The sequence below is a fragment of the Gopherus flavomarginatus genome, chromosome 2 (assembly GCF_025201925.1).
Source record: "Gopherus flavomarginatus isolate rGopFla2 chromosome 2, rGopFla2.mat.asm, whole genome shotgun sequence".
Classification (NCBI taxonomy): Eukaryota; Metazoa; Chordata; order Testudines; family Testudinidae; genus Gopherus; species Gopherus flavomarginatus.
In genome coordinates, this window is record NC_066618.1 from 174,996,528 (window position 1) to 175,234,557 (window position 238,030).

At 40.8% G+C, this 238,030-nt stretch overlaps 2 protein-coding genes across 5 annotated transcripts; both read right to left on the reverse strand.

The window, feature by feature from the left end:
- Positions 1–16,158: 16,158 nt before the first annotated feature.
- On the reverse strand, positions 16,159–148,949 carry BCL2 (BCL2 apoptosis regulator). 3 transcript variants are annotated; one of them, XM_050940285.1, is made up of 4 exons: positions 148,644–148,714; positions 148,361–148,393; positions 147,227–147,976; positions 16,159–21,821 (listed from the first exon to the last, which is right to left on the reverse strand). In XM_050940285.1, the coding sequence occupies exons 3-4, from the start codon at positions 147,791–147,793 to the stop codon at positions 21,687–21,689; spliced, it is 702 nt and encodes a 233-aa protein (XP_050796242.1). In that variant the 5' UTR covers positions 147,794–147,976; positions 148,361–148,393; positions 148,644–148,714; the 3' UTR covers positions 16,159–21,686. The 3 variants fall into 3 exon arrangements, with proteins under 3 accessions (XP_050796242.1, XP_050796241.1, XP_050796243.1); XM_050940284.1 differs by lacking the exon at positions 148,361–148,393 and having other exon boundaries at positions 147,227–147,773; positions 148,644–148,949; XM_050940286.1 differs by lacking the exon at positions 148,361–148,393 and having other exon boundaries at positions 148,644–148,736.
- A 20,573-nt stretch (positions 148,950–169,522) lies between these two features.
- KDSR (3-ketodihydrosphingosine reductase) lies at positions 169,523–208,182 on the reverse strand. Of its 2 annotated transcripts, XM_050940213.1 has the most exons (10): positions 207,991–208,180; positions 202,407–202,496; positions 197,994–198,050; positions 193,083–193,148; positions 192,825–192,920; positions 187,884–188,075; positions 186,919–187,002; positions 176,022–176,105; positions 173,480–173,581; positions 169,523–173,156 (listed from the first exon to the last, which is right to left on the reverse strand). In XM_050940213.1, exons 1-10 carry the CDS (start codon positions 208,099–208,101, stop codon positions 173,037–173,039), a joined length of 1,002 nt encoding a protein of 333 aa, XP_050796170.1. In that variant the 5' UTR covers positions 208,102–208,180; the 3' UTR covers positions 169,523–173,036. The 2 variants fall into 2 exon arrangements, with proteins under 2 accessions (XP_050796170.1, XP_050796171.1); XM_050940214.1 differs by lacking the exon at positions 176,022–176,105 and having other exon boundaries at positions 207,991–208,182.
- Positions 208,183–238,030: the final 29,848 nt, after the last annotated feature.

The following is a 238,030-nucleotide window of genomic DNA, read 5'->3' on the forward strand; positions in this document are numbered from 1 at the left end:
TATTGGGCAAAAGCATCAGAGAGAAACTCAAACTGTACTTCCAAAATGGACCTGAGATCAAAGATGCAGAATGCTTCCTTAGGCAGATTTTCTTCTTAGACTGCAGAAAGACGGTCAAAGACACCACCAGCTGAATGGGTATAAGAAATAGACTTCATGATCATTAAGCTCATTCCCGAAGCCATGAGAATAGCTGTGAATTATTTAACCAAAGCAGTGAGCAAGAATGAAAGGAAAAATTAGAGAAGAGAAGCTGTGCTATAAACAATATTGTCTCACACACAACACACCACAGCATTGCCAAATTACTATGCAACATGGAGAAGTGGGTCAGAGCAACCTCTTTCCCTCCACCCTGTCAAACTGATTTGAGCTTCTATTGAAAACATTACAATGGGAAAGCTTGGCGCTTACATTCACTAAGCTAAACTGATCCGTTTTCCACAATTTGAACAAAGTTGCTAGATATTGCATGCAAGTATAATGCAGCAGTTCAGCTGATCATGGAGAGCTGATGGTCTAGTGATTTGCTTTTATTTTAACAAGACCCATATTGCTTTAGGTTTTAAAATTATTGTACATGTCAGATCTACATGGACTATCCAAATCCCTATTTGCTGTATCCATACATAGGTACAGTTGCCCACCATCCTTAGTTTACAGGTAGATGGATTGTTTTAAATTCATGGAGATGCTAATTGCTGTTTTACGTCACTGTTGATATGAGTCTGGTCTAGATGGCTTATTTACTTTTGGGAAAATAAAATATTAATAAAATGAAATGAACAGGGGACAGCAATCCGGGGAATTGGAGAGGGTGAAAAGGAGATCCCCTGCTGAACAAGGTGTGACTGCTAATCTTGGGATGAGTGAGCTTGTTTGGCTGTTGTTTTTTTTTTCTCCTTCAGGTTAAAGTTACAGTGTCTGTTGGGATGGTGTGTTTGGGAACTGTTTGAGCCTTTGTTCCCTGGGTCATCCTTGATCAGTCTTGTGATCACCCTCCCACTGTGTGATTAATGAGGGGATATGGCTGACTTAGGAGAGACGGGCTTAAAAGCCAGAGGCCAAGCAACCTAGGGTACAGCAAAAGGGAGTTTGTGGGACAGAAACATAATATAATTATGATTAGGAAAGGCCGCATTGCCAGTGCCAACGCTGCTCATGTCTCTTCCTCCTGCACCTGAATCCAGACAGAGAATCTGACCAGAGATGCTTCTACACCTGGTGTGGATTTGCAGAGACTGTGGCCTGCATTTCCCTGTCACAGAAAGCCAGGCTGGGGGGTGGCATCCAGTGTGAGAGGTATCCGCTGTTGGATTCTCTCAGGAAGCAGGTGGGAGAGTCTCTCAGGAAGGAGGTGGTGAGGCTGAGGAGCATCTCTGCACACGAGGAATTCATCAAGAGTATTCATATGGAGACTTCCAAGGCTGAGAAAGCTATCCAGCCAGAGAGGACTGCTGTCATGCTCCTGGGAGAGGTAGATATGGCTCTGCCACAGAGAGGACACTGGCCACTTGTTACTTCTGGCAGTAGGCAGTGCTCCACCCCTGCTCCCAACCCACCAATCATAGTACTGAAGAACTATTATGCTGCCCTGGCAATGTGGGATGAGGATTTGCCCCCAAAGGTGGTGGAGGAGAAGCTTTGTACCCCCAAGGCTGGGAGGACTGCAGCCACCACTCCCAAGCACCCATCTGCAGGCTTGACATGACATCTTTGGAGGTGTGCTGCTTACCAGGGGCTCATATGCAAGATGTTACAGAGGGATTGTCGAGGAACATCCGGCCCTCTAATACTATCCCATGCTCCTCATCCATATGGGCATTAGTGATACTGCGAGGTATGAGCCTGAGTGGATTAGAAGTGACTACCGGGCTCTGAGAGTGAAGGTGAAGGAGTTGGGGGTGCAGGTGGTCATCTCTTCACTCCTTCTGTTCAAGGGAAGGGGACTAGGCGAGACAGAGGCATCCTGGAGATGATTGAATGCATGGCTGTGCAGATGTTGTCACTAGGAGGGTCTTGGCCTTCTTGACCACAGGATGCTCTTCCTAGAAAGACTGCTGAGCAGAGATGGGGATCCACTTACTGAGGAAGGAAAGAGCATATTTGGATACATTCTGGCCAACCTAGTGGGCCAGGCTTTAAACTAGATTTGATGGTGGCAGGAGACAAAAGCAAAGCGAGATAAACCAAAAACAAAGAGACCTGGATAAAGGGTTGGAATCTGAGAGGAGTATGGGCAATTATAGCAAGGACAGGAGAGACAAGAGGGACCATAGAGGTGAAATCAAATCAATATCTTAGATGTCTGTATACTAATGTAAGAAGTAGGGGGAATAAACAGGAAGTACTAGAAATGCTAGTGAATAATCACAACTATGACATAGTTGGCATCACACAGGCTTGGTGGTATAGATTAGTATAGAATGATTATAGGTATGATTAGTATAGAAGGGAACATCTTGCTCAGGAAGAACAGGCAAGTTAAAAAAGGAGGAGGTGTTGCCTTGTATATAAAAGATATATACACTTGCCTAGAGGTTGAGATGGAAATAGACAAACTTATTGAAAGTCTCTGAGTAGGGATAAAGGGGGTAAAAAACAAGGGCAATATCATGGATAGAGATCTACAATCGAGCACCTAACCTAGAAGAAGAGGGGGGGTCCTCCTACCTCAGTGGGTCACAACTGGGAATACCAAATTCAAGACAAACTACTGAGAAATAGGGCAGACACACCCCAAAACTGGTGGTTGTTCTTTCATAAGATATACCAAACCAGCAGCAAAAATAAACGGCTGTCTCACCGCAAGAAGTCAGAAATGCAGCCTCCTTAGGTATTCCTGTCCTTGCAATATCCAGACACTAGACTTAATGATGAGTAGTTATATAAAACCAATTTCATCAACCAAAGGGATATTCTGATCTCAAAGGACCAGCCACATACCCAGGCCAATATATAACTCAGATTTTACCCAATAATCATGCTGTTAGTATCTAATATCTAAAGAGAAAAGAAAGGTGAGAGTTAAAATTGGTTAAAGGAATCAAATACATACAATGATTACCAAGTTTTTGGATCAGGCTTGAAGCAGTCATAGAATAAACTGCTGGCTTGAGTCTCTGGCTGCTTCCAAATGATTGGAAGGTCCTCGGTCCCTTGTTTAGAATATTTCCATAAGCATAAGTTCATAGTTCAGAAACCAGAGCAGGAAAGAGGCAAAATGGAGATGTTTCCAGGACCTTTTATAGCCTCTACCACGTGGAGGGTACTTCATTGTCGCAAGCAAAGCCCTCAGCACAGTTTGTGGAAAAGTACAGGCACAAAATGGATTCAGTATCACATAATCTAGACACATGCCCTTGCATATTTTGAGTCATAGCCAAGCCATTACCCATATTCTAGCTAGAACATCCACAGGAAAATCCAGCAGGTGGGATAAGCTTCTTCCATGGCCATTGTGTTTGTTGATGGGTCATGATCTAGAATAGTTCATTCACAATGTGCTGGCTGGATTGGATGCAAATTACCTTGTGTGTGTTACCACAGGAGCAAACACATTTGAAATACAGGTACATAGACAATATTCCTAACCTCAGATACAAAAATGATACATGCATACAAATAGGATAATCATATTCAGCAAACCATAACTTTTCCATTGACACCTTATATGACATACTTTGTCACAAGATTTGTAGCAATTGTACAACAGTGGTAGCAACAATGGTCATATTTTAATCATATAATGCAACAGTGGGTGAGGCTTTTTTTAAAATAACAAAATCATCCAAAGTACAGGACTTGGTTGTGATGGGGGACATCAACTACCCAGATATCTGTTGGGAAAATAATACAGAAGGGCACAGCTTATCAAATAAGTTCTTGAAATGCATTTTTATTTCAGAAAGGTGGAGAAAGCACCCAGGGGAGAAGCTGTTCTAGATTCAATTTTGACAAACAGGGAGGAACAGTTGAGAATTTGAAAATGGAAAGCAGCTTGGGTGAAAGTGATCGTGAAATGGTAGAGTTCGTGATTCTAAGGGAGGGTAGGTGGCAAAACAGGAAAAGAAAGATAATGGATTTCAAGAAGGCAGACTTTAGCAAACTCAGGGAGTTGGTAGGTAAGATGCCATGGGAAGCAAGTCCAATGGGAAAAACAGTTTGAGAGATCTGGCAATTTTTCAAAGAGACATTATTACGAGCAAAGGAGCAATCTATCCCACTGCGTAGGAAAGATGGGAGGTTGGGCAAGAGACCGCTCTGGCTTACCAGGAGACCTTCAATTATCTGAAACTCAAAAAAGAGTCCTACAAGAAATGGAAACTAGATCATATTACAAAGGATGAATATAAAAATAACAGAAGCATGTAGGGACAAAATTAGGAAGGCCAAAGCACAAAATGAGATTAAATTTGCTACGGACGTAAAAGGTAACAAGAAAACATTCTACAAATACATTAGAAGCAAGAGGAAGACCAAAGAGGAGGAGAAGGACAAGAACAGAAAATGTGGAAATGACAGATGTGCTAAATGTCTCTTTGTTTCAATTTTCATCAAAAAGATTACTAGTGATGGACATCTGGTGTAGAGAATGCCAGTGAAAATGAGGTAGGATCTGAGGCTAAAACAGGGAAAGAACAAGTTAAAAATTATTTAGAAAAGTTAGATGTCTTCAAGTTGGCAGGGCCTGATGAAATCCATCCTAAAATACTCAAGCAGCTGACTGAGGAGCTGTCTGAGCCATTCACAATTATCTTTGAAAACTCATGGAAGACAGGAGAGATTCCAGAGGACTGGAAGAGGACAAGTATAGTGCCCATAGAACTCGCCGTGCATGAATAAGGACAACTCAGGGAATTACAGACCAGTCAGCTTAACTTTAGTACTTGTGGAAAGATAATGGAGGAAATAGTCAATCAATCAATTTGCAAACACCTAGAAGATAAGAAGGTGATAAGTAACAGCATGGATTTGTCAAGAACGAATCATGTGAAACCGATCTAATAGCTTTCTTTGACTGGCTAACAAGCCTTGTAGATAGGAAGGAAGCGGAAGATGTGGTATATCTTGACTTTTCATAAGGCTTTGGTACTGTCTGGCATGACCTTCTCGTAAACAGACTAGGGAAATACACCCTAGATGGCACTACTATAAGGTGGCTGCATAACTCGTTGGAAAACCGTTCCCAGAGAGTAGTTATCAGTGGTACTCAGCCAAACTGGAAGGGCATAACGAGTGGGGTCCTGCAGGGATCAGTTCTGGGTCTGGTTCTGTTCAATATTTTCATAAATGATGTAGGTAATGGTATAGAGAGTAAACTTATAAAGTTTGTGGACAATCTCAAGATGGAAGGGGTTGCAAGTGCTTTGGAGGATAGGATTAAAATTCAAAATGATTTGGACAAACTGGAGAAATGGTCTGAAGTAAATAGGATTAATTTCAATAACAACAAATGCAAAGTACTCCACTGAGGAAGAAACAATCAGTTGCACACATACAAAATGGGAAATGACAGCCTAGGAAGGAGTACTGTGCGAAGGGATTGAGGGCTTATAGTGGTTCTCAAATTAAATATGAATCAAGAGCTTAAACTGTTGCAAAAAAACCCCCAACCAAACATCATTTTGGACTGTATCAGCAGGAGAGTTGTAAGCAAGATACAAGAAGTAATTCTTCCGCTCTACTCTGCACGTGTAAGGTCTCAGCTAGAGTATTGCGTCCAGTTCTGGGTGCCACATTTCAGGAAAGATGTGGACAAATTGGAGGAAGTCCAGAGGAGAGCAACAAAAATAATTAAAGGTCTGGAAAACATGACCTATAAGGGAAGACTGAAAAACTTGGGTTTGTTTAGTCTAGAGAAGAGAAGACAGAGTTTTCAAGTACACAAAAGATTGTTACAAGGAGGAGGGGAAAATCGTTCTCGTTAACCTCTGAGGATAGGACAAGAAGCAATGGACTTACATTTTAGCAAGGGCAGTTTAGATTGAACATTAGGAAAAATTTCCTAACTGTCAGGGTGGTTAAGCACTGGAATGGATTGCCAAGGAGGATTTTGGAATATCTGTCACTGTAGGTTTCTAAGAACAGTTAGACTAGGGGTTGGCAAACTTTTTGGCCTGAGGGCCACATATGGGAATAGAAATGAATGCTCACAAAATTGGGGTTAGGGTGCAGGATGGGGCGAGGGCTCTGGTTGGGGGTGCGGCCAGAAATGAAGAGTTCAGTCTGCAGGAGGGGGCTCCAGGCTGGGAGTGGGGTGTTGGGTGGGGAGGACTCTGGCTGAGGATGTGGGCTCTGGGGTGGGGCTGGGATGAGGAGTTTGGGGTGCAGTTCCTGGCCAATGGGAGCTCCGGGGGTGGCGCTACACGTAGGGGGGCCATGCTGCTGCTTCCGGGAGCTGTGTGGAGCAGCCCCAAACCCTGCACCACAGCTGGGAACAATGGAGCAGGGCAAGCATCAGACCCTGTTCCCCAATGGGAGATCAAGGGGTGGTTTAAAACGGCTGGCGGGCCATAGTTTGCCCACCTCTGGGTTAGACAAACACCTATCAGAAATGGACTAGTCATTACATAATCCTGCCTTGATTGGAGGGGACTGGACTAGATGACCTACTGAGGTCCCTTCCAGTCACACTACTATGATTCTGTGACTCCATACCTGAATTTTTGGGGCCTTTCTTTCATTTTGAGTGGCCATATAGGTAAACTCTTTTTCATCCTTGTCAGCTGGTCTCCATTTGTGATCTCAATCTGCTTTCATGCTCTCTCTTTGTTTTGTTTTATTTTCTTGCCATTATCTTAGTAGCTATTTAACTGTCTGTACCACCTTTTTCAGAAAGGGAAGACAACCTACACTTTATGCATATGTAATGCCCATCCACCACAGGCTGCCAGTAAGGATACAACCTGAGACCTTCCCTCTTAAGCTACAGGAAATTACTGCAGTAGCTGACAGTGTTAATAAGCTCTTCTATTTCAGAATTGCCATTTCCAGGGTTTGAAGCTGTTTGATAATCATATTTTGCCTGCACTGGAGTAATTTATCCTCCAATTTCACTATGAACCCAGGCATGCACTTGTCTCAAAATAAGCACATGCTCTGTCATGCTTCATTCCCTACATAAGGTGTCTTTTGTTTCTCATAAATTCTAGCTTGATGAGCAGCAGTGCCAAGAGCTATCTAATGGAACTGCCAGCCATGAAGCAAGGAAAGCTGTGCAGGCCAAGTCTGTTAAGTTATATTTCAACTTGTGAATATGTGCAGCAGCAAGTTGTGATGGGGATGTCAGGAAATTTCCCTGTTTCTCTAATAGTTAAGCCATCTCTCTGGATGATGCTAAACAATTTAGTTTTTAAATACCAACTGTGTGACCCATTGCTACCAATTTGTCCCCAGCTCATAACTATGCTTTTGAAGTTTACACCAAATAATGTGCTCCCAAAAATATTCTTCCTGTGGGGAGGATGACTTTCATGTCTGGCCCACCCTTAGGGTGACCAGACAGCAAATGTGAAAAATCGAGACAGGGGGTGGGGGGTAATAGGAGCCTATATAAGAAAAAGACCCCAAAATTGGGACTGACCCTATAAAATCGGGACATCTGGTCACCTCTTTTCTCTGCAAATGATTCCATTCAGTTGGGGTCGACATTTGGAGAGGAGCTCTTTCTTTTCCCATTAGTCACATTTAATTAAGTCATCTGAGTCCATAATCTTTCCTTGGATCTCTCAGCCAAAAAGTCCATCAAAAACAGTTTAAAAAAATCAACAAAAACCTATCTTTGGAGAAACTTAAAAAGAGAAACCATTGGTATTTCAACTGTGGGAGATTGAAGCAATGAGGTTTGACAACAGATTGCTCAATCTCTCCACCCCACTCTGGCAACTATTTTTTCTGTAAGAATGAAATCCATGCATGCGGCATGAATTTTTGACAAGACAATATTTCTTAGTAATTTAGTAACAGCGCATGCACACACAAATAACATTTATAATTAGCTCTTGTCTCAAAAGTTGGAAAAGCTTTTAGATTCATTGGAGGCTGGCAGCCAAATTTGTTATCTAATTGGATGAAGCTCCTACTTTCTTCAATTTGGATGATGTCTGCTTTTGCCCAAGCTCATTAAATGCAGCTGTACTTAAAGTTTATAACGACAGTCTCAGTGAAGACTAGTTTGAAGTTAATAACTGCTCTGTTTTGTCTTATATGTCTCATCGTACACCCCTTTGATGGTAGTTGAAACATGTCCAAATCTTCTTGCCTTTCACTCACCCCCCCTTTTTTTATTTTTTTGATTCGGGATTGTCTTGCTAATTATCAAGTACACAAATTACACTGGGGTCTTGTGTCTCTTTTGAAACCAGAATGTTTACAGGGCACTTTCAAAGAAGAAAAATTTTGAAGCAATTACTTCCATGAAACACACACTGATGATTTATATTTTGTATTTCAGCACTGGGGGATAAGCTGCAAAGCTGTCAATCCCAGAGTCATGGAAATCATCACAGATGGGTAGGATGACCAGATGTCCCAATATTAAGATCTTTGTCTTATATATGCAATTATAACCTTTATCCCCAAAAAAGTCTCCCAATTTTTCACACGTGCTATCTGGTCATCCTACTGATGGGCTTCTGATTATGGTGAAATAGTGACTCCATAGTTAAGATTGCATTAAGCTTTTGCATTTAACTGGACTGTAAAAGCCTTTTTGTTGGTCAGAATGAATATTTTAATCCAACAGTGTAATGTAATATTTCTGAAGTTTCTGACCTTTTCAAAGTCTGCTTCGGAGTTTCAATTTCTTAGTAACATAAATATATTCAAAAAATCTTGGTTTTCTAAAATTTGGGTTGGTGCCACTTCTAGCATGGATTCATTTCACATTTACTAAGATACCACACACCAGCCCGATCTGCAATACAGATGTATCCATATTTTAAACGATTTGATACCTTTTATAGATTTTTTTTCCTCCCATAGCTGGGAACTATGCCAAGATTTGCCAGAGAATTTCCAGAGCTTTGCAAGAGATTTCCTCTAGCCCCCAACAGCTGTATATTGGCTGTACAAATTGCTTCAGGGACAAGTCTCCTTCCTTCCCTTTGCCATGTTCCATCTTCCTACCAAACAAGGGCAAGGAAGCTGCCTGGAGATGGAGCTGAAGCTGTCTTTCAGGAAGAGCCATTAACTCCTGTCCTGAGGTCACTTTCCCTTGCCAGCGAATCACCTATAATTGTATTAATCCTATGGTCTATGTCAGATGCTCCTCCATCTAACACCTATGCTGCTTAGTGTCTATTCTGTGGGTTGTTGTGCTTTTTTGTTTGAGTTCTTAGCTCAGGAAGGGCTTGATGCTGCAAGGTTCTGGCTTCTGTGGAAATTATGGGAGCTCAGCACCTCACAGGATTGAGCCCCTGGGTGATGAGACAGTAGGGGGGCGGGGAGGGCGTGAGAGATAATGTCTGTATCTTATGTGAACATACCCTTCTCGGTCACACTGTAAATTCCCCTCTCCCCTCCAAATGAACACAAGAAGATACTGGAGTTGCATGTTGTATTAGATTATGAAAACTGAGACTCACTATAACTGATTTCTACTGTTGATTGTGATAATGAAGCATTTTTATAGCAAAGCTCATGTTGTGGATTGATTATTGTCATTAAAAAGAATCAATGTGTACACTTGGTAGGTTGTCTCATGTTGGAAAAAGTCAAGCTGCAGGGCTGAGTCTGATCCAAAAATAGTTTTGAATGATCTATTGTCCTAGGCGGAAGAATTAAACCTTTACGACTCTGCGACTTAGCACAGTTGTGCCTGTCTCCAGATTTTCAAAAGACTTTAGCAGCCACAGCTCCCATTTAGGCAACTAAGTGAAGTGGTGAAATTTTCAAGAGCGCCACACACGGCAGCCCCTATTGTTTTCATGGGTGGATGCTGATCATTTCAGAAAAGCTGACCCTGACTAAGTACATAAAATGAGAAGACTGTCTGAGGTCATTACAAGTTAGACAAGTGTTATTAGGTCTCTTCTCAACAATGAAGGTAATTCTTCTATCTAACCTCTACCATACTATATCTTCTAAATGCACAAATATATTTGATTATCAGAAATGTTGGTTTATATATGAGTTTGCTTAATGCTAGAGCATTTTTTTCTACGGGCATACTTAGCTATGGCACATCGTGAAAATGACAATGCTTGCTACTCTGTGTTGTCCATTTTTATTATGTTTTGACACGATTTGTGATATGAATGTGTGTTTGTCCCAGAGTCATTGATGACTCATACTGTTTAATTTGTTTGGTCAATGTGACAAACAGATATGGTGTTCTGGGAATGAAAAGCTTTTTCGTGTGTGGTTTTGAGCTCATGGACTGCTTTTCTTTGGATGTGATTAAGAAAAAATAGTAAGTTCTTTCAGTAGCTTTTGAGTGAGTGGTGGCAGTTGCAGGATTTCATGACAAACACATTTGCTTTTTGATATTTGTAAATTTTGTGTTTATTTGTATTTGGAAGGAGAAAAAACAAGATGCATTAAAGAAGTGATGCTCACACTTCTATGAATCAATAGTTGTCAAGTCTTTCGTGCATTTCACTGCCATGAATGTGTGTCATTCTGTGCAGGCTTCCGCACTGGAGAATTCTGCAAAATGCCAGTTATAACCAAAGACAACTATAATTTGGACAATAGGGAGCTGCAAGATTTAAAACTAGACATCAGATAGTTTATTTATATGGCTTCCTCAGGAAGCAAGTGAAATTTCTTTTAACTCTTCTTTCAAGACAGTTTTAAATAACAATTGACAAAGTTTCAGCTTCCCCTTTTTTTTTAAATATGCCACAATGAAAAGAATAAATAAAAAGGAATAAAAGATTTTCAAAATCTTTTCCTTCCACTAACATCTCCTGTTGTGATGAAATTTTAAACAGATTGATATAGAAAAGACAGTAGTTCTGCAAATATTTAGGAAAGTGTGAGGTTAAATATTATCCAAGCACTAAGCGAGGAAATAGAAATATCTAGTAAGGGGAGGGAAGGAATGTGTATACACTTAATGGTACACACACCGCACTTCCATGGCATGTTCCCTTTCCATAAAATCTGCATCAGTTTGGATGTTGGTGCTGGTCCAACTGCAGCATTAACTCTCCCACCTTAGCATTAAATCTCCCTGGAGGTTATCTGCTGCATGGTGGGGGAGCCAGTGGCAGCCACAGGGGTAGGGTGGAGCTGGCAAGAAGTGAGAAGGGGCATCTGTTCTGTAATTGTGACCAGAGAGTCATAGGGGCTGGGATCAGCCTCGGTGTTCCTCTAGTTAGAAAACCCCAGTCATGGTCAATCTTTGCTAAAAATAGGAGAGATTTGAGTAGATCTACAATTTTCCTAGTGGTTATTAAAGCACACACAACTATTAGAGCTATTTTGTGACCATAAATGTTTCCATTGTTGGATATGAAAATAAAGGAGCTGCCCCTGCTCCTACTGAGGTCAATGAGAGTTTTGCAATAGAATTCAGTGGGAAGAGGCCCCAAGTTTGTGATATGTTTTAAGAAAAAAATGGGACTTTCCTGAACCACAGGTATTACCCCAAATATTCTCAGAGGTGGCCCCACAAGTTATTCTTTCCTTTCCATGTTTCAGGGATTTCCTTTTTGATCGGTCTTTCTTATTTCCTCTTGATAGAGACACCAAGCTTGTGACCTAGGCCCATAACTGGCGCCTGTGACTCAGTTTAACTGGCATCAGTAATCCCAAACTGTGAATGAAGATTGATTTAAATTAGAGAGAGAGAGGTTACACTGGGTTTTGTTTTACGCTTTAAGTAGTGATATCTTAAGTGATCAGATAGGGTGTTGAGCTTGATACAAAAAACCTATACGGATAACAGGGATGTTACTTAAGGGTCAAAAGGAGTTAAAAGTAAGTACATTTGTTTAAAATGAATCTGTGCCTAATGCTCACCCGTGTTTTAAAGTGTAAAATACAAGAACTGTTTTTCTTAGAGCTGCTTGTCAGAGAAGCATTTGTGTTAACAGTAGTTGAATTACAAAATGGGAGAAATGGTTGCAGAATTTACATGTTACTTTAGAGAAATAACAGTGACTTTTGTGAGTGCAAAAAACCTGGAGCATTTAAGGGGGCTGGGGAGCACAGGAAACTGTTGTGAAAGTAATGAGGAGAGGATCCAAACACCTCACCTGCTTTATCCCTAGGTGTAGAGGGAATTCAAAATTAGACTCCAGATGGCGAACAAACTCTGAACCATGTGAGCGTCCAGCCAATATCCCTCGGCAATGTTAATTTACAGCCTTATGAGTGAGCGCCTTGATTTTCTGCCAGTCCTAGCTAAAAGCACATTATACAAGGACTCTGTAACATAGTCAGCAATCCGTTCCAGGCCAGAACTTGGGCCACATATCTGTGAGCTGAAATTAGACAGCACAGCCTGTTAGCTGGCCTGGGAGACACAGGACAAACTAACAGATTTGTCTGTGTTCAGAGTCCTCAGTGAAAAGGTTCCCTATGTATTCATTACAGCCAAGTACTGTTCTCCACTGGCTGACGGGCACCACAGATACCAGGTTTTGTGTTTTATAAAAGTTGGTTTGCCAAAATTGTTGTTCCGGTTATTTAGAGGGTTTTGCATTATTAGATTTAGGTGCTGGGTTGCTTTGTTGTTGGATGAAAGACTAATCAGGGTGTGGCTAACAGCTGAACAAATCAGAAAAAATTAGAAAACCCTCTGAAAGAGGTTGTTTAACTGTAAGAATTTTGGTTTTCCTTATTACAGTGCAAGATACAAAAGTTGTCATAGTGGGGTTTTATATATTACATATGGAGTTGTAGCAGGGATCAATGATACATTTTCAGGAAAGGATAATTAATATTTCCTTGTCAGATATAAAAATTATCTTGGCCTGGTAATTAGCTCTTCAGACTCCCCCTGCACCCTGCTAATTTTTTTCCAGATTATCCAAATATCACAGGAAAACTTGACTTCATCCTGAGAGATTTTCATCACCTCTACAGCCTGATAATTTTGTATTCAGAGTCCCAAGGCCAGGGCCATATTCTGCCTCTCAGTCCTGCATGGTTCTGTGCACTCGTGTGGGGTGGTGACTGCCGAGTGCACTCTGTTGCCACTGATGTCTATAGGAGTTTGTAGGCACACAGCACCTTTAAGTATGAGTCCTGACGGAGACCAACAAGCTTTATGTTATGATATTGGTGAAGTATTTTTAATTGTTTAGGTAATGATCAGTGTTTAAATGTTTGTGGGGTTTTTTATGGATTGTTTTGCATTATTACTGCAGCGGGAACGATGTAGATTTTTAATTTGATTAGCAGGGAGGGAGGGCAACATTCCCCCTCTACCCCTCCCCACTTCCATTGCAATATCTGAAAGGATGTTAATGTAAGGTTGCTAACTGTCCTGTGATTTTGTCCCTTACATTTTTAGAGGGCCATTTTATATCTGCTGTTACTAGTGACTTCTTCCACTCACGTGTTTCAATCAGCTCATTGACAACAGCGATCAGACGTTCAAAGAGTTAATTTGATCTTTGTTGTCTACCCAGCTTGCTAAACAAACTTCTTGCACTTGTCTTATCAGTAAGTAGGGTGACAAGAGAGCAAGTGTGAAAAATTGGAAGGGGAGGTAATAATTGCCTATATCAGACAAAGCTCCTAATATCAGGACATCTGATCACCCTACCAGTAAGGCTAGGTAACAAACACCTTTCTAGAAGAAATTCTTGCTAGTGTGTAAAGGTGGAATTCACTCCTGTGAAGAAGGACAATACGTGGCTACTCTATTGGTACAATAGTGGCACAGCTGTAGTGCTGTGACTATACCATTATAACCCTGTAGTGTAGATGCAGATTATAGCAACAGAAAGGGTTTTTCCTTTGCTGTAGAAACTCTGCCTCCCTGAGTGATGGTAGCTAGGTCCACAGAAACAGTCTTCCATTCACCTAGCTGTGTCTACTCTGGGGGTTACGTTGGCATAGCTACTCTCAGGATGTGGATATACCACTTAGGGCTTAAATGAAACTCAGTGGTACATAACCCTTGTTCTTCCCCTCTGAGCAGGGGTGAATTTCACCCGGTCTATTGATTAATGGATGCACAAGCTTAAAGGACAATACATGGATTTAGCCTTAAGGATCATTACTATGGGTACTGAAAAGATTAAAAAGCACTTCAGAAAAATGAATGGAAGGAGACTCAATGGGTTTGCAATACTCCAGGATTATTACAAACTTTTTTGAGAAGCTGGGTGTGAGGAGCTGCTCCTTTGTGTGCATTCATGGGAAAATTTAGGGCAGGCAAAATTAGAGATCTCTTTTTGTAAATGTAGCTTGTTATTTTCTGTCCATTCAAGGTTTTTCTGAGGGGACTGTCACCACAGTCTCTAGTGCACATTTGGCTGTCAGGTCCGAAATGCATTCTTGACTCACGCCAGACTTACTTCCCCTTCATCTTGTTCTCATCATCTTACTGCACTTCTGCCCAGGTCACTAGTGCCATTACAGATGCTCATCTCTCAGCCTTTCAGAAAGGAACGAGTGCTTGCACTCAGTGACAACAGAGAAAGGAGAGTCTGGAGTGGGCACGTACTGGGATTGTTTGCATATGTTTTGCCTCTCTAATGGAGAAACTTACATGATCACCTCTCCACATGTCAAATGTCATTCTAAAAAAGAGGTGCCTCCCTAACTTGCCTCCGACCCCTTTTAGGGCCAATTGAACTAAGCCCTTAATATCTCAATACCCATGGGGACTGATGATAATGGCAGAAAACCTGTAAGAATAAAAGAAACATAATATTTCTTATTCTTAGTGTTGGTTAATCATGCTATTATAATTTCTCAATGTCTTTATAAAAAGTTGCTCAGCAAAGAAGCAGTTAGTCACATCAGACAGCTAGATAAATGGTAGAGCCAAAATACAGTCATGGCCTAGGATTTCCAAAATCTGAGGTGCATCTGCCTCCTATATTTCATATAATGGTGGCCCATCAAACATTGGATGTTACATCTTGATGTTTGGGGCCCTTGTGTGAAAATCCAGACTCTCTAAAATATGACCTTGACCAAACGTCCTTCTCTTTTGATGAATTCTGTTCAATTCTGGTTCTTTATATGGTGCCTTATCACCGTGGTACCTGAGCAGCAGTGACTCAGGTTTGGGCTCCAGAGAAGAAAGAATTTGGGTGAAAAATATAAAGTGTTTGAATGGAAGTTAAATGCTATTGTTTGAGGTGCCAACACACTTTTTAGTGTTCTTATGGAAAATTCCTACATTGCATTCTTTTTTCTAGGAGCAAGTCTTGTTGCGTTATATGCCCAAAAGCAGGATTCTGCTATTGACAACACTAAAAGACACCCCTGGTTTAATAGGTGGATCTTTGCTTATATGGCCCCTTTTTGACATGGCTGTTTTCTAGGTCTCCTCTGGAAGATTCCCTAGCTGCTTGGTACTTGATTTATCTACTTTGGAAGGATGAAACCTGAATTGACTTGCTTGCTGGGACCCAAGCTCATAATTCCAGAAGGCCTAGGTATGATAAAATTAAAGCGCAGACCACTTGGCCATACCGTTTGAATAATCTTACCGAAGGTTCAGTCCTGCAAGCACTTAGACCGCAATTCTGCAATAATCTCTGTGTAGGAAGACACCTGATTTAACAAGGCAATTGGTGTGAGTGCTGGAGTCCACCTCAGTACTGTCAATCCCAGGTGTTTAAAAAACAGAAGTTGGATCCCCAAAAAATCATGACATTGGCTTGAAAAATCACAAGATTTTTAAAAACATACATTTGAAGTTCTGTTTATTTGCCTTCTGGCTTTGAACCTTTCAAGCTTCTCTCTGCAACCATGAAGGCTAGAAACTCAATTCACATGACTCCAGTATCTAGGACTTTAGGAAAATCAAATATTAAGAGATTTGCAATTAAAATCATGTGAATTGGCAATGCTTCCACAGAGCTCATTGCAGGATGATGGTTTTATATGCAGCCTAGTGTGTCAACAGAACTATTAAGTAGCAAACTCTACACTCTAGTATTTACAGGATCACACTCATAAGATGTTTGCTAACAGAGGGAAAAGTAAAATCTTACTAACAATTCAAATTCATAACAAGTAACTCACAGTGTATTTTATTATTTCTTCACAATATTAACTAGACAGACATAGAAAGTTTAATGGCAACATGTAACAGTTTAAACACAAAGAACAATGTAATCATATTAAACAATAATAAACTGACAAACTACTTTACCTTACATACATCATCCAAGATAATGGATAAAGGATATCTGCTTATATACAATGATGCTGGTGATATTTAAAAGTCAAATATTCAGAAGAGAAAATGCTCTTTAAATAAAAATATACATGATTTTTTATGTGTGATGGAGTTCTTAATGCTTTATAGCTTGGTTGTAAGGATTTCAATCCAGGATGAAGCTACATTAACTTTTAGCACAGGAGCACATTTTAAAAACCAGTTTAGATTAAATTGATTCCCTTGCCTTCCTGTTGCTTAGTTTTGTTTTAAAGATAAATAGGAATGCAAAATAAAACTACATTTTTCTGGTTTCAGAGGATATTTACACTTCAAAAGAGTGAATCCAAAAAAGTTTAACTTATCGTACATGGTATTAGGAGTCATTAACAAATAATGTGATTGAATCTATATGCTATCTTGTTTAAAAAAAAATTAGAAATCCAGGCTCTTTGCACATACAACTTCATCACACTTTTCATCAACATTTAAAAAGATTTCTGGATATGAAATTAGTGCAGATACATAGCCAACCACATCACCATGCAGAACTTCCACTGAGGTGAATGGGAGGTTTGTGTATGCAAGGACAAGAAGTTTGGGTCTCATAACCTGCACCTTACAGCATCCCATATTGACCTTCACATGCAAAAGTCTGTTTCCAAAGGAATTATTCCAGTCTATAGCTGTGTGCTTTTTCACAGCTCACAACAGGAAACTAGGAAAATATTATATTAATTGTAATTAGGGGTTGATGCACAAACATGTAGATAGTTACGATTGAAATTTACTTCTTGGGCCATCGTGGCCAAGCTTCTATATCATACAAGACTGTGTGTACAAACCCCACTCACCTTTCAGCCCTCACTAGCCCACTTCTCTCTGTAGCTTCAGTTACCACAACAGACATGTTATTCCATTGTCCGATCCAATGTCTGAACTACCAAGAACTATCCTCATCTAATTTCTCCATACTTAGTTTTAGGCTCTTTCCCCTTGGTTTAGAACTCTTATTTACCCTATACATACAGACCTTTGTTTTCAGTTTTTATTTTATTTAATTTTCCCCGGGAATTTATCAGTGTTTATAAACTGGGTGGGAAACTCAGTGCAAAAAACGATTCATAATTTTTCTGGGTAAATGTTGGGGTTTATTTTGGTGGATGGAAAGATGGGCAGGGGGAAAAAGTATTCAGTAGATTAACGCTTTGAATTCCGTTCATCAATGTGGGTTGCTGAACTAAAACAGAACTCAAAACACATTGCTACCTCTGAGTTTAAGAAAACAGTATCTCTCTAATCCCCAAATAAAACTTTTCACTTGAATAAACAGTTTACTGTTGTAGACTTAGCCTATAAACATTTAATAATTGGGCCACACCATTTGCAGCGCATACACATAACTTCAGCCTTTTCTCCTGTTTCTGTTTTTTTAAAACTTTTGAATATTTTCTTGTGTTCTGAAACATTTTTTGAGACAGATTTTCGTTTTCTTCCCATTTTAGTGTGTCAAATATTTAAACTGTTATCTGCTAATAGCTTGAAATGTGTACCTGGGGGGTGAGATTCATCAGTATGTTTAGATACACACGCACTTCAAAGCTTACATGTGTGCCTTCTAGACTAATACATAGCCTTACTTCAACAGGCAGCTTTGCATGTACACACATATATATCATACAATGTATTGTATTTTCCTAATAAAACAAGTTGGTTTTAATCTATTTGAATGATACAAAAGTAGGGTGAAAAAATGAAAAATACTTTTGTAAAACCCAGTAAATTTTAGGTAAAAATCAGTTAAAACTGAAAACAAAGGGGCTTACCGGTACATTGTGAAACTATAACAAATCTCATATGATCTTATGAAGTTTTCGTTTAAAAAAACAAGACCTTTTTCTTTATTATTTTATTGAAAAACAAAGCCCAAAAGAATTAAAGGACAAAAAAAAAATGTGGTACAGTAACATCAAATATCTGATCTGGTTTGTAGATGATTGCTGCTAGAATGAACAAGGCTTTACTTAAGTACTTGTGGGGGGAGGGGATTTTGTAACCTTTTGCTCTGTTTATCTTCACTGCCTATCATTCTTTTTCTTTTCACCTAGATGAACCGTGGCCAAATTTCTCAGACACTTTTATCCTCAGTCATGGAGATACATCAATGATCTATCTCCTCACTACGGGCTGGTCTACACTACGCGGCAAAATCGATCTTAGGTATGCAACTTCAGCTATGTGAATAATGTAGCTGAAGTCGAAGTATCTAAGATCGAATTACTCACCGTCCTCACGGCGTGGGATTGATGTCCGCGGCTCCCCCTGTCGATTCCGCAACTCCGTTCGGGTTGGTGGAATTATGGAATCGATATAAGCACGTTCGGGGATCGATATATCGCGTCTAGATAAGACACGATATATCGATCCCTGAGCAATCGATTGCTACCCGCCGATACGGCGGGTAGTGAAGACGTACCCTACACTTCTTAACACTTCTTCCCATGTTGTCCTTTGGTTCTCCACAGCCAAGTAACTTTAGAAGTGCAACTATTTATATGTTTAGCTTCTTTTTACAGATTGCCACCAGGACTGATCCAGGGTGAGAAGTGATTTTTAATTGAAATGTAGTTTTGGAGCATGACAGTAAGGCCTTGCATATTGTAGAGAAAGTTTTGTTTCACACGGTAACAAAGAAAATGGAAGTGACAGGAATCACTGGGAAAGCAAGATGGTCGAGGGGGAGATTTTTTTAAACAAGTTCAAGCTTTTATATACATTCAATGTTTCTAGTATGGTGATTAATAATAAATGCATCATCAACTTACAGCTAACGCAGCCACAATATTGTATAATTCTGCAGTCAGAATGGGAAAGCTCCATTATCTGTTTAATAAAATAACCATTAACAGTTGCCTTGACTTTTTTAACTTATTAACTAATATGCTGAGAATCCCAGTGAACAGATACAACAGAACACAAATTGGCAGCATCTACATAATCATCTCTGTAATGTGACTACTTCATATTACTTCTAAAGCAGCTTTGAAAAATCTTGCCACTGGAGGATAGTTCAAAATAAACTCTATCCAAATTATCTGGTAATATAGCAGCACAGGAATTTATAGTTACTCTTTTTATATTTTTTGATAATGTAAACCATCAATAAACAATTCAACGATGAAAAAGTTCAAGGTCAAATCATTATTTTTAATGGGGGGTTAATAGACACAAACTGAAATGAAGACTAGATTGTGGAATGTGGATTGAAACAGTAGTACAGTGCCAATTCTAGTTCAGCTTTGTACCCGGCTTTCCATAAATTAAACCTGCTAGGTTGAAAAACTAAGACCACATTCAGTTCCTAATATGTGGTTCCCTATTATTTTTAAATATTTTTCATAAGTGCCTTGCACAAATGCATACAGTTTTGACATTTCAGGTGTTTTTACTCAGAGTTTAAAAACAGATCACATTTGCTTTAGAAACATTAGTTCCATTAAATGTTTCTGTAAAATTAAAATAATTTTAAATTTGAAATGCAACGCTCACTCCATCTTTGCCCACAGAAAGTGTAGGTGCCATGACTAAATAGCAATAAAAATGCTGAGATGCACAAATCTAAAAAAAGCAGCTTTGAAGAAATCACATCAATTACAGCCTTAACAATGAACATATTACATTCCTAAATTACTGCAGATATTGCATATAATGCCACAACGTTATATTATTGAAATCACAAGGTTGACTCTGCATAGTTTTTCATTGTACTGTTTTCACTCTGAAAGTACTTGTATGTTGTTCCTGTCCTTTTATCCAGAGCTTTCTGACTTGTCCCTGGATGTACATTTAGCCACAAAGTTCATATTTTGACAGTTTCATAGTAAAAAAATAAAAACACTTGACTTAGAGGTTTTTAAGGTGGAATTCATAGAAGCCAAAAGATTGTTAAAGCCCACCTTAAAGTATGTTGACATGTCTAAGATATATGGTTCAGGATTTATGCAGTTGTTATAAAGCTGTATATTAAGTATTCTGAATTAATCTTATTGAAGTTGCATTTATTGTTCAGGAAGCTGACTCAGTCCATCCTTTCCCCCTCTTTATTCTCCCCTGAAATGACAATAGGCACCTAAGGAATCTGGATGTCAGTGAGTCTCTGTCCAGCTAGAGGATTAGAACAATTTCTTCATCTTCTTTATTTCTGCAGAAAGTCTTAAGAAATAATTAGCATGAAATACTTCGGCGGGGAGGGGGTGTGAAATGGGGGAAAGAATACAGGTCATCTGACTTCTTTGTTATGAAAATGTACGTGATTTTGGTGTCCAGTTTGATAAACAAGTATAGTTCGAGCTAATCTGGAACTCAGATGAGGTCTGTTTCTTGCCAAATAAATTTAAACCTTTTTCAACTTTCAGGGATGTAGAGACCAAACTTAATTGGTTTCAAAACCCTAGAGGAGCTCAGCAAGTAAACAGGATCAGTTGCATATATGAGCCCACTAAAATGGGACACAAGTCAGGACTCCAGACTCCAGCTGTGCTCTGCAGAGGCAGGCACTTACGGTCTCACGGTTTCTGTGTGTGTAGCTGTAAAAGACATTTTACTGCTGAGGAAATCATTGAAACAGTAATTTCTTGCATGTCGAAAGGATTTCATTTCATGCGCTCATAAAGAGTATCTGAATTGACATATCATCCTTTTAAGGTATCAGATGATACTGTTATGATTATGATGTATTGGCACAATTTGGTAGCTTAAAAATACTTTCATAAAATATATGCAATCGTATTTCAAACTGTTGTCCTGCCAGGAGACTCCTATAGATAGCTGTCCGAGAAGTTGCTATTCTGACACCAAGTATGTACCATATTGAATTGTATACTAATGTCAGTACTTGCCAGCTGGAAATAATTCTAACTTCACTCCCTCTGATTTTTTTAGGATCCCATCTCCTTGGATCTGTGAGAAATTGTAGTAAAATCAACAAAATTACACAGTCTGAAGCAGCCCAAGCAACTGCTCTCCCAAGAGAAAGCAGGTAGGTCTTTGTCAGTATATTTAATCCATCCAGCTGCATTAATTTATTTAAAAAAAAAAAAGCTTAAGGTGTTTGGGGCTCATTACAATTCATAACAATATTATGTGATACTCGGATATAAACTGTTTGTAGAGTTTCTGAAAATAGCAAGTTAAATGTAAATATCTTTAATAAATAACTGTTTCCTGCAATGTAAAAAATAAATGATACCTCCCTTTGGCAGTAATAGCTGATTTATATTTAGCCAGGAACTTCTGCTCATAAAACTAATATCATTGTGCTACTGGAAAAACCATATTATTGTATTGTTTCGTAAGATGTTTGTAATCCATGGTTAGATGGTTGACTTCACTTATGTCCCAGATAAGCACCCAGGGTGATGCAAGCTCCCACCAGAGCCAGACTTAGGATAGTCTTCAAAGAGATCCAGGAGAAATCAAACACAGGCCTCATGTTCCTGCCGTACAATTCCACAAAGGCATCCTGGGTTGGGAGGAACGGAAATAGGAATATGAGATTCTATAGCAATATGATATGCACACAAGCACAAAAGACGTGTTCATTAAAGCTCCATTAATAATAATAATAAACACAAATTATTCAGAGAAACTAAGAAAAGCACAAGAATGAGCTCTTCCATACATGCAGGTAACTCCGGAACCACTTTAGCATACAAACTACTACTAAAATTTTAAGTTCTTTAGGTCAGGAATTGTCTTTTTGTACAGCACCTAACACAATGTGCTCCTGGTGCTACTATAATGCAAATAATAATAATTAATAATAAAGCAAGTCTGAGCACCTTGAGCTCCTATTGATGTCACTGGTATTTGTGGGTGCTCAGAACTTCTGAAAATGAGGCCACTTTTGTTTAGTTTCCTAAATGTGGATTTAGGACCTTAACTTTAGGCAGACAGGTTTCTTTTTAATGAAAAGATGGCTTTTGATGGCTTTTATTTTGTGACCAGGCTGAGCTTTACATTTTCTTATATATGTGTAGTCTCTCAAGTGCATAGAAAACTGTTTTACGGACCAAAAAACTAACCTTTTTAATGAAAGGTGTCAAAAACATCTAGATACTGGGGGAAACGATGAAGACTTTCTGAAGTTGTGCATGACTTATGAATACAAAAAGATTTGTGCCGTTGAAAGGATTAGTAATCATACTAATAATGCTTTGCACTTACATAGTGTCTTTCTTCCAAGGAGCTCAGAGCTCTTTACAAATATTAAGTAAGCCTTCTTCTATCCCTGAGGGTAGTTAAATGAAGAGAGAGGTTAAAGGACTTTCAAAATGTCTCAAATTAAATTGGTGATAGAGTTTGGAATATAGTTGTGGTTCCCAGTTTCCTGTTGTAATTCCTATGCTCTGCTACCCAAATATTATATATATAGTGCTAGCTCCTACCATTGTTTTTAAAGGTTTTGGTGGCAGGGTTTCAATTTGTTGTAGAAAATAAACATTCTTTTTTTTTCAGTTGCACTTCCTGTAAAATGTCTCCGGGAATCTATAATGTTACATTTTATACGAGGCAAATAGCCTCCTAAAATACACAAGTAATTCATGAATTACAGCAACAGACGGGAAAAAGCCACAGTGTAAATTACATGAAATAACAATAAACCTTTCAACCATGCTGTGTGTTTTCCATAAGATATGGACATATTATAGTACTTTATGCTGTCCTTTGTCATCTGATATCACTAGCTATTGTAGGTCAGAATGGAAAGGTTAGTTTTTGCCACAAGAGGGCATGTATGTTTTTTACATTTTGCTATTCAAATCCTGTTCAGTAGAAGTTTGGCTCTGAGGGAGATGTACTTAAATGGAGAAATCATGTCTACTTCCACAATTTCTCTTTATAATAAGTGATACTGGACCAAATCCGGCACCCCATACTGAGGCAAAACTCCTGTTGATTTCAGTGGGTGTATTGCCTGAGTTAGGGACCTAACCCCCACGGTCCCTAACTCAGGCAATACACCCCCATAGCATGACTGTGTGCAGAAAATACATCTCTCTTCATATAGTTTTTTGACATTTTGTTCCTTTAGGCCAATATTTTCAAACTTGTGTTTCTACAGTTAGATACTTAAATCCATATATGGGCACCTAAATAAAAGTCTGATTTTCAATTATGCTTCCATAGAAGCTCTGAGGACTGAGAAAATCAGGCCACTTTTATTTGAGTATCTAACTTCAGAAACACAAGGTTAATAATGCTGTTCTTAATGTTTTGTTGTGTTATGTTGGGTTGTAAAACACATTTGCTGTGCTGTTTTTCAAAAAGCACCTTTTATTCCACCTCCTTATGGCTATGAGACAACACAGACTGGGATGAATCCTGCAATCCCCATTGTAGACTCTCACTGATTTCAATGGGAATTTTGTCAGTGTCAGCAGTTCAAGATCAAGCCTTATAAAAATTCGCCAAGGACAAAGTTCAACATACAACAATAAAACTATAGGAAAGAATAGAGGAAATTTGGGGAAAAAGAAGGATTGAGAAAATGCAAGTCACATAAAAGTTTTTAAAGGTAAACTTCAGTGGTGCTCTTTCTACAGTCTTGATCCTACTTCCATTACACCAATGGGTGCAGAAACATATCCTGTATCAACCCACCCCATTCCCCAGGTTTAGAGGATGCTCAGCCCAATTTATTACAAAAACTATTGTTAGGAACCCAATAGAGAGAGCTCTTGGTGCCTGGCATGAAAGTAGATGAGAGGGATGCGCTAACACAATGCAAAAGCCCTGACTAATGGCTCAAGAAAAGGAATGTCAGCACAAAACGTTCAGCATGAAATAGTTTTTATTATTGAGACGATTATAACAACAAGATGAACCCAACCTTCTGGTTTCTGTACTATATATTACAAGTAGCTACTTTATGGGTGACTTTTTATTGCGCTTTTGCCTTCTCAAACATCCTGATTAGGCTTATTTCCGAAGCCTGTTTGAACAGCCTGTCACTATTTGTTTAAGTTTCAAACCTGTTTTAAATAAACACATGCCCATTTTATGTATTAAAACAACAGAAGAGGGGGGCCTGCCCCCTGTTCCCAGTGAAAACTGCTTTTAATGCCAAGAGAACTCTAAACTGTATACAGACTGTTCCATAAGTTAGGTCTCTTTCTATATATATGTACATTAGTACTTGTAATTGGACTTTCGTAATCTAAATGAGTGTCTGTATAAAAAAAAAAAACCCACACATGACTTGACACAAACTGTTTGAAGTCCTCTGAGAAATATTCTCCTAGGGTTAAAATGCTTTGCACCTACACAGAGGCTCAGAGCCTGGATCCTGTCTACAAAGCTGCTATGCTTACTGAAAAGGCTTGTAGAATTTGAGAGAATGGTAACTCCTTGTAGGTTTTCATTTTCAACAGAACTTCACAGAAAGTTATGCCCCAGTATAGAAGTCTCTAGGACAGTTCAAAAACCCTAGAGAAAAAATTTCCTTCTCTATGAAACTCTATAGGTTTTTGAAAATAATTTCTATAGAACCCTACTACACTCCTATTATAACAAAACCCACCCTTTTACTTTAATCTGTTTAAATTATGTTGGACTTTTCCATAAGGGAAGGGGGTGGTGAGGGAGGGATGGAATTCTCATGTACCTGCTACATTCTCTTCTATAGTAGGAAAAGGACTGGTGGTGGATCTATGGAGCTGTGTATATATCACTACCAAACTGCCCAAGCTGCATGGAAGTCTTGGCCATGATGTTCTGCTCCACTATACACACCCACAGGAGTTGGAGAGAGGATCTACCTGCCCCCCCAATAACCAGCCATCTCTAGTTAGCCACCCAATCATTACTGAAGGGTAATATTGCTGCAAATTTATAAAGGCTCAGTATAATTGCTACATAATCTGCCTCTCTTGTACAGTTCAGGCTGGGCCCACCTGTTTTAGGCTGTGTAGAACTAAGTATTTCCCATATGCTGAGCCCAGTGATGCATTAACAATGTGAGTTTTCTTCATTGAAAATATAAAGGGAAAAACCAGCTTAAGTGCCACACTCTGCATTTATTAGTAAGGGGGTGGTGGGCAGAGCAAACATGAGGAAGTAAAGACTTCCTTTTTCTACCTGAATCAAACAGCTGGTGAGGAAGTGACTTTATTTCCCTTGTTATCATTGGTTGACAGGATATCCTCTTGAGCCACATTGTACTGAATGAAGTGCCTATGAGACTTCCATTTCACTGATCGGGAATTGCCTTGTAGCTATTTTATGCTGCCCTTTCTGTGACTCCAAAATAAACAAACAAACAACACTAATTCTAGGCTTTTGAAGAAACTTTCATGACACAGCTTTACAGAGAATGACATAATTGCTGATGCTGAGAGTAAGTGGATGAATGACTCTTCACTTCTCCCTTGCCTTGATATGAAAAGCCTAAATTTTCATAAATCTCTAGCTTTAGGAGAAGGATTGAGAATTGACTAAATCAGCCACTGTCTTATAAAATAAAACCTCATTTAAATGTTATCCTGCAAGTAACAACACTGCTCCTGGAACATGAAAAAATAGACAAACATCTTGCTGTTTTTCTGAAGAGTTAATTGTTATTTTATGTAAATACAGACTGAGTACGTATGCAAATAAGAGCAGCTCTGATCTACAGTACGTTGTGCCTGGTTTTGGTGTTTCACGGTCCTGACATTTACAGAGGCCAATAGCTTTACCCTTGGAGTGCGGAAATGTTAGCAGCCCAGCAGGGTCTGCTTTTCAAATCTTCCTGCAAAAAAAATCTGTGGTGAGCACCAGCAGGGAAGCATCAGGGGCTGGGCTTGGTTCATTATGTTCATCATTGTGATGATAGGGTTTTTACGCCCTACATCTCACATCTGGGCAACCCACTGTGCAATACATCAAAGCACTGCATTATTTTCCAATCTCCTATTTTCCTGTAGTGGAACTGGACTGGATTTGACTCTCTCTCATGTTTCCCAAAAGGTTAACCTTAGGCCTACCACTGGCCTTGCCCTGGATTTTCATATTGTCCCTGCTAGCTCCTACCTACTAAGATTTAACAAGGGCTTAACTGAGTGAACAAAAGGAATGTAGTTGTATCTGCCAAAGGCTAACACTTTTCAACCCATTTGGACAAAGTATCTCTCACAATGGTGGCCTTCCTAAACTGTTCCTTATTTGTACCACGTGTTAATGCAAACAGCTGCCTTAACAACCCCACAATCTCAGGGGCAAATCGTACAGTTCTTATTCAGGCAACACTTCCATTCAATGGAAATAGTGCCAGAATAAAGACTGCAAAATATGGCCCTCAGATTGCAAGATGTATGGAACAGTTTTGATTTGTGCATGCCAGCCCCTGTAAGTGGTGCATACACTTAAAGTACTATATTAATAATAATGATAGTAAGTATTATGAGTGTTGTTGTTTTCTCTTCTGGAGGCTGAGCCTATCAGAAAAGGGATATTTCACCCACTATTCTGAAAGACTGGTAAAAAAACCTTGGTTAGGGATAGTGATTAATTCAGTCTGGTTAACCACATGATTAGTAAGGTAGTGTTAAGTCAACCTGCATGGAAACCTACACAATGTTCAGTCTAGGCTGCATGCTTGTTAAACCAAGTCAGCCTATGAAATGTGTAGGCAACGAGGCTTAGTGTTTTCAGCCAAGTTACGCATGATCCTGCAATTTTCCCCCCAAAACCCCAGACCTAGTGGAGGCTGCCTTGTTTTGCTTTCATTCCTGGAAAATGAGATACTTCAGGCACTGGGATACCAGCTGGAATATCATTGCAACAGCATTACCCAATCAGTGGTATCTGGTGATGTGACACCTCTTCTCAGGGAGCAGTACTAAATGATGGAAAAGATTACAGTAATCACTGGATTTGGGGAGTACACTGAGTGGGTAAAACCACAGACCTACAAAAAATAGTGGTGCTGCTTGTGTCTACCCCCTAACAGTGAGCTCTACAGTGCAGCTCAGTTTGGGGAGTAGATTTATTGGAAAATGATCAATGTGTATGTGGGGGGTGGGGAGGGCTGAGATCTGTATGTCCAGCATTTCAGTTCCACAAAGATTAATTCAGTTTTAGGCTCATCTTCCTGTTCCAGCCAAACTAGGTTATAAAATTAGTTTTGAGGAATTTAAATTGGGTGTAGCATGATAATCTAGGCAAATACATGTGTCAACATTTTTCTATTGTTCCAGCTGCGAGGAGGTAATAAGCTCTGTGTAACTGTTAACTGAAATTTCACATTACATAAATTAAGTAAAATCTTATATTGGTACCAGTACATGTTTCATGGTTCGAAGCTGGGTAAAATCTTGTTACGGGGCGAATCAAACTGACGTGTGACTGTGCCTTCACTTATGATAGCTATAAGAAACACTTAAAGGGGCCTGACTCAAAACAAGACCTAATAGAATCTGCCCAGAAACTAGCACCATGTGGGTGGGGGGGTTCCAGAGGTAAATTGGCCAGCTGTGAGTGAGAGAGGGCAGAACACAGACACTCAGAACAGATAAGAACTGAGAGAGAGGCAAAGGCAAAAATGAATAAAGCCAAGCAGTAGCCTGTGAGCACACTGTGACCCTGGGAAAGGAAGGCTAGAGAGAGTGTTTTTGGGTTTATTAGCTTAAAGAGGCTTGGGGCTGTAAAATAAGAAACCTCTCCTTGTTGTTGGTTCCTCCTGTGTTCAGCAAAGCAGGACTTCGTGTATATTTCTTGAAAGTAAACAAGATTGCATCAAAGAGACTACCAGACTCCATCGATTTCTACTTCCACCTGGAACATCCCTAGGATTTTGAAATGTCAGGTTGAAAAGTGCAATACCCTTCAAAGTTAGATGCCTTATAGGTCATTACATTCTCAACTCTTTAAAAATCACTTTACAAGTAGAAATAAAAGTGACAAAATGAGTTTGAAAAAGTCAGCCTGGGCCCATATTTCAAACTTGAGTATGTAAGGGTCCAACCCCGTGAACACTTTACTACTCGGAGTGGTCCCATCAGAGTGAGGCCTAAATGAGGCAGTAGTGCTGGAATGAGGGGTGCTGCTGCACCCCTGCTTGAAGAAGTAATTACAAACACCAAATACATGGTTTCCATCAGTAACCCCCACACACTATAACAAAATTGTTCCAGCACCCCTGAACTTAGGGTACTTAATTCTGTACTTAAGCACTGAAATGCTGTTCTCATGATAGATGCCTGCCTGTCAGTTTGAAAACTGGGCTCCACCGAGCGCTGTAGTAATACCCACAAATTTTAGCACCTGCCCCTTACATTCCCTGTGTGTGTTCCAGCTGCCAGTGCCTATTAACAACTGCTGCAAAAGAGTTAATTCATGTAAGTGTGAGAAATGGGAACCGAAAGTAGCTGCTTGTTACATGTTCAAAGTAGCTTGGTCTTAACTATTGTCATCAACACACTGCATCCAAAGTGGAGGGCCTGGTGTTTTATTACAGCTGTTCAGTTAGACTGGATCATGAGTTTGAGCCTTGCTTATTTTAATCAGCAGGTGATGACTGAGGTTTAAAAAAAAATACACACAAGGAACATTAGTTTCCTAAAAGGAACTTGCACAGAGCGATCTCAGCACTAGCCAAGGCAGCATATCAGCATGAAGAGGGCGAAATGGAACTAGTTTGAGCAGGCTGCATCATCAGCTGAGCACCACGAGGGTCCAGTCATGCATTCTCTCTAGCTTTTGCTTTTTAACACCTTAGGAAAATATGTGCTTCTTCTCGTTTAAACTAGACATTAAGTTTTGATGCAAACGCCTTTGGCTTGACTGACCTGCCTTCCCCCTTGAGCAATAGCTATCCAGGACTGGATTTGAACTCACAGGGTTCTAGTCCAGCACTATTGTATTCTCTGTGTTATTGCAGCACATGATGTTAAAAGTTCACACAGTGCCACTGGCACCCTCTTCAAAAATGCCACAAATTCTTCACATGGCCTACAGCAGACTTTCTTAAAAAAATAATCTTGTGATTGTCAAGTGACTTACAGAAAGAACTCACATTTGTAAGTGTAATAAAAAGGCTGCAACAAGAATAAGAATGCTTGAGCCAAATCAACAGCCCAGAAGACTTTATTGGAAAAGTACGGCACCTCCACCACCACCTTGGAAAAAATGACAGGAACTTGTGTATGTTCTTTGGCAACCACATTTTTACTAATAATCCAAGCCGTTTTAGTATACTTGGAAAAACTTGATATAAAGAAAAGGAGCAGCAGATTCTATGTAGTGGCCTGCATAGAATCTGCTGTAATGAAGAAGAGACTTTGATGCCTTCATTCTTCCCATTATTGCACGCTGAGTAGTCATGACAAGAGAGCTTACATTACTCTACCATGCTTCCCCAACATAGTGTCAGCACTTCTTCTGTTTCCTGTATCTCTTGCCTTAACATATGCTATATGAAGAGATTCCCTTGCCTCCTCACAAGTCAAAGGAATTGCCAAAAACTAAAGCCCTGCTGCCGCTCCTTTTCCTTATATCAGGTCTTTCCCAGCAATAAGGGGAAATGAGATGGAGAGGTTTCCTCATCTGCAGCTGGTTGGAAGGTAGATTTTCTTTGTCCTAGTGCCTCCCCTCTGCTCCCAGCTCCTGTTCTTTTCATAATATAAATGACTCACACAACTGGAGGAGCCAGGAGATCAACAAAGGGAGACTCAGCTGGCTCATGCACCTGCACAGCAGTGTGAAGAAACATCATGATACTCCTGTGAAATTAGGCACATGGGAGGGTAGTACTTAAAACAGATTTAACGGGACAAATGAAAACCTCTTCCTGCCACAATGAACCGAATTCTGCTGGTATTCACTTCATCCTAAAGTATCACCCAGATTCCATACAGTGTCACACACCCACTCCACCGGGGTTGCATGAGGGTTAGTAAGATAAACTTTGGCAGACACAACTACATTCCTTTTGTTCACTCAGGTAAGCCCTTGTTAAATCTTAGCAGGTAGGAGCTAGCAGGGACAATATGAAAATCCAGGGCAAGGTCAGTGTGTAAGAATATGATTAATATACAGATTGAGAGACTGCATTTTGTTATTCAAATCAGCTCCTTCAAAGTTCATTTGCATAGATAGTTGTAATCCATTAACTATGACAGTTAGGCTTGTTCAAGTACCACAGCACAGAAACTAAAAATGAAGACTTAAAAAAACCCAAAAAAACACAAGAGGCACCAAAGTGAAAAATAGCTGAACCTCCCTCAAAATAGACAGCTCCTGCTGGGATGTTTAAGAAAAGTGTTACTCTCTCATCATATATGTATTTTTATTTTTCTGTAGAAAAAAAGTCTGCTAGTGATAGAAGCAAAGGCAGAAGGTCCATGTTTTAAAAGGTATTCCTATACTGCAATTAAAAACCTACCAGTGGCCTATGTCAGCTGACTCAGGCTCCAGGGGCTTGGGCTAAGGGGTTGTTTAACTGCAGTGTCGCCATTCGGGCTGGAGCCTAGGCTCTAGGACACCGCGAGGTGGGATGGTCCCAGGATCCCAAACATCTACACAGCAATTAAACAGCCTGTTAGCCTGAACCCTGTGAGCCAGAGTGACCTGGCATGGGCTAGCTGCAGGTTTTTATCTGGAGTGTTGATATACCTGTAGTCACAAAACTGAACTGATGTTAAAGGTGAATAAGAAAAAAAATTGTATCTTTATTTTCAAAATCAAACCATTTAACTAAATGTTAACACTGATCTCTGAGTATTAATTTATATCACACTCTTCCTAGCAGGCTAAATAATTCACACTGCAAATGAAATACACCTTGAGAACCAATAAGTTTCCTAACACACTGACTATACCATAAACTTAGGATATGATTTTATGGGTAGCTGAGCACCTGGAGCTCCTGCTAACGTTATGAATGCTCAATCTCTCTTGCAAATCAGACCCCAGTACAAGTCCTGTAAGTTCCGACATTTTTCATGCAGTTCTACCAGTTTACCAGACCTAAACATTGCTAGGGTGTACACAGCTAATCACGTGGTGACGTGCTGCCTATTGCAATTGATCAATGGCTCATGCAGGGTGCACAGAATCTTTCTAGACTGAGCCATTAGGTAGAGTGTGAGCTTAGAGTGCAAGCCCATTGTGGCAGGGACCAGGTCTTTGTTCTGTAATCATATAGTACTCAGCACTATGGGGGTCTCGACCAGGGCTTCTAGGCACAATCACAATACAAATAATAAACAGTAATAATAATGAGTCCCAGTAACAAAGTACCACTGAATTCTGAGGTACCACTGTTGGCAAACTGTACACGCAGGTCTTTGGGAACAGCTGAAGTAAAGCACAGCCACAGCACACTGAATTCCTATTGTCAGTCACAATAGAAACTAAAAGAAACATTATTTAGTTAACCATTTCTTTTTGTAATCTTGGATGCTATTAAGGCCTGAGCTTCAAAAGGGCCGAGCAGTCGTATTTCCATTTGTCTTCCATTGGAGTTGTGGCTGTCCAGCACCTCTCACAAACCAGGCCCTAGGTGTATAATTTCTGAAAATAACAAATCAGATTCAAGTTCATGGAGTGCTTAAACCTGCACAGTGATCTTGAGTTCATAGCACTAGGAAGGAGAGGGCCATGATCCCAACAGGAAAATGCTCAATTTATTTATTTGTCTGGCTTTTACTACAATGAATAGGAAATTCACACAAAATTTCAGATAATCAAAAGGAGAGTAGGGCACAAAAACAGGAACACCAACCATGACAGCAATAAAAATTAAATACAATTCAATATACATCAAAATTGTGCTGGAAGGCGTTACTCTATTTCTGAAGTTAATATTAGTTCAAAAATTGATAACTGTCAACCAAAATTGGCATTAAATAAGTGTATTGTAGAGCAAGTAAAGTGTACTGTAGCACAAGTAAAATCTTCTGTCTACCTAGGAAGCTAGGTCAGTGCTAACGGTTCCATCCAGATGACTCCTGCTGGCAGCCACCCTCTATGGCTGCCTCAGTTGAGAAGATGACCACGGCCTCAATTCTCTCCTGCACTCAAACTCTGCCGCACCCCCTCTTTGCCCCATACTCCCAAACCTTCCATCCCTAGTGTGCCTCTTTCCCCCACCATCAGAGGTGGGCTGGCCCAGGAGCTGTCTCTGTTCATGTTATGGCCTTGGGTAGTTCGCCTCAGCAAAGAACATTGCTGGCTATTCAGCTGTAACCCAATGAAGAAGTGACATAACCGCCAATGATTTGTCTAGGTTTTTATACCACACACATTGCTGTGGAATCTGAGCATCTAGTGATGGATGGCAATTTAGTTAGACCTTTTGCAAGCTGACAGTGGAAGTTGCAACCCAATATCCTGTTGCTCCTAAATGCAGCCAGCTGTTTGCCAGAAACTAGGTCTAATGAAGCTGCCTCAGAAGTTCTCAAACTTAGCAGGCCTTCTGCTCAGTTATGTTCCCAGATAATGCAAGAACACAGAATGGGAAACTTGCCAAGCATCATGCAGGAACCAAAACAGAAATTCAAAGTGCCACTGGTATGAGAGCCAATGAAACATACCAGCCTGCTAAAATGCTACTGTAGCATTTCCAACAAGATTTTACATTGAACTTGATTTTCTTTGTATCTGTCTGCATGGGGAATATGTCTGCACATTAAGTAGAGTGTAGCCGTGGCAGCATGGTGGTGAAATGGGCTAGTCACCCTGAGTGCATACCCACTGGAGACATTGGGCATGTAGGTGGGGTGGCTAGCTCTTTCCACCACTTGTGCCATGTGGATATGTCTTCTCAAGTGGGACTCTGACCCCTAACTGCAAGTGTAGACATACCGTAAGAGGTTCATCCATCAGAGGCCAGGAGCATCACTGCTTCTTTAATTCATAGTAAATAAAAAAGTCACAAAATTACAAATCGTTCCTTAGTTTCAAAAGTTGGAATCGGCCTTCAGATTTTGTGAATACTTAAGGCCTGATCCTGCTCTGATTGTCAGTAGGAACAGGATCATTCCCTGAAAGAGCAGTTTTAAATGCCGCTTCTTCTGATTATCATATGAGTCAAGACAAGAAGATAGAGAGGGACTGGAGGTTGGGGAAGATTAAATTGTATTAAACATTATTCAAAAATACTCTTTCTATATTAAATTGGAGGGCTGATTGATTTGTTTAAGGGAAGAGGAGACAAGAGAAGAGAAAAATGGAGGGCTTGTCTACACTAAAAATGTTGCTGCTTTAAATATCACAGTATAGTTAAAGTGGCAACCCCTAGTGTGGGCCTGATTATACTGGTATATGAAGCAAAATAATCTATACTGATATAAGGCATCTTTATACTAGTATAAGTGTGTGCACACTGGGGCTACGTCTGCACTACGGATCTTACAGCGGCACAGCTGTATTGCTACAGCTGCGCTGCTGTAAGGTCTCCTGTGTAGCCGCTCTATGCTGGTGGGAGAGAGCTCTCCTCCCAGGGTAATTAAATCATCCCCACAGAGCAGCCATAACTATGTGGCAGGAGAGCATCTCCCGCTGACATAGCTTTATTCACACTGGTGCTTTTGTCAGTGAAACTTATGTCAGTTGGGGAATTTTTTTTCACATCCCTGAGCAACAAAAGTCTTAGTGTAGACAAAGCCTAGGTCTTATACTAGTATAAATAATCTGTAAAAAAAAATAAAATAAAATAAAAAAAATCATACCCCTTAAATGATGTAGTTATACCAATATAATTTTCTGGTGCAGACCTGGCCCTATTAAGCTAAGAGGAGGCGGCGAGGGAGCAAGGGTGGAGGAATCATTTGCAGGCTACCGATTTATTATAATTTGTTCTTTAAAAGATCTTACATGAAAGCAGATAAAACAAAAACAAAGACCCTTTTCCTTTCCCCTACTACTTAATCCCATAACATTACAGTTGGATTTGTTGATTTGTTTCTGGAAAGCAAACTGAACCAAGTCCGTGACTGTAACACTAAGTTAAACTGGTTATTTGAGAAACACTTTATTTTAAATGTTCCCCACAGAGTCTTTAGTATTTTTTTATACTTTGTTTCCCGAGTCTGTTTGACGTGAAAGGAGAGCATTTTTTACAAGCCGCAGGATTGAAGGATCAGAGTAGTTAAGAGATGGAACAGACCTATTGGAGCGTTAACGTCATTCCTCTGAGAGTCCCCCAGATATTGGGGAGATAATAAAGATAAACTGAAAAAAAAACCCACCTCTGCTGCACTGTTTCCGTCTTGCCTGGCTCTTTTCTCCATACATTTTGGGACCATAATTTCATAATAAAAATGTGGGAGACTTTATTGTTCCCCCATGTCTGCCATGCCTCTTTCCTATATTTTCTCATTTCATTTTAGGCTTTATTCTCTCACTCAAATTCTCATTGCTTGCACCCTACTTTCTTTTTTGTATACTTTGTCTATATTTTGTGGGTTTTGTTCTTAATTTTGTTCTTGTACATTTCTTTCAGATCTTTAACCTCCATTTCCCACCGCTTTGACCTTCTCCCTTCCAGTGCTACCCTAGGAAATTTCTGCAAGGCACTACTTATGCCTTTCCTCTACTAATAAATTGGCTACTCCCAACCACAAAATGCAGTGAATGTAGAAAATGACAAAGACAAGTTTAGCATCATATTTGCTTATCATTGTCAAGCCCTAGTCCCAGTAGATTTCAACCATGACCAGCTGACACAATGCTGGACATAATGTATCTGTGCCGAATGCAAAGTTGTGAGTTGCACTGTGTTAATGAGACTCTTCAAGGTCATATTTTAACATAAGATTTTATCGTGAAGTCAAGCCCCACAAGTGGCTCTGTGAAGAAAGTATTAACTGATCTATAAAATGTGTAATGCACACTCAAAATACAAAGTCAAGGTTATTGGAGAAGCCAGAAGCATGGGGGGAAATTTGTGTTATATGTGCTTTCCTGATATAGTTTACATCCCCCATTGAAACTGCAGTTGGGTTAAAACATTGATTTCAATACAGTTATATGAAATGCTGTGAAGCCAACACAAAACCATGACAGCAGAAATGGAAGGCATGGTCACCCTATCCATGTGGCTCAAATTTTAGCTAAGAGCATTTGTCTTGTTGCCTGAAGAGAGGTTTTTCCTTCCATTCTGCAGTCTCCTCAATGGTCAAGGAGATATTAGCAGCTGGGCTGCATGAGAAGTTCTCTGAAGGCTCTGAGACTGACATGGAGGAGATGCTCTTGAGCATATATTTGGCATCTTTCTCCTCACCTGTGCATCTGGCTATCAGAAAATAAACTGTTCAACATTTTAAGAAGATTGCAGTTATCTTTCCAGTCACCCTTTACACACGAAAAAAATCCCTTTCAAAAAAGTTTGTTAAGCCTCTCCCACCAAACAGAAGCAGAAAGAATTCCCTGTTTGTAAAAAAAAAAAAAAAAAAAAAAAAAAAGATAAATAAATAAATAAATAAATAAATTAATACAGGACTGATCCTCTCTATTGAATTTTTTAGACTCATAGACTCATAGGTCAGAAGGGACCAATATGATCATCTAGTCTGACCTCCTGCACAAGGCAGGCCACAGAACCCCACCCATCCAATTTTATAACAACCCCTAACCCAGGACCGAGTTATTGAAATCCTCAAAATTGGTTTGAAGACCTCAAGCTGCAGAGAATCCACCAGCAAGCGACCCGTGCCCCACGCTGCAGGGGAAGGCGAAAAACCTCCAGGGCCCCTGCCAATCCGCCCTGGAGGAAAATTCCTTCCCGACCCCAAATATGGCGATCAGCTAAACCCTGAGCATGTGGGCAAGACTCACCAGCCAGCACCCAAGAAAGAATTCTCTGCAGTAACTCAGTTCCCATCCCATCCAACATCTCCCCGCAGACCATTGAGCAGACCTATCTGGTGGTAACCCAAGATCAATTGCCCAAATTAACGATCCTATCATAACATCCCCTCCATATACTTATCAAGCTTTGTCTTAAAGCCAGAAAAGTCTTTTGCCCCCACTACTTCCCTCGGAAGGCTGTTCCAGAACTTCACTCCCCTAATGGTTAGAAACCTTCGTCTAATTTCAAGTCTAAACTTCCTAATATCCCGTTTATACCCATTCGTCCTCCTGCCTACATTAGTACTAAACTTAAATAATTCCTCTCCCTCCCTAACGTTAACCCCCCTGATATATTTATATAAAGCAAGCATATCCCCCCGCAGCCTTCTTTTGGCCAGGCTAAACAAGCCAAGCTCTTTAAGTCTCCTTTCATAAGGCAGTTTTTCCATTCCTCGGATCATCCTAGTAGCCCGTCTCTGAACCTGTTCCAGTTTGAATTCATCCTTCTTGAACATGGGACACCAGAACTGCACACAGTATTCCAGATGGGGTCTCACCAACGCCTTAGATTTGTGTCTTATCAATCTCTTTGGATACAAGTAAAATAATGTCACCTCACATAGATGAAAAATCTAACACTTTGAACGCAGGAACTGCCGTACTGGATCAGACCCATGATCCATCTAGTCATTATTACTCGGTGACTCAGCTACTATCACTTCTTGAATTAACTTCTGTTTGTTAGTTAAGACAAAGTCAAGAATAGCTGCCCTATCCTCTTGTGTGCTCTAGAACTAGCTGTACCAAGATGCAATCATTTAAAGTGTCAAGAAATTGTTTAAACTTTGTCCTGTTGTGCCATTTAACCAGTTTATATGTGGGTCCTACATTATCATTTTGTTTGAGTTTGCTGCCTCTTTGATTTCTCTCAACGTTGTGCACTCAATTTCTTTTTCTTGATCTTGAGGTTGGTAGTATAGCCCTATTAATATATTTAGATCCTTACAGCTTGGGATTTGTATTTTTGTATTTGACGATTCAATGCTGTGGCCCTCTACACTCAGAATTTTTTCTCTAACTAGAGTCTATCTAATCCTTTAGTTACAGTGGTGGTATTCTACCTTTTTGGACTAGCCTGTCTTTCTTGTATAGGTGGAATTAGGCACTGCAGTATCCCATTGTTTTTTGTCATTCTACCACACTTTCATAATGTTTATTATATCAAGATTTTCATCCATTGCAAGGCATTCAAATTTATATATTTTTTTAATTTTAAACTTCTCACATATATGTATAGATATTAATAGATGTTTATTATCCTTTAGATATTAATAGATGTTTATTATGGTTTATTGTTGTCTAGGTACCTTTTTTTATTTAACTCTAATCTGACATGCTGCTGGTTTTATGGCATTTACCTCTGTTTTTATCCTGTCCCTGTTCTAGTTCAGTTGTAGTTTGCATCCTATCCTTGGTTGGATACACAGATATTGTTGTATTACCAAAGTCTTTAACAGATGTTTCTATCTGACTATGTGCTTCTCGTTCCTGCTGGCTCCTGTCCCACTCTTAAACACTCCTCTAAAACCTTATTTGTTTTACATGGCAGCTGTTGGTTTCATTTTGATTCCCTCTGTATAGGGTCCCCCTTCCTCAAAATGTTTCCTGATGCCTAATAAACCGACACCCATCTTCTTTGTAGTTTTCTCTACCAAGCACTGAAACCCCAAAGGTCCTTCTGTTCACTGGATCTGCATGAGAGACTGGACGTATTTCACAGAAAGCTACCTCTGAGGCCTTGGACCTGTAAGCCTTCTACCTAGTAGTTGAAATTTAGCTTCCAGGACCTCTCTCCTAGATCTCTGGTACCAAGTTGTAACATGACCACAGAGTCCTCTCCAGTTCTTTCAAAAAAGACTTCACTGGGAGCCGCTGGGGAAATCAGGCCACTTCTTTAGGTGCCTAATTTTGCCATTAGGAGTGTTTGAAAATCTTGGATGAAGTAATACATTACAAAATTACAGTATGGATGAGGACAGGGGAACCTAACTTTATGCTCCCATTTTTGAAAATTTTAGCCATATCACTTTCCAAAACTTGGGGCTAAAATTTGCTTGGTTTTTGCTTAAATGTGACTTGTTTGTAAATTCTGAAGAAATCTATTCACTTAGAGTTGAATTTTCTACTATACTGAAGAATTTGAGGGGGTCAGAGAAAAGCAACAAGAATGCTTCGGAGCATGGCAAAAACACTCTCGTATGAACAGAAATGGAAAACTCCGGGGGCTGTTTATCTTAGAATAGAGCTGAATAAGAGGGGACATAAGTTGATAAAATAATTAATGATATTTAGGTTAAATAGGGAGAACTGAAGCTCTCTGTCTCATAACACCAGAAGACCTTTAATGAAATCAAAATGTGGCAAATTCAAAACTGATAAAAAGGAAATATTTTTTCACACAACACATAATTAGGCTGTAGGATTCATTGACACAGGCTGCTGAGGTCAAGAATTTTGCAAGACTCAAAGAGTAGATTGGATGGTTATAGGGAAAACAAGAATATCCAGAGTTATAACAATTGGAAAAAATATTGGAAGGTATATTAAACCTCAGGGATTAAGCCAATGTCTAACTAGTTAGAATTAGGAGGTGACTGTGGGTGCAGATTACCCGATATCTGCCTACTGTTCCTGTCTTGCACCTTCCTCTGAAGCCTCTCGTGCTGACCATTGTCAGAGATAGACAATGTAGGTGTGTGTGCTCACCACATGCATTGGTGCTGGAAGTTTTTCGTCGGAGGTATCCATAGGCGACGGGCTCTGGCGTGGCGCACATATGCACTGGTACAAGGAGCGCTGCCAGCAACTTCCGTCCCTCAGTTTCTTCTTGACGGAACTCTGACAGAGGCGTAAGAAGGGTGGGTCGTGGAATGGACATGAGCAATACATCTTGAAGAACAACGTTACGAAAGGTGAGTAACCATTTTTCCTTCTTCGAGTGCTTGCTCATGTCCATTCCATTGTAGGTGATAGCCAAGCAGTAATTCCAGAGGCAGTTAGGAGTTCATGGATGTGTTGATTGCAACACAGCTCTGACAAATCCAGCATCATCCCAGACTTGCTGGGTGATGAATCCATGAAGGTGTGTATCGACGACCACATCACGGCTCTGCAGATGTCCTGAATAGGGACATGAGCCAACGACACCGGAGCTCTCGTGGAGTGAGCAGTTACTATTGGTAGAGAGAGGCATGACCCATGCCAGTTCGTAGCAGGTACAGATGCAAGTGGTGATCCGGGATGAAAACTTCTGGAACAACACAGGGGGTCCTTCATTTTGTCAGCCACTGTAATGAAGAGTTGACTCAATCTATGGAAAAGCTTAGTATCCTCCAGGTAGAAAACCAGGGCACTCCTGACGTCTAGGGTATGCAGACGCCTGTCCTTGTTAGCGTATGGCTTTGGACAGAACACTGGGAGGAAGATATCATGGAAGTGCAACACCACCTTTGGCAGGAAGGGAGGATGGGGACGCAGCTGAACTTTATCCTTGTAGAACACCATGTACAGGGGCTCCAAAATAAGAGCTTGAATCTCGGAGATTTGCTTCACCAACATAATAGTTACAAGGAACACTACAACAGGTGGGGAAGAACAAGAGGCTAGAGGGTCGAAAGGAGGACTGGTAAGCCTAGAAAGGACTAGATTGAGATCCCATTGGGGAACCGGATTCCGGACCAGGGGAAATAGCCTCTCGGGATCTTTGATCCTCCTCTTATTTGAGAATACTGACCTACCCTGGACACACGGATGGAATGCTGATATGGCCGCCAAGTGCACATTGATCAGTGAAAAGACAAGGCCCGGGCACTTTAAATGCAGGAGGTAGTATGGGATGGCGTGTAAGGAGGCACTGATAGGGGAGATATTCCACTCCAAAGCCCAGCAGGAGAAGTGCTTCCACTTCACGAGGTAGATATTGCTAGTGGAGGGACTTTCTGCTTTCCAGAAGAACCTGCTGGACCTGAGTGGAGCAGACCTACTCCTCAGGGCTCAGACATGCAGCATCCATGCTGTGAGGTGGAGAGAAGTGGGTGCAGCAACCATCCGTGATCCTGAGAAAGCAAGTCTGGATGGTCAGGGAGAGTCCACGGGTCTGCCACTGCCACGTCCATGAGAGTGCCAAACCAATGCTGGTGAGACTGGGTCAGGACAATCATGATGACTCATGCCTTGTCCTTCTTGATCTTGAAAAGAACCCTGCTGATCAGCAGAGAGTCATACATGAGGCCCTCTGACCAGGACAGAAGGAAGGCATCCAATAGTGAGCCGCCGTCGAGGCCTTGTAGCAAGCAGAATTGGTGGCATTTTCTGTTTTGTCTGGTGGCGAACAGGTCCTCTTGGGGAGCTCCTCACTTTTGGAAGAGTATTCAGGCAATCTCTGAGTGGAGGGGCCACTCATGGTGAGAGAAGAAGGACTTGCTGAGGTGATCCGCCAGTGTGTTCTGAACACCAGGGAGAGGGAGGCTTCTAGGTGGATAGCATGCTGGATGCAGAAGCCCCACAGGCAAAGGGTTTCCTGACACAGTACTGACGATCAGGCTCCCCTTGTCTGTTGACATAGAACGTGGAGGCTATGTTGTCTGTCAGTACCTGCACAACTTGACCAGATAGAGGAGGGTGGAACACCTTGCACGCCAGGCAGATGGCCCTGAGGTCTCTGATGTTATTGTTAGGTGACAGTTCCTCCCGCGACCATAGTCCTTGAGTTTTGAGGCCACTGAGGTGTGCTCCCCAGCCGAGGTCGGACACAGCCAACACCAGGGATATGGTGCGCTGTGGAGACGCAAACAGAACCCCTTCCATCACTGGATTTGGATTGCACCACCATTGGAGGGAGCTGAGTCCCTGGGGTGGGATCATGAGGAGGCTGTCCAAGGGGTGTCAGGCTGCAGAATAGACCGATGACAACAAGATTTGAAGGGGCCTCAGCTGCAGCCTAGGTGTACGCAGCCATGTGCCCTAGAAATCTAAGACAGGCCTAGGCTGTGGTGAACAAGTAGGCGGTGACTTGGGCAATCAGATCTGACATTGCCCTGAACCTGGCTTGTGGTATGAATGCTCTGGCTTGAGTAGAGTCGAGGTCTGCTCCAATGAACTCTATTCTCCAAACGGGGCCAATGTCGATTTTTGTTCATTTATCAACAGGAGCAGGGCATGACAAGTGGCTCACAACACCTCGATGCTGTGCTCCACCTGCCCTTTTGAGCGATCCTTGATGAGCCAGTCACCCAGATAGGGATAGATCTGCACTCCCTAATGCCTGAGCTAAGCTGCAACTACCGTCATGCACGTTGTAAACACTCTTGGTGCTGTCGCTAGGATGAATGGGAGCACTGCAAACAGGTAATGTGTCTGACCAACCAAAAACTGTAGAAATCTCCTGTGGCTGGGAAATATTAAGATGTGAAAGTAAGCATCTTTCAGGTCAAGGGCAACATACCAGTCTCCAGGATCCACGAAGGGGATGATGGAGGCCAGGGAGACCATGCAGAACTTCAACTTCTTGAGATATTTGTTGAGGTCTTGCAGGTCTAGGATCAGGTGTAGGCCCCCTTTGGCCTTCAGAATGAGAAAGTACCAGGAGTAAAATCCTTTCCCTCTTCATTCCATGGGAACTTCCTCCACAGCCTCCAGCTACCCCCCTCCTCGGCGAACAATTGCTTGTGAGAAGGGTCCCTGAAGAGGAATGAGAAAGAGGGTCGGGAGGGAGGAATAGAAAGAAATTGGAGGGTATACCCTGCTGCCACCGTATTGAGGACCCAATGGTCCATAGTTATGGCAGTGCAAGTGGGGAGGAAACATGGGAAAACAAAGGGCAAGACAGATCCCGGTTGCAGGCTGGGAGGTCACCCTCGAGCATCCTCTCAAAATGATTGCCTGTTCTTGGAAGGGGCATGGCTCAAGCCCGAATGAGCCCCAGCCACAGGTTCTTGCGATTGCCTTATCCTTATCTAGTATGGCATTGGACTCCTGCTTAGCATCCCGTGGGAGTGAGTCAGCAAACCTGGTCGTGGACTGCCATACGTTAAAATGTTACCTTCCGAGAAGGGCCTGGTGGTTTGCGAATGCAAAGCTGTAGGCTGGATGTAGAATAAATTTTCCTGCTGTACAGATCAAGTTACTTCACGTCTTCATTGTTGGGGTTTGAGCTGGGTTGCCTCTGCCCGTCACGCTCATTGGTAGCCACGACCACCAGTGACCCAGGGGAGGGGTGTGTATATAAGTACTCAAATCCCTTTGCAGGAACGTGCTGCCCTTAGAAATAGGGGGCAGGGTTGACGGGGTCTGCCATAGGGCTTTTACCATTTTGACTACCTCATTGCACGTGTAGAGCCATCTTTGCCAAGGCCGCTGCCGCTGAGACATCATATAGGGAGTCCGTGGGTTCGGACATATCCTCTGCCTCCGATCTCAGGTTGGCTGCCACCCATTTAAGCAGCTCCTGGTAGGCGCTGACATCGTCATGAGGCACAGTCTGCGACAGACCTGCTACTGCCTCATCAGGCAATGAGGAGGAGGGAGGTGAGCACAGGATGAAGGGTGGATTCCATGTCCTCTGCCTGGGGAACCACATTCACCAGAGGAAGTGGCTGTCTGGCCCCTTGGACCAATGCAACATCTGAGCCCAGGGGTGGTCAAGACACTGAGGCTGAAGTATCAGAAGGGTAGCTGTGTTAGCCTGTATCTACAAAAACAACGAGGAGTCTGGTGGCACCTTAAAGACTAAGGCTGAAGGTCTTCCTGCAGCCCCTGAGACTAAGCACTGGGCCTAAAGTCCTCCAGCCTTGGGAATTGCCCATGGCTTATAGATTTGCCAGGGCCCAAGCCACTGATCCTCTGGCCACATGCTTGCAGGTTGGCTCTGGGGAAGAACCTGCTGGCTGTGCAGGTGACTGTTGGTCCCCGGGGGCCATCAACTCCTCGGTCTCAGAGCCCGAGGAGAAATGGTCTTTCTCTGGTGACCCTGCTGAGTCATGCCACGTATCTGGCGACTGGTGGCAGTGCTCACAGGCACAGTAATAATCCGGAGAATGATGCCACCTGCTTTGGGAACGGTCTGCAGACTCTGGTGACTGGGAGCGCAGGGATTGTCTAAGACACTCCAGTGACCGACGTCTAGGCTCCAGCGACTGGTGATGGTCCAGTGACCCTTGACAGGGCTCTGGTGACTATCATCAGGGCTGCAGTGATGTACATCGGGGTTCCAAGGCCATCATTGAAGAACGGTGCTGGGACTCTGGAGAGTGCTGAGGAGGCTCTGGTAAGAGGTGCCAAGGAACTAGGGAATGGCACCTTTTGTATGACCACTGCCAGAGTTCCAGGGACTGGAGGCACGCCTCTGTGGCCTGGTACCGCAGATCTGGTGACTGATGTGTAGATCCTGGAGATCAGTGCCTGGAGTTCAGCAATCGGTGCCGGGAACCCACCAAGTGGCCATGGATCTGAGATTCGAGACGGGGCTCTGGAGATCCTTGGCACAGTCCTAATGAGTGGGCCAGAGTATGGTGCCAAGGGGTGGATTTCTGCAGCGGTACTATTGAGGGCTTTTCCCTAGAAATGGATAGGTTGGAGGGGTCCTGAGGCCTCTGTTCCTGAGGAGTAGGTGGCATCAGGAGGGAGATGCCTTCTTCTGCTTTAAAAGGCTTCTGGGGTGGATGGTACTGTGAACCTATACCACTCCCTGGGGTAGATGGCAGGTCGCAGGGCAGACTAGACTCAATAGATTAGGCTGCCTCATGGCTGCACTCCAGTGATGGCGAGATGGTCCAACTTGGTGTAGGTTCCTCTTCTCCCTTATGCTTACCCTTACAAGACCCCAGGGAGCGCATTTTCCTGGCATGCTTTTTGTGCCTTTTGGCCAGAATCAGTGACAAAGTTTGGCATTGAGAGGCAGTTGGTGCCAGGGGCACACTTTTTGTCGATGCCAAAGTACTTGGCATTCAGTTGGTATGTGCCGGCTCTGAGGCCAGTGCAAGAACAGACTCCAAGAGGAATGCATGGAGCCTAATGTGTCTCTCCTTTCTGATCCAGGGCTTGAATCCCTTGCAAATACGGCACTTTTTGCAAATGTGGGACTCATCCAGACAGTTCAAACAACTAGGATGTGAACTGCTGATTGCCACGGGCTTCTCACAACAATCACATGGCTTGAAGTCCGGGGAGTGGGGCATGCCCCATCCCTGGGCTAAGTCCCTGGTGGGACCATGAATAACTAAAGTATACTAACACTATTAGGAACTGTTAACTGTCTCTAATTGCAACTATTTACACAAGAAAAATTCAAAGAACCACTGAAAGAGAACCACTTGCTGAAACAAGGGGAACATTCCAGCACGACACTGGCAGTGAAGAAACTGAGGGAGAGAAGGAGCCGGCAGTGCCCCTTATAGTGGTGCATATATGCGCCACTCCATAGGGTGGCGGAGCAGGTCCCATATGGACACCACTGAGGAAAAACTTCCGGCACCAATGCATGTGGCGAGCGCACACACCTACAACAGAATGGACATGAGCAAGCACTCGAAGAAGAAGTTGTATTTTTCAAGCTTTAAGAAAAAAGCTAGGCTCAGGTTGCAGCTCAGGCCTGGTCTACACTACGTGTTTATACCGATTTCAGCAGCATTAAACCGATTTAACACTGCACCCATCCACACAACGAGGCCCTTTATATCGATAAAAAGGGCTCTTTAAACCGGTTTCTGTACTCCTCTCCGACGAGAGGAGTAGCGCTGAAATCGGTATTACCATATCGGATTAGGATTAGTGTGGCCGCAAATCGATGGTATTGGCCTCCGGGCGGTATCCCACAGTGCACCACTGTGACTGCTCTGGAAAGCGATCTGAACTCGGATGCACTGGCCAGGTAGACAGGAAAAGCCCCGCGAACTTTTGAATTGCATTTCCTATTTGCCCAGCATGGAGCTCTGATCAGCACGGGTGGCGATGCAGTCCCAAATCCAAAAAAAGCTCCAGCATGGACTGTACGGGAGATACTGGATCTGATCGCTGTATGGGGAGACAAATCTGTTCTATCACAGCTCCGTTACAGAAGACAAAATGCCAAAGCATTTAAAAAAAATCTCCAGGCTATGATACAGAGTCCACAGCACAGTGCTGTGTGACAAGCATAACGGAAAGCCAAAGAATCAAATGGATGCTCATGGAGGAAGGGAGGGGGTACTGAGGACTCCAGCTATCCCACAGTCCCCGCAGTCTCCGAAAAGTATTGCATTCTTGGCTGAGCTCCCAATGCCTGTAGGATCAAACACATTGTCCGAGGTGGTTCAGGGTATATCTCGTCAATTTACCCCCCTTCCCCCTCCCAAAAAGAAAAGGGAAAAAAATCATTTCTTGACTTTTTTCAATGTCACCGTATGTCTACTGCATGCTGCTGGTAGACATGGTGCTGTGGCACTGAACAGCAGCATCCTCTCCTCTCCCTTCCCCAGTGGCAGAAGGTACAGTGCAGTAGGACTGGTAGCCGTCCTCGTCATCATCCTGTAAGTGCTCCTGGCTGGCCTCAGGTAAGATCAACAGGAGGCGTCTGGATAAAAATAGGAATGACTCCCGGTTATTCCTGGCAGATGGTACAGAACGGCTGGTAACCGTCCTCATAGCAACTGGGGGCTGAACTCCATCAGCACCCCCCCTTTCATGTCTAAAGAAAAGATTCTGTACTGCCTGGACTATCATAGCAGCGGGATGCTGGGCTCCTCGCCTCCACACCGTTTAATGTCCCGCCTGGACTATCATAACAACTGGAGGCTGCCTCCCCCTCATTTTATCTCACTAAAAAGTCAGTGTTTCTTATTCCTGCATTCTTTATTACTTCATTACACAAATGGGGGGACCCTGCAATGGTAGCCCAGGAGGGTTGGGGGAGGAGGAAAGCAACGAGTGGGATTGTTGCAGGGGCACCCCCTAGAATGGCATGCAGCTCGTCATTTCTGTGGGATCTGACATGGAGTGGCTGTGCTCTCTAGTACACTGGTTCTCTAGTACACTTGCTCCATATTCTAGGCAGGACTGACTCTATTTTTAGATACAACATAAAGGAGGGAATGACCCGGGGGGTCATTCCCATTTTTGTCTCTGTGCCCCTGGCCGACCTCAGCGAAGGTCAGCCAGGAGCACCCATGACAGCAGCAGACGGTACAGAATGACTGATAACGGTCATCTCATCGCCAATTTACAATGGCACAGTAGACGGTACAGAACGACTGGTAACCGTCTCTGCTACCTTGCAAAGGCAAATGAATGCTGTTTGTAGCGCTGCCGTACCTTCTCTGTCAGCGGCATCCAGTACACATATGGTGACAGTGACAAAAGGCAAAATGGGCTCCATGGTTGCCATGCTATGGTGTCTGCCAGAGCAATCCAGAGAAAAAGGGCGTGAAATGATTGTCTGCCGTTGCTTTCATGGAGGACGGAATGAGTGATGACATTTACCCAGAATCACACTGTTTTTGCACCATCATGCATTGGGATCTCAACCCAGAATTCCAATGGGCGGGGGAGACTGTGTGAACTATGGGATAGCTACGAGATAGCTACCCACAGTGCAATGCTCCAGAAATCGACGCTAGCCTCAGTACGTGGACACACACCACCGAATTATTGTGCTTTGTGTTGCTGCGTGCACTCGACTTTATACAATCTGTTTTACAAAACCGGTTTATGTAAAATCAGAATAATCCTGTAGTGTAGACGTACCCTCAGGCGCTCAAGCCTCGGGGGGGGCGGGCTGTCAGGTTGGCTTAAGAGCCTGAGCTGCAGCCCCAGCTATAACATCCACACTGCTGTTTTTAGCACGCTAGCTCGAGCCCTGCTGTGTGAGTCTACCTACTTCCCAGCTGTACTCCTCTTTTTTAAATATGCGCACACAGTTTGAAAAGGCATTTATGGAAGAGAAGAACATCCTGCACACAGAGGTGCCAGCTATAAATCTGTCACTGTTAATAGCTCTCAATCTCTCCCTCATGATCAGTTCTGCCTCCCAATCAACCCTCTCCATCCATTCAGTACTTTCATTCACCTCTCTCAGACCACTAACCCACCAGTCATTTAACTCTCACACCTTACCCACTACTTTCACTCTCAGTCACTTGCCCGCCATTGTCACTTTATCAGCCTTGCTCTCATCAAACCATTTCTTTCAGATGCCCATCCCTCTTATCCACCTCTCACACCTGATGCAGATAGGGACTTTAGTCAATGTTCACTGAGATTCCCGGGTCAGAAGATGCAAAGAGAGTGATGATGGGAATGGACTGGAAATCCTATTGTCAGAAGATGTGGCATGTGTTCCTGGTGATACATGTTTCCGAGTTCCTGTGTGAGTTTGTGTCAAGTCCTTATCCAGATCTTCAAAGGTATTTAGAGACTTAGTATCACAGAGGATCTGGGACTTACTTACAACAACCTGGGGCTAGTCAAGTGGGATTTGTTAACTCTCCTCTCCCCCTCCCATGACATTCTGTACCCCAATGCAATACCCTGGCACCTTCATATTTACCATAGTGATATGATTATGATATGTTTTATACGAAGTATATCATGTAAGGTATCAATGGAAAAGTTGTTATTTGCTGAATATGATTACCCCATTTGTATGTATGTATAATGTTTGTATCTAAAGTTATGAATATTGACTGTGTACCAGTATTTCAAATGCGTTTGTTCCTAGGTAACACCCACAAAGTAGTTTACATCCATTTTAGCCAGCACATTGTGAATGAACCATTCAAGATAATGTCCCATTAAGAAACACAATCAAGCTTCTTCTAAGACCATCCCCACCCAATGGACTTCCCTGTGAATGTTCTAGCCAGAATATAGGTAATGGACCCTGCTATGACTCATCAAAGTATGCAAGGGCATGTGATCAGATCATGTGATACTGGTCTCCATTTTGTGCCTGTACTTTTCCACTGATGGTGCTGGAGTCTTTGCTTGGAACAAAGAAGTTCCCTCCACATGGAAGAAACTATGAAAGAGGGAAGTGACATCATCAGTTGGCCTCACTCTCCCCATAACTCAACACTTGGAAACATCTCAGGAAAAAAGACTGGCCTGGGGAGGTGGTCCCAGGTTGAAGGAATTTCTAGCCTGTGTATGGAAGGTTGGTGGACTGTACTATCAGGGTGAGACACTGCTTGATTCAAATCCTGTCTAGTGTATAGACCTGATTGCAATTTTGTTTTATTTCTTAGGTAACCAACTTTGATCTGTACACTATTACTTATAATCACTTAAAATCTAGCTTTCTGTAGTTAATAAATCTGTTTTATATTTGTTACCTAAAACAGTGTTGTTAGAAGTTCAAAGGGCAATCTGCTCGGGACCAGGGGCTGATGCATTGTCCTCTCCACACTGAGGGAGGGGCAAACTGGCTAATAAACTTACAGTGGTCAGGCTTTTTACCAGGGAAAGATGGGACAGCTCTGGGGTCCTAGGCTGGAGATCTGGGCGGGAATTAGCTGAAACCTCTCTATTGTTGGTTCCTGGATGACTGGCAAAAGCATTCATGGACCTCAGCGGAGTGTGTCCCTGCCTGTAAATGTTTGTGTGAGTGCAGGACTGGGAGAGGTCTGCAGCTTGTCACGGCATCACAGTGACAGAGAGTGACCCAAGCTGTTGAGACAGAAGGCTCAGCAGTACCCCAATTCCAGAATGCACCCGGGGAAGTTCTTCACACCCCTGCACAAGTGGGTTGAGATCCATCCATGTTCAGATCTGGGGCGAGTATTCCACAGTCACTACAGAAATAGGTTGCTCACAGCAAATCAGTTTTAGCTTATCTTTTACTTTATCTAACTTTATATTCCTGCACTTGGTTACTATAGAAAATAAAAGTCTGAGCCACAGTTGTGTATCATCTTACTTAAGACTCTAAGAATACACAAAATAATGATGAAAAATTGTCATTACTTTTCTCAAATATTCTTCAATCTCTTAGATATCTGGTGAATTCACTGGAATGTTACAGGACTGTTCTTGTGGCCTAGTCCTAAATGACTTATTTTATCCTTTCAAGCCATGTATGCACCATTTAATGACAGAACAATAGATGCCTGTCAACACCTGCCACCTTACAGAATGGCCTAGGGAGGATTATAGTCTGATTTAGAATATAAACCAGCTTTTGTACAGTACCCAAAACAGTTTTTCTGTAAACAAAATCTAGAGGCAAAACTAAAACACACTAAATATTAGTGTAGTGGGAGGCAGACCAGACATCAAGAACATTGAAGAAATAACATTCAGTTCCTAATGACTTTTTTTTGCCAGTTGGTGTCTATCCACTAGAAATTATTTAACTAAGCAGCAGAGTCCACTGGTCACTAGCTGGACTTTTGCTATATCCATCCTATACGTTTGAGTCGATGGCCAGGGTCTTCATCAAGGGCCTGATCTACAGTCCACTGATGCCAGTGGAAGATTCCTATTGTCTCAGTAGGCTTTGGGTCAGGCCCTTAAGGAGTCATTGCTGAAGAGGCCAGGCAGAGCATCCTCTCCAGCGCAACTCTGAATGGGGCTTTATAGGCACATGGGGCTAGATTTACAAAAGAAGTTAGGTGCCTAGTTTCCACTTTAGCTATCTGAATTCCAGAATCAGGCCCCACTGGGATTCACAAAACCTCTGCTCAGCTGCCCTTGAGTCCTGCAGGTGCCTAAACACACTCACGTCTTAATTTTTGCAGTGAAAGTTCCCTATGTTTCTGCCTTTGAGCATGTGCACTGTATCCCACACCAGGCATCTGGACACTTGGGCCCCAGTAAGATACACAAGCCAGGGGAAGGGCAGGTGTGCCTCCACCTAATGTGCATGCAGGCCCCAGTTTGGTGCTCATAGCTCACCTCCCAGATAGGGCCCCTCTAGGGACATGGGTTCAAGTTCCTCTTTCACCTGAGCAGGAGAAAGGATTTGACAGGGCTCTGCCACGTCTCAGGTGAGTGCTCTAATCACTGGGCTATAGGATATTCTAAGGTGGGGCTCTCTCAGTTTTCACTCTTTGAAGCTGTTCCACTGGCTTATTTAAAAAGTCATTGGCACAGGGGAACTGGATCCTGGGGCTCTCACCTCCTGACAGCATCCTTCTCCTACTTGCATTCATTCATTCTGTCTTTCCCCCTTCCTCTACCCAACAATTTTTCCTTTATGTAGCCACAGTGGAATAGCTTCAACAGGAGAGACTGAACGGGCATCTCCCATTGGCTAGATTAGGTGAGGAACTGTCTTGTGTGCTGGCCTTTTTGAATCCCATTCTGAGGTGACTATCTCCCCCCATTGATTGTATAGGGAGCCTAGGCACCTAATTTAGGCTTTGTGAATCAGAGTGCTTTTCTAGATGCCATCACCATGCCTAATTTCTTTGCAAATCCAGCCCATGGGCAGTGGGTGTGTGATTCTGAGGACCAGTTGGCCAATAACACATGGATAGCAGGCTGCAACGCTGACCCTGGAGAGGGCTTTGCAGGCATTCTGTATAGTTCCTGGAGGATTCCTACCTTTTCAAAGTTTGTACCGTTCCCATGCATAAAACCAATTTACTTGGGTTTTACATGGGATCCTGACTTGGCCTTAAACCATTAAAGAGCTGAGCTCATGTCTGGTAGAAGTTGCCCTTATTATGCAATTCTTGTCTTTAATAAATATTTCCTAAAATTTTTAGTTTTTAATCAAATCGCCCTACTGTATGGCAAAGAATGATCAACAACATTTTGTGTGTCCACACATTCCCATGCCTGACAAAATGTTCACTGTATATTAAGAATCAATGTGGAGCCAGTACCCTCACAACGTATATTAACCATACAATTCAATTAATGAACACAATTCATATTTCATTAGAACAGAAGCTATTTATGACCTCAAATGGACAACAATTTGATGGGGGCACTGCAGATTTAATTAGGCAAATAACAAAGAAAAACTGAATGGAGGGAGGGTGGAAGATCTGCCAGGCAGAATTGTTCCAAAGAATTTAAAACAAAAGATGTATTTATTTTATTAAGTCTTTCTCCTCCTTCCCCATTAGCAATGGTGTAGAGAATAAAACATTGTTGGCTTTCTTTGACTATGATTAACCATTTACAAGGCAGGCTCTCTCACCATTTATACTGTGTGCACCTGTAGGTACAGGGAGACTGATAAAATAAAACTCTGTGGGTACTCCGGTTACTTTTCGCACAGACTAGTACAAATTAAGAACAACTCCACTGAAGGCACTGGAGTTATGTCAGTTTAAAACCTGAGAAACTCAAAGGATAATCAGGCCCTATAATTATCAATAAGGTGTGATAACAAAAAGACACTTAAATGTAATATATTTGATCAAATACAGAATGCCACACATCTGTACACAATCACTGACGGGGCTAAAGTAGAGATGAGCTGAGAGTGAACTACCAAACTTTTGTATGTTTGAATTTCCATCTTAAAAACAGATATATTTTTAAAGGTATGTTAAAAATTGGGTGGGAATGGAGTGCGGGAGCTGTTGTTAATTCATTACCCAAACTACTGTTTGTTTCAGTTGCTATAGCTACAACATTTCTTTATGTGCTGCTTTGGGAAAAGGAGCAGTGGTGTAGTTACAATGGGGCAAGTGATGCAGCCATGCCAGACTCCATGAGGTTACAGAGGCCCAATGAGATGGAATGGTGCTCCGGCATTTCACTTGGTGCCTGGGATCAGAATGCCACTCAACCCTCCCAAATCTGAGTGGAATTGAAACTTGTCACACAGGGATCACCACTCAGGTTTGGCCCAGCCACTCATCTGTCATGGCGTGGGGGTGGCCGGCCCAATCCTGAGTGGACCCCATGCACCAGGTTGTAATGCCACTCATCACGCTGTGTGAAAGTGGGAACAAGCAGAGCCACTGGACAGGTGGGTTCAGGAGGAGCCACCATAGGCAGGATGGGAGTAGAGCGCTGAGCTGGAAGTGCTCCAGGGAGTGACCAGGAAGGACCTGGGGTGGTGGCTGAAGGGCTGGAGGAAAGTTATTTTTGGGCTATGAGGTGAGGGGTTGGGGCAGAATTCAGAAGGAGACCCCAACCCTTACATATTCTTGCACCAGAGTTCTCTGGGGTCTTGTTACACCAATGAAAAGGAGGAGAAATAAGTAGTTTGCATACATCAACCTATCTAACATCCATTGGCTAAGTGCCTACTTGCTAACTGGCTTTTTAATATCCATAGTTTCAATTGACACAATTGGCATTTCAATGGTTTGACTCTACTCTCACCAAAATCCTACCAAACTCACTATTGCTGATAATATAAGAAACAACATCCTCTTTTCAGAAATTTGATTTTTTATTATTTACTTTTATAACGCCAAAAGTGTTCCAGGCAAATCCTAGCCATGTAAGAAGAGAGATTCTGTTCCAAAGAAATTACGATATAAAGAGACAACATAAGAATGGGAAGATTATACAATCTTTTTTTTCTTTATCCTTTTTTTCCTATTTACCATTATTTATTGTTTCATGCTTATTTTTTTTTAAGCTTTGTTTTTAACCCTTGCTTTTTTCTTTTAATATAGCCCTTTTAAGCTTTAATACAAAATTAGTAACTAAAATCATACAAAGCTTCCTGGATTTTGCATTATAAACAATGTATCGTATAGGAAGGAACTGGATATGTAGCAAGATGCATCTGTTTAATCTGGATATTTGTTGATCTGGGTCAGTAACTGGGTGGGTGTTTGTCAGGGGCCAGCGGGTGGTAATGGCAGCAGCTGGCTTATAATAGACATAGATTATTTTTAATTTTGGTAAACATATCCAGATGGATGTGATTTAAATTCATATATGGCAAGGCAATATATTTATTAAACAGATTTTAAAACTAGTTTCATAACATTGTTTAAAATAAAACATCTGACTATTATTACATAGTATTTTTAAGTAATATTTGAAACCAGGTTACCATATCTTAAAGAAAATAATATTTTACTTTTTACCATGCAAACATATCTGACATTGCTTATATATTAGATATAAAATGTGTATTTTTTCACAAGAGTACGTCAAATATACCAGTACTGTTTAATACTGACTCTCTCAGACTTACTGTAAGAGAAGCCAGTTTTACCAGAATAGACCAAGTTATTTTATTGTCAAATAACTTTAACACAAAGAAAACAGAAAAAGTACAGTTACTAAATATGAGAGACTGTACAAGGGGAATTTCCAGAAGTCACTGATATTAGCAATTCACCTCTACATTCCCTTCCCCTCTAGTTTCAAGATGGGATGATTATAAAAAGGCTGATTTGTCAGAAAAATGAAACTGAGCAAATTTGCAAACTGACACCAAGCAACCTGGGGAATTCCCACGCCTGCAGGTCTGACATGCATCCAAAGAAGCAACAAACCTGAGACAGAATGATTTTATTTTGTGAAGCATAACCCCATTCCCTATTTCTAAACCTCAGTATTAATGATGATTAAAGTTTTACTTTAACTTTTGTTGGGTACAAACTATAATAGTCCTGTTTAGAGCAAAAGACAGTAGGTTTTATTCAGCCTTACCTTGCCCCTTATGTATCCATTTACACCTGTTCAAAGTGAGTATAAACACTACCTGCTCAGAATGGTAGCTTTTTGTACACCCACTTTGCACAGGTGACAATTTCTATGCCAGTGTGCGAAGCAGGGGAGAATCATGCCCTGGGTATTCATTTTTAATAGTTCAACTAATGAGAACTTTTTATGAAGCTACATTGCATAATTTCCTTTAACTTTTTTCCCCCGTTTGTTTTTGGCTTAACTGACAGGGGACAAGGAGGAAATGTCTGCCTAGAACAATCACCTACCTCATTATCATTAGAGGGATGACCCTGGTAAATCTTACAGTCTTATGGACACATAATTTGAGATATCCTATAAGTTATGCTAGTGTTATCTGTATCAGTGTTGTTATCATCATAGTAGAATATAAGTGTAAGTTAATATGGTCAAGTCTTCTGCACTGTCTTTTATGCAACCGATTGTACAAATCTGACACCAGACTATGCTCTGTTACAGTACTGTAAATCTGATATAACCCCATTGAAGTCAATAGAGTTACTGTGAATTTAAGCGGGTATAACTGAGAGCAAACTAGCTTTTACTGGGGGAAGTCGAGGTTTAAGAGTAATACATACTTATCTTCTTGTATTGCTCTTGGAGACTATTTTTGGCACTTGGGAAGGATTCACAAAAACTGGTAATACCTATTTTGGTCAATTTCACATAATTCTTAGTTTTCAGTATTCCAGAGGTGTGCAACAGGCTTGAAAGAAATGAGAACATACTACTGTCTCACCCTATGCTTATGTAAATAGAAGCACAGCATTCCTACATTCTGATTGGGAGCTGTATGTTATAATAGTTGAGAACTGCGTCTTAAAACAATATTTGAGACTATTCAGTGGGATTGGGTCCAAATATTGTATTCTAAAACGAACACAAAGTCTTCTGATGATCATAACAATGTGGTTTTAAAGTATCACTTTAAAAGGTCAGCTATACCACCCTTCTAAGAGCACAAAGTATAGCGGATATATTGAGTCACACATTGTTCATTGTTCATTTGCATTTGGTGAAATCCCTGAGTTGGACCCAATTTAGTAAGCAAGCACAGCCTTGGACTCCCTTGGCAATACTTACCTTGTAAATATAGCCACTGTGTTTCTCTAAAGCAAAATATTATTCCATCCTGCACTGCTAAATCACTTATGGTTCCTTTGATCTGTCGTTGTTGTTGTTCAAAACATGTGGGTTACGTCACATTGATGGAGAGAGAGACAGAGGAATTCTGGGTATTTTGAGATTCACATCTTGGACACATTTTCTGCTTATTCTAAACAAAGTCATCAACTATATCAATATGCAGATAACCACTAGTACATGACAAGATGTTACTCTGATCTAATATTGCATGGGTGAAGAACTATTATATCCATTGAGCTTGATCCTGCAATCACTTACCACTGAGCTTAGTGCTAACTATCATGGATAAGTTTTCTCGTCTTCAGTAGACTACCTGTGCGCAGTATATGTAGTAAGTGTTAGCAAGATTGGGCCCCATGTTTCTGTCCTTGTTTTTGCATATTTCCTCTGATGTGGACTGTTGTGCTTTCCAGTTGTCATGTGGGCAACATTTGCAACCAGTACATCGCATAAGTTGCCCTCCCCCTTCCAGGAGCTGCACTTAAAGTAAGCAAATTATGTGGGTATTTTCTAAGACTTCTGTGTTGTATGAGCAATGTTAAAAAAAATGACTCATTCTCAGCTCTGCTAGTGTTGTAGTTGGTACATACTGGTGCGGAGTGATCATAACTCTAGATTTGTAAATAAAAACAGTTCTCACCGCACTGATTTTCCTGCCGTAATATTGTTGGTTAGATTTGACTTCACAATGAGAGGAGGAGGATATAGAGTAGTGTAATGTAGATGGCCAGTTCTGCAGAATGTATGTTGGGGTGGAGGTGCAAGAAAATCATCCAACAAAAGAGAAATAAAGGAGGAAGAAAAGAGCAGCTGATAAACTTTAATATTAGTAATACGGATGTAACACATTTTAAACCATTGAATGAAGACCACAGAAAAACAATGTAATGTTGGCCAGCTCCAAAACCCATTGAAGTCAATGGAAGACTCCCACTAATTTCAGTGCACTCTGGATCAGGCCCTGATTGAGGATTAATAAGAAACAAAAACCAACTAATTTACAACTAAATGTCCTTGCAGCATTGAGAAGCATTTGAACAGAATAGCGTGAAAGCACTTAGACACTGAGGGAAATGGTATAAGAAAGAAACTACTCCAAAGTGGATCTTAACTGCATGGCCACCCGAGGGGGGGGGCAATTTGCCCCAGGCCCCGCAGGGGCCCCAACGAGTGTTTTTCAGGGCCCCTGGAGCAGGGTCATTCACTCGCTCCAGGGGCCCTGGAAAGCTTTCACGGGGCCCGGGCCCCCAGAGCTTCTTCCACTCTGGGTCTTTGGCGGTAATTTGGCAGCAGGGGGTCCTTCCGCTGGGTCTTTGGTGGTAATTCGGCGGCAGGGGCGCCCTGCTGCAGGTCTTCGGGGAATTTCGGCAGCGGGTCCCGGAGCGGAAGGACCCCCCCGCCGCCGAATTACCACCGAAGAGGGGGCCCCCTGCCGCCGAGGACCCTAGGCCCTCTGAATTCTCTGGTCGACTCTACTTAACTGTGTCCTTACAAATAATTTCCTAGCACCTTTTATCTAAGAATACTAATATCCTTGGTAAAGATGAATTATTTAGTCTTCACAACACCTCAGGCAGTTATGGGAAGTGTTATTTACTCATTTTACTGGCAGGGAGACAGCGGCCCAAAGAGGTTGGTTAAGTGACTTGCCCAAGGTCACCTGGTGATTCAGTGGCAAAATTTGAATTAGAACCCTGCAGCCCTGAGTCTGTCTCCTGTTTTAGCCAGCAGACAACATTGCCATTTGCAATCATTACCATTTCCCTAGTTTTGATGGCTTGTGCCTGCCAAAGCATCTAAGGGCTTGTCTATACTACCACTTACTTTGGTACAACTTATGTTGCTCAGGCGTGTGAACAATCCACACCTCTGAGCGACGTAAGTTACACTGACCTGAGCGCCAGGGTAGGCAGCGCTATGCCAGTGGGAGAGCTTCTCCCATCGACATAGCTACTGCTTCTCACAGAAGTAGAGTAATTAAGTCAACAGGAGAGCTCTCTCCTGTCAGTTTAGAACACCCTTACCAAATATGCTGCACTGATGCGGCTGCGCTGCCGTAGCACTTCTAGTGTAGACTAGCCCTTAGTGTGGCCAATCCTCATGCCTTACTTTCTGATTCTGAGTCTTGTCTGCCTGTCACCATCAGACTTCCAGTTCATCTGGGAGCACTAAAGGTATGTGAGGTTAATGCCCTCTTTTTAGAGCTCCATCTTGTCCCTTCCCATGTCACCTGGTCAGGGTTCTAATCTCACATCTTTCGTGAGCACTGAATTACAAAAACAAAACTATAAAAATTAATTAAGCTAGAAACAAATACCACTGAACCTCCTGCAAGGCTTACATATGTCATGTAAGCAAGTAACAAACAATATTTATATTCACAATTGTTTGCTACTTATATAGCACATTGTGTTAAAAAAGGGGAAACCCACACAGCAGGAATGAGGATGGGACAAGATTATATTGGACCCACATGCATTTCAGCTACTTAAAATGCTATACTATGTTGAGGGGAGGAAGTATCATTGTTAACAATATTAGACCCACTCAGCTGGACTCAATTAAAAAAAAGTCTGCCCAACATTTTAGATTGTGGAAGGCTGTGTAACTTGCTCCAGAAGTTTTAATTGAATCCAGCCCTTAAACACAAAAAAGAATTCTTCGAACTAGTTCATGATATAAAGTAGGGTAAAAACATCATACTGATTCTCCAAAATGAGGCTTTTGCTATGTGCCACAAGCTTACCGTGCACTCAGGTCTTCTCTGATCAATGTTTAGTATAGAGCAGTGTTTAGAAAGATTAAATATTTCCAGTCGGTACATGCTGCTCAATGCATAAGTAAGTCTGTCCTAATGGCTTGATTCAAAACAATGCCCCTGATTCTAATTTCACAACAGTGTAAATCAGAATAATTCCACTAAAATCAATGGTCCTAATCCTAAAATGAGGCAGAGGAGTGCATTGAGCGGTGGGGTGACAAAGATGGAATTAAAAACAACGTTGCGCTCATTAGATCATGGGACCACTGTATGCTGGTCTGGTCCCCAATCACCATGATGGCCACTGGTGACTTCAGTGACTTAGGGGAGCCCAGGCCATGCTTTTTCCCAGCCACATCCCATATACCCACGACAGGGAGCATGTGGAAGGAAAAGGGACCACTATGCCAGTCGTATGCCACACAGTAATACTGCATGGCTGGATATGCTGATTTCAAGGCTGCTTTGCATCAGTCAGGCAGTGTTAACAGCAGAAGATCAGGGACAATCAGTTCTACCAGTATAAAAATGGTGAAAATGCAGTAGTTCTCAAATGCATTGTGTTATGCATGAAAAATAACATTTTAACTATAGGTATCAGCCCATTATAAGATTCTACCAAGGGACACTAATTAAGGGTATTTTATCTTTGAAAATATTCTGCTTATTTGGAAAAATTAGGTGATGGGAGAATCAAATCTGAGTTTCAGAACTGAAAGCATCTTCTGACTGTATTAAGATTTACCTTTTGTATCATAAATTTTCCAGTCTGCATTTTACTTGTGTATGCGCACACACAATGATCATAGCATACATGTATTATATTTATAGATTATGCTGCCCTACTGCATAGAGATTACTTTTTTCATGTTCTGTCCATCACACTGACTTAATGGATTAAAAAGGCTGTGATGTCAAACACATAGCTTTTTAACCTCTTAGAAAAATAAAAGAGGATTCAATCAAGGTGTCATAAGGTTTTAAATGGCCCATTGATACAATTCATATTGTAGTATCCATTCAGCTACTGTACAATCATAGTGTGAATGAAACTGACTCATTGCTGAACAAACAGATAAGAGTTTGGAGAAACTGATCAATATGTTTAGATAAGGTGTAATGAGAATACCTAGCAACCTGTGCCTTTGTCTGTACTTGGAAAATTAAAGATTTAAGGGAGAAAAATATATCCTCTCTATTAGAGACGTGAGACCAAATTATTCTCTCAGTTACACTTGTGTACATCTGGAGTAACTAGGCTGAACCTTCTCTTCAGTAAATGAACCCTTTGAACTTCAGTTTGCCCACACACACTCTTACTCACAGTGTGTTTACAGAGAAGTAGTCAGAAGTTTTAAAAATAACCCAATAAAACTGTCAGATTGGGAATGGCCAAATGCAGATAAAAAGCATAAAACTATAGTTTTTTTAGATACAAGAAAACATTAAAATGTATGCAAATACTCATGTGTTACTACTAATAGTAAACTAATGTGTTGCTCCTTTGACTGCCTCCCCTCCCACTCCAACCCTTATTAGTTGGAATTCCATTAACTGTGAATGGGATCTTTGTAGTAATTAGTACAGGAAAAACTAGGACAACATTTAGTATGAAACAGCCTTTGATAAAAGAGCTAGTTCAATTACCAAGGCTGTGTTCAATTGCCTTCTCTGTTTTCTTTCAGACAGCAGCTGAGTAATTTTAAATAATGGAAAAAGAGAATCTGTTTTTAGTACAAACTGGAAATTAGACTATACCTGAATATTCCGTACAAGTTAACGTCACTTGTCTGTTTTTCTTAGCAAAGCTAAAAGTACTTTCCCTGGTCTATAGTGTATAATAATTTGGTGGAATACTGTACAAAAACAAGCCTGGAGAAGAGTATTTTGAGATCTCTTCCATTGGGGGACGGGGGGGCCTTACTCACTGTAAATGGACATGAAAGAACTAAACTTATCTGTTCCTACTGTAAAAACCTGGTACACTTCTTTATACATTTTTGCATGGACATGTTTACTATGGGGTAACCACCAGATGCAAACCCCAAAAGTGCTGGTGCCCACCAAGTTATACATAACATAAATTTGCTTAGAGAAAAATGACACTAATTTATGTCTCATGTACCTCAATACCACATGGTCTCCTTATATCCATGGTCATATACGGTTTAGTGTATACACTGTATTATCCAGCATTAAATACCTCTCACATTGTGCCCAAATCTTTTGAGAAATGCAGAGTGACCCCAAACCTGCCCCTCCATTTCCGTCAAAAATAATTTCAATTCAGTTTGTTGGAGAAATTGAATTCAGTGGGAGTTCTGGGTGTTCTTCAGAGGTGTTTAGCCTCTTGCAGGTTCATGCCTTATTAGCTAACTCTCCTTGGTGCTGGTGAAATGTATACAAACCTGCTTGATTGCTATGAGGCTATGTCTACCTCTCTGATGACTCCCACAGCAAGAGGTTATGAATTTAAAAAATCTAAGGCCCCAATGCTTTCTGATCCATACCCGTGGGCTGCTGCACCTGTGATAAGCCCCACGGAACTCAGTTGGATTTCACTCAGGTGCAGCAGTACACCTCAAAGATTACAATGCAAGATCAGGGACTAAATTTCCACACAATAGGAATGGAAAGTTGTTCTTGGTTTATACCCTATCAAAAGAAATGTAATAAAAAACAATATTTTTGCCCTCTGTATCAAACTTTTTCTTGCTAATTTCACAAGTATCAAAATTTCGTGTAAAATTGCATTGAATACACTAAGAATTACCGTAGTTAACCCCATAAGTTTAATGAAACAAAGGATCAGCATAATTTGATGACAATTCCAGCTTGTGTGTATATTAACCGTACTGACTGTTATTGTGTTATGGGCACACCCTATCACAAGCACTGTCCCTATGCCCATGAGAAAAAAATAATTTTAAAGGAGCCAGGAAAATGTTTGCAAAATTATTTTTTTAAACGAAATCATTTTGATTTAATATAAACATAATGGGCTTTATTCTCTTCTCACTAGCAGTCTTGCTCTAACGCATCTCTAGTAATAAAAGTAGAGTTATTGCTGAACTATTTTGGTGTAAGTGAGAAGAGAATCAGGCCCAATATTCAGGCTGCACATTTCAGCTAGAATTATAAACTGTTAACTTCAGCCTGAGCTCATGAAGCTCAAACTTTGCTTCAGCCTGTCTACCATCCTGGTTTTAATAAGTCGGACTTACATATTGCAAACTAAGGGGCTGAACTGGGTAAGTGCTGAGAACTTGAAATTTCCATTTATGTCCCAGGGGAGTTGAGGCACCTAAATACCTTTAAGGATCTGGACTGCAGTGCTGGTCAAGCTTAGGCCTCTAGACTGCAGGAAGTAGTATTGAAAGTAATTCAAATATCAGCATTTGGATTCCATAAAAGGAAGACGCATATGGCTGAAATCCTGACAGCCTGAAAAATCCCTCAAAAGCATGAGGCCTGAACTGAGAGAAGAATGCCCATGATCATCTTTGATTATATTTAGAGGCTGAGGACCAGCCAAACATCTATTTTCCAGTCAATGTATCAGAGACTAGGGTATGTCTTCTTCAAAACAACAGTTAATATAGTTACTTCTTAGAGTATCCATGGTGTGTGTGTAACTCTCAATGAGCCTGCATAAGCAGTCTGTGTTATTGCTTACAAAGTAAAGAACACTATGCTTACGTGTATTTAACTGCACACCCAACATGCTTGACATGGTTCAATTAACGTAAGCTTAGGCTAGTCTGAACCAGTTAAGTGTTCAATTAAGTATGATCCACTGCATCTCCCCTCTTTATTTGATACGTATCCAGATACTATGTTTTTTTCCATGACACAAGTACCTCTCTAATCCTTTTGGAAAAAGGCTTTTGGCTGATGTGCCTTGCTTATATAAGACAGAGGTTAGGAAATGTTTTTTATCTCAACATTGTGAAGGGGGAAAAAAAATCACTGAATGTGACAGATTGGCACGGACTAAATGGAAGTTATTTTCCTGAGATATCACATTCTGCCTCCAAAATGAGTGATATAACACATCAGAGACAAATGCACCAACAGCAACACCAAAATTCCATTTTAATTTTCATTTATAGCAAAATAAATGCCCATAAAGAAAAGCTTTAAAAGATCTTTCTGAGCAACATGAATCTCTGTAAACAACTGCTTGTCACAGTGCAAAACAATGATTATTACACAGGGTGGAAATTATTAATCTGCACTGTGATAACTCTTGCATGTATTTAAAATTAAATAATGGGCCAAACCCTCTACTGGTGTAAATCAGCACCGCTTCAGTGACTTCACTAGGGCTATGCCAATTTACATCAACTGAGGATCTGGCCAATTACATTCTGTGAAAATGCTTCGTTTGCTGTGAGCTACTGCACGGGATGATCAAAATCTTTCATTTAAGCATTGCCATAAAGGACTCCCCTCAAAATAATTTCGCTTTTTCCCCTGTAGATATAAAAATGAAACAATTCTCTGCTCATCTGGCAATGGCTGACTGATAGGCCAAAATTAAAGTTCTGCTCAAATTTGGGAACGAAAGGGCCTTCTCCAGGCAAAAATAAGCCAATGTGGCAGATTGCCTATAGCAGGGGTAGGCAACCTATGGCACGCGTGCCAAAAGCGGCACGCGAGCTGATTTTCAGTGGCACTCAAACTGCCTGGGTCTTGGCCACCGGTCTAGGGGGGTCTCTTCATTTTAATTTAATTTTAAATGAAACTTCTTAAACATTTAAAAAACCTTATTTACTTTACATACAACAATAGTTTAGCTATATATTATAGACTTATAGAAAGAGACCTTCTAAAATGTTAAAATGTATTACTGGCACATGACACCTTAAATTAGAGTGAATAAATGAAGACTCGGCACACGACTTCTGAAAGGTTGCCGACCCCTGGCCTATAGTAACTCTGCAGTGGTCCTGTGCTCCACAATGAGAGAGACTAATGGAGATTCTCAAAGCCAGAGTGAGGGGAAATCCTTTCAGGGATGTAGCTGAGAATTTGAATATGCAGTTTGAATAGACAGTCTGTAAACTTGCTCTGAAGGGCTCCCCATCATTGGCTTGGGCAAAACTTTCCAGAGACTGTCCCAGTTGTAGTCATGCAGGTAAATTTCACCTCTGGGGCAAGGGAGATCACTTTAAAGGTCAACTTGAAGAAAGTCGAGCAATTAAAAAAAATCCTTGCACATATAGAAAAAACAAAATGTTTCCCAAATTACCCAGCCACTCTTACTTGCCAGGGCTCCTAGAAACAGCTGTTCTACCATGCATATACGTCACTCAGCCTCTCTTGTTAAGAGCTGTCACTAAAGTCATACATAGCCTGTGAAGGCTTCCCTTTATACAGTTACGCTCGACTCGTGATTCCCTATCCTTTAAAAGAATATACACTGCCTTTTTAATGATAAAAATAATAATGACTCCCCAAGCTGTAAGGCAGTGTGGATGATCAGATTTATGCAGCCTAGAGCTGCAGTAGTATATGTAGGGTGACCATACATTCTGTTTCGGCCAGGACACTCCCCTTTTTAAGCTCTGTCCCAGGGGTCATGACTTTTTTGGGAAAACTGGGCATTTGTCCCATTTGCTCTTGCTTTAGGGGGATGCAAGGGAACGCTGGGCAAGAGAAAATGGGACAAATGCCCAGTTTTGCCAAAAAAGTTGTGATGTCTATGATGTCCGCTCGGGGCGGCTCTGTGTGGCCAGGGTTGGGTGAGCGGTGACACCACGTGGCTAACTCCATAACCCTAACTCCCACCTTTTCATGTTCTCTGTATGTGTATATATATCTCCTCACTATATGTTCCATTCTATGCATCCGATGAAGTGGGCTGTAGCCAACGAAAGCTTATGCTCAGATAAATGTGTTAGTCTCTAAGGTGCCACAAGTACTCCTGTTCTATTAAAATAAATTAAGTAGTTTAATATATACAAAAGATATGAAGACTGAACAAAAGAAGAGGAGAACACTGACTGTTAAATGTTCACCATTCAAGCTCTTCCTATCGCAGATGCCCTTATGAAGAATGCAGTTGTTTAGACGGAAGGAACAAAGAGTCCTGTGGCACCTTATAGACTAACAGACATATTGGAGCATGAGCTTTTGTGGGTCAATACCCACTTCGTCGGATGCATGCGAAGTGGGTATTCACCCACGAAAGCTTATGCTCAGATAAATGTGTTAGTCTCTAAGGTGCCACAGGACTCTTTGTTGCTTTTTACAGATCCAGACTAACATGGATACCCCTCTGATACTTAGATGGAAGGGAATCTCTTGGGTTTATTTTGTTTAGAATTGCTAAAACCTTGACCCATGTTGTAGATTTAGTTGGAGAGATGAGAAACAGCAACAAGATTTGGCAATGGCTTATAATAATGACAAGATTTGGAGAATACTATTATGAATATATTTGCAACATTAAAAAAGGTAAAAGTGTAAAGTCATCATATATTTCATTTGACCATGCACTTTCTGCTATTTGTATATGGTGTAACAACTGCTGTTCCTAATGTGCTAGTCTGGCATGATTTTCTATTTCTTTCTCTAAAATTTCCTTTTATGGCTGCCGTGCAGTAGATCTGTTATTTTTAAACTACTGAGATTTTTTTTCCTAACACTCATCTGACTGTTCAAAGCCCCACCATGGAGTCTCAAAACATACAGCTGCATTTTTCCACAGTTTCACACTGAGTTCATTTCAGATTTGGATCAGCACAGTTTTTCAGTCTAGGATTTTTTTTTAGATTTTTGTTGTTTGTTTGTTTAAACTTTTGATTGTTACAGGTGAAAACTGTTGCAAAACAATCTTTTACTTTGGCAGCAAAGCTGTATTATTATTTTGGCTTCCAGGGCCCTATGCATTTCAAAACCATCAGCAGTGTTGAACTGCTGACTATCATGATTACAGGGTATTTTATAGGTCAGCCCATACCCTCTTCCCTCCAGCCTGTAGCATGCAGTTCTGCTCCAAAAGTGACTGTAAGGCAAGCACAATTTTTTCGATATCTGCTATTCAGGCCAGATTCTCAGCTGATTATCATTGGAGCTATGCCAATTTACATCCGTTGAGGATCTGGACCCTTGCATTTTCCAAGTCAGAGCTATTGAATTTAGTAACTAAAATCAATATTAACAGTTTCTTAATCCTATCAGCACTGCAAAGCAAGCATAGCAATGCAGAAAATTCTATTCCATTTTCTGTCTCACAACCATAACTGTTAACCAAGTTCCAATTAGTCATACTTGTGCAAACCCACTGAAGTCAATGCAGGAGTTGCACAGGTTTTACTGAAGGCAGAATTTGATGGCAATGGAGTTGGACAAGTATCTGTGAAGTGCTAATTTGAACACAATGGGGTTTCACAAGTACTGCTGAGGACCCAATTTGAAGAGGGAGCTAAGAAATATGCGCACACACCTGAAGGTGTGAATGAAACAGATATTAACAATACAGCACATTCAGATAGAGCTTGCTTTGTTTTAACAAGGTTCTGTGTGACTTACTCAAACAGACTTACTCACACAGTATTCTGTAGGGAAAGGAGGGTTTAGCCACTGGAGGTGGAATTCACAAGGGGGACATGGGCATTTAAATCTAAATTATAAATTCTCAAAAAACTTTTTCTCAATTCCCTAGGCACCTGGGTTTCCACAGGCAGAGTACCCATGGCACCTGAATTTTTGCCACTTGGCACACACAGCTGTCTCAGTCCTGACATCTCTGAGCAGTTCAGCACCTATCTCATGCCTAACCCCCAGCAGGATTCACAAAATAGGTGTTCCTCACCTACGTCACCTGTGGGACCTGCCTGGAAAGATGTACTCAGAGACTGCCTTAAAGCATGTTTACCAGATCAGGCCCCACATAAAACACAGCTGGAGGAGGAGGAGGAGGAAGATGAGGTGCCCTTTTACCCAATAGTCCAGTAGCTAGAGCACTTACTAGGAGAAGTGTTTGTGAAGGAAGCACTTGGGTGCTAGTTATTATCAGAGTTTCCATAATTGGGATTGGGGCTGCTGTCACCAAGGAAAATATGAGCTAGGGAGAATTTTGGCAACCAGAGACAAGAGTGGGGTTTCTGTGAGTAGGCAGTGTTCGGCAGACATTGTGGGAGGAAGAAGCTGGGTTAATTTTCAGGGGGCAGGGAAACTCATACGTTTTGGCAGTTGAGAGCTAGGGAAGTGAAGGGGGTTTTGTAACTGAGGTGAAAGTTTGGCAGCTGTGAAGATTGCGTGGGCTCTTCTGGGCCTGCTACTGTTCATTAATAACCTCATGCTGGTACCGGGATAGATTCCTAGAGCATGGAGGTCTTTTGAGTTGGCAGCTTCCTTGCATCTAGCCTAAATCCCTTCTCTGTACTCTTAAGAACAGGGTCCCACACCAGAGACTTCTAGGCTTACTGCATTGAGAAGTTCTGGCCCTTTGTGGCATTCAGTCTCAAATCATATAAGTAAAGATAAATGTGATAAAAACCATAACCCATTAGAAATCCTTTGGTGGTGTATATAGTATATACACATGCCCATGTTGTATTACACAGAGGAAACTACAGAACTTCACTGCATTCAAATGCTGGCCAGACATAAAACTAGCTCTGACATTAAAAGTGTAAAAATCACCCTATTTATGTGTTGTCAGTCACAGAGCTCTGTTCTCACTGTTGCTTTACTCTTTTTTGTTTTTCCTCCTTAAATCAAATAAATCTTATCTGAAGAACCTGTTATAATTTAAATTGGAGTTGTTAATATAAAGATATGTGCAGAATAGGCCCAAATCATTAAAAACGTTTTGTCTTCATCTCATTTCCATACCGTGAAAGTAGTCATAAAGCTATAAGGGCCTTAAAAATTCAATTTATCATATGCTTTTACAAATATTAAATATCTTGCATGCCTAAAGCTTGGTATAGACAAAATACATGCTCTTGGTCCTTAAACATGTGTGATAAATGACAAACATGGCAGAACTAAAATAAAAAATATAAATAAGCCGAAAACTTGATGCAGAATTAATCTTTTAAACATGTTTCTCAGAACTCGGATTTTTCCTTATAATCACAAGCATATGTTATGAACCAATGGATATGAATAGGTTTTTTTTAAACTATTTATTAAAATGCTCTGGATATAAGTTAATTTTCATGCTCCATACGTATCATTCCATCACTTGGTTTAAAATTGGAATGACATGAACTTTGACTTAAAGATTGATTAGCTTTCCTAGACCATTGCCCTAGATGTGCTTACTACAATAATCCAGGTTATCCAATATCTAATTAAACATAGGTGGAACCTGAATTTGTTATTGGACAAGAGGGGTAACTGCTTTGGGTAGCTTGAAAAGGAAAGACGTGCTTAGCAGAGAAGCATAAATAGAAGAGGCTATCCTAGTCAAAGCGCAAAGGGGCTGGTTCTGTTCCATCTGGAGTCAATAGGAACAATACTAACAACTTTAAAAGTTTTTAATACAGTTAACCATTGTTTTCTACCAGTATATGCTTTCCCCAATACTAAAAACTTTTCCTAGGCCTTTCAAACTTAAAGAGTTTCCCATAGATTCCTGACCTATTTTTGATAGTAAGGTTTTGCTGGTGTCTAACTGCAGTGAGAGTTTCCCTGTGACTGGTCTTGTCTGTGACCTGGAAACTCCCCTCTAGCCTCTCATTAGAAAAAAAAACTATTGGATCATCTCGCTTTTGCTTACCGCAGTGTCAGTTCCTCCTGAGCTGAATGTGCCTTTTTGTATAATATTACTATTTATTGTATAAATTAACTGAATCTCCCACCTTCTGCTGACTGCAACTTTGACTTCAAGGAAGCACATTCTTTTTGTAAATAACACAATATATAAAACGTATACCATTTTTCTAGTTTCACTTAAACATGCTACCACTTCTGAGCAGAGCCTTACTGACGTGAAATAGGTCTGTCTCAAGAGAACAGAAATTGCAGTTCTAGTTCCCAATGGGCCACAACCTGAATAACTGACTTTGCTCCATAAAACTACAATCCAAACAAGCAAGTGATAGGTTTAAAAGTGGCACTTATATCAGAAACTTGGATTAATATAATTACACCTTTAAGCCTTGATCCTCAGTCTTTAATAAGGCTAATGAGGAGCTTAGGGATAATGGAAGGATGACAAACGGGAATGAGGATATGGAGGTGGATATTACCACATCTGAGGTAGAAGCCAAACTTGAACAGCTTAATGGGACAAAATCGGAGGGCCCAGACAGTCTTCATCCGAGAATATTAAAGGAACTGGCGCATGAAATTGCAAGCCCTTTAGCGAGAATTTTTAATGAATCGGTAAACTCAGGGGTTGTACCGTACAACTGGAGAATTGCTAACGTAGTTCCTATTTTTAAGAAAGGAAAAAAAAGTGATCCGCGTAACTATAGGCCTGTTAGTTTGACATCTGTAGTGTGTAAGGTCTTGGAAAAAATTTTGAAGGAGAAAGTAGTTAAGGACATTGAGGTCAATGGTAATTGGGACAAATTACAACATGGTTTTACTAAGGGTAGATCGTGCCAAACCAACCTGATCTCCTTCTTTGAAAAGGTGACAGATTATTTAGACAAAGGAAATGCAGTAGACCTAATTTACCTCGATTTCAATAAGGCATTTGACACAGTTCCACATGGGGAATTATTAGCTAAATTGGAAAAGATGGGGATCAATATGAAAATTGAAAGGTGGATAAGGAACTGGTTAAAGGGGAGACTACAACGGGTCGTGCTGAAGGGTGAACTGTCAGGCTGGAAGGAGGTTACTAGTGGAGTTCCTCAAGGATCGGTTTTTGGGACCATTCTTATTTAACCTTTTTATTACTGACCTTGGCACCAAAAGCGGGAATGTGCTAATAAAGTTTGCGGATGACACAAAGCTGGAGGATATTGCTAACACAGAGAAGGACCGGGATATCATACAGGAAGATCTGGATGACCTTGTAAACTGGAGTAATAGTAATAGGATGAAATTTAATAGTGAAAAGTGCAAGGTCATGCACTTAGGGATTAATAATAAGAATTTTAGATATACATTGGGGACGCATCACTTGGAAGCAACAGAGGAGGAGAAGGACCTTGGAGTATTGGTTGATCGCAGGATGACTATGAGCCGCCAATGTGATATGGCTGTTAAAAAAGCTAATGCGGTTTTAGGATGCATCAGGCGACGTATTTCCAGCAAAGATAAGGAGGTGTTAGTACCGTTATATAAGGCACTGGTGAGACCTCACCTGGAATACTGTGTGCAGTTCTGGTCTCCCATGTTTAAGAAGGATGAATTCAAACTGGAACAGGTTCAGAGACGGGCTACTAGGATGATCCGAGGAATGGAAAACGTGTCATATGAAAGGAGACTCAAAGAGCTTGGCTTGTTTAGTCTAGCCAAAAGAAGGCTGAGGGGGGATATGCTTGCTCTTTATAAATATATCAAAGGGATTAATATTAGGGAGGGAGAAGAATTATTTAAGCTTAGTACCAATGTAGACACAAGAACAAATGGGTATAAACTGGATACTAGGAAGTTTAGACTTGAAATTAGACGAAGGTTTCTAACCATTAGAGGAGTGACGTTCTGGAACAGCCTTCCAAGGGGAGTAGTGGGGGCAAAGGACATATCTGGCTTTAAGACTAAGCTTGATAAGTTTATGGAAGGGATGGTATGATGGGGATAGCTTAATTTTGGCAATTGATCTTTAATATCAGAAGATAAGTATGCCCAGTGTTCTGTGATGGGATGTTGGATGGGATGGGATCTGAGTTACTGCAGAGAATTCTTTCCTGAGTGCTGGCTGGTGAGTCTTGCCCACATGCTCAGGGTTTAGCTGATCGCCATATTTGGGGTCGGGAAGGAATTTTCCTCCGGGGCAGATTGGCAGAGGCCCTGGAGGTTTTTCGCCTTCCTCTGCAACATGGGGCACGGGTCTCTTGCTGGTGGATTCTCTGCAGCTTGAGGTCTTCAAACCACAATTTGAAGTCTTCAATGACTCGGACATAGGTTAGGGGTTTGTTATAGAAGTGGAGGGGTAGGGTTCTGTGACCTGCTTTGTGCAGGAGGTCAGACTAGATGATCACATTGGTCCCTTCTGACCTTAAAGTCTATGAGTAATCCTATCCTTTAAAAAAGAGATAACATCTAGTGTTGAAGTTAGCTATTGTAAATGTACATGGAAACACAACAGTGAATTTTCCAAGATCTACATTGATAAATGCTGTGTTTCACAGAGCCAGACACAGCCCACAGAGTTTAATATCATACCGTAAATGACCTTATAGTTCCACAGAGTACACACCAGCAAGGCTATATGGTGATCTGGCCTTGAGTGAGTGCATAGGAGTGCACTCAAGGAGCACCCTTGTCACCAGACTCATTACATGGACAACTATTGTCTACACTACAATTAGACACCTATGACTTGGGCTTGCTGGCCTCAGACTAAGGGGACCCTCCCACTTCACAGGGTTCTAGATGCCAGGCTGCAGCCTCAGCCCAAATGTCTACACTGCAGTTAAACAGCCCATAAGCCCGAGGCCCGTAAGCCTGAGACAGCTGGCATGAGCGTCTAACTGCAGTGTAGACATACCTAAAGAGTCAGAACACAATAACTCTCAGAGCAGTTGTGAGGTTAGACTCCTCCCTCTGAGGAGCAGGGCACAGGTGAGAGGCAGAAGTGGCAGACAGGGTGAACTGGGTTATAGAGTCTTTGACATAAAGATCATCTGTTCAAATCTGGCCATGGTCAGTACTGACCTCATGCTTTTAACCATCTGATGACTGTCCTATGCGAAATGAGTTAGGCAGGTTCAATCCAGTTCCTAGCTGGTACCCTGCTCTAGCAGTTTCAGAAGAGGCAATATCAGACATAGTGGGTGAACGGTGTTGGGTGGCCTGCCTTGCTGTAATTGTTTTTAGTACAAGACATCAGTGCCCAGGGCTGTCTATTTAGGTCCCTAGATTGGCGTTATATTCACAAAGGGAAAATACATGTATGGAAAATACTGGCAACAATATTCAATATTTATACAGATGGAGTTTATTTAGTTCTCATGCAGGGGCTGGATTAACAGTCCTGGAGACTTAAGTATTTTATTCACCAATCAGGTCAAGCACCGACAGTCCCAGCTTCCCCCCAATACCCTGCCAATGAGTCTCAACCCTTATGTAGAGAGACTATTTATAAGGAGTGATGGGGCAGGTCAGTCTTCATGCCCATTTGGTCCTTAGCCTCTGTGTTAAGACAGTCACCAAATATGCTGTGTAGGTCTCTGTGATATGGAAAACCAACCATATGGAACTTGACTAAGGCCATCAATTCAGTTCACAAGAATCACTCTCTCAGATTGTAATCAGTTTAGATCACTAAGAACTGGGCTCGACACAAACCAGTGACTTAGATTTGAGAGGTTCTGCATCTTATTACCTGAGCCATCCTAGCTTCTTAAGTAATATTTTCAAAACATTACAGCAGAGAACACATCCTCTTTGTTTCTCTACATACTTCCTTCCCTCTGCCTCTTCTCTCCAAGTGGGTGCTACACTAAAATGAAGTCCAGTTTAATTACAGACCAGTTAAAAGATACACACATATGTAAGAACAGATTCAGTAAGAAGTTCTGTGTGCATGAACTGCTCCTTTTAAAATGCAAATAAACATGTAATGCAGAGCATGCAGACAATGCAGTCAAGAAGCAGGGAAAGGGAACTATTTGTAGAAAATGAATTCATGTTGGGTGGGAGTAAAACTGCCAACTTTTCACATCATATCTCAAACCAGATTGTAAACTCTTGGGGGCAGAGACCATATCCCACTTTAAATCACCTAGCACACTCTGGTTACTGTAAAAGTAACACTGAATATGGATCTGAAACCTTAATTTTCTTGTCTGTGCTCTCCTCCCTGCTATCCCTTTTAGAGGTATGCTGAATGGCATATATTATTTTCTATAATAGAGAGCTGATTCTATAAGTAGGACCCCATTTTGGTCAATTTCAAAGTCATAGGACTTTAAAAATCATAAAATTTCACAATTTCAGATATTTAAATCTGAAATTTCACAGTATTGTAACTGTAAGGGTTTCAACCCAAAAAAGACTGTGGGCAGAGGGTCTGCAAGACTATTGTAGGGAGGTCATGGTATTGCTGCTGGCCGGGAGCCCCGCTCTGAAGGTAACACCGCCAGTGGCAGTGGCACAGAAGTAAGGGTGGTATGGTATGGTATTGTCATCCTTACTTCTGCGCTACTGCTGGTGGGGCACTGCCTTCGGAGCTGGGTGCCCAGCTAGCAGCCATCACTCTCCAGCCTGTATAGTATAGGGTAAAAGTACACAAAACACCAGATTTCATGGGGGGAGACCAGAGTTCACTGTCTGTGACACAGTTGTCATGGCTGTGAATTTATTAGGGCCCTATCTATGAGCAATGACACAAGGATCTAAGCTCCCTACACTAACTGCCCAGCTGTGCTATCAAGCTACAGTTTAGAAATGATGTCGTTGGTGAAACACGTGCAATTATTTCTGTATCAGACATTTTCCTTTTGCTGCAGGAAGCCTCTTAGATGTGACAGGATGATTTAATTCTGTACAAACCTCACCTCCCTTAATTCTTAGAATGTAGATATATACCACTACCGGTATTCTTAGAGTTAGGGCTCTACAATCTCACTGAACAAATATAGTACAATGGAACTCACAGTTTCACTGGAATCCCTAACTTTTAGCTATTACGTACTTTTCTTAGAGAGAGACGGGAAACCAAACAGATCAGAGAGATCTATAGATATCTCTGAATTTTCAATATAATGTTTTCATAGGTTAGCAACACACCATGGAACCTGCATGCAGTGCATTCAGTAAAGGTGAAACTCTGCTCTTAGTGTGGTGGAGTGAAAGTCCCAAGGTGCTTCAGTGTATTCAAGGGACTATAAATATTATCTTCACTCCAGTTTGGTTCCACTGTGCTAATCCCTTTGGGGATATCCAGCACCAAGGTGTTAAACATTGGGCACACTCCCAGGAGATTACCATATGGAAGCTGCCGCTACCTTGTGTGGTGAAGAGTAAGGAGGAATTCCCCGGACTTTGCTACAGCTGCTTGCAGTGCGGAGGGAAGAGGAGCCAGACTTACTATACCAGTAGCTATTTCCCATCAGAAGTGAAAATGGCAATTCCCAGAAATCCTAATGTAGCTGCCAGTCCACAATGCAACGGCAGGAGGTAAAGTGAAGACAGGTTCCCATAGTTAAGCAGATGGGCTATTTTGCACTCTTGTTACAGTGAAATCTTATTTATAATGGAAAGATTTTTCCTGGGTGTGAAATAACAAACTCTGCTGCAATTAAGACCCCTGAGGGAAGGCTGCTGGTGCCTGACCCCCAGGGGCAGCTCTAGGCATTTTGCCGCCCCATGCATGGCAGGCAGAATGCCTTCGGCGGCTTGCCTGCAGGAGGTCCCTGGTCCTGCGAATTCGGCGGCAGCCTGCGGGAGGTCCACCGAAGCCGCAGGACCAGCGGACCCTCTGCAGACATGCCGCCGAAGGCAGCCTGCCTGCCGCCCTCACGGCGACCGGCAAAGTGCCCCCCACGGCTTGCCGCCCCAAGCACGCGCTTGGCATGCTGGTGCCTGGAGCCGTCCCTGGTGATCCCCTTCCCATTTGGATATGCAGATTATGTCGAGCAACCCATTCCACTATCACATTTGTAAAGCAGCAATCTCTCAGGGAGGAGCAGCCTCTTCTCTTACATATATCACAAATAGGCAGAGTTCCCCATGGCGCTGTTGGGGTTTCTGGGTTATTTTATATATAATTTTTTTTCCTGCCCATCAGGTGTCAAAACCACCTTTTGAACTGAAATCATGTATTTAACAGTGCGAAGAGCACCCCCAACATTGGTGAATAACTCCAACTGCCATCATGTACTCATCCCAGCATGCACATATGTTTTATTTGGGTTGCCTGTCTAATCTTCCTCTCAAATAATAAGAATAAGAATACCTAGCTCTTGTGTTGTGCTTTTTTTATCTGGAGCTCTCAAAGTGCTTTAAAAAGGAGGCCAGTATCATTCTCCATGATTTATAGATGGGGGAACTGAGGGACAGAAAAGGGAAGTGACTTACCACCAGGATACCCAGCAGGCCAATAGCAGAGCTGGGAATAGAACCCAGGTCTCTCTCAGGTGTTTCTACGGGGTTGGACGCACTAGAACCTAAGTGCGTGTTTTCACTATGAAATTCACAATTTTATAAACAGATAGGAGTGAAAAGATGAGAAAGCAAAGGAATGTTGTTATCCTAGCAGGAAAGCACTGAGTATGTTCACAGTAGGTCTGATCTTGCACCACTGGAATCAATGGAAGCAGGACTGGGCCCACAGCTCTTTAAGTGAGCAGGTTGAACTACAGGATTGGGCCCTAATGTTGCAAAGAGTCCTGTGGCACCTTATAGACTAACAGACGTATTGGAGCATGAGCTTTCGTGGGTGAATACCCACTTTGTTGGATGCATGTATTCACCCATGAAAGCTCATGTTCCAAAACGTCCGTTAGTCTATAAGGTACCACAGGACTCTTTGCTGCTTTTATAGATCCAGACTAACATGGTTACCCCTCTGATACTTGGCCCTAATGTTGTAATTCATCCCAGCCCAAGAGGCCAACCCAGGTCTATGCACCACTTAAACCCTTCTTAAGTCCTCACAGTATGAATTATCAGAGGGGTAGCCATGTTAGTCTGGATCTGTAAAAGCAGCAAAGAATCCTGTGGCATCTTATAGACTAACAGACGTTTTGGAGCATGAGCTTTCGTGGGTGAATACCCACTTCGTCAGATGCACGTCACATGCATCACATGTGACTATAAGTCTATAAGGTGCCACAGGATTCTTTGCTGCTTTTACAATATGAATTATGTGGACCTTAAGTGATACATAGGTTTTGTATTGAGTCTCCACACAGGGTTGAACTTCACCCAGTGTGAACCAGGGGCATCCAGCACTTCACAGCACTGCTTAAAGGTGGCTGGAGATAACAAATGGAAAAAAACTTTCTCCACCTAGAGGGGCATGGTGGAGCAGAGCTTTAGCATGCTGGATACTTGACGGGCATTGGAACCCTGGCAAACTTTATGCCAGTGGCAGAAGTTAAGGCTACCCCGTGCAGCTCTGAATCAGTGAAGCACAACCAGCTCACTCCAACTTGCCCAATCCTGTCTGAGCTCTGATATGACAGTGTGGAAATGCAAGCCTGGAAGGTTATTCCAGTTTTAAATCAGCATAACTCCACTGATTTCAAAACATGCAAGCAGTTCACTATAAAAACTTTAAATAACAAAATGTATAAAAAGAATCATATATTGATAATCCCTTGTATGGATGAATTTCAATGGAATTGCAGCAGCTTAAAACTAGATCAACTCAATTGTGAAGCAGGTTTTAGACCTTTACTAAATGCATACAATGGATTGTCAACATATGATTTTCCCCCCTCAGCATTAAAGATACCAAATGATATTATTTAGGTTTGGCAGTCATATGTATTTCTGCATTGCTGATGCGGTCATAACAGACTATGCTATAAACTCTTCAGCTACTCTACTAACACAAACCAAAATATTCTGGCAACTCAGACTTGTTTCTCTTAAATCATACGACATCATAGCGTAAATACCCTTTATTTCCTTAGTCTAGTCTAGACTTACCAAAAATCTATTTAATTACAAGAGCCACTGGTTTGCAGTTTAAAAGAAAATGTGTCACCGTGCCTCTTACGAAAATTTTACATTTTGAACATGAGTAAAAGGAAATTTTTTGGGAGGGAAGTTTTTGAAAGTTTGATCAAAACTACAGAATAAACTAGTCAGTTTATCTTAGGGTATGTTTTATTATAAAAAAACAGCATGCAAATAGTGCTGGAATTAAAATCCTGGTGCTCTTTCACTGCTTGGAAGAGAAGCTGCACTCCTGATCCGCACAGAACTCCAAACTACCCACATGTTTGAAGCAGAGCATGTGAATAGCAGGTATATAGATTTGTGCTGACTCTATGCAGGCAGGGGGATTTTTATTTTCTTTTACCATAAACAGACTGTGTTCATGTTCTCAAATGAAAAGTGCGTCTGAGAACCTTATTTACAGACCTAGAAGTACAGGCTAATCCCTTGTCCTTGCAGGCAGTTTCAGCCACCTTTAGGTTTTTCTTGGCAAATATCCAACTGTAATGCTGGTGTCATATGCTTAATACTGCTTTAGTCAATATGATTTCTGTTGAAGTCACCTGTTGTGTGAATTGGGCAAATGTTTAGCCCTATTACTACCAAATAGTTATTTTGAACTGTATCCTACACAGAAAAGGCCTTGGCTTAGATATGCACCAGGAAGAGACCATTTTCTTAGAAAAGCATAGTTCTCAGTAAACCACAGAACTACTGAGTTCAGACTGTTGTACACATTAAACCACAAAAACTATGTTTGTATATTTTTAAGGGTCTTCAACTCCCCAAAACTAAGGATTCTCAGATTGAAGTCTGGAACTCAATCACTTTACTCACCCCACTGGGCCTCAGTGTCCCAGCCCTGTTCCCGTGGGATGTGAGTTCTTTCTCCACGTGTCTATTTAACTGAAGGAATCTGCAATGTCTTCATGTAGTGAGGCAGTCCGGCTCCCCGCCGCCCTGGAGGGGGACGAGACTCTCCGGACACCGAAGTGGGCAGAGCCAGCAAACCCTGTGCCTGCCCCTCAGAGGTCAAGGTGCAGGACAGGAAGTATAAAAGCCCAGAGCTCTCTTGAAGTTCAGCCACTGGAGAGACCAGATGCCTGTGGTGTAGCTCCCAGTGGGGAGACCACGGCGATTATCGGCCAAACCGAGGACTGGCCAGACCAGCCAAGGCCTGATGCTAGCCCAAGCCCAGAGATGCTGCCAAACCTACCACTTGCCCATTACCCTGAGGAACTGCCAGGCCTACCGTGTGCCAGTTACGCCGAAGAGCTGCCAAACCAACTGCTCACCAGCTACCCCGAGGAGCCCATGGTGTGTGACCGCATGGAGGATGCCATCCGGACCCAGGTACCTCTAGAGGGGGAGGCAGGAAGTAGCCTGGGGACAGCCAACCCAAATCTGGCTGCAGCACTGCTAGAGCCCATGTCAGTGTGTTGCGGTCAGGATCCCCACTGATACAGCAGTGGGTCTTCTGCCGCTGCTAGGGCCCCGGGCTGGGACGCAGTGGAGTGGGAGGGCCTGCGTCCCCCCCTACCACCCAACTCGTTGGGTGGCAATCTCCCCGTCTCCCTGGCTGCTCAGAGCCAGGAGTCTGGGGTTTGCTGCTGAACCTGTTTGCTTAGTCCCTGCCTGAGGGCCTGAGCTACTGACTGTCTGTTGCCTCATCCTGACCCAGGGCCTGGGCCTGCTCATATTGAACCTGTTTGCTCAGCCCCTACCAGAGGACTAGAGCTGCTGACTGTTTGCCGCACAGCCAAGCTAATTCCCTGACACACCTGACCAAACTAGCAAGGAGGTCTGGCTCCTTGCTGCCTCAGAGGGAGACGAGCCCTGGCCAAACCGCCCTACACTCCATCATTTATTGTTATTGAATTTTGGGTTAGAGTAGTGTCTATTGTACAAACTCGGTAATAAGGTAAGAGTCCTTGCCCCAAATTGCTATAGTCTAAATAGACAAGACAGACAAAGGATGAGAAAAGGAAGGGTTGTGATAATTGGGCTTACAGATTTATCCTAATTTTAGTTCAGCTGTAAAAAGTGAGTATGTTCATAAGATGTCTATGGGAAACAGTACAACAGGGAAACAGAGACTAGTCCGAAGAAAAAAGCCTACTGGCATAACTCAAGGACTGTGTTACAATCATGCTTGGTAAACAAGAAAAGTATGGACCCAAAAATCAGTAAATCAAAATTGGTGTGTTCGATACTATGCCTAATTGGTGAACAAAATAATCAGAGGATGGGCTATTCTGCTTACCACTCCCTTTGTGGGTCCTTAAAGAGATTTTGGGGAGAAAAACTGGCTACTGGACAGAGTTTCATCATCAGGGCTACCACCCCCATCCTCTCCTAGGACCCACTGCCCTCACTGTCCTGATCCTAAAAGATGTCTGGATCATACCAGGCCAGAGAGAGGGACCCAGACAACACTGTCACCTCTATTGGCTCCAGCTAAATTTGTAACATCGCCTGGGGTGAAATGGGATTGGACTTTAACAGTGACATCTTCAGCCCAATTCAACTAACTTCTCCAAAAAGGACAGTTATTACCATCTTTAATACCATCTAAGAGACTGTCAAACAATGGAGTTTTGCTTGTAAACTCTCTCTCCAGCTAAGGGGAATAAGGGATGTTGCTAAAATGAAAACTCAACTTAATACTTTACATTTCAAATTCTTTAACTGTTTGTTCCTTCTTTTCTTTATCTTTAATAAAAGGTTTAAAAGTTTTTTAATGGTGAGTTAGCTATAATACTATGCGGGCTGAGGTCTCTGTACACCAAACTCTGATCCTTTTTAACACTATTTACTGGTTATTAGTGAGTGGGTTATGTTAACATTTTCAGCCCATTTATTCCATTTAAATTAATACAACAGAGTTACAATGATCCCCAATTTATAAAAGAGGAAATCAGTCACAGAGCCTACAGCACAGGAAAGCCTCCTTATTCAGAAAGGCAACTTAAGCTCTAAGCATGGGCTTATTTCCCACTGAAGTTGTATAGTCCCATTGAATTCTGTGATTGGGCCAAATCTTAATTAGGCAGGAGCAGTGGCTGCTTCATTCTGTTCTGCTATTACAGACTCTAATCTGCTGAGGCCATCTCAGAATCTGCTAATGCTTTTTCAGTGGAGAAACATGGATGAAGTATGGTCTGAAATTGGGCCCAATTAGTCTGTGTTGTTTAGACATTTCACTAGCTGGGATAGTTCCACTGATATTGAGTTAGGGGCTTCTGTAGCAGAGAATCTTGAATAAGTAGCTTCTAAAGCAGGGAAAAGGTAGAAATGTAGAGATTTCTTTTTATGCTTAACTGAATGAATTAACCTGAACTTTTATCCTTGTTTTTCTGTGTTGGAGTTAGACTCTTAACAACGCAGTATTAATGAACTGGAGTTATCCAGCCATCTGATTATATCCAATTTTTTATTTTTGACATAAAGAGAACAACAGGCAATTTTTAAGCATTTGCTCTGAATTGGCATAAAACTCAAACTCAGTCTAATCTCTAGTGACACAGAATTCCACAGCTGAGGGTCCTCAGTTAAGAATGCCCTGATTCCATCCCCTAAGAGATTCACCTGGGGCTCCATCAGCAATAACTTCCCTGTTGATTACAGCATTCTAATAGGGCCTGGTCTACACTAGGAAGTTAGGTCAGTATAACTGTCAGTCAGGGGGTGAAAAATCCATACCTCTGAGCAACACAGTTAAACCGACCTACACCCTGGCATAGACAGCGCTATGTTGATGGGAGAATTCTCCTGTCAACCTAAGTATTCCCTCTTGGGGAGGTTGGTTACCTATGCCAATGGGAGAAACCCTCCTATCAGCGTAGGCAGTGTCATCACTGAAGCGCTACAGCGGCGCCGCTGCAGCATTTTAAGTGTACACAAGCTCTAGGAGTGCAGTGAGATTTCATGGAGATTAAACATATCTTGTACTGTATGGGGGGGGCAGTGTACGATGCAGAGCAACAGTATGTGTTGCCTTTGGTGACTCTCTTTCTAAGAAGCTAGGCTGCTGCCTGTTGTAATGGAGGACACTTCTGAGTGGCCTTCCCAGTCAATCCAAGATTGCAGCTAGCTCAGAGGAGAGAAAGCCACAGACTAGCATGACAAGTCCACATCTAAAACAAAGAAGTCTAGCTGAAGATGGAAGAAAGGCGTTTCTGGTCTCTGCTGCTATTTAGCTGTCTGGATTTAGCAATGAGCCTAGCAGAATTGCATAGACTGCTCCTTACCTTGACAATAAAAAGATGCCTTTTACACAACTGGGTGGTAATCAATTCAGCCAAAAATGATGTCTCTGATTTTATACATTTGGGAAATGTTTGCTTTAAAGACCATGACCAAACAGAGGAGAATTTAAAGTACAGCTATGGGCAGAAAAGTGACCATGTCAAAATGGCACTTTCTGACTCATTATATCTGCTCATGTGTTTGAGTTACATGAGCTTACTATATTGACAAAAATAAATGTAAGCACTACCTACTCCATATAGCTATGGAGGGGCAAGTCAGATTCTACTCTGTTTCATGTATCTACAACAGTGACAGCTAAATTTTAATTATTAAACATAAAATCCTGGCCCCAAGGAAGTCAATGGCAAAACTCCCGTTGGCTTCCACGGGACCAGGATTTCACCCCAAATCTTTATGGCTGATGGTAATCTGAGAGTGATGCAGAAAGAAGACAGTTTTAGTATTCAGACTCCAGGGCTGGCAGGAAAAGAAATCATCCTTTGACTCTTAAACTGAGCAAACCCGATATGTATTCTCTTAGTGAGTTCCATATCAGTTTGCTCAGTTTACAAGCTAATGGAAGGTTTTTCTTCCTGTCATCACTGCTAATTGAGTCTGGTATTAGCTTGATATTCAAAGCCAGGACAAATACATCTGAAGTGGAGAAAAAGGATGGAATTGGAGGTTGAGAATGCTGATCAAGATCAAATAAGACACGGTTCCAAATATCAGAATGGTAAATTGCTGAGAAAAGGAGAGATTGTAGATAAAGTTTATTGTTTTCAAAGTTTTTAAAGCAGTAGCAAATTAAACTACTGTGAAATTAAGGGTATAATAATTCTAGCACCTAGTTACCACTTGAGAGGAGGACACTGCTAATCAGTTGGTGGGTGAAAAGCAATGCCCACATCATATATTTAAGAGACACAGAGAAATGAAGTGACCGTCTCAAGAAAGTAATGCTGTTCTTGCAGTACAAATACTGCATAAACAGGGCCTGCTGCATTTAAAGAGCATTTGGTAAATGTTTTAAAAAAGAAGGAAACAGTGAGTGAATAGTCTTTATGTATCAATATTATGTGCTTTAAAGCTTCCTACTCCAATCATTTGGCCAAGGTTTACCCCCTTCGTTGCATGTTCAGCTCCCACTGAAGTCCAAAGGGATTTTGGCCATAGTGTTTAAATATAATTACTAGGTATATAAATACACATTTTTAGTAATTTAGTAACTGAAAAATCTACTAAGTAATCACTACAAGGCCAAAATATTAAAAAGGGGAACTTGGAGAACAAAGAGTAGAATCTTCAGGTTTAGACGAGCAGCACTGGGCTTACAGAAATAATAGTTTGGATGGAGGAAAAACGAAAGCAAGTACATCTATCTATTGTTCATCTCATTGTTTTTACTGGGAAAGCAGACAAATGAGAGAGACCATATCCTCAGCTGGTATAGTTTGGCATAATGCCACTTAAATAGATTGAGCTACACTGATTTACATCAGCTGAGGGTCTAGGTTTTAAAGTATTACTAGAAGGGTGGATAGATGTATAACTTACCAAATTTTAAGCAAAGTGTTATAGTAATTATAAAAATTACTTATCTTTGTGCTGAGTGTTTGTTTCTCTAAGGGAATCCACTGGCTCAGTTCATTCAGAATAAACAATTAAGGAAAAAGGGGGGTGGGTGGGAGAACAAAATCTTTAGCTTCGAACTGAAAATGTGTTGAATAGTGCATGTTGGGGGAGTGAGGGTGGCTTCTGAGAGCAGTCTCAGTTCTGGATTAACCAGTTGGTGCTTACCATTTTGACTCTCTGGCACCTGAGAGGAAAAGTTTAATTACTGCATCTAATGAAGACTCTTTTTTGGTTGCAATCTTCAGAACCAATAATGATATTTTAGCAGCATTTTTATGAACTTCCAACGCACCCAAATATAGGTTTACTCATTTCTAATCAAGCCAAATACACGAGCTTGTCTAATCAACAACTGAAGCTGACTTAAATCTGTAAATTCTTTTCAGTATAAATGCCAGAGGGAGAGGAATTACTAACCATAATAAAAGGGGGTATTAAATAGGAAATGTGGGATGAAATTAAAAAGGGAAAATATCAATGGAATATCATGAACATTTTCCAGGGAAGTTCTAATAACCAAAGAAAGAAATTGAATCCCTATCATTTGGCAAATCTAAAATATTACTGAACTGGTGCAGAGTTGGACTTAAGATGAGGTAAAACAGCAACTCCCAACATTTCTTGTTAAATCCTTGTAATAATTTGGTAGGTGTAACAGAGTGGAGAATCAGGTCCAAACACTTTATACCAATGGAAAGCTAGGACTTAGAAAAACAGAGGACCAGAAAACTGTCACAGATCAAGAGCCTGCGTACAAGACCCAGAACTTAATATTCTGCACCTTTTCAATGAACTGTATCATCTGTTTGGTTCCTAAATACTTTTAACTCTTTTTTGGGTATCAGAAGAGAGGAGTATTGTGCTGGGAATTTTAGTGGCAGCATCAAATTCTCAGATAGTTAAAGAGGAGATGGTTTGGGAATTGGAATAGTGGGCTGAATCTGTGTTGCTGGATGTTCTGCGAAAATTACATCTTGAAACTATTGCAACTGAAAATCCCTTATTTGGATTTTTTTTTTAAAACTCCACTTTGCACAGAGAATACATGGCTTCAAGTGTGTACTGTTCATGAAGGCTTTTTTTTCTTTTTATTCTCCCCTGGCTTAAACAGTGAATGGCAGAGCTCCGAGTCTGAATAAACAGTGTGGGTGGTGACTGTTCTGTGAGGCCCATGAAAAGGATGCAGACATTTTCTCTCTCTCTGTTCAGCATTAAATCATGTGAAACTAGTTCAGTTACAAAAAATATTTACTCTATAACAGTGTAACATACTGAGTATTCTTTCCTAACTTTGTACAGAAAATACTAATTAATTCTCCTAGCTTCAAGCATTTAGCTGTGTATAAAGTTTATTGACCTCACTGGTTGCTGTCAGATGATCTTGCTAAGGCCTGTGAAAAACATCCCAGGAATGCAGTGATGTGGGCAGAAATAAAGTGAGTTCATGCCACAAAACGCTTTAAATGGAACAAAATCAGCAACCATCCAGAGAGAATGCACTGAAAACAGAACTTTAGAATAATCACTGCTTTAACCTCACCTAAGCACAGCTAGTCCTTCAAAATAACCAAAAGTGATTATTATTAAATCATACTTTAAAAAAAATAAATCCTTTAGGCATCTGTCATGTGACTATCTGAAGTAACTGTTTAGTGGTAATCTCTGCAGCTGAGTGAGAAGGAACATAATGGAATGACTGGTGGGGCTTAGATGGCTAGGACATAAAAAACTAGGAATGAGGAGACCTGGGTACTGTTTTCAGATTCCATGTCCCATCAAAGTGAGATAAAATTTCCCTTTTGGTAAGTCCCTTAACTTCTGTGTGACTCAGTTTCCCCTTCTGAAAAAAGTAAATGACACGCCTGCGTTTTTCAGTGCTTTGAGATCTTAGTAATGATCACATATTTTGCATATATGTGAGTTTTATCTGCAGCACTAAAATCAATGCTTTCTGAAACATCATTTCTGCATTACGTTAACTGAAATCTCTTTCTGACTAGTAGCAAAGGAATACTTCAAGCTCCTCATATCAGATGCCACTGTTAAATTAATAAATTCAGCATGAATCAGCTGTTATGTTTATTGTAAACTCATATAAAGAGAGCCGCTGATCTTTTAATATAAACCTATGTTATTCAAAAGGGATGTCACAGCCTATTTGTATTAAGCAGCATTGCATAAACTACTGTATAAACAGGTTTCACTAAATTTTTAGTGTAGTAAAGGCTGAAAGTATATGCACCAATCTACATTAGATTGCAAGGTCTTTAAGACAAGAACTGCACCTTTGTATGAGTTTGTACAGGACCTAGCACACTGGGGCCCTGATCCTGATTGAATATTAAATAAAGGCCTGGAAGTAGTGTACTCTATACTTTGGTGAGGCTGAAGCCTTAGTTACCTGAAGGTGATCTGTGTAATAGGATAGAAGGTTCTGCAGTCTTTCCAATGGACCAGCTACAAAGTTTGCCTCGTTTCTCTTTCTTTTTTTTTTCTTTTGGTCCACGTCCCCTGTGGAGTCCCACAATACAGCTGGCAAAGCATGATGTGTTACTACTTGGCATGCCTCTTTCAGTGTACTTTTTCATAGCCATTGCTCCATGCTGATTTGTGAGAGTAAATAAGTATGGTTTATAGACAATAAGAAGGTGATGCAAAAGCTAGTTTGATATGATGACATAGGAAAATGGCCTGCATCACATTTCAGTCTACTTCCTCACCCTATTCTCTGTGTACTCCAGTCATGATTATCCAAATCCCTTTTAATATACTTTTGACATTTTGACTGTCTTATGACAACAGCATCAGCTATGTTCCTGAATAAATAACTCTGGTTAAACTATTTTCTATTCAGTTATTTGGTACATTTTGTGCACCATAACAGGCTTGGGTTATAACTTCCACCATCTGGAATGTAATCCTCTTCACAGACAGATAAAACCAGATCATCACCATATTAAATTTTGGATTATGATTATGATCTGTCTTCGTATTAAGTGATAAAGCCTTACCACAAAAGAGTATAAAGCTTAAGACAATCTATGCTATTAAATGTATTGGAAAAGATGCACTTCATTATTTGTTGTGTACATTTTATCCACACATTGTGGGTCATAATAATGCCCCTAATCTTTTGTGGAGATAGTTAGTTGAACTCTTTTTCTCAAAACGTGTGTTTCTTAAATTAATTTTTGCTTTTTATTTTCCGAGCTAAAAGTATCAGGGTACAGGAATTAAGTGCAACAACAGCAATGCAACTGAATGTCTGTGAGAAATATAAGTTGAAGTATTCTGAAGGCAACAGACCTATAAAAATCAATCAGTACCAAAGCCTATGTCAGACACATCATGCTTTTCATAGATTTTGTTGTTTACAAAAACAAGGTCAAATAAATACTTCTAGAACTGCAAATATATCAGCAAAATATGACTGAGCTGCCTTAAAGTTTTGAAACATCAAGAAAATTGACACCAAACTGTACTTCTTAAAGAAATATGTAGTACTCAGATGAGACATTATTCTGATTTTATAGAAGTGGAGCAAAATATGTGAGCAGATTTAAGACTGAATGGCTATTTGAGCAACATACACTTTCATTAAAACTGAACCCAGGACTGGGTTCATTACAATATCTATCAAAGTTAATGATAAATATTCTAAAAATGGGGACCATAAATCATTGCAATCAATAGGTCTGAATAGGTGACATTGAGAAGAGTTTGACCACATGAGTTCAGAGGGTTTGTTGCTTACACACAACTGTGAAAAGATAAAACAATGGTAGAAAGATGCTTTTTTCACATGAAAGACCCATTCTCTTTTAACTCCTTAAAAATACAGTAGTAAAAATCTAAAAGAAGCCACTGAAAACAACAGATGTCTAGAAAAAGGTGCATATATCAGCTCAGGGATTCACTATTTATTTTTGTTTAAACAATGTCTGGGAAACTTAACTAGTCCTGAAAGCCTTGGTATTGCCAGAAATAATAAGCATTAGTCGCATCCAATACTGAATAATATCTTGGATTGCCACCACCACCATTTAAAGTATGATTTCAGCAGCCAGTAGCTAAAGGTTCATTAGACTGAGAGTATTCCTTTGTGCCACTCGAAAACTGGGATGCAAACTTTCAGATAGTATAAAGAACTGGTTAATATATTTAACAGTTCTTGACATAGTGATCCTCATAATCATGTTGCAATCTGAATGAACAATCATCAATGTATATATTTTAAGGTTCAGTATCTTGTGATACAGCAGTACTAGAAACAAATGCCTTACACTGCTGGAACAGTAACATGACTGACTCAGCATTCCAACGATATAATGCGTTTGTTTCTAGCCTTAGTGACTTACGAGATATTAGACCTTAATTGTCACTGTTTCTTTGCTCTAGCATTGCTTTGTTGACACTGGTCTGAATATAGCAAGTCCAAGAGCTCAGACTACTAAAATCTTCAGTCCCTGTCCATTTTGAGTTAAGGACTGAAAAAGGCTCAATTCTATGAAGATACAAGTGGTTCTTTAGAGACATAGGGCCAGATCCTCAACTAACCTAAATGGGCGTAGCTCCATAATCATAGCCAGAATGAAGAAAGCTATGGATTCTCATTGAGGCATAGTATTTAACAAAGAATATGAAATCACAATAAAAAAAGAAGGGAGATACTACTGTCATTTCAAGGAGAGAGGATTAAGGAACTCATAGCTCACTGGATAAGGCCCAGATTTTCTTGTCTAGTCCTCTTGTTTTAATCCATTCCACTTGCATTTGAAATGAGTTATGAGGTCTGAATAGTGTTCAAGGGCATAAATCTATTCTACAATACAGTCACATTTAAAAATATATACACAATTCAACACCCTTCATATCTGGAAAAAAAATCGGAAGTAAATGTTGAAGGGGAAGAGGACCAATTATCTATTTCAGCCAGTAAGCAAAGATTAATCAAATAAATGGGCCAACAGGCCAACCAGCTGGAACTATTAAACTAAAAGCCCACTTCCGAATACTTGTATTACATCGTACACAGGCTGGAACTGGTTTAGTCTTTCTTGACTGCTGCAGCGGAAAGTGAGATAAGACAGGCCTAGCCTACGGTGGAAAATCTCGCTGATATTTTTCTTCCCAAGATACTAAATCATATGAAAAATACATAACTGTAATTATTTTCCCACCCTTAGCATCTTTCCCCTGAGGACATGAAAGTGCTTACAAATCTTGGTGAATTATGCCACACAATGATCTTGGAAGATGGCATACATTATTAGACCCATTTTACAGGTGAGTATACACACAGGCTCATAGACTGACCCAAAGTCACAAGGCATATTCAGTGGCAGAGTTCTCATTCCCTATTTCTTGCTCTAACTCAGGAATTTCTTGCTCTAACTCAGGAGTCTCAAACATGCAGCCCATGGAGTTATTTGCTGCAGCCTGCCAAGCTCCCTCTGCCCCCTGGAGTTATTCCCTGTGGCCTCTAAGCTCCCCTCATCCCCCGCCCCCTCCCAGCAAGCCGCATCCCCATTCCTCTGCCTACCTCCAGATGAGGGGGGGAGGAACGGGGAGCTGCACGCTCAGGGGTGCAGGCAAAGAGGTGGGGCAGAGGTGGGGCTTCATTGAAGGGAGGGAGTAGGGGTGGGGTTAGGGGGGGCTTTTGCACCTTTGTATGAAAAGGTGTCAATGATGTGGCCCTCAGGCCAATGTACTAGTCCTCATGTGGCCCACGTGGTGATCTGAGATTGAGATCCCTGCTAACTACTAGACCACAATGTCACTCAGAGAAGGAGTCTTAAAGAATCACAGGGCTATGTTAGTGTAGAAGTTGAATTACCCCGCTGCTTAACTCCAGACAGTTAAGACCAAAGCAGATTGTGAAGAACTTCAGAAAGATCTCACAAAACTAAGTGATTGGGCAACAAAATGGCAAATGAAATTTAATGTGGATAAATGTAAAGTAATGCACATTGGAAAAAATAACCCCAACTATACATACAATATGATGGGGGCTAATTTAGCTATGACGAGTCAGGAAAAAGATCTTGGCGTCATCGTGGATAGTTCTCTGAAGATGTTCACGCAGTGTGCAGAGGCAGTCAAAAAAGCAAACAAGATGTTAGGAATCATTAAAAAGGGGACAGAGAATAAGATTGAGAATATATTATTGCCCTTATATAAATCCATGGTATGCCCACATCTCGAATACTGTGTACAGATGTGGTCTCCTCACCTCAAAAAAGATATTCTAGCACTAGAAAAGGTTCAGAAAAGGGCAACTAAAATGATTAGGGGTTTGGAGAGGGTCCCATATGAGGAAAGATTAAAGAGGCTAGGCCTCTTCAGCTTGGAAAAGAGGAGACTAAGGGGGGATATGATAGAGGTATATAAAATCATGAGTGATGTAGAGAAAGTGGATAAGGAAAAGTTATTTACTTATTCCTATAATACAAGAACTAGGGGTCACCAAATGAAATTAATAGGTAGCAGGTTTAAAACAAATAAAAGGAAGTTCTTCTTCACACAGCGCACAGTCAGCTTGTGGAACTCCTTACCTGAGGAGGTTGTGAAGGCTGGAACTATAACAATGTTTAAAAGGGAACTGGATAAATTCATGGTGGCTAAGTCCATAAATGGCTATTAGCCAGGAAGGGTAAAGAATGGTGTCCCTAGCCTCTGTTCATCAGAGGATGGAGATGGATGGCAGGAGAGAGATCACTTGATCATTGCCTGTTAGCTTCACTCCCTCTGGGGCACCTCGCATTGGCCACTGTTGGTAGACAGATACTGAGCTAGATGGACCTTTGGTCTGACACAGTACGGCCGTTCCTATGTAAAACAGGAGGGCCCTTATATTCAGATAGAGCTGATATATAGGGATTATATTGTAATGTTCTGTACTGAATTTGTTAACTGCAGATTGTCAACAATATTAGTTTCTAATCCCTTATTTTTCTTAAATATTCTCCATAACAAAGACACAAAAATAGTCACTAGATGTTAACAGAAAATGATTAGGAAAAAATTAAACTTTACTATATCATGTACAGTACACAGCAATTTAAATTTAATTCATTAATAAAGCAATATGAAGGGGGAAGAAAAACAGACAAAAATGTAACAGTAGAAACAAGCCTTCTTCTGTAGTTCTAGTTGTCTGAAATCTGTACTTTTCCATTTTTATTTTTTGTGATGGATTGACCATGAGCTACTGGAAGATTTTATTCTGCCTACATCAATAACGGTGAATCTTTTATATGAGCAACCAAACTGAAGGTAGGACAAGAAGTTATGGGCTTAACATGCAGCAACAGAGATATTAGGAAAAGGGTTTCTAACTGCAAAGGTAATTAAGCTCTGGAACAGGCTTCCAAAGGAGGCTGTGGAATACTGTAGGTTTATTTGGTCCTGCCTCAGTGCAGGGGGCTGGACTTGATAACTTCCCAAGTTCCTTTCCAATCCTACATTTCTATGATTCTATGAAAGGCTGGTCATCTATTTATAAAGTACTTAAATATTTGTATCTACATGGGACATTTAGACCCTCTTCCTGCAACTGGATCTGCTGGTGCAAATCCCTGGACTGGTGTGTCTGTATTGACAGCAAAGAGGCTCCACCCAGACCAAGTAGTAAGACAGGGGCTTCAGAGTGTTGACACTCAGTGTCATTTGGAAAAAACTTTCTGTAGGAGTTATCCTGTTTTCCCTCTCACTGGAAACCGCCCTCCCAGAGCCCCACTGAACACCTGTGTGAGCCATTAAGGATCATGCTCTGAGTTTTAAACCACATTAGCCAGAATCCCACACAATTAGGATGTTCAGTACAGTACTGCCAACCCCAGGCATTCAAAAATCATGTCAGGCTCCCAAAATCATGAGTTTGGCTTAAAAATAATATTTTTTTCTTTGCCTTCTGGTTTTTGAGTCATTAGAGGTTGCACTTGGGTCACGTTTTCAAGCTTTTCTCTGCAACCACGAGGGCTAGAAACGTTCTTTAAAAAAAACAACAACAACAAACACACACACAGAACCCCCCCCCCCCAATGTTGGGATTCTCACAGAATCACAACTCCAAGAGCTAAGGCTTTAAGAAAACTATCAGATACCACAAAACTTACAAAAAACATCACAAGAGTTGGCAACACTTGTCAATAAGTCTCTCTAATTCCACAGTGACAGGCAAATATAGTGCCCTTTAAAAAAGGGAAGAAGGAGAAACCAGGGAACTATAGACTGGTCAGCCTCACCTCAGTCCCTGGAAAAATCATGGAGCAGGTCCTCAAGGAATCCATTTTGAAGCACTTGGAGGAGAGGAAGGTGATCAGGAACAGTCAACATGGATTCACCAAGGGCAAGTCATGCCTGACCAACCTGATTGCCTTCTATGATGAGATAACTGGCTCTGTGGATATGGGGAAGGCAGTAGATGTGATATATCTTGACTTTAGCAAAGCTTTTGATACGGTCTCCCACAGTATTCTTGCCAGCAAGTTAAAAAAGTATGGACTGGATGAATGGGCTATCAGGTGGATGGAAAGCTGGCTAGATTGTTGGGCTCAACGGGTAGTGATCAATGGCTCAATGTCTAGTTGGCAGCCAGTATCAAGTGGAGTGCCCTAGGGGTCAGTCCTGGGGCTGGTTTTGTTCAACATCTTTATTAATGATCTGAATGATGCAATGGATTGCACCCTCAGCAAGTTCGCAGATGACACTAAACTTAGGGGAAGAGGTAGATATGCTGGAGGGTAGGGATAGGGTCCAGAGTGACAGACAAATTGGAGGATTAGGCCAAAATAAATCTGAGGTTCAACAAGGACAAGTGCAGAGTCCTGCACTTAGGATGGAAGAATCCCATGCATCGCTGCAGGTAGGGGACTGACTGGCTAAGCAACATTTCTGCAGAAAAAGACCTGGGGATTTCAGTGGATGAGAAGCTGGATATAGTCAGCAATGTGCCCTTGTTGCCAAGAAGGCTAACGGCATATTGGGCTGCATTAGTAGGAGCACTGCCGGCAGATTGAGGGAAGTGATTATTCCCCTCCATTAGGCACTGGTGAGGCCACGTCTGGATTACTGCGTCCAGTTTTGGGCCTCCTGCTATAGAAAGGATGTGGACAAATTGGAGACGGTCCAGCAGAGGGCAACGAAAATGATGAGGGGGCTGAAGCATAGGACTTATGAGGAGAGGCTGAGGGAACTGGGCTTGTTTAATCTGCAGAAGAGAAGAATGAGGGGGGATTTCACAGCAGCCTTCAACTACCTGAATGAGGGTTCCAAAGAGGATGGAGCTTGGCTGTTCTCAGTGGTGGCAGATGACAGAACAAGGAGCAAGGGTCTCAAGTTGCAGTGAGGGAGGTCAAGGCTGGATATTAGGAAACACTATTTCACTAGGAGGGTAGTGAAGCACTGGAATGGGTTACCTAGGGAGGTGGTGGAATCTCCATTATTAGAGGTTTTTAAGGCCTGGCTTGACAAAGCCCTGGCTGGGATGATTTAGTTGATGTTGGTCCTGCTTTGAGCAGGGAGTTGGACAAGATGACCTCCTGAGGTCTCTTCCAACCCTAATCTTCTATGATTCTATGACAGATGCCTTAAACCAGAAAGTCAACAAAGACAGTATCAAAATACAGACTGTTTTATATTTATTTTATCCCTGATTTTACTCTTCTGGGTAATTCCCAATGTACAAGTCTCTCTATGTTTAATAACAAATAGTTGACAATAGTTGGTTGGGAGGTTCAGTATAGATTGCAGATTCTTCTTTAAGTATTATAAAGTCAGATAAGCGTCCATTCTGGTAAAAAAACAATTACTAAAACTGAAAGCAAAGGCTTTCTATGCCTGTATGCTCGGCCTTAATTTCAAGTAGAACATTTTAGATTTTAGGATTAGCAGCTGGTAAATGAAAATGACCTTTATACCGCAAATGGCAAATTGCATGCACCCTGTATCAATCTATGCTCCCTTACTTATTAGTTCTTTGATTTCACAAGCAGAAGGAATTGAGGGGTTTTCCCAATCTATATTTAAAAAAAAAAAAAAAAAAACTTTAAAACCTCACTGTAAAATATATAATCAGAATTTGAATTGAGCAGGAATGCAGTGGTTTTCCACAGCAGCTCTTCTCTGCTGGTCTCAAAGATTAAGATTTCATTGTTTTAAAAATTAAGTTTCTTAACTTTAGGATTACAAAACAAATCTCTGACTGCAGCTTGATGTGATACTGAAACTACAGCCAGACAGATTAAGACGGCTCCTGTGTGAATCTGATGACAATTTAAATAACACTGTTAATTATTTCACTGCTGATCTTTTTAATTGTAGTGTGGAGTTATGATTGTGCATAGTGTATGACCACTTTTCCCCCACATCATCAGTAATTTTACCCTTATATGTAAGCAATGAAAATGTGGAGGCTCTTAAACCTTTATCTATTTAAACACTAAGCTTGACGGAAAACATTATGTTATATAGAGAGTAACTGTTTTCTTTTATGATATAATTGTTTTATTATGTATTTTGATGTCTAGTTTATGAAATATACTGCAATAATTAGAAAGGATGTAAAATGCAAAAATTTGAATAATCATGAAAGCAAATAGTTTACATAGGACAGTAGGACAGTGTGGATGATGAAAAGTTCTAAAATTATAAAAGTTTTACATTCTATTAAAATATGAACAACTGAACAAAGTGAATAAAACACTGGTAAAGCATGGCATTTTCACTGTTCTGAGTGATTATTCGGGATTAACTTCTGCATTGGAAAGATGATTCTTAGTACACTGTGGGCAAAAAGGAAATAATACACATATTTGTGGCTATGAACACTAACCAACAAAAAAGAAAACTGTCAGGGCTTACTGTTGCTTAAAAACATGAAGCAATTGTACTAGTCATGTCTCCTATTTAGTTTCTTGGGACTAACTTCCGACTTTTCTTTCTTTTTCTTCTTTTTCTCTTTCTTTCTCCTGTCTTTCCTGTACAGAAAAGTCAGAGTTTCTTTTTTTAAATACAAGTATGTGTATAAATACTGACACCTTCATTATCCTCTTTAATTAGTCACAGCGGCTATTAAAAATGTCATTTTTATTAAATAGCTTCTATGCAGGTTAGATTTCAAACAGCCTAGTTTTCCTCTTTTGCCTAATAAAATCCTAGTTTTCTTTTTCTCTGTCTAATATAGAGAACAAAATAACTTCTATAACTTGTTCTTGAACATCCTTGGTATTTTTTTTTTTATATAAATGATTCACCAACCAGGGTCAGACCAAGATGCAGTAGAGAAACAGCTCCAGTGGTATTAAAATATGACCTTCTCATGGCCATGTACACAGGTGAGGTCTCTCTGCAGCCTTTGATACAGTGGACCACAAGGTAATACTACATACCTACACGACATAGCAGAAGACAGACTAGCATTACAGTGGTTCCATTCATTCCTCTGCATCAGAGACTGGTGGTGGCTAACTGCTCCTTCTCTCCGAAGGCCTTCATTTGTGGTGGCCTGTAGGGATCTACATTATTCTCACTTCTCTTCAATATCTACGAGACTACTGAGAGAGAGAGACCGACTGATGCACACACACCATAGCCACAGCTTCCAACAATAGACTGATTACACTCAGCTATACTTCTTCCTGTTTCTGAAACCAAACATGAAATAGACACACAGCCTCCAGCTGGTACAGAATGTGGCTGCCCCACTTCTCCATGGCTCAGGCCCCCTGTGAGCACACCAGGACTGTGCTCATGTTGCTCTGTCAGGGTCCAGTCAACTTCTGATGTCAGTTTAAAGCATTGGTCCTAATTTTCAAAGAAATTAATAAATCAAGCCCCTGCTACATCAAAGACCAAATTTCAATCTCTCAATTCCCATGTCACTGTGCTCCCCTGGGGCAAGTCCAGAAGAAAGCATGTAAGAGCTTGAGACAAAGCATTCCTTGCTAAGGAGATCTGGCTAGGGATTAAGCTCCTAGCAGAGATCAGGAAAATCCAAAGTCTAACCAGCTTCAGGAAATGTTGCAGGGCCACCATAAATGATTCTCTGTTTGAAACCTCTTTTATTCCCAAATTCCTACCAACCCTGCTGTTCTCTCCCTCCTCCCGCCCCATCCTCCCCTCCAAAATCCCCTACTCCAAGCAGAGTTCTGACCCTGAAAGGGGAGTGTGCCTGACTCCATGAAGTCCACTCGGGAGTTCACTATTGCTATTAATTTTATGTGAAAAGCACTCAGATACTGTGTGATGGTCAGCAGTATAAAAAACAGACAGACAGGATCTATGAGACAAAAAGTTAATAAGAGACCTATTCCCTATTTGATACATGGGGAAGCTATGTGCAGAACATCCTTCAGCATTAATAGGAATTACCTCTGTAACTCTCTCACAAACTGTACAGCAGTCAAGAGTTATACTTCCACCAGGGCATGACTGAAGGGCAGGATGGTCCAGGAGAATTAGCTGAGGGCTGTAGCCTTGACAGATACTTAGTCCCAAATTTTCAAATGTGGCCTCTAATTTTGGGTGCCCAACTTGAGAGTCAATGGACCTATATTTTTTGAAAGGCTTGAGGCCCCACACCTCAAGGAGAATGGCTGGTCTTAAGTTGGATTTTGCCTTAACCTCTCTGCTTGCATTTCCCCATCTGTAAAATTGTATAGATACTAATGTCACCAACAATAAACCAAAAGAGACATATACACATACGCTGGGCCTGCTTCTCCACTGTCACATCTCTTGCATAGCCATTTACACTTGCACAAAGTGAGTGTGAAATGACTTGGGCCTTAATTCAGCCAGATACTTAAGCATGTGCCCTAAGTTTTTTGAAGTTTAATTGGACTACTCACATGCTTAAAAGTTAGGCATGTGCTTAAGAGACTTGCTGAATTGCAAGATCGATGGGAAATAGTGTCCACTATCCATGCCATCATCATTAGCTGGATAAGGTCCTGCAATGGCTGCCTCCCAAAGCAGCTACATTTTTAGAAAACAAATTTACTAACTTTTCACTGATAACTTTAGGATGGATCTATTGAAATAAAATTTTAAAAGAATCTCCTAAAGCACGGAAGGACAATATTATAGTTAAAGTACAAAGAAAAGGAATCTGAGTTCTAGCCCAGGCTAAACAAACAGGACAAAATTGTCTAGCTGAAAGAGGCACTGAGTACTTGCAACTCTAACTGAGACAAATGAGAGTCAGGCCTCAGGTATCTCAAACTGATCACCCAAAACTAGTGGACACTTTTCAAAATGTTGGTCTTATCTTCTCTGTCTCATTTTCCCCATCTGGAAAACAGGGAGTCTTACTCATCTCTCACAGGGGTATTGAGTGGTCGATAGCAATTTTGAGACCCTCATACACAAGATAATACAAATAATCATCCTTCCATCAGGCTCCTGCCTCCCACTAAAAACAGTTCTAGAACAGGGTCTTCATGAGCTTAAAAATTATTATTTAAACAAAACAATTTATTAACAGACATTTATCTAAATCTAAAAATGTACATAGTGCTTCACAGAACATAGGTCAGACAGAATCACTGCCCTAAAGAACTTACCATTTCTCTAAGTCAGCCATGCAATTCAATAAACACGCTATTGTAAATGGCTATGCAAAATACTGTTTGATGGAGTTTTGAGTAATTAAACAGTCTAATGTCAGAGACGGACTCATAAAAGAGCCTATATGAGTTATGTAGTGTCTCATCAAATACACTCATCCTGCCTTATTAAAATGTGCCTATTCTGAACAGATGCTGAATGAGGTTTCCTCAGTTTACAGCATGATTTGTAACTTATACAGCCTTAATAAGCCTGGTGCCACTGAACACTTCAGGAATAATAACCACATTGATTAGAAACAGCCAGATATGTTCTGTGGCAAAATGCTGTTGTCCTCTACAGTGTGTCTGAGAAGGAACTTACTGATGAATGAGTAAGAACATAAGGTGAAGGAACAAGCAAACACTACAGATGGTTCATTGGGACAATGTATCAGTGTTCCCAATATATCCTAGGAAAGAGAAACAAAGTTTGCAAACAAACTGTGCTTGCATTTATTCAATAAAATCTTATTTGTACACACAGAGGATTAAGCTGCCCTAAGGCAGACAAGAGGCAGTGTTTGGTATATCAGAGGTGTGGTCTACACCTAAAACGACTTAACTACACTGCTCAAAAAATTCTATGCCCTGTGCGATGCAATTATCCGGACCTAACCCCCAATACAGACCCAGCTAAATTGACAGAATAATTCTTCCACCAACTTAGCTACTGCCTGTCAAGAGGGTGAATTTACTACAACAATGTAAAAACCCCTTCCGTCCCTGTATTAAGTGTCTACTCTAGTACAGGTGGAGTAGATGTATCTGAAAAATAGCTAGCGTAAAAGAAAATAGATTGCAGCTTCCACTGCAGAATGCATGTAACCAAACCAAAAGGTATGATATTTTACAATGCAACAGAAATTGCCAGGAGTAAATGAATTCAATGTACAGTAATCTCAAGTACAGCAGTGGACAAGAGAAAGATTAAATTTTCATTCTACTCTATCCTGTTCCTAGAGCAATACACTTACAGCACTGGAGTGATCATACCATTAAGATATCTGGTTCTCTGAAGTCTAGACTGAGCAAGTGTTTTTCCTATTCAAAACTTGCAGATTTCCAAAGATCATTTGCCTTCCAGAACCCCAAGTCTGTTAAAAATTTTTCTCCCAGTACACTTTTGTATGGTGCTAATGTCAAGCCACATCAAAGTCCATAGGAATCCTACACATGTGAATCCAAGTTTAACCAAGAAAAAAAAAAAAAGGGCTCAGATTTTTATTATGTGAAATTTATTGGAACATTCCCTTCATGGCCCTACATACAAAAGAGCGTCTGGATTCACTTACCACTACACTGACTCCCACATATCTGCTTTCTTATTGTTATAGTTACCTTTTCTCACAGGATACCTTCTTTTTTTCCCCCTCCTCTATTTCACCTTTGGATACATGATGATGATGATGATGATGATCAAAAGCTCAGGTTTCAGATGTTCCAACATAAAGACATTAGGCATCATTTATGCTTTGAAGTTGCTTATATATTTTCCATATTCTGACTTTGTTCTAAAATCAATAATGCCGATTTAAATTCTCTGATTTTAAAGTATCTACACCAGAAACTATACACAGTTTTTCTCACAATTACACTTATGCAACAGTGCTAGAGTTATAGGATTGTGTGGGGAGTAACTGATGGCATGTTCGTATTTTAATGCATGTGTGTGTGTGTATGTTTACAACACACAATTTTTCCAAGAGCCATGTTTCACTTGAACAGACACAATGTAAGGTACAATGTAGTTTCCTAGCAACATAAGCAGAAATATTAAAATAAACTTTGGATCTGCAAGGTTCACATTTATTATATAAACTGCTTAACAGGCCGCATGATTGAAGGCGGTACATGTCTGACACTAAATGGTGCTCAGTCTTTGCAGCAAGTACTGAGCATCCTTAACCCCAGCTGAAGTCAATGGGATTAAGGGTTCTCAGAATTTAGCAATATAAAGGGTCTAATTTTGTCAAAATCTTAATTTTAATAAAGGAGGCTTTACCAGTTGCCATACTATGGGGTAAGGTATTTTTATACAGAACAGTCTGTAAAGTCAGACTTTCTGCAAAGCTTTCAAGAGTAAATCTTACCATGGTTTTTACTATAAAGGCCTAAACCTGCTCCAGTTGAAGGTAATGATAAAGTTTCCATTGACTTTAATGGAAATTAGATTGGGCGTTATATACATATAGTGATGAACCACAAAGACTGATAAAGATGTACAGGCCCTCGTGCAGGACAAAATATTTTGGGTGACGAAGTTTCAGGTATTTCTAAAAGGAGTGTGGCACAAAAGGAAGGAAATAGAAGACGTAGCTACAGAGCTGAGAGTTATTACTAAGGTGAACATGCAAAACTGACCTAGTTTTGATTCCTCCGAGCAGGTGACAAGGATTAAGTAGTGTGTATTTGTGTCAGGATCTTAGGCCCTTACATAGATTCAGCAATAGACATTGGCAGGATTTCCAGTGCAGGATATTAAGCATTTTTTGAGTCTGACTAACAGCATGATATCAGGAAATGCAGTAAAGAAAAGTATAGATGGGCATGAGTGAGCAGGGCCAAACTTCAACATTAAAAGCTTGTACATGGCGGGAATTAGGATTAATATAAGAGACAGCAAAAATAAACAGAATTAATAGCAAATATTTCTAATGTACCCCATTATTTAATAATCAAACCATTGGGATTTAAAAATACGTGGGATGAAATCAATGCAGTAGAAATGAATATAGGAACAGTAAGGCCCAGGGCAGAAGGACTGCATTCTCGTTCTTCTCACTGAAGATACTTCCGTTACCAAAGTGCTGATCGACCAATAAAGGTACTACTAATTAGTTCAGGCCAGAATTTGCACGTTAACATTCCAGTTTTCTTGATGGTACAGAAGCAACCATATCTGAGAATTGTAAGTGAAAGCTGAATAGGAAAAGCAGCGTATTCCTCTGCTTGTAAATTATTTTAATTTCTGGAGTGCACTTACAGAGTGAGACTGAGGCTTGTGATGGCAGAGTAGACTTAGATATGGCACATTATTCTCCTGAGAGATATACTAGCTGTTCCTACTTCTAGCTCCTCTGACAGGCCTAGGGAGAAATGCAGTGTTGTACATGGCCCGTGCCACTCCATTTGAAACTGGGTTTCCTAATGTACCTCATCATTTAATAATCAAACCATTGGGAGAAATGTAGGGCAGATGCTACTTTGCATAGCTGCAAAACATTGTAGTACACCACTGGGCTGAAGCACTGAAATACAAATGCTAGTCTGTTCCTGTCACAAAGCATTACTAAGACAATCATCTTCTACAGAGCACTGATTGATAAAAGAGGAGATTATAAAAGAAATTAAATTGCAGACAATGTAAATGGTAGTGCAACTGCATTGTTCTGTAAATAAGCTAATTTAACCATCCAAATTAGGCATAAGTACAGAAAAACTGATATTGACCTCTGGGGAAACTTTAAGACTAAGAGAGAAAAGTGATATAAACCATGATGAAAGCCCTTTTTCAAAGTCACTACCCTCTGAAATCATAGATTATTTACTATGATGCACAAAGGAGTTTGTTAAAAATGAATGATTGCTTTTCTTAAATTTGAGCCTTTTCAAATAAACATCTTAACCTCCTCCCTGCCAAATTCAGAGTACCTTTAACCTTCAACAATAAAAACTTTCTACATAGCCATAACATTGAACTAGGGACAAAAAGCCCAGAAGTGTTATGTTACCCCTCTCCCAATAGTTTTTCCTGTTTTCATCCAGGGGAGCGAGAAATCAGGGAGGTATTACGGCATTATCCATTTGCACTCCATCCACCCTATTTGAGCACTGCATACAGAGAACGATGAAACACGATGATAACTGCGCTATCATCCTGGATTCTTGATGTGGAACAACTATTAAACATAGATCTAAGACCAATCCTCTCATAAATGAAACAATCTGTGGACCAATGACTGGCAAATTCATATCTTCACTTTTAAAAATATTCAAAGTAAGCCCTCTGAATTCACAGTAGTATTAGAAATCAGTAGGGAAGGGCCCAAACCCAGGACCCAAACATTCCTGAGCTTTGGATATTTAGATCTAGATCCAAACATCATGACTGCCCCACATCTTCATAACAAGCCAGATCAAAATCTGGGATCTGAACATCCTGGAACTTTGAGATAGACTAGAGATGGTCTCCAGATCTGAACTTAGTTTCCATAAAATGATCCTTTTAACAAGCTTACAATTGTTAGTAGGCATTTCTACCTGCTGCTCGGCATTTCTTTCTCACACAAACAGGGTGGTTAGCACTTAATACTGAGGCATCAGAATCTCTTTCACATCTACAGCTTAGCTTGAATCAATGCATTTGATAGGCTAGTGCATGCAGATACTATATCCCAGAATAGCTCGGAGAATGTTGCGACTGACAAAATGAGAAATGCTAAAAGTAGCAAATTAAAATATCATAAAACATTCCTTTTACACAATTAGAGAAACCAGTCATTAGAAGTATCAGAGGGGTAGCCGTGTTAGTCTGGATCTGTAAAAGCGGCAAAGAGTCCTGTGGCACCTTATAGACTAACAGACATATTGGAGCATGAGCTTTCGTGGGTGAATACCCACATGCATCCGACAAAGTGGATATTCACCCATGAAAGCCCATGCTCCAATACATCTGTTAATCTATAAGGTGCCACAGGACTCTTTGCTGCTTTTACAGTCATTAGAACTTCTCTTTTACCACTAGTTCTAGCTGCTCTCTGCCAACTTCATTCCACAGCGATTATTGCCAGCAAAGATACATTTGGCATTCTCTCCATGTCTACTTTAAAACCTGTTCTGTAATCTGTCAACTAATCAGGCCTCAAATTATTAGACGATTGACTACATGGGAAAATGCACTCATCTATATTCACACTAAACTCCAGTCACTAAATACTGCACTGTAGAAATGCGTTCATCCTATAATAAACTAATCACACAAATGCATTCATCCTGTATTAAACTAGCTCTGTGTTTCCAGAGCTGAAGTCTTGACTAAAAATACTGACTTGAGAAGCTTGACTTACAGGGATGAAAACATGGTGATGCCCTACTTAAATTCCACCAGCGATCCAAGAATAGCTGGATATTGTTGCTGATAACATGATCAGCACTGAAATAATAATGTAAACATTTTAAATTGTCCCTATAATGTTGCAGAGTTTTGCTTGCCCCATTTGCCACGTATAGGTAAGGACAGGGAGCATGGCTCAGTGGTCAGGGTGCTAGCCTGTGATTCAAGAGACCTCAGGAGTTCTGCTAAAACTTCCTGTGTGACCTTGGGCAAGTTCCTTAGGGAGTTTACCTTTCAAGATCTTTGAGGATTCCTTATCTGTAAAATGGAGTTAAAGTAGTATTTCCTTACCTAATAGGGTTATTGTAAGGATAAATACATTAAAGATTGTGAGGTATGCAGATTCTATAGTAATGGGGGAATCTAAGTAGCTAAGATTGATAGATGGGTCTTGCTTCTTGAACTCTCTCTTTGTGTTGGCCTTCCCCTACACCAACTAACAGCTACACAATGGTTCAGCATTGTTCTCCTTGAAAGCAATGATCCTATTAGGGCCAGTGGTTGGAAAAGGGGAGGCAGAGTCTTGATATTCGCATGCAGATAGTAGGCTAAGGGATAGGAAAGGGATCAAGATTGAGACACTAAAATAAAAATCCATCTATCTTCCACACTGCAGGGGTTTTCCCTATGCTACATTTACTATAGTTTTAAAAGTCTAATCTGATTATTTATTTGTATTAGCTTGGAGCCCCAGTCATGGACCAAGACATTTGAATCTAGTTTTAAATATCCCAAACGCTGTGATATACATCACTTCCCTTGAGAGACAATTTCACAGCCTAAAATCTCAGCCAAAGAGTGAAGATTTTCCTGTTTTCAGCCTAAAAGTTACTATCTTAATTTCATCCCATCACTCCTACTTGAACTTCCTGCAGCCACCTTAAATAATTCCTTTGCTTTATATATTTCTGATAGTGAAGTGCCAAGAAGTGAATGAAATTTTCCAAGTGCAGTTGCACTAGAACCTTTATAGGAAGAGATTATTGCCTTTCGTGCCTCCACATAAGCAGCCCAAAACTATATTGGCCCTTTCCCCCCGTCATATGATGACAAATTAATTTCTAAATTCTTGTTTAAATACTGTGAGTGGCAAAATATTCATTTACACTGCATGTGGATAAGGTGCTCCTTTAGTACTTCAAGCCTGGGAGCGTGTATTACTCTATACTTCTACACTTCTGGTGCTATATAAATACAATTAATATAATAGCTAATAAATGCTCCTCCTTCTCCTCTTCTCTGCACAAGTGTAGTGCATTTTTTTTATGGTATAGGGCTTTTTATTCACTGTGGTACACAAATTAAAAGAAACAAATATAAAGGGTAACTGGTTATATGAATGGGGGGAAAAAATCACAAAGTACACATTTCTGTAATTAGTAATTGATATGAGGAGGGACCGGGATAGCTCAGGGACTGTGGTATGGGACTATTCACTTCCAGGGTCCCTATTCAAGTTTGACCTGGGTCAGCAAAGACCAAATGTTATTTGCTGCTGGCCTTTTGATGCAAATTGGTGGTCAGTTGATTTCTAAGAAGATAAGGGTCCTCATCACAAAACCATCACCACAGTTCATGAAGATGCCAAGGGCTAAACAGAGATACAAATTAAGCTGCCTTAATGGTCCTTTTATGCCCCGGTTCAGGACCAGTGTAAGGTAAGTATAGGGATGTCTGAATTATCACTGCCTGTGTTATATACAGTTTGTGAATAAATAGAGCACTTCAATCTGAAAAGGCATGAATCCAGCAACTTTCACCAGTATAAAAGTCACTAAAGCAAATATGACAACTGATTTTTTTAAACTGATCGCTTTCCCTAAAATACATATGGATTAGGCCTGATTTTCAATGAGACCTTAACCAGACTTCCACATGCACATGTGCAACTTAGCAGATGCACTCTTCATACAGTGTCACCTATGTGCACACAAGTAAGAGATGCCATCACCTGCACGCTCACAGGATCAAAAGTACACTTGCAAAACCCATCAATAACATACACAAATGATACAGCAGATCATTTGAGCCTGGCAATAGGCACAAAAAGTGCATGTGTAGCAGTCTTTTGCCACTCACATCTAAGCCACCTTTTTAAGATTAAAGTGCATTGTTTCCATTGGGTCAACAAATTTCAATCAAACACAAAGACATAGTAACGCCAACATAAAACCATCAAATGTCGAGCTTACCGGGGAGGGGGAAAGGGGGAGATCAATGGACAGTTAAAATTCCATTCATGAAAGTTTCTGTATGACCTGGAGTACCCATTTACAGTTTTTGAGACACCGATCTAGAAGAAATTTGCATAAATTTAGATCTTGTTTCAAAGAAATGTTAGCCTGTTATTTAAGATCATGAGACACCTCACATTCAGCTCAAAAACTGCCATAAAGCTCTTTTCATACCAAAAATATGTTTAGAAAGGCCTTGTTATATTTTAGTTTCTGATTTATTTGTTTTCTTATTGATCTCATTAGCACTTTAGGCAATAAATAACACAGTAATTCATATCCAGAAATATAAATAGAAACAAAACGAAGAAGATATAATGGGCTACATTTTTATGGCTCACACAATGAGTAAACCATGCAAAATGTGAAGAGCAGACAAAAAATAATCTGTGTTTACACCACAAACAGGTATTAAAATGTGCATATTAGATAAAAGCTTGTGCCCATTTATTTGGGAGGCCTGGATACCATATGCATTCAAGTACATTCCTATTTAGGCAGCTGGCTGTGAGGCACACAGAAGATACAAAATGCAGGGTACTCATGTACTGAGTCCAGCTTTAAAAAATAGGTCCAGTATTATATTTAGACGTTTTCAAAAATTACTTTTCATAGGACTATGTTAAAGAGCTGCTTTTTTTATTATTCTCTTACTCTCTTTTTGTTGAATGGGACTTGTGATAGATAACAGGTTTTTCCAATGTCTCATCCACGTAAAAATGTTAAAGGGTTTCTTCTAATCGACTACATCTTGTAGAGGGCAGTTCTATCCAAGAAAGATCACAGAGTTTTAACCCACCTCTATTATGCTAAACTGCTATTCTCATTCTCTTAATAACCCTTTCTCCTCCTCCAGTAGCTATGTATGCTGAATATGGACCAATACAAAAAGTCTTCTCATTAGATGAATTACTACCTAAGAACTATAATGGTTCCACAGCCAGTGGCTTATGGAAGCAGACTGGGTGGAAATGAAGGCTCAGAACTGATACTTTCTCCAAAATCTGTTGTCTATGATGCTCTTAGCTTAGCTGGTCAGACCTAATGAAATGCTAAAAGAACTCCCAAATCCAGGTGTCCTAGAAATACCATTTTGTGTAAGCATCAGCCAAGCCTTTGGACTGGTCACATAGAGTTTATCCTTGTTAACAAATTGTAGTGCATCTCCAATTACACAGCATTGCTTTGGTCCTTGTCTAAATTTTAGGTCAGGGAATAATTATTTCAGTGAATAGTCCTACAAAGTGCTAAACGATTTCCACCTCCACAGGCCTCAGAATTAAAGGAACTGAATACAACATCAGAAATATTCATCATAATGCAGGATTGGACCTTATGTAAGAGACATTAATTACAAAACTTCCACTGACAATGATTGAGCACAAAATGCTTTTCTTGCTTCCATTTCTCTTTAACTCACAGGATTGGCATATTCTGTAAACATTTTCAATCCATTGCAATTCTTTTTGTGCAATTATGAATATTTTAATGTCTGACATCAGTACGGCATATTTTCATTGTGCTTAGACCCTCAGTTAGGAGGGGGCCTGTGTTATTCCTCATTGCCTTTGGTACTTCAAACTTGGCAACCAACTTTGTTCTGTATCAACATATTCCTTTTTCTTCCACTGGGAAGAAAGCAATATGCAATTATTTTTATTTATTGTTCTTGATAATTGGCTTCATTTTCAGTCAGAATAGAACTGATTATCATGGACAAAGAAATAAAACACAGAAAAAGCCATTTAGGAATTTTTATCTCCAAGTTAGAAGGGCAGTGAAAATAACCAGAAGGATGAGATAAGTGGTAATGTTAATCTGAAGGCTAAAATCCTCACTTAAATGTCTCTTGAAAATGAGACTGCTCACAATTGCAAGTATTTATATCCCTTTATTTCTGGACTTTTCACTTATTACAGAGGCTAATTTATAGTAAGTAAAACCATAAAATTTACAATATTTCCACATCTTAGAGGCTCAATCCTGCTTCCAACAAAGCCAGTGACAAAACACCCACTCACTTCAATGGGAACAGGATGTGGCTCCAAATTCAGAGTCAATTAAGGCTGGACTGTGCCTTGAGCAATAGGTGGTGCATATACTGCACCCACTAGCAGTAGCACTAGAAAGCATTATGCTGGCTGAGACACAACTCCTTTCCTACTTCCCTTTGCTCCACTGAGGTGGAGTAATAAAGGGCAGTCATTTTACTACTGGCCTTTTCTAACAGCAAATTACAACTCCCCGCCTGCTATTTCAGATATACTGGCAAGCAGGAGGAATGCAGAGTCTTTGCCATTCCATGCCCTGCCTGCTCCCCATATCCTTATTCTGGGGAGATGGGTAGCAGCCCCCACTTACTCCTGTGTGCCCAGAATCTAGTTCTCACTCCCTTGTGTAGGCATGTAGCTCGACTCACCATTTAGTCCCTTATTACTGGAGTTTCAGCAATTACATTGTTGTTTAGTAACCATGTGAAGTACTAGCAATAGGTACTTTCCAAGCTTTCTGTACCAGTAATCACACATGCATATATAAATTACAAATATAACTGACTAGAAACTACGTCAAATGTATTAAGTAGCTGGGGGTAAAATGAGAGAACAGCAAACACTGCATATTTCAGAGTTGGAAATTCATACTTGGGTATATCCAACTACAAGTATTAGTCCACAACTTTTGATTGCTCATTTGTGGTCAACAGATCCTGCACTGCTAATCCATATTATTAGTCAAAGCAGACACCGAAATGACCAAACTGATGACATACAGAGATATGTTAACTAGAATGAGGGAGTACAGACTACCAAGGCTATGTGGAGTAAGAATGCAAGTCTCTTTATGAACCAATAAGTCAAGGGTAGCTTGTTTTGAAGCAAACTAATTAAAGGGGCATAAATCTGTCCTCAGTTCTCTCTCTAGGCAAGTGCTTTTTAAATAGAGATAAATGTGTTAATTAACACAGCAAGATGTTTTATGAGGAGTCCTAGCAATAGAATTATATAGATTGACAGAAAACTCAAAGAGAAAGATTGTACCATGACTTGTATCCTATGTAACTCCATTGATTTTAATCAGTTATATGAGATGTAAACCAGGGCAGAATTTGTCACATAAGATACAAGAAATAAACACATAAAATGGTTGAGGGGTTTTGGATTTTTTTTTGTTTTGTTTTGGGTTTTTTTGGGGGGTAAAGGTAGGATAGTCTTGTGGTTAAGGCATTGGTCTAGATCTCAGAAGATGTGGGTTGAGTTCCTAGCTCTGCCACCTACTTTCTATATGATCTTGGGTAAGTCACTTACAGCATTTATGTTATCTTCCTTACCTCACAGAGGTGCTGTCAGGCTAATTCTTTGTATAGGAGGCGCTCAGATACTACTGTAATGAGGCCTGAGAGACAAAAGCTTGCACTGAATTCTCTTAACACAATCAATTATACCTCTTCAGATAAAACAAAACTATATTTCAATTTTCTTTGGGGTTAAAATATTTTTATATTTAATACACAATGTTAAATCTACTAATACAGAATATCCTATTTGTGCATTAACATGAAAAGAGAATTATATTTATATAAAACCCAAGGTTGCCTACAACTATTATGTATCTATCAACCATTAAAAAAAAAATACAATCACACAGAGTAAGGAAGAAAAACTATGCTCCCAAAGGGTATCAGTACTGCATAGAAACTTTAACAGAAATTAGTAAGATGCTACAATCAAAGTCTTCAATGATATTGTAACTTACATAACAATACGTAACAGTTCACATCTTTAAAGTATGGTACAAACACTGACCCTCATACAGCACCTCTGAGAAAGTATTGTTCCTGTTTTTACACAAAGTATTAAGGTGGTTTTTTTTGACAGTTTAGGACAGTATTGACCTGCAATGCAGACTGAACTCAGTGGAAGCTGCAGGTGAAAAACACTTCTCACAATCAGGCCACTTTAATTAGGTGACTGAATATGGATTTAGGAGCCTAAAAGGCACTGTGGGTAAAATACTGGCACCACTGAAGTCAGCAGGAAAATTGCTATTGACCTCAATCAAGACAGGATTTCGTCCTCAGTTTTGACAGCGTTGGCCATGCTAAACATAAAATCCAAAATAAGAGGCTTTTAAAGTTCAAAAAAAACCATGCAAGAAAAAAAGGCAAATAGACAGCTAGGCGGATGAGCTACACTGATAAAATTTAATCCTTTTATGCTGCAATTTAAAAGGATTCAATGGTTTATTCTGGTCCTTTGATCAACATTTATCATAAATAAGCCTAGAATAGTACATAAATGACAGTCTGTTTGGAAAAATATACAGAGCAGTCCATTTATTATTACTATTATTACTTTCAATTAGGGTGCTCACATTCTAACTCAATTCCTTTATCTGTCAGAGACAGATGAGCCTTCTGGTTGGGGATTTTTTAAAGTATAAAAACCAATTACTCTCCTTCACTGAAGGTAAATTCAATTTCTTTTTTGATGCTCTGTTGTGCATCTCAGAATAGTGCCTTCAAATTATGACTAGTGCACAGTATTCTCACTCTCTCAAATGAAAGAGAAAATATATTTTAAAACTGGGTACTACTGGAATAACAGCATGAGCACAGTCTTAATAATTCACTCATCCTGTGGTAAAGTGAAAAAATTTCTCTGGTTAACCAGGAAGGCTAAATCTAAACTATGAATTTCTGTAGTATTTAAGGTTCAATTGTTTTAGGTTTCCAGTTGTGACACTGTCTTGATAATGTGAACCAATGACGCGCTGTCTTCCTGAGTCTGCAAACACATGACACTAGTCCTCCTGCCATGGTTTATAACTTTTTGAAGCAGCAGCAGTCTGAAATCACAGGCCGGTCATTTTCCCACTGCCATGAAAAATTCCATGGGAATCAATAAGACTGACAAGAATCAGATCACTTTCACTCTGCTTGGGAAAACTATGAGTGTTAGCAGAGATGAACACTAAAGCTATTAGTAAAGAAGGACGGTATACAACATGGAATTGGGATAATCTCTTTTGTAAAATGGTGCCCATCTCACTGCATAAGTGGTCTCAGTCCAGGTCAAAAAGGACATGTCCACAGTTCAAACCAATTAGCACTTTGCTGGCAGACTTAGCAGAGAATCTAAAGATCAACATGAAATCTGAATTACCCTCAGTTCCATCTAGGGGTGAAGTCCGTTAATGGGACAGTGTGCAGAAGTTTGTAATGTCATTGCCTTGCTGTATACATTCTGAGGATAATAAACAGAAAACTTCAATCTCCAAGGCTATCGATCTGTCACATTTAATAAGGACTAAAAATCACTTCATTTTTTAAAACCAAACCCCCAAATCATTGACATATAGTTTGCAATTTAAAAAAAAAATGAAGCAGTTTTTTGTTGAATAGTACGAGGGCAGCCTGGATTTTTCCCCTTTTTTTCTCCTCAAGTTCAGTCATGCTCACATCACATCATCTAGTCTGGTATCTTCTAAAAATCATTGGCAGGACATGTGTGTTCAAGCTTAGTAGATAGATGCACAAGTTCAAACAGATGTCCAAGAGTAGAACTGAGACCTATTGTGAGGTAAATTTCTCTGCACTATAATATACTGTTCCACTAAAACACAGCAAGCTGCTTAGGTTAGATGCTGAATGGAAAAAATGCACCACTGAATTTAGCTATTAAATTAATTTCATTATTGTTAAGAAATAGAAAAGAAAAATATACTTAAGTTGCATATGTAAACAAACATCCCATTTTGGAGAGATTCATGGACCACGTACAGTACAATATGTTTTTCTATTATTATTATTGTTTGTAGTTTCCAGTTTAGGATTTATCCAATTATATATCTATTGTGTGACAGGCCTGGCATGAGAGATTCCATTTACAGGAAATATTTCTGAGATCACTGGCCCTGCAGGCTAAATGCAAACACTGGAGCAGATGGTAACTGATCCAGTAAAGCTGTACCTTGGGGTGCTGGAAGGGGGAAAAGACTTGGAAAGTAAAGTCTGCTAACAAAATAACTTCATATTATTACAAAACACAACTTCATCAGTCCAGTAAGCAGCTAGGGACCTAATTACAAAACAACTCCTACCACTTCTGTTGACTCATTTTTCAGGGGAAAGCAGGGAATGGGCAGGAGAAGTTGGTTGTATTGTAAAATAATCCTTTACCAGTCTGCTAAATATAATGTTATGGAGAAAATTTAAATTCTAATTACTGGATTGAGATAACACCTAGAGGCCTCAACTAATATCTGAATACTGACCCACCTTTTCACATAATCATTCCCAGTCCCTCCTTTTGGTACCCATTGCAGGCTTTTGAGACTAGAACTCTAAGTTCCCTCTCTATCTTAACAATAAACCTCTGTGCTGGATCCTGGTACATCAATGCTACTATTCAGCTGTATGCCCTCTAATCTGTAACATATCTTGTGTTTTTAGCAGCCTAGGCTGAGGCCAGCTCTACACTAGAAAAAGTTTGCTAGCAGAGCTATACCAGCAAAGCTTCCTAGCACAGACGCAGGTTATGTGCTTTTGCTGATATAGCTCATACTACCAGTTTCCCATGTGAAATAAGCGATATCCGCAAAAGCATTTTTTCCCAGTATAACAGCCTCTACACTAAGAGTTTTGCCAGTATAAAAAAAAGAAAAACATGCCCCTGAGTGATACTACTATAATACCAAAAAATTCTAGTACAGACCCAACCTTAAGTTCTTCAGGGCAGGGACTGTCTCTACCTGTATGTTTATACAGTACTTAACACGATAGGCTACCAATCTTGACTGGGGCCTGTATGCACTAGAGCAGTGGTACACAAAAGCTTTTTCTATTACAGACCCCCTTTCCAGTGATCCTGTGCCTCCATTACTGCACAGTTGGCTCAGCAGAGGAGCTTGGGCTGATGGTGGAGCTGGGGGCAGAACTGGGGATGAGGCAGGAGCTGGCGCTAGAGGTGGAGCTGGCCTGGGGGTGGAGAGGAAATAAGGGCAGCCCTGGGCTGGGGGCGGAGCAGGGGGCAGAATGGAGCTGTTGCTGGAGCAGGGGTCAGAGGCGAGCTGCAGCTGGGGGCGGAACTGGGCTGGGGGCAGAGTGGGGCTAGGGTGACCAGATGTCCCGATTTTATAGGGACAGTTCCGATTTTTGGGTCTTTTTCTTATATAGGCTCCTATTACCCTCCACCCCGTCCCAATTTTTCACATTTGCTGTCTGGTCACCCTAAGCGGGGCTGAGTGGCACTCCCTCCCTGCCCCCCAGGGGGGCTGGCCTGGACTCTGCCGTGTGCCCCCCCCAGTGTTCCTCTGCAGACCCATGGGGAGCACTCCCCACAGTTTGGGGACCACTGCCCCAGAGCAGTGGATTTCAAACTTTTTTTCTGGCAACCCAGTTGAAGAAAATTGTTGATGCCTGTGACCCAACGGAGCCGGGGAAGAGGGGTTTGGGGTGTGGGAGGGGCTCAGGGCTGTGGGGTGAGGCGGGAACAAGGAGGTCAGGGCGTGGGAGAGCGCTCTGGGCTAAGGGAGGAGGTTGGGGTGAGGGGGGGGTCAGAGCTCTAGGCTAGGGGTGCAGGCTCAGGGTGGGGCCAGGGATGAGCTGTTTGGGGTGCAGGAAGGGGCTCTGGATTGGGATGGGAGTTAAGGGCTGGGGCAGGGGTTTGGGGTGCAGGCTTACTTTCAGCAGCTCCTGGTCAGTGGTGCAGCCAGGGTGCAGAGGCAGACTTCCCGCCTGTCCTGGCACCACCGACTGCGCTGTGCCCCGGAAATGGCCAGCATCAGGTCCAGATCCTGGGTGGAGGTGCACAAGTGACGGTGCTAATCAGAGCTGCTGTGACCCAGTCCCTTCCATTCTGCAACCCAGTTCTGGGTCACGACCCACAGTTTGAAAACCACTGCATTAGAGCACCGTAAATAATAAGTAATAATAATGTGAGTTAGAGTATATACACAAATGAGGGGAACGTAGGAAGAACTGGGTGAAAAGGTGAGGTTTTAAACTGGTAAACTTGTACAAGCTTGAGTACACAGGGTTTATTAAACTGAATTCATGTTTTAAAATTTGGTAGTAGTTACATCATTTCATAAGTCAATCAGTGCGAAAAAACTATTCAGGCCACTTTACATTCTTTATTTATTGGAAAAGTATGGGCCTAAAAGTCCGCTCACTCACATTGTTTTTATTGTCTCATCTTTATTGAGTATCTACATAATTTTTAAAAGGCAAGAATCATACTGACTTTTTGGCCATTTATATAGAAAAATAAACCTTGATGTGTGCTAAAGGCCCAGCTGCACGGGGAGCCGTTAATGTGAACCCTTGTGCCCCCTGCAGAGTTCTGTCAGAGTCAGGAGGCGCCTCCACATGGGTTGGGATTTAAATCAGCCACAATTGCTATGATTTAATAACATTTAGTGGCTCTGTTATTTTGCTGTAGACATCAAGTATTACTGCTGAAACTGTTAGCTAAATATTCTTGTAGAAATTAAGGTTTTATGTTTTTGTTTCTGGGACTTCTAAATTCAGGCCTAGTGGACTCAACAGCATTCCTGTAAACTGCAAATTAAATGCTAATTTTAAATTCCATTTTGAGCTCAGCGAATCTTCTAAAAATGCACCAAAATTTTATGGTCAGAATTTCTAAATTCATATATTATTTACAATCTTGGGATAACTTATAATAAACTACAGCTTCCTAATAAAACTTCAGACACCACACTCTTATACTTTTAACACATTTTAATGCTTTCCCACAAACCACACAAACATGTCCTGAAAAACTCCAGGTGTCAAAATAAACGACACCTCAGAGTTCTAAAAATCACAAGCCAAACCAAAAAAAAAAAAAAAAAAAAAAAAAAAAAAAAAAAAAAAAAAAAAAAAAAGAGGTCCCTGAAAAGTGCCCTGCTGTCTCCAGCTATTTTGTCACCTTGATGTTAAACAGCACGTTGATCACCTTTGACTTCATTCTAAATTTCAGGCAAAACACAAAGGCCAAATTCATAACCAGTAAAAGAAGCAATAACTCACTTAAGTAAAAAATCCATTATTATTATTATTTGCACTACAGAAGTGCCTAGAAATCCTAGTAGTGATTGGTGTGCCATTGCACTAGACACTCTCTATATACCAGTAGTGAATCTGGTCCTAACAATACACATTTTCTATTCTTCCAACATTGAAATAGATCTCCATATACATTTTGCATAATTAATTTGATCAAAATTCATTCATTTCAGTTGAATTGGGTTTATTCCATACTGTTGAACCAAACTCCAGGAGAAATTACTACTTACACCTCTACCTCGATATAACGCGACCCAATATAACACAAATTTGGAGGTAAGAAAGGAAAGAGCCAGGTCAAGTTTTGTGCCTTCACAATTTATTCAAATTTATGTCAATTACTCACTTACAATGAATTTTAACTCTGTGGAGAGCATGAAGGATAACAAAGCAGCCATTTGTTATCAAGAAGGATCAGAAAACAGGTAATACACAAAGCAAATGTTTTCCCTTAAAAGTCTAATTTTAAATTAATTTTAATTTGTATACTAAGTACCAGATTGAGCTGAAAATCCCCATAATATTCAGTACTTATCCTCAGGTTACGTGCTGGAAATTTGAGAGGAAAACACTATGATTCATGCCAAACAAACATTGATTCTAAATTCTGATATGTCAACATCTGTTTTTGTCTTGAATTGGGACAAGAAGTTGAATTATTATTGCAGAACAAAACATTTTGAAAACTTTGAATTTGGAAATGGCAAAACATTTTGTTTTAGCATTTTAGACTGAAATGAAACATTCTGAGTTGAAATTTTGAAGTGTTTTGTCTGTTTGTCAGTTCCTCAGTTTTCTCTTCTGTACAGTAACAGTTACCGCCCTCCTGCATCACATGGATGCTACAATGATTAATTAGTGTTTGAAATACTGAACATGACAAGTATTATCATCCATGGATAAAATTTTCAAATGCACCTAAGTCACTTTTGAAAATGGGACACTCAGGCTATCAGGAGCCTAATGCATTGAAAGTCAGTGAGACTTAGACACCTAAAATTACTTTTGAAAATGAGACTCTACGGTGCTTTTGAAAATTTTACTTGGGGATAATAATCCCTCATACTTTTCATTTTTAACGTTTCAAAGAGCTCTCCAAACACTAATTAATCAATCACTGCAACATGCAGGTGAGGGAGGGAGGTAACTATTAATCCTCTTGACCAGAAGAAGAAACTGAGGGGGAAAAAGGTAAGTAAGTTGCTTAAGGTCAAACAGTGAGTCAGCGTTGGGACAGGATTGCAGGGTTCCCATTCCTGTGGTCAACTCACCTCATCAGTATAAGTCACCCAAACTCCTGAATGAAAAGTCAAGTGATAGAGCCAACAATAAACAGGCAAGTAACCTAATCTGAGTAATTTACAAATCAAAGAGAAAAGATGCAATAAGCCTACTGAGAAGGCCACTGCAATAATCACACTGTGAATTATTTAGAGCATTTGCTGTAGATAGATAAAAACTCCTTTGGAACTATAGGGCTAGATTCAGATACTTTTACTCATGCTGAGTAGTTATTCTTCAAATAGCCCAATCAACTCCAGTGATACTACTTACTCTGAAACACCCTGGCTAACAGGGCTCTGGCCAGGCGGACCAGGCTCATTAGTCTGGGCAACTAGTCTACGAGAAGGTCACTCCAAAAATAAACCTGGAGCCAGCAAGTCTTTCAGTTGTCTCAGTTCACCTTGCTGCTGGAAATGGTCTCATTGGCCGAAAGCACATGCAAGTCAGTGTGCAACTGCTTGTGTACTTTTAGCTAATTCTCATGCAACCTTCAACAAGCCCCATGGCATTGGGGGAAATGGTGAAAGTGACAGGCGATGGACACTGCTGGGCGTCATAATTGTGAACCTAAGAGCCAGCAGGTCAAGACTCTGGTTGTCCTGCATCTTGATCAACTACATTGCTATATTCAGGAACAATACAGCTGACCACAATCCAAGGAGGGGGCTATAAAAAGGTGCCCTAAAAACTACTCATCCCAAGAAGCCCTGACCAACTTACGGTGGCCATCCCATCATGTGGTCAAAATTCAAACAAGCCTTGAAAAGTTTCTTTTGATCTCTGTGTTGTAATGTGTAATGTTCTTACAATCCTTCATCATCCAAACCAAACTGATCATCCTGCCAGGTGGACTGCTCTGGTTGCGCAAGAGCTTGAAAGATATATTGACATTGTGGTGCTGGAGTGAGATGAAACTTACTGAAGAGGACCAAATGACTGTGCCTTGATGGTGCGCTCTGACGTGGCGTTATAAGATCTCACAAACAGCTTTGCTACAGTGGCTCGTAACTTTGGCCGCACCATCAGCAAAATGAAAACAAGGTTATGTACCAGACAGCTCCTCAACAACCTTACCATGTTGAACAATGAAACAATAATCAACTATGAAGTAGATGCGTAAATTAAGAAAGCCAGCACCAAATATGGTCTCCTCCATCACTGAATCTGGAAGCAACATGGACTCTATCTGCAGGCAAATATCGAAGTCTGTAATGTAGTCGTCCTCACAACATTGCTCTGTGAGTGTAAAACATGGTCCTGTTATCAACAGCGCATTAAAAAGCTTGACGGTTTCTATTTGCGACAAATAGGACAATTGCTGGGTATCAAATGGCAGGAATGATCTTCCAGTACAGAAGTCTTGGCAAAAGCCAATTCAGTCAGCATCGAGGCTCATTTGATCATTTGACTAATTGACATAGTCTGGCTATGTAATTCATATGCCTGATATATGTTTATCAAAACAAGTCTGATATTCCAAAGTAAGCTCCAGCAATCATAAACATGCAGGGCAGATGAAATGCTTCAAAGATACCTTGAAACAAAAATCTGCACAGAATGAATGTTTCTGACTCGAATTTGAGCAACTGGCAATTGATAATAATGCATGGCACTATACCATAAGAGTAGGTGCCCATGACTTGGAGAAGAATTGTGCTGAGCAACTAGAAACACAGAGCCTGGCATGGAAACAACATGCAGTTCAATCAGCGCAACTAGGCACATGGTTCTGTGGCCAGTGCAGTAAATGTTGTTCTTCCTGAATTGGAATGATGTGAAGATCCATCAGTACAAACTATGATTGTCACCATCTTCCTCAAAATCGAGGTGACTATCAAGATCATCACTAGCTGCAGAATAAGGTACCACTCGGCATGAGTAAAGGTATCAGAATCTGGACCATAAGAAGGAAATAAATCTTTTTTAAAAAGTTTCTCACTGAGTTTCTTACTACTGAAATAGAAATCATGCTGATAAATTGTCGGGGGGGGGGGGGAGCACCTAAAACAAGAAAAGAAAGAATCAGATAAAAATATCAGTTTAGTCCATGTTTTAAGGTGGACTGAAAACCTTTAAAATTGCTAATACTTGAGTCAGGGAACTGAGTTTCTCTTGCAAGTGCTGATGGGGTCTTTAACATCCAAACAGTGCCAGTAGCTGCCCATGTCTTACATTGGTTTAGGTGTTGGTGATTTTAGTAACTCTTACTAGGGGAAATACAGGCCTCTGCTGGGCTAAATTTAGTGGTCCAAACTGGCAAGTGGCTGACCCTAACAAGTCACAGCTATGAATTAGCAACCATTTCATTCCCCTAAGAAATCTGAGTCTCTCTATTCATGTACTGGCAGGCAAATAAAGCAGGAAATAACTTTCAAATATGTTGCTTAAAACCTGAATTATTTTAAAAATCTATCTATCTATTGTTGATGATTGGTGCCATTAAAACACCTTTCTATATTTATTTAGTTTAAAAAATGTATTTCTAGTTCACTTTTCAGAAAAAATATTCTAAGAGTCCAGTCATAGACAATGGCTAAATATCATGAAATGTGTAGACAGTCTTCAGAAAAATGTAATCAAAGCACCAACTGGCAGTCAATGTAAATAAAACTGCACTTGGCCCAAATCCCAAGTCCTGCAGAACATCACTGTGCTAATTGGAAGAACAAAGAAATTCTTATCGCCAAAAACTTGAAACAATTGACTAGTGAGGTATAAGTCAGCCATGTGAGCGCAAACCCTTAGATACCAAATGTGGAGGACAGATGTTAAATAAATATCCTGTCAATTGTATCAAAAGCTACTAATAAATCAGAAGTAGAACATCTACTAGAAATACCTTAAGGACCAAAGAATAAATTCTCTGCTGGCAGAATGCCACTGCTGGAGTTCTGCCAACACAGAATTTGGTCCCAAATTTTCAAAGGAATTTCAATCCAGCCTCCACCTGCACACAACAAAAAAAATCACTTGCACATGTGATTTTTGTACACTGCCACTCTGCACACAAATAGCAGCATTTTACATGCAAAAATTTCTATGTTTGTGTGTAACCCAAATGAAAATGAGAGGAGAGGGACATTGCATGTAAAATTCTATTTGTGTCTACAAGTGACTAGGTGCTTGACTATGAATGGAGGCCATGTTCTGAAAATTTAATTCTAGAGGTAGATTGTATATAATATGTCAAGAATATATGCCAAATATTCCAATTTAGGAAGAACAGTTCCTATATTTTAGCACAATAGTCATTGTTTTTCTACTTTGTCCCTTCAAAGATCTCTGCTAGTTCAATGGAGTCAATTATGTACCTGCTTTACTCCCAAATATCCCTATTTTTGCTAGCAGGTATGTAGTAAATACACAAATAGAAAGAACATAATCTCCCTTTCCCTGTGGCCTAAAACACATGCAACTAAATATGGATGGATTTCTTACTGCTAAATGTGTATTTTACTAACACACTGGATCTATTTTAAAGAAACAATTTCAAGTTACACCATTTTCTATTGTGTAGAAGCTTTTCTTCCTCAAATGGCAATTAAGTGTTCATTACGTCACTGACAAAGTTATGAAACCTGGTACACTTGAATACTTGCAAGAGCACAGCAAGCAGGACACAGTGGCTTAGGACCTGACCCAAAATGCACAGAAGTCATTGGAAGTCTTATGGAAGTTGGATCATGCACATAACAACTGCAAAGTCACTAAAACAAAATAAGTACTTTACAGAAGAGCATGAGGAAGCTAGTCCCAACAGCAAGTAGCAGGTAACAGACACTGATATTTCTCTGACTACAAGCAGCAGTTGGCACCTATGCTGGCAGCCATTACAATATTTATTGTGTAAGTAATGAGAATTTCAGAGCAAGAGGTTTCAGTGTATGCTTAGTACTGGGTATATTATGGTAATAACACTAATTACTTTAAAACAAACAAACAGAAAATGTCAGAATTATAACGGTGACCACTGCAGTTGTAATATTCTTGTTGCTGCAAGACTGCATAACTTCAGGTCCCATGGCCTACTCCACTGATGTTATGAGCTCCAAAACTCAAGAATTGTGCTTCATATTCTTCAGGACCATCTACTGGTACCAAATCTATCGGCTATTTACATACTTGCAGGCAACTGTCACTTGCCAAAGTGTCAGTATCCTGCTCCTTTTTTATAAAAAGTGGAGTGACTATCAGGTCATAACTCCTGAAGCCTCTATTGGTAGGTTCTCTCTTGCGTGTGGGTTGGCCATCCAAATCAAGCTTTGGGGGCATATCACTGTACACTTCCCAATACACTTGAAGCTTAAATCCAGCCATAAATCTGAATCCAACTCATATTACACAGGTGAACAGAATAACCTCAAACAATCAAATTAAATGTTTTCATAATCAAGGGCCCCCTGATACATTTGAGTGAATTTACTAATTTTTCCATTTAAAATATTCCTGGGTCCACTGAACACAGAAAATCAGCTGGTTCTCTTTCCTCTTCTTTATGTCTCCTCCACCCTTCTCTTCTTTCGTTCTTAAATGCTCTGTAGGTTGCATCCACGCAATTGAATAAATTTGACAATAACATTCCATTCATCTGAGGATAGCATTTGGAGACAGACACAAAGACAGTGAAACACACACACAGCTCTGTCATCCTGTAAGTGTCATAGATATGCTAAAAACACACAAATAAACTGCACTTCCCTACAAACCTAGAATACTAATAGGAGTCTCTCTAGAACAGTGGTCACCAACCAGTGGATTGCAATCTCCAGTGGTGCAGCATGACTGCCGCTAAGGCAGACTTCCTGTCCCAGCCCCACGCCACTTCCGAAAGCGGTCAGCATGGCCCTGTGGCGGGGGGCAGGGGTCTCCCTCTGCGTGCTGCTCCTGCCTGCAAGCACTGCCCCCAAAGTTCCCATTGGCCAGGAGAGCTGCGGGGGTGGTGGTTGCAGAGAGGGGCAATGCGCTGAGCCACGTACTTCTCTCCCCCCCCAGGGGCCGCAGGGGTGCGTTGACCTCTTCCGGGAGTGGTGTGGGGCCAGGGTAGGCAGGGAGCCTGCCTTAACCCTGCTATGCCTACCGCCGACTGGGAGCCGCTGGAAGTAAGTGCTGCCTGGCAGTATGCTGCACCCCAACGCCCATCCCTGAGCCCCCTCCCGGAGCCAGCACCCCATATCCCCTCCTGCACACTGAACCCAAACCTGGGTCCCCTCCCAGAGCCAACACCCCAAACTCCCTCCTGACACCCCAACCCATAGCCCGGAACCAGCACCCCATACCCCTTCTGTATCCAAACCTCCTCCTACACCCCAAGCCCCAGCTCTGACCTCCCTTCCAGAGCCAGCATCCTGTACCCCCTCCTGCACCCCAACACTCTACCCAAGCCTGAAGCCCCCCTTCTGCACCCAAACTCCCCCCAGAGCTTGCACCCCTCATCCCCTCCTACACCCCACCACCCTGCCCCAGGCTTGGCCCAGAGCCCCCTCCCACACTGCAAACCCCACGGCCCAAGCACCGAACCCTATCCCCCTACCCTAGCCCGGTGAAAGTGAGTGAGGTCGGGGAGCGCAAGTGATGGGGGGTATGGAGTGAGTGGGGTGGGGCTTTGGGGAAAGGGCAGGGCCTTGAGGAAGGGGTGGATAGATCCTGGGTTGCCCTTAGATTCAAAAAGTGATCTTGGGTGTAAAAAGTTTGGAGACCACTGCTCTAGAATATGAAGCACAACTTGTTTCTCACCACACAGGCTTTCAGTAGTACTTGCAAAGTAAGAAATAAGAGAAAACTGTAAGGCAGAAAATTAGAATCTTTCATTGTGCAAAATCAATTCCAATTGATTTCAGTTCACAATTTGTATTATAATTTATTAACAGGAAGATGCTAGCCCAGGCCATTCATTTCCTTTCATGGTGGTGGTGATCTGACCGCACAAAAGAAAGGAAGAGAAGTAGGAAGTAAAACCCCTGGCTGCTATACATTTTTTTCAGGTTACAGAGTCCATCACAAGCTGTAAAAATCTGTAACGACATTGTCATTTTGGAATTGCTACTTATATTAACTATGTTCACTTTCTGACACACTAAGAAGATTCCTCTGTCATTCTGTAAACGTCATCCAACCATATTGGTTAGCACTCTTCCATTTTTGTAAAGCTACAATTACAAGGAATTTAACACTTCAACTGTTTTAAGATGTAGACCAAACATCCTGTAAAACAGAGAATGGTCTCTCATGTCTGTATAGTGCATCCCAACATTCAGCTGAAAATAGTGAAGGTCTCTCTCAAATGCTGCAATGGGGACTAAGTAAAGACTAGCAAGACATGTAAACACTGGCAAGAAAACACTGGGCCAAGGGGAGGGGGAATTAAAGAGTTCTTAAATTAATTAATTAATTAATTAATGTAGTACTTCTATCTTGGTTTTGGAGGTCACAAATAAATGAAGTTAAAATGCAAAAAAAAAATCACATTTCTTATTTACATTGGTACATTTTTCTTAAATTCATCTGTTAACTTTAAAATTCAAAGGAAAAACATTTTAACTAACATTCCTGAGGAGAGAAAAATTGGCATTCCAAGGTGTCTGCATAGTAAAAGAGCACTTGAGAAATCCACTGCTGTACAGAGGGCCAGCATGAGGCCTCTGTAAGGCTTCATGTTTATGTAAGTCGTATTTTGAGAGCCTAAACTGGAATTAAGATGTACATAGAGATTGTGCTGACTCTCTGCACAATGGTGAATTTCACCCTCTGACAGATTGGACTGAATGGAGAAGATACAGAGACTCCTAGGAAGGACATTCTCTACATGAAAACAAGTCATTTTGAAATTAAAATACACCTGTGATGATTTTACAATCAAATTCTCTCATTTTTATACAGAGTACTATCAAATACACAAAGTAAGCAAAGTGAGGCAAAAAGAGAAAAATAATATTTTTCTTATTTTTTTCCATTATAATTTTAGGTGTTACTTATGGTACCCATAATTGAAACATTTTAGACCAGTGGTTCTCAACCTTTCCAGATAACTGTACCCCTTTCAAGAATGTGATTGGTCTTGCGTACCCCGTTTCACCTCACTTAAAAACTTACATAATCAGATATAAAAATACAAAAAAGTGCCACAACACACTACTACTGAAAAATTGTTGGCTCTCTCATTTTTACCATATAATTAAAAAATAAATCGACTGGACTATAAATAGTGTACTTACATTTCAGTGTGATACCTGAGCCTGTTTTTCACTCATGAGCCTTGTCTGAAACCAAAGCCCCGCTGCGCGGGGCTGAAGCACGTAACTTAGCTTTGCAGGGCCCCAGGCAATTGCCCTGCTTGCCACCCCCTAATGCCGGCCTGCACTTGCAACCTCCGCCCCCTAAGCCCATCCCCAGGTTGAGAAATACTCATCTAGATGAGTTGAGTACCCCCGGAAGATCTCTGAGTACCCCCAGGGGTACCCATATCCCTGGTTGAGGATCACTCGTTCAGATTACTTGTGATAATTTTAAGTTGATAGTGTCCCTTTAAAAAGATACTCACACACATCTAAAGTAAAAACCAAACTGCCTTCCCACTAGTTTTGCATTTCATCTCCAAAAAACAACCTTCAAATGATATCTAACTAGTATTTCTTCTGACTGAAAATAGGATCTGGATTATAGCCATAATAAAATACAAGATACTTTTCTTTTCTAAAAAGTCATGACACAGAAAAATAAAACACCTGAGTTTTGCAATTTCAAATATTTATGCAGGACTAACAACCTTTTCCGGTTCAAATGAATTACTAATGTACAATGCCTTTAAATGGTCAATTACAGTTGGCATGGAAAAAAAAGAAAATATGTCTGCTTTTTCTCAGCATAGCACTGCTTATATCGACAAAAGTACAAAATCTATGGCAATAGATTTTCACTGAATCTAACCTAGAACAGGAAAACCTGTTTAAATTGCAATAATCATTGGTCATATATATGTACACACATACAGTATGGTCTTTAACCAACTGCTTGCATATCGCCTGGGGAATAGAACTCACAATTTTTTACACAAAAAAAGCCATTTGTCTCTACCACTTGAACATCAGGGCATAATTACCATTAGCTCTCACTAGGAGTAGGGCTTCTCTCCTTTTTTAGGACAGTTAAAGGATGAGAGATCCAGGTACATAACCTCAGTTTTTACTGCTGTCGCTTACAAAGTGACTAAAATGTACAGAGTGGGAAAAAGCAACTTGAGTGTGGCTGGCTCTACATGCTTATGGTGAAGAAGACAGAGTACAAGAAGTCTTCCTCTCTCATACCCCTGAGTAAAGCCTGGGCCCCAACCACAGTCCTTATGCTCAGGAAACACAAGGACCATGCAAGTCTAGTGCTGTTGTCTATGAGAGCATCTAAAGAGAAGCCAAAACTAACAAGCCCCTTTGCACAAGCCAGCACAACTTGTCTACCCCAACATCACTCCTTAACAAAAGCTGTGGACTAAATTGTGCTTTTCAGGCAAAGTATGGCTCACACTTTGGATAGAGTTAACTCAGTTCTATGTCCCTTCTACAACATAATTTTTGGTCGTATTCTTCCTATGAATTTCTATCAGGGGATCTCTCTCTCTCTCTCTGTGTATATATATCTCTGATGACCCACACACAGGTCTGTGTTAGACAATATTAATTTCTCATATAACTCTCTTGTTAAAAAATAGGAGACTAGCGAAGAACTAAAACTAACACAGCAACTGCTTTAGTTGCAGGAAATGGAAGATCCATTTAAGAACATGGGGTCAAGATGATTTCAAACAAAAATAAAATCAATATAATATGGCTATCAAGAATGCCTGATTTAATGTTAATGGCACAAGCAACTACAGATTTAACTCTTACTTTGTTGAACTAATATTTTCTACTACTGCCATTTTAAGTGACTATCCAGATTATCATCAGGTTCGGGGTGTAAAGCTCACACATACACGGAGAGGGCCAGCACCAGGCTTAAATATCACTTATATCCAGGGGCGACTCTATGTATTTTGCCGCCTCAAGCACAGCTGTCAGGCAGCTTTCAGAGGCATGCCTGCAGGAAATCCGCTGGTAACACAGATTGGGCGGCATGCCTGCGGGAGATCTGCTGGTCCCGCGCCTTCGGTGTACCCTCTGCCGAATTGCCGCCGATACCGCGGGACCAGCAGACCTCCCGCAGGCATGCCGCAGAAGGCTGCCTGACTGCTGCCCTCACGGCCCCCCGTGGCTTGCCGCCCCTGCTTATATCCCACTTATTCGTTTTGAGAATTTAAATGATGCCTTGATCTTGTGCTTGACCTCTGCACAGGGGGGAATTTTACTCTAGTAAATAGTTATTGGAATTTTTTTCATCATTAAAAAAGAGATCATGAACCAAACTATAAACATGATCATGCACATTATTCACTGGTGGCACATCATATACAGTATACATCCTATAAAGTGCAAGTTCTGCAGTCTCTAGTGACTTTGACTCCCATTGATTGATTGCAGGGATGTAGCATGCCTGGTCCTAGAATGCTACATCAAATATTAACATGCACAATTAGAGGTCTGTGCTTGTCATCCTGATTTAATTCCCATTGCATCATTTACTAAGGTACTAATGTTATCATAATCACTGAAATGAATAGGGGAAGGAAGATCAAAGGCATTTTTTATTCCCAGACTTTGGGAGTTGAATGTACCCTGAATTCCACTCTGCCCTGAAACAAAGTGGAACTACTAATAATGTAGGTACTTTTGTTTGTTTTCTAAATTCTGCTAAAAAGATTGTTGTTTATAAAGATCAAGTTAATTCATAGTTTGAAAATCATTATAGGCCTGATCCAAACCTCATAGAAAAGTCAGTGGAAAGTCAGGCCCTAAATCACAAACTATTTAGATATAACTAATAAACATTTCATACTCTAAATCAGCTGCCACTTAGGGCAGGACCCATTTCTACTATGTTAGAACCCTCCTGTCCAAAGCATTCAGCTGCTTTTCCATTCAGTTTGTGAGCAAGTATGGTATTCTAACACACCACAGAATAAATGCAGGTATTACAGGAGCAGAACTAGTAAGAATGATTAGCCCCAACTGCTATCCCAGAAGCTACTGCACATGATGTGCACGTTACCCAGTACTTCAGTACCATCCTATTGTAAAATGTAAAAGGTTAAAGTTACACTCCATGAAAATCTCTTTTTTGTCTGGTTGTCATAAACATGTAGAGGGAAGAGGAAACACTTCACACATCATGTTTTCCGCTCCTAATACATTTTCAGTTTTCTACTACAGTCTTTGTTTGGCCATGTATCACTGATAAAGGGTTACTATAGTCCCACTATGCTGCATAATACTTTCCCTTCCTTTTTCTGTAAAGCTTCCTCATGACAGAGTACATGTCTTTGGCTTTAAGGAGAGAACCTAAATGTACTGTCTCTAGGAAAAAAAGTCTTTAAAATACTAAGAACTGTATTTTTTTTCCATAATCATCATGACCCCATGCATGTACATATGCATGCACACAAACACACACACAAATTAAATATAACTATTTATAGAGCTGTGTGATTTTTATTGGCACAACTTTTGACAAAAAACTCTCCTGATAGATTAAGCTTGCATGGTTTCATATCCCTTAGTTTTGCTTTGAGTTCCATGGTTATGTAACACCCTATTATTCTTACCCCACCTCTCAAAAAATCCAGCTCAGCCTATCACTGATTAAACTAGCTGGTCACATTATTGAACTCATCAAAAAATCCTGTGAGTTCTGCAAAGAGATTGGTGAATTTTGCCAGTTTTGTAACAATCCTCTAGCAATACAAATCAGACTGGTTTGGGTGAAATCTTTCACTAAATGCCCTCTTTTTGCTGTCTATGAGGTTCGACATGCTTTGAAAAGGATCGGTGAAAACTCCTCATGAAGTGCAGCAAGTTATACTGTTGGGGGCATAGTTAGGCAAATACAAATTTCAATAAAAATTTTTACATAGCACTAGTCACCTAACCTTCCTGGTTAAATACACGTCAGTGTCTACAGACCCGATGCTGAGTGCCTTCTGTGAGGCGCTGATTGTACTCAGATCCCAGGAAATGAAAGCGCTCAAGGACCTCACAAGGTGAGACACTCATTACCTCACAGATCTGGGACCATGTATTTGTTCTGTTTATACAGCATCTAACATAAGAGGGTCGTGGTCCATGACTAGTGTAACAGCCTTTATAGAGCTAGTACAAGCAGGTATAATTTTAAGCAACCCAGAGGCTGCTCTAATTTAAGCTGGGCCCAAACCAATCTCCAGTTACATTAAGTAACAGGGGAACATAAAAGTGGCATTCAGCCACCTTTACTCCCTCTCCTCTCTTGAGTCTTTTAGTGAGGTCAGTTGAGTTGGACCAGAGGATCAGAATGCAGAAAGGGTATTACTTATATCAAGTAAAAGACTAGTATGAAAACCCACAAGGCATATAACAGCTTACTGCCAGACTTTTCAAAAATTAAGTGTTGATTGTTCAAAATTTATGTCTAGATTTTCCTTAAGAATGCAATTTCCTGGCACATGGTAAAACTCACTTTTAGACCCACATGTCAACAAAGCAGGCATCCTGTTTCAAATGTTATTATGGAAATACTACAGTATTCTGTGCCAAATTTGTCCAAATTAAACCAAGGGGAATGGAAACACTCTCCCTGGATAGGTCGTGGTTGCACTAGGTGGGCTTGTTTATATGGAGAGTAAAAGTTACAGCTAAATATAAAAACAGATACATCATAATATTGTAGAAGAAGTTGAATAACATGTCATTCAGCCTGTGTACTGTGGAAAGAACACTAAGGTCATGTCTAAAATAAGACTAGTGACTGTTTGATAATAGAAACAAGTAGGAGGTAAAAACTGGAGATTTTTCCACTTTTTTTTTTTTTTTTTTTGGTCGAGGCAAATGTCCTTGCCTGTGTTACTATGGGTCTGATGCAAAGCCCACTGAGTCTGTGAGAGTCCTTCCATTGATTTCAAAGGGCTCTGCATCAGGCCTTAATGCCAATATAATACGAATACTTATACTAGCCAATATTATTAGTTGTTTATGTTTTGCCTCATACTCAGTTTGGAAAAATGAAAAAAAACAATACTCTGCTGAATTTTTGTTTCTAGACAGTTTCACTTTCTGGTTCAACTGCCTGATCCTGTTCTCACAGAAGTCATTGACTTCAAAGGGTCTAGTTGTGTGCATAAAGGTAAGTATGTGTGTGTGCAGGATTGGGGCCTAACAAAATTCAGGGGTTGAATTTAAAGTTACCTATACTGTCAATACATTTTGAAACACAAAGTTTGAAAAATATTTCCGGTTCGTTTATCCACCAGGTATTATGTTTCCTCTGCAAGGACCTGACATCACTAAACACTTGAAAGCATAGGGAATGCAGCTTTCCTGCTGTGCTGTACGGGTAATCTGGTGTCAGCAATTCTCCTAGGAGACCCACAGAACGCTGAACTCAGGCCATGACAGGCTGAGTTTTCTTATTTGTTGTGTTTATTTAAGAAAACAATTCTTACATTTTTAAAGTAAGATGAATCTGTTTGTAATTTTAAGGCTACACGTGTCTGAATAACTAAAGGTCAATTTTTTTTCTTTAAAAAATAATTACTTTAAAATCATTTCCTATAAGTGTTAAAAGGTCTGAAACCTTTGTCAATGGGAATAAAATAATTAGGATTCATATACTGCAACTTATATACACTGGACTCTCACTAGAACACGTGTCTATATAGCGCAAATTTGCATACAATGCAGTCGTGGCCATGGACCCCAAATTTAATTACTTTAATTGCAACTCATTTTAACGCAGTCCTTGCATTAACATGGTACCACGCATGGATCCCAAAGCCCGTGTTCTGGCAAGGGTCCAGGGGGGTGTGTGTGTGTGGACACACACATAAAAGTATTTCAAATGTTACAGGATATGTAAATTCATGCATTTTTATATTACATTTTATTCACCTTTTAATAAAGTTACAGTAAGCTATCTATAACAAAAAGTCAAATAGGCAAGAGTTATAAAATTCTCATAATTACAAAAAGCTCAGCTTGAATCCCTAACATAGTTGACAATAACACCATAATGACAAAAAAGAAATCTTAGCAATTCAAAGACAAAGTCAAAAGGTAGTCACAATTCATTTGAGCATACAGATATATAGATAATCAATTTGGCTCATGTATTTCAATGTTAAAAAAAAAATTAAATGCTAAAACTTCATATTATCAAGTCCATGTGCTAGAGACTCTCAGGTGCACCCAAGGAGAGGGAAACCACAAAGGAGCTTGTTGCAGCTCCCTGGTCCTGGGGCTGGTTCTATGCCAGCTCCACCATACTTTAGAACAGGGGCGGGAAAACTTTTTGGCCTGAGGGCCACATCTGGGTATGGAAATTGTATGGCAGGCCATGAATGCTCACGGTTCACGGCTAATGGGAGCTGCGGGGGTGGCGCTTGGGGTAGGGGCAGCATGTGGAGGCCCCTGGCTGCCCCTATGCGTAGGAGCTGGAGGATGGACATGCTGCTGCTTCTGAGAGCCGCACAGAGCCACGGCACGTGCAGAGCAGGGCAAGCCCTGGACTCTGCTTCCTGTCGGGAGCTCGAAGGCCAAATTAAAATGTCTGAAGGGCCAGATGCAGCCCCTGGGCTGTAGTTTGCCCACCCCTGCTTTAGAACCTTGTGGACTGCTCTAAATTATTCTGAATGGTAACAGTTTGCAAGAGGCATCTGCCAGCTATGGACTGCAAGAGCTTTATATATCCTCACCATGCCACTGACACACCCCTTATACCAGACACTGCTTCAGGGAAAGAGACATCGGAACCAGCTATGCCAACTCTGCTAGCTGCTTTCCAGCCCTTGCGTGCCACCAGAATAGTGCAAGGGCTTGGACTGTAGCATGCGTTTTACTTCTTTTTTTGATAAAGAGAATTAAATAAATTCTTGACTTCTGCTTCACAATGGCCACCTGTTATTTTCACACCTAGGGCTTGCATGTAATAGCATATAATGTTACTAGCCCTCAGGAATAGCATAGTATTATTTTGGGACAACACTAAAGATAACCTGAGTCTTGACTAATGGCACTGGCGGCAAAACAAAAAAAAACAGTGGAGGGTTCATCTCCAAGACAGGACATTGAACGCAAGGCATGTTGTTAAAAAACAAACATTGAACTGGTTGGTGAATCTGATCACAAGGGAGTTACTTAGAAAGGAACCTCCAGTCTATTCTTGATAGTGATAACTGGTGTTTGTTTATTGCATTCTAGCTGTTAGAGGCTGCAAACCAAAGAATCTGCCTCCCATTGTCAGTTTTATCTCTAGGACACTTATTAAAATTAACAGACTGGTTTGAGCACAGGATAAGCATATAGTCTGTATGAGGAAATATAGATAAAATAAAATAAAGAACAAATTTTCCCCAGCTCAACCATGAACCCATCCCATGTATACAGCATAGCAGTACGCCAGCGTTGCAGTCTTTACTTGTCCAATAAGCTGGTTGCAGAGGTCAAAATTGTGTTGAATTTGTTATCCTGTACTTCCAACCAGTGTTCTGAGGGGTTTTTTTGGTTGGAAAACAAAGAAATGAATTGCGATTAAAATGGCTCCTGAAAAAGATACATTTCTCTCAGTGGAAGCAATCATCCTTGGAAGATTAGAAAAAGGTAAAAGGGGAGGACTTGACAGGTTCTCCCATTGGTTGCAAGAGACATAATGAAAAGTCGAGTGAAGAACAGTCATGAGCTTCTGACTCACTACAATAAAGCACCAAATAATTTCATCAGCTGATTATTAACTGAGGATGAAACATGGCTTTAATGGTGGAATCTTGAAACTAAGTAAGAGACACAGTGGAACCACAAAAATTCTAAAACAACAAAAACCTCCCAACTTTCATGCAAATGGTCACTGTTGAATGAATTTGTCTGATAGCTGATGTAAGTGACTCACTGAACATGCAGGCTTAGGCCAAAATTTTAGAACCTCCAATGTTGTCTGCCACTTCTGCACAGCATTGCTCTGTTCCATAGCTAAACAATTCAGGATGCTTTTAGGACACTTTGTTTAACCATAGCTACCAGTAGTCTTAGAATCCTAGGGTGAAATCCTGGACCCATTGAAATCAATAGGAGCTTTGCCACTAACTTCAGTGGGTCCAGGATTTGATACCCTAGTTTAAAACAGAATGGTAGAATCCTCTACTGAAGCTGCTCTGAAGCCAATGATGAATTATTATAGCATTCTGATGGAATTCCAGGGTGGGTCATTTATTTACATTCTGCCTGCCACCTGAAGTTTCAAATGAACACAATAATTTTCATGTCCTGTCCTAAACTGCTGTTTAGTGATGCTGTGTACGGCTAAAGGATTACCACCATGCATTCTAGAAGCAAATGAATTTAAAAAGGTGAGAAAATTAGTTCTCTCTTATAAAATGTAAAATAGTATTACTATTTGTTACTACAGAGTAGTATATTTGGGACAATAAAGAAATGGGACAGGTCAAATGATAATTTGAAAATGATGGACTCAATAGTACTGATTCTCAGTTACACTAAGGACCCTTTACATCATTCAGGGAAGAGATCAGATCCTTAGCTAGTATAAAATATCATAGCTCCTGACAATATATACCAGTTGAAGATCTGTCCTTGGTAGTGTAAATGGACATTTATACTTTACAGGGTTCCTATTAATTTCCAAGTGCAATTCAGGCTTTTGATTTTGATCTATGAAGCGTTATATGGCTTGAGTCCTGTTTACATGACAAACTGCCTATGGCCTACAAATGTACCAAGCAGGAGATCATCTGAGGCAACTAAGCCAATAGTCCAGTGGAGGGCAACCTGTGGCCCATCAGGATAATCTGATTGCGGGCTGCGAGACATTTTGCTGAGGTTGATCGTCCGTAAGCATGGCTCCCTGTAGCTCCCAATGGCCGCAGTTCACCTTCTTGGTCAATGGGAGCTGCGGGAAGTGGCAGCCATAGGGATATGCTGGCCGCCGCTTCCCGCAACTCCTAGTGGCTGGGAACCGAGAACCAGGGCCACTGGAACTGTGGGGGGCAGTGTTTGCAGACAGTCAATGTCAGCAAAATGTCTCGTGGCCTGCAATCATATTACCCTGATGGGCCGCCTGCGGCCTGTGGGCTGCAGGTTGCCCACCACTGCAATAGGCCCTAAACTGAATGTCTGAGGTTAGCAGTTCCCAGATGATCTTGGTGGATAGTTCTTGACTGTGTCTGACCTAACTTACATTTGCAGATTCTTGAGGACACAGTCCACAGCTTATTTTTATTCAGAATTTTGCAGTAGAGCGCCTTGGGGTGTTTTTAAATGTCATTCATTTAATTTAATTCTGTACTGAGATGTTTTTTCTAACTGGGTACATTTTATTTAACAAAAAATAAATAAATCAAGACTAAAAATGACTTGTAGATGTTTTTTAAGGAAATAATCCTTTAGGTTTTTTTAAAATAAGAAATAACGCACTCTCCTACATTCTGTATTGCAGTCTCTAAGTATTCTCATAGACTTCAAGGACAGAAGGGACCATCATGGTCATCTAGTCTGACCTCCTGAACATAGCAGGCCACAGAACCTCACCCACTTACTCCTGTAATAGACCCCTGACCACTAGCTGAGTTACTGAAGTATACAAATCATGGTTTAAAAAGACTTCAAATTACAGAGAATCCACTATTTACACTAGTTTAAACCTGCAGGTGATCCATGTCCCATGTTGCAGAGGAAGGTGAAAAACCCCAAGAGTTTCTCCCAATCTGACCTGGGAGGAAATTCCTTCCCGACCCTAAATATAGCGATCAGTTAGACCCTGAGCATGTAGGCAGGACCCATCAGCCAGATCCTGGGAAAGAATTCTCTGTAGTAACTCACAGCACTCCCCATTTAGCACCCCATCACTGATCATTGGAGATATCTGCTGCTAGCAGCTGCAGATCAGCTACATGCCATTGTCAGCAGTTTCATCATACCTTTCCCTCCATAAACTTATCAAGCTCAGTCTTGAAGCCAGTTAGGTTTTTTGCCCCCACTATTCCCCTTGGAAGACTGTTCCATAACTTTACTCTTCTGATGGTTAGAAACCTTCACCTAATTTCAAGCCTAAAACTTGTTGATGGCCAGTTTATATCCTTTGTTCTTGTGTCCACATTGGCGCTTAACTTTAATAACTCCTCTCCCTCACTGGTATTATCCCTCTGATGCATTTATAGAGGGCAATCGTACTTCCCAACTGCTTTCTAAACAAGCCACGCTCCTTTTAAGTCTCCTGTGAATATAGTAGGTTTCCATTCATCAGATCATCCTAGTGGCCCTTCTCTGCACCCGTTCCAGTTTGAATTCATCATCTGTCTTAAACATGGGTAAAAGCAGCAAAGAATCCTGTGTCACCTTATAGACTAACAGACGTTTTGGAGCATGAGCTTTCATGGGTGAATACCCACTTCGTCAGATGCATGTAGTGGAAATTTCCAGAGGCAGGTATTTATATGCAAGCAAGCTAGAGATAATGAGGTTAGTTCAAGCAGGGAGGATGAGGCAGTTAAGGTGTGAAAACCAAGGGAGAAGAAACTGGTTTTGTAGTTGGCAAGCCATTCACAGTCTTTGTTTAATCCTGACCTGATAGTGTCAAATTTGCAGATGAACTGAAGCTCAACAGTTTCTCTTTGAAGTCTGGTCCTGAAGTTTTTTTGCTGCAGGATGGCCACGTTAAGGTCTGCTATAGTGTGGCCAGGGAGGTTGAAGTGTTCTTCTACAGGTTTTTGTATATTGCCATTCCTAATATCTGATTTGTGTCCATTTATCCTTTTCCATAGAGACTGTCCAGTTTGTCCGATGTACATAGCAGAGAGGCACTGCTGGCATAGGATGGCATATATCACACTGGTGGTCGTGCAGGTGAATGAACCAGTGATGGTGTGGCTGATCTGGTTAGGTCCTGTGATGGTGTCGCTGGTGTAGATATGCGGGCAGAGTTGGCATCGAGGTTTGTTGCATGGATTGGTTCCTGAGCTAGAGTTACTATGGTGTGGTGTGCAGTTACTGGTGAGAATGTTTCAGGTTGGCAGGTTTTCTGTGGGCGAGGACTGGCCTGCCACCCAAGGCCTGTGAAAGTGTGGGATAATTGTCCAGGATGGGTTGTAGATCCCTGATGATGCGTTGGAGGGATTTTAGCTGGGAACTGTATGTGATGGCCAGTGGAGTCCTGTTGGTTTTTCTTGGGTTTGTCTTGCAGTAGGAGGCTTCTGGGTACACGTCTGGCTCTGTTGATCTGTTTCCTTAAGGATCCTTAACGTGTACCCAGAACCTCCTACTGCAAGACAAACCCAAGAAAGAAACCAACAGGACTCCTGTCATGGTATAAACCCCTACTCTGAACCTTAGCGTCCAAAAGATGGGGTACCAGCATGAATTCCTCTATGCTCAATTACCAGCTTAGTACTTGTAGCGCTGCCACCAACCAGGAATTCCAGTGCCTGGTACACTCTGGTCCCCCCAAAACCTCCCCCAGGGACCCCCAAGACCGAGTCCCTCTGGATCTTAACACAAGGAAAGTAAATCCTTTCCCTCACCGTTGCCTCTCCCAGGCTTCCCCTCCCTGGGTTACCCTGGAAGATCACTGTGATTCAAACTCCTTGAATCTTAAAACTGAGAGGAAAATTCACCTTCCCCCCTCTTTCTCTCTCAGACTCTCCCTGAGAGAGAAAGTAATCCTAACACAGAGAGAAAATTAACTTCTCCCCCCCGCCTTCCTTCCTTTCTCCCCACCAATTCCCTGGTGGATCCAGACCCAGTCCCCTGGGGTCTCACCAGAATAAAAAAAACAATCAGGTTCTTAAACAAGAAAAAGCTTTTAATAAAAGAAAGAAAAACAGTAAAAATTATCTTTGTAAATTGAAGATGGAATATGTTACAGGGTCTTTCAGCTATAGACACTGGGAATACCCTCCCAGCCTAAGTATACAAGTACAAATTAAAATCCTTTCAGCAAAATACAAATTTGAACTCTTTCCAGCCAAATACAAATTTGAACTCCTCCCAGCCAAATACATATTTGCAAATAAAGAAAGCAAACATAAGCCTAACTCGCCTTATCACCTAGTACTCACTATTCTGAACTTATAAGAGCCTGTATCGGAGAGATTGGAGAGAAACCTCGTTGCATGTCTGGTCCCTCTGAGCCCCCAGAGTGAACAACCACCAAAAACTAACAGCACACACAAAAACTTCCCTCCCTCAAGATCTGAAAGTATCCTGTCCCCTGATTGGTCCTCTGGTCAGGTGACAGCCAGGCTCACTGATCTTGTTAACCCTTTACAGGCAAAAAAGATTTGAAGTACTTCTGTTCTATTAACCCATACTATCTGTTTATGACAACTCCTCTGGCCATCACATACAGTCCCCAGCTAAAACCCCTCCAACGCATCATCAGGGATCTACAACCCATCCTGGACAATTATCTCACACTTTCACAGACCTTGGGTGGCAGGCCAGTCCTCACCCACAGACAACCTGCCAACCTGAAACATATTCTCACCAGTAACTGCACACCACACCATAGTAACTCTAGCTCAGGAACCAATCCATGCAACAAACCTCAATGCCAACTCTGCCCGCATATCTACACCAGCGACACCATCACAGGACCTAACCAGATCAGCCACACCATCACTGGTTCATTCACCTGCACGTCCACCAATGTGATATACGCCATCCTATGCCAGCAGTGCCCCTCTGCTATGTACATCAGACAAACTGGACAGTCTCTACGGAAAAGGATAAATGGACACAAATCAGATATTAGGAATGGCAATATACAAAAACCTGTAGGAGAACACTTCAACCTCCCTGGCCACACTATAGCAGACCTTAACGTGGCCATCCTGCAGCAAAAAAACTTCAGGACCAGACTTCAAAGAGAAATTGTTGAGCTTCAGTTCATCTGCAAATTTGACACCATCAGCTCAGGATTAAACAAAGACTGTGAATGGCTTGCCAATTACAAAACCAGTTTCTCCTCCCTTGGTTTTCACACTTCAACTGCTAGAACAGGGTCTCATCCTCCCTGATTGAACTAACCTCGTTATCTCTAGCTTGCTTGCATATAAATACCTGCCCCTGGAAATTTCCACTACATGCATCTGACGAAGTGAGTATTCACCCATGAAAGTTCATGCTCCAAAACATCTGTTAGTCTATAAGGTGCCACAGGATTCTCTTCTGCTTTTACAGATCCAGACTAACACGGCTACCCCTCTGATACTTAAACATGGGAGATCAGAACTGCACACAGTATTCCAGATGAGGTCTCACCAGTGCCTTGTATAACAGTACTAACACCTCCTTATCTCTACTGGAAATACCTCACCTGATGCATCCTAGGACTGCATGAGCCTTTTTCATGGACACATCATACTGGCGCTTAGTCATCCTGTGATCAACCAATACACGCAGGTCTCTCTCCTCCTCTGTCACTTCCAACTGATACATCCCCAGCTTATAGCGAAAATTCTTGTAGTTGGTCCCTAAATGCATGACCTTGCACTTTGCACTATTAAATTTCATCCCATTTCTATTACTCCAGTTTACAAGGTCATCCAGATTGTTTTGTATGATTTCCAGTCCTCTTCTGTATAGGCATCATCTCCCAATTTTGTGTAATCTGCAGACTTTATTAGCACATTCCCACTGTGTCAGTAATGAAAATGTTAAATAAGATTGGTCCCAAGACCGATCCCTGAGGAACTCTACTAGTAACCTCCCTCCAGACTGACAGTTCACCTTTTAGTATGACCCGTTGTAGTCTCCCCTTTAACCAGTTCCTTATCCATCTTTCAATTCTCATATTAATCTCCATCTTCTTCAATTTAACTAATAATTTCCCATGTGGGAACTGTAACAAATGCCTTACTGAAATCCAGGTAGATTAGATCTACTGCATTTCCTTTGTCTAAAAAAATCAGTTATCTTCTCAAAGAAGGAGATCAGGTTGGTCTGGCACAATCTACCTTTTGTAAAACCATGATGTGTTTTATCCCAATTACCATTAACTTCTCTGTCCTTAACTACTGTCTCTTTCAAAATTTGTTCCAAGACCTTACATATAATTGAGGTCAGACTAACAGGCCTGTAGTTTCCCTGATCACATTGTTCCCTTTCTGAAAAATAGGAACTATATTAGCAATTCTCCAGTCACCCAGGATACAACCCCCGAGTTTACAGATTTATTAAAAGTCCTTGCTATTGGGCTTGCAATTTCATGTGCTGGTTCCTTTAATACTCTTGGATGGAGACTACCCAGTCCCTTCAATTTAGTCCTATTAAGCAGTTTGAGCTTGACTTCTACCTTGGATGGGGTAATTTCTACCTCCATATACTCATTCGCCACTCTGCTACTACCCCAAACTCTTCATTAAAAACTGAGGCAAAGTATTTGTTTAGGTGCCGGGCCAGGCCTAGATTATCTCTAATTTCCACCCAATCCTCAGTGCTCAGCAGTCCCACTTCTTCTTTCCATCTTATTTATATGGCTATAGAACCTTTTACTAATGGTTTTAATCCCCTCTGCATGGTCTAACTCTGCTTGGCTTTTGGTAGTTCTCACGTTATCTCTGCACTGTCTGACCTCTAAGAGGTAACTTTCCTTGCCGATCTCTCTTATCTTCCATTCATTGTAGGCTGTCTGCTTTCTCTTAATCACCCGTTTGGGATGCTTGCTCATCCAGCTTAGTCTGCAACCTTTTCCTACAATCTTCCTCCCCGCTTGGGATGCAAGTTTGATTACAAAAGGGCAAAGACAATAGCTGCTGATCTATTTTTGTTTAGCCTTCCACGTAGTTTAAACCGAATGAGTTCATAATCACTCAAACCCAGGTTGTCCCCTACAACCAGTTCTTTTATAAAAGGTCCTCACTACTCACCAATACCATATCTAAAATGGCATCACCTCTTGTTGGTTCAGCTACTATTTGGTAAAGAAATCTGTCGGCTATCATATGTTAGTAGTAACACTTGTCCTCCAATCTATATCTGGGATGTTAGTCTTCGATAATCACATATTTCCCAGTAGTATTTATTTCATTAAAAGCATTAGAGGTCTCTAGCCACAGTCAAATCTGATCGAGGGTGGGTGGGTGGGGGCGTGGTGTCTGTAGCACACCATGAGCACTAGTCCGGGGACCTTCTCGTAGCTTTCTTCCCCAACGTGATTTTGGCTCAAAAAAAAATCACACAGTCTTATCCATTCCAACTCTTCTAGTTTCTTTACACAGTCTACCTCATCATTAATATACAATGCTACCCCACCACCTTGGCCTTTATTTCTGTCTTCATTGAACAGCACATACTCTTCAAAACCTGTACTCTAGTCATGACTACTATTCCACCATATTTCATCCCAATCCCTGGTTTCACTTCCTGCACTGACAGTTCTAGTTCCACCATTTTGTTGTCCAGGCTCCTTGCATTGATCTACAATCATCCTAATTGTTGCTGCTTGGCTTCACCCACATTCCTCGCCCAATTGGGTACAGTCGGTCATTCTACTGCCAGTATCGCCTGACTGGTATCAGCACTATCTTTCCTGGGAACGTCCATTCTCCTACCCACTACTCTTCCTCTTTCCATTGCTGTATCCTTTCTTACTTGATTTTCCTTTCCCCCAATGTTAAATTCAGGTGTGGGGATCATACAAGCATCTCCCAACCATCTGCTCCAAGTTCCTAGTTTATAGCTCCTTTAATGAGTTATGCCAACTTCCATCCCAGAAGTCTATTTCCCTCCCTAGTCAGGAGGAGTCCATCCCACGAGAACAGTCCTCTGTCCATGAATGCCTTCCAGTGGTTGAACATCCCAAAGCCCTCCTTATAGCACCACTGCTTGAGCCATCTGTTGATTGTCATAATCTTGTCTTGCCTTCCTTCTCCTCCTCTAGAGACAGGCGGAATCCCACTGGAGATACCTGAGCCTCCATTTCATTAAGCATCTTCCCGAGCTTGGCATAATCTCCTTTGATATGTTCCAGCGAGAATCTAGCTGTATCATTTGTTCCCACATAAAGGGCAATCAGTGGATTATTTCCAGCTTCCATTAGGATCCTCTTCAGCCTCTTCTACAGGTCCACATCCTGTATCTTGGCTCCCAGCAGACAGCACACTCTTCTGTTCTCCAGATCAGCTCCGGTGACAGGCCTGTCTGTTCTTCTTAGTAGGAAGCCCCCAGTCACATAAACCTGCCTTTTCCTAGTGATGGTGAGATATTCTGGCCTTCCGCCTGTTCTTTCTGGCTGCAAGTCATCCTGTATCCTCCTGGGGTTCTGAACTCTGGGTATCTCTACTGGCTCTTCCTCTCTTCTTACAGGAATAGCCACTCATCTTTTCTTCCTTGCCCACCCACCTTTAGTTACTGCCTACTGTGCCCCTTCTTCATATTCCAACTGAGCAAACCTGTTCCTGAGCTCTGTTTCTCCTTTACTTACTTGGAATCTGTTTCACAGGTTCTCCTAAGGAAAACGACAACTTAAGAATAAATACTCTTTCCTCTAGTACGAAATTGATAAAAAAGTTATTTAACCGAACACAACACAAGCTTTGCAATATACAGTATATTGCTATAAAAAGGCATTCCACTAGACTACAGCCATAGGACCCAATCCTAATGTCATCACCCAGGCAAAAGTCCTGCAGGATCAAGTAGGAGTTTTGTCTATACCAAGGACAGACAGGCCCCAATTCAGCAAGGTACTGAAGCATGTGCCTAATTTTAAGCTCATGAATAGCTCCACTGATTTGGTAATTAGGCATATCTTATTTGAGTGAATATGTCTTCATATTTTGTCTAATTGTACCTGAGATTTACTTATTTAGGAAGCAGATTTGCACTAGTGAAGGAGCATGTGTGTGCGTGCATGCAGATGTATTGTGTGTGTACCGCTAAAATAATGTAATTCGTTTTATACATGTGTATAAGGCGAACTGAAAGGAAAGAGAGTTTCCTTTGTTAAATGTTTACCAGGAAAGGCCTACTCATGCACAAGGGAAAGGCCTAAAGCTGCAAACTATAGCACTGAAAATTTTCCATGGATTTTCCAAATAAAAATCTTCAAAACAGCAAACCAACCTCCAAATTGACCAAAATAACTTGTTTTTCCATTCACTGGAAATTTCCTCTACCTGCTTTGCTAAACACATTACATTATTAAGGCTGAAAGCATTTAAATATACTTTATATTGAAACAGGTTAACCTTTTATTTTTCTGCAGTTCACTGAGTTAAATTTGGCCAATAGTCACTTTCTAATCTATCTAATTACTTTCTGCTTGCACCTACTGGCCAACTGCGGCAACGATGAATGTAAGCACTATAGAATACTGTTTAACTCCAAACCCAAAACTGCCACGAAAACCATTCTGTTAATATTAGGTCTTGTAAAATCTTCTCTTTTTAATTAAAAAAAGTAGACCTAAAATGCCTGGTAGCCTGTGCTTCTCAACATTGCTACGAGGTAGGCATATCAAGTATCCATTTCACGGTTGGGTAAACTGAGACAGAGAGAGAGAGATTAAATGACTGCTCAAGATCACACACCCAATCAGTAGTAGAACCAAGAAATAAACTAAGGAATTCTGGCTCCCAGTCCCCTTCTGTAATAACTAGACTACAGTGCTTTAATATCTCTTTGAGGGAAAAGGGGATCGTTTCCCTGGATTACATGATTTCTGTACTTAAAATCATACATATTAATAGGGTGAAACCTACTCTTACATAGTGGTGATGAGTTATCTTTTCTTATTAACAAAACATGGTAACCAACTCTTCACTCATTTTATTTCTAACATGGAATGATAGCATTCTGTTAATGTATCACTATTCCTATTAATTTTATTAATTAAATACATGTGAGTACAACAGCAAATTGAATAGTGTAGATGCTCTTACAAAATAAAATGCCTTTAAAATTACAATTTTAATAAAATTATTGTAATGCCAGTAAAAATCTCATCAAGATATAATTCAATAGCCCACAAATACAACACTCCTGAAAAGAAGCGCAGACTCATCCCCACTTCTCAACATAGTTTTAATAGAAGAGTTGCTACAGCAAGGCCTCAGAGATTTCAATACTTTTACAAAATACATTATTCTATATTTGAGTAAACTATGAAGTAATCATAGTCATTCCCACACCATACCAGTGGTCTATCTAGTCCAGCATCTTCTCTCTGACAATGACTAGTACTAGTTACTTCAGAGGGATGTACAAGAAACCACATAATGAATAATGATGGACTAGCCTACCAATAAAAGTTTTTCCCAAACTTCATCAGTTATTGTGTGATTTATCCCAATTCATATGGGTTCATATCCCTTATAAGCAATTTTTATCCTGTCTAATGTAAGTGTGGATGTTCTCATTATCCATGTAAATCTTTACTGAATCCAACTAAGCTCTTAAACACAGGGACATCTTGTGTAATAGATTCATACATTTTAAGGCCAGAAGGGACAATTGTGATCTTCTAGTCTGACTTCCTGCATGAACACAAGTCATAAGACTTTCTGGAATTAATTCCAGCTTCAAGTCCAATAAGTGAAGTAGAGCATATCTTTTAGAAAAAGATCAAATCTTGATTTAGAAATGTCAAGTGATGGAAATTTCCCTGGTTAGTTGTTGCAATGATTAATTACCTATACTATTAAAAATGGGTGCCTTATTTCTAGTAAATATGTCTAGTTTCAACTTCCAGCTATTGGGGCTTGTTATACCTCTGTCTGCTAGATTGAAAAGCTCTCTATTATCAAATTTCTGTTCCCCATGTAGATACTTAATGACTGTGATCAAGTCACCCCTTAACCATCTCTTGGTTAAGGTAAATGAATTGAGCTCCTCGGGTATCTCTTTATAAGGCATGTTTTCTAATCCAAGCACCAGGGGTTAATTATGCATTGTATAAAAAGTATTTGGTTAAAGGAAATGGTTAAATTTTACTGTATCGGAAACAGTTAAAATTTTAAAATTGCTTAAATAAGGTCTCCTTAGGCTCTCACTGAAGTTAATGGAAAACTCTCAGTGACTTCATTTGGAGCAGGATTGAGCCCTAAATGAACAGGTGCATGATGCAATGTATTTTTTCTTCTTCTTCAAATCATACTTGCTAATTTGTAAAATATAGGCAATTACAGGGAGCTTCCCCGTTAGTGTGAATTAGCAAGATTCTTCTGCATATAATTCAAGTTGCAAAATAGCAACATTGGTAAAAACCAGCTACAACTTGGACATAGCATACTGCGCACCTCCCAACTAGAAAGGAAGAAGGAATGCTAGATTCCTGGGTGCACTTGGAAAAATTATCAAGCTTCATATTCTTTTACAAGCCAAATAAAAATCTGATCATTTATGAAACCAAATGCCAGAGCAGAATAAAAATTCTCCAAACTGGTCATCAGTGTCTGTGTGCGTCACGAAGGTCTGGATGTTATTGTGCTGTGGAACAGATTTATAGCACCACACTCCTTCATTTATCCTATTATTGTGCATGGAATGAGAAACACCATCCCAGTACTGCCCTCAAAAATAATTGTATTTTGTTGTCACTGAGTAACAACTGCCTTCTCAGTTAAATAGTAATAAATATAGTGATAAGAGACCAGCACCCACTACCTTCAGAGAGAAAACAAAGAATTAAGTTTATATTTCAACCAGTGATGGAAAACAATAGAGAAAAGATTAAAAGACTGATCCAGGGCCCACTGATGTCAACTGGAGTCTTTCCATTTACCTCAATGGGCACTGAGTCAGGCCATAAGTGCCAAGTGAATTAGTAAATGCTAAGGCTGTCTTTGTATGTTGTTGCATGATGAAAAAACCACAAGCCAGGTTAGTGTAAAGCTGGTGTGTGACCAACATAATGTAACAAATGCAGTTACTCTTAATTTATACCATTGTGAACAGAAAACAGGACCCATGAGTTTAGCACTCCATGGACCTGGTCCAATGACCACTAAAATCAGTGGAAATGTTCCCATCAACTTCCGAGAACATTAGATACATTCCATGAGAATGCCATACAATTAGATACTCTAGCTAAACCTTTGAATTTCAAAATACACTACATATCTGAAAAAGTCTTCCAAAACATTTAATATTAAGACAGTTCTGTTTTCTATCTGCAGTGTGCTTTTGCTGTTTCTTTCTTTAGAGCTGCTAAACTACTGCTACAAAATGATTCACATATTTAAGAATGGTTCTGTGGATGTACTGAGAGGTAAAAACCTCTAAACATGCGCCACCCATACACAGTGTTTCCCAGGGGGGTGGTCATTCAGCTGTCAAGCTGTATGAACTTAGATGGGAAAGACTAAAGTGGGGGGAGGGGAGGTTATGGCTGTGGCTTTTCTGGGGCTCCTGCTACTTTGTGACTGTTGACATTTAAGAGACTGGAACTGCGTCTGTTTAAGAAATGATTACTAGAAAGCGTGACTATAAATCACTACAGAAAGTTGGAGACTCTGATGAGCAGTCAATTAGAACTAAAGAGGAGAAAATATAATTTACTAAAAGAAGAACAAAATCATAATCAAAATACAAAGCTATCACTAATAGAAAATTGCTCGAACACTTGACAAAATGGATACTTTTATGAATATGGAGCTTTACATTAGTGAATTCCTAAAAGGGATGAAAATATAAGATAAAAAATCCACTTTGCTAAAGACGATGTGTTATTTAATCAGATTGCTCACACTGTTTTTGATTATGGTTTTATTGCTACAGCTGTTGACTAAGTTTAGGCAGCTATGGCTTATCTGCACAAGGCACAGGCCAAAGATTAATGTACTAGTAGTACATTAATTAGTAGGAGTAGTAGTAACAGTTCATTACTGTAACATCTAGAGATGCAACAACTGGGGCCCTACAAAACTAGGCATTTTACAAACACAATGGTGAAAGATAGTCCAGAAGATCTTATAGTCTAAGCCAGTGTGACAGTGCGACGACTCACTGCTGTGGCAGCTCCTGCTTGTTGTCCAGGGAATTAGCTTTTCCAGCTTCGGCCACGCCTCCCGGACCCCAGTGCCCCTTTACCCAGGGTTCTGCCCACTGCAGCATCCCCCCCAATCTGGGTCTCCCCACTCAAGGGAACCCCCAACCCCCTATCCTCACCTCGTCTCACTGGCTACTGCCAGTCACCATCTAGTCTCTGTTCACTGGAGCAGACTGCAGAGAACACGCCATTCATCACTGGCAAAGGAGGGTTTGGACCTGCTGCCTTTGCCTACCCCAGGCTACCCCTCTGCAACCCCAGTACCTGTCCTGGCCTTTACCAAGGCCTGCAGTCTTGGGGTTCTTCAGGCTGGAGCTCCCCAGTTCCTCTGGCCTTTCCCCAGCCCTGCTCCACTCCAGGTACCTTTCTCAACTCCTAGGCAGCCAGGCCCTTCTCCCTCAAAAGCTAGAAGGAGAGTTCTCTCAGCTCCTGGCTTCCCTGCCCTTTATAAGGCCAGCTACGCTTTGATTGGGGCGTGGCCCCAGCTGTGGCTGTTTCCCCAATCAGCTGAGGCTTGCTGCTCTCCCTAGCAGCAGCAGCCCTCACGCAGCCTCAGCCCTGTGCCAGGGCTGATTTCAAGCCCTTCAGGGCAGGAGCAGGTGACCATCCTGCTACAGCCAGCATGTCTCAAATACAGTCACTATCAGGGCCGGCTCTACTTTTTTTGCTGCCTCAAGCAAAAAAAAAAGAAAAAAAAAAAGGGAAAAAAAAGCCAGCCAACGAACAGCCAAAGCCAAAAAAAACCCAACCCAAAATGCTAAGCTGCCGCCCCCTGAATAGCTGGAATGTTCCGCCCCAGGCACCTGCTTCCTCAGCTGGTGCCTGGAGCCGGCCCTGGTCACTATGGGGCGTTTCTTGTGACCACAGCCTCCTGGGCAGTGATTGGGGGGCATGGGGGAGCGCAAAAAGCAGTGCCTCTTCCCCAGGGCCACCAGAAGAGATTGGGCCCTCTCTCCCTCATGATCCACAAACGCCAGAGGAGCAGGCAGTCAGTGAGTTCCGCACCTTCCTGGGGAGGCTCGGGCTTCAGCCAAGCTCCAGTCATGGAACTTTGGGCTCCGGCCCTGGATCCCAGCCATGCAGCGGCAGGTGCCAGCTCTGGGTTCCCCATCACCATTGTCCTTGATCTCCTGCAACCTCCTCTGGCCCCAGGCTCTGATAGTGCGGTGGTAAGCTCCAGCCCTGGACCCTGGGCTCACCTCCCCCCTTGTCTCCCTACCCACCTCCCCATCCAGGGCTCAATTTGTCCCCTAGCTTGCTAGGGCTGAGTAAGTCTGCTGTGAAAATTGATATTTGTATGGTAGTTAATATCACTTTTCACAGCCCCCCAGCTAGCGAGTAACTCTGCTATGAAAAGTGATATTAGCAAACAAATATTACTTTTCGCAGCAGCAGACTTACTATTACACCTTTGCACTTTCCTCATCCTGGCCATTCTCTCTGTTGCATCATAGGATCCCAAGACTTGCTATAATTTATACCAGTATCAAGCAACCACAAGAGACCAAAACCAATACAGAGGGTTAAAGAGGATTCCTGGCATGGCTCCCCCTTTTCTCTGATTGTATCCCCTTTTCCCAGTTATTCCAGCCTTGCACCACCAAAATGATCCACTTTATGTTGAGGTAGTTCTCCTTGAGGAGTTTAAAATCCCCTTTAGGGTCAGATTCCACCACTGACGCAGTGCAAACAAGCTATGCTACACTGGAAAATCTGGGCCCTGATGTTTGGCTGCTGGGAAAATGTTCCTGCTCGACACAATTTCACACATCACTGAATAGGTCCTATGACTCTTCTGCTGAATCAGTGCATTTACACTGCAGTATGTTGGCAAAGCAATTTGATTGGATTTACCATGCATTTGTGGATTAGCAAATTGTAGTATCAATCCACATACTAAAAAACCACCAGTCTTAAACTAGATATTTTTAGTTTGCCACTGAAAACACAGCATCTCGGAGGACACATGTATTAATGCAAACACAGAAAAAATAGTTCTCAATATTGTAACTAAGAATAAACCCAACCAGCTGTTTGAACATCACATTACTTTGCCATCTGAAGGCAATTAACTACAATTGGCAATATAGCCATTTCCTAGAACAGTAGTACTCAACCTTTAAGAATACATGATCAAGTTAAAAATCAACCATTTCTTTCAGAAAATGTTACCTAACATTGTTATAAGTATAGCTATAATTACTATACATGAAAGAGATTAGAGAAAATTCTTTTCTTTCCACTTTGTTTACTTTTTGCATTTGACAACAGCTTGTATATAGTCCATTTCACTGTTTCTCTTACAGAATTAGTTTCTTCTGTTACACAGGCCTTAACGGGATTAGTTTCTTCTTCAGCAAGAGCATTGAGAAAAATATTGTGATAAATAAGAAAATTGATTATAAAACCACAAAACCTGGCAAAGGACTCAGAAGGTTTTGTACCTGAAACTACTATTAATTCATTTTTTTTTTTTGGTGGACCAGATTTTCAAACTGACAGTGTCCCTTTAACAGTCAAATAGTGACTTAGTCATTAAATAGAGTCAAAGTGAGGCTCAGAAGAACTCATCATATATTAACATTTCAAAAAAAAAGATATCATAAAATTGAGCAACAATTAATGCACTCATCAAAACAGCAAAGGGACAGATTTTGATGCCCTTACCGCATAAGACCTTATGTTGCAAATTTTCTCACTGAAACCAACGAGACTTCTAAAGGACAACTCAACAAAGTAAGAATATCAAAATCTGGCCTTAATAAATTTAAAAAAAATGCTGTACTGGAAGGTAAAGTAAATCATCAAAGTACCATTTTCCCCACCTACCTGAACTAACTATTAGCGCAAATAAGGATTAATCTCTCTCTCCCTCCCACCACTCTATAATATATGTTTGTGAGAGTGCCTCTCTCATTCCATGACCTTCTGTTCTTTGTTTTTAATTCCTTCTTTCCTCAAAAAAACCCCCTCAAACCCAAGAAGAGAGTCACCTGCCGGGCTATAAAAAAGGTTGAGCACCACTGATCTGTAATTTAGTCCTTGGGCTCCATACTAGCCTATTAGGAATACATTATTCCAAAACTAATATGGTTATTTCCCAAAGGTACATCTTATTTAAGATTCCCTAAATCAGACTCATAAGTAACAAGCTGTACTTATTAGTATTCTACAGCAAGAATAGCAGAGATGAAAAAATAAAGCCATAAACTGGACAATCAGAAAAATATATATTATATTTAATACCATGAAATTCTAGAGATGACCTGGTTCTCTTATTTCTTTTGTAATATTATTAATATGTTTTTATCAAGTCACAGTATAATACTGTAGCATCCTGACCTGTTTTCAAATCTTTTAGTCATATTTATGTGCCACTAGAATAGCAAGCTAAAACTACAGCCTAAATTAGGCAGTTTGGTTGACTTGCTTTTTTTAAATCTTGAGTATCAAAGCCATTAAACAACCTAAGCATTAAGACATCTAACAATCATTACAATTTGTAGTCCACAAGTTATATCCATTCCTGACTCCTGACTATGTTTGTTTGGGTTTCTCTCTTTCTTTGTTTTCCTTATGAAATAATACATATAGGTCCTTTTGGAGATACTTGCTGGTGTTTAATAGCTGTTTTTGTTTTTTAAAGATATTTGCAGCCAAAAGCTTTCAGACCTGGCTACCGGAGGTACACTTACAAAATGGAGTAAATACAAGCTGAGCAACTTGTTTGCTGCATAAGACAGGTTTGTGACTGATCATTTGACCCTTACAGTTTGTGACAGTCTTCATAAATGATACATTGTAGTACCACATCTACTACAAATGATCATACTACTACATACTGGACCACGACACTGTAAAGCAGAAGCCTGTAAAATATGCATTTCATATAGCTGTACCATGTACTCATGTGGTATAGAAATGTGATATACAGTTATGCTTAGACCACATGAAGTGTTCAGATGTCTGCATGTGAGTAATTATTTATAAAGAGGCATTCATTATACTGTAATAAGGACATAGGTTGGGTACGTTGTGAATAACTGCCAGGTTGAATAGAGTGCTTCCAGCACCTGGCAAGTGTCATCACACTATAAATTATGCCATGAAGCATGTTTTTCCTTTTACACATTTTGAAAAACAAATTCTATGAGAAGTGCCATCTTGGATTTCCTCCATCTGAAATGAGGATCCCAACAGCTGCATGAGAGCCTGGAAATTTCTACCTATGTTGTTAATAAACATAGGACCCAACTGGTGCAAACTATTTTACAGAGATACAAATGAAAGTCTATGGTGTGGTGATAATTTGCATATCTTTTTACATATGTACATTACTAATATATACACACAATAAATGGTGTCATATTCATCAGAAAAAAGAATCAGCAGTCACTACATGAAACTTTGATAAACATCACAGTAAGTATCATTCAGAAGCATCTTTCCTTTTAAAGGTTACCATTAGTATATTAGGTTATTGTATTTCCACATGTCGAGAAATCACATTAGTATGTTTGCATCACCTGGCCAAGATTTTTCATTCAAGTTTTCATTTGTATTCATTATTTATATTTTTTTAAATAGAAGTTAATATACACACACTATAGCATTAGGGCTTGATCCAAAGCCCATTGAAGTCAATGGAAGTCATTCTCTTAATGTCTGGCCTAATTTTTAAGATCTAAAAAATTATGAACGTTCTGCTCTCCTATGCACAACATAAATAGCTGTCCCAAGGTATGCTGAAGACTTGTTTAGAGAAATGTCATCATCTTCAAAGGCTATCTTTCAGGTTCCTGTTGCAACTTTTTATACCATATTTATAACATCCAAAGCAAGCTGCTTTTCTTCACGTTTCAGTTAACGTCATTGTCTAAATCACTTGCCCTGAGAGAGCTTAACTTCAGAAGTAGAACACGAATGTGGTAGAATGCCCCAAATTCCTATGTTACCACCACGCGTGTTCCCTAGTCCCTTGGATGTAAAGACCCTTGAGCTGAGAACCAGGTGTGTGCATGGGAGAGAAGGGAAGCTATCAATATTTAAACTGAGATAATCACTGCAGGTAGCATGCTTCAGAATATAACATTAAGTAATGAAAATGATGGATGCTGAAAATTAAGTACAGTAACAGTTTATACATGTTTTTAAAAATGAGTTTAATAAACAAAATGCATTAAAAATGATTATATAACAGATTTCTCTCTATAAATATACCTCATAGCAAAAAGAACTAGGACCTAAAGCTCCCCAGAACTATTATGCTTTCTCCCTTAAAATGATTTATGGCAGCCCCTTGACTCATATGTTAAGTTTTCTGTTGCAATGTGTCTTTTGCTCAATTACACTCCTCCAATTCAGAAATATATTACAGGCATACCATATAAGATTGGGTTTATGCACATTGGAGGAATGAATTGAGATCAGGTGCTTGGGAACAAAATATAATACAGAAAAGGAGAAAACAATTTTCAATTGATAAAACTATTATTTGAGACAGAAAGAGATGAGGTTTGATTGTAAGGATGAAAATGGTAGATTTTCCTTGCCTATAGTTGAATTTATCCCCATCTAAAACCACCTCAGCGAGAGAATTTTTTTATCCCTGGGGCTCATAAAATATTTCTTGCCTTTGGAATACACCAGGCTACAACAAATATCATGTACTCTCCAGAAAATTGTCACAGAAAGTGCCTCCCCAGGTCTCTTAGAAGGACTTTATTCCTTCTATCCTGAAAATGATTCAATACAAGCACTATAAAGAGAATTTTAAAATTATTACTTTTAGTGTATACAGTAAAATCTCATTCTAAATCTTTGCTGTTATAAACATGAGATGATATTCAGTTTTGAGCACTGCTCCATTTGATTATCTGTAATACAGAGTTCGCCTGCTTACAGCGTTCCTGACCAGAATGTTGTTCCTAACGTGAGCGTATACACAAAACACACATGCTTTCCTTTCCCCTACTACCTGCAACCTCATTCAAGCATTAGGCAGCACATGTCATGCATGTCTATAGCATCATTCCTGGATATAATGTCATTACTTTCCTTTCCCACACTGCTCTGTGACCCCATTCTACCATAAAAAGATATGTATGTATGATTTCAATGGTTAAAATATATTAAAACAAAAGGGAGAACTCTCACTGCACCCGCCAACAAGAAAGGTGTGTGTGTGTACACATAACGCTTCACTGTCCTCTGCTAAAAGCTTGGGTAACTGTGATCACTCCTGCACCCAAACTTTAACTCCTGCATGACATGACATTTCAGAAGGCCCATACCAACAGACATGCTGATAAACACTACAGTAACACAAACCAAACTACTGCCTTACTTTCATTGAGATAAAGTATACTATGATTTTCATATTCTGTTCTATATAGGTGTCTATACTGCTTGCATCACTATAGCATGTGACCCCGCTGATGCAGATTTTACTGTAATTTAAAGAGAAAGAAATACTGGACACATACCCAGCCTCCGTTGTCCTGGATCCAGTTGTGTAGGTGTCTGTTCAGGTATTCAGTCATCCACACAGCAATGCTGTCCACAAGAGGCGACATCTCCCGATTAACGCTCTCCACACACATCACACCACCAAATTCAAAGAAGGCCACGATCCTTCCCCAGTTAACTCCATCTCGGAACAGCTCCTCCACCACCGCCACAAAGCGCCCCCTGGCCGTGAATGGGGTCAAGTGCAGCTGGCCAGACATCTGGGCAAAATCCCTGTGGTAGCGACGGGAAAATTCATCTCCGGCTTGGCACAGAGCCAAGAGAACAGCCTGCGGTGCTGGGCGCAGCCCATCACCAAGGGGCACGTTACTAGCAGCAGCCGAGCCAGGGGGCTCAGGAGGCAGAGACACCAGCCCAGCTTGGTCAGATGAGGTCCCAGTAGCAGTAGGGGGAGAGAGATTTGGTGAAACTGGTCCTCTGTTTTCATTGGCAGCCCAATCATATCCCCTCTGTGACAGTTTGTAATGGATGTACTTCAGCACTATCTCCCGGTTATCATAGCCTCTTCTCCCAGGATGAGCCATAATTTCCAACAGGGAGCAGCAAGGAGGAGGGAGAGAGGAAGAAGAGGAGCAGGATGAACCCCAAAAAGTAAAGCAGCCAATAATAATAATAATACCACCAAAAATTATAATCCAGTTATTGTATTGGATGCAGTTTCATTCATGATGGTATGAGGAGCTCTCAGGTCTCAGAGGTACTTTCGTCTTCTCGGTTTGAGATGCACAGTATAAATAGATTTAAAATGCTGTAAGTATTTTATTTCCAGAAGCACATTATTTATTATATATTTATTTTAGAAACATTTTCTTCTTGATGCTTATATATATATATATATATATATATATATATATATATATATTTCTTTTTAAATCTCAGTACTTATTCAAAACCAAGTGCATATTTCCCTTAGGTGCTGAACTAACGTGAATGAAGAAGCTGAAGAACATATACTGTAAAAACTGCAATTCAAAATGATTTGCTCAACAGCCTTAGATGAATGTTAATCCAATGCACTTTAAACTAAAAATCTCAAAATTCTTTTTTGTTTCTTAATTAAACAATGTAAATTTTCTTTGTAAAGTACTTACTTGGACTATAAATATGTTCCTCTGCCAAGTTCCCTTTTAAAAAAAAATCACAAGTCTTCAGACACCTTAAATTCTGGTTGCTTTGATGCTTCAAAAGATCAAATCACCAAGAGGACAGGAAAGGGACCAAAAAAAACCCCACTATGGATTTTAAAATTTATTTCCCCGACTTCTGTTAAACAGACACCTCCAAAGACTTGTCAAAGATCAGAATATCCCACCTCTGAGCCCAGGAAGGAGAACAACCCAAAAAGCAAAATTATGAAGAGCAGATGAAACACACCTTTGACTCCAAGCTCTTGCAGAAGTACTGTGCTTTTCCCTCCAGTGCAACGTACAGACACATGCAATTAAATACATGTAGTTTCATTCAGACACTGATCTCTAGACAGAGCCCAACGCTCCCCCCGCCCCGATACACGCCCACACACACGAAAAGGGAGCATCAAAATTTTTGACTTTTGCCTAAACTCCAGGGAACAAATGCATTTCCACAGCAGCTTTGTTTGTATAAAAAGCAAGACCACCCGCCACCCCAGCCCCGAGTGCAGAGGAGGAAAGAGGATGGGAGCGTGTGTGGAATATTATTCTTACAAATTAGGACCGCTGCTAGGAAGCTGCTCCCCCACTACCCTCCCGCCCCAGCGCAGACAGCCGTGCAAGCCCCCCCCCGGCAGAGCAGCCCCCTCGTCTTTCTGCAGCGGTGCTGCTGAAGCGCCAGTCCGTTCCGCGTAGCTGTGGCGGCCGGGGAAGCAGAGTCACAGCGCGGGTGCAAGAGGGAGGAGGAGGAGCAGAGCCAGTGGCGGGGAGGAGAGAGGCCGGGAGAGGCCCGCACAAGAGGGGCGGGTTCCCTAGAGCTCCACCTCGCTGTTCATTCAGAAACCGGGGAGAGGAAGGAGCACCCGCCGCGCGCTCGCCACCGTAGCCAACGCTGTAGCCCTGCCGGGGCGGGCCACATGCCCCGTGCGTGGCCGGAGGCTGCCTGCTGGGCTTGGGCATGCTCAGCTCGCCCTGCTGCCAGGCAGACGCTGGAGAGGACGCGGCTTGGCTAGGAAGGGGCGCGGGGGGAGAAACGCACCGGGTGGCTCCTTGCTGCGGGGCTCCCCTGGCCCTGGGGCAGATTCATGCCTGGGGTAACTTCGCGGCCGGCCAACGCTTCGCTGGGCTCCGTGGTGCGGTGCCCTCCCAGGGCCTGCTCCCCCCGGCCTCCCCCTCACACCAGTGCCCCTGCAGCCGGGCGGCTCCCCCGCTGTGAGCGCCAAGGCCGCCCTGCTCGCGCCTCCCCTGAAGCCGGCCGAGGCGGGGACGGGCGGAGGACGCAGGCCGGCTCCTTGCGCGCCGGCAGCTGTGGCTTTCCCCGCGCCTGCGGGCGGGCGGCGAGATGGGAGGGAGCGGCCGCTGCAGCAGATGGAGGCAGGCGGGACACGGGAGGCTGTGGTAGGGGCTGCTGCCTGCTTAGCCCGGGCCGCCGCGCTGAGCCCCGCAGGTGAAGACAAAGGCGACCGACTTGCTTGGAGATCGGTTTACAGAAAATATGTACAAAAATAATAATAAACCAGTTCGAGACTCGTGGTGCCGGTGGAGCTAAAAAGAGCCCAGTTTGTTATTGACCCCCCCCCAGCCATGTGATTAGTTCAGGTGTAGAGGCTTCTAGTGCTTCATTTGCAATGAAAGAGAGAGGTGCTGGGGCTCAAGCAATTTTTTTAATTTCATAACTGACACTGTGGGCACAGGGCTATGAACTGCCACCTCTAGAGGTGCCTGGGCTCAGCCCTGGCACAAATTAAGCGCTGGACATTTCTTTCCTCACTAATTCTTGCGCTTTCCACTTCCACTAGGATTGAAGGGGAAATGCATTTCTGAAACCCTCGTTCAGAGGGAAAAGCCCTGCTGAGTGGTGTAGAAAATCCTGTGATCATTTTTGCTCATGGTGCCCACTCATCAGGATTAAGCAGAGTGGGTGGTAAAGAATCAAGATGCCACTAACAAACCGGGAAAGATAGCAACATGGGAAACATTTTATTGCAAAATATTCTTTGTCAATAAAGAAAACCTTTCATATTATTGAAATGGTCTTTGTATTGTATGGTACTTACGACCTTTTTGACCTCCCTTTTTACTGGCCTTTATGGTTTTCCTTTATTGCTCCTTTGGAAATATTTTGGGGGCTATCACATCTAATTTTAGGCCCCGATGTGCAAATCCTTAGTCCTGGATGTTGTGCTTACTACTCTAATAATCCCGTTTAGTGCACTTACCATCACAGTTAGCATCATCAAAATGTTAGCTAAAGCTCCTACTCCCTGACCCTGCAGAGATTTACACACATGCTTAATTTTGTGCATATAAATAGCTCCACTGAGGTCTGTGGGACTACTCACATATATAAAGCTTAATACATGCGTAAGCCTTTGCAGGATTGGGGCTTTAGTTTGTACACAACCTAGATTCATAGATTGGGGGGCAAGGGAAATATAAATTTTTGAGAGTAAATTAATCTAGAGGCTGATCCAACACACACTAAAGGCTACAGGAATCCTGCTGGAAAATGGGGTAAGAAGCACCAGTGAAAAATCAACACTACAATTTGTCTTTGTCTGCACCAGTGCAACTACACTGATGGCTGGACACCGATGGTTGAAATTAAGATAAATTCCAAGTGTAGACAAGGCCCAAGTTAAATCAGGGTTGAAGGTACTCAGCATCTCTCAATATCAGGTCATTAGCATCAAAGGACAGAAACAGATTGCTAGTATTTATAAAATGTCACTTTAAAGGATTTTCACGTACCTGAATGCAAAATCTTTTGAAATCCTGAAGAATTAAATGCAAGGTGTTAACTGGAACATTACCCACTGTGAATCTAGAGGGGAAAAATATTTGAAACGTAAGATGCAAATTTGAGAGTATTCTTTCCATGGATAGGGAGTAGAAAGTACATTAATGCTTTAGTCACCATGAGGGACTGAAATGCAAGGCTGCTCAAAAATGTTTACCTAAATTCCAGGGGGGAAACAAAGCCATAGGACACCTAATTATTTTAAAATTAGGGGAGAATTTTTATCATTTTTTCCCTTCTATCAGATTCTGAAGCAATGCACTATGATTCTTTAAAACTCACCTGTAAATTCCATTGTTTTGCTTTCCCTTCAAAGCATGCTTGTCTTACATACAATTCCACTGAGACTACACACATGAGTAAGAAGAGAAATATTTCACTCCCATAAGTATAGGAACTGCCAGTGTCATAGTAGATCATTTCTTTCATTGTGCACACCTGTATGTTAGTAATATGCATTGATTTAGCTTATTTTTTGCAATAGATTGTGCATGGATAATATGTTATAATGCACCAAGGAGTTTCTGTAGAAAGTTACAAAACAGCATCATGCAGCTGGATTCAGTTCTGTCAGTTGCTATAGTGAAAGAAACTAGATAATCTTTTATAGAGGCAAGGTGGATGAGATAATATCTTTTACTGGATCAACTTTTGTTGATGAGAGAGACAAGCTTTTGAGCTTGCACAGAACTCATCTGCAGGATTGGGAAACGCACTCAGAGTGTCACAGCTAAATACAAGATGGAACAGATTGTTTAGCATAGGTAGTTAACACATATTTCAGGGGACTATTCAAGGTGAAATGGCTGATTAGTACTGTTCCAGCCTTGGGAATGAAAGGGAGAGGGGAAGGCAGGTGGAGGGGGAGGTTGTTAATGGGTTATAGACTGTTGTAATAATCCATAAATCCAGTGTCTGTTAATTTTTAATTATTTTTAATGTCTAGCAAAGTTATGAATATAAGCTCCCACGCTCATCTTTTGAAAGAGTTGTCCAGTTTTCCTTTGAGGATGAGGACTGATGGGTCAAATATAGAGTGATCGCTTTGAGAAAAATGTTCACTCACTTTGTTCTACTAATAACTTTAAATTCACTTGTGAAAAAAAGTTTTCTTACCACTTGTTGCCACCTAGTGGCCGCTGCTCACTTCAGACATTTTGAAGTCACTGTGGCTCTTGGGGGTTATTTTAAAGTGGCGCGCTATCAAATTAAAGTCTGGTTTCAGGTACTAGCCGTGCCCTTGAACACCTCTGCTAAATGTTGGGCTTCTACAATAACCTTTTCCTTTATTCTCTGTGGAACTGACTATATAAGAGGGTCAGTGACGCTGACTATGCACAAAGTGTGGTCAAATATACAAAGTAAACTAACGGGGAAAATATAGAAATTTTATTTTCTTTAAATTCATTTTTAGAATATTACATTTAAAATAGTAGTTTAAACAAGTCGGACTGCTGGTGTTTTTTAAGCTGTTGCATCCCTCTAATATTAGTGTTTTTCAGAATAAGAGTCTAGGAAGAAATAATATTATTTAGGAGAAACAATCAATTGTGTTTTTATAATTCTTAACTAGCAACAAAACTTGAGAGCCCTGCATCCTAAAATGGTAGCTAAAGTGTTAAAGCAGTCTAGTATAATTAAGCATTCCACCAAAATGGATTCAAATCCCGTTCAACAGAGAAGTTGGATGACTGCTAGAAAGTCACAGGATGAATAAATCTGTTAATTTCTTTTAGGATGATAAGTTTGTGTTTATTATCTGAAGGAATTTTAAAAGGAAGCAGAGCATGTAGTTGGTCAAGTGAACTGAAGCCTCATGGACAATGAAAATGCAGAAAAGAGGGATTGCTGTTGGATTATAAAATGAAACCGTGTTCTGTCATGGTCTTGTGTACACTGTCGAAAAGGGACTCATAATTTGCTAACAGTGCAGCTCCACTTATGGTATGAACAACTCCCAGCAGGGTTAGATGCCAGAGAGGTAAACACATCTGATCCCCATCTAAATGAAAACCACCAATAGTGGAGCTGCATTAGTGATGAACCACAGGTCCCATTTCTGACAGTATAGTTGCAATCTAAAGGTCTCAGTTCTGTAAACTCTGACACGTACATAACTTCACTCACATAAGTAGTCTTATTGAAGTCAAGGGAACTAGTCAAGGGAGTAAAGTTATGGACATTACATAGATGTTTTCAGAATGGGGACTACAAATGTACTACATCCTCTCCAATATCCCAGGATATTTTCCTTTATTACTATGATAAGACATGAAATTGATTAAATGATAGGAAAAAAAGTAGAAGAACTTCCTTGTCCTGACAGAGAGGAAAATAGTGATGATTTGGAAACACAAAATACCCTCACATTTTCTTGCAAACAAACTGATTTTTTTAAGGAACAGGAGATACAGAAAGTGAGAACAGCATTAACCAACAGCATCAGCTACTAAAATCAGTTGCTTCTGCAACAGCAAAATATAGGAGTGAGCCAACTACAAGAAATCACAGAGGTTAAGTGATATAAAACAGATGAAAGAATATCTCAGAGGCGGGAGAAAACATGGGTAAAGATATGGCTGAGATTCATTGTACGATGAGATTTGTAGTCCAACAGCAGGTAAGTTAGTAGTGAGATGCTGATCCAGAAAATGGAAATTGGAGAAAATGTAAAATTGATGGAATCCTGGGAGGGAAGAAAATCAAAGATGGAAATTTAATGTAATTTGTTCAGAGTATTTCAGTATATTTTGTGTGAGGAGTTAAAAAGACCTATTTAAATGAACAGAGTATACTGAGGGAATATAAACAAGTTAACAGAATAAAGTCAGCTATAGAGTTCATAACTAACTTCAAATAGGAACAGATACTACAAAACTGTATGAGAATTGTTCTCTTCAGAGTGGAATGGATTAACAGTGATAACGATATTTTAAGTACGGGATCTAGACTCAGAGTCCCACCTCAGAAAAATATAGAACCCATGTCGGGCATTCCTTTAAAAATGTTTTTGAATTTTAAAAGGAAAATGTTATTTAATTAAAGCTTGAAAAGAGGGCATCTTAATGCTGAAAGCAACTGAGATAGAGTTTAAGTTGAGAGCAATATAAAAAACAAGATTAATTAAGATCTGGAAAATCCAGATAAATGTTTGTTTAAAGCAATATAAGGAGTAAGTCAAGAGTTGTGACTTGAAGAACAACAAATTGGACTCTGTTTAAAAACCAAAAAACCCCTCCACACCTAAACTGAATGTGTTTAAGGTTTTTTTCTCAACTTGACATGGATGGTAGGTTACTTTGCCAGGTGAGGAAGAGGCATTTTAATACTATTATAAAGTCATGCGAGTGGGTGACAACTGTGAAGCCAGCTGAAGTTTCATAAGTTTGTACTCTATATTGTTTTTGAATCATGTTTCTTGGTTGCTGTTTAGGAGATAGGCATAGCCATGAGGTTGGATAAAAGGAGGAGTAAAAAAGTTTCCAGGACAAAAACAGTATGGTTTTGAGGAATGCAGGATAATACAATGGCGGATAGACATCTAGGAGTTTAGGATTTATCATGGAATGCAGGAGTAATTAATAAATCCTAATAAGAAATTTATCTCTGTAACTCTTCTAGATAGTATTGTGATGTCTGTCTTCTACAAGATACAAAATCTGATCCTGCAACACTTCTACAGATATTTAATTTTATGCATGTGAATTGTCCCATTGAAATTAATTGAGCTAATCATGTGAGCAAAGTTACTGGTAGGTAGGAATGGGACTTAATTAAGGAACAACAAGAGAAATTGGAACATCCAAGTGGAAGGTTAAAACATTATGTACAGGGCCATTCTAGAAGAGACACTAGTTAGCAAGCAGACAGTTATGGAGCAGAAAATAGTGTGTGTCTGATCTGGCAGCCAGGAAAAGAAACAAGAAGTAACTTAATACAATCAGTTGACAATTGTACCATCTGCATGTTACTGGGTTTATATTAAATTTCAGTATCTTCTAATTTTAGGGTGAGACTTCAAATAGGTATGAAATATTGATTTATATAAAATGATTCCTGAGACCAGGGGAAAAAGCAGAACTTTTAAGAAAAAAAATGTGCAAGTTGACTTGAAATTTACATGGGGCACAGACCGAATTGGTGAAAAGGTTTTTTTTTCCCAAAATTTTTAAGAATGGCCACTGACTGTAGGTGGCTTTCTTTTGGATGCCCAGTTTGAGCCTCATGCCAGAGGTGCTGAACACCATGGTTCCCGTTGACTTCAATGGAAGTTGTGGGTACTCAGCACCTCTGAAAGTCACTGGCTACTTTTGGAAATGTGGGTATTAGTAAGCTATTCAGCAGTTCAAAAGGTGTAGTTGTGTATAAAGGATGAAAAGATTTCTGACAAATTGTTCCCACAATTAATATCTACAAGAGTCCTCCTGCTGTTGTCAGATCACTTTCCTCTGCCAATTAACTAGATGCTGTCATGTTGTCTGGAGTGAATCACAACTGTGAATGCCTATCTCAGGGCAGACTGTCAGAAAACAGGGCAGATAGCTCATATTGGTAGTGTGTTCTATATTGAGAATTTACCAAGCCAGTAACAAATGTGAACTGGATCACTAGATCAGTCTTACCATGGAGTCACAGACAGTCCCCTTAGATTCTCGAGTCTATCTTGCCATCCAGAAAAACTGAATTTAGTAATAATGGTCACATACATCAAAAATACACCACATTAGGTTGCTCCCAGTCCCAAAGGGCCAGCCACTTACTCTCAGGTCAATTGGTACTCTAGATCTCACACCAAAGACAATGCTGGCAGCCAATTCTTTAGTAAATTAACTAAAGATTTATTAGCTAAGAAAAAGATAAGAGAGTTAACAAGAGGTAAAAGCAGGTAAAATACATTAACGGGTGAGTCAAACTGTGTAAATCCCAAATGGTAGCGGAGATATGGTAATCTGTTTTACAAAAGTTTTTCAGGGCTACCCAGAATAACTCTGGGGATCTCCCTCTTCTTGTTTAGTCATTCCACCCTCTTAGAATCAAAACAGTCTAAAGATACAGGATGTCTCTTTGAATCAGTACTTATAGCTGACAGCAAGCTGACAGTCTCTCTACCCACATGGGCATTTTCCTTTGATGAGAGTGAGCAATGCATTTTGTGTATCTGAGTCAGGTTCTCACCACAATGGCCACTGGTTATGGAATTAGCATCTTTTCTGATAAAGTCCTTCATTAGCATCTCGCAAGATCGCTTTGATGGGTAATTTAGTTGCAAGGGTATTTACCATTGTGACAGATCCAAACCAGTGGGGTACAGGAGTCTGGTAGAGGGCAAATATACTGGTCTCTGGATGAGTAGTTTTCTGTTCCCTGAGTGACCAGAGCAGGGGCTGCACTAGAGTAATCAGGAACCTGCTAGAACCAATTAAGGCAGACAGGCTGATTAGAATACCTGCAGCCAATCAAGGCAGGCTAATCAGGGCAGCTGGGTTTAAAAAGGAGCTCACTCCAGTCAAGTGAGGGGGAGTCAGAGGAGAGGAGAGGAAGTGTGTGTGAGGAGCTGGGAGCAAGAGGTGCAAGGAGGGGAGAGGGAGAGGGAGAGGGAACGGGAACGGGAACGGGAACGGGAACTGCTGGAGGACTAAGGAGTACAAGCATTATCAGACACCAGGAGGAAGGTCCTGTGGTGAGGATAAAGAAGGTGTTTGGAGGAGGCTATGGGGAAGTAGCCCAGGGAGGTGTAGTTGTCATGCAGCTGTTACAGGAGGCACTATAGACAGCTGCAATCCACAGGGCCCTGGGCTGGAACCCAGAGTAGAGAGTGGGCCTGGGTTCCCCCCACACCTCCCAACTCCTGATCAGACACAGGAGAAGCTGACCCAGACTGTGGGGAAGATCACTGAGATGAGCAAATCTGCCAATAAGCGCAGGACCCACCAAGGTAGAGGAGGAACTTTGTCACACCATGTAAATGTTGTCAGTTACATTATGACAAGAACAGATAAGCAAAAACTTTATATGGAAGGGAAATTATCAGGTATTGTAAACATGAAATGATCTTATGTTGAAAAATTGGACTCTGGCATTTATAAATTAGGGTAAAGAGATACAGACACCTAAAAGTATATATAAATTACATCCTTTCAGAGAAGTCTCTTGTTCCTGAGACTTGTGCTTTGACACTAAGTGAACACCAAGGCAACAAAAATGTCAAACACAGAGAGGCATATAGACCAAAAGGCAGGTCTGTTAAATTTATTTTGAGGAGTTTTAATTATGGTTGATGGGCCAGGGTATGATTCCTGAGACCAGGGGAAAAAGCAGAACTTTTAAGAAAAAAAATGTGCAAGTTGACTTGAAATTTACATGGGGCACAGACCGAATTGGTGAAAAGGCCAACTTTGACCCACAATGGTTCTGCACGAGGACTGAAGGTGAGGGCTTTATGTAGTAAATTAACTTTTAATTAACATTTGTTCAGCAGCTTATTTCCCCCTGTCATAAAGAGATAGTTAAGGGTTAATGCCTCCTTTACCTGTAAAGGGTTAAGAAGCTCAGTAAACCTGTCTGACACCTGACCAGAGGACCAATAGGGGAACAAGATACTTTCAAATCTTGGTGGAGAGAAGTCTTTTGTTTGTGCTTTTTGTGTTGTTGTTGTTCGCTCTTGGGACTAAGAGGGACCAGATGTCCATCCAGGCTCTACAATCTTTCTGACTCAGTCTCTCATGTTTCAAACTTGTAAGTAATTAGCCAGGCAAGATGTGTTAGTCTTATTTTTGTTTCCTCAACTTGTAAATGTTTCTTTTTGCTGGAAGGATTTTACCTCTGTTTGCTGTAACTTTGAACCTAAGGCTGGGGGGGGGGCCCCCTCTGGTCTATAGGAATCTGATTACCCTGTAAAGCATTTTCCATCCTGATTTTACAGAGATAATTTTTACCTTTTCTTTCTTTAATTAAAAGCTTTCCTTTTAAAAACCTGATTGATTTTTCCTTGTGTTAAGATCCAAGGGGATTGGATCTGGACTCACCAGGGATTGGGGGAGGGGAAAGAGGGGGATGGTAAATTTCTCCTTGTTTTAAGATCCAAGGGGTTTGGATCTGTGTTCACCAGGGAATTGGTGAAGTCCCTCAAGGCAACCCAGGGAATGGATGAAGTTTTTGGGGAACAGAGAGTGCCCCAGACACTGGAATTCTGGGTGGTGGCAGTATACCAGAGCTAAGCTAGTAATTAAGCTTAGAAGTGTCCATGCAGGTCCCCCACATCTGTACCCTAAAGTTCAGAGTGGGGAAAGAAACCTTGACACCCTCCCACCCCCAGGTGTGAACATAGACTCTCCTTTCCAACCACTGATTATACTGTGCTTTTGTATCAGCTTTTTCCATCCTTCTTTCTCTTTCTTTCCCCCATCCCTGTCTCTCATCCTTGCAATTTTCATTTTCCACCCATCATTGTTTTTTTTACACCCTTTATTCCATTTCATATGCTAAATGATCAGCAGTGAGCCAGTTAATGCTAACACCTAAAGTCTTTGTCTTTATTATGTTTTAGAATTATTACTCTTACCCCAATGAGATGAATGAAACACGAAGTATGGGAGTTCATACTTTGTGTAGGCATGTTTCATCTGTAGACTTAGGGAAATGTCACTGCATTAATTCACGTCACATTTAGAAGCTTTTCTTTGCAATGATGAGGGCCACATTTTGTTTCAATCCCACTGTGGGTTTTGGAAAATGTGAATATACCAAGCAGACTACATAAATATATCAGAGTAAATGCAGGTACATGCATGAGTCAGCTGTTTGACACAGCTACCCTAAAGAACGAAAGAGATTCAGTACAATGTACAGTAGAGGTCAATACTCTTGGGGAAAGAGCAGGATTTATGGTAAATGCTGACAAATGAGAGGCAGTGAAAGTATTCAGTGGTAGGCACAGACTGCTTAAGTGGAAAGACTTGGAACTTGATTACTTTGGGGTTATACTTCACCCTTACATTGAACTAAAACGTAATTTAAATATGGCACTATTAGATTTTTTTTTTTAAACCAACCTCAATTCTGCTTTATAGGACAGACTTACTGAAAGTTTGTTCTGACAAGAATCCTGTTTAACGTTCCTTCCATGATATCTCTTTAAGTGGTGGAATGTAATAAATGATTCTGTCCATTGGTTAGCAAATTCAGCCAGCCCAAGGTGGTTAGTGAGAGCATATGGGACTCCTAGACTTTTTAATATTCTAGCTTTAGAAGTTCATGAGAATACTGTTTGCTGACTGGAACTGAAGTGTGTTGGAGCCAACTGTAATCAGCATTATCTGTTAAAACACAAACATCACCTAGCTAATATCACTATTTGTGAGTCAGCTATGTAAAATGTTAAATTGTGTGAAGAGTGGAAAATATTTGTACTGGACTAAAAGCATTTCTGGTTCTGGCAAATTATTTACAACACTGGCGCTTCCTGGGGGGAAATAATTTCTCTAATATTAACACTTGTCTGTCTTCCATGATATATATATCTCTAAACAGCACTTGGTTTGCAGCTTTGTGGTAGCAGACCCTGTGACATGAGGATAGGAAGATTGTTTTCTCCACCACCACAAACCAAATTTAGATTTGCTACTTGCAGATTTTAGTAAGCTGTTTTTATAACCCATCCTAGGAAGATCTAAAACCAGTAATTTGGGATATTGCATTTAATAATTAGGCTTATTTGTTCTCTGATTTTGGACCAGGAGATACCACTAGAAGGGCACATCCACCATTTGTGGATCAGAGTTCCAATTTCTTCAAATTCTCTCCAGCAGCAATTTTTTCTTGCTTTGAAAATATTCTTTAATTTAACTAGTATTGGATATAGGCTTTCTAAGCAGCTTCACCCACTGGTATTGCAAATTGCAGGTCTTGTCTCTGTTCCATATCTGCAGGCACTTTTTGTGGCACTTCCCCTCCTTAGTGTCTTTATTCCATCTACTGATGAAATGTGGGTATTCCCTCATGTAAATTTCAAATACTATTCCCTATGGTTAAACATTAATCCTTATATCACTGTCTATTAATCTTACTGATTCAATCATAGAGCATTGTAATTGCAGATATAGATGAAATGTAAGGGAAGGGAATTAACATTTAGTTTTGACCTCATCATGAGACATAATGGTTTCACCTCCAAGCAGTTGGTTCATTGGCCTGATTCTGGCCACATCTCAGTCTTTCAAGTCCCACAGAATTCTGGATTACCCACAATTGAGGACTATGGGGCTAGACGTGAAGAACTTGAGGCTTGAAACCTTATGTGGGATCTCTAGAGTCATTCTTTCAAATGAATAACTGTAGATATTAGAGGGTCTCTACTACTTTGGTATCCATGCGACTACATTCAGTCTCACATCAGTGCATTCTGGTTGCTGTCTTTGGGCCAATACTCATCTTCAGTGCATCCAATTTACTAGTCATCTCAGATGATATGCCTGAAAGTATAATAAAGGTGGGAGATAGGGTTGTCTCTTCTTTTCTTGCATAGATTGAGATAGCTGTTGCCAACCTTGCAATTGTTTCTCTGAAACCATAATTGGTATTGAATTACTCATACACCTGGCTGGATTCCAAATTAACTATCAGCCAGGAAAGAGATCTGGGCCTTGTTGTGCACACTGAAGACTCCTGCTCAGTGTGCTGCAATGTTAAGAAAGCAAATGAATTTTAGGGTATATATATATCAGGGGTAGGCAACCTATGGCACGCGTGCTGAAGGCAGCACACAAGCTGACTTTCAGTGGCACTCTCACTGCCCAGGTCCTGACCACCAGTCCGGGGGGGTAGGCGGGTCTGCATTTTAATTTAATTTTAAATGAAGCTTCTTAAACATTTTAAAAGCCTTATTTACTTTACATACAACAATAGTTTAGTTATACATTATAAACTTATAGAAAGACACCTTCTAGCAATGTTAAAATGTATTACCGGCACGCAAAACCTTAAATCAGAGTGAATAAATGAAGACTTGGCACACCACTTCTGAAAGGTTACTGACCCCTGATATATAGGAAGGCATTAGTGTCCTCCACATCACCTTCAGCTGCACTGCCTTGTTAGAAATTGTCACTGAGTATTGTGGACCTCTCAGGGAATTGTGGGCTCATGGGGTGAAGAGCCCACATTTCCTTGTTCTCGCAGCTGCTGTTTCACGCCATTTATGAACTGTCTCCTGCAATCATAGATGTAGCACAGATGAATATAGCTCTGTTCTCTATTGTAATAGAGGCAATAGCAAGCCTCATAGCACAAAAACAAGACGATGAAAGTTTTCCTTGCAGTGTAGAAGCATGGCAATTGCATATGGAAGCATGAAACTCAGACCATTATTGAATGGCAGGAAATCAGTTTAATGTTGGAAAAATCAAGTCGGGTCAGTCATCAGCAAGGTATGCAAAGCAGCAGTGTGTCCTGCTGCTCAGATTAATCAGGCTAGGCAATGTGCAGGAAATAATTGTAATGGAATGTTAATCTGTATTACACTATTCATCCATGATGTGGCACTGTGTGTAAAATACTTTATTTAAATGAACTTCAGCCATAGCTGGCAGAGCATCAGAGGATCTTATGAACAACACACCTGGTGTGTATAAGCAAGTGCTGTGACTGGTTCATATATAGTAGAGAAGAACATGACAATAATCGATGGATTCAGTGAGCTGGACTTCCCAAACTGTGCTGGGGCAATAGCACAATGGGATCCCAATCTATTGGGTTTCTATGCACTATGGTAATAAAGAATGTCCCCATTCTGTGTACTCCTCCACCCCCAGGCTTGGGAGTACTTCCTGATGGTTATATTGGCCTTTTTGTATATCACTCTGGTTGCATACCTGACAAATACTGTGTGCTCTGGAAATGTCTACACTACATGCATTTTTAGAAATGCTGCATTTCTTCCCAAGCTGAAAGCACTCTCCCCCTCCTTTTAGTTGACGTGCTTAGAAACCCCATCATGGTTCTTGGTGACACTGCCTAGCCTTTATTTCCCTGGCTCACACACTGATACACCTTTCCATGCTTCTGGGCTGCTTAAGTACAGCCTGGAGCAATTGTAGAATGACCACGGAGTGTTCCTTTGGGAGACTAGAGGGCAGGTGGAATGTTCCGTGAGATCACAACCTCAGTGAGGAAAACCTTCCTTGCTATATAGTATCTGTGAGACCAAGAGCGAGCCCCTAGTTTTAGGATGGATGTGTGAGGTGGACAGGCTCTCTGCTCAATTCAAACAGCCTGAAAGTGATGGCCACAGAGGTACCATCAGATGATCATGGGAACATCCTATCATAGTGGGCTGGCCTAAGCATCTTTGACTGTGTCAAAGCTTAAATATTACTTGCTGAAATAATTGAGAAAAGGTGCCCACGCACTGGAAAATTGTGCTTAAAAATTAACAGGCTGTTCTGCCAGTAGCCCATGGCACCATAAATGCATTTTGGTGATTGTGCCTAGTGGTGTTTGTTTGACTCTGTGTTGTCCCCAGCCATGCTGCACCATGACTTTTAACATTCAACATGTCTCCCTTCTGTGCCATCTGTAATCCATGCACATGCTGTGTACATGCACAGTACATGTGGCCTTTTCAAAGTGAATACAATGCCTCCAGCTCAGTGATTCCAATACTACAGCAACTGTAGAAGGAAATGTATATTGTGTGATCCTGAATTTGTAAACTGAAGTGTAGCATGTTTCTATTCATGATTTATGGTGTCTTGCCAAGCTGCCTGCAATGCCTTAAAAGCAGTGCTATTAAACAACCAGACAACTTTTTATTTCAGAAGGTTGAAAAAGCTACTAGGGGGGAAGCTGTTCTAGACTTGATTTTAACAAATAGGGAGGAACTCGTTGAGAATTTGAAAGTAGAAGGAAGCTTGGGTGAAAGTGATCATGAAATCATAGAGTTTGCATCTAAGGAAGGGTAGAAGGGAGTACAGCAAAATAGAGACAATGGATTTCAGGAAGGCGGATAAGGTCAGACAGCTGATAGGTAAGGTCCCATGGGAATCAAGATTGAGGGGGAAAAAAACTGAGGAGAGTTGGCAGTTTTTCAAAGGGACACTATTAAGGGCCCAAAAGCAAGCTATTCCGGTGGGTAGGAAAGATAGAAAATGTGGCAAAAGACCACCTTGGCTTAACCACGAGATCTTGCATGACCTACAAAATAAAAAGGAGTCACATAAAAAATGGAAACTAGGTCAGATGACAAAGGATGAATATAGGCAAACAACACAGGAATGCAGGGGCAAGATTAGAAAGGCAAAGGCACAAAATGAGCTCAAACTAGCTATGGGAATAAAGGGAAACAAGACGACTTTTTATCAATACATTAGAAGCAAGAGGAAGCCCAAGGACAGGGTAGGCCCACTGCTCAGTGAGGAGGGAGAAACAGTAACAAGAAACTTGGAAATGCCAGAGATGCTTAATGACTTCGTTTCGGTCTTCACTGAGAAGTCTGAAGGAATGTCTAACATAGTGAATGCTTATGGGAAGGGGGTAGGTTTAGAAGATAAAAGAAAAAAAGAGCAAGTTAAAATCACTTAGAAAAGTTAGATGCCTGCAAGTCACCAGGGCCTGATGAAATGCATCCTAGAATACTCAAGGAGTTAATAAAGGAGGTATCTGAGCCTCTAGCTATTATCTTTGGAAAGTCATGAGAGACGGGAGAGATTCCAGAAGACTGGAAAAGGGCAAATATAGTGCCCATCTATAAAAAGGGAAATAAAAACAACCCAGGAAACTACAGACCAGTTAGTTTAACTTCTGTGCCAGGAAAGATAATGGAGCAAGTAATTAAAGAAATCATCTGCAAACACTTGGAAGGTGATAGGGAATAGCCAGCATGGATTTGTAAAGAACAAATCGTGTCAAACCAATCTGATAGCTTTCTTTGATAGGATAACGAGGCTTGTGGATAAGGGAGAAGCGGTTGATGTGGTATACCTAGACTTTAGTAAGGCATTTGATACAGTCTCGCATGCTATCCTTATCGATAAACTAGGCAAATACAATTTAGATGGGGCTACTATAGGTGGGTGCATAACTGGCTGGATAACTGTACTCAGAGAGTAGTTACTAATGGCTCCCAATCCTGCTGGAAAGTTATAACAAGTGGGGTTCTGCAGGGTCTGTTTTGGGACCGGCTCTGTTCAATCTCTTCATCAACGACTTAGATGTTGGCATAGAAAATACACTTATTAAGTTTGCAGACGATACCAAACTGGGAGGGATTGCAACTGCTTTGGAGGACAGGGTCAAAATTCAAAATGATCTGGACAAATTGGAGAAATGGTCTGAGGTAAACCAGATAAAGTTCAATAAAGACAAATGCAAAGTGCTCCACTTAGGAAGGAACAATCAGTTTCACACATACAGAATGGGAAGAGACTGTCTAGGAAGGAGTATGGCAGAAAGAGATCTAGGGGTCATAGTGGACCACAAGCTAAATATGAGTCAACAGTGTGATACTGTTGCAAAAAAAGCAAATGTGATTCTGGGATCCATTAACAGGTGTGTTGTAAACAAGACACAAGAAGTCATTCTTCCGCTCTGCTCTGCGCTGGTTAGGCCTGGAGTATTGTGTCCAGTTCTGGGCATCGCATTTCAAGAAAGATGTGGAGAAATTGGAGAGGGTCCAGAGAAGAGCAACAAGAATGATTAAAGGTCTTGAGAACATGACCTATGAAGGAAGGCTGAAAGAACTGGGTTTATTTAGTTTGGAAAAGAAAAGACTGAGAGGGAACATGATAGCAGTTTTCAGGTATCTAAAAAGGTGTCATCAGTAGGAGGGAGAAAATTTGTTCACCTTAGCCTGTAATGATAGAACAAAAAGCACTGGGCTTAAACTGCAGCAAGGGAGATTTAGGTTGGACATTAGGAAAAAGTTCCTAACGGTCAGGGTGGTTAAACACTGGAATAAGTTGCCTGCGGAAGTTGTGGAATCTCCATCTCTGGAGATATTTAGGAGTAGGTTAGATAAATGTCTATCAGGGATGGTCTAGACAATATTTGGTCCTGCTATGAGGGCAGGGGATTGGACTCAATGACCTCTCGAGGTCCCTTCCAGTCCTAGAGTCTATGAATCTATGAACCATGTAAGCATGTATGTGTGTTCCCCTATGATGTCAACTACATTAAACCATTTCTTAGTGTTGCCTCAGTTGAGTTGCTATGCACTTGCTTAGTGCTAATATTGATGCAGTTAGGGCCTTTGCAATTAAAAAAAAAAGCTATTTACAATTTTTTTTCTGCACAGACAACAGGATGGGGGAAAGGAGGGTTTTAGTATAAGGTGGGCATGAGATCTGAGTTCATGCTTGCCTCCTAATGTCAACAGAGGAGAGGGACAGGTTGGTGTGGGTGTGTGATGTAAGAACACGCACCACAAAGTATTTTCAGACCTATTGGGGAGAAAGAGGATAGTGGTAGATGCCACCTCTCCCACAGCAAAGCCAACATACAAAAATATATTTGCCAAGACTTTGGGCAGATCAGCCTAAGCAGGGTTTATTTAAGGAGCATTAATGATCACTTCTACCTACCAAAGTCTCTCTCCTCCAGGGACAACGTGCAAACATGAGACATTCACAATGAGAGGCAGGGGTCTAGCTGCATTCCATGTCAAACACTTCCTCCTCATGCAATTCTCTGGGGGAGAAGAGTGCCTTCCTCCTCTTCAGATGTGAAGTGTACACAATAATTACAGAGATGGTGGTAGGGTCCCTGCTGCATTTAACATTCAGCTTGGTATAAAAGATGCAGGAAACCCTTGAACTCATCATTCTCCTTCACCTTTTGGTGCCATTGCGTCAGTTCCGTTCATGCCATTTTAGGCCTCCTTGCCAGAGTATCAGGGTTCTGCCATCTCCTTCAAGTTGCTATATTCTTCTCTCTCTCTCGGAGTATCCTAGTTGGGCCTGGACACACTTCTCTTCCCCACTGTACAAGGAAAACAAGCACTGCTCCAAACTAGGCAGCAGCATAAGAGTAAGGAGCCATGTTTGCAGCAAAAAGGTTACAGGTAACTGATGTGGTTGTGAAGACCAGGCTGGGCATGAAAAGAGGTGGACTACCGGTCCCTGTGAAACCTGTGCAACAACCAGTCACTCCTGAAGGGAATGTTACACCATGAAGGATTGCTTATACCAGTACACATATGCCCATAGTGCCACTGTGCCAACAATAATGGGAAACAACTATGATGGAAGTGGAGAATTTTCTTGATATCAGACAAAATTAAGTGGCAATTTTGTTTTAAAATATATTTTTATACCTACCAAGTTATTTTGGTAATTGCTATAATTTATGGTTGTTTTTTTGCAAGCTAGAAGCCAAACTTATTAATACTCCCTTTACTGCTGCTATCCTGAAATACTTTAAATATTGATCTATTTCCTTTTCAATATTCACTACCACTTAGGGTTCTTGCATCAAGAAATTAATGCTCCAGTTCATTTAATGGGCCCACACAAACTAACAATTTCAAACCTGGCTGCCTAAAGTTAGGCTCTTACATATTTTCAAATGTGATGAGCAGCAGCATTGCCTAGGACTACAGAGGAATTCATGGACGTGCAGGGCTTCAAGTCAGGCCATAGATTAAAAATGCCTAGATATGGAGTTAAGAATGTACCTTCAAACAAGCAAGGTTGAAAGTTTTGGCTGCAATCTTGCATGAGGGCAAAGTGAGTGTAATACTGCCTACATATGAATACTATGTTGCTGATAATGGAACACAATTTAATCTATTCTAAGATATAATTAATGTAACTGTAGTCTCCCTATATTGAGCCAATTGTAAATTAAATGGCTTTTACTAGCACCATTATCTTAACTTTCACATCAGATAAATGTAGTGTAGGGTTCAACAAATCTCAGAAAGTTTCATAAAAATATATATTTTGCCCTAGATTCTGGCATACAATGAGCTCAGTATAATCTCACTTCTACTCTTGCTCATGTTCTTTTTACTTAAGAGTATTTTATCTTTCAGCTCTCTCTAAAACAAAGGGGATGGGTAGCTACTAGACACTCCCTTTCATTTAGAGGGCCATGAAGAACAGTATGCCTCATTTAACCAGTTCTCCCAGATTTCTTGTAACATCAGGATACATCTCTGTTTCCGACAAGTTATCAAGAGCAGATCTCTTAAATTCATTCAGGTCTTTCTCTCAGTTACCCTATTAAGTCTTTTCCATTTGATATAATTCTGATTTTGGGAATTAGCATATTTCAATATTAACCCTAACACCAGTATTGTAAGCCCATATTATCATCACCTTCTACATTTTTTTTATTTACATAGAAATTCCAGAATTATATATTCACTTTGTTTTAATCAGTACCCATTATGGTTTTTACATCACAACACAGATGAAGCTTCACAGTTAGAACTTTAAAGATTTAAAAACAACAAGTGAATTTCCCTAGCAACAAAATAGAAAGACAGTCTCCATTCATTCTACTCAATTCTTCAGTATCTTGGCATTGTGGAGCTTTTTATCCTTATTTGTTAGGTTTCCCCAGCTGCCAGTGCTTCATTGTTGCTGCTTGTAATCCTATGTCCAGAGACTTCCAGAATGTTTCTTTGTTGCTAGAGCTTGATATCTATTTCAGGATTTTTATCCCTAAATATAAAATAGTATCTGAAAGGCTAGAATGAAATTCCTAGCAGTAAAGGATCATGGATCCTTTCAAGCCCCTTTTTATTTAAACTCTCTTGAAGTACCTAGAGTGTAAGCAGACAGATCTTTATAAGTTTATATTGTTTCCTAGAAAAAAAGCTTTTAGGTCAGTTCTCCAGCTTTCCTCATGATGGCCTCTTTCTGATGATAGCAGTACAGCCTCACTATGAAGTCCCTTGCCATTGTTAACCTCGGCAGAGGATAGAACACTGTCACTTACAATCTCATCTGCTCTCTGCCAGTCAAACTCAATGGAATTACCAAAGAACCACCTTTAATCCCCATTGCTCTTTTTTAAATCCAATTTTGCTTTAGCTTACTACTTTGATCAGTTCCAACTGCTGTGTTTTCCTCCTCCTGTCTCCATGATGGAAACTCTACCTTCCAAGTCTAACTTATTAATTCCCAAATATTTGCTATAAAAAAAAACCAGTCCTCATGGCTTTAAAACTCTGCCAAGCAATTTATCTTTTGTTAGGATGTTCTTTTCCCAATCCAGGCTTGCTTTGCGTGTCCTGGGAGCCACGTTGTCTTCTCCACTTGCAGGTGAGAAGCTCTGAGTTCACAAGAGTCGGGTTTTTTTGGAAAGCAACTTCTCAAATTTTGAATTTATTTCAGGAGTAGGTAAAAGAAGGCTTACTTTTTGTAGAGAAAGACGACAATTTTTCTCTTAGAGATCAGCTGCAGCAATCCTAGCCCATGGATATCACATTCTACAATTTGCTTTGATATATATTAAGATAAATAAACAAACAAACAAACCTCAATTCTGAAGCTTTCTAATCAGGAAGAAAGCAAACTTTCCCTATCAGGATTCACCAGTATTAGAAAATTGCATAAAATATGCAGCAAACCACAATGCTGATCCCACACAGGCTCTGCTAGCGTTATTCTCTGCATCTGTGCCAAGTTTCAATGAAGTGAATGGGCACTCACATGCCCCTGCTAACTGATCTCCCTGTCAGATCAGGGCTACTGAATGCTTTACAACTTTTGTGAATGAGGAAGTATTAGTTTATACTGATAACATGGAAAGCTCTCTTACACTTAATGTTCACTGCTACAATGAAAATTTTACTTTAAAAAGTTTTCCTTCAAAATTTGCTCCTAGAACAGGGGTAGGCAACCTACTGCATGTGTGCGGAAGATGGCACACAAGCTGATTTTCAGTGGCACTCTCACCGCCTGAGTCCTGGCCACCAGTCGGGGCGGGGGGTGTGTGTGTGTGCATTTTAATTTAATTTTAAATGAAGCTTCTTAAACATTTTAAAAGCCTTATTTACTTTACATACAACAATAGTTATATATTATAGACTGATAGAAAGACACCTTCAAAAATTTTAAAATGTATTACCAGCACGCAAAACCTTAAATCAGAGTGAATAAATGAAGACTTGGCACACCACTTCTGAAAGGTTGCTGACCCCATCCTAGAATAACACATCTCTTGTGTTACTGTAAGTTTAGTTACAATACAAGTTTTACAAATCCACTGAAAAGATGACAATTGATTTCCAAAGTTTGAGTGCAACACTAACAACTTAAACGACAAAAACTTGTAAACCATAGGCTCAGGTGTTTTAATATGAAGAGACTTAAATTTAGAACTTCAGAATAAGCATTTTTGTTCCTCCATTTATTTTGAGAAATACAAAACATGAGAATTAGTTTACAGTTCTGGCACAAAAGCTTTTAAAGCAATAAACTGGAGATGGGATAGGTTTTAAAAACAGCGTATACATTGTTACCATTTAAAAGTGCCTAGCAAACTAACATGTGATTTACTATTTTCTCCTTAGTAAATATTAAACCTACTTAAATTGCACATAAACCAGAATTTTAGTTAAAAAGTATACTGTAAAGTCTAACATTAAAGCAGTAACTAGAAACTAAATGAAATGTAAGAGAAACATTTTGGCTCAACTATCAAAACTTAAATGGAATGTTTAAAAGAATTCAAATAAGGCATAACATTTGAGTCTGGTTATAGCATTGATTACATACTGTTAATTTGACAAAACAGTGGTAAAAGAGTGTTTTGTTTTAAGTTCTTCAGAAACCTGTGGCTCTACTGAAAAAAATTAGATGCGAGTATCTTGATTAAATTTAGCTGACGACAATCTGTAGGCTGTCAGTCATCTTTTCCACAAGATTATAAAGTATTCTTGTTTTTAGCTCTCTCCTGATGTTTACAGCTTTATGCTAAAACCTTGTTAGAATCCCTTAGCTCTGATTATTTCCAGATTAGGCTTTTTTGACAAAAAAGTAATGAACAACTGCAGAATCCTAATATATATGAAAGTGTCAATTAGTTAACTAAATGCACTAGCTTGCACTAACAAAACTATGACATTTAAAGATCAAATTCTTTACTTACCTGGTTCACGCTACTAAAATAGATATAGGGTTTAATCTGCAAAGCCTTACTTAGCTATGGTTGTAACCCTGTAATGTAGATGCAGTCTACGGTGACGGAAGGGTTTCTTTCATTACTGTAGGAACTTCACCTCCTCAAGCAATGACAGCTAGATAGATGGAAGCATTCTTAGATTTATCTACATTTAGGGGTTAGGATGACATAAGTACCAACACTCAGGGATGTGGATTTTTCATACACACGTTTGTCGACCTAAATTTTAAGTGCAGACTAGGCCATAGTCAATGGGACTACTTACAAAGTGCCAAGTTAAGCAAATGCACATCTCTCTGCAGGGATTTGGGCCATGATATGTTAAATTAATTCAGTAGTCTTTGCTAAGTACAAACTTTAAGAGCAAGCACCAGATTTAATTTGGAGTCTTCAACCAGTATTTTCAAAACTGGTTATGGCTGGCTACCCAACTTACGATACTTTAAACAGGGCCCAATTTTCAGTTTGGGTACTCAGCACTTTCTGAAAAAACGGTCCTTAAGTCTTAAAAGTTACTCGATTTCTGGGTGAACCCAGAGTCCCTAGCTGCTTTTGAAATCTTGGCCTTCAGGCTTTCGATACAAGTCAGAAAGCTGATGCTATTTTTAGCATTTTGTCAGAAATACTAACTCATTCACTTGGTATCTGGTTTGAACGCGTATTTAATCTTATTCTTGATTATATTAAGGTTTGGTATAATATACACACTAGTAAGATACATCAGGTCCTGAGAGAGAATGGGCTGTGATGACTTTCAATAAACAAAGCAAACAGTGACTCTGGATGTTATTGTAAATGCTCCATAATACACAATCCATAACAAACAGCACAGAGCAACTAATGTATATGCAAAATAGCTTCTTCTGCTGTGAAACTCAGCTGTTTAGAATTGTAAGGATGCCTACTATGCTCAGATCTATGCATTCTTCTGATAATTAGAGGCATGCAAATTTTACATATTTAAAGAGGCATTCTGGTAGGTTGGCCCCCAAACTTAGGCTTTGTGAAAAGCATTATAAAGCCTAGTATAAACACTCAGTCTCTTAATGAGAAACTGTTTAGACTGTCAGTTTGACTACTCCCCTATAGGGGTTTACAGAGCAAACATTGCAGCCCTGTGCTAATGCAAGAAACCCAGTAAGTAAATTGACTAATTGCACTCAGGGGAGGGGCTGGGGATTAGTATCAATGTGGAGTTGTGTTTGAAGTTATTCCAGTTAATAAGGCAAGATAAGAAAAAATATTTTAGCATATAGTGTCCCATTAAACCATTCCTTAGATGAGGGATACAGAAGACTAAGAAACAGTATCAATTTCACCCAATATTTGATTAAACTTTATTCCTGTGGAGGAAGTGAGCATGATAAATTTTACCAGTTAAGGTTTAAACTTTAAAATATGGATTGAGACTAAAAAACCTGACATCTAACAATGTAGGAGTGCTAACAAATATGAAAGATGCAGCTTTTGCAAAAGAAGACTCAGGCACTTCCTGTAGTAGTCCAACTGAACAATATATCACAAAATATCTCTTTATGCTATCATTGTTATGAACTAAGCATTTTCAGTGTTAGAAACTTAAAACTGTTAGAAAATAATTGGGTTCAGTGTAGTTTGGCACACAGATGTGAAGCAGTCTTGATTCATATGTGCATATAATAAAAACCAAAAGAGTGGAGTGTATTTTTAAACCAGACCATGTCATCCTAACAAGTATACTCACCATCCTGGGATAAATTAATCTGGAATGCCATTTTGAAACCCCTCAAAGCTACATTCCTGCTACTGGAAGAGCCTAGCATTTTAAATTAACATTTTAATTACAAGCGATTTTATCAACTATTTGTTTGGCTCATCGTTTGCAGTTTTTAAAAATGTGCATAATGGCAACATTAAGCTACCTTTCTCTCCTCAGCTCAACTGACAGATAAAAGGGAATACATTAGAAGATTATACATCAATTTAAAATTAGATTGTGGCTTTCAGCAATTTTAACTACTTGTTGTTCTAATGGTTTGATTTGTTTAGAAGGTATTTCAGAAGGCCAAAAAAATATTTCCCAGTATTTCTCAGTGGAGAATGGGTTCTTCATCTCCCTTTAGAAGAGTATGTAGCTACTAAAGCATACCTCAACTACTCCCACACTGAGAAGCTTTGGATCATATAGGTATGGTTCCCCCACCTAATGATCCCACAGCTGTAGTATTGCAAGATGAAAGCCATGGATAAGTCTGTTTACTGATTTACTGACAATGGGGAAAGTAATCCGAACATTCAAAGTTAAAATATGGTTGTGGAAATCTATTAGGAGCCTAAACTCTCTTCAAGGAGAGTTCAAACTTCTTAGGTTCAATGTGTGATGGTACTTACCCTTATCTCTGAACACACCATCAAAGAAAGAAAACCTAAGTATTTGTCCAGAATTACCAGCAAATAACCCATTGTGAAATTTTACTCTTTACACTTGCAGTCTCTAGATTCACAAATGTTTCTTCAACTTAAACCATTGAAAAAACTAGTCTTCATTCATACTTTTGCATAGTTTTGGTATTTCCTGGGGTTGTACTTTTGTTCTCTCTTTAACTTCCATTTCAAAGGAACTCATCTGTCACATATCCAAGCATTTAAATGAAAGTCTTCAGGTGAGAAACTAAGTCCCATTTAGCAGCAAGCTGTCCAAAAGTAACATTCTTCTGATTCAGTCAGTAAAGATTATTTAGTTTTATCTGTACTTTCAGATTTTTCCCTTTGTATCATGCAGCGACGAACTATGCTGTCAAAACTTCCTAGGTAAAACAAACCAATGATGCGAAAAATGCCCATGCAAACAACCTGCAAGCAGAGAGAAAGAACTTCAGCTATTTCAACATGGTTTTTTTATTATAGTTTATATCACATGACTGTTTTTACTTAATAAGCAAACACTGAATTTATATTGCTTACCTGCGTGAGGCTGTGAATGAATAAAAGTTTATTAGAGACTTGCCTTGGACAAATTAGTTAACTTATCTGTGCCACAAATTCCATATCTATACAATATTCTCTCCCCTCACGGAGGTGAAGTATCAAGATTTGTGAAGTACTTGAAAATGTAAAGTATGACTAAATCTTTGTGAATAAATATGGTTAAAAATTATAGCCTTTCCAGATCTTACCTGCTGAAGACCTTCAGTAATAGCAGTGACAGGTGACATTCCACTGGTCAGTACTGATAACATGTAACCATCTGAGCCCATAAAACTGTTAAAGTTTCCTTGCTGGGAAAGAGGGGAAATTAAAAAACAAACAAGAAGGTTACCAAATTTCAAAATTATCTCTTAATTGTTTGAAAGTAATATTACGAAACAGATTGGTTAGTTTAAGGCTCTTGCTGTCCTTCCATTCCCTTAATTCAATGAGGACAAGTACTGTGAAGTAAAGTGATATCAAAAGAAATGTAAGAATTGAAATTAAAAAAAAAGTGTTAGAAATATTGCTCAGCTACCAACAACATGCAGGTTTCTGCCCACAGAGCACAGAAAGATGATAAAGTAACACTGGTTATTTAAGATGTTTTCCCCACTTATAAACAGGCTTCAAGGACAGTACTAGATTCTTCTACAATCAGAAGACTCCGTAATGCTAGAATCTGAAAGGAAGGAAGATACTGCTTGTTCCTTATCAAGGTTAGCTTGCTGAAGGTAGATGCTGTTTATTTGCTACTTCATTTCAAGTGGGGTTAGAGACTTATTCCTTCGCCTGCACAGTATGTGTCAAAATGAGCAACAGTTTTTAGGTACATTTGGAAAATATACCAGCTTTACTTTTTGTTGGGTGATAGTGACCCACAACACATTTTCTGTTTTGAGCCATAGATTGCTTACATTCCTGAATAAGGTGTTCAAAATCAAAGTGCACATGGAAAGTTGAACAAATCCAGGGGTTAATGACTAAGGGCAAGAGCCATCTTTTTTCATACGTATGCGCGCATAACTCTGCACGCACACCCTCACCCATCATCTAGCACAATGGGGATCTGATTCCCGAATGTGGTCTCTAAGTGCTGCGTGCTAGATATACAGTAGAACCTCAGAGTTAGAAACACCCCAGGAATAGTGTTCATAACTGAAATGTTCATAACTCTGAACAAAATGTTATGGTTGTTCTTTCAAAAGTTTACAACTGAACATTGGCTTAATACAGCTTTGAAACTTTACTATGCAGAAGAAAAATGCTGCTTTTCTTTTTTTTTGGTAGTTTACATTTAACAGTACTGTATTTACTTTTTTTTTTGGGTCTCTGCTGCTGCCTGATTGTGTACTTCTGGTTCCAAATAAGGCATATGGTTGACTGGTCAGTTTGTAAATCTGGTGTTCATAACTCTGAGGTTCTACTGTACAAATGTGAAATTAAGCATGCAGAAAGAGATTTAACATTAGCTAGAAGATATAGCCTTCTCAAATAAGTGAGTAGATCTGTCCATCTAGCCGTCTTTAATTGGTATGATTTGTTTTTACATATGCACATTATGAAAAATGGTATTTGGCTTCCATGAATAAGAATTTCTCATTCAACAAAATAGTGAAATTGTCCCCAAGAGCATTGCTGCACAGATAACTAAAGCAAATTATCTTAATTTTCAGGCAGCCTCCCTGTGAAAATGGAAAATTACTTCCTTCCTTTTTAGTATTGTTACTCTGGATAACCCTTGTCCATGTAACAGAAATATGGCTACTTATGATAATTTGACCCCCTCTCTTTTATTTTAATGTTTTTTTGACACTTTTGGACATTCTGAAACAGTGTTCTGTACTGCATTCTCTTGGCCACAGGGTTTACTTTTTTATGTTATCTGGAAATAGCTAAGAACAACTATACAGCATGTGAGTGAAGACTCAAAAAAACCCAAACACACACTTGGTTAAGGTTTAGATCAAGTTTTTAAAGTAAGAAAGCGATAGCCTCTCCCTGTCTCGGGCTATAAATTATACTTTTGGGTTGCAGTTGTCAGTCAAACCATATGAATAAATTAAGAACTGAAACAAAATTTGACAGTATGTGGCTGCAAGCAAACATGATGACACTATTTTCATGACGTGCTTTAAGGCAATCCCATTCATGTCATTTCTCTTTGTGCTTTAAGAATGAAGATTCTATAGGACAAGATCTTTGAGAATAAAGAGGTGCTGGAAAGGCTGTTGTCTCCATTGCTACAACCAGTGAGATTTTCTGCACTATGATTATTCACAAATCAGATACTCACATACACTAGAATACTATGAATTTTTGTATAGTTAATTCAGTGTCAACTGATCTCGACCAGAGAAATGAAGGCTTTCTTGGATCTTTCATAGGCACTAGGTAGGTAACCTTTTACTAACCATTTGATGCATGGAAAACATCTTTAAAGTTTTAAAGCATTTTGAGTCTATTCTGATATGACATTGCTGCATTTTGTTTTGTTCTTAAAAGTAGACGCTCCAAAGACATGTTAGTTCCAAGAGATTAAATTAAAGATGTTTGGAGGCAGGGTGATGAAAGGGAAATAAGGAAATGCTAAAGAATAATATTCCTGTACAACAAATACAAGTAACATTCCACAGAGAAGAAATGTTTTTATATTTAACAAGTCTTATTTACATCTTTAAACAAGTACTTCATGCAACCATTCCCCATCCCATGCCTCCCCTCAAAGACCTTATTTTAAAACTAACTTACTATGGCATCCTTAACAATAACTCTGGCAACCTGTTCTGCTTGGCAAACAGATGAGGCTTCTGAAATTAGTTTAGTCTCTAAAGGCTTTAAAAGAAGATACAGAAGTATTATTATAAATTTGATTATATTGACAGAAAAGACAAAAAATACTCAGTTATTATTTCTTGTGTCATGTAATTTACCTGTCTTAGGCTTTAAGTCAGTAGTCTCCGACCTTTTTACACACAAGATCACTTTTTGAATTTAAGTACAACTCAGGATCTACCCCACCCTTTCCCCGAGGCCCCACCCACTCCCTTCCTCCTCCCTCCATCGCTTGCTCTCTCCCCACCCTCACTCATTTTCACTGCGCTGGGGCAGAGGGTTGGAGTGCAGGAGGCGGTGAGGGGTGCAGGCTCTGGGAGTGAGTTTGGGTAGAGGAGGGGGCTCCAGGCTGGGGCAGAATGTGGGGTGCAGGAGAGGGTATGAGGTGCTGACTCTGCAAGGGGGCTCAGGGCTGAGGCATGGTCTCTCGCCTGGCGGTCCTTACCTCGGGTCAGTGGCAGAGTGGGGCAAAGGCAGGCTCCCTGCCTGCCCCAGTCCTGCGCTGCTCCTGTAAGTGGCCAGCACATCCCTGTGGCCCCAGGGAGCAGGGAGAGGGAGGGGCGAGGCACATGGCTCTGCACACTGCCTCTCCCTGCAGACACCTCCCCTGCAGCTTCCATTGGCTGCAGTTCCCCTTTCCTGGCCAATGGAAGCTGCAGGGGAGGTGCCTGCAGGAAGGAGCAGCACATGGAGACCACCTGCCCCTCTGTGCGGGCCACTTCTTGGTGCAGCGTGGGGCCAGGGCAGGCAGGGATCCAGGATTGATCAGTTGATCGCAATCCACAGGTTGGTGACCACTGCTTTAAGTGAATTGGCATCAGTTTAGGTTCGCTGTACCAAAACTGTTAACAAGAGACACCTCATGGACTGTCAAATATAACTCCTCCTTTTATAAGGTAAAGGCAATATTTCAAAAACTAAAAGGACAACTTCATGAAAAGTTGCCAACACTTTGTTGCTTTTAGTTATTTGTAATATTTTACGATTGCAGACTATTAAAAATAGTAATTTCTCAAGTGTTATTCTTAATTGAAGTTATTAGAATTATCAAACTATATTTAGTTTATATACTAGATATAATTCAAGTTCTATCGTCTGTAGCTTAACCTGGAAGTTTAAACTGCTTTCGATTAACAAGAAAATAGTTTTTAGACCCACAAACCAAGAAATCATTAAAATTAGAGTTTTCTGTACACAGTATCCTTCAAAAATCCACTTTTGCATCTCTTCCCTTTCTTGGGCATTTACAAAATTTACATGTGAAGTTCTTGCACCTCTAAAATGAAGCAGCTGATGTGCTACATTAATGCCTCAAGGCACATATAACTTGGCACCTATCATTTAGATCTCTTCTAATCTAACAGGTCTGTTAAAAGAACAAAAACAAACAAGAGTCTAGCATGCTAGCTCTCAGGCAGATGGGGGATTTTATATCTCAAGCATACTGCTATGAGAATTGCCGCTGAAGTTTAAGCAGCCAAGACTGAAAACTCCAATACAGAAACCACTTTAGTGCAACACTGAGGTTGCACAGTCAAAACTTCAAGAGCATGGAAATACCTTGTTAAGATCATATACACAAACTTCATTGTGCATTTCCATTATAAGAAAATCTTTAGTTGCATCACAACAGCCTATTCCAGATAAAGTTGTTTATTAAACACAAGGACTCCAGGCCTGTAGTGCTCAAGTGCTCTGTAAGAAGTTAACTATACATTTAATTAGCTAGCATGTGCACATAAAATGCATTTACCTACATGCACAGCTATAGAGATTAGCAAACATTCGGAGTGGATAAAATCTTTTCTATTAAAATTTAAATACAAGGCATTATTTTTTAAAATAAACCTGTTCAAAATTTAATTTCAAATTATGACTTCCTATATTAAGTCCTAAATTTATTGTAATCTACTACAGTCATTTAAATAAAGAAACAAAAAAGTTGAATCAACCAGCCTTCCTCAAACTTCAATGATTTAAAGGGTGTAGCTTTTTTAATTCTATTAAAAAAATCACTAGGAAAAACATATTTACTTTTGAGGTCATCTCAAGCTTTGGAAACGTCACAATGTCACGTACCACATTAAAAATCAATATTACTTTCAGCCTTTACAATTAAACTGCTATTTTACATTTTTTCAGATACAAGTACTTCCACAGATTCTGTTGTGCAGAAAAGGTTTTGGTTACTTTTGGTTTCAATTTAGCCAGCAGGTGCTGAGAATATTTTCTTCATTTGGACTAGTTTATTCAAAGTTGAGAAATTGAGTGGGAGTAGAAAAAGCAAGAACACTTGTTTTCCTCTTCCAGTCTATCAAAAACAACCAACCAACACAAAACAAAACCAGGTGGGAAAGGATGAGATTTATTAATTCTAAAGCTCTGAAGGACATAGGGGCCAGATTTTCAAAGGTATTTAGTTATCTAAAGATGCATATATGTGCCTAGTGTGATTTCCAAAAGTTCATAAGCAGACTAGGCACTTAACAGCTATTAATTTCAATTTGCTGTGTTGCTGCAGATGTGTTGGTCCCCCAGTATAGAGAGGCAAGATGGGAGAAGTGATGTCTTTTAGTGATCAACTGCTTGTGGAAAGGATCTCAGGTCTTCGGAAGAGCTTTGCGAAGCTTGAAAGCTTGTCCCTTCCATCAACTGCAGGTGATCCAATAAAAGACATTACACCTCACCCACCTTCTGTGTCTCAATCTCATTGGAAGGTAGGTATTCAATGAGTTTGGGCACTTCTGAATATCTGGCCCATTGTGATCAGAAAAATCTGTTAATTCACTAACTACAGTTAATATTTCCTTTGTTTAATAAATCAGTTGTAAATGCAAAAGACATTTGAAACACAAGCTGTAAGTATCCAGCACATTTAAGGTAGTTTTGTTTAAAAAAAAAATTAAAAATGCTGGTTTTGTAAATTTACTTAAATTCCAACTCCATCCAAATGCAGTGGGACACCAATCCTTAGTAAAAAAAACAAAAAAAAACCCACACACAAAAAACCCCCCTAATATAGTTATTCCCATTTTTAAACATAGAAATGTAAAAGTTAAGAATCTAAACAAATGTATGTTAAACTACATACCGTAATTACTTATCTAAGTTTGCATAAATATATTGTACCCTCTTCATTAGCAAATCGTGCCATATTTAGCATAAGCTATATTTGTTCGCAAGTCAATACGTTTTAATGACTATACCAACCAGGGAGAATGAACTACTCATTAGGAAAATAACTAAAATATTAATATCAATGATTTTAATTATTAAAATGTGATTTTAACTGCTTTAAAATCAATACACCCTGAAAAGACTACTGTACACATGCTACACAATTGTCAAATTCTCATCATAACTTTGTAAGCCAAACCCAAATTTCTCCCAGTCCCATGAAGTACTTAACTACTTTCCACACCAAATTTCAAACTTTTACCATTTTTGCTGAACCCAGCCAGAAGTCTGCTCCTGCACAGATGTACATTCTAACTCAAGAATAGCAGAAAGGACTTTGCTCAAACATTAAAGATTCAGCTGTAGTCAAATTCCAAACAGAAGGTGAATGTAAAATTCTGAACATTAGGAAACAGGATGGGCGTGTCAGGAGCATCACTATTTTGCAAATTCAGTAAAAGCAGCAGTGGGTAGTGACTATATGATTCTTTAAAAAAAGATGTGTGATGTCAGCATTTAAGATTCTCAATCTTTGTTTAACATGCATACCAAGGCCCAAGAGATATTTTTAGATACATAAGTATCTTCTAGTAATAGCTGCTCTTCAAATACAAGTTGTGAAAAATCTGAGTGTTAATTTAAAACAGCATAGAAAATAAAATCCAATAGGAGGGAAGAGTCTCTATTTCCAAATATATAGCGAAGTATGCAAACTAGGGCTGTCAAACGATTAAAAAAAATCAAAATTAATCACACGATTATTTATAATAAATACTTCGGATGTTTTTCTACATTTTCAAATATATTGATTTCAATTACAACACAGAATACAAAGTGTACAGTGCTCACTATTTTTAATTATAAATATTTTCACTGATAAAAGAAAAAAAGAAATAGTATTTTTAATTCACCTCACGCAAGTACTGTAGTGCAATCTCTCTCGTGAAAGTGCAACTTACAAATATAGATTTTTTTTAACATAACTGCACTTAAAACAAAGTAAAACTTTAGAGCCTACAAATCTAATCAGTCCTACTTCTTGTTCAGCCAATTGCTAAGACAAACAAGTTTATTTACATTTAGGGGAGATAATACTGCCTGCTTCTTATTTACAATGTCACCTGAAAGTGAGAACAGGCATTCAGATGGCACTGTTGTAGCTGGGGTTGCAAGGTATTTGTGTGTCAGATATGTTAAACATGCATACGCCTTCATGCTTCGACCACCATTCCAGAGGACGTGCTTCCATGCAGATGACACTCATTGAAAAAATAATGAGTTAATTAAATTGTTCACTGAACTCCTACGGGGAGAATTGTATGTCTCCTGCTCCGTGACTTTTACCTGCATTCTGCCATATATTTCATGTTATGGCAGTCTTGGATGATGACCCAGCATGTGTTCAATTTAACACTTTCACTGCAGATTTAACAAAGTGCAAAGGGTTACCTAGCAGCTTTGTGTTCTTGGGAAACCAGGGCGCAGTACCCAGCCAGTCTGACTCACGAAAGACCTTCCCCCTCCCCCCAGCCTCCGCTTGAACCAAAACCGATCAGAAGCAAGACTTACAAAAAGCAATGAAAAGGCAGTGGGAGACATAACCAACCCCCTAGAATAAGGATGACAGGATTAAGGAAACTCCCTTAGCTTCATTTGAATCAAAGACGGGACAGTGAGGCATCTCCATTATCATACAGAATGGAGAATGGAGATTCCAAGGCAGGAACCGCATGGAACTCTGAAACCAGAAAAGCAGGGAAGCACTGCATGATGGGGGAATCACTGCTCCGGATGTTAATGAACCCCTGCCCGCACACACCCAGCTCAGTGGTTATCAGACCAACTGTAGTAATAAATCCTTTATTGGTATCCAAAATAGTGAAGCATTGCATTGTGAGCTCCCTCCAAGGAACACCACCCATAGCCAGGAATGATCAGTTCCAATTGTCTAGCCTGAACAAAACAACTTTGGTATACTCCCTGGAGCCATCAGTTTACACAAACAAATCTAGTGTTCTCCATTGTTGTTTCCCTACAAAACCCCCCTATCCATGCTCAAAATCTGCATCAGTTCCATTGGGACTTCATCTTCTCCTGACTGATCGTGCTGTGGGCTCTGCCTGTCTCCAGCACTCTGAATCCCCAGCTACCACCACCGCCTGGCACCTCCCAGTCGATTCAAGCTCCACGAAGTGGTGAGAACCTGTCTGTCTCTCTTGCTCTCTCTCTCTGTATAGCTTTCTGATCCTGACTTGTGTGATCAGTTATAGTTTTCTAAGCCTGACTTTTATAATCAAATTTAAGTTAGATTTAATATTAACAGTTTTGTTTGACTCCCCTATGGTTATTTCTCATCATCATGTTCCTATTATGCCTCTGGCGTTTAGGGGAATGACTAAGCTCCTCCACTTCTGTCTGTTTCTGGCAAATCTTTCAATGTTTCCTCAGCTGTCCCCCTGGTTTTTCAGCTTCCACAGCTCTTCGCCGTGTTTTTTTCCGGTGGCCTTATTTTTGCTTGCCTTCAGATGTCCATCTTATTGCTACTCTGGTAATGGAATCAGTTTCCATCCGAAGCACATGACTGATCCATCTCCAACACCTCCTGGCAATGATGGTGCTCAGACCCTCTTAGCTGCACTGTATCAACAGATCTTGGTTTGTTCTGGGCCAAAAGATACAGAGGATTTTTCTGAGGCAGGTTGTATGGAATGAAGATAGTATGACATGTCCAAACTATCTCATTCCCCAGCATTCTGCACTATAAAGTAGAGTTGAAAGTACGCAGCTCTGATACATCTTGAGTTTGGTTTCGGTGGGTTTTTTTTTATGATGATTTCCAGACTGTATTTAAGCTCTGGAAGGTGTTTTTGGCTTTACTGATTTTGTTCTAGATGTCCTGGCTTGTTCCACCATCCTGGCTGATGGTGCTGCTCAAGTATGTGAATGTACTACGGATATTACCTGGCAATAAATTACTTTCATGGTTAAGCTGGTTGCTTCTCTATCCTCCCCCCATTCCTCCACCCCCGCCGGGCTTCCTGTGTTTTTGGCTTCCTCATTCGCTCTGCAGGAACACTCCTCGTACCTAAGCTAAAAAGATCCCTGCAGCATTCAAAAATCCTATGGGGTTTGCTCATCAAGTGGGCTATATCCGGAACAATTGAAATGTGAAAGTGGGGATAGGGATGTGCTGAACCTGGGACATATGAGGATGGCAGCTTGGAGGTGCTGTTCAACCCAGCCTGCTGAATCCAAGGACATATGAGGGTGACACCTTGGAAATGCTGCTTAACCCAGCTTACTGAGTCCAGGAACATATGAAGGGCCAGCTTGGGAGTGCTGATTAACCCAGTCCTCTCAGACATGCTCTGTTAGGGTTGTGTTCGTCTGATTCTGGGGCTGGAAGAATCCAACTCTGGGGAATCTAGGTCCTGCAGAATAGCTCCACTGGGAGGGAACTTGCAGCAGGGAGAAGCAGAGCTCCGCATGAGAACACAAGTGACACAAGCAGTACATTGACAGAATTACAGAACATCCCCCACCCCAAAAGAATAACTCTAATAAATGAGCTTACCCCAAAATAACAGGTAAATCTGGTAACAAAAGAAGGCACCAATAAGACTGGTGCTTGACCCCAGGTTTAAAAATCTGAAGTGCCTTTCAAAATCTGAGAGGGATGAGGTCTGAAACATGCTGTCAGAAGTCTTAAAAGAGCAATACTAATGTGGAAACTACAAAACCCAAACCACCAAAATAGAATAAAAAACCCAACCTTCTGTTAGTGGCATCTGACAGAGATGATGAAAATGAAGGGGCAATGGTCCACACTGCTTTGGATTGTCATCAAGCAGAACCTGCCTGTTCTCGTTTTCAGGTGAAATCGTAAATAAGAAGCGGGTAGCATTATCTCCCGTAAATGTAAACAAACTTGTTTGTCTTAACTGGCTAAACAAGAAGTAGGACTGTGTGTACTGGTCTCTAAAGTTTTACAATGTTTTGTTTTTTAGTGCAGTTAAGTAAAAAAATGTCTACATTTGTAAGTTGCACTTTCATGAAAAAGAGATTGCACTGCAGTATTTGTATGAGGTGGACTGAAACACTATTTGTTTTGTTTTTTACAGTGCAATAAAAAATAATATAAAGTGAGCACTGTACATTTTGTATTCTATATTGCAATTGAAATCAATATATCTTAAAATGCAGAAAAACTTCCAAAAACATTTTTATTAAATTTAAATTGGTATTCTATTATTGTTTTACAATGTGACAAAAACTGCAATTAATCATAACTACTTTTGTGTGTTAATTGCTTGAGTTAACTTCGATTAATTGATAGTCCTAATGCAAACCTATCCCAACAGCATGAGATACAGAATAATGCAAAGTTGCATATTTAAGATTTAACTGAAAATTTAGATCTTAGATGCCAAAAATGCAATAATTTACAATACTAAACGCACCAGAAAAACTTCAGTGTATTTTTCTATTCCATTATAAACCATAGGGGGATTTTTTTATTAAAACAAACAAATATAAAAAAGGTATTTTCTTGTAGTATTTGCAACCAAAACACTCAACATTATAGGAGAAGTGAAATGGGCTACAAAAATTAGCTAAGCGACAGTAATAGTAGGTGTTGAAACAAAATATGCAGGATAGCATAGTGAAAAGAAATTTAAAGAGCTCTGTCATTTATCTGCAGTGTTATTTGTAACAGCTAAGTTTTTAAAATATAATCTTTCCCAAAAAAGCTTAGAATGCACATTAAAGGAGTGTCTTTTTTTTGTATTTGCACAGCATCTAGCACAATGGGGCCCTAAACCAAAGCTAAGGCCTTTGGGCACTATTGCAATATAAATTGTTGGTTGTTTATTAAATGTGAGAGGGAAAAAAAAAATTTAACTATTCCCTCTAACTTTCAGACACCCTACAATTACTCGACTGTTCTTTGGTTGTAAGGCTGTCCAATGCACAATGGAGGAAAAAAAACAGGCACTAATCATGTCTTCTAGACCTAAAACAGTATACAAGCAAGGATTACATTAAGCATTTGGCCTTGATTTAAAAACCACAAAGTCAGGGAACATCTTTATTTAGTATTTCTTTAAAAGATGCTAACTGGAAGAAGAACGTATAAATTAGAGCAGAGGTTGATTTTTTTTATAAAAACCATTAGAAGCTTGTCTCTGAATTCATTATTCAGGAGGTACAGCCTCCAGCATTAAGCTCAGCCCTTCAGCTCAAGCCACCAGAAGAGGGAACCACACAACTCGATTATGAGGGAGGTTACTAGTGGAGTTCCTCAGGGATTGGTTTTGGGACCAATCTTTTTATTACTGACCTTGGCACAAAAAGTGGGTGTTCGCTAATAGAGTTTGCGGATGACACAAAACTGAGAAGTACTGCCAATACAGAGAAGGACCGGGATATCATACAGAATGATCTGGATGACCCTGTAAACTGGAGTAATAGTAACAGGATGAAATTTAATAGTGAAAAGTGCAAGGTCATGCATTAGGGATTAATAACAAGAATTTTTGTTATAAGCTGAGGACTCATCAGTTAGACGTAACAGAGGAGGAGAAGGACCTCAGAATATTGGTTCATCACAGGATGACTATGAGCCGCCAATGTTAACATGGCCGTGAAAAAAACCTAATGCGGTCTTGGGATGCATCAGGCGAGGTATTTCCAGCAAAGATAAGGAGATGTTAGTACAAGGCACTGGTGAGACCTCATCTGGAATACTGTGTGCAGTTTTGGTCCCCCATGTTTAAGAAGGATGAATTCAAACTGGAACAGGTACAGAGAAGGGCTACTAGGATGATCCAAGGAATGGAAAACCTGTCTTATGAGAGGAGACTCAAAGAGCTCGGCTTGTTTAGCCTAACCAAAAGAAGGCTCTGAGGGGAGATATGATAGCTCTCTAAAAATACATCAGAGGGATAAATACCAGGGAGGGAGAGGAATTATTTAAGCTCAGTACCAATGTGGACACAAGAACAAATGGATATAAACTGGCCATTAGGAAGTTTATATTTGAAATTAGACAGTTTCTAACCCTCAGAGGAGTGAAGTTTTGAAACAACCTTCCAAGGGGAGCAGTGGGGGCAAAAGACATATCTGGCTTCAAGACTGAGCTTGGTAAGCATATGGAGGGGATGGTAGGATGGGATAGCCTAATTCTGGCAATTAATTGATCTTTGACTATTAGTGGTAAATATGCCCAATGGCTTGTGATTGGATGTTAGATGGGGTGGGATCTGAGTTACCACAGAGAATTCTTGCCAGGGTGTCTGGCTGGTGAGTCTTGCCCACATGCTCAACGTTTAGCTGATCGCCATATTTGGGGTCGGGAAGGAATTTTCCTCCAGGGCAGATTGGCAGAGGCCCTGGCGGTTTTTTGCCTTCCTCTGCAGTGTGGGGCATGGGCCACTTGCTGGAGGATTCTCTGCACCTTGAAGTCTTTAAACCATGATTTGAGGACTTCAATGGCTGACACACAGGTTAGGGGTTTGTTGCGAGAGTGGGTGGATGAGTTTCTGCAGCCTGAGTTGTGCAGGAGGTCAGACTAGATGATCACATTGGTCCCTTCTGACCTTGAAGTCTATGACTCTATGTGGTAATAAAAGGAGCCTCATCTTCTAAGTATTCAGTTCAAACTTCAACATGAATCCTAGCTATATAGCTCTTTAAAAAGTTACGCTTTTGTTTGGTGATCTGTTCTGGAAGGTCTAGTGAAGAGAAGGTACTCATCCTATATTAGAATATTTAGGGATTTTTTAAAAAATATTTATTTAATAAATATTTAATAAATATTTTTATATTTATTTTAATAAAAGCCTCTTGTTGGCAGACAAACTGGTGGAAAGAGATATGGTAGAATTGCATTTAGGTGTCTAATACCAAGAGAAAAACAAATACTTTCCATCATACTTTAATATTACATTATGGTTAAGATTTTGTAATGGGAATTTTTCAAAAGTCAAAGTCACACAAAGGCTGCAGGCAAACAAAAATTCATGGAAGCCTGTCTGGGTGTGTGTATGTAGGGGAGAGTCAGGGGTTTGACGCTGAAGTAGTCATGGAGTTCCATTAAAGTCACGTGACTTTGGTGACAAAATCGTATCCTTAATTACGGCCAAATCCTCCCTGAGTTACACCTCTGAAAACAACTTAGTTCATAGGTTCATGAGTGTAACTGACAGCAAAATTTGGCCATCTTAATAAAATAACTTTTAAACTTTAAATATTAAGCGGTTAAGTAAGAAAGACTTTTGTTTCTGTTAAACCAGTGTTGAAGCAAGGTAGACTGGTTTACAATTGTTAACGCTGGTCCCTTTTTATGACATTTTCAGCAAGACTTTGTAAACAAAATTTATGTAGATGTTTACAGAAATTTCTTTGTAAAGAAAACACTGATCTGAATAAAATGTTTTCTTACAAGGTAATTGATTTTGAATGTTCCTGTTGATAAACATTTGACAATTAAAGTTCAGTAGCATTATCTAATGACATTTAGAGTATATTGTTTTTTTAAACATATAAAGCATGATGTTAATGAACACAGTGGACAATGCATTTTAATTTCAGAAGTGATAAATCCTGGACTTGTGTTCTTTATGAATTAAGTTACCTTTGTTTTGATTTCTTCTGCAAAGCCAGGTGTATCAGTATCTGGAGGATAGGCAACTGTTACATAGATGTTATAAGGCTTTACCTGTTTTTTGGAAAAACAATTGCATCTCTTAATATGGACATATTGTTAAGTTTCATATATTTCTACTGACATTCTATTGTGTTGAGGAGATGTTTCAAACAGGCTAAAATTCTGCAAACATGTATAGTCTTACAACCACTTCCTGCAGAATCAGGCCTAGATGATGATCATGATGGTGAGTCTATTTAAGTACTGCTCTGCTCTTAGAACCAACTGAGAAAAAAAGATGCATTTTTACATAACAGGGGTGTGTGTGTGTGAGAGTGAGAGAATTATTCAGAATTATAGCATCTTAATTCAGTTTACAATGGTTTTCATTGTTTTTTTCCTTCTATTGTAACTGAAGGAGCCTACATAACTAAGAATGAGCTGATTCTATGCCTTTCTCATGCATCAGAATTCTTTACTGAGCTTCATTCAGTTATACCTGTGCAACTTATAAACAGTAATGGGGTTTCACAGCTGTCACTGAGGGCTTAATGTGGCATATATCTGTCATTGGCAATGATGCACAAGATGGAAAGAACACAACTTGACTGTGAGAACAGTAGGCCTAGCAGTTAGAAATTTTTTTACTTGTAAACTAAATATATTTAATACAGAAATTATTGACAAACATGGCTACTCAATGGTTTTTAACTGGTCACTTTCAGATCAGAACTGCACTTTTAAAAAAGACTGTTCATAATCTGTTAGAACCATTTTAAGGATCAGTGTCATTTAAATAATCATAAAGGCTGCTATCTTGTTCTTAATTGGGCTTGTTGTGCAGAGGCATTTTAGTAGTATGGTATGTCAAACATACATAAGGATGCAAGAGATGCAACATTTTTAATATCTACCAATTATGCTACAAGTAATTGAGAAATGGATAATCATACCTCCATTTGCAGAGCTTCAGCCAATCCTCGAAGAGCAAACTTGGTTGGAGAATAAGCTGTGTAACCAAATAGTCCCACCTGTCCAGCCTGAGATGATACAAACACAATCCTTCCCATTCTTCGTTCCTTCATGGTAGCAATTACGGCATGGCTTGCGTAAACACTACCCAAGTAGTTGACTGCCATTAACCTCTGTGCAAATATTATGATCATATTTGAATTGTACAGATACAAAATTCTTAGCATTGAACATTTCAATAATCCATATTTACATCAGTCATAGCACAGCAATCATAAGAGACTTATACTAACTAACAGAACTATTTACAGGAAGGACAGTTATATCCCGAGTTTAGAATATTATACATGTTTGAAGTGAGAATCTTGACACCATATATCTTGACACCATATATCTCCTAATGACATTTAGTGCATTTAATAATGCACTCAGACAAGATGCTGGTCTTCAAAATAAAGTATGCTTAGCAACTTTCAACTATTGGAATCTGATCTGAAGATAGATAAGGCGTTTTGCACCTGTCAAGGAAACAATTCATTTAAATATTCAATCATATGAAAGAATACTGTGAAGAATAAAAGTTACTAAAAGCTTTAGATAGTGCCATTATTTTGAAGATAGTTTGTTGCAAACAAGCAACAGATTTTGGAGATTGTCCAATGACTGGCAGAGTAGCAAAGAGAGAGAGAAGCATGTTGATTTGGGCCTCCAACAGAGTGGTATTGCAATTAAATGACAGGAGACTGGAAGATACTGAATTAATAGGTTAAATATTGTTTTACAACTCATGCCTAAATATCTTTGTAGTGCTTCACTTCAGAGTACAGAATAAATAGACTATATATGGAGGAACAAAACCATAAACACAGGGGTTAACGTGACTTCAGTTAAACAAAAAAAAACTAGCCAACCTTTTCTGAGAGTCACAAGTATGAAAAGATTTCTCACAAGATCAGATCATTTGTGACCAGATCACAATTAGACTAAACTGTAGGATGGGGTAGGCAACCTATGGCACGGGTGCTGAAGTCAGCACTCAAGCTGATTTTCAGTGGCACTCTCACTGCCCTGGTCCTGGCCACCAGTCCAGGGGGACTCTGCATTTTAATTTAATTTTAAATGAAGCTTCTTAAACATTTGAAAAGCCTTATTTACTTTAAATACAATAGTTTAGTTATATATTATAGACTTAGAGAAAGAGACCGTCTAAAAACGTTAAAATTATTACTGGCACGCAAAACCTTAAATTAGAGTGAATAAACGAAGACTCGGCACACCACTTCTGAAAGGCTGTCGACCACTGCTGTAGGATAATTCAATATTCTGACCTGCTAGAGGGCTAATATTCAAAGTAAGGACCAAATCCTGACCCTTACACAAAGTTCAAGTAAGCAAGCTTTGCATGGAGGACCTCCACAGGGATCAAGAACGAAATCCTCCCACATAGCCACCACAGCCACAGCAGTTTTAAGGGCTGCTATCATAGCTTTAGTCCCATTTTGGCCTGTGTTTGCTTAGAGAGAATCCATAGGCCATGCTCCTGCCATTCTTGCATGTCATCCCCCAATAATGGTAACTCAGAGACGCTAGAGAGCCACAATTCCCAACACACAAGGGGACTAGAGTCAACACTTGAACAGCTTTTCCATGACCAAAAACTTCTCCATCCACTTAGTACAGCAGAAACACACAAGTGACAATGCCTGAGGCCATCCAGAGTGCAGAATTTGTCCTCATACATGTACACCCAAAGTTAAGTAAACACATCCAAGTCTAATGACTTGCCAAAAAAAAAAAAAAAAAAAGCAGCTCCTAAATAAACTGAAACCGTCCCCTACAGAAACAGGAGAAAGCCACCAATAATAAATTTAATATAACCACTATCTGTGGTGGCTATTGTACTACATGATTTCAAGTATTTGCCTTAACTAAACTGAAATAGCAAATTAATGTACTTGAATTATATTCAAAATTGCTGATCTGCTTCCTGCATGGCACTATGAAAAGTTGTGTTTGATTTTGCAGCGTGGTTTCAACTACTTTGATTAATGAGCTAGATTTCTTCCTGGGTAACTGGTAGTAAGAGTGAAATTTAGTTACAAGACATACTTTTGCAAATTTTAATTTAAGCTGCATGAGTCAATTTAGGTATTTACAGCATAACACAAGGCCCCTGAAGTTAAGGGAAAGACTCAACCTGAATTCAGTGGGCTCTTGTTCAAGTCCTTAATGTGGCAAAACAGCCTTATGAAATACATTCTTAGAATGTAATCAGAACATATGCTCTCCTTAGGATGTTTTTCATCTGTAGACCAGTAATCTCAACTGGAAAGTAATGAATGCTTTATGATGAATCATATGAACACAGAAGTCTTTTACACAAAAAAAAGAATTTTTTTTTAAGTCTCAGAGAAATGCTGACTGTGGTTGAGGATGATGAGTCATTTTCTTGACTCAGGGCTTGTCTTCACTACAAAAAGTTAACTCAAGTTAGAACTTGTGTGCCATGCTCAAGAGTCCATCCACATACACAAACCCCTGAGAATGGATGTGCTTTTAACTGAAGTTGAGTGGCCCACAAAGGGGTATATGCTATTGCTTGAGCTAGCATGACTTGTCAGCTGCTCACACAATCACTCTGGCCTTGTCCACACAAAATTTTGCAAACACAGCCAATATCAACGGGGGGTGGGGGGATTGAAAGGAGATCACCCTCCTCAGGGGACATAGCCATGCCGAAAACTATGAAGACGACTGGTTCTGTCTGCAAAGCTAATGCCATTCAGGGAGCTGGTGTAGCTACAACAGCAGAAGGAGTTCTGCCAGCTTCCAATGTGGGGATCTGCCATCATAGCAATACTAGCCAAAGCCTTATAGGGTAGGCAAGATCCTGTGTGCTGCTTGAGGAGTATTTTGTGGCTGTTGTCACCTGTGATAGTCTAACTCTAAAGGAGTTAATGCAAGTGTAAACAATTCAGGTTAACTCAGCAGTGAAGAGACATAGCTTAAGACTCTTCAAGGGTACAAAGTCTAAAATATGATATTCTGCGAGACTGCTAAAAGATGAAGGCTTGAATTATCAGCAACACAGAGGAGGCTTATCACTTTTGTATCAGTTCTGAATAAAACCTAAACATAGAGCTTGTCTACACAATGCATTAGTTTGCACTACAAGTACCCTAATGTGCACCAGCCAGATCCACGTGGGACAGTTAGTGCATAACACGTTAGTGAGCACTAGAATTTACACTTCTCTAGTGCAGAGTAATGTACCATGCAGACAAGCCCAAAACTGTCAAGCTGAACAGAATAGTTAATAGTATCCTCTCGGTAACCACTGAGTGATACTATATACCCAAACAATGACTGATATACACCTCTATCCAGATATAACGTGACCCGATTGTATGCGAGCCCACATTCCACGTGGTAAAGCTCTGACATGCTTCTCTGAGCAGCGTGTTAAGGGTGTCGCGCCAGGCCAGGGCTGAGAGGTTTGATAAGGGACAGAGGGTCTCGGGGAAGGTCAGGGGCTCCCTCCCCAGGGTCTGGGGGGCAGGAGCTGTGGGAGGGGACTTTTGGAGGCCCCACAGTCCCAGAGTGGCCCAGGCCATTAGTAGGGGGCCAGGAGCAGCCCGCTCTGCTTCCCTCGCCCCTGTCCCAGCCGTGTTGCTCAGGGGAGGGCGTTTGCGGGGGGGAATCCCTTCCCCCACTCACCAGCAACGGCAGAAGTGGAGCAGCCCCGCCCCAGCCCACTCCCCTCCGCCAGCTCCCAGCTGCAGCACTCTGCTTCCCACCACAGGAGAGTACAGGGGACATCCTTTCTCCAACCTCCCTGCACTCACCTGCAGCGGGAAGTGGAGCACCGCACCTGGGAGGTGGCAGAGTGGAGCAGGCTGGGGCTTCCTGCCACCACTGAGTGTGGAGGGCATCCTTTCCCCAACCTCCCTGCACTGACCAGCGGCAGGAAGCAGAGCAGCCCAGCCCAAGCCAGCTCCACTCTACCAGCTCCCAGCTGTGGCAGTCCACTTGCCCCGGCAGGTGAGTGCAGGACCTTTCCCCAGCCGACCCTCAGCGACACAGCTGGGGCCGGGGCAAGGAAAGCAGAGCAGGCTGGAGCCATGTTGCTCCGCTTCCCACCACAGGTGAGTGCACGGGGACATCCTTCCCCAGCCTCTCTGCACTCACCAATGGCAGGAAGAGGAGTGCCGTGGCTGGGAACTGGTAGGGTGGAGCGGACTGGGGCCGGGCTGCTCCGCTTCCTGCTGCTGCTGGTGAGCGCCTGTCAGGGTGCAGGGAGGGCTGGATAGGGGTCGGAGTAGTCAGGGGACAGGGGGATTGGGGGGGGGTCTCTGGAGGGGACGGTCAGGGAACCAGAAAGGGGGGGGGTGGGAAAGCAAGACTGATATAACGCGGTCAGATTTTTTTGTCTCCCAAGGACCATGTTATATCAGGATGGAGGTGTATGATAAACTGCCTTTATAAATCTGTCCTAAATTTCTCAAATCCCTTAATTTTCTTTTGTCAAGTGAAGAATTTGCTTGTAATTATTTCATTCACAAAACATAGCGGTTTCTTGTTTACAGCTAATGATCTTCAATTTTCAGACTCTTTATGGAGTTCATTGGATTGTCCTTCTTTTAAAAAAAAAAAAAAAGCACGTTTTCATTTTTTTTGGGGAGGGAAGATACTTAAAACCACCACACACTAAGTGTCCACTTGTCTCCTCTACATCTATATATAAAAAAGAAAAAACTGTCACGGCATTCAAAGTTTCAAATTGTGACTTCAGTACATAAATTTTATTTTCAGCTTCCAGGACCTCAGAATAGACAGTTTACTTTATATAAATGTTGGATTAGCTAGTCTTTAGAAATTATGCCCAATTATCTGTTAAAGGGGGAAAGAAAATGCCTACTCACTTCAAAACAGCTCACTTCAAGATCCTCAAATTTTCCTGTAGTTGATGTTCCAGCACAGTTTATAAGCATGTCAACTGGACCCAACTTCTCTTGAGCCTATACAAAAGTTAGTATGCATACTGGTAAGAGTGAAAATATTTTTCGTACATTGCAGCAACTTAAATGTTCAAAATCATGAAAAGAAAATATATTTACTATAAATATGTAGCATACAAGGAAAAAATTCCTGAAAGATAGACAAATTAATTACTTTCTTACTTGTTTAAGGACGCTCTCCACATGTCCATAGTCTTTAGACACATCAACAGATATACAGAGCACAACCTGATGAAGGAAAAAGGAATGAAAGGTTCAATGATGGAACAAACAGAATAGAGTCCTATCTCTTTAAAATGCTATAAAAGTCAAATGTTTTTCTGCAAATCAAAATACGGCTTTGGAGAAGTCAATAAGAAGAAGTTACTGAAGTGCAGGGTATTAACATTTCAATTTTACTTACAAACAACACTATAGGTCTAATCATTTAGGCTGAGAAAATTCACTTATAAGTTAACCAGCTAAGAGAGAGCAATCAAGTTTAATGGTTTCAAACCTTGTAATTCAATTGCAGCATTTGTCAATATTGATGGTCTGAGATCAATATGGCTCACTAAAATTAAAAATTGCAGACAAACTTAACAAGTAGTTTCTGCAAGTCACAAAAGTCCCTGGCTTGTTCTGTGGAGCTCTTTGGAAATTCAGGATTAACACCTATTTTAAAAATGCAATATAAAGCAAAAGAGTAAAACAGCATTGTTTTACTTAATTCCATGCTAATGATGCAACCTCTGTATGCTAGAGACTATGCTTTTCTTTTCCACAGGTTGTTTTATCTACAGGATATTAAGCTTGTAGAACAAGTTTTTTGTTGTTGTTTTTTTTTAAACTGTATGGTGACATACATGCCTTAATTGGGGCAGTTGCCAGGAACAGATTCCATGGAAAGCATTTCAGTGAGTAATTCGTTAATCATACACAGTTGTGGCAAATATTTAGGCCGTGACAGTGTCTCATGTAGCCTCCTTGAGGGCACTCCTCTCAGGCCTCTAGCTATCACCTTTCTTGGGAAGGGAACCTGTCTCTCTCCCTGCAGATTAGGGACTTAGGTGCAATTTCCTCCTGCAGCTCACTTTGATCACCTTTGCAAGTCTGAGTTCACTTCAGCACCTGTCATCCTGTTTTCTGTAGCGGCAACAACAGGTTTAACCAATAACCAACCAACCTTCATAAAGCAAAGTACTTATTTAGAAGGAAAGTGTTACAGAGAAAACATATCTTGAAAGACAACCAACAGCTTATATGCATGCCTGTTTTACCAGGCGTCACCATCTTACATATGGAGACCCTGGTAGATTTCAAAGCCCTTCAAAACCCTTTCTGGAGGGTCTGTCCCTCTTGGTCAGTGTAATTTCAGTGTCTGTGATCCCTCTTCTATAGCTATCTATAAACTACAAGCTAGAAATGTGATTTTCCTTCTCATGCACACAAGTTTGATGATAAATAGCAGCGTGGTTGCAATAGCACAGATAGTGGCTGAGTACAAATCAGCCCTGAACCAGGCTCGGCCGCGCCTCTGCTGCTGCTACCTGTGCTACCACGACTACACTTTTATTTCTACTCATATTAGCTCAATCAGAGCTAGTGCAAGTACATATACACAACCAGGGAAATCACATCACTAGCTTGTAATGTAAATGTAGCCTACATCAAGTTGGTCACTTTACATAAGTTTTTAGTTTTTTGTTTGCTGGACCTCTTGAACCTGGTCAAAACTTGTATATACAAAACTTCCACTAGGGGGTGATACCTCTGAAGATTTGTTTACTTGGGTAGCAATTCACCACCCCTCCCCCGCAACATTTGTAAGCTCCTGATTGTTTATCCACACTTTTGGTGACTCTACTCCTCACTATCCCCAGCAAATGCATTAGTTGTCCTGTTCCAGGACATAAGTTTACCCCTGCCCAGTTTAGCAGGTAACATTACAAGGTCAGAGGATAAACAACATCAAACCCATTTTTCATAAAAAAACAACAAATTTCTCAGTTCTCCACTGAAAGGCGTGTGAAACAGCGTTTGATAATGTACTTTTATATCTGTATAACCCTTGCTAGCACTTTTCTTTGGGGTCCATGAAGTCCACAACCCTAATCTGGGAGACTAACAAATGTAAATAAGAATCAGGATTTTTTTTGCAAAGAGCAGTAAATACATAAAATTGATAGAAAACCAATTGCTATGGTTGAAAGTTAGTAGCTCTCAGGAAAAATCGGTATTTCATGGTCCCCACATTCCACCTTGTAGGCACTGGTTGTTGAAGGTCTTCAATTTTGGGAGCAACTCTTGGTTGAAGGGCAGCAGTGCTATTTAGGCTCCCAATTGTAGCACTAGAGCCACCAGAAATTTAATCTCAGACTGCTTCTTACAGCAACGCTAGCTCCTCTGCTGAACCACCAGTGACATTCAAGTTCAACAACTTGAGACCATTCTGCCTCTCACATTTTAAGTATGGGACTGCGAGTAGGGACTTCTGCATTCTAGTTCTGATGCTGGCCCCCTCTGTGGCTTTCATTGTCACCCAACGGTCTCTCTCAAACTCTCTCCAGGAGTTTTTAAACAGTTTTCAATAAGGTAACATCATGGCTGGCTCTAGTTATGATGTATGCAGACACACAAAGTTAACACACCATAATGGTGGAAGCTAACCATGTGTCCAGTTGGCCAGCAGTATAGATTGCATATGCTTGTCTTCCTGCGGCCAGACTGCAATTCTTCCATGTAAACAGAACCTGCTAATCATTCCTGTGTGTAAGGTTGGATTGTCTTTCCTCCCAGCATTCTGTACAGCAGGACATCTGAGACACACTGCACCACAAGTTGCTATTGGCACTATACACTTCCCGTCTGTGCATTCTATTTCCTAGTGAGGCAGTACACAATACATGCCCAGATATCCCCAGAAAGCATTGCTACTGAGTTAGGTGGGATGATAGGTGCGCACACAAAAATTAGAGTGACAAACAGGTGCGTTGTGGAAAAAAGGCACTGTCTTGACAAGTACTGTGTTTCTTACAAATGAGTCAGATGAATGAATTACGTGGTTACAGAACACTTACAATTGTACTTTGCACCTTAGTTTCTGTATCTGTAAAATGGAGATAATACTTAACTATCTCAAAGACTTGGGTGATAAGCCAGTTTATGTTTGTAAAACACCAAATATGTGCTAAAATTGACCAGTTTGCATAAAATGTGCCATATCCCATAAGAAGCCCCCACACTTATGCAGACAAGTGTCTCCTGAAAGATTTTTTTTGAAATTTTATCAATTACTACATTTTAATTTTTAATTATTAATTTTAGCAATTACCCCCACACAAACAAGTCTCCACTTCTGCTGCAAGAGGCTCTTAGGAGGACATAAAGATACATACGCAAGTACACTTTTTATATAAAGTGAGATAACTATGTTTGAAATGCATCCCAAAAAGTTATATTGCTAAACCCAGCCTTGTGGTGTGATCATGGTGGACAAAAACTGATTATAATATTAGGAAGGATAAAAAGAAGGTGGAATATTTATTTGCAGGCCCACCCAAAAATTAGTAAGAAAGGCTTTGGACTATTGTGCTCTATACCATCCTGCTTTCTTAAAGCTGCTAATTCAATTTTATGCTTTTTTTATACGAATTTACGAAAAAAGCAATTGTAAAAAGACAATGTTGACTTGTAAATAGCTGAATGCAACTGCAGGACCAGTCAGTCAATCTGTACAACCCTCTTGCACATACTCATTATGATCAGGGCCAGATTTAGGGGCAGGTGACCAGCCGAGCTTGGTGCTATTTGAGACAAGAAAAAATAGCATGTTTGAAGTAAAACATTTCAGGTATTCCATATGTGGAGTCATTTTTCCACTAACCTCCTAGAATGTTTGGGACCTTTGTAGAATCTCATGGAACTGAAAACTACAAACCTCCAAGAATGCTGTCATCCATGCCCTTGTGGGTATATAAGGGGCAGGGGGTCGCCAGTCAGTCAGTAAGATATAAGAATGAACTGAAGTGAAGTGAGAGCCCGGCTGCAATGTTGTGAACCTTGTTTTGTTGTGTAATTGTGAAAGTCTACTTGTATTTTAAGATTTGAAGAATGTAAGTAGTGATCAATAAAGGATATATTTAATCAGATGCCAGAGATATCTACTGAACCCCTATCTACATAATAGAAAAGAAATACTGTTACTTCTTTTGCCATGCTTAACACATCATGTTTGATGACTTTCTAAGACTGAGGAACATAGACTTTTGCTCTCCCTAATACTGTCTGTTTTCCCCCATAGAAAATAAAAGATGCCCCCGAAGAAGCCTTCAGGAGCTCAGTATAGGAAGCAAAAAGCTCAATTACAATCTAGTGTGCAGCAAGGGACAAATTTGATGGGAAAATATCTGAAACAGAACAACATAGATGGGGTTTTAGGCAGTAGCGATTGTCCCAGTGCAGAAGAAATTGAGGCGTGACGAGTAAATGATGAAGTCCCATTATTAAGGAATTAGCAGATTTACCTGAAAATAAGGAATGAAAATGTGAGGAAACTGATGGAGAATCATCCAGTTTTACTGGTGGTGTAAAGGAGAGTGATGATAAAGAAGAAGAATGTGGCCCACATGAAAAGGAGAGCAATGACAAAGAAAAATCTGGTTTACATGAAAAGGAGAGAAATAATAAAGAAGAATCACTTACATGATGACAGAAACAGCAGTGAGAAAAACTGCACACCACAAATGGATACATCAGATCCTGCTTTATGACCAGCGACTCTAAACTCTGCCGATACTGATCGCACAATTTGGAACGGGCCAGGCAAACTATGATGTTAGCAATATCAACAGCAGTAGAGAAATCTGAACCTTGTATTTGCATCTAGACAGGTAAAATGCCTTTCAAGTTAAAATGTATCAAATATTAATTTTCAAACTTCAATATTTCAGGACACAAACATTATTTTTAAAGCGAGACTAGTGAAACCACGTAGTGGGGTTGGGAGGGGGAGCTCCCTCCCCGCTTTTCTTTTTTACTGTTATGTAGCACAACCACTTAGTATTCAGTACACACTGGAGGCAATGATCTTACCTGTTTACTGTTAACAGAGTATTTTTCAATTTCTTTCTTTGTCTGCAACAGCTTGCTCTAAAATGAATATAAAGCACAATTAAGGCAGTGCAATCATGAGAATTTACTACTTTCTGGTATTTCACTGAAGCTAAAAACATTTCAGCACATTAACGACTGGTATTTTAATTCTGTAAAAACAGCCCTGCATTTGGTAAATGTATGAGATCTTGTCTAAGGCTCAAAATTGCTATTTTCATTAATCTTTAAAAAAACATAAGCTGCAGTTTTGAAACACTTTCCTTTTCCCTATTCCTGAGGTTAACATCAGAAAAAAACCTCTACAATGACAACGTTAAGACTGAAACTGAACACTTCAGTTATTTATTTAATTTAGGGCTGTCAATTAATTGTAGTTAACTCAGGCAATTAACTCAAAAAAATTAACCGTGATTAATTGCAGTTTTAATCGCACTGTTAGACTGTTAAATCAACTGAAATTTATTAAATATTTTTGAATGTTTTTCTGAAGTTTTCCAATATTGATTTCAACTACAACAATACAAAGTGTACATTGCTCACTTTATATTATTTTTTATTACAAATATTTGCACTGTAAAAATGATTAAAAGAAATAATATTTTCAATTCACCTCATACAAGTACTTTAGTGCAACCTCTTTATCATTAAAGTGTACCTTACAAATGTGTTTTTTTGTCACAGATTGTACTACAGTACTTAGGTGAATTGAAAAATACTATTTCTTGTTTTTTTACAGTGCAAATATTTGTAATAAAAATAAATATAAAGTGAGCACTGTACACTTTGTATTGTGTTGCAGCTGAAATCAATATATTTGAAAATACATAAAACATCCAAAAGTATTTAAATAAATGGTATTCTATAACTGCACTCAAAAACAAAACAATACAAGTCTACTTAGCCCTACTTCTTGTTCAGCCAATCGCTAAGACAAACAAGTTTGTTTATATTTATGGGAGATAATACTGCCCATGTCTTATTTATGTCACCAGAAAGTGAGAACAGGCATTCGTATGGCACTTTTGTGCTGGCACTGCAATGTATTTGCGTGCCAGATATGCTAAACATTTGTATGTCCATTCATGCTTCGGCCACCATTCCAGAGGACATGCTTCTATGCTGATGACGCTCATTAAAAGAATAATGCATCAATTAAATTTTTGACTGAACTCTTTGGGGGAGAACTGTATACCTCCAGTTCTGTTTCACCCGCATTCTGCCATATATTTCATGTTATAGTAGTCTCAGATGACGACTCATCATATGTTGTTCATTTTAAGACCACTTTCGCTGATGATCTGACAAAACGCAAAGAAGATACCAATGTGAGATTTCTAAAGAGAGCTACAGCACTCGACACCAGGTTTAATAATCTGAAGTACCTTCCAAAATCTGAGAAGGATGAGGTGTGGAGCATGCTTTCAGAAGTCTTAAAAGAGCAACACTCTGATGCAGAAACTACAGAACCTGAATCACCAAAGAAGAAAATCAACCTTCTGCTGGTGGCATCTGACTCAGATGATGAAAATTAACATGCTTTGTTCTACACTGCTTCGGATTGTTATCGAGCAGAACCCATCGTCAACATGGACACGTGTCCTCTGGAATGGTGGTTGAAGCATGAAGGGACTTATGAATATTTAGCACACCTGGCATGTAAATATCTTGCAACACCAGCTAAAACAATGCCATGTAAGTGCCAGTTCTCGCTTTCAGGTGACGCTGTGAACAAGAAGAGGGCAACATTATCTCCCATAAATGTAAACAAACTTGTTTGTCTTAGCGATTGGCTGAACAAGATGTAGGGCTAAGTAGAGTTGTAGGCTGTAAAGTTTTATATGGTTTTATTTTTGAATTCGGTTATATTTTTGTACACAATTCTACATTTGCAAGTACAAAGATTGTACTACAGTACTTAGGTGAATTGAAAAATACTATTTCTTGTTTTTTACAGTGCAAATATTTGTAATAAAAATAAATATAAAGTGAGCACTGTACACTTCGTATTGTGTTGCAGCTGAAATCAATATATTTGAAAATACATAAAACATCCAAAAGTATTTAAATAAATGGTATTCTGTTATTGTTTAATCATGCGATTAATCTGTTTAATTGCCTGCCAGCCCTAATTTAATTACATGAAGGGATTAGGAATTTGTATGTTATTGCTTTACAGGTTACTGTTTGTTTATATGATTGTTTAAATCAGACTGAAGAACACATGGAATAACCACATAACAAACCAACGAATCATTTATTCCAAAACTCGAAACGGATAAGGAAAGTTTGAAATTTCACTTTTTAGGCCGGGGTGCGTGTGTGGCAGTATGTAGGTAATTTTAAATTTATCAGATTAGTCAAGACTATGCAAGAAACATTTTCAGCTATGTAAGTTACCAAACATCATAACTAGAGGTAACTGAAAAAATGACAGTTATTTTTATGTTTAATTTCAAAGTTTGCAATATGTTTCCTGATTTCTTTCCCCAGCCCCTATTTACTGACAAAAATCTGAAACCTGGAAAGTTTTCAGTTCAGTTTTTCCACTGAAAAAGCTAGATGTTTTCTGAAAGTTTTACTTTTGGTTAAAACCTTTTTTTTTTTTTGATAAAAAAAATAAATGAGCTCAAACAGCAAGAGATAAATCAATTCAAGGGAAAGATTTAATTAATTCAGGCTTAAATTGTTTTTTTTAATCTTAAAATTATTAGAGGCCTGACAGAAAGTGTTCTCTGAATTCTAAGTATTCATTTGTCAAATCCACCACTTGTTGAGAAGAATTTAAAAGGCAACAGCATAGGACAGACAAAACTGCATTGTATGATACAGTATAGTAGTATGATTCACTGCTATGTTATATGATGCTCTGAAAGTCCTGTCTTTTAGACTAATACAAACCGAGTCTGTAGACCAGGGGTAGGCAACCTATGGCACGGGTGCTGAAGGCGGCACATAAGCTGGTTTTCAGTGGCACTCACACTGTCCGGGTCCTGGCCACCGGTCTGAGGGGCTCTGTATTTTACTTTAATTTTAAATGAAACTTCTTAAACATTTTAAAAGCCTTATTTACTTTACATACAACAATAGTTTAGTTGTATGTTATAGACTTATAGAAAGAGACCTTCTAAAAATGTTAAAATGTATTACTGGCACGTGAAACTTTAAATTAGAGTGAATAAAAGAAGATTCGGCAAACCACTTCTGAAAGGTTGCCAACTCCTGTTCTAGACTGTTAGAGTGAGTACAATAAATGCTATTTCCCAGGCTGTGCCCATACAATCACTGATGAGTAGGGTCCTACCAAATTCACAGTCCATTTTGTGAATTTCACAGCCATAGCATTTTAAAAATCTTGAATTTCATGGTTTCAGATATTTAAATCTTAAAATTCACGGTGTTGTAACAAAACATGAATATGCATTTGAAAACAGCAAAATATAAACACTTAAAGCCCTTAAGACTCAGCGTTTCTCGCAGTGGGGGTCCCGACCCAAAAGGGAACAACAAGGCTATTGTAGGGGGTCAGTTTTGCCACTCTTACTTCTGCGCTGCCTTCAGAGTTGAGCAGCTGGACAGCAGTGGCTGCTTGATGGGTGCCCAGCTCTGAAATCGCAGTGCCACCAGCAACAGCACAGAAGTAAGGAAAGCAATAACATGATCCCCTACAATAGCCTTGCGACCCCCTTTTAGGTCAGGATCCCTGCTTTGAGAAACGCCGTCAACTCTTGTACATTTTTACCCTATAGCATAGGGTACTTTGAAAATATAGTGTAAACAGGGTGACCAGAAAGCAAATGTGAAAAAATCAGGACAGAGGGTGGGGGGTAATAGGAGCCTATATAAGAAAAAGAGCCAAAAATCAAGACCACCCCTATAAAATCGAAACATTTGGCCACCCGAAGTGTAAAATTGCATAACGGATCATATTTCACAGTCCGTAACACATTTATCATGGCCATGATTTGGTAGGGCCCTACTAATGAGAACAATCTAGGATAACAGAAATGTTGGACTGTGTTCCATAAGAAACAGAGACAGAAGAACCTTTTCCAAATGAAAGAACTACTACCAGGGAGGAAAGAAGTTACATGTTCTTGAAAGCAATAGTTACAGGAAACAGCCTATGTAAATATAAATTTTTCTAGTCAATAACGTTTCTAAGACACATTCAGAATCTGTTTTAGTACCAAGCCAGTGACTCACTCACATTGCTTGGACAGAGAAATAAAACTCATGGGATTTTCGTTACTTCAATTAAAATATTCATCAGCAACACAGTATGAACAATTACTGCCAAACTATATTCTTTTATAACACATCCCTATTTTAAACTAGACCTCTATTTTAAACACTTTAACACATTAGTTAGTAAACATACATATAAAAAGTTACCTCATTTCTTGCAATCAGAGTTATAAATGCACCCTGCTTATAGCATTCAATAGCAACACATTTTCCAATTCCACTGGAACCTCCAGTTACCTAAAAAAAGATACATCATTTAGCTAATTTAATTATTACTTTGAACAGCCCCTTTACTAACAATCCATTATTTTCATCTCCCCATCCCTACAAATCATAACTGCATTCTCAGAGTTCTTAACCATTCTCTGAAATATATTAAAAGGTGACAATAAGTCTATCAAAGATACATTGTAGAAAAGTGAGTATGCAAAAAAACACACAAAACAAAAAACCAAACCAAACAGAGCTATCTTACATCAAGGAGTTTTTCCAAATTTTCTTTTTTAGTTCAGTATTAGTTGTATATACAATTTGATACTAATATGCAATGTCCTACTTCAACCGTTAATCTGAACATACCTTTAGTTGCTACCCTAGACAGGGCCGCTAGAGGATTTAGGGGGCCTGGGTCAGGGCCAAGTCTTCGGGGGCAATTCAGTAGCGAGTCCCTCTCGGACGGAAGGACCCGCTGCCGAATTGCCGTCAAAGAATGAAGCAGCGGCGGTAGAGCAGCCTAAGTGCTGTCGATTGCAGCTTTGTTTGTTTTTTCCCCATTGTTTGCAGCGCTTACACTCACTGGGCAGCACTTGGAGGCATCGGCAGCACTTCAGCGGTGGGTTCTCCACTCACTCTGAGTCTTCCGCTGCACTGAAGGACCCGCTGCCAAAGACCCGGAGCGAGTGAAGGGCCCGCCGTGGAAGTGCCACCAAAAACTCAGAGTGGCTCACATGGCCGGGGGCAAATTGCCCCACTTGCACCCCGCTCTGTGTGGCCCTGACCTTAGACCTCACTTCCATCTGGCCTGATTTTTTGCTTGTCTCTTATCTACTGCACACGCATTTTATTGGTTAAACTCAGTTGTAACAGACTGAACTCTGTAAAACAACTGATACAAAGGTTTCGCTAAGGAGACAAGACAGTTCATAGCAAACTTTAAATCAGAATGAATGCTGGCTGGCCAGCCCTTTAATCTATTACTATTAACTAACTATTGGATCAAATCCAACGCTGTATATATGAAGTAGCAATAGAAATCAGTTGTGCAACAAAGAACATAGTTCAACTTCACTCAGTGAAGATGTAATCTTGACAAAAAGCCAAAGTTCAAATTTATAGCCTATGATTCAAAATACCTTCTTCGCTGTTAAACAATTAGGCAGTTGAACTAAATTATAAAATTGAGTACAGCCATTGGGTATTTCTCTTTTGTGTTTACTATTTCTAAAATTCAGTCTATTTCATGCAAATTGTAAGATGGCTGTTCTTATTGATCAGATATATTGAAAATTAATGTCAGGATCATTTGGGTATTTTATAGATTTTGTTTAAATTACTGTTTTGCCCAAATTCTCCTCCCACTGTAAAATAAGAAAACCGATAAGCTGTAAAACTGAGTAAAATTCAGCTCTTCGAACGTCTATATTATTTAACTTTTCAATTCCACAACTGGGCAATATAATTAACAAAAACTTGACATTTTGAAATAGCTAGGATCAGTTACTTTTTGTGGTTCTTTTGTTTTGCTTTAAAAGGGACTATGGAAAACGTCTTTGGGATTGTTTTAACAATTAAAGCAGAAATCATTTCCCCATCACACTCCTCTTCAAAAAGACTTACAATTAAGTATTATTAAAACTGGCTCTTATATCATTCTTTTCATCCAGAGATCTCAAAACACTTCAAAGAGAAAGAGGTGGTATTCTCCATATAACAGATGGGGAAATCACACCCCTATTTTAAAATACACCTCTATTTTAAAAAATTTAAGACATAATTTAGTTAGGAAACATACAAATAAAAAGTTCTCATTTCTTGCATTCAATAGCAACACATGTTCCAAAACTGAGGCAGAGTCGAGTCATCAAAAGCAGCAGAACTACTAGGTCTCCTGATCCCCAGTCCAGTGCTCTCTCCACTAAACCATGCTGCCTGCTCACCTGTCTCTACAACTACGTATAATTTCATGATTCTATAAAAAGGCTATCCTAAACTTGTGTTCCATCCCCAGAAGCAGAAGGAAATTAAGAGTAAGAATTTCTGGGTTCTGTTCCCAGCTCTGCCTCTTCTATAACACTTAAATTTACATACAAAGACGGCCATGGCCAAAAAAGTGCTAATTATCTAGATGTAAGTTATACAACTAAATGTACTAGACATGATATTTGACAAGACTGGTGTTGTGGTGGCTTTATTTTGGAGAGGGAATGGAGTAGGAAGAGGTGTGAAGCACTCTCTCTGTTACTTGGCTTGAAAAAAACTAAAGAAAGAATCACTAGCCTAAATATTATTCAAAAGTTTCATTAAGTCCTACAAGGTCCTTCCTGTAAGGTAATACCTGAGATATTTTGTGTGCGCCACCAGGAAAAAGAGAGCCTCTGCATATGCTCCAGAATAAAAGTTTTATCTACTGAGAGATAGTCTAAACAATAATTGTATTTATTGTCAAATGGAGATAATTTATTTAAAAAAGGACATCTGAAAATGTCTATTTTGCAACAGTATTCCTTACTTCTCTGTGAAATATGAAAACAGGAAACTCTGGTATGGATCTATTAATGCACAGTTTACATGACTGAAATTAAATTGCATTTAAGCTACAGGATTACCAGCATTCCCAAACAACTTTATACATTTAAAAGCTATGCTCAGTTCAGAACAGCCAAAGGTTTCTATATGAAAACATTAAACTACAAATTTTCCTGAACACGGGTAGGGTCTACAAATGTACCTGTTAAAATACTACTTTATGTGATGAAACACCATTTAAAAAAAATATTACATGAACAGTTTTTAGAACCCATAAAAACCACACTAGAGCAAATGTTCTCCTTCAATAATGAATTTTTAATTATGCAATTACATCTTATGAACTCTTTTTGTCAAATAATTCCTGTAATAACAGAGTACATAAATTCTAATGCTCTCTGAATGGGGAATGGTAGTATAAACAGGATCCCCAGAACCTTCTCCTTATGGCACAATCACCTAAGGTTTTTTACCTAATGTACCACATAGTAGGTAAACACTGAAATCTAAACTTGTAAAATTTAAATGACCATTATCAAAGTTAAAATGCCTAAAAACTGAGCTACCTTAGAAAGGTTTGCTGTAAGTTTCAGTTAGTCATCCCAAACAGTAATATTTTGTGAATGAGTGTGACTAAATTCATGTTGAAGAAAACTGTAAAATGGGATCGCTTAAAGTTTGTGGGGCTTTTTCTTTCTAAAAAGGCCTTGATTTTTCCCATTTAAGAATTCTGAGCCATCATAGTAGTTTTTAGAAAAGGTAAATATGTTGACAGCAACAGATAGACCTAAGAATGTAGGTGCTGTATGTATGAGAAATTGCAATACAAAATGATAAGTGGCTTTATAAAATTCATGACTCTAAGAGCACCCTGGTTGCCTGTTCAATGTTATACGCAGGTCAAACAACACAAGTACAGTAATAGGGCAAGATCCTCACCCTTGTTCTAACCCCTTTATGCTATGTGAGAGGAACAGAGATGCATAAAGGGGCCCTAAAACCCCTGATTGTACCTGGTGGAGAATTTTCCCTGGTACTAGCACTGTGGAAATAGCTGCTAAGTTTGCCTTTGGATGACCTTATTGTAAGCCCTAGCGCACACGGGCTTTTCGAAGACAGGGGGTGGGTCTGGACCACAGTGTTGAGAAGATTCCAGGTAACTGTAGCCCACCATATTGGAGGTGCTGCTGTAACTTAGGCAGGTTTCCATTGCTGTCTAGGTTATGCTGGTGGCCACTGAAGTTTGCAGAATAGCCCAGTTTGGGCGGATGCAAAGGTAGCTCCTAGGCTTGTGAGTTCTATTCTGTGCCTCTTACAGGTGCAACACAAATTAACCCCCAGTGCCGGTGGTCCACTTGTATTTAGAGGTCTGACCTCAAGAAATGCAGAGCACCCACAACTTCTATAGAAATCTATGGAGTCATGGATGCTCTGGTAAATATAATTAAACTATAAGCTTCCCATATGCATTTAAAGCAACGTGTAGCTTTCTGTCCCTGCCTTAATGGCCCATCTTTTTTCCTCATTCTCTATTTATCTGCACATACATTTTCACTATGCCTGCCTAACACCTTCCAAAAACCATGATACCAACAGGCAACCAATAAGCTTCTTATGGAGATGAGAAGTATTTTTAAATTTGAAAAAAAGGACATGCCACCTCACCACTTCATTTGTATATTGTCCCCATTTTCCGCCACACTCTGAATTATCTTGAAGAGAATAAGCCTTGGACTATCAATTCTTTTGTGTTTATAAAACCTGTATCACACTGCAGATGCTACTGGAAACAATAAATATGAAGTATCCAGTAAATCTAGGGTTATAAGTGTCATTAAAGACTAATACATTCAATTTAACAATATAAAATACTGAAGGTAGTGTGCATTCCCAGTGATTCAGATGCATGTCTTTTGCCAGCTGAGATATGCAATGGTTCCCTAGAGAGAGAGACAGAGCATATTTCTCATTGCTTAGACATCCCCACTGCACACAATACTATCTTAAACATGTAAGGCACTGATAGTGGCTCCACAGTTAAGAACTACCTCTAGGTAAGTGCTCAGCTATTACAGTGAGGACAAAATATAAATCCCCTCGGTTTAGAAATGTGATGTCCCTTCCTCACCACTTAAGTTACATTATGTCTGAATGTTGCTGAACAGGGCAATCAGTTATCACCATCACCACCATCTTGTTGTACCACAGGAGTGGTTTTTAAACTGATCCTCCAATCCCACTTAGTCCAGGGGCAGAGGCTGACACAAACTTCTTTTGCTAGGTCTTCTTGTGGGGGGAGGGGCCCAAGGAAGCTTGCTGCTTTTAGAGCTAACAATACGTATACATACACACACACAAACCCCTCACACTATATGTGCATGTGTGTACGTTATACAGCCAATCCACACACTATACGCATATATATATATATATACATACACACACACACACACACACATACCCCACATGCATATATAAATGCACATAGTGTGTGGATACACACACGCACACAATGTATCTATACACACACCTATATACACCCCACCGCCTCCATACAATATGCATTTGGATATATATATATATATATATATATACACACACACACACACACACACACAACCTATTTATACACGCCATCCATACACTATAGGTATATATACAGACATGCATAGACACACACTCCGCTGCACCCCCAGTCTGTGTATAGATGTGTATCTACACACAGACACAGGCGCACTACATCCCCACCTCACGTACAAATGCGTCCACACACACTCCCCTGAACTCCCCACACACACTCCCCCCTGTCCCCATCTCGAGTCACCCGCAGCGCCCCCACCCCCCCCAACCGGGAAACCAGGGAAAGGCGGCACTTTCGCCCCGACACCAGCCTGGCCTCGGGGTCTCCTACCCGCAGGGCGCTGGGGCCGGAGGGGAGGGCGAAGAAGCGCGGGGCGGAGAGAGGCGGCAGCGCCCCCACACTCACCACGACGTGGGCGCCGGGCAGCTTGAGGGGCTTGGGGCTGATGAGCGGCGACACCATGTAGAGCAGCAGCACGAAGGCCACGACGCAGGCGGCTGCCAGCAGCAGCAACATGGCTCGGGGCGGGCGGGGCCGCGGCCGACAGCGCCACAGGCCAGCTCGCTCCACAGCGGCGGCCACTCTGCGCCGCCCCAGCCCCCGAGTGCCGCTCTGTCACGGGGGGCGGGAAAGGGCGGACAGCGGCTCCGCTCCGTGATTGACCCACGGGATGGGTGAGCTGCGAGGGGATTGGCTAGCCGGGCGGGTCGGAGCGCTGTGGGGCGAGACCTTGCCCGGGGATTGGCCAGTGTGGCGTAAGGAGCGCGGGGATAGGTGCCCCGTGGGTGCGTCCAGGGCCGCAGTTCGTTAGAGGCAAGGGGGGCGGGGTCTTGCGCGAGCGCCCCCTGGGTGCGAGAGGGGAGTTTGCTCCGGGCTGGGCCTTGCCGATGCCCTGGCCGCGACCCTGGGGGTCAATCGTCGGGAACGCGCGCGCGGTGAACAGGCCGCCGCTGCCGCGGCGCAGGAGGGTCAGGCCGGGCTCGCGCGCGCGGGTTGCACAGGACGGGAGCGCAGAGCTCCCAGCTGCCCCTCCCGGTGGGAGTTTTGCCCTCCCTGGCAGGAAATTTGGGGACCGGCGGGCTCTGATTTGCAGAGGTGCTGCTGAGCACCCGTAGCTGTCACTGGAGCTCGGCAAGTGCTGCCGCTCAATGTGGCTGACAGTCAGGAGGGTTCACGCTTTTGAGTAGCTAAGAAAGAGCATGTGGGGGGCTCAGAGAGCTAGTAGGCCTGGCTCCAGAGCGCGAGCAAATTGTTTATAGGACAGCAATTAAAAACACAAAACTGTCTGAGCAATCGGAATTAAACAACTCTTCCGCTTTAACCAAAGAATGTATATGCTATAAATATATACCCCTCTTAGTTTTCTCAGCTTAGGAAATAATAATAATCTTCTGAATGAGAAACACCCACAGATTATATTATTAATAATAGGTGTTCTACAGCATCTTAAAATTGCACACAGCTATTTACGAGGTAAAAAAAAAACAAAGTCCTAGCCCCAAAGAGACTAACCAAGACAAAAAAAAAAGAAGGGTACGAAAATAACACTAGCAGGAGATTAGAGGTATAGAGTGGGAGGAAACTGGAGCTGAGATGTAGGCAGAAATCATGCGCAGTTTTGAAAGTGAGGGCAAGGAGCCTGAATTTGATACAGTACAAGTGGGAAGCCAGTGATGAGATTTGTAGAGCCCTGTAAATCCACAGATACAGATATCCATGGACTATTTTTGCAGATCAGATGAGGATACAAATTTTGTATCTGATAAGGGCTTTAGAGATTTGGGAAGGAGTTGGCATAGAGCGAGAAAAGAGAGAGCATTTCAGTTTAAATGTTTCGAATAGAATGGAGCAGGGAGAGAAATATGAGGAAGCAAGAGAGAAAGAATTATATTAGTTGAGAAACTACCAACATGATGGCAAGTGTTTTATCAGTAGGAATGGAAAGGAAATAATGATTGGTAGTAATAAATATAGAAGACATGACAAGACTTGGGGAGAATGTGGGAGACATAGACACCAGCCAAAAGCTGTATCTGAGCTTGTCTAACCAAAGATGACATGAGGCCCCTTTGCGATCTATATTCAGGACAGGAAATAGTCTGGAAACCACACAGATGGAATTGATGATCTACTGGAGGACAGAAATCCATTCTCTTATCCTTGGACAGTATCTAACACGGTCAACCTAAAGCAGGCCTGCACAACTCGTAAAGTGGCAAGGGTCACATTACTCCAAAGAAAACAGCTGAGGGCCGAAACCTCCCGGTCCCGCAGAAACACCCAGCCCCAGGGCCGCCCAGCCCTGCAAAAACAAACCCTCATTCCCCAGCACCGCCCCACCAAGACAGCTGAGGGCCGAAACCTCCTGGCCCCGCAGAAACACCCCGCCCCAGGGCCGCCCAGCCCTGCGAAAACAAACCCTCATTCCCCAGCACCGCCACACCAAAACAGCTGTGAGCCAAAAAGGAAGGGTGGGGAGGTGATACTTTATTTTAAATCAACCAGGGGCTCCCAGCTGAAGAGGTGGCTGGGATCCCTCAGGGTCAAATTAAAGGAACCTGGGGCTCCAGCAGCTGGGGGAACCCATCAGGGCTGGCTGTAGGTTTTTTGCCGCCCCAAGCAAAAAAAAATTTAGCTGCCCCCTGTCCCAGACCTGGGTTCCCCCCTGTAACCCCTGCTGCCCCAGTCCTGGGCTCTCCTCTCACCCACACACACACACCCCCTGCTGCTCCAGCGCAGGCTTCCTCCTTTCCTCCCCACCAGTGCCCCCCCCACCTCCTGCTGCCCCAGCCCTGGGGCTCCCCCCACCACACCTCCTCCCGCCTCAGCCCTGGATCACTGGTAACTTGTGCCCAGGGCGTGTCATTCAGTAGGAATTTTGGATGTGCACAAAACACAGACAGGATTGATTCCCATATGGTTACAGAGCTGCAGTAAAGTGGAACAATTTTCAGCTTGTGCGATTGGAAGATATCTGGATGCATATTATAAGACTGTCCTCCATAAATGAGGAAAAGTTGAGGTGCCTTTATTATTCTTTTGTTCCACTCTTTCCTTCTATGGGGAATTTGCCAATGCAATATCACTGTCTTCCTTTTAAACAAACAAACAAACAAACAAAAGGCAATGGCTGTTGAAAATAGCAATTCCAGTCCTAATAACCACTGGGAAGCATTTTTTGCTCAATTTTATCCTACTTTTTCTACAGCAAGTTACAGTGGATCAGTATATTTGATTTGGCAGAAATGAAGTAACGGCTGCCCAAACTGAGCTTGAGCACTCCTGAATTTTGAGGTGTTCAAATCTGGAAGGCAGGTGCTGAGGGAGGGCTATGGGCTCCTCAGGGGAGCATGACAGCAACGTGTCTGGAGCTGCACAGAGCCGGACACGCTAGTCTGAGTGGCATGGTAAGGGGGCTGGGGGTTGGAGAAGGGGTAGGGGGTTCCAGGGGGCAGTCAAGGGACAGGGAGGGTTGGACGGGGCAGACAATCGGGGAGGGGGGGCAGTCAGGGAACAGGCAGCAGTTGGATAGGCATGGGAGTCCCAGGGGTTTATCAGGGGACAGGTAGGGAGTGGGGTCCTGGGAGGGAAGCTGGGAGAGGTCTCAGGAGGGGGCAGCTGGGGACAAGGAGAAGGGAGGCTTAGATAGGGGCTGGGGTCCTGGGGGGCAGTTAGGGACAGGGGTCCTGGGAGAGGACGGCTGCGGGCAGCCCAGAGCCCTTTGAATCCCGGCCGCGGCTGAGATTTAAAGGGGTCTGGGCTCCCTGCAGGGAGCCCAGAGCCCTCTGACTCCCGGCCGCAGCCGGTATTCAAAGGGCTCTGGGCTGCCTGCAGAGTGCCCTGTGCGGGGGATTTAGAATCCCCCTGCAGACTGCACTGTGAGGCTCTGTGGGCCGCATATTGTGCAGGCCTGACCTAGAGATATTGCTGTTCTGTCTGAGGCAGGTACAGTAGAACCTCAGACTTACAAAGTGACCAGTCAACTGCACACCTTATTTGGAACCGGAAGTATGCAATCAGGCAGCAGCAGAGATGGAAAAAAAAAGAGCAAATATAGTACTGTGTTAAACATAAACTACTACAAAAATAAAGGGAAAGCAGCATTTTTCTTTTGCATAGTAAAGTTTCAAAGCTCTATTAAGTCAATGTTCAGTTGTAAAGTTTTGAAAGAACCACCATAATGTTTTGTTCAGAGTTACGAATAACCTTCATTCCTGAGGTATTCGTAACTCTGAGGTTCTACTGTACTGGTTGTCCAAGGAAACAAACTAAAATGACATATCTTTCCTGGAGGGATGTCACCAGAGAGTAGTGATGAGTACTACCATCAGACCCCTCAGTTGTCTCCAGCTGAATTCTCTCCGTATATCTATTCAGCATTTATATGTAGCCACTATTGCTATGTCTACACTGCAATTAAAAACCCACTAACTCAGGCTTAGGCTAATAGGCTGTTTAATTGCGATATAGCTATTCGGGCTCGGCTGGTGTCTGGGTTCTAGGACCCTGTGAGGTGGGAGGGTCCCAGAGCTTGAGAGACCTTCACGTATATGCTTTGTAATGTGTGCATTTAAGAAACTGCATCACATTAATTATTAGTAATATGGTAATTTGAGGATGTAGTTGATGAGGTAAACATCATCCCTAAGCTGAGTAAACTGAAAGGTATGCATGTATAGCAAATAAACTCCAAGGCCAAAAGGTCATACATACATAATACCATGTAAATTCAAATGACCAAATTACAGGTGCTATGGTAACCATAATTGTATATGTCCTCAATTTTGTGCATTTAAAATCTCAACCAAAATCTAGCAATAATAAGTTATGTTACAGGTGGAAGAATATGGAAACAGGTAAGTTATTCGTAATGACCAAAGGCAGCTGGCAATTTTAGTATCAAAGTAATGGGATGGAGTAGCATATAGGTAGCCACACTCAAAATGCCTGCTACAAAAAGTGTCCTTTTTACCTCTTTCTTGGTAAGAAAATATTCCCAAAGTACAACCAGTACCTGTGAGAAGATCTGCCCAATTTCAAATGCTTCCAGGTGAAGGAAAAGATCACTGAAAGTGCAGACAGGCAGGTTGCAGACTCTAGAAACAGTGCTAGTGTCTCTGTCCACTCCTCAATGTGGTCCTGACCAGCAAATTAGAATAAACAGGGACCAGATAACTGGAGCAATAGCTCCACTTCCCCTCCAGTGGGCACCATTGTGGTGAAAGTCCTTGATGTGGCCTGGATCTAGCTAAGTCCCACTATGGGCAAGAAAACAAGAAATGGCATCAGTTACCATTGCCACTTGGCTGGTTTTTGTACTGCCTTGCTGCAGGTTAAAAGATGTGCATATACTGTGGGTTGATTTTTGTAAAATGGTTCTCTAAAACAGTCTAGCAATTAGGTGCTAGTGCAGACTATAGCTTTTTTATTGGTGGGACAGGGATAGACAGACTTGACAGTGGCCATTTTTTCTGGGTCTCAGAGGTGGCCAGCAGCTGCTATAGAGCAATTTCTTGTTCTGCTTTTCCAAAAGAGTAAGGCCTAGATCCTCAAAAGGTATTGAGGCACCTAATCCCACTGATTTCAATAGGAGTTAGATGCCTCAATACCTTTGAGGATCTGCAACTAAGAACTTCCTTCCCCCTCCAAACATCCCCTCTGTTGTAATATAATGGCTAGGCTGTGACACACAGGAGAGATGGTATGAGTCTGACCTTTGTTTCCTGGCTCCAGTCACTTGAAATGTGTCAAGGCTACATGACATGGGTCCCAGGCCCACTTTGGGATTTTGGCTTCCCCTGGAACCAGTCTTGTAATGGTGGGAAAAGCTCCAGCCTTCAGATAACTTCCAGCCTGCCCAGCCAGTCTGATTCTCTGCCTTTTCTGTTTCTTCACTTCCTAGGGAAGAAAACTCTGTCAGGGCTGCTTGCAGGAGGTTAGCAAATATATCAACCAGAAACAACCAATACAGATTAATGCTGCCATTAATAAAACACATAGCTAGACACATCTGGGATAGAGGTCAGGGCAGAACTGTCAATCCTAATGGTCCAAAAATCATATGGCAGGCATCAAAAAAACATAAAGTCAGCTTAAAAATCACAAGATTAAAAAAGAAAATGATAATAAATGTTGGGTTCTTTTTATTTTCCTTCTTGTCTATGATCCTTTACATCTAGAAGCTTTTCTTTTCAACCATAAAGACTAGAAACTTCTTCCCCAGGTTTTATTTAGGCATCTTCTGTCTCTCCCACTTGACTGACAATCAAGGATGGCTATGACATGACTTTGGTATTATCATGGCAGGATGCTAACAGTTTGTTTTCCAAAAGCGAACATCGTGTTCCACTTGTGATGGGGTGAATGCGGGGGAGGGGGGAGGAGCATAAGTTAACAGTGAGAAGATACTGGTCAGCATGATAGACAGTGGTTACATCACATGCCAAGTTTCCTGGCATATAGCTACTTTTGAAACCACTTTAGGGCTAATTGTATTTGATTTAAGAAACCTGACTGATGTTGAAACCAAGGTTTTTGTTCTTTGGGCCATACATCTCTGAACTGGAGATCCTAGTAAATCTTTGTGAGATTTGTTGCAATATTCCAGCAATGTTAAATTCGCATCCTTGAATCCTCCAGGGCTTGCCTTATTTACTACATCTAGTTCTTTGCTGTTAGCACCAGCTCTTCTGCCAACTCATATAACTGATCATAGGAAGGGCTTGGCATATTTGAACAAATTTGCAAAAGGAATTCGCAAAATGAAAATGAGTTACTTAATAATGTTCCACCATTCATATCTGTTATTAACTCATCTGGAATCCCATGAGAAAACTGTGATGTAAGAGCTCAATAATAATAAAAACAACAGTCTACAAATAAGAGGTAATCTTACCCCTCTAACTCAGATAGACATAAACCAAACTTGGATCAAGGTGATCTGGAATCCTAGTTGGTTTGTGGGTTTCTTTTGTATTTGTCTCCTGTATTTATTGCAGATTTTATACTTGGTTGCCTTGTCTTCAATAGTAACATTAAAGCCTGGCCAAAATAGGACAACTTGGATTCTTCTCTTACACTTCTCAGTATCCACAGGGGCATGGGGGATTAGGCTTAGCATTTCCAGCCTCATGCTGTATAGCATAATGACAGAAAATCCTTGGTACAGAATCCCATCCAATAGAGAAATTTAATCTCTATCATTCCAATATGTTTTTATGCTTCAAGTTGAAGGTGCCTGGGCTTCTTTTGCTGGCCATCCATCTAGAATTACTTTCTCAAGCTATTGTGAGTTTGGGTCATTATGGGCATCTCATTTGAGCTTGTCACATATTGTTTCAGAAATGGATGTTGTTGAATTATATTTATTTCAGCCTGTTCCTCTGTCTCCTTTCTTTGCTTTTTTCTTTTTTAAACCAACAAACAGGTGGTCTTGAAAGTATATTTACTATAAGAATCTCTGTGTCAGGCCTGTATTTCACATTTAACAAGTACTTTTACAATTTCATGTTTGTTTTCTTAAATCTAGTGGGGAAATTTTACACAATGGTTTCTGTAATTTGACTTCCAGTGGTTTATGGTTTTTCTCCTACCATGATCTATTTCTGTCCCCGAGCATATTAATTAAACTGCACGTACACAAAGCCAATTGCCAGCATTTCTTTTTCAATCTCAGCACAATTCTTTTGTTTTTTAATCAGGACTTTGAACACGTGGCTCAGGAAAATCTTGAAGAATGACAGCTGCCAACCCCTTGTGAGTTTGCATCAGCCAAGATTGAGTTATCAGTTATTATATGTATACCAGTTATATGTATATCCTGCTCACACTCCCACTGGAATGTATTGTACATCTCCAGTGCCTCTAGGCGTGCCCCAAATAGCCCTGTGGAGGATTTCACTCTCTACAGTTTCTCCATGGTCTTTGCAGTTGCTTGCAGGAATTTTGGAAGCACTAAAACCACCTCCGCCAGGTTCTTTTCCAGACTAAAAGATTCAGATGACTTAATTTGAGCAATTTTTGGCAAAGGTTACATTTTCTTCTGCCATCATGTAATAAGGGTATGAAACACAGGAGTGCTGGCAAGAGAATTATGTTTATTTCCTTGCTCTAATTACATGACATAGGTCAGGGATACCAAAGATTATATGTCAGGAGTCAGAATCTACTAATGAGCAGCTGCTGTTACCCAATGATAGTAGGAATTGCTTAAGAGGCTCTCCTGTACCTAGCTCAATCATCACAAAGCAACAAGTAGGAAGTAGGACTGTCAAGTGATTTAAAATTTAAATTGTGATTGATCGTGCGATTAATTGCACTGTTAAATAATAGAATGCCATTTATTTAAGTACTTTGGATATTTTCTACATTTTTCAAATATATTGATTTCAATTATAACAGAATACAAAGTGTACAGTGCTCACTATTTTTATTATAAATATTTGTACTGTAAAAGAAATAGTATTTGCAGTTCACCCAGTACAAATACTGTAGTGCAATCTCTTTATCATGAAAGTTGATCTTACAAATGTAGATTTATGTACAAAAAATAACTGTTCAAAAATAAAACAGTGTAAAACTTTAGAGCCTGTAAGTCCACTCAGTCCTACTTCTTGTTCAGCCAATTGCTCAAACAAGTTTGTTTACATTTGCAGGAGATAATGCTGCCCACTTCTTGTTTACACCTGAAAGTGAGAACAGGCATTTGCATGGCACTGTTTACATCGCAAGATGTTTACATGCCAGATGCGCTAATGATTCATATGTCCCTTCATCTTCAACCCCCATTCCAGAGGACGTGTCCATGCTGATGATGGATTCTGCTCGATAACAATCCGAAGTAGAGTGGACCGACACGTTCATTTTTATAAGAGAGTCAGATGCTACCAAATCTTTTTGGGGGATTTGGGTTCTGTAGTTTCTGCATCAGAGTGTTGCTCTTTAAGACTTCTGAAAGCATGCTCCACACTTCATCCCTCTCAGATTTTGGAAGATACTTCAAATTCTTAAACCTTGGGTCAAGTGCTGTAGTGAAAGTGTTCTTCAATCAAACATATACTGGGCCATCATCCGAGACTACTATAACACAAAGTATATGGCAGAATGCAGGTAAAACCATGGAGCAGGAGACATATAATTCTCCTCCAAGGAGTTCAGTCACAAATTTAATTAATGCATTTTTTAAATAAGCATCATCAGCATGGAAGCACGTCCTCTGGAATGGTGGTTGAAGAGACATATGAATGTTTAGCATATCTGGCACATAAATACCTTGTACAAAAGTGCCATGCAAATGCCTTTTCTGACTTTCAGATGACATTGTAGATAAGAAGTGGACAGCATTATCTCCCATAAATGTAAACAAACTTGTTTGTCTTAGCGATTCGCTGAACAAGAAGTACGACTTAGTGGAATATAGGCTCTAAAGTTTTATATTGTTTGGTGTGAAGTTATGTAACAAAAAGCCCTACTATAGAGGCACGGACTCACCCCTGTGGCAACTCCTGCTGGTCTCTCAGGGAATTAGCTCATTCCAGCATCCAGAGCACCCTCTGCAGGCTGGTGATCCACCTGTCCTCTTGGCCCTCCTGTCCCTCTCTAGACCCGAGTGCCCTTTTAACTGGGGTACTGCCCCCTGCTTCACCCAAATACCCTGTGTCTAGCTCCCTGCAGCCAGGCCCTGCTCCCTCTATAACCAGAGGGAGACTGTTTGCTCCTGGATTCCCTGGCCTATTTATACAGGCCAGCTGTAGCCTGATTAGAGTGTGGCCCAGCTGCAGCCACTTTTTAAACCCCTCAGGGCAGGAGCGGGTAACCACCCCCGCTACATCTACATATCAGGGAGAGGAGGTTGGCTGATGGAGACTCCAGTGACTGTGGGGCTTGTTTCCGCTCCATAGTCCGATCACGCATCCAGGCGGAGTTCCTCTGGGCGGCGTCCACTGGCTCCCTTGACGCCTTCGAGGAGCAGTGGGCACTGTCCGGGGTTCTCTGCTCGGTGTCCCCGTCAGGTTCCCTTCTTATGACCCTTTGACCTCACTCCTGTCCCTGTTCTTTTATTAGCTGTCCCCCGAACTCAGTGGGTTCTGTGGTCCTGTGGGTCCTCCCCTTAGGCTGAGGGGGATCCTTTAGCAGTAGGTGGGCTTCGCCCGCCCACTTCCCAGACACCCAATAGATACATCTACATATCGGGGAGAGGAGGTTGGCCGATGGAGACTCCGGTGACTGTGGGGCTTGTTTCTGATCCATGGTCCGTTCACACATCTGGGCGGAGTTCCTCTGGGCGGCGTCCACTGGCTCCCTTGATGCCTTCGAGGAGCAGTGGGCACTGTCCAGGGTTCTCTGCTCTGTGTCCCCATCAGGTTCCCTTCTTATGACCCTTTGACCTCACTCCTGTCCCTGTTCTTTTATTAGTTGTCCCCCAAACTCAGTGGGTTCTGTGGTCCTGTGGGTCCTCCCCTTAGGCTGGGGGAGGATCCTTTAGCAGTAGGTGGGCTTCGCCCGCCCACTTCCCAGACACCCAATAGATACATCTACATATCGGGGAGAGGAGGCTGGCCGATGGAGACTCCGGTGACTGTGGGGCTTGTTTCTGATCCATGATCCGTTCACGCATCCAGGCGGAGATCCTCTGGGCGGCGTCCACTGGCTCCCTTGACGCCTTCGAGGAGCAGTGGGCGCTGTCCGGGGTTCTCTGCTTGGTGTCCCCGTCAGGTTCCCTTCTTGTGACCCTTTGACCTCACTCCTGTCCCTGTTCTTTTATTAGTTGTCCCCCGAACTCAGTGGGTTCTGTGGTCCTGTGGTTCCTCCCCTTAGGCTGGGGGAGGATCCTTTAGCAGTGGGCGGGCTTCCACCTGCCCACCTCTTGGATACCCAATAGATACACCTACATATCGGGGAGAGAAGGTTGGCCGATGGAGACCCCGGTGACTGTGGGGCTTGTTTCCGATCCATGGTCCGTTCACGCATCCGGGCGGAGTTCCTCTGGCAGCGTCCACTGGCTCCCTTGACGCCTTCGAGGAGCAGTGGGCACTGTCCGGGGTTCTCTGCTCAGTGTCCCCATCAGGTTCCCTTCTTATGACCCTTTGACCGCACTCCTGTCCCTGTTCTTTTATTAGTTGTCCCCCGTAATCAGTGGGTTCTGTGGTCCTGTGGGTCCTCCCCTTAGGATGGGGGAGGATCCTTTAGCAGTGGGAGGGCATTGCCCGCCCACTTCCCAGACACCCAATAGATAAACCTACATATCAGGGAGAGGAGGTTGGCCAATGAAGACTCCGGTGACTGTGGGGCTTGTTTCTGATCCATGGTCCGTTCACGCATCCGGGCGGAGTTCCTCTGGGCAGCATCCACTGGCTCCCTTGACGCCTTCGAGGAGCAGTGGGCACTGTCCAGGGTCCTCTGCTTGGTGTCCCCGTCAGGTTCCATTCTTATGACCCTTTGACCTCACTCCTGTCCCTGTTCTTTTATTAGTTGTCCCCCGAACTCAGTGGGTTCTGTGGTCCTGTGGTTCCTCCCCTTAGGCTGGGGGAGGATCCTTTAGAAGTAGGCGGGCTTCGCCCGCGCACTTTCCAGACACCCAATAGATACATCTACATATCGGGGAGAGGAGGTTGGCCGATGGAGACTCCGGTGACTGTGGGGCTTGTTTCCGATCCATGGTCCGTTCATGCATCCGGGCGGAGTTCCTCTGGGCGGCGTCCACTGGCTCCCTTGACCCCTTCGAGGAGCAGTGGGCGCTGTCCGGGGTTCTCTGCTCGGTGTCCCCGTCAGGTTCCCTTCTTATGACCCTTTGACCTCACTCCTGTCCCTGTTCTTTTATTAGTTGTCCCCCGAACTCAGTGGGTTCTGTGGTCCTGTGGTTCCTCCCCTTAGGCTGGGGGAGGATCCTTTAGCAGTGGGTGGGATTCTGCCCACCCACTTCCTGGAAACTCAATAGTTACACCTACATTTCTAAGTTGCATTTTCATGATAAAGAGATTGCACTACAGTACTTGTATGAGATGAATTGAAAAATATGATTTATTTTGTTTGTCATTTTTACAGTCCAAATATTTGTAATCAAAAGTAATATAAAGTGAGCACTATACACTTTGTATTCTGTGTTGTATTTGAAATCAGTATATTTGAAAATGTAGAAAAACATCCAAAAATAATTAATAAATGTCAATTGGTATTCTATTGTTTAATTGTTTTAAAAGTTTAATAATTTAATAGTTTTAAAACTGCGATTAATTGCAATTCATTTTTTTAAGCGGGATTCATTTTTTTTTGTGTTAATCACGTGAGTTAACTGCGATTAATCGACAGCCCTAGTAGTAAGCAAAGGAATCTTCACTACATTCCCTCCCAACTCCAGCACTATCCGGTATCCTGCAAAGCAGCAGCAGATGCTCACAATTATTTTTACCCTTCTGCCACTACCCTGCAACAACAGGCGCTACTAGCAGCCTAATCACACAGGATATAGTAGAATAAACATAATCATCATCTATTTACTGCTGTAAACAAGAGAAGGGGAGCAGATTTCAGATTTGTGTTTGCTCTGTAGTTATGAAGGGAAAAAGGAGTTAAAGAGACAGAAACCGCACTGTTCTCTTCCTTCCATTCTCTTCCTGTATACAACTTCCTTCAACAGAAAAGATGTAAGAATGGAAGGAAAAATAGCTAAAGGAAAAAGAAGATATCTGCTGCTTTGAAATAAGAATAAAGCAACACGAAGATAATCGCTTGTCTTTTTTCCTCTTTAAAAGAGAAAGAAAGGTAAGGAGACAGAAAAAACAAGGGGAAAAGAGAAAGAAAGGGGGTTAGAAAAAGAGAAAATAAATGGAAGGAAGAGCGAAAAGTGAGAAAAAGAAGAAAGAATGGGGGAAAAGGAAAATAGCTTAATTGAAGGAGTGTGAAAAAGGTAGGCAGAAGTTGCTGCTTAAATGTCAGCAAAGGGAAAATCTACTATCCATACCTTTTTTCTCCAAAAGGCAAGAGATCAGTCTCCAATAGTTATTTTGGCACAGAATGGGCATGCCTTAAACAAAAGACTGTAGAAAGAGATAAGCATACACCTACAAATACTGACATTAAAGAGTTTGTATTGAGCTCATATCTATAACAGCTGAAATTCAAGCATCAATCAGAGACCTACCAAATAAAGTGAAAGAGTTAAAAGTCTAAATTGTCATACTGATGCTATTTCAGATTTGGAAGATCTGAAGTGCACACCTGATGATTTAGAAAATTGCAACATTCCTTACCTTGTGCAGTGCTCTATAAAAGTATTCTCTACTAGTTCCAAGCCCCATAGCACAAATGCACAGCGTGCGCCCTGCACAACACAACTGCCCAGAACTCCACAAAGAACCCCCACTCCCTAGTGCCCCAGCACACTCAGATCTTCCCTGCCTCCTCACAGCCAAGCACCCCCGCCCAGGCTCCCGAGAGACCCCCTCCCCCACGCCCTGCCTCCTGGACCCACTCACTGGCCCTGCTAGGAGGCAACTGTGTCTGCCGGGCTGAGCCGGCAGTGAAGCTAGGACTGGTCCTGGGGCGGGGACTCACTCCAGCCCCTTGGGAGTGGAGAGATCAGCCAAGCCAGGACCCATCCCACCTAGACTCCCTCAGGACCCACTTGCCTAGAGTGTCCCAGCCAAGTCTGCCACACTGTCCTCCCTTGCAATTGGCTGAGACTTGCCAGGTTTCTGCACATGTCCCAGGCGGCTCAGCTCCAGGGAAACAGGTGGGGCCCCACAGGTGGTGGGTAGCAGAGGTGCACTGGGGTCCAGCCAGGAGGCAGAGAGAAGCTGGTGGGTGGGGCCACGGGATGGAGCAAAGTTGTCGGCCAGCCGGTAGGCTGGCTGAGAGGAGCAAGTGGTAGGCAAGAAGGCGGGGGAAGCCAGCAGGCGGGTGGGGTCTCGGGGCACAATGCAAGCAGAGTAGGCCAGGGCCCCTTCTGAGCATGGGCCCAGTTCCATGGCGCTATTGTAAACCGGGCACTGAAAACAATGGCCTCTAATTAAACTCAGCAGGAATGAAAAAGAAGATCAGAGTATGAGAAAGTTTATATCACACTTTTGGTGTCTTGGTTGAGAAGTGCTTCCTTAACTCTCTATTTTCTGGATGTCTAATGTTTGAGGTCTTATTTTCAAATCTGACATTCTTGAAAATCAGTTAATCTTAACCTCCCTTAACTAAGGCTCTTGCATGAGTATTGTATATAACATTGCTACGATACTGCTGTGTTTTCTTTGTCATTGTATTTGAACATATCTGTATGGATATGTTAAAACTTCTGAAAAATAAAAAAAAGCATCTCCTGTCTCTAATATGGAGTATGTTTTTGCTTTCAAGAGCTCAGCTGTTATTTTTTCAACAGGTTTCATTATATTGTGTGTACATTTTGGTCAAATTAGCTGCTGCTGTAAATGGGTAAAACTCCACTGAAGTCAATGGAGTTGTGCTCACAGTTGAATGTTCATAGAAGAATATTTCTAGCACTCTGTAACAGAATGTTAATAGGAACCATTAGGAAAAGGATAGATAATAAGACAGAAAATATCATAATGCCACTAGATAAATCTGTGGTAAGCCCACACCTTGAATACTGTATGAAGTTCTGACCAGCTCATCTAAAAGAAGACATATTAGAAGTGGAAAAAGTACAGAGAAGGACAACAAAAACAGTAAGGGTATATGGGACAGCTTCCATATGAGGGGAGATTAAAAAGACTGGAACTGCTCAACTGAGTAAAGAGACAACTAAGGGGAGATATGATAGAGGTCTGTAAATGACTGGAGTGGAGAAAGTGAAGAGGGAAATGTTACTTACTCCTTCACAGAACACAAGAACCAGGGGTCACCCAATGAAGTTAATAGGCAGCATAAAACAAACAGAAGGAAGTACTTCTTCATAGTATGGAGAGTCAACCTGTGGGACTCATTGCCAGTGGATGCTTTGAAGGCCAAAAGTATAATTGGGTTAAAAAAAGAATTAGATAATTTCATGGAAGATAGGCCCATCAATGACTACAAGCCAAGATGGTCAGGGAAACAATCCCATGTTCTGGGTGTCCCTAAACCTCTGACTGCCAGATACCAGGACTGGATGAGAGGAGATGAATCACCACAGAGTTGCCCTATTCTGTTCATTCCTTCTGAAGCATCAAGCTCTGGCCACTGTTGGAAGACAGGATATAGGGCTATATGGACCATTGATCTGACCCAGTATGGCCAGTCTTATGAAGTTAATAGTGGGTACCGATTTTCACCTGTTTAATTTTTTGTAATAAACACCAATACATTCCTGGGAGATATAAACAAAGGAAACCCCCAAAACAATGGGCCTTGATGACAATCTATTAAGAGATGCTCCACTCTTCCACTTGAGTAATTTGAAGCTCTTACTCCTCTTTTCCCTTTCCTGAGCTCCCTCCCTCTCTTTTCTAACCAATTACTGTTATGGTTATGTTGCACACTGGAACATGGCAAGAACAAAATAAGTGGGGTGAAAACAGTTGAGAGACAAGAGCAGAAGCTATTCAGCCCTAGATTTTGATAATTATCACTTGTCTGACCGTCATACTGTTGCAGGCAGATATGACAAAAACAAATGAGTCAGAAGGAATTACTGTTTATGGAGGCAGATATGATAAAAACAAATGAGTCAGAAGGAATTATTGTTTATGCTTTAGAGATCACGTGGTGTTATAAACACGTGTGAAAGCAAGGTTCCTGCCTTGACTAACACACCATTTAAAGAGGCTGAGGCATCAGAAGGAGGTGGAGTAGACAGAAACCAATCTTGCTAATCTGTGATCTCGTGCCCTAAGCCACTTGGATAGGTAGGGGAGAACAGAAGAAAATAAAATCATATCCTCGCCTCAAAACACAGGTACATCCTCATGACTTACAGTGACATTTGTCCATGGTGGTGCCCTCAAAATCCAAATGTAGGTCAGGATAGCCTAAAGGATGGAAGTTCCTTGTACTGGAGTTGAGCAGTATATTGAGTCAACCCCTCAAAGCTTAATAAGATTTCTGGGATTTTATCTCATTTTATACATATGATACAACAGCTTAGAGGTTCATAGAAGTTAGCCCAATTTAGATGTAGCAAAAATGTTCCTTAAAAGGAATGCCATACCTGTGGAATGTAGACTTGTAACAGGGTGGATTACCCATAGGCTGGAGACCCTGGGGCTAAGCCAGCCCTGATTACAGGAGAAGACACACCTGGATTGTATCAAGTGATCCTAGGGTAAAAGGCAGCAGGAAGCTGCTGGGCGAGGGCACCTTGAGTGACGGAACTGTAGAGCAGGTCTCCTGCAATGGTCTTCAAGGAAGGGACGCTTCCTTGAGGAAGAGGAAGGGCTGTGGTCTTTTTTTTTTAAACTTTGTTAATTTAATAAATAAAACCCAGACCCCCAAGTTTATTTGAAAGAGACTTTGTGGAGATAGCTGAAAGAGCCCTGAAGAAGGGAAAATAGGGGCAAAGCACTGCATCAGCATACCTAAAGGTGCAGGGGATGCTCTGCACCCCTGGCTTGAAGTGATTTCCATTGTATACAGGGTTTCCAGTTTGGTTCTGTGGCTCTCAGTGCCCCCACCACACAAATTGTTCCAGATCCCCTGACCATGAGGGGGTTCTTGGGTGGCGGCCAGATCTCTGAGATGCACATTGTACAAAATGGCATTTATTCGAGCAATTCCCAAGTGAATACCCTCATTGTTCTATAACATTTAAATGTTGAGGTTGTATTGTGCCCAATCATAAATTCATGTTACATGGTACCCCTAAAAATAAAGGAACTGAGACTGGATGAAGGAAGAGACTCTGAGATTCCAAATTATCATTATATACGGTCCCCCTTAATCTAACAGGCAACCCTATGTGCTCCCCCTTAACCATCACTCTGAAAAGAATCAAAGTACTTTGTAAATACATACTATAACAGCTGTAGTGCACCAGGAGAACAATTATGTGCAGCCCAAACTATATCTAAGGACCAGTCTACACTACTGTACTGCTGTAGTGCATCTGGTGAAGATGCGCTATGCTGACGGGAGAGCACTCTCCTATTGGCGTAATTACTCCACCTCAACAAGAAGAGGAAGCTATGTTGGCAGGAGAGCATCTCCCGCTGACATAGCGCAGTATGGACAGGCAGTGGCTTTTTCACACCTGTGAACAACCTAACTTACATCGCCTTAAGTGGTAGAGTAGACAAGCCCTAAGATTCTGCCATACTTTTTCAGGAGGGAAAAATCTGTAAGGAAAGCTTTGGTATATGTACACTCCTGAAATTCTTTTACAATACAGTGGGAGAGGTGGGCGAACTCTGCTAGCCAAAGCTTGGCTTGAATTTTTTTCAGTATGTGGTAGGATGATAATTCAATTTTTGATCCCCAAGGTGATCATTTGTAAATTGCCACCCCTGAATGACAAAGTGCAATGGTATTTTAAACCAATGCCTAATTTGTGCTCCATCAATAAAAAGGTGTGGGAGGTGCCCCAGAGGGAGTGAACCTAACAGGTAATGATCAGGTGATCTCTCTCTCCTGCCGTCCATCACCACCCTCTGACAAACACAGGCTAGGGACACCATTCCTTACCCATCCTGGCTAATAGCCATTAATGGACTTAACCTCCATGAATCTATCCAGTTCTCTTTTAAATCATTATAGTCCTAGCCTTCACAACCTCCTCAGGCAAGGAGTTCCACAAGTTGATTGTGCGCTGTGTGAGGAACTTCCTTTTTTTGTTTTAAACCTGCTACCCATAAATTTCATTTGGTGGCCCCTAGTTCTTATATTATGGGAACGAGTAAATAACTTTTCCTTATTCACTTTCTACACATCATTCATGATTTTATATACCTCTATCATATCCCCCCTTAGTCTCTTCTTTTCCAAGCTGAAAAGTCCTAGCCTCTTTAATCTCTCCTCATGTGGGACCCGTTCCAAACTCCTAATCATTTTAGTTGCCCTTCTCTGAACCTTTTCTAATGCCAGTATATCTTTTTTGAGATGAGGATACCACATCTGTATGCAGTATTCAAGATGTGGATGTACCATGGATTTATATAAGGGCAATAAGATATTCTCTGGCTTATTCTCTATCCCCTTTTTAATGATTCCTAACATTCTGTTTGCTTTTTTGACTGCTGCTGCACCTGCGTGGACGTCTTCAGAGAACTATCCACGATGACTCCAAGATCTCTTTCCTGATTAGTTGTAGCTAAATTACACCCCCCCATCATATTGTATTTATAGTTGAGGTTATTTTTTCCAATGTGCATTACTTTACATTTATCCAGATTAAATTTCATTTGCCATTTTGTTGCCCAATCACTTAGTTTTGTGAGATCTTTTTGAAGTTCTTCACAGTCTGCTTTGGTCTTAACTAGCTTGAGCAGTTTAGTATCATCTGCAAACTTTGCCACCTCACTTTTTACCTCTTTCTCCAGATCATTCGTGAATAAGTTGAATAGGATTGGTCCTAGGACTGACCCTTGGGGTACACCACTAGTTACCCCTCTCCATTCTGAAAATTTATTTCTACCCTTTGTTTCCTGTCTTTTAACGAGTTCTCAATCCATGAAAGGACCTTCCCTCTTATCCCATGACAACTTAATTTACGTAAGAGCCTTTGGTGAGGGACCTTGTCAAAGGCTTTCTGGAAATCTAAGTACACTATGTCCACTGGATTCCCCCTTGACCACATGTTTGTTGATCCCTTCAAAGAACTCTAATAGATTAGTAACACATGATTTCCCTTTACAGAAACCATATTGACTTTTGCCCAACAATTTATGTTCTTCTATGTGTCTGACAATTTTATTCTTTACGATTGTTTCAGCTAATTTGCCCAGCACTGATGATAGACTTACCAGTCTCTAATTTGCTGGGATCACCTCTAGAGCACTTTTACAATATTGGCGTTACATTAGCTATCTTCCAGTCATTCAGTACAGAAGCCTATTTAAAGGACAGGTTACAAACCATTGTTAGTAGTTCCGCAATTTCACATTTGAGTTCTTTCAGAACTCTTGGGTGAATGCCATCAGATTCCGGAGACTTGTTAATGTTAAGTTTATCAATTAATTCCAAAATCTCCTTTGGTGACACCTCAATCTCTGACAATTCCTCAGATTTGTCACCTACAAAAGCCGTCTCAGGTTTGAGAATCTCCCTAACATCCTCAGCCATGAAGACTGAAGCAAATAATCCATTTAGTTTTTCAGCAATGACTTTATCGTCTTTAAACGCTCCTTTTGTAACTTGATCATCCAGGGGCCCCACTGCTTGTTTAGCAGACTTCCTGCTTCTGATGTACTTAAAAAACATTTTGTCATTACCTTTTGAGTTTTTGGCTAGCTGTTCTTCAAACTCCTTTTTGGCTTTTCTTATTACATTTTTACACTTAATTTGGCAGCGTTTATGTTCCTTTCTATTTACCTCACTAGGATTTGACTTCCACTTTTTAAAAGATGCCTTTTGATCTCCCACTGCTTCTTTTACATGGTTGTTAATTCACATTGGCTCTTTTTCAGTTCTTTTACTGTGTTTTTTAATTTGCGGTATATATTGTGACAGATCCAAACCAGTGGGGTACAGGAGTCTGGTAAAGGGCAAATATACTGGTCACTGGGTGAGTAGTTTTCTGTTCCCTGAGTGACCAGAGCAGGGGCTGCACTAGAGTAATCAGGAACTTGCTAGAACCAATTAAGACAGACAGGCTGATTAGAACACCTGCAGCCAATCAAGGCAGGCTAATCAGGGCACCTGGATTTAAAAAGGAGCTCACTTCAGTCAGGGAAGAGGGAGCTAGAGGAGAGGAAGTGTGTGAGAGGAGCTGAGAGTCAGAGGGTGTGCTGTTGGAGGACTAAGGAGTACAAGCATTATTAGACACCAGGAGGAGGGTCCTGTGGTGAGGATAAAGAAGGTGTTTGGAGGAGGCCATGGGGAAGTAGCCCAGGGTGGTGTAGTTGTCATGCAGCTGTCACAGGAGGCACTATAGACAGCTGCAATCCACAGGGCCCTGGGCTGGAACCCAGAGTAGAGGGTGGGCCTGGGTTCCCCTCCCAACTCCTGATCAGACATAGGAGAAGTTGACCCAGACTGAGGGGAAGATCACTGAGGTGAGCAAATCTGCCAATAAGCGCAGGACCCACCAAGGAAGAGGAGGAACTTTGTCACAACATTTAAGTTGGGCTTCTATTATGGTGTCTTTGAAAAGTGTCCATGTAGCTTGCAGGGATTTCACTCTAGTCACTGTACCTTTTAATTTCTGTTTAACTAACCCCCTCATTTTTGCATAGTTCCCCTTTCTGAAGTTAAATGCCACAGTGTTGGGCTGTTGAGGTGTTCTTCCCACCACAGGAATGTTAAAAGTTATTACATTATGGTCACTTTCCAAGCAGTCCTGTTATAGTTACCTCTTGGACCAGATCCTGCATGCCACTCAGGACTAAACTGAGAATTTCCTCTCCCATTGTGTGTTCCTGTATCAACTGTTCCAAGAAGCAGTCATTTAAAGTATCGAGAAATTTTGTTTCTGAATTTTGTCCTGAGGTGACATGTTCCCAGTCAATATGGGGATAATTGAAATCCCCCACTATTATTGACTTCTTTATTTTGATAGCCTAATCTCCCTTAGCATTTCATTGTCACTATCACTGTCCTGGTCAGGTGGTCGATAATAGATCCCTAATGTTATATCCTTATTAGAGACGAATTACTATCCATATTCTATGGAACATGTGGATTCACTTTAAGATTTTTAATTCATTTGATTCTACATTTTCTTTCACATATAGTGCTACACTCCCCTCCACCCTCACCCCACTTGTTTTGTCCTTCCAATATATTTTGTACCCTGGAATGATTGTGTCCCATTGATTGTCCTCACTCCACCAGTTTCTGTGATGCCTATTATATCAATATCCTCCTTTAACATGAGGCACTCTAGTTCACCCATCTTATTATTTAGACATCTAGTATTTGTGTACAAGCACTTTATAAACTTGTCATTGTTTGTTTGTCTGCCTCAGTGTTTATTTGTCTGTTCCCTGGAGAACTAGAGAGTTGGATGACATCTTAGGTATCATGAAAATGAAACCTGATTAAGAAGAAACAGAATTCTTATTTATACTTGAAAAAAGTGTGTTGGTTTTTAACAATACTGATTTCAACCAAAGCATCCTATAAGCAGCTGGAAGAAAATTTCTTGATGATTCAAACAAGCCCAACCTGCAGTGAAGGGCTGAAAAAGCTTTCAAGTCACTTCAGAAGTCTTCCAATGAGTCCTCCAGGAGATGAAACAGGCATGAGGGAGCTTGAGGTTCCTGATGTTTATATGGCAAAACAAATTTCATTTAAGTATGTTTAAGGACTTCTTAGACACTAGACAAAGGGAGAAAAGTGTTTGTGCCCTCTTTCTCCTATGTAGATCACTTTTAGCTGTGGCATTAGAAGTTCTTCTTGTGTATATGGTACCTCACACAAATATTTAAAATAACTTTGTAATAAGGTTGTAAATATGAATGATACCATACTTGATTCTACTCCACAGACAACATAATTAGCATGCGTGGTAAAAGATGTGGGTGTACCATTTTTGGAGGTTGCTCATGAGTAGGACAATTGTAAAGCAACTTGTAGAATGTAACATGGTTCTGCTGTGGAGGAAATGACCTGAATCATACTTGTGCAGTTAGGTTGGCTGGTCTTTTGCATTCCTGTTCTCTGCAGACAGGCACTCTAGAATGCATTTTCACACATGGAAAAGATACCCACAAATCCTTAGCTATGACTACTAAAAGTTAAAGTAGTATAAGAAAATTGCACAGATTTTTCCATAATGCCCTGAATGAAGGATAGTTGTGCAACACAGAAAAGACACTATTGTGCCAGGAAAAAAAGGTTGCGATCAATATCTGTTCAGAGCTTGGTGACACTGAACATGGTTCTATGTATACATGAAAGCCTTCCAAGTTGCGTTACTAGGTTCAGGCTGTGAAACAAAGTTTCTGGAATTTAAACCAGTTGCTGCAAGTTTAGAATTGTTCTATAAAGCCATTTGATTGTTTCCAAGAAACTAACTTGTAAATTTAATGAGGCAGTTTCTTCCCTAAAACAAATGGTAGACATGTGCCTCAGAATTTAGGAGCCCTGCATCCTCATTGGCTTTCCTTATTACAAGTTAGGATTCAACGATAAATTGATGCAAAAGATGAGTTAATAGAAAATAAAATCAGAAAATAAATATTTGCCTTGCGAGGGTTCCTCAAAAATGTGAAATCTGGAACCATCTTTCTACAAACATCTTAAGACATGGATAGGCAACCTATGGCATGCTTGCCAAAGGCAGCATATGAGCTGATTTTCGGTGGCACTCACACTGCCCGGGTCCTGGCCACTGGTCTCGGGGAGCTCTGCATTTTAATTTAATTTTAAATGAAGCTCCTTAAACATTTTAAAAACCTTGTTTACTTTACATACAAAAATAGTTGAGTTATATATTATAGACTCATAGAAAGAGACCTTCTAAAAACATTAAAATGTATTACTGGCACGAGAAACCTTAAATTAGAGTGAATAAATGAAGACTTGGCACACCACTTCTGAAAGGCTGCCGACCCCTGTCTTAAGAATTAATCCAGCCAAGGTTGCTGTACTGAGACTTTTGAGCCAGCCAGACTAATGAGAGGTGAATTTGTTAGGACTCCCATGAACGTTCTCTGATTTTTACAACTTTTTATTTTTAGTTTTTATAACAATACAGTAAATAGGTAGTCCAATGTATTTGATAGTCTAAAGTGATGTACGTAAAAATTTGGAACGTAACAGTGAAGTCGAGCACTCAGGAATTAGTAAATGCTTGCCTGTGCAACTTTAGTTCAGACCCCTGGTGCATATGCATAATCAGACAGTCTTTAAATTACATGACCACATACTATTTTTCCAAAGGATCCCTGCCTCACTCAATGCAGGAATCCAGGACCCTGTGAAATGGTCGCTCCCAGTTAGTATAACTTTGTTTTGGATGCACGTGTGCTTAATATGGATTACATGAGAACAAAATAACCTTATTTCACTGAGTGCATCATCCTATTTGAGTGAAAGACATTCAGAGTAAATTAATTATTGTATTCCATTTAGATTTGCCAATGTAGTATAGATTCTACCAACTCCAGAGGAAAAAAATCTCTTGTAAGTAAATATTATGCAGCCAAAGTCAATTCACATTTCAGACTTTATTGCAAATACAGGGCTGAGTATCTTTCCCAGTCTCCATAGAAGCACCTCCAACTTCTAATGGTCTAATAGAACAATTTACCAAGGGTCATGGTGGATTCTCCATCCCTGAGAATTTTAAAATCAAGATTGGATGTTTTTGTAAAAGATCTGCTCTAGGAATTTTTTTGGGGAAGTTCTTTGTATGGGCTGTGTTATACTGGCGGTCAGACTAGATGATCACAGTGATCCCTTCTAGCCTTGAAATCTATGAATTCAAATGTTACTCTGTCCATATGTCCAAAAAATACAAGTTTTTATCTAGCAATTCAAGAATATTTAGGAGTACTGTGTAAAATTATATGATACGATGTTGGGTTTTGTTTTATTTCTGTTCCCTACTCATGTGTACTCAACAGCAGGCATATTGTAGGATCAGCTTAATTATGAAGTTTTATGGGGATTTTATGTTTGTTTTCTCTAAGTTTTTCAAGAAAAGGCTGCATAATCAAAAACATCTTTGTAGGTGGATCTCTTGATTTTTTTTTAAAAAACATTAATGTTTATCAGCAATATATTTTTTGAAAATCCATTCTAGAAATAGCTTAAAATGCCAGTAAACAAAGTGGGGGTTGGTTTTTTTGGTTTTGTTTTTCACCTGAGGTCAAGTGTCCAGAATTTCTCTTACAACAGAAAATAGAAATATGTATTTGAAAATTTCCTTTTTTGGAGTAATGAGGTCCACAGATCTATGACATTGTGCACTCTGCTCCATGCAGCCCTGGAGGCAGATCAAACCTGTCAATCAGAGGCAGGGAGGTGTGGCTTCACCACTGAGAAACTGCCAGTTGAAACACTTCCATAGTTTATGAAAAATTAAGTGTGCTATATCAGTAAGGAAATTTAAGCATTAAGACTACCTAGAACAACACTTCTGCAGAGCAAGGAATTCAATTAAAAATTTGAGTGACAATTAGTAATTCAATATCTTTTCCCAGTTAACAGCCCATTCAGGGTGTGTTGGGTCTGTGAACTTCATTACTCCAAGAATGAAAATTTTCAGATAATACACAGATACATTTGATTTTTTTTCTAAGTAAAGTCTACAGATCCATGACACTGGGATTTTTATAGCTGTGTCCACTTAGAGGGGAACTATATGCTGTTATGTGTATGTGAAAGGGGATAACCCTTTCCTAATAGTTACTGGGACCCTACAGCGAGGGGCACCTGTCTAATGAAGGAAGCATCAGACTATGACTGGATGTCCAGCTTGTAGAATTTTGAAGGTGCCATGAACAGGTGACCAGAGGTGGCTGCTTTACAGAATTTTTTTTTCTTGTATGAGGCATGCGATCCTTCAAACTAGGGAAATGCGGTCTAGAATAAATTATTATAAGGTGGGTGCACAACTGATTGAAAGACCACACTCAAAGAGCAGGTATCAATGGCTCACTGTCAAACTGGGAGGGTATATCTAGTGGCATCCTGCAGGGAATCGGTCATGGGTCCAATCCTAGTCAATATTTTCATTAATGACTTAGGTAATGGAGTGGAGAGTATGCTTATAAAATTTACAGATGACACCAAGCTTGGACAGGGTTGCAAGCACTTTGGAGGACAGGATTAGAAATTCAAAATGACTTTGACAAACTAGAGAATAGGTCTGAAATCAACAAGATGAAATTCAATAGAAACAATGCAAAGTACTACACATAGGAAGTTAAAAAATAGATGCACAACTACAAATAACTTGCTAGGAAGTAGTACTGCTGAAAAGCATCTGGGAGTTATAGTGGATCACAAACTGAATATGAGACAAGAATGCGATGCAGTTGCGAAAAAGGCTAATATTGTGGGGTGTATTCACAGGAGTGTTCTATAAAAAACAAAGGAGGTAACAGTCCCACTCTACTCAGCTGGAGTACTTTGGCCAATTCTGGGCACCGCCGTTAAGGATATGGACAAACTGGAGGGAGTCCAGAGAAGAGCAACCAAAACAATAAGTTTAGAAAACCTCACCTATGAAGAAAGGTTAAAAAGCTGGTCATATTTAATCTTGAGAAAAGAAAACTAAGGGGACGACAGACCTGATAATAGTCTTCAAATATGTTAAGGGTTGTTATGAAGACAATGATCAATTGTTCTCCATTGTCCACTAAAGGTAGGACAAGAAGTAATGGGCACTAATCTGCAGCAAGGGAGATTTAGGTTAGATATTAGGAAAAACTTCCTAGCTATAAGGGTATTTAAGCTGTGGAATAATCTGTTAATGGAGGTTGAGGAATCCCCACCATTGGAGGCTTTTAAGAATAGGTTGGACACCTGTCAGGGATAGTCTACTTTTACGTTATCCTGCCTCAGTGCAGAGGGCTAGACTAGACGACCACTTGAGGTCCCATCCATTCTTACACTGCTATGATTCTATGAAGCTGCCATGACTCTGAGGGAGCATGCTCTGATATTGGAAGATGGAGTTACGCTTTTTTATTTGTATACTTTTGAGATACAGTATCTCAGCTACCTGGAAATGGACCATTTCAAAACCTTGTTTCCCTTTGACGCTGGCTAATAAAGCACAAAGCATTCGTTCTTGTGATCTGTGTTAATTATATACTTTGAGTGCATTGCAGCCATCAAAAACATGCCACAATTTCTCTCTGGAGTTTGATGGAGCTGGACTGAAGGATGGAAAAATTTCCTGTGCTATCTGGAGCCTGGAGTTATTCTTTAGTATGAGCAGCAAAGTGTCTTGTGGCACCTTATAGACTAAAAGACGTTTTGGAGCAGGAGCTTTCGTGGGTGAATACCCACTTCGTTGGACATGCATCCAATGAAGTGAGTATTCACCCACGAAAGCTCATGCTCCAAAACGTCCGTTAGTCTATAAGGTGTCACAAGACTCTTTACTGCTTTTACAGATCCAGACTAACACGGCTACCCCTCTGATATCTTTAGTATGAATAGAGGATTGGTTCTGAGTACCTCATTAGCCTTAGGGAACACACAGTACTGAAATTCCAGGAAAAGTGCTCCTAAGTGAAACAACCTGTGAACAGACATGATTGTCATTTTAAAAAAATCATAATGTCAAGCAAGTAGAGAAAGATTTTCATTAACGGTTCAACTGGAGGGCCTGTAATGGCACATTGGCACTAAAAACTAAGGCCCATAAAGGAACTTTATGCATGTCAGGATAATGTAGAAGCAATGCTTCTCTTGTAAGAAAAATACTGGACATCTGGGTGAGACTAAATTTGCTGCTTGTTCATTGCACAAAAGATGCTAGACAAAGCAGCAACTTGATCTTTATTTCTGGGAAACTAAAATTGTGGATATCAACTCCCTGAATAACCTCTTTGCTTAAGAGACTGTTCAAGAACCAGGCAGCTAGGCTCAGATTGTCTGGATTTTGATGCATGACCGGCTCTTGTATTATCATTAGGGCTTGACCGAATTCACGGCCATGAAAAATGCATCATGGACCATGAAATCTGGTCTTTTGTGTGCTTTTACACTTTCCTATACAGATTTCATGGGGAAGACCAGTGTTTCTCAAATTGAGGGGCCTAACCCAAAAGGGAATTGCTGGGGGGTCACGCTATAGCCAGCCTTAGTTCTCCGCTGCCTTCTGATCTGGGCAGCAGGAGAGCAATGGCTGTGAGCGAGGCACCCTGCTCTGAAGATGGCAACCTGCCAGCAGCAACACAGAAGTAAGAGTAGCAATACCATACTGTGACATTGCACTCCATATGATTTTATGAAAATATGCTAGTGTGAATATAATGTAACTGGAATATGCTTCATGCAAAAGGTCTCTTGTAAGGTATTACAAAGCTTATAATCTACTGAGTGTGTTGATCCTATTTGTATGAATGTATCATTCTTGTATCTGAAACTAGGAATATAAAATATAACTGAGTTCCTATTGTAGTTATTCAAAGTGTGGGCCATTAATGGTGGTTTAGAATCTTGATGGCACTCATCAAGTAGGACAACTGACTGCAGATGGCTTTGTTTGCTTGCAAGCCTTCCTGAGTCAGACTAGAAAAAATGAAGGCTTGGGGTCTCACAGGACATGTGACCCTGTCACCTGGTACTGGAATCCATCTTAAACCTGGTGCTTTTCCATTTAGAAGGAGGGGTGGGGACCCAAAGAGCCAAGATTCCCACTTTATGCCAAAGGTATATAAGGAGGTGGAACAGAACAAAGGGACTGCAGTCATGAGAAATCCCCTAACTACCACCTGAGCTGGAACAAGGACTGTACCGGGGAAAGGATTGGGCCCAGACTAGAAAGGAGTCTTGTCTGTGAAAGAAGCTGCTTAGAACATTTCTGAGGGTGATGTTTCATCTGTAATCTTACTATATTAGGCTTAGATGTGCATGTTTTTATTTTGCTTGGTAATTTACTTTGTTCTCTCTGTTATTACTTGGAACCACTTAAATTCTAATTTTTATATTTAATAAAATCATTTTTGCTTATAAATTAACTCAAAGTAATTAATTCCTGGGGGAGCAAATAGCTGTGTATCTCTCTCTCTCAGTGTTAGAGAGAGCAGACAATTTATGAGTTTACCCTGTATAAGCTTTATACAAAGTAAAACAGATTTATTTGGGGCTTGGATCCCATTGGGAGCTGAGTGCTAGAGACAGGAGCACTACTTAAGCTCTTTTCAGATATGTCTGCAGCTTTCGGGAGATGTGGTTCAGACCTGGGTCTGTGTTTGCAGCAGGCTAGAGTGTCTGTCTCAATAAGACAGGGTACTGAAGTCCCAAGCTTGCAGGGAAAACGGGCTTAGAGGTAATCTCAGCAGATCAGGTGGCAGTCCCAAGCGGTTTCTGTGACCCAGCCCGTCACACATACCATGCCACCTTTACTTCTGTGCTGCTGCCTTCAGAGTTGGGTGGCCGGAGAATGGTGGCTGTTAAGGGCTCAGCTTGGCAGGTAACAGAAGGGTGGCAATACCACACCATGCCATCTTTACTTCTGCACTGCTGCTGGCAGCAGCTCTGCCTTCAGAGCTGGGGTCCCAGCCAGCAGCTGCTGCTCTCTGGCCACCATGGTGTTGCTAAATCAAAGAGCAAGGACCTGTATAGGAAATGTTTTGCTGCAAAATCAAAGTTTAGGAAGTATCTGGGAGACTGGTGAATTGGTGTATGGAGATTGGCATCATTTAAACCTACTGATGTCCTGCAGGCCCTTTTATTGATGGCAGCTAGTGTGGATTTTAGTGTTTCCATTGTGAATTTTGATTTTTCTTTTCAATAGATCTGTTCATTTTCTTGATGTCAAGAAGCGGTTTGTAGCTTGGACTTTTTTTTGGGGGGAGGGAGGAATAATATACAGCAAAGCCTGTTTTTCTTCTGAAGAGGTGGGACAGGTTTAGTTGCTCCCATTTATAGGAGATTTAGGATGGCTGTCTGCATGCCCTGATTCCTCCTCAGGCAGAAGCTCTTAAGCTGTGCAGTTTTTCTTTTTTTTCCAATAGGTTGAGCAAGACCATACTTGCAATACTGTCCACCCACCTTAGCCCTGCTTGTGAAAGCATGTGGGGGCACTTAGGCTGTCAAAATGACAATTCTCTCATTTACTTATTCTTGTTGGCTTCATGCCCTCAACAGTTTTCATGCCCAAAGGAGGGGGCTGTGCTTATGCCTGCCTGGAGTTGGCTGCCTCTGAATGGCCTTTATAGAGAGGAGGCCACTCTTTCAGGTAAAACAATTTCTCAGTTAGAAATAAGTCCTTGACCAGTAGGGAAAAAGGCCTGTTTATCTTCAGTGGAGCCAGCTGGATGAATTTTGATTGGTGCACACTGAGGAACCTTCTGGTCTTATAGAACGGGATAGAAGGAAGAAGTGGCAGGCAAGAGGTTCATCAGTGCCTGCCAGTTCTTCCACAGCTGGACTGATGTCCCTCTTAGTGCTCCATAGCTAGCTGCTGTGGGAAGGAGGTGGTAATGAAGCGTGGCAACCTGCAAACAGAAGCTGAGAGCAATAACCATGACATTAGGGCCAAGTGACCCACAATGAGAGCTGGCACTGACAGCCCATTACCACGTGACAACCTGCTGCAGCATCTGAGGACAACAGCCCACTGCTTTCCCAATCTTTAGGTGTGGCACAATGTCCCAACCTCACTATTATACAGTCACAGGGTACATTGAGGATTATCTGCCCTGTTACACTCCAGGAAGGTAAGAGGAGGCCCCTGAATCAGACTCTTCATAAGATGAATGGTGCTACGTTTGGGTGACTAGTGCGGTCTGAACATCTGTGAAACCTCTTTTTTATGCCTCATCTTGGTGGTTCCTCCTCCTCAGGAGCAACATTTCAAACAGATGGTTCCCTGGAGGGAGGGGGATAGGGCCCTTGTGGTTCCTCTTTCAAGTAGCACTCTTTCCAGCATAAAACCCCTTTTTCTCAGGGCAAGGTTCCAGCTGGGGGCTTCCCAGGGTCCCATGCTTTGTGTAAAGGAGATCCCCGGACATGGCCTGGAGTTAGGCTGATGCCACCTCAGGGACACCAAGCTGAGCCACTGCAGGGCTGGACAAGGGGCCTGCTGTGCAATGAAGGAAGAGTGTGGCCTGCTCTCTTTGCTCTTTCTTTAGATCCCCAGTAGTAGCTCCCTGCCCCTGAAGCCATGTGGGGGTAGGCACTGGGCAACGGCTCTGTGGTCAACAGACATGGCTATGGGCAAGAGCTCCAGGGGCTGGGCAGGAAGCTTCTCTGACCCTTTGCTACTGTGCTTCAACCTATCTTCCCCCCACAATGGGCAGGGGAGAGGGAAAGGAGGGATCAATTGCTTGCTGGTCCTAGGAGGGTTGCTGTCGTCTGTGCCAGGCACAGGGAATTTTTCTTACAACAGACCTGGCAATGAAGCCATTTCCTCCCTTCTTTTTCTTTAAAATTTGCTTTAAAGTGGGTGCAGGGGAACTGGTCTGTCTGCCTGCAGCTGGAGAAACAGATGAAATTTGGCAATTTCTCAGAGATGGAGCCACACTTTCCCTGCCTCTGACTGACACGTTTGGTCTGCCTCCAAGGCTGCATACAGCACGATACCCAATGTCATGGATCTGTGGACCTCATTACAAATAAGAAATGTAAGTTGATAACACTATAGCAGAAGTATTGAACACAGAACACTTCCCACAACTAAACAAACTTATTGATTCACATTTGAAATATGTCCAGCATAACACTTAATAAAGAGATTACC

What these genes read in the sequence shown, in the direction of transcription:
- BCL2 (XM_050940284.1), bottom strand. Translation starts at nt 148,720, where the DNA reads ATGTATTTAATTGCATGTGTCTGTACGTTGCACTGGAGGGAAAAGCAC. An exon ending in GCAAGAGCTTGGAGTCAAAG is followed by an intron (nt 147,774 to 148,643) that starts GTGTGTTTCATC and finishes TCCTGGGAGAAG; the next exon opens with AGGCTATGATAACCGGGAGA. An exon ending in TCCAGGACAACGGAGGCTGG is followed by an intron (nt 21,822 to 147,226) that starts GTATGTGTCCAG and finishes CTCCCAACCCAG; the next exon opens with GATGCCTTTGTGGAATTGTA.
- KDSR (XM_050940213.1), bottom strand. Translation starts at nt 208,101, where the DNA reads ATGTTGCTGCTGCTGGCAGCCGCCTGCGTCGTGGCCTTCGTGCTGCTG. An exon ending in CTCTGATTGCAAGAAATGAG is followed by an intron (nt 198,051 to 202,406) that starts GTAACTTTTTAT and finishes TATTCATTTTAG; the next exon opens with AGCAAGCTGTTGCAGACAAA. An exon ending in CAGAAGAAATCAAAACAAAG is followed by an intron (nt 176,106 to 186,918) that starts GTAACTTAATTC and finishes CTTCTTTTAAAG; the next exon opens with CCTTTAGAGACTAAACTAAT.